The sequence below is a fragment of the Felis catus genome, chromosome B4, assembly GCF_018350175.1.
Source record: "Felis catus isolate Fca126 chromosome B4, F.catus_Fca126_mat1.0, whole genome shotgun sequence".
Classification (NCBI taxonomy): Eukaryota; Metazoa; Chordata; class Mammalia; order Carnivora; family Felidae; genus Felis; species Felis catus.
Genome location: NC_058374.1, coordinates 78,086,277 through 78,348,711, shown reverse-complemented (window position 1 = coordinate 78,348,711; position 262,435 = coordinate 78,086,277). Strand labels below are relative to the sequence as shown.

The 262,435-nt window shown below is 45.9% G+C and overlaps 3 protein-coding genes, 1 long non-coding RNA gene, 2 other non-coding genes and 1 pseudogene across 15 annotated transcripts; 4 read left to right on the top strand and 3 right to left on the bottom strand.

Moving 5' to 3' along the window:
- Positions 1-17,046: 17,046 nt before the first annotated feature.
- Positions 17,047-17,119, top strand: TRNAR-CCU. Its single transcript has one exon. It is a non-coding gene; the product is annotated as a tRNA-Arg (tRNA).
- Positions 17,120-20,332: 3,213 nt separating this feature from the next.
- FIGNL2 (fidgetin like 2) lies at positions 20,333-52,345 on the top strand. Its single transcript, XM_023257088.2, has 2 exons — positions 20,333-20,568; positions 47,765-52,345. The coding sequence occupies exon 2, from the start codon at positions 47,776-47,778 to the stop codon at positions 49,753-49,755; it is 1,980 nt and encodes a 659-aa protein (XP_023112856.1). The 5' UTR covers positions 20,333-20,568; positions 47,765-47,775; the 3' UTR covers positions 49,756-52,345.
- On the bottom strand, positions 41,519-45,716 carry LOC123386598. The gene is made up of 2 exons (XR_006600715.1): positions 43,807-45,716; positions 41,519-42,332 (listed from the first exon to the last, which is right to left on the bottom strand). It is a non-coding gene; the product is annotated as an uncharacterized LOC123386598 (long non-coding RNA).
- Positions 52,346-54,775: 2,430 nt separating the features above from the next.
- On the top strand, positions 54,776-55,845 carry TMDD1 (transmembrane and death domain 1). Its single transcript, XM_045061828.1, has one exon. The coding sequence runs from the start codon at positions 54,819-54,821 to the stop codon at positions 55,824-55,826; it is 1,008 nt and encodes a 335-aa protein (XP_044917763.1). The 5' UTR covers positions 54,776-54,818; the 3' UTR covers positions 55,827-55,845.
- Positions 55,846-56,618: 773 nt separating this feature from the next.
- On the bottom strand, positions 56,619-235,792 carry SCN8A (sodium voltage-gated channel alpha subunit 8). Of its 10 annotated transcripts, none has more exons than XM_023257081.2 (27): positions 235,676-235,792; positions 178,389-178,718; positions 152,561-152,679; positions 150,570-150,659; positions 149,764-149,892; positions 147,824-147,915; positions 137,061-137,282; positions 135,660-135,723; positions 133,373-133,514; positions 131,211-131,417; positions 130,034-130,327; positions 118,267-118,662; positions 104,601-104,733; positions 98,890-99,128; positions 95,309-95,482; positions 92,780-93,136; positions 89,002-89,472; positions 88,352-88,469; positions 87,676-87,830; positions 85,248-85,421; positions 79,291-79,413; positions 73,218-73,502; positions 71,287-71,340; positions 70,643-70,780; positions 69,561-69,665; positions 66,877-67,147; positions 56,619-63,219 (listed from the first exon to the last, which is right to left on the bottom strand). In XM_023257081.2, the coding sequence occupies exons 2-27, from the start codon at positions 178,662-178,664 to the stop codon at positions 62,072-62,074; spliced, it is 5,976 nt and encodes a 1,991-aa protein (XP_023112849.1). In that variant the 5' UTR covers positions 178,665-178,718; positions 235,676-235,792; the 3' UTR covers positions 56,619-62,071. The 10 variants fall into 10 exon arrangements, with proteins under 10 accessions (XP_023112849.1, XP_023112850.1, XP_023112852.1 ...); XM_023257082.2 differs by lacking the exons at positions 147,824-147,915; positions 235,676-235,792 and adding exons at positions 148,073-148,164; positions 235,350-235,493; XM_023257084.2 differs by lacking the exons at positions 147,824-147,915; positions 235,676-235,792 and adding exons at positions 148,073-148,164; positions 235,350-235,493 and having other exon boundaries at positions 118,300-118,662.
- TRNAQ-CUG lies at positions 164,871-164,955 on the top strand. Its single transcript has one exon. It is a non-coding gene; the product is annotated as a tRNA-Gln (tRNA).
- Positions 214,771-233,145, bottom strand: LOC123386866 (annotated as a pseudogene).
- Positions 235,793-262,435: the final 26,643 nt, after the last annotated feature.

Sequence of the window (262,435 nt, the reverse complement as noted above, 5' to 3'; positions counted from 1 at the left end):
CAGCACCTGCCAAGACCCAAGGCTTGGACTTCACACCCCTTTTAACCTCTCCACCCGGCCCTCGTTTAGATCACAACCCGCACAACCTTACAGCTCCCCTCTCCCCAGCCTGGACCACTGGCCCAACCTGAAAATCCTAGGAGCTTTGAGACCTGCGGACGCTGGGCTTGTCGGGACACGGGCCTGCAAGCATTCTGGGGCCGGGAGCGGGAAGGTGGGGCTTGGCTTTCCATAAGGGAATCTCCCAGCCGGTTCCCCGGGGGAAGGAAGTCCCCTCCCGGGCCGGCGCCCCGGCCCCACCCCGCCCCGCCCCCCGCCGGCTAGCTGGCCGCGGAGGCGGCCGCCCCTCCCGCCCTGGAAAGCGCTCGCAGCCGGTCTTCCGGCCTCGGGCTACGGGCGGGGGAGGGTCCGAGCCGTAATTGCTGCCATCTGCTCCCTCCCCTCCCCCACCCCCGCCTGGGGGAGGGGCCGGGGCGCGCACCGCACGCCCCTCTGACGCCCGGCCCCCGAGGGGCGGGGGCTTCGGGTGCCTCGCGAACCCTCCTAGGGGCGAGCGCTGCGGGTGGGGGGCAGGGGCCGAGGGGTCCCGAGCTGAAGGCACAGCGCTTTACCAGACACCGAAAACCAGCGCTCGGGTTCTGCCCCTCGCGGGGTCGGGACTCCAAAGGGTCCTGGGGGGCCCGCCCGCCTCTACTCACACGCGCGACGTCCGCACCGGTCTGTGGTTAAGGCCGGCGTTGGGACATTGACGCATCGATCTCTGTCTGAACAGGACGGATGTGACTGTGGGCGGGGAGGGGGAACCCAAGGCCGGGGCCTGGAGCCCGCGGGGCGGGCGAGCCAGGGCGGCTGGAGACAGAACTTGGCCCTCAGACACCAGGGGCCGGGCTGAAAATCCTCCCAGTTACTACCCACTCCCCACTCGGAGGAGCTTGAGTCCGTTACTTCGAGCCTCAGAGCCCTCAGAGTCCATTTCCTTGTCCGTAAAAACGGGATCCCCAGGTCCTACCTCTCAGGTGATTCCAAGGAGGGCCAGTTGCTAGTTCTGGGGAGATGGGGGTGGGTGGGTATCGGGCCTTGTGTCTGGCCTGGCGGAGTCCCCGGGGCAGTGGGAGTGGGCCCTGTGGAAGGTGCTTGGCAGCTGAGAGCCTTGAGGAGGCAGGCAGAGGGAGGGTGGGCTAGGGACAGGAAGCCAGGGAACAGATCTTGGGAGCAGCCTCGCTGGTTTCAAGCCCATCTCTGGTGACTTCTCTGCAACGTCAGCCTCAGGAGGTGAGGATATTGTCTGGCCTCTTTATCCAGCACTGATGATAGCTCTGGGGGCATTGGGGGTGCTCACAGGGCAGAGGAGAGTACCCTACTGCCCGGGTGCCGGGACCCACTTGCCTGAACACATCTTCACACACACCCAGGGGTCTACATAATCCCCCAAATGCAGAAGCCCACGTGATCCCCAGCGAGGCCTCCCTCCTTCTTGCCAGGGCCACAAGACCTCACCTTACATCACACAATGTCTGCTGCCTTCCCCTCCTACAACCTTGCCAACTCTAACAAACCTGTGTTTGTCCCAAGAGCCGCTTCCAGAGGGGCTGAGCCACAGCCCCTTCCCCCCAACCATTCCCACCACCAACCTGAGGGCCCATTCCTCCACACAGGTGAGCCCCAGGGATGCCAGGCCATCTACTCCCAGCCGCTGGAGAGGCTCTCACTTACAGGGAGGGGAGGCAGCTTGAGACATTTGGGAATCACAACAACCATCAGACAACCCAGGGGACTGCCCCCGGGGAGGGGTCCAGAAGACACTAGAAGTCAGTGGCTTCTGCGGTGGGGCTTCAAGGAGAAACAGAAGTTCACCAGGGGTAGAAGAGGAGATGTGGTGTTCCAGGCAGAAGGAACAGCATGTGCAAAGGCTTGGGAGTGTGAAAATCTGACGGGTCTGGGGACGAGTGAGAAGTTTGATGTGCCTGGACCAAGAGTATTGGAGGGGAGCTGACAGGGATGGGAGGGACAGGGTGTGAAGGGTGGATGAAGTGACATATCACTAGGCCAAGGGATTTAGACTTGGGTTTGTTGTAGCAAGCTACAGTGTCTGCGCAGAAAGAGACAGACAAGAACATAAATGGCTAGAAGGAGTGAAGCTGACAGGAAGTGAGATAAAAAGGTCAGTGCCAGCCCAGTGATAAAAAGGCTATTCACCCATCTCCTGGGGACTGGGGCACACTCAAGCCCCAGGGATCCCTTCTGAAGGGCACAATTGTTACTCGGCCCCAGCCAGTTATTGTCATACTGGCTTGTGAGCTTAGTGTGGTCAGATATTTTCAAGAAAAGAAATGCAGATGTTTATGTGTTGCCTGCAGGTTTTTCAATGTTGACAACCTTAAAACGGTGTGTGTGTGTGTGTGTGTGTGTGTGTGTGTGTCCAAAACACACCTAACACAGATGTACGTGCAACCGCTGCAGAGTTGCTGGGAAGCTGTTGGAAGGTTTGTAAGGAGGGAAAGGATCTGAATAGCAGGCCTGGGTTTTAGGATGCCCACTCGGGGGCAGTATGGAGGAGTGGCCTGGTAGGGGGGACAGTTGCAAGTGTCTGGACCAAAGGGGCTGAGGCCTGAACAAAGGCAGCTGACCTGGAGAGGAGGGAGGGCTCCCAGACACAGTGTAGGGGTCTTCGGGGATTAGCCCTTCCTGGGGGCGTTAAGGGTTTAAGTCTCCTATCCCTTTGTCCCCTTTAAGAGATTGCAAAAACATCATCTAGTGGGTGGGGAGGCCTATTTGGAGTGGGATGCCCCTAAAAATCCTGCAAGTTGCACCGTGGCAGGCCACCCCGAAGGAGGGAAAGACGGGGTAAGACATTCCAAGCAGCCCGAAGAGGGAGGGGCCGTGTTGGGGGAGGGGCTCAGGAATCCGCCTGGCCTTCAGGAAGACCCCAGCCAGCCCTAATGGGAACCACACGTGGGGTGAGCTGGAATCCCGGATTGCCTGTGACGTTTGGCTTTGGAATTGGACACTTGGCTCAGGTCACTCCTGACCCGCTCAAGTCTGAGGCCTCCCAGCCCAGCTCCCCTCCTAATTGCTGCCAGACACATTCGGCCCTGTACCCAGCTCTGGGGCCGGCCTGGGTCCATCTCTCACTAGAAGAGCACCTACATTCTGAGGCAGTAGAGGGTTTTCAGACAAGAATTCTAAAACGCTTGATGCTCTCAGAATAGCAGGACAAGAAGTCCTTTCCAGTATCTCCCCCAACAAGATCCCCTAAACTTCACACAGCTCCCAGAGCCCTGAGCTGCTTCTGGCTTTGCAGAAACTGGCGCCCTGGACCTCCAATCCTCCACTGCGGCATCTGTAGGGTGCTCTATGGCTCTGGCAGTCTTAGCTTCCTCCATACCCCGCAGGGTTAATTTCCTGCAGGCCCTCAGGCAGTAGGGGCAGGGAGCAGTCCAAAGGGCAAGGGAAGAGCCCTGGGAGCAGGTGGTTTGCTCCTGAAGATTTGCTGTAAAAAAACGGAAGGGGAACAGGTCTCTCCTAACATGTTTCCTGGTGTTTCTCTTCCCCTCATTCATACACCCCCTGGCCCAGGGGACAAAGCTGAAGTTGCGTTACAAGATGTCTCAATACAGCATGGAAGGCCTAGGAAAACTCCCAGTCTTTATTTGAGGGGCTCACTCCAGCCTCTGGGCCATGGCTGTCTTTACACCTGCTAAACCCTCTTCATAACCCTGCAACTATAATGTGTATGAATGGGGGGGGGGTGCTTCCTGCTTAAGTCCCAGACACTGCCAGTGGCTGCCTCCAGGCCATCAGGCCCAGCTCCCTCCCCTGGGGTTCCCTCCTTGAGAACTTCCAGGCAGCCTGCTCAACATCAAGCTAGAGGCCCAGGAGCTTGGACAGACTGCATTCCTGGGTGAAGGGTAGAGGAGAGGAGGGCTGCACAGAGCCCCCCTCCTCCCTTCCAGCACAGACTCCATGTTGCCCAGCCTGAAACTCTCTCTAGCCTACTGAAGATGGCCAATGTAATGCCAACAAAACCCTTGGCAAAGTTAGCAGAGCCAGGGACCTAGGGGCCTCTCTTGAAGATGATGCCATCTCTGCCTTGGAGCTATTCCACTGCTAGTGGGACCTAAGGACTCAGCATTGACGAGGGGCCCACGGTGGGCACTAAGAGGTCTGTGGAGTGAGGCCACCAGGCACAGAGGGGATGCGGGCAGAGGACTGGGGAAGCCCTTGTCGTAACTCAGCACCACACTTCTGCAGGCAGCTCAATCTCCCAAGAGTCTCTAGAGAGGGCTTAGGGACTTCCAAAGAGAAATCTGCCTCAGCAGAATGGAAATCAGGCGGCAGTAGCAGAAGACGAGAGTGTTGGGGAGGAGCCGCGAGGGGGGCCTCCGCTGAAGCTGGGGATTCAGGTAGTCCCTCCAACCCAATCCACCCCCATCCCCCAGCCTGGTTTCGGGAAGCTCTCAGAATGAATATTTAATAGCTCAGCGCTGGGCCTGATTGAATTTTAATGCGGGCGACCCGAGCCCGGAGCCCGAGTCCAGGCAATTAGTCAGGAGCCATTAACGCTGACGGAGCTGATTTATGGGCGGGACCAGGCCCTGTGCGGGGGAGCCCAGGCTGCCCGAGGCCCCGGATTGGGCGGACAAAGTCTCCCGCGTCAGCCAATCCCTGCGGCTGTCTCGACTTGCTTTGCATCTCTTTTGCATAACACTCCCAAAGGGCCGACCTGGGCGGTGGCCCAGGAGAAAACCCGGGGGTGGGTGGATAATAGGGGGGGGTCCGGCTGAGACCGGGATCCAAGCTTTGCCTTCCTCTTGGCCTGACCACAGGACATTTATGACTGGGAAAATCTCTATGTTTTGCACGTGGGATTCCATCGGACATTCCAGCTATTCAACAATCTCCTCCCCTAACTCCCCCCCCCCCCCCCCCCCCCCCCCCCCCCCCGCAAATCAGTACAGCCCAGTTCTGGGGAAATTCCAAAGGAGGAGGAGAGGAGCAGACACTAGGGCCGACCTGGGAACTCAGGGCAAAGTTGCTGGGTCTCAGGACCTAGCAAAGGGCTCTGCGGTTAATGGAGACAGGAGCCGTATTGAGCCCTCGCTATGTGCCCGGCACTGTGATTCCATGCCCTCCACCGCTCTCCCGGCTCCCCCACTTGTCCCCTCTCCCACTCCCCACTCGCCTTTCAGAGGAGTTGGGGTGGGGGGGGGCGGTGTTCTTCACTGATGGGGATGGGAGTTGCAGGCATTCGGGATGCTGGATTATGCCTCAGAGGGCTGGGAATGAATCAAGGGACTCTTGGAGGAGACGGCCCCCCTCCCCTCCCTGCCCCTCATCCCTCATGACCTGTGCGAATGAGCTGGGACTCAGCCTGGAGTGCTCTATTGAACTATGCCCGACCCCTTAAATCGTAGGTCAAGGATTTAGCTGGCCTGTCTGCTGCCACTCTGGCAGGTGGCCTCCTCCTCACCAGCCCCCACCACTTTCAGAGCCTTCATCCACTAGAGACGTGGAGAGCGGGCATCCTTCCCTTACTGGACAAGCATCCCCATGGGTCCAGGCCTTATCTGAAATGGAGTGGTCTTTATTGCGGGTTGGGCCATGAAAGGGAGTGGATAGAGCTCTGGGCTGGGAGGCCAGCCCCTACAGGGAGGCTAGTGGAGAGGTTGGCAGGGAAAGGGGAGGCACTAGTCAAGGAAGGCTTCCTGGAAGAGGGAGGTCAGAGTAGACACTGGAAGGAAGGGTGGGACAGGGTCAAAGAAAAGGGGAGGAAATCCTCTGCAGGGAACACCCTGTTTGAGGCAGTAGAAGATGAAGTGTATGCTCAAAACTCTCCATACAGGACTGTAGCAGCAACTCAGCACGTTGCCTGCCTAGGCAGTGGAGACAAGACTTGAAAGGATGATGAAAATTATTATGACTATTTAAAAAAATTTTTTTAACATTTATTCATTTTTGAGAGACAGAGCGTGAGTGGGGGAGGGGCAGAGAGAGAGGGAGACAGAATCCAGCAGCTCCAGGCTCCGAGCTGTCAGCACAGAGCCCAACGCGGGGCTCGAACTCGCGGGCCACGAGATCATGACCTGGGGTGATGTCTGACGCTTAACAGACTGAGCCATCCAGGAGCCCTATGGTGGACAATTTAATAAGCACCTACTATGTACCAGCACAATGCTAAGCACTCGAAATATATTGTTTCAAACCACAAGAGACTCTTCACAATAGAGAACAAACTGAGGGTTGATGGAGGGAGGTGGGTAGGGGATGGGCTAGATGGGCACTAAGGAAGGCACTTGGGTGTGGAGCACTGGGTGTTGTATGTAAGTGATGAATCGCTGAATTCTACTCCTTTTTTAAAAAAAATGTTTATTTTTGAGAGAGAGAGGGAGCAGGCAAGCAGGGGAGGGGGAGGGGCAGAGAGAGAGGGAGAAAGGGGATCCAAAGTAGGCTCCACAATGTCAGCCCAAAGCCTGATGCGGGGCTCGAGCTCATGAACCGAACAGCGAGATCATGACCTGAGCCAAAGTCCAATATTTAGCTGACTGAGCCACCCAAGTGCCTGCCCCAAATGAATGCTACTCCTGAAACCAATATTGCACTGTATGTTAACTAACTGAAATATAAATAAAGTTATATATATATTATAATATATATAGTTATATATATAATAATATATATTATATTATATATAGTTATATATAATAATATATATGATATATTATTATATATAAAATATATATTAAAAGTTATATATTATATATAATACATATATTATATATATATAATATATATATATATATATATATTCCTTGACTGATTTCATCTAATCTTTATAGCAACCTAATGGAGAAAGTATTCTCAGAATTCCCATTTCACAGGTGAGGACACTGAGGGGCTTGGAGAGAGGCAGTAACTTGCCCCAAATCACATACTAGTTGGTGGCAGACCCCTTGTTCTGGTCCACTATTCCATGCTGCTCAACTGACACTCTTGGTTTCACTCTCCAAATGTACCCCTCCTCCCATGTTTCTTATGTCCCTTTACCAGCATCTTCCTGGTGCTCAGAACAGATTCTGCTCATAATCTCTGCCAAAAGCTTGAGAAACAATCCTGTCTATATTGTCACCCAAGCCTGAGTCCCTGGTGTCATCAATAAATTATAGTCTTGAGATCTGTTTCCTAAAGGTTTCTGAATTCCGTTCCCCCCTCTCTGCTGACCTCTGCTTGGTTCAGGCCAGGTGAGGCAGGACAGGAGCCTTATGGAGCCCTTACCAGATGCCTGGCACTGTGCTGAGAGCTTTCCTGAGTGTTCTCTTAATTAATCTTCACCAGAAGCTTGAGAGTCGGTCCTTTGATTGCTAGGGTCCCCATTTTCCAGATGGGGGTGGGGAAGGTCAGGGAAGGGTAGGAAGAAACCCCCAGCTGTACTGGGCTCTCTATGGTGGTGGGGCAAGGAGCAGACCCCATCGGATGAAACAGAGCTTCAAAGTCTCCTGCTCTCTTCAGCTGTTCCTCGGAGCCCACAGTTTCCCGGCGCTGGATCTAGGCCCTGACCTCTGAGTGCCTTTCCCTTCTTTTAACCAGAGGGATTAGGCTTCAAGTTACAGAAGACCCAACTTTAAAATACCCTAAACAGTGAGGACAATTGTTTATTATGTTACCAAACAAGAAGTCCCAAGGTGAGGCTGTTGATTAATTCAGTGACTCAACAATGTTATCAAAGACCTAGGTTCCTTCCTTCCTTCTGATTTGTTTGTTTCTTCTTCCTTTCTTTCTGTCTCTCACCAATTTGATTGAAATATAATTTACATGTGGCAGAATGCACACATTTTAAAAGTACAGTCTGGCGAGTGTTGATGAATGAACAGCTGGTAGCCACCATTCCAATCAAGATCTAAAACACTGAGGGGCCACCTGACTGGCTCAGTCGAAAGAGCATGGGACTCATGATCCTGGGGTCATGAGTTCGAGCCCCACATTGGGTGTAGAGATTACTTAAATATGTAAAGCTTTAGAAAAAAGAAAAGAAAAGAAAAAGAAAAAAGATATAGAACACTGGCATCATTCCAGAAAGTTCTCTAGTGTCTGTATGTGGTCAATCCCCCCCTCATCCCCTGCCACAGGTAACCACTGATTCGATTTCTACTTCAGGAGATCAGTTTTGCACATTCTAGGCCTTCCTGTGAATGGAATCATACTGTATATACTCTTGTGTCCGTCTTTTTTGCTTCAGGCAATGTTTTTGAAATTCACCTGTTTTGTGGTCTGTATCAGTAGTTGATTTCTGTTGCCAGGCAGGATTCCATTCTGTGAGCATTCTGCTACATTGCTTTCTCTTTTCTCTGCCCCTTATCATGTTGTTTATGTCCTTGTACCCTGACTTCTCTTAAAGTCACAAGATGGCTGCTGCAGTTCTGGACAGCACATGCAGACAATAACATTCAGAGGCAAAGAAAAACTGTTTTTCTCCTTCAGCCTCTGAAAAACCTTTCCAGAAGTCTCCTCACAAAAATCCCCTCATGTGTCGTAGACCGAAATCATATTACATGTCCATCCTTAAGCCAAACACGGGCAGAGGGAATGGAATTCACACAGGTGTCTAAGACTAATCAAGATTCACCCCCTGGAGCTGGAGAGGGGCTCAGCCTCCCTTGAAGAACATGGCAGTCTAGTCCCTGAGCAAAATCAAGGTTCTGTTCACAGTCAAGGAGGGCAATGGTTGTTGGTAAATAACTAATAGTGATTGCTTCATCTGCTTCCTCCTTATTAACAGAATTCAGATTTTGTTCAGGGATGCACCTCTCAAGGAACATAACCCCATGCCCACCCCGCAAATAAATACTACATCAATCTACGTCAATCCCAGTAATCCTGTGCCCCTGACCAGGGGTTAGTTTAAGCCTGAAGACAGTGGGAGACTGATTGTGGCCACCTACCATCCATTCTCCTCTCTTCTTCCTTAGTAATAGTCAAATCTTATTTAAGTGACACAGTGCCCTGGGGTGCCTGGGTGGCGCAGTCGGTTAAGCATCCGACTTCAGCCAGGTCACGATCACGCACTCCATGAGTTCGAGCCCCGCGTCAGGCTCTGGGCTGATGGCTCAGAGCCTGGAGCCTGTTTCCGATTCTGTGTCTCCCTCTCTCTCTGCCCCTCCCCCATTCATGCTCTGTCTCTCTCTGTCCCAAAAATAAATAAACGTTGAAGTGACACAGTGCCCAGCTAAAAAACGTTTTTAGCTTTTCATGCAGCTAGATGTAGCCATATGACCAACTTCTGACCAATAAGATGTAAGTAGAAATGTTCTGTGGGATATCTGAGAAGGTTGCCTAAAGGAGCTGACTCTGTTGAGGAACAACCTTTTGTTCTTCTGCTTTTGCCCCTTCTGGTCTACAATATGGATCTGATGGCTGGAACTCCAGCAGCCATTTGGGAACATGAGGCAAATCTGAGAATGAAATCCCAGGAGATGGGTGGCACCTGAATTCCCGGTGACACTGAAACTATGGAGCCAGCACAACAGCACTGCGTATCTTCAGACTTCTTTTATGAGAAAGAATAAACTTCAATATTATTTAAACTACTCTTGAGTTTTGCTAACATATGCAACTAAACCTAATCCTGACTCACATAGGCAGTAACAATTTCAGGTCAATGAGACAAGGGGGAAATCTTCTGAATGTCTCTGAGAAAGGTCTCTTTGCTCTTAAAAGGATACACCCGAGAGGAATCGTTAGGTCCACACGGGATGATTGCTACCGTATCTGCCATTTTGTGATTTGAGGGGAACCATCCAGAGACACAGCCTTTATGCTAAAGGTGTTAGATGTGAAGATGGAAGGAACCTGGGTCCCTGAAGAAGGTGTTGAGTCTGAATTAATCAGCTCTGGAGCTACCGTTTCTCCTTATTATGTAAAATATCACATTTGATCAATTCTAAAATGCACGTTTGGTCACGTTTTTAACATTTCTGAAATAATTAGGCATCTCTCGATCAATAGCATTTTAATCTGCTGTCAGCCAGACAGCAGTTGTGCTCATCTGTCTGTCCTGGGCATGTGCAAATTTTGGTGACTTCCCTGATGTCCTGACAGGACAATGACAATCCTATGATGTTTTATTAGTGTTTTATTATTCTTTTAGTGTTTATTTATTTTTGAGACCGGGGGGAGGGGCATAGAGCGAGAGGGAGACACAGAATCCAAAGCAGGCTCCAGGCTCTGAGCTGTCAGCATAGAACCCGACGTGGGGCTTGAACTCACCAACTGTGAGATCATGACCTGAATCAAAGTCCGATGCTTAACTGACTGAGTCCCCCAGGCGCGCCAATCCTGTGATGTTTTAGTCCACAAGCCATTCAAGGACTTTTGAGTCCTGAACGATACCTAGAAACTTTTATTGGGTATCTGACAAGATCATCTGCCAGCCATAAACACTTCTAGAACGGATGTCAGTGGCTTGGAAGGAAATCCTGGAGGGAGGTACTGGATGTGGTAGTCAATCTGCAAAATGGGCCCCAATGATCCTCACCTCCTGCTACTCAAACTCTTGTGTCGTTTCTTCCCACAGCGTTCTGGGCTGGTCTTTACGACTAGGAGTATAGGGCAGAAATCACGCCATGTCTCTTCTGATATCAGCTTATAAAAAGGCTGTGGCTTCTGTATTGAATGCTTAATTGTGCTCTCTCTTGGATCACTTGTCAGTGAGGCCAGCTGCCATGTCATGAAGACAGTCAGGCAGCCTACTGAGGCCTATGTGGCGAGGAACTGCGGTATCCAGCCAACACTCAGGTAGGAACTGAGATCTGCCATGTCAGTAAGCTTGGAAGTGGATTCTCCAGCCCCACAGGACGGCAGTCCCCTGCCAATAGCTTGAGTGCTAGCTCAGGACAGACCCTGAGCCAGAACCTCCCGGCTAAACCGCTCCCGGATTCTTGACCCACAGAAACTATAAGGTAATAAATGTTTGTGGGCCGCGTGGGTGGCTCAGTCGGTTAAGCATCGGACTCTTGATCGCAGCTCAGGTCTTGATCTCAGGGCATGAGTCCAAGCCCCGTGTGGAGCCTACTTTAAAAAAAAAAAAGGAGGGGATAAATGTATGCTGCTTTTAGCTGCTAAGATTTGGGGTAATTTTTTACACAGCGAGAGATAATTAATCCAGTGGAGCAGTTTTAAAGAAATGCTGTGTCACCAAAACTTGTGATGGCCCAGATGATGAGTCTATATGTGTAAAAACACAGACACCAACAGCTCCAAGATGAAAAGTGATTCCAGGAAACAGGCTCGGGATGTGATAAAGTTTAAAGAAAACCTTAGCCAATCTATTTCACCTGTGTTTTCCTTGTTCTGTAGGTGTGAGAGTAATTTACGTTAAAAAATATATGTTTCTGGGGCGCCTGGGTGGCTCAGTCAGTTAAGCACCTGACTTTGGCTCAGGTCGTGATCTCACAGTTTGAGCCCCGCATTGGGCTCTCGGCTGTCAGCACAGAGCCTGCTTCAGATCCTCTGTCCCCCTCTCTCTGCCCCTCTCTCTGCCTCTACCCTGCTGTAATATATATATTATATATATATATATAAATCTAAAAGAGGTTTCTAAATCTAAAATAAAAGCTCAAAGTGGTAAGAAATCCTTGTGTCAGTTTAATTGGCAGTGTTTTTTCTTTCTAATGGTATTTTTATAAAGTAACAGTGCTTTTTTTTGTTTGTTTATGTATTTTGAGGGGGGTGGGCAGGAGAGAACACAAGCGGGGTAGGGGCAGAGAGAGAGAGGGAGAATCCCAAGCAGGCTCCATGCTGTCAGTGCAGAGCCCAATGCAGGACTCTATCCCACAAACCGTGAGATCATGACCTGAGCTGACATCAAGAGTTGGTTGCTTAAGGGACTGAGCCACCCAGGTGCCCTCGGTAATGGTGCTTCTTAACATCAGTGGCATCTAAACTGGATGAAATGTGATCACACGTTTTCCTATTGCATAAACCACCGTGAGGGGAGTTTTCTGGTACTTGCAGCAGGGATTTGAATTCGCCAGAGTATAGGACTAGGGTTGAGGTGGTAAGAAGGAGGAAACAAGGATATGAGGGACAGCAGGAGGAGGTTGAGTCAGGGTTTGTGGCAAACTGCTCAAAAATATGTACAGGAGAGGCACCTGGGTGGCTCAGTCGGTTAACCATCTGACTCTCGATTCTGACTCAGGGCATGATCTCACAGTTCATGGGTTTGAGCCCTGCACCAGGCCCTGAGCTGACAGCACGGAGCCTGCTTGGATTTTCTGACTCCCTCTCTCTCTCTCTCTCTCTCTCTCTGCCCCTCCCCTGCTCACACTCTGTCTCTCTCTCAAAAATAAATAAATAAACATAAAGAAAAATATGTACGGGAAACCCATGTTGCTCACTGCTGAAGCGTGTCACTCCTAAACCTCCAGTGCGTTATTAAAAGCCTGGAACCAATGTCACCCATGGCGCCTTAGCAATGGCTGGCTGCACTGGAAAGCCTGCATTTCCCAGACAAAAATGAAGAAATATGATCTGACGGGAGTTTTCCTGTATTTTAAATTTCATTTTCCCCCCGAAGCCTTTAGAGTTTTACAGCTTTAGGGCTCCTATACGGGGAAATGGGCCCGTGGAAGAGGAATACTTCCCTGGGACATCAGTTGCCCCTCATCTCCCACAGGTGTGGCCAATTGTTGGGCAAATGTCCAGGGGCCCAAATCTAGACCGGACATGAGATCTAGACTGGGTTGGGGATCCAGTGGGCGTCAGCATTAAGCCTGAATCATGGTTCCACTGGTCTCACCAGCATCGTTTCATCCTTCCTCAAGAGAGCACCAGGAGGGAGTGGGTGTCAATCATCAACCCTCTTTACAGACTGGAAAGCTGTACCCGGTTCAGCTCACGGGGTAAAGGACAGGCCAGAATTTGAACTCAGGCCATCTGGCTCCAAAGCCAGTGCTCCTCTTAGCCAATGCGCGAAGGCATTTTAGATCTGTGGGGAATTTGGCAACCAGGGAAGCCCAAGCCCCTGATTTTACAGTTGAGAAAACAGGGGCTTTCCAGAGAGCAGGACCTGCCCGAGATCCACCGGGAGGGGGTGGCGGGGCAGGCCTGATTAGGCTTGTGGATCTGAGCTGGTAAAAGGAGGGGGCGGGGCTGTAGGCACAGAAGTACTGCCGTCCCCACCCTGCCCCCAATACAAAGTGCCCCTTCGTTCCATTTTGGGAACGGTACAACTTTCTGGGGGCGGGTGGGGAGCGCTCGGAAAACCACCAGCTTTCTTCATTCTCGGGATTCCCGAAGCAGCCATTTTCGGGGGAAGGAATGTTCGTCCAGCAGCCCCCAGGGGCGGGGCCCCTTTCCGGGCACCAGACAAGCCTGCTTTGTGCTCTCCACCCAGGGCCCCTCCCAGGCCGGCTGTCACTAGCCAGGCTTTCTGAGCATCTTACAGGGCTTCCAGGCCAGGTCACTAAGGGATGAAGCGAGTAGGAAAGGCGTGGGCCTTGTGGGAAGCACTGAAAGGCCAGTCTGGGAGGACTGCCGGGAGGAGGTATGAGAGCATCACCCAGAGGTCTGGACTAGTGGCTCCTCAAAATTAAAAATACGCATTCCTGGGGCGCCTGGGTGGCTCAGTCGGTTAAGTGCCCGACTTGGGCTTAGGTCACGATCTCACGGTCATGGGTTCAAGCCCCGCGTCGGGCTCTATGCTGACAGCTGGGAGCCTGGAGCCTGCTTTGGATTCTGTGTGTGTGTGTCTCTCTCTCACTGGTCCTCCCCTGCTCGTGCTCTGTCTCTGTCTCTTTCTCTTTCAAAAATAAATGAACATTAAAAAAAATTTTTTTAGTAAGCATTCCTAGCTTCCCATTACTAGACATTTATCCTAACCAGACATGCACAAAGGTGGATGTTATAAGTCTGTTCATCAAGCTTTTGTTTGTTGAAAATAACAACAACAAAATCCCACAACAAAAGAAACTTGTTAATTCTTGTATGTCCACAGGATGGAATATTAAGCTGTCATTAAAAATTATGTGGTATAGGGGCACCTGCCTGTCACGTGCAACATATGACTCATGATCTTGGGGTTGTAAATTAAAACCCCACACTGGGTGGAGAGATTACTTAAAATAAAATCTTTAAGGGGCACCTGGCTGGCTCACTGGGTTGAACATCTAACTCTTGATTTTGGCTCAGGTCATGGTTGTGGGATGGCCGCACTCTGTGCTGACAGCATTGAGCCTGCTTGGGATTCTCTCTCTCTCAATCTCTCTCTCTCTCTCTCTCTCTCTTTCTCTCTCTCTCAAAATAAATCAATCAACATTAAAAAAATTTAAAAATAAAAGTTAAGGGGTGCCTGGGTGGCGCAGTCGGTTAAGCGTCTGACTTCAGCCAGGTCACGATCTCGCGCTCCGTGAGTTCAAGCCCCGCATCAGGCTCTGGGCTGATGGCTCAGAGCCTGGAGCCTGTTTCCGATTCTGTGTCTCCCTCTCTCTCTGCCCCTCCCCCGTTCATGCTCTGTCTCTCTCTGTCCCAAAAATAAATAAACGTCGAAAAAAAAAAATAAAAGTTAAAAAATTACGTGTAATAAATTTATTTATAGATAGGAACAGATATTCAAAATATTTGTCTATTGAGAAAAGCAGATTACAAAATAGTGTAGAGACCTGTCTATATATACATATATCGGTATCTAGAATAATATCTGAACTGCTCCAGAGTCTAACCAGTGGTTATCTCTGGGTTGTGGGATTAAGGGTATATGCTTTAAAAAAAAAAAAAAAAAAAGTTGATTTATTTATTTATTTTTGAGAGACAGCGCGAGTGGGGGAGGGGCAGAGAGCCAGGACAGGATCCGAAGCGAAGCAGGCTCCAGGATGACCCAACAGAGCTCGGTGCAAGGATTGAACTCACAGACTTTGAGATCATGACCTGAACCAAAGTCAGCCGCTTAGGTTCAACCCACTGAGCCACCCAGGCCCCCCCCCCCATCTGATTTTTTAAAAAAATTTTTGTTTTGTGCTTTTCTCCGTATGTTCTAATTTTTGTGACAAGGTGTTTCAGTTGTGTACCAGAAGCGTGGATGCGTGTGTGTGTGTGTGCGGACCACCGCTGCCTGCTGCTCTGGACTGGGCGTCCCCCACCAGAGAAGTTTCTCCAACATGGCTCCTGCCCTCCGAGGAGGGGGCAGAGACAGCTGTGGAAGCATCAGAACGAGAGCCGGAGCGCCAGACAGGCAACGTTTGAGCCTAATGACAATGGCAACCGCTCACCGAGCACCGCACAAAGTGCCTCCCACACACATTATCTTATTTGAATCCCACCACAACCCTCCCAGGTCGCGTCATCCCGCTTTTACAGGCGAGGAGACAGGCTCCGGAAGGTGAAGTGGCCCCCCCTAGGGGCGGGAAAGTGGGGAGCCGCGTTTGGAACCAAAGTCTCTGGTCTTCCGCCACCTTACCCCACCGCGCCCCCCTCGTGTCCATCCCGGCATCTTGCCTCTATTCGTCCACCGTCCTTCTCCTCCACTGACTGTGACTCTGTCTTGGTAGCACTGGGGTTTTGTTCAAGGTCTCTCTTCCCAGAACTTAGGGTCCTTAGGCATCGGTACCCGCTCTCGAATGAATGAATGAACATCCAACCCGGCTGAAGAAGGCCATCCACGAGCCTGTTCTTTGCTGCCCGTGTCTTTTATTTTATTTTATTTTATTTTATTTTTTAAATTTAAATCCAAGTTAGTTAACAGATAGTGTAATACGTAGTCTGTGTCTTTGGATACTTGTATTGTCTGCCTTTATTTCCCTTTGGTTCTTTAATATTAGCAAAGCCTTTTGGAAAATGGCTGACAGCAAGGGTTGTCGTGGGAACAGCTCTCTGTCTGGATCTGAACCAAAACTTTAAAAAAGGCAGAAACGCTCCCACTCCTTGTGACACACACAGGAGAAACTGGAGGCAGCCACCCTGGAGGCTGACTGACTGTGGCAGAGCAGGGGCCCTTGGTCAGCTTTCCTCCCTGCCTCGGGGAAAGGTTTGTATTGAGGACCAGTGCTTGGAAAGAATGGGGATTCTACACACTGAGCCAACTGAGCACACACCCTCCTGGACCCCGGACCCCAGAACCGTAGAGATGGAGAGTTCAAGGGATGGGCCAATCAAGGAAGGCATCCTGGAGGAGAGAACCAGGAGGTTTAGGAAGGGGAGGAGGCCAGGACAGAGGGGAGAAGAGCAGGGGACATGCCTGGGCAGTTAGTTGGGCGCTGGGTGATTTAAGTACAACCAGATGTGCTGGGAGTCTCCTGTCAGGCCCAGCCCCAGTGAGGGCAGGCAGAGTGGGGGTGGGGAGACCTCTGAGCCACTTGGATTTCCACTTCCCCATTCTGCCCTGGGTTTGTAAGCTTTAGGGAAAGGAGAAACCCAGTGGGAGTCCAGAGGAGATGGCACGTGAAAGATTGAGCCAGGCAGGCCTGGATTAGTCTTCTGCCTTTGAAGAAGGAGGGAAGGGCTCCTCTAGGAAGCAGGCTATTGGCTCAACTCCTGGAACCTAGGAAAAAGGATTGGGAGAGCTTTGGGGTAGGGGCTACCAGCTCTCCTGGGGGTGGGGGGTAGCTAGGGAAGGCTTTACAGAAGAAGGAATATCTGAGTTGGGTTTTGAAGGATGAATAGGATCTCCCCAGGCATAATAGGGGAAAAGATAACTCCAGTGAGAGAGACTCGGGTATTAAATTGGTGTGGATTCTTAGTGAAAGGTTCTGCAAGGCTGTATTATAAAGGTAAATGGGGAGATGATGGTTCAGCTTGGGGTGCTGGCTCAAGGTCTGTGCTGCGGGGGGGGGGGGGTGCTTCTGTTCACAGAACAAATGGTAGAGCCAGATATGTGATGAGGGTTTAGAAGTGGCCACCAGGATCCCCAAGAGTTGGGCCCCTAAGGGAAAGGAGGGGACCGATGGCCAGCCCCAGCTCCTCCTCCTAAGTCTTGTGTGGTCGGGCACAAAGCTGTGTCTGCCCAGAAGGACGGTTTTTCTGGTTCTTATGGAGGCTCTTTAAGAGCCCCTGGCCAGGGGTGCCCGGCTGGCTGAGTCGGTAAAGCGTGTGACTCCTGATCTCAGGGTTGTGAGTTCAAGTCCCACCTTGGGTGTAGAGATTACTGAAAAGAAAAAAAAAAAAAAAAAAAAAAAGCACCCCTGGCTGTGGCTGTGGTGGGGATTGGCCCCGGACTCACTGGGAAGGTAAATCTGGTATGAGCTCACAAACAGAGAGTAAGGGGCTGGAGCAGCATTGAGGAGGCACTGAGAGATGAATCTTAAAAGCCAAGGGGCTAGAAAGAGAAGATCTGGGGCCCCACAAAGGGGGGGAGGGGAGCAGCCCCCGCCCTGGCTAGCAGGCAGCACTAAATGAGCTGGGTGTGGTGTTTCTGGGCGCACCCCAATCCCCCAGCCCCAGGACCAGCCCCAGGACGCACTTCCTTCCTTTCCAGCTTCTTAATGATTCCTGAGTGGCCCATGCAGAGGACCACAAAGAGAGCTCTCTCCGCCCTTTCCTCTTCCTCTCTTCCATTTCTTTCTCCCTTCCTCCCCCCCACCCCCATCCTTCCCCGGGGCCCTTTTCTTTCCTTCCTCCCCACCCCACCTGCTCCTCCCTCCCTCCCTCTTGGCTTTCCACATCTTCCCTCTAACTCTCCTCTCTCTCTTTGAAACTCTCAACGCTGGTTCTCCCGGGTCAGCTGGGTTAGTTTCCTTCATGTTTTCAGAAAGGCCTTGTTACAAGTCTGGACCCTGATGATCACACACTCGCACACGCCCTATGCATATACACATGCTCCGTATACACACACCCAAACATAGCACCTGCCTTCCCTGGGAGTGGGGTTGGGGGGGGGGTGGGATTCTCCACTTTGAATGTGATACGAGCAAAAGGACTAGGAAAGAATGGAGGGCCCTCTGCAGAAGACAAGCATTACTGCCATCATCACCACTATTATTATCCAATCCACTGCTGCGCACTTGACCTACCCCTGAGCTGATCACAAGACCAGCCTGACTCCTGTCCGCAGCAGGGGGCTCTCAAGGGCACAGATCCCTTGACTAGGGACAGTCAGGAGAGGGGTGAGCAGGGAGTCCTCAGAGATTAGACCCCCAGCACCCTGCCCAGGAGAGCAGAGGCAGAGACATGATGAAGGGCCATTTGCTAGGATTGAGTATTTGTCAGCCCAGGAGGCTGGATGATGTATTAACAGGACTTTAATGAGCTTGGGAGGGGGAGCCACACTTCATTGCCTGAGCACTGGTGCAGGATGGGGGGCAGAGGGGTGAAGAGGCCAGCCGCACCCCCAACTGCTAACTAACCCCTTTAATGTGACCCATGCTAGTTTGCTCATCGGAAATAACTCAGCGCCTCCAAGATGAGGAACACTCCCTCCTGGAGGCCAGTGAAGGCCTTCTCAGCATGCTGGTCAGTCCTACTATCTTACTGGGAAGGACTTCCCTAGGTCTAATCTTGTCCTTCCTACTAGCACTGGAGGGTTCTGGGGGAAGAGGGAGAACTGAACACTTGCTCCGGGGGAGCGCATTATCAGTTCTTTCCTCTGGCCTTACTCCTGTCATCCGCCCCCACCCTGAAGCCTGGTGGAGAATGGCCCCCAGTGACACCCAGCCACAGTGCCCTGGCAATGCCAGGCTTGGCCTCCCGGCACTAGTCCTGCTGGTTGAGATCGCTCAGCTCCTGTGGACACTGGCTTCTCTCTTAACTCTTGCCTCTGACCCTTGGGGAACAGGACAGGTGGGGTGGAAATTCTACAGTGGATTCTGGATCCAGTTTTGCCGTGTGACCCCAAGAATGTCACTTCTCCAGGCTTCAGATGCTCCATCAGTAAAGAAACACCCAACGAGTTTCTTCCACCTCTGTTACCCTGGGATTGTCCGTTCAGCAGGGAGTTGAGCCCCCCCTAGGGTGGTGGCTGTGGCTCCCTTTATCCTGCTGGTCTGATTCTGAAGCCAGGGCTGCCCCAGCATAGTGAGCCTTGACACATCTGTCCTTCGTGCCAGGCTGTGGTCCTGGGGGTGTGAAGTGGAGAGCAGGAGAGGATTCTGGGGGTGGAGAAGTTCCTCATCTTGGTGAGTTCCAGAACCTGCTTGGGTGCTAGTCTTGCCTCCACATGCGGGACACTGGGTACTCAGTATCTCCCCCAGGAAACATAACCTGACTCTCCAATCTAAGCCCAGCTCCATCTCAGACAGCCTCCTTGGGCGCTTTCGCTGCAGCCTCCCTTTTCCACCTGGACCAGCGCTAAAGCCCTGAGCCTGGGCCGGTAGAATCCTGGCTACCCTTGGACCAGGAGCTCCACGGGGACAGGGATGTGCCTTGGAGACTCTTCTCAGGTGTCTCCAGCGTCTAGCTCAAAGCTTGGCGCAGAGTCGGCGCACCCAGCCCTGAACGCCTTAGGCTACCTCTCAGCGGACCACAGGTTGGAATCCATCCTCCCTCTTCGCCTTCCACCATTCAGCCTGCTTGGCCCAGCGTGAATGCCGCCTCCTTGGGGAAGCCCTCCAGTGAGCCCAGCCTTTTAGAACTCACACCCTCCCCTCCGCTGTCTAGGTCTCGGGCTTAACCACGGCCGCCACTCGGAGAGGCGGACTTGCGCGGCTGTGTGTGTCCCACCCTCTGCATCCTGGGCTGGGGCGGTCTCCTAAGCAGTAGGAGCTCAGTTCACCTGGGGGCGGGAGGATGAGAGCATGAGTCAACAAGGCTTTGGCCAAGGGGCTTAAGGCTGTACTGGGCGAGGGGGTCTAGGGAGGCAAGCTGACGGGGCGGGCCGGGCTGGCTGCCTTCCCCTTTAGCTGCCTTCCCCTTTGCCCTTCGACCCAGGAAGCCTCTCACACCCGGCGGACACGCTCGGTGGCCCCCACTCAATCCCGGCCTCCCCCCTCGGGGGACCGCTCCGCCACCCTCACCGGCCCGCCCGGCCTCCACCCCCACCCCAACTTCCCGCTCGACGGCCCGGGAGAGGCCGGGGCGCGCCGGAGAGTGGCGCAAGGACACTATCCACACCAAGGGTCATTTGCTCTTTTCTCCCCCTCTGTGGCTAATTTATTTTAGAGCTAGGGGAGGGAGGGGGCGGGGCCAAGCCGGGAGGGTTGAGAGGAGGGGCCGGGCGAGCCCAGGGGAGGTGGGGGCGGGGCGGGGGCGAGGTGGGGGAGGGCGGGGAAGGAGCCCGGGGTGGAGAGGGCCAGAGAAGGGGCGGGAGTTGGGGGGAAGGGAGGGGCATTAGGGGAGGGAGGAGCAGGGAAAGGGGAGGGGAGCAAAGGCCTGCGAGGGAGGGCTCTGGGGGCGGGCGAGGGGAGGCGGGGGGTGGGGGTGGGGGTCCTGCCTGCGGGGGGAGCCGGGGCGGCCCCTTGTCCGGCCACCCCCACTGCCCAGTCCCGCTCCCGGCCGCGGCGGCCGCAGCAGCCGCAGCAGTAGCGGCTCCAGGATGGTGAGCGCCGCTGCCCCCCAGCCCCGGCCTGTCGCCCCCGGCCCGCGCCCCGGCCCCGGGGCCGGACGCCCCCCCAGGCCGCGCACACTCACCTAGGACCCGGCCGGGATGCCGAGGTACGGGACCGCGGGCCCGGGCGGGGGCAGACACGGGAGCGCGCGGGCGGGCCGGGGTCAGGGGGTGGTGACCGTTCGGTCGGGGTGTCCGGAGCTTTGTCCGCGGGCGCGGGGCAGTGTGAGGGCCAGAGAGGGCGGGGGCTGCGGGGCGCGGGGTTCAACTAGGCGAGGGTCGAAGGGCAAGGCCAGGCAGAGACCCGGGCGGGTGCGTGGGAGCCGAGGGTCACTTCCCGGGGGGAGGGGGAGGGCCGACAAGGGGGCTCTCGTCTCCGCCGCCGACGGGCACCCTCTTCGCCGCCCCCTTTGGTGCGCAGGCTGCAGCAATAGCGAGCGTCCGGCTCTGGGGGGAGCCTGCGGGATTGGGGGGTGGGGAGCCAGGATCTGCGGGTTCGGGTCCCCGAAGGATCCTGTGTCCGGAGCCCGAGGGCCGGCCCGCAGGCCCCTCCCACTCCGTCAGGTCTTTGTCCAGCGGCCCCTGTGTGTGTGGGAGGGGGTGGGGGCTGGGTTCCTGGCCCGGAGATTCCCCAGCATCGTGACGGGGCAGTGACAGGAGACCGAGGCCACTTAGGGCCCTGCGCCCCTAACGCCCACCCCCTTCCTTTCTTTTCTTCTGGCCGGGGAGAGCATAGCCCCATCTCAGAGTCAGGGCGTTGCAAAAAGCTGCACTTACCTTCACCCGTGGGCTACTGGCTACAAGGGGGACCCTCTGAGCTCTCGGCTCTCTAGAGAGCGCCCCTTAAACTTGCCCACTCCAGGAGCCCTCTCGGTCTGCACAGAGCTTCCCTTGCTGGGAACCCACTCTGTCGAGGGACCTCCGCAGAAAGATGGGCACACAGTAGGTGCTTAGCAAATGTGGGCCCACCCTTCCCCAGCGCCCGCGGTCCCGGAGCGGCTCCAAGGGCGGAGGAGGCCTGGGAAGGGTCTGCGCGGGGAGCGAGCGAGCGGCCTGGAGCCTGCGCCCAGCGGCGGCCTGGAGCGCAGGGGTGGGTGGACGGGTGGGTGGGCTGTTAAAGGGACGGTCACTAAATCAGGATTAGGCCGTGGGGCTGTCAGGCTGCCTGGCCCTGTCTCCATGGATACCTAATTTGGAGGAGAATAGAGGACGGAAGAATGTTTGTGTTGTGGTCCGCACGGGCTGCCGCGGCTGAGCGGGCTCTTGCCCTGGGCCAGGCAGCGGGGAGCCGGGCTCTGGTTCCCAGCCCACTCTGGACTTCTGTAGGGGGGCGCTTCTCGGTTCTCGGGGCCCAGAGCCTTCCCTGTGGAGTCTTTAGAGTGGGAGGGATGGTGTCGGGGTCCAAAGCCCCCTGACCTGCACAGGGAGCCCCAGAACCTCCGGAATCCAGCCTGAATGCCCTGTGCACCCTCCGGGATACCGCCGCGCTGAGGTTCCCCTCCCCAGACCTCCTGGCCGGGAGCAACCGTCATTCTCCGCTGAGCTTTGGCCCCGGAGGACCCACGCGCTGGGCGGCTGGGTGCTGCGGCGCTGCCGGGACCCGGCCGCGGAGCGCGGACCCCGCGGCCGCTGGGCAGCGGGCAGGGGGCGGGGCGCGACTTCCTGGGGTGGGCGAGAAAGGGGCGGGGCTTGCCGGCTGGCTGCGCTGGACGCGGTGACAGGCCTCGTAAATCCCCCTTTCCCATATTTAACACCATTTCATTTATTTCCACTTCAATCTATTGGTGTCCGCAGCAGCAACCCCAGTGAGGAGCGCTCCTCACTCTGGCTGTAATACCTTCTGGGGGAAAGTCCTCTTGGGCCAAAGGGAATTTAGCTCTGTAGGGCAGTGGAGTTGCCCCTGGTGAGTCCCAGATAACCTAATTCCTCCGAGGGGGGCGGGGGGGACCTCCATCTTCCCAGGAGAAGTGGGGGCTGAGAAGCACAGGATGGAGTTTGGCCTCTGAGGCCCTTTGGGATTTTCTGGCTGTGGTCTAAGAGTAGGTTGGGCTGAGGATCCCATGGGTGGATAATTCCAGCACACAGCGTGGAGCAGGGTAGGGGAGAGGGACCGGACCAGTGTGTGTTGTTCCAAGGGCCCTTTCCTGCCTTCCTCCTGGTCATCCATGGCCACAGCTTTTTATGGAGCAAGGGTCCCTTCCCCTCCCCTGCCTGGGCTGCAGCTTTATTGCTGAGATCTCAGACTCTCCACGCAATTTCACGCTTCTCTGCCTTTGCTCTTGCTGTTCCCTCAGCCAAATGCCTTCCCCATTGTCCCTGTCTCTCCACAACCTCCTCATTCTTCAAGGCCCGGCTCAGATGCCATGCTTCCTCCCTGTAGCCTCCCCAGAGCCCCTAGCTCTTGTCACTTGCTCCTCCTGCCATGGTCTCCAAGCCCTGCACCTGTGCCTCCCTTCAGCTTTTGTGGCTGAGTCCACACTAGGCGCTGCCTCCTGGAGGATAGGGATGGAGCCCCCACTTCCCTGCGCCCTGCCCACGCCGGGCCTGGCACAGAGCCTGGCACCTTGTGGTTGCTCTGTGAGTATCTGTCGGCTGAATACAACGGATTTTGTGAGGGCAGCCTGCAAAGCATGGAATCTGGCCACTCTGGCAAATAGCTTTGCACTCCTGGGTGGGTGGAGACCCCTGGGTGGGTCTCCTCCTCCTCCTCCTCCTCCTCATTGCTGACCCTCCCCCACCCCCCAAGTTGGGGAGGACTTTGCCCCTTCCTTTCCCCACAGACCAGCATTCTTTCCCTGCCATTATCATCCTGTTAAACAGAGAGGCCAGTCAGGATCCATATGGATCACATTAACAATTGCTTATTATCTGGGCCACGACTGCCCCCACTCTCCACCCCCAGCTCCTGCTGCTGCAGTTGTTGGGCCCTTAGGAGCCCAGCCTCCCTGCCTCCCCCTCCCCCCACCATCGGTCAGCCAGGGAGGGCAGGGGACAGGCTGGTCTCCCTCACCCTCCCCATGCCTTCTAGCAGAACTTGGCTTCTTCTTGACTTGGCTGGCAGTTAATGACTCCTTTCCCTGATTTAATGAAAACCAGGCTCCCCGTAGAAAGTGTGGCTCAGTAAATTTCCAGGACTGCAGCAGGGAGAGGTGGACCTAAGTTCCGGGTGCACCTGTGGTCCGCAGCACTGACAGCCCCCGCCTTCCAGTGGACAGAAGCTGTGGGTTGGGGCCAGCCACACTGGGCCGGCCATGGGGCCCTTGGCTGGCCCTGCTCCCTTCTGGGAGCTGGTAGGCTAGTGAGGGGGATCAAAACAGGAGAGACCTTGCATAGCCTTGGGTCGAAAGCCTTCTGCCGCAAAGAAGCAGGAAACCTGAGAGTTTCCCAGAGCTGCAGCGGAGACAGCCTTGAAGGATGGGGAGTGGGTTTCTGCTGAAATGCATATAGCCCAAGAGCACTAGGGATGGAAGGGGGTCTTCAAGATCGCCCAACAATTCTTCTGATTTATGGGCCCCTCAGAGGGATTGATGAAAGCTGTTCCCCCAAAATGCACTTTCAGTTGACCCTAGCCTTTGCATTCTGCCTCCAAGGGTTCTTGGGCCCTCTGAAGCCCACGGGGACCCTGCATGAAGACCTCCCTCTAGTCCGGTCCCCCTCTGATATGCAGAGGGCCAAGGTAGGCTGGTAGCCCAGGACTCCTGACCTCTACACTCAGCGCTGTCTTCATGGCCTTATTCCTGGGCCAAGGGACCAGGGTGGCGATTGAGGTTCTGGGCCAGCCTTCAACTGGGAAGGGTTCACGCTGCCTGTGTTGGGGTAAGGGCTGGTCGTGTCGTCTCTGAGTGTGTTGCCTGGAGAGAGGACGTTCAGGGGTTTTTTGTTTTGTTTTGTTCTGTTTTGGAGTCTACTCGTCCCCAGGAACATGGTCGATTGGCAAGAAAGTCTAACTCTTTTCTGAGCATTTTCGTAAGTGTCTCGAGTCGTAATGAACACTTAAGTAGCAAGTATTGAACACTCCATATCTCACCTGCGAAATGGTGCTCTCCTGAGTGTAATCATGAGGATTAAATGAGGCAACAGGCGGGAGCCGGGAGCCCCGAGTTCCAGTCTTGAATGACTGTGTGCTGTGAGGGCTGCTCAGGAATGCAGGTGACAGGGGTCAGGGCTGTCATTGCTGTCGATTACCCAGCCAAAGAGAGGGGACTGCATGGGAGCCACCAGGGTGCCTTGCTTTCTTTTCCTTTTGAGCTGAGGTGTTGGCAGGGTCGGCCTTTGCAATTCATCTTGGGGACTGGAGGTGGGGTGGGGTGTTCTCAGGGAATGGGAGAACTCGCCTCTGGTCACAGGCCAGTCTCCACAGGGCTGTGACACTGACCCCATTTTATTTTATTCATTTTTAATAAAAAAAATTTTTTTTAAAGTAAGCTCTATGCCCATCGTGGGGCTGGAAGTCACGAACTCAAGCTCAACAGTCGCATGCTCTACTGACTGAGCCAGCCAGGCACCCCAACCTGGCCCCGTTTAAAATGACTAATCATGGGGGCACCTGGGTGGCTCAGTCGGTTAAGTGTCTGACTTCGGCTCAGGTCATGATCTCGTGGTTCACGAGTTCAAGCCCCACATCGGGCTCTGTGCTGACGGCTCAGAGCCTGGAGTCTGTTTCAGATTCTGTGCCTCCCTCTCTCTCTGCCCCTCCCGTACTTCTACTCTGCCTCCTTATCTGTCTCTCAAAAATAAATAAACATTAACAACAACAACAAAAAAAGACCAGTCATGGCCCCCACCCTAGGGGCCAAGCCCTGGGCTGCAATGACCCCGACACTAATCACGGATAATTGCCCTAGATGAGTCACTCTGTTTGGGTCTCAAATTCTCATCTGTAAAATGGGGATAAGGACACTAGTGAGTTCATAGGTGACAGAGGCCCTGATTTTAAATAGTGTGCCCTTTTGTCTCTGAAGTACATGCCTGCCTCTGGTGAGCTGCTCAGTAACTCAGAACCCAGGGACTCTGGAGAACCACCTCCCGTGTAGGTGCAAGGAGAAAGAGAGGGCGTGTGTGTGAAAGTTCTGGGCCATCTTTGAAAGCTCCCTCCAAAGTCGAGTCAGAGCAGGGGGGGGGTGGTCAGGAGGTGGGGGAGAGGAGAGGCAGCTTGGCTACCTCAGGAATCTGGGAGGTGAAAGCACACCTTCCTTTATCTGCCCTCATGGCCCAGGCAGGCTCAGGCCACCTGGTCCCTAGCCCTGTGCTGGGATTAATCGGGGATGGGTCGGGAGATGTGAGGACAAGGAGGCATTTTACCCATAGTAATGCGGTGTTGAGCACCTGCCGTGTCCTGTGGTTCTGGGGATACCCCAGCCAGGCTCCAGAGGGGGCCCAGCCAGGGTTGGGATTCCTGGGCCCCTGAGACTTGCCACACACTCACTGGGCACCTAAGCACCAGGCCCTGAGCAGGGCAGATCTCCCATAATCGCCTTCAGCTTCCCACGTGGCCAGGGAGGACCAGAGGACATTCCCCAGCCCTGGCATTGTTTGCTCTGCCCCAAGCACCTAGCAGGAAGCGTGGCCAGGCTCATGGCCCCCTTGGCAAGGCCGTGTGCCAGGCCCCGGAGATGTTTGTCCGGGTAGCTCTTCACCAACATCCATGATTGTCTGATGCGGTCCCACTTTCTAACGTTTATTTATTTTTGAGACAGAGAGAGACAGAGCATGAATGGGGCAGGGTCAGAGAAAGAGGGAGACACAGAATCTGAAACAGGCTCCAGGCTCTGAGCGGTCAGCACAGAGCCCGACGCGGGGCTTGAACTCACGGACCGCGAGATCGTGACCTGAGCCAAAGTCGGACGCTTAACCAACTGAGCCACCCAGGCGCCCCCAGTCCCACTTTCAAGGAGCTTACCGGACAGTTGGGCACCAGAGAAGAGTCAAAGAGACAGGCTGGGCTTTCAGGGACTGCGTTCCTGGTGCTTCCCTGTGCGGATGGGGGTCAGTGACTGCAGAGTGGTGCTGCTTAGGGCTGTGGAGGGAGCACCAGAGGGGCTGGAGAGGAGGGACTCGGGGAAGGGACCAGCCACCTGACCGCAAGGCTCTGCATCACCGGTGGCATCCGAAGGAGACTGAGTTTCCCCGGGGGAGGCTGTTCATAGGTGACAGAAGGCCCAACTCAGTGAGAATTAGGAGGAAGCTGGGAATGTCCCCCCTGCAGCTGACTGGCCTATTTGGCCCGTGGACGCTCAAGAGCCTGGGGCTATCTGTCCTTTCTAGGCTAGTGAGGAAAGAAAGCTGGTGGGATTCAGGTTATACTGAAGAAAGACTCCCCGCCCCGCCCCTTGCATCGTGCGTTCCACAGCTACCCGGTCTGCCAGTCGGTTTCTTTGGGGGCAGAGGGGCTCCCTGGAAACCCTGGCCATGGGAGCACTCACCCCTTCCACCCAGCTCTGTAAACGGCATCCATCGATGGCCTGACCCGTACTCTTTTTTTCCAGACTGACTGTGTCCTGTGTGGGGTGGCCATTCTTAGGTCATATCTTCCATCCTGGAGGATGAAGGATATTCGGGGCCAGAGAACATAGGATCACCCAGTCTTTAAAGCTTAAGCTTTTTGGAGGGCACATGCCGCCCAAACGGACTCATCTTAAACCTGGCTGAGGGGAAGGGTGGTGGGGCCGGAGAGAGGGGTTCTATCCAGTCTTTTGGGCTGAGACTTGTGGTCTACGACCCCTGAGGAGTTCACGGGTAAAACCGTATTCTAATGTTATTAGTTCCTTTTGTAGCCTCGTGTATTTTTAATTTTTGTTAAAGTTTTGATTGCTTATCTTTATTTTAAAAATTTTATTTTTTCAGGCTGGAGTTTTAGGGACGTGAGCCCCTTGTTGAAACCGATGGACGCGCCTCGATGGGGTGGGGACGGCAGCTGGAGGGTGGGGGTGGGGTGGCCGGGAGTTCAGTCCCGCGGCTTGTTGGCTTTGGCCTATTAGATATGCAAGTGGGGAGGCCCCAGAAAACCTGCACAGAGGAAGGAGGAGCCCTTCAGGCTGCCCGGAGTGCCCCTCTCAGGACAGAGAGCCTCTCATGCTTAATGCCTCTATGGATGGGGAGCTCGTTCAGACAGCTAACACGAAGCCAGACCTCTTTCTTGGAGGGTTCGCCTCGTTCGAGGAGGGTGGGGAGTGGAGTGGCCGTGCACAGGCACACGGCCAGCCGCCCGACAGTCACAGTCGGTCAGGGATTCGGAGCCAGGGGTCCTCGGAATCTTTCTTTCCCGAGTAAACACTCCCCACCTCCCACCGTGGCTGTCCTGCTCCTCTCTGATCACTCCCCTGAGGGCTGGGGGCTCAGACCTGCAAGGGTGCAGGGTCCCACGGGAACCGCTTTGGAATGTGCTGAGCTCTGGGGTCTGTGGCTGCGGATGGGGGCACCAAGGGAAGAGGGCTACAGGGGGGCAGGGGAGGTCGGTGAGGATGGTGGGAATCAACTGATACCTCCATTTTCTTAGCTGTGAAATGGGAACATTAACAACTGCTTCTGGCGGGAGAGGCAGAGAAGCCTCTGGGCTGAAAAGCCCCCGTGGGTGTCACCACGCCCTAGCTTGGTGACTGAGCCGAAGGGACTGTGCCTCAGTTTCCTCCTCTATAACATGGGACTAACAGCTGTACCTGCTTCCCAGCGTCGTTCTGTGGATTCAGTGAACTGCTCTGCAGAGGTCCCTTAGAACTGTGCTTGGAGAGTGTGCTAGGATCCCGTACAGGAGCAGACAGACAGAAGGAGCTGTCGTGGTGGGTCAGTCTTTGCCTAGCACCCTCTCCCCGGTTTCTCTTTCCACCTCTGTTCCTGTGGCCTTGCGGGTATGGGGGGGCCACCCCCCTGAGGATGTAGCCCTGCCCACTCACGCCCAGGTAGACCGGCCAGGCCGCATAGCTGGAGTTACTCAGCTCAGCACCCCCAGGGCTGGGAAGGGCCTACGAGGGGGGCAGGGGTGGCTACTGGGGAAGCCTGGGTGGGTGGCCTGGGCCTGCTTCCTTCCCTCTGCTCAGCCTGGTTCTGTGTCTCCCACCCACCCCCGTGCATGGCGGGTGTTGGGGGGGGGGGCAGCATATTTGGGGCCCTAAAAGCCCTTAAAGCTTAAGGATCACACCCCCTTTTTGGAGGTCACATGCCACCCAAATTGACTCAAGTCAACTTGGGATCTTAAACCTGGCCGAGGGGAGGGGTGGTGGGTGGAGAGGGGGTTCTATCCGGTCTTTTGGGCTGAGACTTGTGTGGTTTTCGACCCCTGAGGAGTTCATGGGTGAAACTGTATCCTAATGTTATTAATTCCTTTTGTAGCCTCATGTCTTTTTTATTTTTATTGTGATTGTTACATTTTTTTATTTTTTATTTTTGTTTCTTAGTGTTTATTTATTTTGTGTGTGTGTGAGAGACAGAGTGCATGCAAACACAGATGTGGGGGAAGGGCAGAGAAAGAGGGAGAGAGACTCCAAGTGGGCTCCTGGGCTATAGGGGGGCAGGGAAGGGGGGCAGCTAAGATCTGCACTTGGTGTCAGTGCAGACCCCAGAGCCCAATGCAGCCCATGAACGGTGAGATCATGACCTGAGCCAAAATCAAGTCAGACACTCAACTGACTGAGCCACCCAGGTGCCCCTAAATTTTTTATTTTATTTTTTAAATGTTTCTTTTTTAATTTAATTTTATTATTATTATTTTTTTAATTTTAAATGTTTATTTTTTTGAGAGAGACAGAGTGCGAGCAGGGGAGGGGCAGAGAGAGTGAGACACAGAATCTGAATCAGGATCCAGGCTGTGAGCTGTGAGGCACAGAGCCCAACGTGAGGCTTGAACTCACGCACCGTGAGATCATGACCTGAGCTGAAGTCAGACGCTTAACCAACTGAGCCATCCAGGAGCCCCTACAATGTTTATTTTTGGGAAAGAGAAAGACAGAGTGCGAGTGGGGGAGGGGCAGAGAGAGAGGGAGACACAGAATGGGAAGCAGGCTCCAGGCTCTGAGCTGTCAGCAAAGAGCCCGATGTGGGGCTCGAACTCACCAACTGGGAGGTCATGACCTGAGCCGAAGTTGGATGCTTAACTAACTGAGCCACCCACGCGTGCTGAAAAAGTGGTTTTGAACAGACCACAGGTTTACCAGACGGCAAAAGGGGTGGATGACTGGGGTGCCTTGCTGGCACCATTGGTAGAGCGTGCCGCTCTTTTTTTTTTTTTTTTTTTAATGTTTATTTATTTATTTTGAGAGAGAGAGAGAGAGACAGAGGCCGTGAGCAGAGGAGGAACAGAGAGAGAGACACAGAATCTGAAGGCGACTCCAGGCTCTGAGCTGTCAGCACAGAGCCCGATGCAGGGTTCGAACTTGCAAATTGCAAGATCGTGACTTGAGCCAAAGTTGGACACTTAACCCCGATTGAGCCAGCCAGGCACCCCGGAGCATGTGACTCCTGATCTTGGGGTCGTGAGTTCAAGCCCTACACTGGGCATAAAGCTTACTTAAAAACATTTTTTTTAGGGGCGCCTGGGTGGTTCAGTCAGTTGGGCGACCGACTTCACTCAGGTCGTGATCTCACAGCTCCTGAGTTCGAGCCCCGCGTCGGGCTCTGTGCTGACAGCTCAGAGCCTGGAGCCTGCTTCGGATTCTGTGCCTCCCTCTCTCTCTGCCCCTCCCTCACTCACGTTCTATCTCTCTCCTTCAAGAGTAAACGTTAAAAAAAATTAAAAACAAATTTTTTTAAAGGGGCCTATGACTGAACACTGATCAGGAGCCCTGACTTCACCCTCCAACCCACACCCACCCAGGGCCCAGTCCCCAGGGAGGAGGGCCCCCAGATACAGACCCATGAGGAGACAGACTCTGGGAGGGTCTCACCCAACCCTGATGGCCTTGGGGCCACGGCCTCCTCCGAGCACAAGCTTGATGCATCCAAGTGTCTGCACGTTGAAGCCCTCACAAGCTTTGTGCGTACAAGGCCGGTACTGTCTCCATACTGTGGTGAGAAGCTGAGTGGCTCAGAGAGGGGCTGACTCTAGCGGCAGTGGGGTGGGTGGGGAAGCACACCCCTGCAAACCACTGTGCTTAAGTGAATAATCTTTATTTTATTTTTTTAATGTTTATTTTTGAGAGAGAGAGAGAGAGAACGAGCAGGGGAGGGGCAGAGAAAGAGAGACACACACAGAATCTGAAACAGGCTCCAGGCTCCGAGCTGTCAGCACAGAGCCCGACCCGGGTCTCGAACCCACGCATCGTGAGATCATGAGCTGAGCCGAAGTTGGACACTTAACTCACTGAGCCACCCAGGCATCCCAGTAAATAATCTTTAAAAAGAGGAATTATTGGGGTGCCTGGGTGGCTCAGTCGGTTAAGCGTCTGACTCTTGATTTCAGCTGTGGTCATGATCTCACAGTTCATGAGTTTGAGTTCCACGTCCGGCTCCTCACGGAGTGTGGGGCCGGCTTCGGATTCTCTCCCTCCCTCTCTCTCTGTCCCCCTTCCCCCCCACCCCCCACCTCCAAGCAGAAATAAGTAAACTTTAAAAAAAATAATAAAAGAAATTTTAAAAAAAGAAAAGAGGAATTATCTAGAACAAGTACTTACTGTAGGAAGAACGCCACAGGCCCTGCTCTTCCCACGGCCATTGTATCAGGGAAGGTTTTCTGGGGAAAGGACTTTGGGAGGGAGAGGACAGGGCAGGCAGGGAACGGTTGGGCTGCTGGACTAGAAAAGTGCTGTGCAAAGGCCCAGGGGCAGGGGTATCTGAGCAGGGAGGAAATGGGGAGCCCATTTTAACCAGTGCCAACTGCAAATAAGGCCTTTGAGTGGCAGGACAGAAGTGCAGGACACTTGCTCGGGGCACCCAAGAAGGAGCCAGCAACAGTATCGAAGTGACATAATAGGGGTGCCCGGCTCTCTCAGTTGGTAGAGCATGCGATTTTCAGGTCGTGAGTTCAAGGCCCACATTAGGCATGGAGCCTAGTTAAAAAAACAAAAACAAAAACAAAACCAAAGTGACATAACAGTGTGGGAGCACCCCCACTGCAGAACTGGGAAGAAGGCATTTTGGAACATGGAGCAAAGGCCTAGAAGTATGAGTGTGTATTGCCCGGAGAATGGACCCATGTGGCCGGAGGGGTCTGGAATGGCAGAGCCTGAGGCTGGAGGAAGGACACACTGAGCCACCTCTGGCGCTGGGCTAAGGGGTTTGAGGCCCCCTCTGAGGTCAGGGGAGGGTTGAGTCTGTAGAAACCCCTGGCGGCCGTCCAGAAGAAGGGTTAGGGGGGAGAGACAGGGAGTCCAGACGTGGGGCCAGCCATGGTGGGAGGCGGGGGAGCTGCAGGTCATTTCAGACAGTGTGAAGGGGACTCAATGACCAGCTAGATGCAAGGAGGCTGCAAGAGGTAGAGAGACACGAGGACTCCAGGGTGTCCAGGCTGGGTGAATGGATTCTGGGGAGAGAAGACAGATGTTTTCTCTGGGCACATGGAGTCTGAGGTCTTGGTGGGCATCCATGAGGCCCGAAAGCATCTCATCTATCTTCTAGATTCTCAGGCACGATGAAAAGTGTGGCTCAGGTTGAAGTTGGGTCTGGTGTGGGGGGCCCTCAGGATGGACGTGAAGAGGCATGTGACCTTGGCTGGGCAGTTTCGGAGTGGTGGGGTGGGGGTGGGGGTGGGAGGTGTGGCAGGGCCCTGGGGCTCCTGCCTCTATCAGCAGGAGAGGAGCTGGTGAGAGCTGGCCCAGAACACAGGTCAGAGGGGCCAGGAGCCAGGCTAGGATGTCTTAGGAAGCTGTGGCTTCAGTGACGTTGAGCTCAGGTCCCCCACAGCTTCTTCAGACCCACCCGAAGGCCAGTCAGGGGCAGGACAGGGACTTCACCCTGCCGGTCGGTGCTCTCCACTCAGGGCACAACTTCTCTCCTTGGGGTCCCTCACGTCTGTTGGGTTGTTTTGGCCTCAGAGAGCATCTGCCCCCTCCCCTACTCTACCCAGCCTGAAGCACCTGGCCAAGTCAGAGCCTGCCCTAGGTCCTGCCCCAAGCCCTGGTCCTATTCTAGAGAGTCTTAAAAGTACCACTCTTCCTTCCTTGTCCTCAAGGCAGCCTGTGAAGGAGATGCTGGGTGCCCCCCCCACCCCTATTTCACACCAGAGGAAACAGAGATTGACACTTGACTCCTGCACCATCTGAACCACGGGAGGGAGGTGGGACCTGGACCCCCAGATGGACACCCCAGGCCTGACAGGGTGGGCGCAGAGACCCCGCCTTGGGTCAGCCTTTCAGACACCTGCCTTTCTCCAGCTGCTAATGGGTCCAGGCTGCATTTGAGGGTCCATGGAGGCAGCCCATGAAGGTGAGGAAAGCAGGGCGGGGAGGGGTTAAGGGAAGGGAAGGAGTGAGTCCTGCTGTAGAACTGACTTGCACCACACTCCTTGTCTAGCAGCCTGTTGCCAGGGCTGACGGACATCGTGGAGATCTAGCCCCAGCCCAGCATGCAGGGACCCCTGGGAGACAGCCTGACCTCCTGAGCCCTCTGGAAAGCACTCCATAGGGTGACCCCTCCCTCCCTTCCTGTCCCATCCCCTGGGCTCAGAAAGTTGAAGTCCAGTCCACACCCAATGTAGGCAGGCGGTGAGAAGGGGGCGTGGCAGAGTGGGCTGCTGCCTTTAAAGCAATTCCCTGCCCTAAAGACTTACTGTCAAATGTGCTGAAAATGTGTACTTGCTCAGTGCAGCTTATCTCAAGCAGGCGGTAGGCAGAGCCAATCAGCCTTGCTAACCTCCCAGGGGTGTGCGTGGTTTAAAAGAGGATGTTTGTGGGGCGCCTGGGTGGCTCAATCGTTAAACGCCCGACTCTTGATTTCGGCTCAGGTCATGACCTCCCGGTTCATGAGATCGTGAGATCGAGCCCCACATCCGGCTCCGCGGTGACAGTGTGGAGCGTGCTTGGGATTCTCTCTCTTTCCCTCTCTCTCTGCTTCTCCCCTGCTCACTCTCTCTCTAAAAAATAAATGAATAAACTTAAAAAAAATAAATAAATCAAAGAGGATGTTTGTGAATGAGAATGGTCTTCTGTTGCTGAAATCCCAGGCAGCCTTAGCTAAGTGAAGCAAACAAAATTTAGGCGGGTGAAGACAAATTGTGTTTATTTGGGGGGAAGGGGCAAGGGTAACAACTAGGCTAGTTCTCCCTACCTGGTGTGTCCAGGGAGGTGGGTTAGGGATAGAGAACCGGTACCCACCCCGCCGCCAGCGGTGTTCCTAGCCAGGGGGAGGGGAGAGGTGTGGCGGTGGAAGGAAGGAATCAGAGCATGCCCCAGCAGCGACGGCACCAGAAGTAGGGCCAAGAGGAAACATGGAGGGGCTGTTGGAAAGAAAGGGGCGGGGAGGAGAGTTTCAGAGCTGGAAAAGTGATTAGCAGCTCTGATGAAACCGATGTCAGCCCTGGCAGCCCCGGGGCAGCCCCCGGAGAGAAATAGCCGTTATTCGCGGAGGGCAGACAAAGATGGCCGCCAGCCGAGCCTCCTCCCCGAGAGGCCGCCGGATCACAGCGGGTCCAGGCTGGTCCAGGCCCTAGGACGGATGCCCCTCTAGGAGCTTGGGGGTGGGACCGAGTCTGCAGATAAAACGCTGGGAACCTGTGTCCCGGGTCCAGGCTCCCCAGGACCTTCTGCAAGAGTGGGGGAAGCCCAGCAGCCACCCCCAACCTCCTGGGGTAGTAGATGGGCCGTTTGATCAGTGAGTGTGTAAATTGGGATTTTATGGATCGCTTATTCACTGCTGGAGCTGGGGCCCCCAAATTCCTCTGTGCCCCAGAATGCTTAATCTACTCCAGAGCTTTCCCCTGGGAGAGGAGGGAGGAAAGCTCCCCACAGGCCCCCACCCCTCCTGCTGTGTCTCCTCCCAAGGCCCCAGGCTTTGTCATTGCAGGTTGAGCGGTTCAAATGTGCTAATACACTCCCTGGGGGCTGCTGGGCAATGGGACTTACCCTTCAGTGCTGTGATTGGCCAGAGAGACCATGGGAGGGGGGGTTCATGGCAGCAGCTGGGAGTGTGTGTGTGTGTGTGTGTGTGTGTGTGTGCATGCGCGTGCATGTGCGCCTGTTTGAAGGGAGGGGGCTGGGGGGTGTCCATCCTGCTCAGACCACTGGGCAGAGACAAAGGATCTTCATCTAGCCTGAACAGAGGATTAAGTCCAGAACAAGCTACCTGGTCAAGCTGGTTGGGGAGCCCACCTGTCCATCTTTCCATCCTCTTATTACATCTTGACGTGGTGGGGACTTACTCAGGGTGTGTTGAATGGCTGGATGGATGAGTGACCACATGAGTGACTGCATTTTTAACTGGGGCTGTGTCTGCTGGAATAATCCAGCACCTACAGACTCCTAAACCTCCCCCTAAGATTCCTGAGTACCCTCCCCCTTCCCTGAAATTCGCTTTAGCCCAGTCCCAGCCCACAGAGGCTGGACATGAGGGACAGGCCAGGCCTCGGGGGACACAACTGTGACCCCCAGACTCTGTTGCCATTTGAGAGTGCTTTCACTGTGGTCACGTTTCCTGCAGCCGGCCCCCATCTGTCCTTGGGATTTGATGAGGATGAGGATGGTAGGCAAAGGGGAGGGGTGTTGAGCAGCTGAGGGGGTGTGGAGGGAAGGAAGCGCAGCCCGAAGGGCCAGATGACAAACTGTCCTGTCCTACCGTCTTCTCTTCTTCAGCCTGCCCCTCCTCTCCTGCCCTGAGCTTGAGGACAGGGTGGGCTGGTGGGGAGGGGCCGGTCCAGCTAGTCAGCCCTCCCTTCCTGGCCCCTGGAGCCCTGCCTAGCCAGCAAACTTCCCAGAAATCCTAAGGAAAGGAGTCTGAGTCCCAGCAAAGTCTACCTGGAGACCCTAGGAAGGGAGGCTCCATTCAAGTTCAAGAGAAAGCTTTGGAGGCTCCGGTTGTAGTGGGAAGCACCCTGGCTGCAGAATGGAGCCCTGGCTGGGATTAGAGCATCGCTGTCCAATAGAACTTTCTGCAGTGGCGGGAATGTGCTGTGTCTGCACTGTCCGAAATGGCAGCCACTACCACACGTGACTGTGGAGCGCTTGGGGTGTGGCAAGAGCCGTTGAGAAACCGAAGTTTAAATTTAACTTCACTTTCATAATACATTTTTTATTTTGGTAATTAATAAATGATAATAAATGACTTACGTTTAAAGGTAATTCATACATTGTAACACATTTGAATTTGAATAGCCACCTGTGGCTAGTGGCTGTGATTTGGACAGCACAGGACTCAGGGCTCTGATCAGGGGTGAAGCCAAGCTCTTGGGTGCAAATCCCTTCCTGGCTGTGCGACCTTGGGTAGGGCTCCTCCCAGCATGAGATGCTCTCTCCCCAGACCCAGGGTGGACCCCAAGAGGTTAGGGAATCATCTGTTCCTGTGTATGGCTGCACTGCCCTTAAGAGGTCCTCGGACATGAGGGGGTCAAACCAACAGATCAGCAGACAGATCAATAGCCCAGGGTGGGAAAGGAGTGGCTGTACAGAGCTCTATACTTAGAGGCATCTTCAGAACTTCCTTGGTGGTGTCGGTCCTAAAGGTTTTCTGGAAGAGGGGGCTACGGGGCAAGCTGGAGCTGGAGCTGAACAGTGAGCCACGGACGGATGGAAGGGCTATGCCTGAGTGTTTGGTGCCCAGGCACCTTGGTCAAGGCTGGGGTAGGGAGGGGCTGGCAGAATGGGCTGAGAGTCCCAGCTTCCTCTCTTACTAGCTATTATGACCTTGAGAGAATCACTCCTTTTCGCTGAGCCTGCATTTCACCTTCTGTAAAATGGGGAGACTACGCTTAGCTGGCAGGCAAGATGTGAGGGTGAAAGCAAATGGTAACTGTGAAAGTTCTTTGCAAACACTAGAAGGCCGGGGGAAAGCGATGGTTTATCCTCAAGGACGCTAGGCCCCTGGACTGGCCTCTCAAGAAGACAACAGATGGTCGCAGCTTGTCTGTGGCCCTGACCGCGGACACAGGCAGGGATTTCTACACTCTCCCCTCCCCCCAGCGCGTGTGTGCGCACACACACAGCCCAGATGGGGGCTGCTTGGCCAGCCCTGCTCAGGCTGACCTCCTGCTGTTTGGCATTTGACATATGAGGAGTCCAGGGCCACAGCACACCCCCCTACACACCTCCCACCCCAGAGAGGAGCCAGACTGGCGGGGAGGCCTCACTACCTCGAGGAAGCAGGATCCCAAGGGTCCTGATCTCTTTACCATGTGTCCAGTGGCCTTTGATGGGAATTCCAGTCCCCCTTTTGTCCTCTCCCAGAGGCCTAACTTCGGGAAGAGAGAAGGAGGAAGATTTTTCTTAAAAAGGCTAGGTGGGGTCCTGGGGGGCTCAGCTGGGTGCCCTTCAACTCCAGCCAGATCGCTCTGGACACCCTTTCCCTATCCACTCCTGAAGGAGTCTCCCCTGGCTTTGCCTCCTGCCACCCTCACCATTTCATGCGGCTCAGATGGAGTTACCCTTTCACTCTTTCTTTGGACACAGAGGTGATTTCCGGCCTCTTTGCTCATCTATTGGCTCAAACATCCATCCATACATTGTATAGTCTATTAAAAACTTATTGTGTAGGGTGCCTGGGTGGCTGAGTCGGTTGAGTGTCTGAATTCGTCTCAGGTCGTACATGATCTTGTGGTTCGTGGGTTCTGTGCTGACAGCTCAGAGTCTGGAGCCTGCTTCAGATTCTGTGTCTCCCTCTCTCTCTCTGGCCCTTCCTGGCTCGTGCTCTGTCTCTCACTTTCTCTCTCCAAAATAAACATTAAAAAAAAAAAAAAAAAAAAAAAAAACCTTAATGTGTGCCCAGCGCTGTTCTAGGTGCTTGGGGGCAGAGGATGGAAGAGAAGGAAACAAATAGCAACACAGGAACTTTTAAACCATTGTTTCCCTGATCTCAAGGAACTTTCTAGTGGGTTCAGCAGAGTAACCAGTAGGGCGGATTATGGTGAGTGCTACAAGGAACAACAGGTTGAGGCGGCCAGTGTGTGATGAAGTGACAACCGTACAGAGACCTGAGGGTATGAGCGAGTACAGGTGGGAGCAGGCCTGTGTGGGGAGGCCAGTGTGGCCGGAGTGGAGGAGCCGGGGGAGAATGGCAGGAGAGGGAGAGCTAAGGGGACGTGGTGGGGCCCTGTGAAGACGCTGGCTTATTTTGGGGGGGGGGTAAATTCTACCCCCAATGTGGGGGCTCAAACTCACAACCCTGAGATCAACCCCGAGATCAAGAGTCGCATGCTCTACAGACTGCGCCAGCCAGGGCCCAGGGACATGGGCTTTTATTCTGAGAATGCAGAGAACGGAGAGACAAGGCTAGAAATGGGAGGTGGGATAGGAGGCTGCTGCAGGCATCCGGGTGAGAGATGGTTGCATTCTGGATAGATTTTGAAGCAAGGGCCAATCTGATTGGCTAGTCTGAGGCGTGAGGGAGAGAAGTTACAGATGGTCCCAGGTTTTCTGGCCTGAGCAACTGGTAAGAACGAAGCTGCCATTTCCTGAGACAGGGAAGACAGGGAAGGGTAGACCGACCAGGGCGGGGCTGGGGAGCTAGGGAGCGGTGAGGAAGTGAGAGGTCTGATTTCTAGACATGTTATTATGCCAGTTAAGTGTCAGGAAGAAGGTTGAATGTGCCAGTGGGGAGCGCAGGGGAGAAATCTAGGCGGAACCATCATGTTTAGGAATCCTCAATGTACCGACACTGGTCAAGGCCACGGGACTGAATGGGGTCTCCAAGGAGTTAATGTGTAAAGAAGGCTTGGAGGACAGAAAGGAGGGCAATGAAATAGGCTGAAGAGGAGAGGGGGTGGGCAGCCCAGTAAAGAATTTTCCGGAAGGAGGGATGATCTGCTGAGGCTCCTGTTGCTGAGGTGAGGACTGATCACCAATTTACTTATTTTTAAATTCTTTTCTTAAAGTTTATTTTTGAGACAGAGAGAGAGAGAGAGAGAGAGAGAGAGAGAGAGAATGAGTGGGGGAGGGGCAGAGAGAGAGGGGGACACAGAATCCGAAGCAAGTTTCAGGCTCTGAGCTGTCAGCACAGAACCTGACACAGGGCTCGAACTCACCAACTGTGAGATCATGACCTGAGCCGAAGTCGGACGTTAACCGGCTGAGCCACCCAGGCACCACTGGACTGATCACCAATTTAACAACGTGGCCTGCACGCAGGTGGCTGCAGTGCTGGGTGTGAAAGCCTGGAGGGAGGGCATTCAAGAAAGAACCCAAGGGGAGGAACCAGAAATAGTTGTGCGGACAACTCTTAAACTGTTTTGGTAAAAAAGGAAGCAGAGAGCAATGGGATGTAGCTGGGGGAGGGGGGGGGGATCAAGAGATTATTTTGAGCTTTCTTCCCTCCCCGCCTTAAAATGGGAGAAATAACAGTATGTTTGTAGGCTGATGAGAGGATCCTCTAGTGGGGAAAGGATTAAGGGGACAGTGGCCTAGAGCATTGACAGGGGATGGAATCAGTGCACAGGAGCAGGACCGTCCTCTGTTCTTGCTGCCCAGAGGGGCTTCAAGCAGGGCTTCAAGAGGGGCTTTGTCCAGCTTACCCAAGAAGGCAAAGCGTCCCTAGGACTGGAGTGGCCAGGAAAAGATGTATGGAAGTGGAGGCCCCGCCATGGCCCTGAGGATGGGAGAGGGTTGGTTGGCAGAGGGAGGGCATTTCTGACAGGTACAACTGTGTGGGCAACAGTCTGGAGGCCTGAATGAGCAGTGCTGATTTTTTCTAGATTTCTTTAGGTCCTGTGCGTGGAGAGAAAATCTGGCTTCAGAGAGGCCTGTGATGTTCACCAACAGTAAACAGGGAGGACAGGAACTTGCCCTGAGCCACAAAGGGAATCATCCCGACAGTAACATACCTGTCCAGACCATTCCCACTCCTCGAGCTCATGGCAAGTGCTCCAGTCCTCATCTTTCCGTGGACCTCCCCTTGCCCTGACCAGCTACAAGTTCTTCACCATTCTCCAGCCCAAGATTGAGCTTGGGGACAGGGAGGGAGAGTTCAGATCTCAAGAGCCGATCCTTGATCTCCAATTTACATCCTTGCCTGACCACAGTCTGTAGAGGTGGGAAAACACCAACCAGAGGGAGGAGGCCCCTTCGGACCTTGGCAGGCTACATCTCCTCCCCGGGACTCAGTGTCGTCTATACATACTATCTACTTAGGTGGGGCCTTGTGGGCAGTGATGGCTGAACCCATGTTGTCAGCGTTTCCTCTTCTCACTGGCCTCAAGTCCATGCACAGACCCCAAGCCTTCCATCCTCACACACGCATTTTAAGTGCTGCCCTGAGGGGTGCCTGGGTGGCTCAGTTGGCTGAGCATCCAACTTGGGCTCAGGTCACGACCTCACGGTTCGTGGGTTTGAGCCCTGCATTGGGCTCGTTGCAGAGCCCAGTGCAGAGCTGGCTTTGGATCCTCTGTCCCCCTCTCTGCCCCTCCACTGCTCGTGCTCTATCAAAAACAAATAAAACATTTAAGTGCTGCCGTGATCCCCCGGCCCACCAAAGATAGCCTGAACTGTCTATGAACCACCAGAATTCATTCTTTTCTTTTCTCTCTTCCTCCCTTCTTCCCTCCCTCCCTTTCTTTCTTTTGGCCATGGCCGCTTTTACCTTCTCTCTCCTGTTAGAGGATAGAGTCCCTGAGGGTGGGTCACAGTTCGACCCAATTTTGCATCTCTAACAGCCAGTTTGGCCCTCTGGTGGCATGAGAGTGTCTGCTGGCTCCGTGAGACCGCAGATCTGTGGACAACAGGCTGCAGCCCTAGCGACATGAAGTCTGGCAGCCACCTCTCTGGCCTCCTTTGGCTCATCCCCTAAACACATATTGAGCCCTGCCCATGCTAGGCCCTGTGCCGGGACCCAGGGGGGCTCCCCAGGCAGGGTTCTGGCGGTCCGGCTGCTAGGGGCTGCTCTCTGGCCTGGACTTGGGGCAGAGGTTCCTGTGTGGCGGGTGCAAGGCTGTGGCAGGTGACCAGTCCTCGGTTCCCCTCGTCGCCTCTCCCTCTCCTCTCTTGTTGCAGTAACTGGGGTTGGCACGAACGGGCAGGGGCAGGGCCCAGTAGTTGGGGGGAGGGAGGGGACAGCCCAGTTCAGAGTTCTGCCAGGCGGACAGAGATCCCCGGGGCACCAGTTGTGAGCAGGAGACAAAAAGCCTGGGACAAAAGGCCTGTGGGAGCCGTGGTGAATAGATTAATGAGATTTCCATAGGCGGCCCAACAATGGGATTCTCCACTCCAGCCTCTTTGTCCCAGGCTGAGATAATGGAGCCCGAGGAGCTTGCCCAGGAGGACGGCCTTGTGCCTGCTCCACTCAGGTCTGGAGCAGCCACACAGCTGCCCCTCCTCCCCTGTCCTGCCCCCAGCCCTGTCCATGGGTAATGGCATTTGGAATCAGAGAATTTCTGTAAGAGGCAGAGGGGTGTCAGGAGCCTCCTCAGGGAGTCGGAGGGGGCTGCTGGCACTGCGTGGTTGGGGTCCCCTCCCATGGCATCTTGTATAAAATTGGCTTGGAAGGGTTCCTAGTGGGAGAAAAGTTTGCTGTCCGCTGCCTCAATCAACTGTCCTTTGACGCCTGAAGAAAAGGAGGCTTAAAGAGGTTAGGTGTCTTGGCCTCGGTCACAGCAACCGTGGAGGTGTCCGCGGGCCTGGGATGCCAGGGTAGGGGTGGAAGAGGAGGGTCTACAGGCCTGTGTGAGGGAAAACACGCCCTCCCTGCATATCTCTCCTTTATTCGCACCCTACGTTGCCACATGCTCCACTTCCGACACCCACGTAGGGGTTTCCACATGGCAACCAGTTCCGTCACACCAGCTGGACGTCCTACAAACTGCACTCAACATCTACCTGGAGATAGCATCAGATCCTATCGGGTCAGGGCTCAGTCCCACGAGACTGCCCCACTTCAGATGCCAGTCGACAGTCCAGACTGTCACCTGTGCTTCTGACCTGTGGCTCTAAATCCCATGGCCCCCTCCCTCCTTGGGTCCGATTAATTTGCTAGAGGGGCTGAAAGAACACAAGAAACCAGTTTACTCACTAGGCCACCGGTTTATTATCACAGGGTGTGACTCAGGAACGGCCGGATGGAAGAGAGGCAAGCGGCAAGGTGTGGGAAGGGGTGTGGGGCTTCCAGGCCCTTCCAGCACGTCCATGTGTTCACCGCCCTGAAGGGATCCAAACCCCATCCTTTTGGGGTCTTGTGGAGGCTTCCTCACATAGCCACGATTGAATAAATCATTGGCTGTTGGGGACTGAGCTCCACCTCTAGCCCCTCACCCTTGGGTGGGGAGATGTGGGGCGTGATCCAAAGTTATAAGGCTTGTTCTTTGGGCAACCGGCCTCCATCCTTAGGTTACCTTGGGGCTTTGAAAACCCCACCCACTTTGCCTTCATGGCTCTGAAGCAATTCCAGCGACTGAGGACAAGACCATTCCATAAGGAAAGGTGCTACCATCGCTCTTACACTTAGGACATCGCAAGGGGTTTTGGAACTGTGAGCCAGAACAGTGGACACAGACCAAATGTATGTTCCTTATTATAAATCACACTCACTATCGCAGCCTGTGTCAGGCCTAATGCACCAGTGTCCTGGGCAACGGCCCATAGGGACTGAGACTGGTGCGTCGGTTTGGCCGTTTGTGAAGGCCCAGTCTCTCATCCATCCTGGAAGACTTCCTAAAACCAAGGGGGAGGAGTTTAAGGGATTCTTGACTTACCCTTCCATCCAGTAATTCTTGCCATTGCTATCAGTCACCTGTGAGTTTGAAGGCCGCACTCTCTGGGTGGAGTCCAATGGTGTTCCACCCCCCTGCGTGGAAGAGGGCCCCGGCGTCTTCAGGGGTCTGCAGAGATAGAGCTTCGTGACCTTACTTCCCAAACAGTGCAGCCACAGGGAGTTCTTTTTCACTAGGGTCCTAGCCAGTCCCGGGGGAGGTCACAGACCCAAAGAAAGACCTGTCCGCCCAGCCTAGGGGTGTGACCCCTAGGACCACACCTCCCGGGCTGTTTTGCGGTGAGGACATGAATCCTCTCCTGCTTGGGGAGCACAGGAGACTTGGGACCCCCCAGCAGGCAGGTGCTTCCAGCTGGATTTGAAGGATAAACGCAAAGCACATGAGGCACAGCCACATTCCCAGGCAAACACAGAAACGTGCTTCCACAGGAACAAGATGAGCATGACAAAGGCCATCACAGGGTCAGGTTCTTCTCTGGCTGGGAGAACCAAGGGCTAGACCAGGGAGGCAGTGCAGCCAAGAGTAAGGGCCTGGGCTCTGTGGTCAGACTGCTGGGGTCTGAATCCCGCTCTGCTATGTAACAGCTGTGTGACCTTGGGATGTATTAATCTCCCTGCACCTCAGTCTCCTCATCTGTAAAGTGGGGACAATGACAATAGTAGTAGTCTCATAGGGCCATTGTGGGGGCTACATAAGACAATGCACGGAAGCCACAGAAAAGGGGCTGGCTCTCTGAGCCTAGTGCTGGAGTGCTCTGGTGCTGATGATGGCACGAGGACTAATCTGTCATATCAAAGCTGGAAGGAATTTCCCTCACAGAACATTTTCCAAGTTCCTCCAACCCCCAGGGGAGTTATTCAGAGTCACTCAGCAAGGTTAGGCCACTGCTTGGGTTCTTAACTGTACCATTTATCACACAATTTTGTATCCTACATGGGACATATACATTTTATATACTTTACTTATTTATTATTCATTTTTAAAATTTTTACTTTTTTATTTTTGAGACAGAGAGAGACAGAGCATGAGCAGGGGAGGGGCAGAGAGGGGGGGAGACACAGAATCTGAAGCGGGCTCCAGGCTCTAAGCTGTCAGCACAGAGCCCGAAACGGGGCTCGAACTCACGGATCGTGAGATCATGACCTGAGCCGAAGTCGGATGCTCAACCAACTGAGCCACCCAGGCGCCCCGATACATTACTTTTTAAAAAAATGTTCATTTATTTTGAGAGAGCAAGAGAGAGTGAGCGAGCACATGAGCTGGGAAGGGGCAGAGAGAGAGAGACAGAGACAGAATCCCAAGCAGGCTCTGCACTGTGAGCGTGAAGCCCGATTCAGGCCTTGACCCGTGAACCATAAGATCCTGACCTGAGCCAAAACCAAGAGCTGGACACCAAACTGACTGAGCCACCCAGGTGCCCCTATACATTACCTTTTTAAATCTTGTGGCCACCCTTCAAAGGATATGTTATGCATTTTAACAGATGGAGAGGTTCAGTGAGGTCAGGTAATCTGCTCAGGGTCACATAGTGTCTGAGCGTGGATTCAAACCCAGGTCTTGCGGAGTCAGAGCGCACACTTACCCTAAGTCCCCAGGGCCTTTCCTTACTTCCAGCTCAGCTGATGCACGGCATTGGAGTGTGGCCTATGAACCTGGAAGGAGACCACTCCAGGTGCAGGAGGCTGAATGGCAGGAGCTTGTGGGCTGGGCCACAGGCAGGCCCAGGGTCACTGTGAGAAGAGGAGGGCTGTAACTGGCCTGGGGGGGGGGGGCGGGCAAGGAGACAGCATGGTCTCCCCCCTATCCTCCCCCACCCCACCCTTCTGAGTCAGGAAGGGGCAGAAGTCAAGGCTGTTGTGGGCGTGGGTGTGTCAGGAGGCACCCAACTGATACTGCCCCTAAAGCTTGAGACTGTGTCTATACACGTGGGCCTGTGGCTGTGTGTATGTGTGGGTGTTCCCAGCGGTACGTGTGTGCATGCGGGTATGTCCTCAGGCTCACATAGACCAGCACTCTCAGCCTATGTGCAGCTCAGGCAATGTCACCTCCTTCCCTTCCCTGCAAATTTCTGTCCTCTCATTTTCCTTGGGTTGGTTGATTGAGCTTACTCCTTGGGCAGTTTGTGGCCAGACCTTTGTTCTTTCCCTTGGAAGAGGTGAGAGGAAGTCTCCAGATGCAGTCTATGTGACTAAGTTCAGCAGAACCTGCTGACTCGGTCCTCTGCTCCCCAATGAGTGGTCTAAAGGACCTCTAGTAGAGGCCGTATGGTGAAAGAGAAGGGGCAGAGGGATGGGCTGGTAGCTAGTGGGGGACTTGGGGCCCAAGAGGTCTTTTTGAAGGTGGGAAAGAATTAAGCTTGCTGTGGGGAGGGAGCCAAGGGGTGGAGTAGTTCATTGATGGTGGCAAGGTCCCTACCGGACCGCAAAGTGGATGTAGATGTAGATAAAGGTGGAAACGGAAGGCCAGAGGTGAGGGAGCTGTGCCCTTGGCTAAAATGAGAAGAGAATTACCTGGAATGGAAGGGCCAGTATCTGAGGGGATGGAGGGGAGAGACCAGGTAGGTGGCATGAGCTGCCAGGGACAGGTTCCCTCTAGAGAGGGACTAGGAGCTGCCTAAAAGGGGCGAAGCCCAGAATAGGATAGTAGGTGTGAGGCTGGGAGGACAGGTTTGGAGAGCTGGAGGTGGGTTCCCTGAGTCCACAATTGCTGAGATGGAGAGGTTCGGTGATGACCAGGGCCTGAGTATGCTGGTCTTGAGGGTAAGGCCTTGAGTGGAGATTGCTGCAGGCCAGGGCAGGAGCTGAGTGAGAGGGGCAGGGAGGACACCATTGTGACAGGAGAGGAGGGGAGCAGAGGGTTTGGGAAGGGGCAAAGGAAGTTTTTCGTAAGTCCAGATCCAGAGCTTTCCTTGCTGTGTCTCTGTCCTCCTGAGAGGGGCCCTGCTTTTTCCCCAGCATGCTGTGGCGGGGGGGGAGGGGGGGGTAAGTGTGATCAAGGTCAAATCTCCTTTTCGATATTAAGAAGACAAAGCACAGATAACAGAGAATAGAAAAACAAACAGGTTTGGGGTCCATGTCACAACATAGTATTTGCATTGGTAGAACCTTGAGCTTCCATCATCATATAACCCTGCAAACCAGAACCACTTGTGATTTCTGATGTCGCAGGACATTACCCCCTCTGACACTAGGTAATGCCTCTGTTCTCCAGAGACCCCTCTCAGCAGGGGCTGGAGAGATGCGTATCTGCCCTCCAGGGACCTCATACTCAGTTCTGCCGTCTCTGCTCTGAACCTCTTGCCACTGGTGGCCCGGCTCTCCTCTCCACCTCAAAGAGGTCTACTGCCCTTAGGGCGGTGGGAATAAGAATACAGTTTTGGTTTTTTTTATAAGGTTTTCTTTTTTTTTTTTTTTAACGTTTTTATTTTATTTTTGAGACAGACAGAGCATGAACAGGGGAGGGGCAGAGAGAGAGGGAGACACAGAATCTGAAACAGGCTCCAGGCTCTGAGCTGTCAGCACAGAGCCCGACGCGGGGCTCGAACTCATGGACCGTGAGATCATGACCTGAGCCGAAGTCGGACGCTTAACCGACCAAGCCACCCAGGCGCCCCGAGAATACAGTTTCACTTTCAAACAGTGTCCTGCTGACAGCAGGTCCTAGCCGTCGGAGGTGGTGACATCAACAGAGGTTGTGCTGCCAACAAGCAGCTGCAAGAAAGGGCAACTGAAGAGAACCCCAGAGCCACCTGACGATCTGCAGCCTTTTCTACCACTCCCCCCCCACACACCCACTTACAAGGCTCTGGTGACCCAACTTTCCTTGGTACCCCCTCCAGGCTTGCAGTTTATAGAGTTATGCAGGCTGCACATTGAACACAAGCCTTTCTCAAGGGGCATGATTCACCCCATGGACACAGATTTGTAGATTATGACAACTTTCCGGAAGGTGGCAGTAGAGTGTCTTGAGGAAGGGAACAGGGCGAGTAAGCTAACAGAGCCCTGTCTTTCTGAACGCATTGTGCTGGAACCTTCTGGCCTGCCTGGCCAACTTGGTCCCTCACCCTTCAAGGTCCAGTAAAGACACCACCTCCCTGCTGAGGTCTTGTTAGCCAGGCGCGGCACATCTCCCTGAGCCCCAGAGCCCCTGGCATACACCTCTGTTTTCCCACCTCATAAAGGATGTGGTCTACTTGTCTAAACCTTTCATTCTGCCCCTTTGCCTGGCACAACACTTAGTATTCGTTCAATAAAAATTTGAAGACAGAATATTGAACCTGTAAGTTTAACATGTCTTATCAAAAGCTTAGGTTTGAGAAATAATCATTATCAAAATGGTCTCTGGCATGGCATGGGCCCATTTCACCTTTGAAATTTAACCCTCAGATCAGGCCAGCCCATTGGAGACATGTGCCTGGGAAGAGTTGTTCCCCTGGCCCTGAATCCTTTACCAACCAGTGTTCGGCTCATGCCTTGACCGGTGCTCAGGACTAGGGTAAGAAACTTGTGGGGGACATTTCTGCCATGTTTATGGCATGGCTAAGAGGACACTATTACATCTCGCAGGTCTGCTTCCTGAGGTCCATGAAAAAATGTTCCAAGATTTCTATGCCAGCAACGTTTTTGCTTCTTTTGAGTATGGTTGGTGCTCTTTGTTTTGCAACGTGTTTTCGGTTGCTGGGAAGCTCAGAAACAAATCTGTGGCGCACTTTCCATGACGTGTACTAACTGTCCCCCCTCTTCTCTGGAATGTGATTTGTCTATTCTAAATAACGCTTCTGCATTGTGGTGAAACACATTTGGGGAATGAGGCAGGTGGCAGTGCCTGCCTGGGCACACAGCGAGCGTGTGCAGGGATGGGTCTGGAACCCAGGTGCTCTGACTTCATGAAGCAGAGACTGAAACTAAGCGGAAAGGAAGTGAACGCTTCTGGGTCAGCCACTGGGGTTTCCTAAGGACCATGAGACACTGACTACAGACGCTGGAATCTCTGACTTCCGGCCCAAAGAGGGCCCTGGAACCTCGGGGAGGGCTGAGGTGCACAGAGTACCCAACTGCTGGGCCACTCTTCTTTATACAAACCCAGTGTTTCTGTAATGCCTAGCGCCTGTAACATGTATTGCTTGAGCCCCACCTGGATTTGACTATTCCCAGGGGTGGGGTGTCTCACCCATCGACTGACCATTGACTCCTTTAGGGCTGGAAGTAAGGACCAGGTGTTCTAGAGGGCAGCGCTCCCGTGGCTGGGACAAAATCATCATCATATTGCCTTTAAGGTGAAGTTAGGGTCAAACATATCGTTTCCAGATCTCTCTGAGGAAAGTATTTTCAGAGAACTTTAATCCTGGAACGTGCCGGGCAAGGCAAGTACTGTGTAGCTGGTGCCTGGAGAAGGGTGGCCCGGGAGGGTGCAACGGTGGGTGGTGGAGAGCAGCCCGTTCCAAGCTGCCATCCAAGCCGCCTGGCCTGTGGCTGGCGGGTGGTGGGTCCTCAGAGGCTCTGCAGAACCTCTCTAGGCGCTTCTCTCTCTCTCGCCCGCAGCTCTGTCGAAGATGCACTGGACACCGGAACACGCCCAGCCCCTCAACCAGTGGCCAGAGCAGCACCTGGACGTCTCCTCCACTACCCCGTCGCCGGCCCACAAGTTGGAGCTGCCCCCTGGGGGTCGCCAGCGCTGCCACTATGCTTGGGCACACGACGACATCTCTGCCCTCACGGCCTCCAACCTCCTCAAGCGCTACGCGGAGAAGTACTCAGGGGTCCTGGACTCGCCCTACGAGCGCCCCGCGCTGGGCGGCTATGGCGACGCCGCCTTCCTCAATGGCGCCAAGGGGGACCCCGAGCCCTGGCCAGGGCCCGAGCCCCCCTACCCCTTGGCCTCACTCCACGAGGGCCTCCCGGGAACGAAGTCGGCCAGTGGGGGCGGCTCCGGGGGCCTCGGGGGCTCGCCGGTTTTAGCCGGGAACCTGGCTGAACCCCTCTACGCCGGCAATGCGTGCGGGGGCCCGTCGGCGGCGCCCGAGTACGCGGCGGGCTACGGCGGGGGGTACCTGGCCCCCGGCTACTGCGCGCAGACGGGCGCCGCGCTGCCCCCGCCGCCCCCCGCCGCGCTACTGCAGCCCCCGCCTCCGCCGGGTTACGGCCCGTCGGGGCCTCTGTACAACTACCCCGCGGGGGGCTACGCCGCTCAGCCCGGATACGGGGCTCTCCCGCCGCCCCCGGCCCCGCCCCCGGCCCCCTACCTGACCTCCGGCCTGGCGGCGCCCACGCCCCTGCCCGCGCCCGCTCCGCCCCGGCCGGCGCCCACCTCCTACAGCTTCCAGGCGGCCGCTCCCGGCGCCGAGGCCGGCGTGTCGCTGAAGCGCAAGGCGGCCGATGAGGGCGCGGAGGGCCGCTACCGCAAGTACGTCTACGAGCCGGCCAAGGCCCCGGCGGCCGACGGCGCCTCCTATCCCGCAACGGACAACGGCGACTGTCGGGGCAACGGGTTCCGGCCGAAGCCGCCGGGCGCCGCGGAGGAGGCGTCTGTCAAGTACGGTGGCGGCGTCCCCCTCAAGGTCTTGGGCTCTCCCGTCTACGGCCCGCAACTCGAGCCCTTTGAAAAGTTCCCGGAGCGCGCTCCGGCGCCGGCTCCCCGCGGGGTCTTCGGAGTGCCGTCGGGAGAGCCCCCCAAAGGCGTGGACCCGGGGGCCCTGGAGCTGGTGACGAGCAAGATGGTGGACTGCGGGCCCCCGGTGCAGTGGGCAGATGTGGCAGGCCAAGGCGCGCTCAAGGCGGCGCTGGAGGAGGAGCTGGTGTGGCCGCTGCTCAGGCCGCCCGCCTACCCTGGCAGCCCGCGCCCGCCGCGTACCGTGCTGCTCTTCGGACCGCGGGGCGCGGGCAAAGCGCTGTTGAGCCGCTGCCTGGCCACGCAGCTGGGCGCCACGCTGCTGCGCCTGCGCGGAGCGACGCTGGCCGCGCCCGGCGCCGCCGAGGGCGCGCACCTCCTCCAGGCCGCCTTCGCGGCTGCGCGCTGCCGCCCGCCCGCCGTGCTCCTCATCAGCGAGCTGGACGCGCTGCTCTCGGCTCGGGACGACGGCGCCGCCACCGCGGGCGCGCTGCAGGCGCCGCTCCTGGCTTGCCTGGACGGCGGCTGCGGCGCGGGGGCGGACGGCGTGCTGGTCGTGGGCACCACCTCGCGGCCCGCGGCCCTGGACGAGGCCACCCGCAGGCGCTTCGCTCTCCGATTCTACGTGGCGCTGCCCGACGGTCCTGCCCGCGGGCAGATCCTGCAGCGGGCGCTGGCCCAGCAGGGCTGCGCGCTGAACGAGCGGGAGCTCGCGGCCCTGGTGCAGGGCACCCAGGGCTTCTCCGGGGGCGAGCTGGGGCAGCTGTGCCAGCAGGCGGCGGCCGGGGCGGGCCTCCCGGGGCTGCAGCGGCCCCTCTCCTACAAGGACTTGGAGGCAGCGCTCGCCAAGGTGGGCCCTAGGGCCTCCCCCAAGGACCTGGACTCGTACGTGGAATGGGACAAAATGTACGGCTCGGGACACTGACGGCGCGCCGGGAGGTCGCGGGAGCAGCCGCCCCTTCCTCCCAGCCCTTCCGTCCGGGAGGGGGATGTCTTTAACCAAACCGGGCTGGGAGGGTGCCGGAGTGATGAATGTGGGCTGGGGGAGGGGCGGGGCTGCCGGTGGATTTTTTTTCGTAGGAAGGAAAATGCTTCTGCTAGGCAGATAGATGCCATATGCGCTGTGTACTCAGGTTTTTCCTATTTATTGTGGACGGGAAGCTCGCCATCTCTGCCCAGCCGACGGGCCGACCCGGGATGGGCTGGCACCCGGGGCCTAAGGAACTCCTGCGCCCTCTCCACAATCCTTTTGTCTCCTCGCGCTCTGAATGCGCCCCCCCCCCCTCCTCCCCTTTCTCTGCATTCGCGTAGTTTTTTCTCTCCGTGGCTTTGTCACTGCTGACCTGTCCCTCATATGCCGGCCCCGTTTCTCTTTTGCTCCTCCCTCCCCTATCTCTCCATCTATCACCCTCTGTGCTTCTGTCTCCATCCCTTGCTCTCCAGCCTGTTTTCCCTTGGTCCTTCTCATTCAAAGAATGCAGTCAGTGTCCCTTTGCAGGAGATCTGGAAGTCCGGGGCTGAGGAGGAGGGTGTGGGGAGTTCCCTCCCACCCCATTATCCCTCACCCAGTTGTATCCTTGGGCCTTGGGGGGTGGGGGAAGGCAAGCAAAACAAACAAAACAAAACAAAACAAAAACAAAACACCCAAAGAAGGGTTTTTGTTTGTTTGTTTGTTTTTGAGGGGGATGTCCCAGAAATGTAGCTTGTTTAATATTTTAGGCCTCTTATTTTTGTAAGATGTGTAGAATTTGCTGTTTTTCGTTTTATTTTGACAACTCAGGAAGAAACTGACCTCAGAAAGAATGTTAGACTTTGGCTGCTCTCCTGTGTGTTCCCTGCCCCCCCACCCCTCCCGAGGAACAGATTCTCCCAGAAGACTCAGAAAGTGAAACTTGTGGGTAACGGGAGAGGAAGGCCCAGAGCCCCACGGACACCCCTGCTCTTCCTGGGACAGAAGCGGAATGTATTTCTAGGGCTTCCTCCCCAGGTCCAAGGTTGTAGGCAGGGGTGTGGGGGAGTGGGTTGTGGGATTTGAGAGGAGGTAGGTCCTGTTGCTCTCCCCCTGAGCCCCACTCTCCAGCTTAGTGTTTGTTTCTTTAGGGTTATCCAGAGGGAGGCCCTTGCCCCCCCTGTCCCAGATCCAGAAAGAGAGGACCCAAATGGGAAGGCGTCCGAGGCAGAAAGTCCCCAGAGTGGTCATCTCACCTGGCCCTTCCCTAGGCAGAGATCTTCTATAACTTAGGATTCCCTCGGGAGAGAAGACCGTGTGGCCACGAGTCTGGCTGGGCACAAAACTGACTACAGACTCAGCTTCCCTGTATGTTGGGAGGCTCCAAGGAGGAAGTAGCACCAATTACAGAAGGTTCTGTGGGGAAGCGGGCCTGTCCGGTTCTCCTAGGGTCCTCGGTTGGGAGCCCCAGGGGCTTCCAGAGGGTGAAGGGGATGGGCAAACTGGTTTTCCCTGATGCTAGGAGTTTCCCTGATGCTAGGGTGGGAGTCCCACCCAAACTTTCCACCAGAAGCCAGCCTCAGGGAGGGGGCCGGTGCGGGGGCTTCCTTGTGAGAAGAATATTCCTGTCCTTCCCAGCAACTTTCCCTTGATAGGGCTTCTCTCCCTCAGGGAGCCCATTTCACCACTCTGACCTTTGGTCCAAAGCAGGAGGCAAGCCCTCACCCTACCTCTTCTCTCTCCCACCCCAGCCTCCCTCCCTGTTCCCTGCTCACCCTTCCAGCTCCTCCAGTCTCTGTACCATCTCCCACTCTCTGCTGGAAGGGTGTCCACAGGGGACATTTCAGGTGCCAAGGTGCCGAGGGCCTGTGCTGGCCTAGGGCTGCTAACAGGAAAGCTGCTCTGTTTCTCCCCCACCCCCCGCCTTTCATCCTTGGTCTTTCTGGCCCTCCTCTCCTCGGAGCTGGCTGACCGCAGGGCTTTGGTGCCTCAGCAGCAGTGGGTTGCACTGCTGTAAAGGGCCCTTTGGAGGGTGCAGGGCGTGAGAAGTTTCTCTCAGGTGTGTGTATGTATATGGGGGTGGGGGTGGAGGGCCCCGGGGGGTGGGGTTGGGATCTCAGCCTTCCCTTCAAGAGGCAGGCAGCTGGGGGTGGGGGGAGGAACTCACTGAGACCCAGGGCCCCCACTGCCTCCTCCACTGGCCTTGGGGAGCTTTGCACAAGGAGACAGCCCCCAGTCTACTAGCACCTACCTCATGGGCACTGGGGCAGGTGGGGGGAAGGGCAGGTCCAGCTCTGGCAATGTTGGGGGGGGGGCATACCAAAGAATCCAGGGGCACGGATGTGGGGAGGACAGACTCGGCAAGCTGGTCCTCCTCTTCCTCTACCCAGACTGGGGTTGGGTTCCTCTCCTCCAGCTGTAACCATTTCTACCTCATTTTGCTGCGTGTTGTACATGGACGTATTTATCTCCTGTCTGATGATGCTCTGCAGTTGTGGTCTGTCTACCTCAGAAGAGACTGTATTTTAAAAGAAAGTATTACACAGTATTAAAGCGATGACATGTGGCTTCCAGAGAATTTCTTGGGGGCAGCAGGATGTGGGGAGCCCTTGGGGAATGCTTGGGCATCCGGGGCTGCCGGGCATGTGGTCCTGTGGGCGTTTCTAGTCCTTCAGCAAACCATTACTGTGGGTCTCCCGTTCCTCATTTGGGCACAGCAAGTGCCTACCAAGTATTGGGCGCTAAGGCCACCAGGTGAAAAGCCCCTGGATAGGGAAGGCCCTCCTGTAGTTATGAGCTCCCAGAGGCTCAGAATTGGGGCTGACTCCTATCTGCAGAGCCCCAAGGTATGAGGGGAAAGAGGGGCTCACACGTTTGGTGAACGAGTGAATGGATGAATAAAGGAATGCTTGGAGAAAAGGGGGCGGCTTGAAGAGGAAGGTGCGCCCAGAATGTGGACAGCGGCCCTCATTGGCTTGAGCTAAGATCAGACTTGGTTCTTGGAGGGAGGGAAAGGGGGCAGAGGGCAGGCTATGGAAAGGGCCTAGTTCCAGTCTTCAGGGTCACGTGGGACCCTTTGTCCACCACCATCTGTCAATTCCCAAACTCTGTCTTTGCCAGCTTATCATAAACGGAGCCTGAGAAAACTAGGAAGGAAGGAAGACCTTGCTGAAAAAGTTGTACGTAGATACCTGTCAGAGGTGCGGACCTACAGTTTCCTGAGGTCCTTGAATGCTCTAAGCAAAATTATTGAAAATGCACCCAAGTGCAAGGATTACATGTGCACAGGGGCTCAGGGCTCAGGGCCACCCTGGGCTTTCAGGAGGCAAAGCAAGCCCGAGGGGAGAGCCTGCAAAGCAGTTTCCCCCGTAAGAGAAACAATTGTGTGCCTGGATAAGGGGGGCTCTAGGGCATTGCCCCAGGACTCAGAGACCAACCCGTCTTGGCCCCTGGAGGCCTAGGCACTGTGCAGACACTGTGTAGCCCTGAGGATACAGAAATGGTTAAGCACAGCTGCTGTTCTGGAGAGCCCACAATACAGGGTGAGAAAAGCTCAAAAATGGATTATTTGATTATTATTATTTTTTAAGTAGGCTCCACACCCAATGTGGGGCTCGGACTCAGGACTCTGAGATCAAGAGTCACACGCTCTACTGACTGAGCCAGCCAGGCGCCCCCACAATGGATCATTTGAAAATACAACTGGAAAAAGCTGCTGGGGAGGGATCATATGAAAATCGTATATTCTCACGTTTGGTACAGTATTTGGTACGCGGAAGACACTAAACAAATGCTGGATAAGTCCTTCAATTAATGATTTTCCAGATAAGTGTCCCAATGGAGGATGCACAGGCTATCTCAATGCCCAGAAGAGATTCTAACCTGCGGTGGTGGTGGTGGTGTGTCAGAAAAAGTTCCTGGAGGGGGTACAGCCCAACGAAACTGGAGGCTGGAACCCACCACGGGTGTGATTTGTTACAAGAGCATCAAGTGAGGGCAGGAGTGGGGGGAGTGGGGGTTCAGGGGAGAAATGAGGCTGGACGGATCCTTGGGACTGTACCACCTTAGCAGGAGGAACTTTCATGCCCTGTGAAGAGCCCAGGATCTGAGATGAAGGTCATGGGTGCGTGCTTGGACAGGGACTGATTTGCAAGTCATGAATTCACACACACACTGATTGAAAACATCTTTCCTGAACACCTACTCTGCACTAGTTGCTATAGGGACAACAAAAGGACCTTACAGCCGAATGGAGGAGACAGTAAAAAGGCAGAACTGCGTGCGGTGTGTTGCAGGAGAGAATAAGAGGGATTCCTAATGGAGAGGGGCAAAGGGTGTGTGCTGGGGTCAGAGAGGGCTTCCCAGAAAGGACCCACTCTGGCTGAGGAGTGACTAGGGCAGAAGCGTGTGGGCCAAGAGCCAAAGGGGAGCCAGACCCGAGGTTGCTCAGGAAACAAGGCCAGTGACTGGGGCCCCAGCGTGTGTGCAGTGGGAGTGGGCACTTGAATAGCTCACCTTATCTAGACAAGAGGAGATGAGGGTCTGGAGGTACCTGTGGGAGGGTGGGAATTGGTAGAGTCTATAAATATTTGGTAGTCTGAGAATTCGGGATTGGATATTGGATAATGGGGAGCAAGGGGTCTAGGGCTTGTGCTGGAGGCTGAGGGGTTACAAATGGGTTATTAGAGAGATGTGGGAGACTTGCTAAGTTTGAGGCATTAGTGGGATGGCTGGGAGTCAGGCATTGGGCAGGCATTTTAATAGAAGGGCCCAGGATTCTATCCTATCCTAGGGGACTGGGTCTCCCTCCCTCCCCCCGCTACCCTTGGGTGTTGAACTCCCTCCAATTCCTTTTGATTCCTAGTTTCTGGGTGCTGGCAGATTCCCACGAAGCCCCAAGTGTCAGCTGCCCCCTGGCCCCCAGTCCCGGCCGGCGGAAGCCCCGCCCCCCCCCCCCCCCCCCGCCGCCAGTGTCAGGCTCCCCTCCCCCACCATGGGCGTTCTGAGCTCCTCCCCGCCCAGTCGGGTCACAGACGGCGATGGCAACGGGGACGGCGACGGCCGCGCGGGCCCGGGTCCTGGCGTTGGCGCTCTGGGGCTGGGCGCTGGCCCCGGCGGGGGCCTTGGACGCTATGGGCCCCCACGCGGCCGTCCGTCTGGCCGAGCTGCTGACCCCGGAGGAGTGCGACCATTTCCAGTCACTCCTGAAGGTGCCCGAGCCGGACGTCGAGGCCGAGCTGGCCCGGCTCTCTGAGGACAGGCTGGCCCGCGCGGAGACGCCGGGGCCCACGTCCAAGCCGCCGGGCAGGCTGTGGCGGCTGTGGCGGCGGCGGCGGAAGCGGGCGGCGGCCGAGTCCGCGGAGGTGTCGGACGGCTGCCGGGAGACGCTGGCGGACTGGCTGGCGGCCGAGGCCCCGACCCTCTCTTGGGACCGCGTGGCTCGGGCGCTGCGGCGCTGCGGCCGGCCGGACGTGGCCCGGGAGCTGGGCAAGAACCTCCACCAGCAGGCGACGCTGCAGCTGCGCAAGTTCGGCCAGGCCTACCTGCGCCCGCCGGCCGGCCCCGGCCCCGCCCCCGGCCCCGCCCCCGGCCCCGGCCCCGCTCCCGCCGCGCCCCCGCCCCCGGCCTCGGCCCCGCCCCCGCGCCCCCGCCGCGCCGCCCTCCCGGAGCCCGACTGGGACCAGCTGCAGCTGATCGTGGAGCGTCTGCCCCAGGCACCGTACGAGCGCAACCCCGCCGGCTGGGTCGGGCCGCTGGCGCTCGGCCTCCTCACCGGCTTCGTGGGGGCGTTGGTCGCCGGGGCGCTGTTCATCACGCTCACGCTGTGGCTCACGGGCGGCGACGGCCCCGGCCCCAGCCCCGGCCCTTCCCGGCGCAGTCCCGCCCAGGCGCGCGGCGGGCGGCCACCCAGGCCGCCCCTGTCTGCAGAGCAGCTCGAGCCGTCGAGGGCCCGGGCTGCACGCGGGCCGGTCCCCCCTCGCCTCAGTGCCCCCGGCCGTAAAACGGGAGCGCAGCCCCGGCAGAGTGCCGTCTTCCCCGTATTATAAACGTTACCAAATACGCAAAGGAGGGAGCATTCGTTGGTTTGTTGGAAATGGCCGCACACCCGGCGGGACTGCCGGTGGGAGAGGAGGGGCTGGGGTGCTAGGGTACCGGGGTGGGAGGCAGGCCCTCCCTCTTGTCAGCCTTAGAGCCTTCTTATCTCGCAGTAGCTCTTGCACCGAGAGCTACCATTTATGGAGTGCCAACTGTATGCCAGGCCCTGTGCTAAGCGGGTTGCGTACGTTATTTGATAAAATCTTCAGAACCCAAGAAAAGCAGGTATGATCTCTATTACACATAAAGAAACTGGCCACAACTACTCGGTGGCATAGTCAGGGTTTTGAACCCAGAGCTGCCTGAGCTGAGAGTTTGAATCCCAGAGGGAGTGATCTGTGACTCCCCAGAGGGAGCTTGACAAACCCGGTGCGACCTGAACCAGAGGCGGGGTTTCTGTTTACTCTGAGGCCCTGCAGGAGTGTGCAGGGGGGGTGGCACAGCTAGAGGTGGTGTCCCCACTTTCAGGAGCTGCTGCCTCCAAGCTGCTCTTCTACTCAGACCCCTGAAGGTCTACCTGGAGCCCCAAAGCTTTCCCACCCACCTAAGTGGCCAGGGCCCTGCCAGCCCATCTAAGGAGCTGAGCCTGGGTGAGCCCTTAGACTCTGTCCCCTGTCACGGGGGAGGGCAAAGAGGACAGCCGTGGGGTCTTGCTGGGTGGGAGGGTCTGTCCCCTCCCCCCCCCGGGGGGCCGAGGGGCTTTGCTGTGAGAGCAGTGACAGAATGACAGGCCAGTCCAAGAGGAGAGTTGAAAACAAGATTGACGTAACCCTTTATTGCAAATTCTAAAGTAAAAAGATGTACAGTACAAAGTAAAATTGAAATTTCAGACTATAAACTTCCAATCCACTTATGCATTCTCATTTCTCAAGCATTTCTGCCATTTCCGCGTAAACGGAACAGGGAACAAGTCGAGGTGGTGAGGGAAGGAGATACAGCGAGGGAAAAAAATTAAGTGTCTAGAATAATCACAAACCCCAGAAGCAAGTGAAAGGAAAGACATTTTCTCGACCTGCTGTCCTGGTGGTGAGAAGCGGGGGTGATTGGAGCAGTGCAGTTTAAAATGGCTCTCAGAATAGCAGCATTTATGGTACCATTTCATCTTCCTTAAGTCCAAATAATTCTTTGCCCTTCCCTAGTGCCTTTGCCTCTGTATCTCAAAACACTTTACAAAACATTTAGTTAAAGCCTCACAACACCCCTGTGAGGTAGGTCAGTATTATTATCCCCATTTTACAGATGAGGAAACTGAGGCACAGAGAGGTTAAGTGACTTGCCCAAGGCCACACAGCGAGCCAGTGGTTGAGCTGGGGATGGAACACAGGAGTTCTGCCCCTTTTCTGGAACCACTGGACCACGCTCCCCTTTACCTATATACATTCTTCACACACACACATCACACGTGCACACCCGCCCACCCCACCCCACTTAGCCTCTATGTACAGCAAACAGCAGTGGGGGGCAGGGGCAGGGGGTGCCTCAGGAGCATTTTAATGGAGGAAATCTTGGAAAAGGAATCCAGGAAGGCACAGAGCTGAGCCACAAAGCAGACTCTGTGCAAACCTTGGGCCCCTCCCGACCCAGACTTCCTCCTCTCTCCTGATGTCCCCCTGGCTGGCTAGTTGCAGCCGATTCTTTAGGGGGTGGGGGTACCTGAAAATGAACGAAGCTTTTTGCAAGACTTTGGGCAACATCTGAGAAAAGAAATAGGCATCATTGCAGAAGACGCCCAGGACTCAAGTCACAAAGTCGTAACCCATGGCGATCTCACCTCCACAGCAGGCCTGGAGGCTGGGGCCGAGGGGAGGAGGATGGGGACTGACCTACCAGCCAGACTAGAGTGGGCACTTCAGAATCCTCCTGAGAGTGTTCCTGGACCAGGAGACATGGCCTAGAGAGGGATGTCCCCAAAGCAGGGCAGGGTGAGGGAGGGGAGCGGTGCCCCTCTCCCCTGCACGGATGTGAACGAGACCAGCCGTAGTCTGCTGGTGTGTGTGTTGGGGTGATGGAGGGCAGGGCCCAGCGTTAGCTAGCAGAGTGGAGGCTGTTGGGCATCGTGCTCGCCCGAGCTTTGGGGCATCGGCATAGCTCTTTCCTTAACGTACTGGTGAGAAAGGCAGAAGTGAGGCCAGCCCGGCTGGGTTGGCTGACATCATCTTGGGGGGCTCTGCCAGGTGGACTGGTGAAGAAGGGGTTTTGTGGACGGTTAAGCACTGGCCCGGGAGTGGGGAGAACATCACATGCAATGGGTGAGTGGGGGTCTGGGGGGCCGGTGGGCAGGACCTTGCTTTTCTCTCCAATCTCTACTTCTCAGCCAGAGCTTAGCGAGAGACCCTGATCTCTCTCCCTTCCGTTCCCCTCCTTTCCCCACACGTGCTAAGGTCCCAATTCCCAGACCCCTCCCAGGACTCAAGAATCGGGAGAGTCAAGCAACAGACGGACACCAAGACAGGCTTCCCTTGTACAGTAAAAAGGGTCATTTTTATTTTGTTTCCTCTTGGCTTATAGTAGTGATGTACTTTGTATCACGTCTCATTTAGAGCAGTGTTGGCCTCCATGCATTCACTAATACACTCATCTTCACTAGTGGTCTTTTACAAATTTACACGGGTTGCGGCGGAAAAGAAAAGAACTCTGGGCACTGTCGTTCCAGGGGCTCTGACCGGGAGCTGCTGCTTACTTCTCCCCAGTCAACTTCCGACACCGAAAGTGGCTCATTTAGAGAAGTGGGAGTAGGTCACGTTGACTCGGGAAGGTTTCGCTGCTCTCGCCCTCTGAATTACGGAGTCTCCTCAGCCTGAGCAGCAAGGAGGTTAAGGGAAGAAGAGGGGAAGGCGTTTTGCACACACAAACCAGCAACCGTGTCAGCTGCTGCTCAGTGGCTTTGGCTCTGCGTTTTAAGTTAACAGCATCACACGTCTTTTTGCTTTTTGTCCTTTTTTAAAGGTGAATTGTGGAGTATAAATACTGCACCAAGGACCTGGCTACAAAAAATAAATATTTATATTATATTTATATATCTATATATATATATGTGCAGTGATACTGTGGCTGCTGCTGCTTTTTGATTGGCTTCGTTAATATTTGGCAAAGCGTTGCCACTTACCCACCCGGCGAGGGCGTACAAAAACGTCCTCACTGGTTCTTTCAGTTCAATGCCTGTTAACTGCGGGTGTAGACTGCTGGTGATGGTGTCACTTACTACCGAAGAAGTGTGGAGCAGGGCGGGTGAGTGAGAGAGTGAGTGAGCGAGTGGGCGGAGGGGCGGCGGGTGAGGGACAAGAAGGTAGGAAAAGTTAAAAAAAAAAAAAAACAAAAGTTGAAACATCAAGTTAAGAGTGGAGGTGGCTTCTTCCCTGTGAAGCTGGCTGATGGGTGTCAGATACCAAGGCCCATGTGTGTGTTACTGAGGAGATAGCTGCTGGGGACCTGGGGGAGGGAAAAGGGCAGATCTTAGAAAAAAATCTCATTAATATGCTCTAGTAGCTTAATGACATCACTAGCACGAGCACTTGGGGTACCGAGCGGGGTCTTCTAGCTCTGTTGCCCATCTCAAGACCTAAGAACAATGATGAAGTGTAGCCAAATCTTGCATAGAAGTGGTTAGAATTTATTGCACATTGGAACAAAAATATATATATTTTTTGTTGTTTTGGAAAAGACCATTAGCAATAAAAAATTTTTTGTCTGTCTGTCTGGTTTGGGGATGTACATTGGCTGACAGCATCTAAGTTCTAAGAAGAAAGAAAAGTATAAAAAATAAAAATAAACATGACAATGGCATAAGCCAGAAGCCATTTCCTATTTAATAAGTTGTTAATTTGTATTTACAAAAAGGCATGCCGATAAAATAAAATGATATATTACAGTATTTATAATTCTCTTAAAAAGAATAGCCACACACGTCAGCTTCTGTTTTGTGCTGTTGACGACGTCGCCTGTACATGTTACTATACATTCGTCCTAGCGGTTAGCAGGGTCACTGAGAGAAATGCTTTTCCAACCTGGGTCGCGTGTAGTACGAAAGTTCTACGGAGGAGGCCGCAGAAGCAGGCTTAGGAGAGCCGGGCAGAGTTTCTAATGGTCCAAGAAGACAGAAAGCTCGGCTTACTGCCTCGCTGTGTTGGTCGTACGCAAAACTAGTCGGGTGGGTGGTGCGGTCCCACCGAGTGCTTCTGCTACAAGGCAGACTGTTGTGTCTGATCGCGGGGGGTCTTTAGCCCCCCCCTCTACTTTATGGTGCAGGAGGAATTTTAGTTTGGTTTAGTTCGCATGCTAAAGTCTCTCCTCATTCTTTGTATCGACTTCCTGAGACACTCAACTGCAGCATCCTGGCTTTGAGATCTAGTCCTCGGATGAGAAGCCCCTGGACTAAAAACCGTCTTCCCTAAAGCGGGAGAGGGGACAGAAGACAGGACGCTCCCCCCAGAGCCACCCTCCGATGACAGCGGGCAGGTCGCTAAGCAGGCGGCACGACGGGCTAGAAAGGGGACGTGCCGGGCGGGGGAAGCTGCGACAGCTTAGGAATTAGTACTGAATCGCTTTCTCATGAGAATCGGTGCGATAAAGAAACCACGTGGGCTTGGTTCATCTCTACCTCGGGTCCCACCAGTGACTATGTGTTCGCTAGAACGTGAAAGGAACCACAGCCGTTAGCCCCAGCGCGGCCGCCCTCACCCGCCTCTGCAAGTAAGGGAAGCCCTGCTTGGTGGAAAGACGAGATGGAGACAAGAGGCATCATGCAGTGTGTGAGCTTGTGACAACCCCTCTGCCGAGGGAGAGGCCCGTTCAGGATATCCGAACCCCTCTCCGGCTGGACCCAAGCCCGGAGAGAGCCACAGTGCAGCAGGACGTGATACTACCTGAAGCGAGCACCCCAGACCCCCCCGTGAAAGCTTAAGTTCCCCAAATTACCCCCTAGAGATGCCATGCCACTTTGAACAGCGCTTGTACCTCGGCCCCAAACAAGTGTCAGTTCTCCAGCATGAAGGCTAAACAATCATCATAAATATTGCAATACAAATGAACTGGGTTTTGTTGTTGTTGTTGTTGTTGTTTTGATTTTTGTTTTTAGCCCTAGGATTTGGTTTTACAGTGACATTATTAATACAAAGCCATTCGAGATCGAAGTCTCCCCGTGGACGGGACACCGAGCAGCATTAAATAGTTCGTCTTTCAAAATGGGCAACAATGGCTGTATGTTAGAGATGTCTGTTAAACATATACACACAACGGATCCATCTGCTTGTTGGACTGGGTCTGTTTTCTGTTGGTAGTGGTGGTGGGGTCAATCGGTTGGTTGTGTTTCCCTACCCAGAAGATGTATGAAAGACTTCTACGAATTCGTAAGGAATTGCAGTGGAATGGAACGCTTACCATTTTGTTCTCCGAATACAGTGAACGGTGCAGGGCTGGGTCCTGTCCAAAGGCTGACCCAGGGCAGGGGACAGGGTTAGTAGTGTCCTGTGGTGTATGGTTCTCATGCATGACTTCTGATCACGGCATGCCATCATGCAAATCATTTCTACGCAGTGAACGAGCACAATGTTTGGAATCGGCCTGAGCAAGTCCTCCTCAGCCTGAAGAAACCTGATTGTTTTCCCCCACCCATCTCCAAACCACGTGACGCCATGTGGAGAAGATGCGGTTTATGTCAAAGAAACGGACAATTAAATGACACGGGCTAGATGGGAGTGTGTGTGTGTGTGTGTGTGTGTGTGTGTGTGTGTGTGTGTGTTTCCTGTGTGCTGCTTAGCTTAACTAATGTAAGAATGCAAATACAGTTTGCACGAACAAACAAACTTTTAAAGTGATGCTTTCTGCTTCTGAGAATCACCAAAATGAAAAAATAAAATCCATTTGGCTGCAACGGAAATATGCTGGTCCCGGCAGCCTCTCCTCTGGTTTTCGTATCCTGTTGGTTTTGTCCTAAGTTGCATTGACTGATGTGGAACATGCAGTAACCACCTGCCCAAGCATTAGAAAATCTGTGAGTCCAGGGAGCAGGGTCCTTTGCCCTCGGCAGGTCACTGCTCAAGATGCAACCGTGTTACATGGTAAGCCGACTACGTTTGGTATAGATCTTCGGGTTAAAGTGTCTCCACAGCGGTCCTGCATTGATAATACTCAGGAAGTTTGTAAACAATCTTTCGCTTGCAAGTTTTACATCTGTACAATGTTTAATTTTTGCTTTCCTCTAACACTTGGATTCTCTGACCTCTTTTTGTCTTTTGGCTCTTTCCCTTCTTCCTTCCTCTGCCCGTTGTTGCTTCTCCTTCTCGGGTTTCGTTACACTGTCATAGGACGGGAGGGAGGCTGTGGACGGGGTGCTCTCTTTTTTCTCCCGGTGGGTGCCTCCGTTCTCCAGCTTATTGGAAGTGGTCTTTTTGCAAACGAAACCCCGTCTTGCTAAATGTCCCCGGTAGGCGCGCTGCAGGACCACCGCCGACACCTCCTCCTGCTTGCGCCGCAGTGTGGTCGTGATGGGCTCGTAAGACACTTTGGAAGGATTGGATGCCACGAACCGCTCCTCCATCTGCTGCCGGAGGATGTCCAACTCCCCGCTGTCCCCCAGGACCCGCTTGGTGAAGGCAAAAAGGATGTCCAAGCAGTGGATGCGATCCCCGCTGACCATCGGCAGATCCATGGCAATGAGCTCGATGGTGTTCGGCTTGGGCACTCGGAGAGGGTGCTCCAAGGCGTCTGCAAAGTCTGCCAGCTTACAGTACTCGATGAACTGGGTGGCGTCGGGGTCAAACTTCTCCCAGATCTCGTAGAAGGTCTCAAAGTCGTCCTCGCTCAGAGGGTCCGCGCTCTCCTCTGTGGCCACACTGAAGTTCTCCAAGATGATGGCGATGTACATGTTCACGACAATCAGGAAGGAGATGATGATGTAGCTTACGAAGAAGAAGATGCCCACCGAGGGGTTCCCGCAGTCTCCCTTGAAGCCGCTCCCCGGGTGCTCCTTATCCAGGCTGCAGTCAGGGGGGCGGTTCAGGATGGGCAGCAGGAGGCCATCCCAACCGGCCGACGTCGTGATCTGAAACAGGCAGATCATGCTGTTGCCAAATGTCTCAAAGTTGAACATGTCGTCGATGCCGGCCTCGTGCTTCACGTATGCGAAATTGGACATCCCAAAGATGGAGAAGATGAACATGACCAGGAAGAGCAGAAGGCCAATGTTGAACAGAGCAGGCAAGGACATCATTAAGGCAAAGAGCAGGGTACGGATCCCTTTGGCGCCTTTGATCAGACGCAAGATGCGCCCAATACGGGCCAACCGGATGACTCGGAATAGGGTTGGGGACACAAAGTATTTCTCAATGATATCAGCCAGGAACATTCCTAAGAGGGCAGAAGAAGAAATGTTACTGAGATTGGAGACCCCTTTCTCGTTACTTATGTCACCTGGCACTGGAGCCCTTAAGCTCAAAGGACTTCACAGAGTCAGTGCCTAACGATTCAATCTGAACTCTCAGGATGACAAAAGAAAGTCACATGCTTCAAACGTACGGAAAAGCAGAGGAAACACTAAAACGCCTGGATGCGCCAGGCATCCAGACTTAACAGACGCTAGTATTTTACCAAATCTGCTTTCTCCCTTCATCCCCGAAAGCAACCGCGATCCTGGAGATGGTGCGTATGTACCATTCCAGTTTCTTCATTTCGCTGTGTGTGAATCTGTAACTACTATACATATGGACAGACAGCATCCCGGCAGCCTACCGTGCTGAAAGAATTCTACCGTATCCATCTTTTTAGAACAAGTTTTTTAGATCCCTGACTTGGTCTTCAGACTTCGCGCTATGTTTGTGAGACTGATCTCTGGCGTTAAGAGAATTTTGGATTGTTCATTTTCACTGGTGAACCGTACTCCATTTCATGCATAGGTCCTCATTTGTCTGTTTTCTTATTCAAGGACAACGAGTTTTCCTTGGGTTTTGTGCGTGTGTGGCTTTCCAAGGTGTTACTGATTCCTCTCCAAAATGCTAGCAAATTTCCATATCCACAGACAATGGATGAGAGGTCCCGGCGCCACCCATGACTTCATGACCCTTTGGCTGCGATGTCTTAGTTACTTCGCTGTGATGCCAATTGTCCAAGTATCTTCTGCCTGGCTCTGGAAAGACATTTTTGGTTTCTTATTGTCCCATGTCCCTATCCTTTCTACGCCAAAGTAGCCTAGAAAACCAAAGGGACCTCTCAGAAGTGGCTTTTAACTCAGAGCTTCTAGACTTGTGCTTACAGCCACAGATCAGAAACAGCATTGGCAGACAAAAAGGTCAAGGCGTAAGTGGGATGTGAAAGTCAAGGGTGACCACGTAAAATGAGAGGGCCTTTCTCTGTTTATGTTTAGTCAGGAGTCCACTCAGCTGGACCACTTGCCTTTAACACTGCACAGCAATAATGGGAGACCAGAGAGGGACCACAGAAGGAAGGGGACGCGCAAAGGTTGCGACACGGCAGCTGAAGGGATGGCAATGACATGCTGTCTTTCTTCAGTGCCTTCTCTTGCTGTCAAGGCCCTGATGAGACAACACGAGTTTCTACTGACAGGAAGGATTTACTCTGAATAAGGAAACATCTTTCAACCCTAAGGATTCATAAATACTGGTGAAGTGAACTGCAGAAGCCTATGTAATCCCCTTCTTTGAACCCTTTTCTTTTCTTTTCTTTTTTTAAAGTAGGCTCCCGTACCCAGTGCGGGGCTTGAACTCACAACCCCGACAACAGAGTTATATGCTCTACCAACCAAGCCAGCCAAGCACGCCACCTGCCCCCCACCCCCAACTCTTATCTGAGTTTTTAAAGTTGGGAATCTTAACTTTCAGAAAGGGAGGAGATGCAGGAAGTTTGGACAGCCTCTTGGGGCCTCTTCTGGAGTTTGTATTCCATGAGGTATTCGAGCTTTCAAGAAAATCTCTACCTCAGCCAGGACCCAAGATGAAATCTCAGCTCTCTTCTTTTTGATGTCTCAATTAAGTCATAACTGGTGACTGTAAGAAGTCAGGTGACATCTGTAAAACTTGCATTCCATGTCCGGTGGGCAAGTGAGGCTTCAGAAAGAAGATGCCAGCCTTTGATTTTATATGCTGAATGTATACTTGTCCCCAGAGAAGAAGGGAGAAGGATGGGTGGGTAGCACTCCAGGCAGCAGGAACATCACTTAAGGCGGCTTCTGGGAGGTTCCAGGGCTAGTTTTATCCCAATTCCTCTTACTTTAAAACGATAATTTCTATTCTTTTGTTTCTGAACAAATGAATACTATTTAATAAAAAATCCCAATAATCAAAACCAAAACTATTCTTCCTCATTATTTTTGAGTATCATCTGAGGATAGGATGCATGGTTTGGTCTGTGGGTTTCCCATCGCACTCAATGATGGGTGGGCAGAAAACATTCTGGGCGACAGGGCGACACTGTCCAAAGTAGGTTGCGGGGGAGGTTAGGAGTGGGGGTTTGAGGCCGGGGGCTGGACCTGAACCCCTGCTCACTGGCTTACTAGCTTCACGTCTTGGTCACTGCTCTGTGCCTCAGCTCCTCATGACGCTCAAATGGTTGCCATGAGGACTATAGGTGTGAAAACAAGTAAAGCACTTAGAAAGATGACCGGCACAGGGGCGCCTGGGTGGCTCGGTCGGTTGAGCGTCCGACTTCAGCTCAGGTCATGATCTCACCGTTCGTGAGTTCGAGCCCCACATCGGGCTCTGTGTTGACAGCTCGAAGCCCGGAGCCTGCTTCGGAGTCTGTGCCCGCCCCCCACTCCCGCCGACTCCCCCAAATAAATAAACATTAAAAAAATTTTAAAAAAAGGTGACTGGCACATAGTAGTTCCATTAAAACATGAGATACCGTTCACATTACTTGAAAAGAGGGTGTTGTGGTTAAATACAGGTAGGATGGTGTGTTCAACAATTCTTTACTACAGGGCTTCGAAAACCTTCTATAGGCTAACGTGCTCTGTGACGTTCCGAAGGGAAATTCAGCGTACAGTGTGGCCCAAAGTAATTTCATCATGGGGTTCTTTTCTTGCGGGGGAGAAGAATGGGGCTAATGCTTCATGCAACAGCACGCTTTTGGACGTGCTTCTGCAGACGACAGAACTAGAAACTGACACAGGCCAAGGGGAAGGCCGGCTGCCTTCGGGAGCCCACAGTGGCCACCTTGCTAAGCCAGACTGGCCACCAGCTCTGGGGCTGGTTCCCGCAGGCCTCGGGCACTCTCTCTCTGCCAGCCTATGCCAGTTAAACCTACCTGGAAGCGAGCCAGGGTTTCACCATTTGAGATGCCTCTTAGGAAGGCAAGGAAACGTTCTGGGAGGCCGATGAATAGGATACCGTTTCCTCTGCCTGCCAGGGTATCACCCCTTCCATGCCTTCAGGTTGAAGCGAAATGTCACACAGTTGCTGTTAAGATCCAGCCTCTTAAGTTCTGAGTTACATCTTTAGAGAAGATTAAAAAATAGGCTGCTTCTTGGGCCGTCATAAGGATCAAATGAGATAATCATGCCAGTGAAGGAACTCTCAAACTATACCCGCACACAGGAAAACCTCAGTAGAATGAGCACCGCCTTCACCACCAGAATGCCCTCAGGCCATTTTCATTACTATTCAGCCTCACAATCTCTTGCCATTCCTTTTTCCAGTGCTATTGCAGTCACGGTTCTTTTGTTTCTTTCTTTCTTTTTTTTTTTTTACGTTTCTTTTACCTCCCCTGTTGACTTTACACTCCTTGAAAGCAAACCGCCAAATCGAAATCAATCGTCTCCCCCCCTTCAACCAGGGAATTTATAATCCAAGACTACTACAAACACACAGAAGAGACTCACTGACCACGTGACCCACTGGGCAGGCCCACGGGATGACTTAGGGGTGCACACGGGCTCCAGCCGTGAGAGTAGGGGGCCCGCACTTCACACCCGTGGAGGCGGCTGCTCTCCCAGGAACCTCATGCTCAAGGCCAGTCAGGTCCCCTTCCCCTTCCCTCTCCCGTCCCACTTACCCACAATGGAGAGAATGACTACCACAAAGTCAAAGATGTTCCAGCCAATGGTGAAGTAGTAGTGCCTCAAGGCAAACATTTTGAGCACACACTCACAGGTGAAAAAGATGACGAAGACCAGGTTAATCCAGTAGAGAATGTTTTCCATCTGTTTGCTCTGTGTATCTGTCTCCACCATCATTGTCACCATGTTAAGGCAGATGAGCATCATGATAACAATATCGAAGGCTTGCTGGGTGACAAAATCGAAGATGATACCTTGGATTTTGTTCTGGGGGCAGGGGGAGGAAAGACACAAGAGCATTCGTGAGAACCTTTCTGAGCGGACCGTGGAAGCCGCCATCCTGTTGGTCAGAGGAGTCGCCTTTCTGGCCAGCTCTATCCCGCTGCTCTGTCAGGAAATCAGGAGCACGGACGGACCCCGACATCAGTCTTCACCTCCCCAAGAGTTTTCTAAAACTGTCACTCTCTGTTCTGTGTCGTGTCTACGCCATCACACACTTCTAGGTGTCTTCCTGCCTCGCCGACTGCTCCTGTTCAGCCCGTTTTGCCGGCCGTGTCTTCCCTGACTTCGACTCTTCTTTCTCTACTCTCCCCAGGAGAGCTCATCTATTCCTACTGCGTACATAGCACCTTTGTACGTCGTTTTCTTAAATCCTTTCCTCTGAATTCCTGTGTTGCTTTCTCGACATCTCAAACCTAACAAGTCCTTCCCTTGCCCCTCACCCAACCCACTCCTCTCTTCTCCCATCTCAATCATGTACCCAGTCTCCAAGCCAGAAACCCGAGGGTCACCCTTGTCGCTTTCCTCTCCCTCTCCCCTTGCCTGATGCGCTGCAGGTCCTACTGATTCTCCTGAGTCCACCCACGTCACCCCGCTTCTGTCGGCCCTTCTCCGGCCGAAGCACCGGTACCTTCTGTCTGGACTTCTAGAAGTTTCCTGACTAGTCTCCCTGCTTCCTCTCTTGCCTTCATCCAACATGGTCTTCACACAGTAGCAAGTGTGATTATTTAAAAACATAAATGCACCACATCCCTCTTGACTCAAAACCTTTCAACGGTTTCCCATTGGGCTTGCAACGAAATTCCTATTGTTAGCCTGGCTGAGAGATGCCTCTCACAGCCTCATCCAGCTAATCTCATGCCCCCTCCTCTCGGCCATTACCACTTGGCCATACTGATGCTTTCTGCTTTTAGAACCTTATTTGCTTTTCCAGGTTCTCCTCCCCTAACATTCTGGCTCCTTCTCATCTATCCAAGTAGTCCTTCCCTACTTCCCTTTCTCTGACTACTCTGTTCAAGTAGATCCCCCACCCCAAGTCTCCACATTCTCTTTCACGGCCCTCCACGGAATGTTGTTTTTCTCCCAACATTCCACACTGTATTGTAGCTGTTCGCTTACTTACTACCTCTAGCCCCTCTGTATCATAAGCTCCATTGACAACAGGGTCTGAATTTTGTTCATCGCTTTGGGCCTAGTGCCTGGAACGCAGGAGGGGATCTAGAACTATTTGCTGAATGAGGGCCGATCACTCTTTATTAATGTCTCCTACCATATTTTAGAGTGGACGAAAATATACTCAAGTTCCCGTGTGCAAGGGACTGAACGGAACTTCAGAAATGTTAACCCTCTCCCTTCCCCTTAGTCTCATTTCCGTCATAGGATGGAAACTCTGACATCAGGGAAAAATATAAAAAACATTCGCTTTTTTAAGATCGCCCTGATTTTGTCAACTAACTTGAATTTCAATAAATAAATTTTCAAAAAATCTCCCTGATTTTTTTTTTTTTTTTTCGCAAGAACCTAAGCACTTAAACTGATGCTTACTTTCAGGATCACTTTAACGTGTCGGTTTTCAAACCAAGGGTTTCCTTTCCCTTGGAAGTCGGTGAGGCAAGTAAGCCAGGCACAGGGTGTGGGGCTACGCAGGGAAAATGCTCTGGGACTCCCACTCTTGATTCAAAGGAGCTCTACTTTTATTGCCAGATAAGCTTTTATTTTAGGGTTGTGCCGTTTTTAAATAAAAAGTTACTTTATATGAAAGTTACAGAAGATGGAACTTTGAGCCTGGGGCTTATGTCCCACCCCGCTGGGTATATGGCTTCAGGAACAGTTATCTGCTCTGAAGCAAGGGAACGGCCACCACCAGAAGGGCAAAGCGGAATCCCAGTGCCCGAGTCTGTTTTACAAAAGGCTTGGTGCGAGACAGAAAATCAGGACATCAGACCCCTAGTTTCACCCTCTTCTGCTCCCACAAATAGCCAGAGTATTACTTTCTCTTGGGAAGACTTCCTCGTTGGGTGGAGAACTGAGAAGACAGTGACCACGCCCTATCTTGTACTGGTAGGAAAGAGGTCAGCTTTCATTTTCACTGTCCTTTGTTAATTTTTAGTTGTCTCTTAAAACATCTCTCTACCAGTGCCAGAGCCAATGTGGCTATATAACATGCTGATTCTCTGCTGCCGCCCAAGGAAGTCTCAGAGGAAAGGTCGAGCACAATTATCAAAGGCATCCCGTACCTTTATCTCTGTTCTGCTGTTTTCCCCAGGTCCTCTGGGCGGAGCAGCTGGGAGAGGATCAGAGGGCACAGGCGGCTCCTCACTTACCCCTTTGTTTCCTTTGCAATAACCCTACCAGTGTCTTTTCCGTATGGGGTCTCACTCGGCCCTCGGCCTGCACTCACCAGGGGGCGGGGAATGGGTTTCTGTGGTTTCTTTGAGCCCAGCTTTTTCATGGCATTGTAGTACTTCTTCTGTTCTTCAGTCATGAAGATGTCCTGACCTCCAAAGTAAAGGAAGAAAGAAGAGAACGAACTGTTACAATAGGCTCTCACATGCTGTGGTTTGGACCTAAGGTTCAACCCTAAGCACTGAGGGGGGGGCCTTACCCCCTTACCTCTCCAGAGGTCAGTTTGGCTAGTAGCCCCCTAATGAGGTAGACCTGGGACAACTGTTCTAATTCAAAGGAACGCCAGCCTCTGTCCTCGGCTTGGGATTCCTGAGACCTGCCAGTGGCCGGGCACCAGGGAGATGGGACTATCCAGCTGTGGGCCCTCAGGCAGGGGACACCCGAGGGCAGAGATGCTTGCACCTCACTGGTTCGTACATATCTTTTGGACCTGCTTTCCTGATAAAATTGTAAAAAAAAAAAAAAAAAAAAGCATTTTAAAATGAAAGGATTTTCCAGTCCCGGTTACTAGCCCGGGACTAGTTTATTTCCGACGATATTAAACCTTCAGAAATCCGGGTGCAAAAAAGCAACGTGGGGAGTTCCTTGACGCAGTCTTGTTTCGCAAAATGGACGACAGGAGTCAGTGCTTCAGTTCGTTTTGGAAAATCGTTAACCATCTGGAGCAGTAAGTGAGCTTTCCGAGGATGGGCTCTCAAGTCCCAGTTTGCTAGGGGTGCCCAGGGATTACCACAGGTGATTACGAGTCCAGACACTCTCCGTTTCTTGCTATTCACCTGCCGCTTTCCTTTTCACCCGTCACTAGACCCTCCCTGACCTTGCTTCCCTCTGGTTGGATGCCAAACCCAGTAAAGGCTTCAACAATCACGAGTAAATGCGGTAAACCACATACTGTGAAATCAAGCCCCCGAGAGAAAAAGTTGGGGGCGGGGGCTAACGTCTAGGGGGCCGGGGCCACAGTGAGGTGATGATGTGCATTTTAGAGAAAGAGAGGCATTTTCTTTCTAGAGATAGGGACAGCAGTGCCTCTCATCTGAGTTGACCTCTGGCCACTGGTAATGAGGGGAGGAGACCTATCTTTTTCTTTTGTTGATTGAAGTTATCAATGATGACACCAATGAACAGGTTCAGGGTGAAGAAGGAGCCGAAGATGATGAAGATGACAAAGTAGATGTACATGTAGATGTTGTCCTCATACTTAGGCTGCTGGTCAGGCTGGCAAAGGACAGGAGGGAAAAAGCAGAGCATCAGTTCCTGGAGTGGGATCAGGTGGGGGATTCCGACATGCCAACGCCATCGGCCGTAACTGACCACCTGAGCTACTGTACGAGCTGCGGAGAGGGCGCTCTACATTCTCTCTGCCTGTTCCCTCTGCCACACTGGCAGGCCCTGCCCTGGGGGGCACTGGTGGGGTGAATATGCAAATCGTGAGGCGAGGGGGCGGGGGAGGGCAGTCCCCCAGGAGCCACATTTCTGTCAGCGGGAGATGGCGCCACCTCAGCGGGAGATGGCGCCACCGGAGCCGGGTAAAAGGCAACAAACAGCCTGATCATCCAGAGCCAGTGTAAGGGAGTGATGCCTGACTGAGAGGAGGAGAGCAATCCGCAATCGGTCAAACAAGCAAATACGTGTCCCGACCCGCTCTCTCTTGGTAAGCGCCACCATGCTGCCTGCTTTCTAACCGCCTAAGAAGGCTGTGGTTTCGCCAGGTGTATCCTTACCTTTCGGGAGTCTACAGCTGCATACATGATGTCCATCCAGCCTTTGAAGGTTGCCTGGCAAACAGAGTCAGTCGTTAGACTGTGCCTGTTAGGGGGTAGGTGGGAGTCTAGGCAGGGGTCCCAGAGGCCAGGCTCGGGTTCAGCAGAACACAAGACGGAGTTTGGGCACAGCCTCACAGGGACATAGAATTTCCTATTTGTTAACACGGGTCCCCAGGGGGCTTTGTCTAAGTCCCTGAAAATAACATCAAAGTCTGGCAGAGAAACACGTTGATAATGGTAATTGGATGAATACTTTCACAAAAGGTCTTTAAAATGGGTCTGAGAAGGTTGTCTAGAGCTGGGGCAAACTCACATTTATGAATGAGTGGCGGGACTCCACTTGAGGGTCCTGAGAACTTAGCCTAACACTGAGGAGTCATTTTTTTACGATGGTGTTCAATAAGCAAGGGGGGGTCTGAAAACCTCAAAGTTGCATTAACATAAAAATAAAATAAACACAAAAACAAGGCCAGAACTTTCCCCCTACTACTATACACATTTAGCCTATGGCAATGGCAATCCTGGCTTCCTCCCGAGCAGCCCTTCCTAACCCACTCTCCTTCAATCTACTCTACCTAGCCTCATTCTGGAAACAAACACGGCTAAGCAATCCAGTATGCTCTATGTTTTCTTATTGTTCAATTTGCTTTATATATTCAACCAGATTCAAAGCTTTTTGCAGGGCACGGGCGGTTCTTTATTGATCAGACGGCCTGAGTCGTGCCATGCACAGCACCTTGCACCTGGTGGGACTCTAAATACAATGTCTGACTGGCTGACCGATGTGTACTGCTCTCCTGGAGCTGCTCTGATTCAGATTCAATTTGTGGGTCCAATTTCTCCAACTGGGATAAAACAACAAAAGCCTCTGGATAAAGCACTGCTTATTCTATTAACTTTGCCTCCTAATACTAGCTAACAGTAAGTGTTCACTATCTGTAAGGTCAAGTTGAAGGCTTCGCCTGCATTATCCCATTTAATACTCCCAACGGCTATATGATGTAGGCACCGTTGTGACAGTAACAAAAATACCCAATAGCAAATGCCATTAATTAAGCACTGCTATGTGCCAGGCATTCTGCTGAGAAATTCTAATAAATTATCATGAATCCTCTTAACAGCGGTGCAAGGTATTATTCCCGACATTTAAAAGAAAAAGAAACAGCCCCAGGGAAGTCGAGTATTTTGTCCAAGGTTACATATCCAGTAAACATCAGAGTGGGGCTCAAACCTACATCTGTCTGACTCCAAAGCCTAGGGGCTTTCCCTGCATCATACAGTCTTGTCAAACATTCCAAAAAAGACTGGTAAGGGTGGAAGAGAAAACTAGACATGATGGCACGCTACATAATTAAAATAAATCCTTTCTTACCGCGATGCATTAATTTGAGACTTTTCCCTTGAGCTGACATGGGCGGCAGCATCCTAGCACTGCCCCCATCCTTTTCTTTAGTTAGTTTAGTGTAGCTGTTATACAGGAATATCCTGCTAAATCAAAATTGGGGTTTTTTTTGTTTCTGTTTTTGTTTTTGTTTTTTTTTTTTGGTGGTGGGCTGTGTCTATGTACTTACCTTCTTTTTTTGTTTTTCCTTTCTCCTTAAATACATACTCCGTCCTGGAGAGAGAAGGTGATCTCTCTGCAGGAGTCTGTTTGCTGTTGAGCAGGAGTCTGCTCTCGAGCACAGTGAAAGATCCCCTTTGAGTGAGGCCTTGGGGAAGTCAGAATTCTCAGGAAAGGTGTCTCCCTGGAACTGGTGTGGGAAATGGCATTGTTGTCTGTGACCTACTAAGAGTAATCTTGATTCTGAATGTCGGACTGAGAAGGAGCCAAATGCGATTTCTGCTAGCTGTCTGAATTTCACAGGACTGAAGAAAAGAGCAACACTTACCACTTGAAGAAGTGCCAGATATCCCGCCCCAACGTTGTCGAAGTTGATCTTCACGTTCTTCCACCTGATTTCGGTGTTGTTCCCCTCCATGAGCTTTTCACAATCGGTTTTATTGTTGACCTCTTCAATTTCAAATCGGATTTCAGAAGTCTCATTAAAGCAGTAGTGATACTTTCCCGCAAACAGGTTAACTCCCATGATGCTGAAAATCAGCCAGAAGATGAGACACACCAGTAGCACATTCATGATGGAGGGGATGGCGCCCACCAAGGCATTCACCACCACCTGCATTGGAAGGGGGAGGTCGCTGAGTGTTGGAAGTAAGAGCAAGCACATTCTTTTGATTTCCAGGAGGGGAATGATACTGTGTGGCTTGTTCTGACTACAAAAACATCGTGTTCCCTTTGGAGTCAGGGTAACAGGACAGATCCACAAGTAGGACCAAAATTTTCTAAATCTGTAAGATGTAGTTTGGCGAATTCCAGTAAATTACGCATTTATTTCACCTAACGCGAATTCCCCTGCCCGAGTTGACCTAGGTCTTCTCTCCCAGGCTCCGGCCTGGGACCGAAAAAATTATTTCTTAGTCTAGTCTCCCTTCTTGCCAACTTGTAAAATATGCCCCCGTGGGGAATCTGATTTCAAGCTCATCAGTTGCCTTTCAACAGACATTCCCCCTCTGCAAAACAAGGTAGAATTGTTCAAAATCACAGAGAACTACTCTTTGGGGTTAGCAGGGAATCAGTCAATGGTACATAAAGTCTCTTTTATGCAAGGCCAGTTATCTTAGTTCAGGCAATAGCTGAGCATGCATATTTTGCAGGCTCAAGAAAAAAAAAAAAAAGCTATATTCCCTCTACCAAACAGAATAAAATAAAATCTGAACAGATCTATTTTTCACTCAAGGTTCACTATTCTTCTTCAGTTTTTTTTCCTGAATTGGTAGGCTTCGAAATCTAAGAGTCACCCCTGTTTGGCTAATGCTGATTGATCTCTCTCTGCTCAATCCAGGGCTGGACTCAACTCTTCACAATGTATTCGAAATAGGAATGACTTATGTTTTCTGGACAGTTTTGGGTTAGATCGCTGCTCTTGAAACCCCAAAACCAGCATATTGCTAAAAATCACTGACTGCAGTTAAGCTCAGGAATGAAAAAAAGCAAAGGGAAAAAACTCTTCAGGAATCAAAGTTTCTGGGTTGTTTTTAACTTTGATTTTGATTCACACTATGGGTGAGACTAACTAGACAACACTCCTACTGTGCGGCAGATTTCACTAGGGGAGTTCAGAGGGGCGTCCAAAAATAGCACTTCAGCAGGCTGGGACAGAAAACAAGGCTGGTGTTCATTCTGCCCTGATTCTTACTTGCTGTTGTCTTAAGCGGGACTGCTAAGGCCCAGAAAGGCGACCCTGAAATGGGAAGAATGTGTCTTTCTTTTTCTAATATCCTAGGAAAATTAAAATGGAGTTAAAATAAAAGCAGTGGATATAAACGCAGCTTTCTAATGTTTGTTAGAAGGAGGTGAGAAGTGTCACCATGTTGCGGCATCAGCAGGGAAGAGGCAAGGGCACTCTGCCAATAAGCACAGCATCAAAAGGGCCAAAAGGGCTGTGCTGCAGAAGGAACGGCAGGGGGCAGCTCTGGGCTCTATTTGACTTGGGTTCGGGTTTTCCTTCTCTTCTGTTCTTGCCTTACATTGCAATGTCACTCACAGGAATGTGTGGCTGAGAAGAGCTGTTCTGTCCTATACAAAAAAGGCAAAGATATTCTACTGAGGAGTCACTCTCCTTTGGATTAAAATGTTAGTTTTGTGTTTCTCCAATTCACAGATGAAGGCCTTTAGATTGAGAGGTAGTTATTTCTTAATTCTTAGACCAAGAAATCTCTTTTAGATTTAATAGCTCTGTCATTAGTATAAAATGGTGATCCTTCCGCTGTTCGTTACTTTGAGGGAGGCAAGCCAGAATATCTGAAATCTGGAAAATCCCCAATGTTATTTTGGAGAATGATATTCATATTTATTTATCTATGTTACCAAAGTTGGCGGGTGGTCAGATCTGAATTTTACCTCATTCTATAGTTGCTCTCACCCTTTGGTGGAGCACCAGAAAGCAATGAAATGTGCGAATGAATAGGCAAGAGGAGGATGATCCATAAACGGAATAATCATTTCTTGAACGGTAAGCGAGTAGATTATCAAGAGTTCAGAAGCTCAAGTCTATGCGATAGCATTTTGCAAGAGAGCTTAGGTGAGAGATCATGACCTATTAGACCATCATGAGTGTACAGCAGGGAAGTAGCCCCAAAAGATTTGCAACCTAGAAATGCTGCATTTTATCTCAATTCAGAATCCACCTCCTCTACGAAGTCTTCTATCTTAACCCAGTCTAACCTGTCCTACAGTGTTAAAGTTACAAAGCGTTACAGTTAAATATGCAGTAATAGTTATAGCAGGGAAGAATAATCAGCTAATTAACAAAGTGACCTCTTCCCGCTTTTATACTCATAGGTCGGATTAAAAGAATCAATAGATGGAAGTATTTATGGAGCCTTGTTCTCGAATACATAGGACATAAAAATCCTATAAAATCCAATAAAACCCATTTACACGATGTAAATGTACTTTCAATTGTTCATTATAAACAAAGAAAAACTTCTTAGATTAGTTGTAGGAATTGAATAGTAAACAGTTGATGAAATTTACTAATAATTCTTCCTGGCTGTAGACATTAGCTAGTAGTGGGAACTGTTGAACTGTGCTCCACATAAAATTGTCCTTGTGCTGATATTCTCAGCAACCAAAGGGCAAGAAACCACGCTTTCTTGAACTCTCACACTATAGGTAAATGTAAATGACAACTCAAGTTTCCACGGGCAGTCACTTCACAAATGGGTCCTTAATAACTCCCACGTTATTCTACATTGCTTTTAATTATGACGGACTTCATTGTTAAAAACTAGGAACAGAAACATTACTCAAAGCTTGGTTCTAGCAATCTGCAGAGTTATTTTTTCCAATGGAAATTTATACTTAATGACTGATTCAAATCTCACTCGACGGACGAAAAAAATTCCTACGGATACTAATTCTTACAGCATTGGTGTCTTCTCATAATGCCTAGAACATTATTGTTCGTTAAATACTATAAAAATCTGTCAAACGGCTTTTAATATCTGGCAGAGGGAACATGGCTTTAATGGACAACTATGTACTGACAATCAACAAAAATGCATGCATGTTTCATAGCATTATGTACCCTCAAAAATTTAGTAGCACAGCACAGTCTTTTAATGGAGATTACTATGGAGGAGAGAAAAGCAAAGAACTACATTAAGTATTCCTTTGCCAATAGCACGAGTGCTTCAATTTTCTGGTGTTTGGTTTGAGGAAGGAGAGAGGAAAGACTGTCCCAGGACAGGCTAGGGCTGTATGTTTCCTCCCAAAGGAAGGTCTGAGCCGATCATTGGAGCAGCACAGTGACAGTGGAGCCCACCTGCATTGATGGTATTTGGTTTGAGAAGATTTCTTATTTAAGATTTCTTACTTTCTAAGGATAATCTCTCAGTGTTGGTACGGAAGAACCCACACCGAAGAATGGAAAACATACGGCCCCATAGAAAAGTAACTTTCATATAAAACGTATACACCTAACTCTGTTTATCGCTGGGACACTTACTATAAGCTCAGGCAGATTCAATCTTTGCTTCTTGCAGTTACTCTTCTGCAGAAGGGCCGGGAAACTGCAGGGCAGGATGGGATCCCGAGCCCTCTCCGCCACCCAACCAGAGGTGGACAGTGCTGGAGGCTGACCGGGATCAACCAAACCAAATGACGATCCTGTATCAGAGCTGCCCTTATACTGAACACTCATTGTTGGAAACCCTGGCTTTGGGTTCAAACTGGTCTTTGCTCAAATTATCTTACTCGAAAAAACCTTGAGGTAGAGGTTGCACTCTCAAATGCTTTTTCAAAGAAAACTTTCTGCTCTTCTGATCACCGCTTCTGGACCTCTGGGTTGCTAAACGACTTGAAGGTTGGCAACCAAAAGTTTGGAAGGAATAAAAACTGTGAGTCCAGGGAAGGGGGAGGGGCTAGAGGGAAGAGGTGTGGCCAGCAAAAGGGCTCCGGCGACCAGATTATTGGAATAAATTCCTCCTGAGCACACTGGCACCAGCTGGTCAATGCGGACTACTTCTGCCATGGGCTAGGACTGGCAGTGATGAGCATCCGGATGGAGAAAGTAGCAAGGGTCAGTTGGGGACTTTTTTTCTTGGGCTTCCTTCAGGTATTACCGGTCTGGTTTTTGGAGGCCCAGGATCACTGCTGGGGGCCGTGGAGGGGCACAGGCTACTGGGCTCGGCTGCCATGGGGCAAGTACTGTCTGCAACAGCCTTCTTCAGGTCCTCAGCATCCCGGTCACCGAAACAGATTATCAACACCCTAACAAAACTGATGGGACTTATTTAAAAACTGTAACCAGCCCTTTCTGAAAAAAGTGGGAAGGCAGGGGAGGAGGGGAGAGCACTGCAATCCTACGTCTGAAGACTTGGGACACTTTGAACTATACTCTCTCTCCCTAAACCTGGCCTGAACATAACAAAGACCTTACTGCACACATTCTGAAATCTCTCTTATCGGTGGGAGAAAGACACTCCCAAACTCTGGTTTGTTTTTTTAAGTTAAAGTAAGTCTGTGTGGCTGTGGAACCGACCTCCCTGCGGATGCTTTCAGGCGGGCTGCGGAAAGTTTATACCCAGTAAAACACACTGTGACTGTGCTACCGAAGAAACGCAATTTGTTGTGAGAAGCATTTGACTGAACAAACAGAATAAAACCCCCAAATCGCAGCAAAATTTCCACCTTCCTGGACGACCGTGGGTGGCTCTGTGGAACGGTGGCCAGGGATCACAGATGAGGAACGCACAGATGAAGAGCACTGTCCTGGTACCTAGTTTCTCCAATTAGCCTTGCTCCCTGGGGACCACGGGAACCATTTAATTTTTATTCCTACATTTTGAGATTCCGTCATTTAAAAACACATCCTCTGGTTTGCTCTCCTGCATGTATTCAACATCTGAATCGAAACGAGTTTTCTTGGTCTCGTTAAGTATAACAGACCTCTCTGATTACCACAGGACAACTATCACCACCAAAAGCCAGTTGCCCACTTGATTTTAGGAAGTTGACTTTTTAAGGTGTGCGTGCGTGTGCATGTGCACACGCACGCGCAGTGTTTCTGAACCAAGAGAGACAGCAAGAGGGAGCCTCGTTCCTAAGTTGGCAGGGTGACAGCACCTTGCCCCGTTGGGATTCGGGTGGAGTATCACCAGAGCAGGAATAGCAGAAATTTCAGGAGAACTAGCCGATGGTCATCTGGTGTCGTACCTGATTGCCCTTTTGACTGTGTCAGGATAGGGGACCACAGAGCGTGGACAGAGGGGTGGGGGGGTGAGGAGGAAAGCTTTGCTATCAGACAGAGGCTGCCAGTCCTTATGGGACTGGGCTGAGAACAACAAGGTGCAACAAGAGGAATCAGAATAGAAAGAAAAGCATTTCTTTTCCCAGGGCTATGCCAAATTCCGCTCCATTCCCAATTCCAGGCCTGCGGTCACGCCTTCCAGCCCCTTCTCAGATGCTTTCTCAGCGACTGCAAGGCCACAGTCCCCACCTGGCTGATGCCCCTATATGGCACTCACCCTGCCTGCGGCCTCTGCTTTTCAGTGGGTCTGTGGGTTACAATTCCCCTTCTTTGCACCTGGTGATTCTCCCTATTAAAACCAACAGCCCAGAAAGCCGCCCCGAGTGCTACAGGTAAGCCAGGCCGAATGAGAACAGCCAGCGTTAACATGTTCTGCGATGGCACATTGTTGGGGTGGGGCCCATATTAATGTGATGAGGCAGCTTGATGCGACCCCCTCGCACAGGGCAGGTGCGGGGAGAGAGTGGAGGATCAAATCAGCAGCTGCATCACAGTTCGTGTCTGAATGATCTTCCCACCATGTGATCAGTTCTAGCATGCGTAAACAGTTTCCATCAGCATGCAGAAGGATCAGCTGCTCTTAGTTTCTTACCCTCATCCCTTCAAATCGTGATAAGGCTCTTAAGGGTCTCAAAGCTCTTAGGGTCCTAAGGGACTTTATGGCACCTAGTTCCGAGTAGCCCAGGGCATTAGCTATAAGGCTGACTAAAGAGACCTACACGGAAACAGAAGAGAAAAACAAAAAACAAAAAAGGAAACAAAACAAAACAAAGGAAAAAAAAAAAAAAAGAAAAAAGAAAAGAGGTTCCAGAGTGTTAGAATAAAGCCCCTAGCACTGATTACACAGATTGGGCCCCCCCCGCCCCAGGTAGAGAGAGTGGGTAACACCAGCTGCCTACTTCAACTTGGACTCAAACGACCTGAAAGGAAAGGAGGTTGAGAGGCAGAAGAAAAAACACAAGGGGAAGAGAAACTCGAGAGGAGGCAGTAGAACATACATACAGGTTGGCAAAGGGAGGAGGCTGAAGGGAGAGGGGGAATGAGGACGTTCCATTGGAAGGAGAGGAGCCTGAACAGATGACAAAAACCTTACCCTCGCCCTTTACAGCCTCTGCAGCTCCCAGAAGTTGCCATTAAATTAAGCCAGACAAACTTAATGGTACCTATGGAAAAGAATACAGATAAATACACACACTCCACACAAGCTGCCCCCGCCTCAGCTCATTCACCGCGGATTTCCAACAGGGACAAGCTCTCTTGCTGCTGGTTGGCGAGAAACCATTTGCTGGAGAACGTGACGAGTTACCACATCAGCAAAGGAAACACGTCCAGTAAGCGCCACGGCTGGCTTGGCAGTTCCCGGGACGAAAAGAACCAAAGGAAGCGATTTCTAGACAGAGTTTTGGCCCCACGAGAACTCACTTAAGCAATTTTTTTCTCTCTCACTTTCAACTATAATAATCCCTCCATCTTTGAACTACAACCATGACTCCTTCGCGGCCATGAGGACTTGGGCAGGGGGGGTGGGGAGGCAGGCGGTCTGAAAACTGAACCCATGCTTTTCCTTGTGATCCCCATTCTTTCTCTCCAGAACAGCTCCAAAGGAACTGGCCTCGGGTCTGTCCTTTCCAGGACAATCTTCTGCTCTCATCATTAGAAAAATGGCTGGTAGGATTCTTGGAAGAATTTAAAACATTTACGGGTGAGGAAATTGAGACCCATACACCAGTGTCACATGGGCAGTTCTGGAGCCAGGAACAGGGAGGGACCCACTCTCCTGCTTCCCAGGCCAGAGCCCCTTCCTCCACAGAGAGTTCACCCCTCCCCCTGGCAGGTAAAATGAAGTTATCTCAAGAGAGGACTGTTGGAATCTGAATGATATGGAGTTGACTAAATTGCCGGGCTGGGGAGAAGTCTGCAGGTCTCCAGGCCTGCAGTCGTGATGGTCAAATGCCCTCCTGCTCTTCCAGAGACAAACTCACCGTGTTCTACCAGGGAGCTCAGAGCTGTTACCACGTGGTCCCAGAACACTGGATGCCAAGCATACTAGGGCTGCCTAGGCCTGAACTGGGAGGCCTGACCCAACCTCCCACCAAAGGAAACTACCTTTAGCTGATCAAATGCTAAAATGTCTGGCCTCTGCATTTCTTGGAACAGTCTTTCCCTTGTCCTGCACCACCCAATTCTGGGATAGGTTCAGATGTTCCCATCCATCATTCTTAAGTTCCCTCTCGTGGGAAATGGTGGTTACAGCCCTGCTCAGCCTAAATTGGTACGTGAAAGCAGAGTTAGAGGAGAAAAATGGAAACAAATGATAACTGGGTTTCGGTTGTTGATTTTTCTCTCTAGCCAAGGGCTTTCATTCTGGATCTCGGAACTGTACAGAACCCTTTTAAAAATAATTTCTTCCTTCCTTCCTTCCTTCCTTCCTTCCTTCCTTCCTTCCTTCCTTCCTTCCTTCTTCCTTCCTTCTTCCTTCCTTTCTGTTTTTATAATTAAGCGGCAGGACTGGCAGGAGGCAGAAGTAGGATGTCAGTGACCTAGGGAGGGAAAGGGTGAGCAGGCTCAAAGATTTGTTTTTAAAAAGGGGTGTGGCCCTTTATCTATGCACAGACTCATAATCCATCAGTGTAGGGATCTTCCCTGGAGCCCTGGGCAGTACCCAAAGCAAATCTGGGTACTATTAAAGCCTACTTCCTCACGTTCTTCGAAGGGTACATGGTTCGCAGTTCAATTTCTGTCTAAAACAAGGGCCTCAAAAGCTTTATCTAGAACACAGTAGCACCAAACAATCATTTTGCCTCCATTTATCATTATCACTAAGAATCTACACGGAGGTACCTTTTGCCAATTATTGCCAGGTGCAGCCGACTCTTAACCCCAAACAATCTAAAATCACCAGATTCTTAGGCCTTAACAGGTACATCTGAAGGTGAGCTATCCCATCCCGGCCAAGTGTCTTGAGTTCAAAATACCCCTGAGTCGACCTCATCCTGAGAAACTATGCCACGTAAAGAGTGCAAAACACTGAGGTTTGAGGGGCGTTGGGCCCCACACACGGCAGGAAGACCCCGGCTCTTCAAGGGGGTGCTTACTCTGATAACAAAGAGGCCTGAGGTGGGGAGAAGGATGGAAGTACAGATGCCAGTCTGGAGGCTGGCTCCAAACAGTGCTGAGATGATGTGCTGCTCAACTGATTAATCTAGCTAAGATCTCCCAAGGCAGGGTCAGCAAGGGTCCTATCTGGACTATTCCTTAGCTGCTGAGGGTGCTCTGACAATCCTTCGAGTCCCCATGTTCAACTCTCACTGGAGGTAATCAGATCATTGCTGAAAGTATACTTTGAGGAAAGAATCAAACCTGCAAAAAAGAAAGGAGTTGAGGGGAAGTCGAAATTCAGGGTGGCTGCAGGAATGGAAAAAAAAGGGGACACTGGGTGACTTTTTCCAAATGATGTGGACATTTTCAAACGGAGAAGGTTTGTAATAGTCTGAATTCAGGACGAGTGGTCTCTGAAAGTTCCCATCCCTGGAACTGATATGCTGGCTAGCCTCCGGATATGATGTGGCAAATTTCCCTGGGGGAAAGATGACAAAATTCTTCTACCGGACAAGATCTCCAGTGCAGCCAAGGACCTGAGCAAAATAAAATACTATCTCTGTTTGGGAACTCACATGGCTTATAACCAAAGAGAATTAACCTTGAAAGTTGTCCGGATTATCCCTGTGATTCTAAAAAGTACTCTTAGCAGGTTTAAGGAGCGACACAGAGGAATGAGACTCCATTAGGGACACAGACATAGTGTTGATTAACAGATTCGGACATCTAGTCCTTGGGGGATGACATGGGAGGAAGAGAGTCTCTCATAGACGGTGCTAGAGTAGGACCTAAAATTTATGTCTGCTGGATGTTCTAGAATGCCACAGGCATTAGACAGCAAAAACCCTGATCGTTCCAGCTGTGCAGGTGTCCTCTGGGCCTCATTGTGCATTTCCAAGTCGAACTCAGGAGTGGCAAACAGGGCAGCCACAGTATGGACTGGGGCTGCTCCCACTCAGCACATGTGGCTTCGTGCGTGGTTATTTGTGTTTTCAGGCCCTTAGAGAGAAGTAGTCATATCTTCTGCTCTCTGTATCCTTCACAGCACCTGGCGGGAGGCTTTGCACGTTGTGTGTGCTCAATAAACGTTTGGTACTAAATGCGCCGTCCTGCCCAAGAGAAGTCAGTAGGTGGGAGGGTCCTGAGAGAGCCTTGTTCTCAGAATGCTGGATTTCCATAAGCCTGGAATGGGGCCAGAGTGGTCCTGCGAGCTGGTGTGAGTGCCTGAGAGGCGGGGGCCATGCCTGCCTGCCCCTCGTGACCCACTCCAGCTTCTGGGACAACTCTACACAGGGAATGGTATTTGGCTTACATTTGTACAGAGATGTTCTCAGGAACCGCTGTCAGGTCTCAGGGCAATGTAAGAATCCGGCAACTCCCCAAAGCTGGGTAGTTTATGGACTGCTGTCAATTGGCTACATGTCTGTCCATTTCTCTGCCACCCAGTATAAAAAGTGATAAAAGTGTGCTCTCTCACTCTCTATAAAATCAATAAATATTAAAAAAAAAATTTTTTTTTTTTAAGTGGAGGGGCGCCTGGGTGGCTCAGTTGGTTGAGCGTCCGACTTTGACTCAGGTCATGATCTTTCAGTTCGTGAGTTAGAGACCTGCGTCCAGCTCTGTGCTGACAGCTCGGCGCCTGGAGCCTGCTTCCCATTCTGTGTCTCCCTCTCTCTCTGCCCCTTCCCTATTCACGCTCTGTCTCTCACTCTCTCTAAAATAAATAAACATTAAAAAAAAGAGTGCTTACTAAATAAATGGTGATGTGTAGGACCATCAATGCTTTTACCAGCTTATTTGGGTTCCAGAGGAAAGCGGGACACCTGATCAATAGCCTTGGCTTCTGGGGTTGTGCACCCCAGAGAGAAGAGAATCAGTAGCTCAGGTTGGGGCAGGGGCAAGGGGTAAAGGTCATGGTGGGGAAGATCCGTTCTAAATCACAGCTTTCTGACGGCTATTGGAAGTGTGGTAGTGGATTATCTATCTGAATTCTTGGAAGGCCCAGAAGATGAGGGGCTTTCTAGGACTCCCACAGGTGTCCCACCCGACTCCAAGTGGTCCTATTCTGTGGAAAGAGAGCTGGCCCAGTGTCACTTTAGTTCTCTGGGCCATATCTCAAGCCCCTTCCTTAATTCTTAGAACCTAAGCTTTTCGTCTGTGGGGGGAAGAACCCTTCCATCAGAAGGGGTCTCATGTTGGCACCCTCCGGGGCAGTACCCGCCTGGCTGCCTTCAAGGGCAGAGGGTGACTTCCTCACCTCATTTGGGCATCTTCCCAAAGGTTTGATGTCTGAAAAGGGAATGCAAAGGGGAGCAGAGTGACAGCTCCTGGAAGGAGTCCTTAACCACGGAAGCTGCAGACACCGTGTGGGAACAGGAATGCGTTTCTACAGCAGGGATCTCTGGTGCCGAGTGCTGGGCTCCTGCTTTCTGAGAGAGAGACTTCCATGCTGCTCTATTGTGGATCCCAGAGCCACTCTACAGGTAGTTTACTAGACAGCTGAGAAAACCTATATTCTAAATGTGCCAAGCCAGCCTCCAAACACTCCACTTTCTTGGCACTCAGCAGGAAGTGAATTCTCCATAGGCCCTGGTCCTGAATTCCCATTCACCCTCTTTCAAATGCCGATTGGCTAGAAGAAAAGAGCTTCAGTGATCACACAGAATAAGAAGCATTCATCATGGTTAGAAGCGCCAACAAGGAACAAGGGCTGGGGAGGAGGGGGTGAGAAATAGTTACAGATGATGCAGCTCCCACCCTGAAAAACAACACAGGAGGTAATGGGCACCAAGCCTTGCAGATGATCAGAGGCCACCAAGCCTTGGGGAGACGGTCTTGGAACCTGGAGGAAAAAAGGATTCTTTTAAGTTTGAGCACCACTGTGGAAATGGCAACGTGTGGGAAGAGGGCGGGGTATTCTGGTGGGAACCCTGTCTCTTCTGGATAGACTGACTGGTTCAGAGGAGTCTGGTACAAGCCTTGAGTTGACGGGAGCGTCCATAGGAATGGTGAGTGGGAGAGCCTGCCGAGATCCTCCCCCCGACCCCGCCGACCTGTACCCCAGCAGCACCCACCTCATCCTCGCCCCTCTCCTGGCACCAGAAAGAGGACGTCCTGCTGGTGTGGGGCAAGAACCTTCCCGTTCCCGGCCTAACAGCAAGGGGCGCGGACCCCAGTGATCCCTCCCCCCATTCCTAATCTCTGACCCTCTGAAGCCAAACCACCAGAGCAAAGAGCTGGGTGGTTAGTCCCTGGAGCAAACGTAGGGGCTTCAGCGCTCCCTCTCCCAAAGTTAAGATCTGAGTGCGCTGAAAGGAACTGTACCCAAACCTACGTCTACCTCCTGTCCGACATCTACGTCCCCAGGCAACCGTGGCCATTGGAGGGAGGAGCATCCCTGTTTTTGTTTTCCTGCTGGGAGGGGTGGGAAGTAGAAAGCAGGACACGTACAGCCACGATGAGGAAGTCCAGCCAGCACCAGGCGTTGGTGAAGAACTTGACGAAGCCGTAGGCCGTCCACTTGAGCAACATCTCCAGGATGAAGATGTAGGTGAAGACTTTGTCGGCATACTCCAGGATGGTACGGATGGTCTTTCTCTGCTCAATGTAGATGTCCTCGAAGGCCTGAAAGAGAAGCAGCAGCTGCCTGACGTGCCTGAAGGCTGCACGTGACACCGGAAGTCCCCCCACTGCCCCGGCAGCTCCTCCGCCTGAGGCCGGCCTGTCGTCCTCGTCATCGCCTTCCTGTCTCTCTCGCCCCACTGCCCGGCCCCACGGGGCTTCTTAAAAGAAACCCCACACCCTCCCGCCGCCACCTTCTAGCCTCCCCGTCTCCCGCTAGTCCAAGCAGCCACTAGGCTACCTTCTCTCTTCAGATCTGCCCATTCCAGACACTTCACATGGACGGAGTCATACGATATGTGGCCCTCGGTGACAGGCTTCTTACGCCACGCGCAGCGGCCTCCAAGGTCCTCCGCGCTGCAGCAGGCGTCACGACTGCAATTCTTGTCGTGGATGGAGAATACCCCATGGTGTGGCTCTATTGTGCTTTGTCTACCCTCATCACTGACGGACGCCGCGTGTCTGCTTTCTGGCTATTGTGCGTTGTGCTGCTGTGAACGTGCATGCGTTAAGTTTTTATGTGGACCTGTCTTCGTTTCTCTAGGGTACAGGGCCCAGGTGTGGAACTTCCGGCTGACGGGGGACCGGAGGTGTCAGGTTTTGAGGGACTGCCAACCAGCTTTCCAGAGTGGCCGCGCCGTTCTAGGTTTCCGCGGGCAGCGTGTGCGGCTTCTGGCTTCTCTGTGTCCTTGCCAATGCTCTCTCTGTCTGTATGACAAAATCTTTTCTCCTTTCAGCCCTGGATGCCACCGATACAGGGGGAAGGTCACAGGGCTGGGAGACGCCCAAGCGAAGAAAATCTCTCTCCCTGGAGTCCCGGAACGAGGGAATTCCCTGACATGAAGGTATGAGCATTCCCACGAGTGGGGTGGTGGGCTGCGGAGAGGGGGAAGAGGGAGTCCCGAAGCACAAGAGAAAGCTACAAGTGGCACAAAAGTCCCGTGTCGTGCAACGGGAGGTCCCACTCCAGACAGTTCTGGAAGGAAGGACAGAATCGGGCTGCCTGCAGACACGTTTCTAACATGGAGGCACAAGGACATCAGATATTCCAGTTTCTTTACGGGGCAGTGGGGGCAGTGGTCAGGGGCCCAAAGTCCTTTTCAGGGTCTGGGTACAAATAGACCCCGTCTGCTCTATGAAAACCTCAAAGGCTTCCATGTCAACGTCCCCCTCGCCTCCCTGTGCAGAGATCCGTTCTGTCACCCAGTACACGAGAGATGTACAAGACTGAGCTTCCTGTCACTGGAGGCTCTAGGCCCTCCCTCTGAAGTCCCACTTTAACCCCATTCTTGTCTTTTCTCAGACATTTTAGCTGTGGCTTCACTTTGCTATGTTTTTTTTTTTTTCTTCCAGTTTATTTTGAGAGAGAGAAAGAGAGGTAGGGGGAGGGGCAGAGAGAGAGGGAGAGAGAATCTCAAGCAGGCTCTGCACTGGCAGCACAGGGCTGGACGCGGGGCTTGAACTCATGAACCGTGAGATCATGACCTGAGCCAAAGTTGGACGCTTAACTGACTGAGCCACCCAGGTGCCCTGTGCCTGCCTTCTTTCAAAGCACTTCAAAGTTCTATATTTTTCAGCTTTCCCTTAACTCAAAGAAGGAAAATGTGTAGCGTCTCTAAGTCCTTACTGTCCTCAAATCTACCCAACTGGGAAACGGCTCTCTCACACCTGACCCTGTCCAGGTCTCCACAGTTATAATCCAGCTAAAATGAAAGCAAAGGCCAAGATAATTAGTTCCAGCAGGGGAGGAACCTGTGTGTGTCCCGGGTTAATGATGAGCACTTACAGCGACGGGAATATAAATATCCTTTATACCAGAGACCTGGCTCCTTCAGGTATTTGCTAATGCTAGGGTTCTCCAGATCCAGCTGGGTGTGAGGGAAGACGGGCGACTGGAAAGTCAAGAACAAGATAGTTGGGGTGTAAGGTGAAAAGGGGAAGTTCATTTTAGGAAGCCGCTCAGAATGGGGCAAACGAAGCAGTGAAGGTACTTGGCAGTTTGTGCTCTCATCCTGATAGAGAGGGGGTCTTAGATGTGAGAGGGATCGTGCGGAGTGTAAAGAAGATGAAGACGTGGACAAGTGAATTCTAATCCCAATGGCTCAAAACACCAGCCCAAAGCACTCTGGCAGACCCTTATCCTTGGGGCCACAGCCGTCGGTGCTCCCAGGGGGCCTGGGCCCCCTCTGGTCTGGTCTGCTAGTCCCTACGAAGCCTTCCCCAGCCCGTCCCTCCCTGCCTTCTCCCCTGGACTCACCAGGGCGCCACTGCTGAGCAGAATCATGAAGATGATGAAGGTCTCAAACCAGTTGTGCTCCACAATGAGAAAGCAGGTTTTCCGCAGGATCCACCAAGACTTGCCCAGCCCCTCTTCGATGTTGACCTGGCAGCATTTGAATCGTTGGACGCAACCTGGCACCAGCGGGAGAGGTGGGTCAGACCGTGGGAGCCAGCCCCGCCCAGACCTGCCCCCCTGCTCGGTCTCCCAGGCCCCTACCACACAGCTGGGAGTACTGGGGCTGAACCAGAATGTCTGATTCAGACATGGAGGGTGGCAGGGCTGGGGCTATGCCGCAAGGCTAGCAGGGCAGGGCCCTCTGGAGTTGGGAAGATGTCCTATAAAGAAGCAGTGAGAAGGAGGAGAAAAGGGGAATCAGGAGGCACGCACAGCCGTGACGGAACATACCTTTCTAATGGAAGTTTTTGGGCTGGTGCCGAGAGAAAATGGACAATTCAGTGCTTGAGAACAGAAACTTGAGAATAGGTAAGAATCAAGGGAAACAATCTCAACCTCCCTCAAGATGATGAAGCGGGGAACAAAGTTCTTGAAAATGGCCACAGAGTCCCCACCCTTACCCAACCACCGACCCTGGCAGAAATCTGGGGCCAGCACGAAGTGCCACATGCCCACCGCTGCCCTTGCCCCCTTTCACCTTCTGTGAAGCAGGCGTCTGGATCCAAGTATTCCTCGGGCTGTTCCACTGGGACTTCTTCTACTTCAGGTTTGATATCGATGGTGCTTCCTTCAGAGGAGCTAGTATCATCCAGTTTCTAGATTTGCAAAGGAAAGAGAGCTGGAGAACGTTGCAGCGATGCTTCCACTCCACACTGACTGCTCCAGACTGAACCAGCTGGAATTCTTCCCAATTCTTACTACAGACTCTGCATCATCCCGCTCACGGGGGGCACACAATTACCAGATGGCCCTCAAAACTTCTGTCAGGATTGGGTAGAACATTAAAGCCGCTCACAAATTACAGTGATCTGCCCTCAACAAAATGTGACTGTTGGTTGGTCTCAGTGCTACAGCTCAGATTAATGGCAGGGACGTCCTCCAGGGTTTGCTCCAGCCACTGACCGAGATGATCCAGCAGCAATGGAGACAGATCTAGGAGCATCTCAGGGACCTAGGTCACTTAGGGAAGGATTAGAATGACAAATGGGCATTAGGGTTGGTTCTCAAACCCACTTGGCCATTCCACAATCTCTCTCCCAAGCCCACATCCGAACCAGTCCTGGGAGCTGACAGAACCCTGCTGGTCCTCACACGGAGTCAAGGTTGGGTTTCAGGCTGGGACCTTACATCTTTGCTGCCTTCAGGATCCGACTCGCTGCTCACATCCTCTGTGTTGAGGTTCTCAAAATCAGACTCGCCCACAGCAATGGGCACCCGCACGGTCAAGTTGGGATTGTTGATGAAGGACATGTGGTCCTCGTCAATGATATACTTCTCCACGCTGCTGCCAATGCCACTGGTTGTGCCATTGCCATTCTTCTGGAAGTCACCATTCCGGTGGATGTCCGCACCGGTGTGGTTGGCGATGCAGTTGGCCTTCTTTTCGTACAGCTCGTCCAGGGGCTTCACTTCATCGGCCTCACGCTGCTTAAAGTGGGCCTGCATGAAGGCGTGCACTTTGAGTTTGGCCCAAGCCACCCCCTTCTTGATCCGGATGACTGAGATCTGTAGGTTGTTCATTTCCCCGTCGTCGTCTGTGGCTGCCAGATTGTCTGCGCTGAAGGAGCTCAGGAGCAAGGCCAGAAACAGGTTCAGCACCTGTACCAGTGGCATTAGGGAAAAGGAGAGTGAATGCAGATGGTATTAGGTAAAGTTATCTACTAGACTAGGATTACAGACCGGAAGCCCACAGACTCATGTGACAGGCACAAAGAGTTTCTGTTGTGTTCGGTTTGACCCACTTACTGTTTTAAACGCTCATGTCAACTAAGTGGGCATTTAAAAAAGTTTTTTTTTACTGAAGTGTAATTAACATAGTATTATATTAGTTGCAGGTGTACTATTCAACAATTCTACACGTTACTCAGTGCTCATCACAATAAGCGTACCCTCAATCCTCTTTATTTCACCCATTCCCCCCACCTCCCCACCGGCAACAGTTGTCTCTGTTTAAGAGCCTGTTGTGTTTTTTCGTCTGTTCATTTGTTTTGTCTCTTAAATTCCACCTATGAGTGAAATTAAATGGTATTTATCCTTCTCTGACTTGTTTCGTTTAGCATAATCCTCTCTGGCTCCATCCATGTTGTTGCAAATGGCAAGATTTCGTTCTCTTTTTACGGCTGAGTAATATTCCATTGTATACAAATACGACATCTTTATCCATTCATCTATGGATGGATACTTGGGTTATTTCTGTATCTTGACTATTGTAAATAATGCTGCAATAAACATAGGGGTGAAGGTATCTTTTCTAATTATTGTTTTTGTTTTCTTTGGGTAAATACCCAACAGTAGAATTACCGGATCATATGGTAGATCTATTTTTAATTTTTTGAGGACCCTCCATACTCTTTTCCACCAAGTGGGCAGTTTGTTTCGTTTGGATTGTAATGCAAGTTTAGCACCTCTTCTCTTGGTTCTTTTATAGTTTTACATACACAGCTATGTACCCTCAAATATAAGACTTTTGTTATAATCAGAAAAAGCAAAAGCTGTATCCATTTTGGAAGAAAGTTCCCCCAAACAGAAGAAAAAAAATGGACATGGCTTATTGGGAGGATCAAGGAGGGCACAGATGCTATGTATTCACCTGCAGTGGGTGTCTTGTAGAACCCACATTAGAAAAACAGCTAGGTTTGGAGAGCCTAGCTTAGTTTCCTAACATTTATCAAAATAAAATACTTTAATAAGACAGTGATGGTGACTTTTGCATTCTGTTGGATATCTAAGTGTCCAGCCCTCAGATGCAAGCTTTTATTTATGTTTGAATACCCTATTTTACCACACTGGATATTAAGATTAATTAATTTATTTTTATTAAGACTTACTTTAAATATTGGGAGAGGTGTTCACTTCTTGATTTAGAGTTGGCCCTTACTCTGTCATACTTCTGAAGAAGAGTAAGGCATACATTTTAGGTGGAGATGACAATACGTGTAGAGTGGGAGGGATGGAAACAATAAATGAATCATATGTATGCAAATTATTTGGGCCATTTGTAGAATTACAAAGGAATATGGTCGGTAAAATGGGGGTGATTTGGAGGGGGCTTTGAAGGCCAGCCTGAGGGATCTGAATTTTATTTAACTGGATCCCCTACTGGTCTTTGAGTAAAGGAATAAAAATGACAGAAATCTGAGCAAACCATTCCTACCAGCAACATACGGGAGTGGGGGTGGGGACGGACCAGGCATTAGAGTGTCACTTGTATGAGTTAATAAGGGTCTGGATTAGGCTATCGTAATCTCAAACCTTAGCACTCATGAAAATCTCCTGGGGTGGGATGCATGAAAAAATACATATTTCCTTAGCCTCGCCTGAAAGATTCTGATTCAGGAGATCTGGTGTAGGGCCTGGGACTCAAGTCTTTTTTAATGAGTGAAACCTGGGTGGCTGTGATCTTCAGACTTTTAGAAATATTGAACGGGTTACAGGAATGGAATGGAAAGGATGGGTCAGATCTTGGAAATACCAGGAAGAGAGATGTATGAAAGGCATCAGATAATTACTGGGAAGGGAGAGAAGAGAGTCAGAAGAGACTTACAGTTATAGATTCCTAGAGACTAGGTGGGCAGAAGGCCTGAGCAAAGGGGAACCTGGGAAGGTGTCATCAGAAGCAGAAATAATACTGGATTTGGTCATGTGCTCAGGTATCTGTAGAGAGTCATGGGGAGATGGTGTTGAGACAACTGAGAATAGGAGGAGGGAGAAAGGGCAGCGAGGTCAGCACTGACAAATGTGGATTCCACTATGGATCAGGAGGCAACAGCTGAGTTCACTGAAGGAGTGGGAAGGCCAGAGGGAGCAGGACTGAGGGAAAGGTGGTCGGGAGTGAGGAAAGGGAGGGATTACAGACACACCATGGTGTCCGCCTGTCATATGTCATAGGAGGGAATAGGGTGGCACGGCTGGTTCAGAGGCTGCTGAGCGGGAAGCCTCTACTGGCACGCTTCTCTGTGGCATAAGAAGGGAGAGCTGCTCTGGATGAGCCGACGGGGCATCATCCGGGTCTGCCTTCTTTGGGTCCCTCTCGCTCTGTACTCGCGAGTGGGATTGGGCCTGATCTGCAAGATCAGGACTTCTTAAACTTTAGTGAGCAGGTGAATCACCTGGGGAAATCACTTGTTAGAAATGTAGATTCTGATTCAGTAGTTCTGGGGTGGGGCCTAAGCGTCTGCATTTCTAACATACTCTAAAGTGACCTCACTGCGGCTAGTCCTCAGATCATTCTTGGAGAAAGATGGTGTCAAAATCTCTGTTGGTGAATATTCTATATAGAGAGGCAAAAGACAGCAGACGGATCAGAATAAGGCAAAAACGTGACTTGCCATTTATACAAGTGAGATAAAACCCTCAGTTGTTTTAGATCAGTGGTTCACAGGGGAGGGTAATTTTGCCTCCAAGGGGACAGCTGGCAATGTCTGAAGACATTTTTGGTTGTCACCGCTTAGGCTGTGGGGCGCTACGGGCCGGTGGAAGGTAGAGGTCAGGGATGCTGCTAAACATCGACAATCTATGGGACAATCCCACAACAAAGAATGATCTAACCCAAAGTGTCAACAGTGTCAAGCTGAGAAATTCTAATTTAAGTGAGGGAAACTTTTGTAGTAGAAAGAGCAAAGACTTTGTAATCTAGGATCTAATACAAGCCCTGACATTTACCAGTTGTGTGACTTTGGAAAAGTCACTTAACTTTGCTGAGTTTGGTTTCCACAACTATGAAAAAGGGTTGACAGGTTGTGGGGCTTATGACTCAGGAGCAGTCTCCTTTCCTTCATTTGCACCTTAGGGTTCTTGGGCCAAGAAAGAATAAAAACTAGCACAGATATGGAATGTAGTAGGACCAAGCCCACTGGCGTAAGATGCTAGGGGCAAAAAACGAAAAATTCTACAAGTTAGTACTAACCACCAAGTTGCCAATAACCATGACCATCATGAAGACAATCAGGCACATGGCCTGGCCTGCCACTTCCATGCAGTCCCACATGGTCTCGATCCACTCCCCGCACAACACTCGAAAGACAATGAGGAAGGAATGGAAAAAGTCATTCATGTGCCAGCGAGGGAGCTGACAGTCCTGGTTGATCTTGCAGACACACTCTTTGTAGCTCTTTCCAAACAGTTGCATCCCCACCACGGCGAAGATGAAGACAATGATGGCCAGCACCAGGGTCAGGTTGCCCAGGGCACCCACTGAATTTCCAATGATCTTGATCAGCATGTTCAGGGTGGGCCAGGATTTGGCCAGTTTGAACACTCGGAGCTAAGGGGGAAAGAACCCAAACAAAAATCAGATGATACTGAATCCATTTTCTTACCACATGGCTAAAATAAGAACATATAACGTCAGTAAGATCAGCTTCAATTCATTGAGCACCCTTGGGAAGTTCCCAGGACTTTCTGTTTTAGACTACAGTGGGAGAACATGAGGCATAGATGGGGAAAACGGATGAACTTCAGAGTAAGTGAAAGATTTAGAGCTAGGAACCAAGAATACTGCCTCTAGCCCCCTGTATTGGTCCCTGGGTCAGTCCACTTTTTAAAAACCCATACATGAACATATCCTTTTCCTACTGATTTTGCCTTGACTTCTCAAGGAACATATCAAGGAAAATGTGATTTTTAGTGAAGCAAAAGATCAAAATAGTAGGCACAGTGGAAATAAGTCATCTGTCTCTTTTTAAAAAAACACGTATTTAAAAATTCTAAAATCTCTCTTTTTGTCTGCCAAAAAATAACAAATAACCAATGGCTGATATGAAACTCTGTGATATACTTGGAATAATTTGGAGGAAAGGCACAACACCCGAGTGGGGGCAGTTCCACATATATCAAACATCTTATGAGAACGGACTCTCATGATATTAATTCAGAGGACAGAACTTCTGTTATCTGCAATCATGAAGTTTCTGTGTTTTATAAGGAATGATTTACAAGTCTTAGCTAACAGTCTGAGAAGTATAATGAAGAAAGGCCATGAATGAAATGATAATAATGAGATCATTTCCAGACATCATGAGTTAATGACTAACACAGGAGATAAGGGGAATTCTGGTAGAAGGCAACTGTGCTGATTGGAACATTTTTTTCCCTTTCAAAGCCTGAGTCTTATCTGAGAGCTCAAGAGCTACCAGGTGTTTCTCTGTGTGACTATCTGGGTCATTCACATTTTTTCCCTTTCTGACTGGCTTTTTAATTATTAGGAATATTAGTGCTAAGGTGGCTTCTAACTCTTATTCCTTCATCTCATATTCCAGGTTATAAGAACTATTTTCAAAAAGTCTACTGTGGGCTGGATCCTAACCACAGACTAGTAAGCAGAGGTTCCAGAAACCGGGCAGATGCTATGTGTGACCTGGACTGAGTGAGACCTCTGTTTTATAAATAGTTCCATTTTAGGGGCGCCTGGGTGGCGCAGTCGGTTAAGCGTCCGACTTCAGCCAGGTCACGATCTCGCGGTCCGTGAGTTCGAGCCCCGCGTAGGGCTCTGGACTGATGGCTGAGAGCCTGGAGCCTGTTTCCAATTCTGTGTCTCCCTCTCTCTCTGCCCCTCCCCCGTTCATGCTCTGTCTCTCTCTGTCCCCCAAAAAATAAATAAACGTTGAAAAAAAATTAAAAAAAAATAAATAGTTCCATTTTATTCCAATCTTCCTTCTTAAATATGCTGGGTATCCTGATGAAAAAAACCTGAAATTCTTTCAGTTACAGGTGCTTAGGTAATTTTTTCCAACGGGAAGAGAAAAACCTAAGCCCCCCAGTTCTGATGCTTTATTTGAGTGGGATACCCTCAAAGTAACTCAGCTTCTTAAGGGACTTAATCAGGACATCACTTATGCCTATGCTTATGGGAAGCTCTTTCGAGGACATCATTAACTATTCTGTCAGAGTCATTTTAGTAATTTTAACATTAACTTCTTCAAATATATTACAGAATCTTTCTCAGCTAGTGTTAAGGAAAAAACCTGAATGTTCAACCATTAATTTCAACATAGTTTTAAAAGTTATTATTTCATTCTCATTTTCTGGAAGGGGTCACCATGAGAGAAGAAATGAGACACATCTCTGAACAAGGAGAAATCCTTGCCATTTTGGGGAGAGTTCAGACGAAGAAACAGATTTATTACCAAATCCAATTTAGACCTCAGAATAGTCCTTGAGAGTCTTTCTTTTTCATCTGTCAGATTAACCATTATTTTCTGAGGAACTTCCTAAAATGGATTTCTGTTTGTTAATTGAAATTAAAAACTAACTTCTATATTAGGCGTTTAGCAGAAAAATTTTCAAGATTTTAGTATCTAAGCCAATAAATCGCCAACTGGAATTGTGAGCGGAATATAGCTAAGGATTCTTTTAATCATCAGACTAACTTGTGCAAAATTTTTTTAGCAGGTACAAGACAGGAAATGTAAAAAGAAGTTGGAGAAACATGGAATACCAATCGGAAAGATCGCAGCACCGAGAGCCCCTCCACGTCTGCTAGACTCAGTTCCATTAAACTGAGGGACACAATAAATCCGTCAAAAATGTTCCAACCTTCTTGGAAATAATAGTAGGGATCCATGGCTATGAGCTTCAGGAACATTTCCGCTGTGAAAATTCCAGTGAAAACCTAAAGAGGGGGAAGGCAGGGGGTAAGAAAAAGAAATAATAGAAAGAGAATGCCTTTATCATTATCTTTGAATACATGTCCAAGAAGCCTCAAGACCCAGCCTTGCTAAATTGTGCATCTGAGGACACCAACCCTTTAATGTCCCAGGGCTATACCACACGATAAAGGATAGTCTTGTCTCCCTCGTGAATCAAGCACTCAGTCCCAATGTTTACATCGTCATTGCCAGAACCACCCAAATTACACTGTACAAGAATGCATTTAAAAAACGATTTTAAGCAGGGGTGCCTGGGTGGCTCAGTCAGTTAAGGGTCCAACTTCAGCACAGGTCACGATCTCGCAGTTGGTGAGTTCAAGCCCCACATCGGGCTCTGTGCTGACAGCTTGGAGCCTGGAGCCTGCTTCAGATTCTGTGTCTCCCTCTCTTTCTGTCCCTCTCCCGCTCGCACTCTGTCTATCTCTCTCAAAAATAAATAAACATCAAAAAAACAAAATGATTTTAAGTAATAGGAATACCACATAGGGGACTCCTTCTAAAGGGTCAGCAGTCATTTTGAATGTTTGTGCTTGGGACATTTGCCTTAAAAAAAAATCATTAATTGAGTTATAATTATATTAAAAAATACAGTATCCCTGATTTGATATTATGTGTCTTATCAAACTTAGACACACGCTGCAGGGTTTCTTATTTTAAATTGTAAAAGCAACAGAACATTGTCACAAGTGTGCAAAATACAGGAAAAAAACAGAGTCTCCATCTTGCACACAACTATCAGTTTTATGTATTCCCTTTCTGTTTTGTTTTTTTTTCCCCAATGTGTGTATATTTTGACAGAATTGCAAAATCGTAGAGTACATAATACCTTGGGTCTTGTTTTTCACTTACCACAACTCAGTCCATGTTGCTACGAAGTTGCATAAAATTCTATTGGGTGAATGTATCCTCAAGGAATATATCCTTGCCGGACAGTTTCGTGCTTCCTTTTGATTTTTTAAATGTGATAATCAATGACGTAACAACTGGATTGAGAGCTTACTGGGTACGAGAACGACTTGTTCCCTGAGTTACCTGACTCCCACTTTTCTACCCTTCAGAGCACCCTGTGTTTCCCAGTGCCTTCGGCCTCCCACAGGACTTAATAACATCACACGTGGTAAGAAAGTAAAATCCCATGAATGCCAGTCTCGACAAGAGCTGTGCCCTCATTCTAAGCTAACCATGTAACACCCCACTCTTACTGAATATTACGATTTTAGAGGAGGACTTTAACGTAATGGGTTTTAAACTCGTAATAAATTAGTCCTTGCAACTACCTGGTTACCAATTTTACAAACGAAGGAGTTTAAGGAAAACTTTGAAGATGTGGTCTGAAGACAGAATTGAAAATAGTGAAAAAATACTTAGATTACAGATGCTGTTGGGAAAGAGACTCAATGAATGTATAGCAATAACAAAACAGAATGGCGTGACAGAAACCAAAATGGATGCATGGCCCGCAAGGTTTTACGTCCCTGTACTTTTCCATGGTTCCCCACTTTTCTAAATTGAAGATGCGGTATTCTAAAACTGAAAGAGAATCTTCCCTGAAGAGATCCAGCGAAGCAAAAATCAAAGTTCACAGTGCGCGCTAAGTATCTACAGAGGGAACATCACTCTAAGTGAGGGCAGCTAATCGATCCCTGACATACATTTTACCCTCGGCATAAACCCATGGAAGGTTTCTCTACATAGGAATGGTAGCCTGCTTCACACGCTAAATAGAGACTGAATTCACCACTGGTTCTGGTGAACACACGGGCAATGCTCAACAGTAAGCACTGGCTAACTGACCATGGAATATTTATACTGTGGGAACTCTGGTTCCTAAGAGAAAATCAACAATGACACATTGCTGCCTTTCAATGGGATGAATGGCATCCAGAGGCCTGGGGGAAATGCCCGTGACAGAGGTCGGCAAGCATGTTATTTCAACCTAGTGTACTGCCAATATTTGGGGTTTGGGTAAAAATAAATTGTAACTATTTGAGGTATGAAGAATTACTTTTTTTATTTTTTAAATTTTATTTGCTTTTATTATTTATTTTGAGAGAGAGAGAGAGAGGAGAGAGAGAGGGAGGGAGCACGAGCGGAGAAGGGACAGAGAGAGAGAGGGAGAGAGAGAGAATCCTAAGCAGGCTCTACGCCCAGTGCAGAGCCTGATGCAAGGATCCCTAACTCAGACATGCAGAGTGGAAAGACCACAGAATTATCTTGGATGTGTACCAGGGAACATGATGGGCTGCAAGGACTAACCAGATAAAGGGTCTCCTTTGTCACATGTGTTTTCATCATCAGAACTCAAAATGATTTTATAACACTTTAATAGCTTATTTGGACTTAATGTAAAAACTGTGTGTGTGTGTGTGTGTGTGTGTGTGTGTGTGTGTGTGTGTGAGAGAGAGAGAGAGAGAGAGAGAGAGAGAGAGAGAGAGACAGAGAGACAGAGAGAGAGAGAGACAGAGAGAGACACAGACAGACATCAGGCAGAGATCGTACTCAAGTTAAATGGCAACAATTAGATTTGACTTGCTTGTGGTGAAACTCCTAAGGAATAATGAAGCCCAGGAGATCTAGAGGATCCTTTCCAACTAATTCTTTCCCATCTATCAAAATTCAATCAACTCCTGATTTTTGGACTAAAGAAATAAAACAGACAATCCCCAAATCACAACTATTTGACTTTAGAATACACTGTGTCACCTATTACAAAAAACAAAAAACAACCAACTCATTCTTATCTTCTAAATAATGTAATAAGTTAAATATATGACTTAAGCTAACATGAAAGTAAATCTGGCACAGATCAACTAACGGTAGAAACTGGACTAGAGCCCAGAAGTTGGGCAGGAGGGGAAAACCAGCCTGGAATTAAAAGTTTCCCCGAGATGGGCCCCATATGGATAATTAAGGTATGACAGTGCAGGCAAATTTATAGTTGCGTTTAATGCACCAAAACAGCTCCCCTATACTTTGTGGCACCTGCTACTGAAGGTGAAAGGGGAAATGGTGTGCTGGAACACGGCAGGCAGCAATGCGAGAAAGGGAATGAGAAAAAAACTCCCCAAGTCCTTGGCTCAGGTTGCCAAAACCAACCCACTGCACCATGCCTCCCATTCTGTCACCATGCCTGGGATTCTGCCAACAGCTCCTAAATGACGTCTTGAAAGTTCTGCAGAAAGAGGAAACAGCCACGGGATCACAACAGTGAGCAGAAGTGGCTGGGGCTGCGCCATATGTGGAAGCATTTGTCTTCCAATTAACTATTACTTTCTTTTCAACTAAGCTCCAGCTTCCAGTATCAGAAAAAGATGTCCTACAGGCAAAACATGTTCAGATCATAAAATCAGGAGAGAATGTTCCATCTTACCAGGTTTCCTACAGCCAAGACGTGTTCAAATTGCGGTGTCATAGGATGATGCTCCATTGCCATAAACAGGGTATTCAGGACGATGCAGATGGTGATGGCCAAGTCCACAAAAGGGTCCATAACGATCAAGTTCACAATCTCTTTCAGTTTTATCCAGTAGGGGTGGCACTCCCAGATGAGGAAAGTATTGGCGAATTTATACCAGCACGGGGGGCACTTTCTCTGAGACTCTTCCAGTTCTGCAGTGAGTAAAGAACAAAGGTGGCCCTCGATCACGGTGAGGAAACAAAGAGGGTTTCAAAGAGCCACTCCTCCTCCTCACTGAGTCATTAAGGTAATCGCTGCTATGAACCACGAGAAGAAAGATGGTTTGAGTGCTGACTGTCCTAACTGTGCGGTCCTCCCGCTTCCATTTCATTTCTCTTGAAGGCAAAGAGGAGGCATGGGAAATACCGGGTCATTTCGGTGTTAACAACATCTAGCTGTAAATTAGAGTGTGATCCATCCATTTGGGGAGCACAGCGTTTCTGGTTAGGGGCTTGGCCTTTGGAGTCTGACTCCCTGGTCCAACTGGCTTCAACACTCACAACGTGTGATGTCAGGCAAGTTACCGATTCCTCTGTTCTTCTGTTGCCTCATCTGAAATGACACTTACTATACAGGCTAAAGGACGACACGAGTCCTGTAATCCTCATCCGCTGACTGCGTGAGTTGATGGACATAAAGCAGGCAGCACAGTGCCTGGCACAAGGCAAGTCCTCAATAAATGGCAGGTATTACACTATACGTTGTATCACTAAATTATTACCAGAGAAGCAATCAAAAGCATAGACTCTGAAACCAGACATACCTGGGTGCAAATACCAGCTCAGACACTGCTAACTGTGGGAACCTGAGTACATTACTTCAATCTGCTGAATTAAATGAGCTAAGATATATATAAAGTGCCTTGGAACACCCTGGCATACAGTGAGAAGCATTTGCTATTATTATTATCTTTGCAGCACAAAAGAAGCAGCACTGGCCGCCGGGCTACTACGTGCAGTGTGTCTCTTACGTTCCCGCAGAAGCGCAAGTCAATGAGTTCACAACTCACGACCGAGTTGGGCATGGGAGTCCCACTCCTTTCCCCACTTCCCTCCCTTCCTCTCTCTCGTCCCCCCTCTCTTCTTTTCTCCTCCTCTCTTGCCCTTTTGTACTTTCTCACCCTCATCATTCCCTTCTCTGTTTTCGTCCTTCCTTCCTCCATCTCTTTCCTCTTTCCTTTTTCTTGTCTTCTTTCTCTTTTAGAAACAGAACTGGTTGGTCTCAAACAAGATCTTATGTGGCCCCCAATATATGACACAGATAAACCAGGAACTCCTCTAGTTGAAGCTCAGCCCGATGGACTTCTTCCTTCCCTGAGGCACTTCCCCAGGATCCTGGGACTCTGATAGACACGGACGGAATATCACCGGACCAAGATGACCTCTAGGGTCATCACAAAATGAAGATGAAAAAGGACCATTAGACATAAAGGCAGAGAGCCATTCGGCTGGAAGCCACAACATTCTAGGCAGGAGGCCCTGGGTAACAAAGCCCTCCTCAAGTTAAGTAGGAATTAGAACAGCTTGGATTACAATCGCCCAAGGACCTTGATCTAGGAGGATGTTCTTTAAGAGATGTAGTTTTGAAAACCCATCAGCATGATAATGCTTAGAGGCCAGGTCTTGGTTCCACGGGTTGGATATAACCGCATCCACCCCACACCCCAACGCAATTCTGCTGACCAAATCGAATCACTCAGGGAATGAATAAAAGTTTCCCAACATTTCACCAAGAACAAGATGGCTGCCTGAAATTAGTCTACTTTCCCTTTTGCCAACCAGCTGGATGGTACCCATGGTGATGGCTTTATTTCAGATGGGGTGCTTGGGTTGGGTTTTTGATTGGCTCCCTGGTTGCTAAGAAAATGGTTGCCTTGGTTTTTCAGATTTAAGGGCCACAGTAAGCGCCACGTGGGAGTCTGCGTGGGAAAGGAAGTCTGTGAAGAAAATTTGCTTTGGCTTCTTCCTCATAGAACTCCCTCCCTTCCCAAGGTAAATTTAGTTTTCTAACCAAAAAAAGAAAATGAAAAGGTTCTCTTATTTCCATAAATTCTTATAGGACATATTTGGAAATTTGGTTCCGTTCCTTTTTTTAATCTCCTCCCTTCTCCAAATGTCTGCTGTTCACTGGCACGTGGAGGTTGAGGCAGCGACTGTTCACGTTTCTGACAGGAGATACAATTGTACTGTTGTAGAGTGCACTAGGCTCCCAGTCTTTGCCAGATACTGAAGAGGGGTTTCCCTACCCTATGGGGCACGAAGGAGATTCCTACAGGGATACTAGGGATCATATCCACATTGTCTCAGGTAAGATCTCAGGATGATCTTTTCCGTTCCACAAACAGTAAGACAACGTGGAACTTTACGAGCTAGGAAAGATCAATTAGGTGAACGTAAAGGTTTAGAGAGTGACGCGCAACCTTGCAAACTGTTACTGGCCCCACGTGCCCGACACGGCTAAGAATCTGGTCTGGGGGAAGACGAGATAGCCAAAGGTTTGTGGGGTTCCCCGTACTTTGCTGCTGTACATTTTCAGAGGGGTTACCGTAGTCTCAACCTCAGGCGCACTGGGAGGTGTTTTCAGAGAGGGCCTCGCAATTCCACCAAGATGGTGGGGTTAGCAGACTGTGGGGCTTCTGAAGGCAGGGCTTCTCTCAGTCCAATTCAACAATGTTTCAGCACCTACAGCGTACGAGGCACTGGGAATTCGCTGGTGAACAAGAGCCCCCGTCCTCACAGAGCTTATCTGCCTTATCCAGGAAAGGCGGATAGCAAATAAGCAATCGTATGGTTGCTGCCTGTCAGTTGAACAAAAGAGTGAATCAACGAATCATGGCAGCAACAGCTATGGCCAGTTGCCTCTATAAGGAGTCTCTGAACCTGTTTTACCTGAGAACCAAGAATGCCAACTATCATCACGTCTTCATTCTTACTTCGCCAACGGTCTCCCCGCCTCCCACAGCCTCGCTGCTTTGAGAAGTGAGACCGTACTGCTCTCTGCCCACACCCTACCCCCAGTCCTCTGAAATATCCCCAAGCTGATGGCTCTGCTGACTGTGAATTCTGCTGACTTTACTGGATCCGCGGGAGCATGTCTGCCAACGGGCTAGGTGTGACACACAGCAGGCAGGATTTTCTCATTATTTACATGATTCTGGAATGCTCCACTGTGGTTTCTAAGCCATCGGTAGGTAGAAGCCTGCTTCTTTGGTTTGGTAATCCAAAAATTAGAATAATGTCAGAGTTTCCGAACTGAAGGCCTGAGAAGCAGGAGCAATTATTCATTCAACGCTGGCTTTTAATGCTGTGGCAATCATTAAACACAGAGGGGCCAGCGGTGAAATAGGAATGGAGTTTCTTAATGCCCTTCAACTCCCTCTCAAATTCTTCATTTCCAGCCATTCATTGTTCTTTGCTTATAGCAGTTCTGTCTCCTCGGCTTTAACAAAGCGAGTTGAATACTAGGGGAGGGGACAGTGGAATGTCTGAGCCGTGAAAGGCCATGTGAGCATTAGGACTTAGAAAAGGGAGAAAAGGCTGGGACGGCTTCCTACTCAGGAACACAACTATGGCTGTCTCTCTCCCCTGAGCTACCCCTGCGTCTATTTTTTATCATGTGTGTGCTGGTGGGTGGAGGGTGGAGAATGAGTATAGCAGAACAGGAAGGGAAGGAAGAGCACAGGGAGAAGAGGAAGAAAAAGGAGAAGAAAAAGGCAGAGCTACCACTCCAGTGCTTCTATCCAACTCAGTAGAGGAATGGAAGCACCAAGGCCTCTGACAGGAAGCCCGCAGCACCGACCAAGCACAGCAAGGTTCAGCCCCACAAACATTTCTTGAGCATTGACCTTGACTAGACCCTGCGCTAGGCCACTGTAGTAATCAACTACAAAACTGTTGCTCTACACCAACAGTTCTGCTGTTCTGACGTCTTTGCCAGTAATAAAATATGCCTGTTGGAGGGGGTTCATTTGTCTTTCTCAACTTCCACAGATTCCCAGAGAAATCCCATTCTTGTCTCCAAGTGAAGAATAAAATTAGCCAAGGTTCTTAAGCTAGTGTTTCTTAGATTGGATTTTTTTTTAAGTTTATTTACTTATTTTGAGAGAGAGAGAGAGAGAGAGAGAGAGAGAGAGGGAGGGGGAGGGAGGGAGAGAGAGAATCCCAAGCAGGCTCCATGCTGTCAGTGCAGAGCCTGACATGGGGCTTGATCTCGTGAAGTGTGAAATCATGACTTGAGCTGAAATCAAGAGTCAGACGCTTAGCAGACTGAGCCACCCAGGAGGAGCCCCTTAGCTTGCAATTCTTATGCTCTGCAGTTATTTACCTATAATCTCAAAGTATAAACCACAAAGTTTAAAGATGCTCTCTCAGACAACGACCTCAATGAGAATTAAAGAAAACAGACATAAACGAAGTGTGGAGGCAGCTGGTAATAGTTAATTCAATACTCTTTTTGGCTTGATACAGTCTCAAGATTAGTCCAGGTATAGTCTAACTCCTTGCTCACATGTGAGAAGGGAAACACTCGAAGGGTTTTTCTTTCTGGGGCTTCTCCCTTTACCACAGACGCCCCTGCTGAACTCTTTTTCTCTGAGTAGAAGTGGTATTGGGCTTAAATGACTCAAAAAATAACTTGTTCCAAGGACACCAGGACAATTCTGACTCTCCTTACAAAAGGAGGGGCTCTGGGTATTGTGGGGTTAGCCTGGGGGGTCGAACTCTGAAGAACAGCAGTCTGAGGCTTCAAGAATATTCCGGATCTACAGTGGGACAGCTCAGCTAAAGCAACATGAATCAAGAGAAGAGGATTCATGCAGGATCAGTCGGAATCTTGTGAGAGAAAACCCAGTTATGGAGTCTACGTCTGACGAAAGAAAGGGGAGCCTAGAATACAGACCACACCCGGACAGATGGGACACCCGCTGGGGGGCTGTGGTGTAATGGAAAATCCTGCCATTCCTCAGCGGGCCAGGCTGTGTCACGGAGGAGCCGCCTAATACGAAGTTCAGGCACTGACAGCAACACTCCTGCAGATAGGCTGTGATTCAACAGCGGCTTCTCTCTTCCTGTGGCACCGAGCGCCGGAATAAGAGGGGTTTCAGCTTACCTATTCACACATCAAATATATTTATGGGTACGTGGGGGTGTTTGATGAGAGGCAGAATTAGGTGCAATCAAAATGCACAGTACATTAGTCCTTCCGGGAAAAGCAAAAGGGTTGTAGGGTGCTAAAAAGGAAAAGAGGAAGGTATGTTTTGGGGTAGAGGGCAGGAGGGGGGTTCCGTTATTTCGTATCTTCACACTTCAGTCTATATCCTTCGTGCCTCCTATCACCCTGCTGGCCCCTCATGACAATTACAGTCTTCTTGAGATCTGCTAGCTCACTCTTAAATGCCATTCCTTCATACTTCTTATCTATCTGTATACAATGCTGGCAGCAGCTTTGAAGTCCTTATTTGATTCTCTGCATGCAGACATGGGATGCTGGTTTCTATAACAAGTAGACTATTCCTAAAGTTCAGAGTCAATATTTGCAAGAGTCAGGCCAAGGGACAGGAATTATATTTATCGTGCACACGACGTATTTTTATCTTGGTGGTCTGGGCTGACATCAAGGGCACATACCTTCTACTAGTGTATTTGTAACAACACTCAATATACTGTTGATTCTGTCCTTCCGTCCATAGGAGGCCAGTTGGTCCATGGAAACTAAGAGAGATCCAGGGCCTTTCTTCTTAATTTCCACCTCAGTTGTAGCCTGAAAACAAGAGTAAATCAGGTGAGTAAAGTCTTATAAAGGTTAAAGCTGGGTCATGCTGGACAAATTGTCCAGAGTGTGAGCACAAACAAATGCTCTTTGTAACATCTTTTTACTTTGATCCTACAATCCTATTAACCTCAAGAAGTAGAGTGAAACATGACCACGGATCATCCTTAGTGCTACAGATGAGATGACCAGGGTAAGTTGGTACAAACCTACAGTTAACCAAAGAATCTGGCTGGGACCCAAACGCCTCGTCTGGTCAACTCCACGCACCCGGTGCAAAGACCACATCTTCCGGGGCAATGACACCAGAAGGAGAACCTGAGTTTTCCCATCTCAGTCTCATATCCACAGCATTTGGCTAGAATTTGACCACATGATAAAATAAGTCGAATTCACCTCTATTCGACATTTCATTAAAGGGCCAAGTCCCTGATCACACTGAATGCTATAGATGTTGCTTCCTTCATGGGCAGGGGCACCATCGCTCTCTCAAACTGTCACTTCTAAATGTCAAACCTGGGCCTAACTGAATGGGGTTGAAGTTCTACCCCAAATCTCCCCCAAGCCCCGGTAAAGAAATATGGTAAGGGTTTTGCTATTTTATTAAAAATTTTTTTTTAATGTTTATTTATTTCTGAGAGAGAGAGAGAGACAGAGAGAGAGAGGGAGAGAGAGAGAGAAACACAAGTGAGGGAGGGGCAGAGAAAGGGAGACACAGAATCCGAAGCAGGCTTCAGGCTCTGGGCTGTCAGGAGAGCCTGACACAGGGCTCTAACCCACGAACTGTAAGATTATGACCTGAGCTAAAGTTAGACACTTAATCAACTGAGCCACCCAGGCATCCCTCACTATTTTAACTAAATATAGAGCGCTACATATGTTTATCTTGCCCTTGTTACAGTCTACTTTGTAAGTTAACCCGCAGTGTTCAAATTCCCAAATAAAAAGGGCAGAAAACACCATCAGCGTGTCATACAAACTGTTTTTTACAAGTTCCATTGTGGGGAATGCTGGTAGGGGAGATTATAGCACAGCGTTTCTTAATGTCCCTTGCCCGTGCTCTCTGTGCCAACCTGCATATGCTACATTAGGTCAGGCTCAATGCAGTGGATTAAAAGCTAGCTTTCAAGTAACCATGCCGTCCGCTACAACACATCATCCAGGTAATGTTGGCTGTCCCTTCCACTGTGAAGGCAAGAAGACAGACACTCACCATTTCTCAGAGGACAGGGAGGATACATGTTTATATGAAGCTAGAAAAGTCAGTCTGATCAGTACCAGAATGACACTAGCTGTTTCGAAAAGAAAATAATTGTCTCTGGAGAGCTACATCCGAAAGGCTTTCTGTCCTTCGGTATGTTTCGATTTTAAGAACTGTACAGAAGAAAGTATCTGGCACATCATAATTTATCTTATTACAGTGTTTCATCAAGCTGTTTCACGGATTCAGACATTTGGTTTACCACTGGGTTTTGTTCTGTTCGTCTGACAGAGCTACAGAAGAAATGGAAAAGAAAAAGAACTGATTTCCTTGGGAATCCCTGGCTGTATTACTATACAAACAACTGCGAATGTAACAACGACTTGTTGACCATTACTGTCAGGTCATAATAAGATACATTTCTCTGGTGAGCCCCTTTCTGCTCCAATTCCCAGCCTGATACTCATGACACCTAATAAATCCGATTAGACTCCTACATTTTAAAAATGACAATCGTCTAAAAATGAACACAGAAAGGCCCCATACGGTGGGTATTCTTGTTTCTGGCATTTATTCATTCTAAATTTTTACTGAGCTGCTCTCTGTGGATCTACAGTACATGGTAGGTAATTTTCAGAATGCTGACTCTTAAGGTACTGTAAGATCTACTGGACTGGCTGATTCATCAAGGAAGGATGACACTGCATTTCAAAATTGCTTTGGTTCTCCTCTTGCACTGTTGGTGGGAATGCACACTGGTGCAGCCGCTCTGGAAAACAGTGTGGAGGTTCCTCAAAACATTAAAAATAGATCTACCCTATGACCCAGCAATAGCACTGCTAGGAATCTACCCAAGGGATACAGGAGTGCTGATGCATAGGGGCACTTGTACCCCAATGTGTATAGCAGCACTTTCAACAGTAGCCAAATTATAGAAAGAGCCTAAATGTCCATCAACTGATGGATGGATAAAGAAATTGTGGTTTACATACACAACGGAATACTATGTGGCAATGAGAAAGAATGAAATATGGCCCTTTGTAGCAACGTGGGCGGAACTGGAGAGTGTGATGCTAAGTGAAATAAGCCATACAGAGAAAGACAGATACCATATGTTTCACTCTTATGTGGATCCTGAGAAACTTAACAGGAACCCATGGGGGAGGGGAAGGAAAAAAAAAAAAAAGATAGGTTAGAGAGGGAGAGAGCCAAAGCATAAGAGACTCTTAAAAACTGAGAACAAACCGAGGGCTGATGGGGGGTGGGAGGGAGGGGAGGGTGGGTGATGGGTATTGAGGAGGGCATCTTTTGGGATGAGCACTGGGTGTTGCATGGAAACCAATTTGACAATAAATTTCATATATTTAAAAAAATTTGCTTTGGTTCTAAGTATATCTTACTGTTTTCTGGACTTGCTGGATATAACAAGAGATAAATTCTTGAGACTTTAGTAACATTAACCTTAAACAAAGTTAATAAAAATGCTGTCTAAAGGAACTAGTCAAATCATTAGATTATTAGTTAGTGGTATCTATTTGAAAGCTAAAATAATTTTTAGCTTGGATTAAAAACTCCACATAAAGAGAAGTTTATCCCCAAACTTAGTATTAAGATGGAACAATGATTATCTATATCTTTCTACATAAAATGAAAATAAACTGTAACAGGGATATGTGGTGACAACCTCTATAACAACGTTAAAATTCGTTCCATACTAAGGCATGTTATGGAACATATCTTAAGTTTCAAAAAAGAAATAAAGAAGACACCAAGAAAAGGAAGTTTCAAAGATCATACTTAGGGAACCTTACAGGGTAAAAAGAGAATTCATCATGTCACCTTTTTACACAGGCCACAGCATCTACCACAGATCCAAGGAACTGGTTCCACTGAAAAGTCTTGTGGTAACAGTAAGACATCCAGAAAAATCCCCTTAGGTTTATAAAACAACAGACTTCTAAAAGTCCACAGATCAAAGCTAAAATCACAAAGGAAATTAGAAAATACTTTGATGATAATGAAAATAATCCATTAAGATTTATGGGATGCAGTTAACACCATGGTTTGAGAAAATTTTACAGCACTAACTGCTATAAAAGATGTAAAATCAATGCTCTAAATTTCCACCTTAAGAAATCAGAAAAAGATCAAATTAAACTGTGGGTAAGTAGAGGAGAGAATATAATAAAAGTAAGAGTGGAGATTAATGAATTAGTAAATGGGCAAACAATAGACGATTACAAAGGGCAAATGTTTTTTAAAAATAGATTAATAGAATTGATAATTCTCTAGCAAGACTGATGAAGAAAAAAAGATAGAAAACACAAATTATCATTTTCAGGAATAGTAATGGGGACATTACTACAACTCCTACAGGCATTATTGGGATAATAAGAATATATCGTAATTTTAAGTTGAACCATCGTAAGAAAGGAGGCTTCTGTACAATATTTATAGTAGTCAGAGTATATAATAAGATAGAATATCATAATAAATAAACCCAAAAATTTAAGTGGGCTAACCTAACAAAAAAAAAAGAAAGAAAAGGAAGAATAATTGCCAACAACTTCAAGTCATATCACCTTGGATAAAACGAACAAACTTATCAAAATACAACTTATCAAAACTGATAGAAGCAACAGAAAATCTAAATAGCCCACATTAGAAATTGTTAATAAAAAAAAACCTTACAATAAAGAGAATTCTAGTCCAGATATCTCTACAAGTGAATTCTATCAAACATTTACAGAAGAAATAATACCAATACTAATACCAATTCTTTCAGACGGGAATACTTCTCAACCTGTTTTATAAAGTTAACATAACCCTGATATTAAACCTAACAAAAAACATTACAACAAAAGAAAATCAGAGACCAATATTCCTCATGAACGGTGATGTGAAATCCTTAACACAACTTGAGAAAATAGAACCCGTCAATATATACGAAGATAATACATCATGACCAGCAGGATTTATCCCAGGAAAGCTAGTTTCACGTTAGAAAAAAAAGTCAATGTCATTCATCACTTTAGCAGAATAAAAGAGAAAAAAATATCTGATTATCTCAAATGCAGTAAAAGAACATTTGATAAAATTCAACACCTCTGCATAATAAAATTTCTTAGCAAGCCACAAATAGAACATGGCAGTTCCAATCTGATAAAGAACATCTATGAAAACCTATAGCCAACATTATAATTCTTGCTGAAACATTAAATCTTTTCCCAAGCATAATGGAAACAAGGAAGAATATCTGCTTTCATCATCTCTATGCATTTTGTATCTGAAGTCCTAGCTAGTGCAATAAAGCAAGAAAAATAAATAAAAAGCATAAAGGTTCCAGTTGCTGTTAGTCACAGAAAATATTATTGTGCATGTAAAATCCCTATGAAATTTGCAACAAAAAGACCTCATAGAACTGAGATGTTAATTTATAAGGTCATAGCATTCAAAAACTAACTGTACTTCTATGCTCTGATAACAAATACCCGAAAATAAAAAGGTTTTAAATTATACCTTTTACAACAGTATCAAATACTACAAATACCAAGGAATAAATCTAATGGAAGATGGGTAAGACCTCCACTACAAATTATACAACTTTGCTGAGAGAAACTTGAGAAGACTTTAATAAAGGAGAATAAAACCACATTCACAGATTGAAAGATTCAATATAATTAAGATGCCCATTATTCCCAAATTGACCTATAGATTCAGTGCAATCACTATAAAAATTCTAGGCTCTTCTGAAGAAACTGACCAAAAAAAAAAAAAAAAGATTCTAAAATATATAAAGACACGTGAAGAATCTAGCAAAATAGCAAAATAATAGCAAAAAATAGCAAAATAATCTTTTTAAAAAGATCTGAAAAGCAAATTAATCTCTTAAGAGATTGTTTCATGATCTTTAAAATATTTTTTGTTTGGAAGGCTTATGCTATCTCATTTCAAGACTATAAAGTTACAGTAATTAGACAAGCATAGTATTGTTATAAGCATAAACAAATAGATCAAGGGAACGGAATAGAATCCAGAAACAGACCCAAACATGTACATCAGTTGATTTTTGACCAAGATGCCAAGTCAGTTCAGTGAAGGAAGGAAAGTCTTTTTTTTTTTTTTTTTTTGTATTAACACATTTTCTTAATGTTTTATTTTTTGAGAGAGAGAGAAGAAAGGGAGAGAGAGTGTGCACACACACAGAGGAAGAGCAGAGAGAGGGTGTCAAAGGATCCGAAGTGGGCTGTGTGCTGACGGCAGAGAGCCCGATGAGGGGCTCGAACTCACGAACCATGAGATCATGACCTGAGCTGAAGTTGGACGCTTAATCAACCGAGCCACCCAGGCGCCCCAAAAAGTCTTTTTAACAAACAGTACTGAAAAATTAGATATTCATCCAAGTCAACTCCTTCTAATTTCATACACAAAAATTAATTTGAGCTGAATCAGAGGCCTGAATGTAAAACCCAGAACTGTGAAATTTAGAGAAGAAAATACCTTCACAATTTGGGGTAATGGCAAATTTTCCTAGAAGAAAAAAAAAAACCTGATACATTGGATGTCATCAAAATTAAAAGGTTATGTATCTGATAAAGGACTTGTATCCATAACATATAAAAAAATCAAAATGGGCAAAAGATTTAAATAAGCAACTTAATGAAAGATCTATGAGAAGCCAATAAATACATGAAAAGATGCACATCATCATTAATCAGCAGGGAAATGCAAATTAAAAGCATAGTAAGGCAACAGTTTATGCCTACTCAAATGCTAAAAACAAAGACTAATATCACCAAATGTTGGCTAGGATGGGGGGCAATTGGAACTCTAATACGCTGTTGGTAGGAGTATTAAAAACAAATAGTGTAACTGTTTTGGAGAGCTGTTTGGCAGTTTCTCGCAAAGCTGGACATACATTTACCATACGACCCAGGAATTTCATTCTGAGGTAGTTATCCAATGTAAATGAAAACATTTATCTGCCAAAAGAGTTGCACAAGAATGCTCTCAGCAAGCTTCTTCATACTACTGAAAACTGGAAACAACGTGAACGTCCATCAACAGGAACATGGACTAACAATTTGGAGTGTACTTGTACAATGAAGGACCCAATCAATCAATACTCATCAATAACAAGAAATGAACTACTGATACCCAACATGGATGTATCTCAAAAAAACATCTTGTTGAGTGAAAGAAGCCAAATAAAAAAAGACATACTGCACGAGTCCTCAAAAATGAAAGCAAACTAATCTATGTTGATACATGTCAGGAGAGGCTGCTCAGAGAGGTGAGGGGATCGAGTAGGAAAATGTACTTTTCTGGGAGAGTCTTGTGGTACAAAGGGGTTTAGGGGACAATTCTCAGCTGGCCAGACAGCTCCTGCTCCACCACCTTTGTTCCCACACCTTTGGTAACTCTTGGGTGGGGGTTACCCAGTGTACTATTGCGATATTGATCGTGCAGTAGAATTCCTTTGAGAAAGAATACGAAAGAGTGTGTAAATGCGTAGAAAATGTTATTTGTATTATGGAAATAAAGGAAGATCAACCGAGTGAGAAAAGCAAAGGCTATTTATTCTGAGCTTAAGATGGGGAGTCAGCCACCATCACATGCGTTTCGCCAGAGGCGCAAAGGCAGGCAGGGGAGTGGGAGAGCTTTCGCGTGGAAAAAAGGGAAGGCTTTAGTTGTGCCTGGACTTCAAGGCTGTTGGCATGAGGGCGTTGCAGCTGGGCTAACTAGAAGCAAGGCATCCTAGGTGACTGATTAGGGGTGCATATTTGGCTTTCTCGGGTGGGTCCAAAGGTGAACACAGAAACAAAAATTAGGGAACTCATCAGTTATTAATCAAGCCCTGACCACCTGGGTATCATACCTTCCTGGATTGTCACAAGAGATAGCAGACTGGCTTCCTTACTAGTGTGACTTACGGCAGGCTGGCTGCCTGGGTTGTTTACCAGAGATAAGGGGGCTGGTTTCTCGGGCATGTCGTGGGTGAAAGTCCTATTTTATATATGGCCTGGTCATCGTCAAAACATGCAGTCTCTCTGTATTCATCAGATGTGACTGATTAATGGAGAGAGAGGGAGCAAACGTGTGTTCATCACTGTTAGCTGCCTGAGATGATACAAACTAAAACTACTTATGAAGAACATTACTTCAAAGTGCTAAGCACTAACTGGGGGCTAAGACAGTATCCAGAGAAAAATAAATCTGTAGTAAGTAAACCAGGGTACACAGGAATCCAAGATGGATGGGTAGTTCCTGAAATCCCTCCTCCCTGGGTGAGGTTTTGAAAGCTGGGACTGAAAGTCTGGGCTGTTGTTTCTCTTTTCAACTTTTACAACATTGAGATAAAATGCACATTACAATAAAATTCGCCATTTTAATGGTTTCAAAGTGTGCAATTCAGTGGCTTTTAGTATATTTACAGTATATTCCAGAACATTTCCATCATACCAAAGAAAAACACAGTACCTGTTTGCAGCCAATCCCCCTATTTCCTGTCTCTATAGATCTATCTCTTCTAGACATTTCATATAAATGGAACCATGTGGGGGCACCTGGGTGGCTCAGCTGGTTAAGCGTCTGACTTTGGCTCAGGTCATGATCTTGCAGTTTGTGGGTTCAAGCCCCGCATGGGGCTCTGCGCTGACAGCTCAGAGCCTGGAGCCTGCTTCCCATTCTGTGTCCCTCTCTCTGCCCCTCCCCTGCTCATGCTCTCTCAGTCTCTCTCAAAAATAAATAAAAACATTACAAAAAAAAAAAAAACTGAAATGGAACCATATACAGTAATATGTGGCCTTTTGTGCCTGGCTTCTTTCACTGAGCATAACGTTTTCAAGGTTCATTCGTGCTGTGGCATGTATCTATACCTCATTCCCTTTTATGGCTGAATATTCCATAATAGGGACATGCCACATTTTATTTATCCATCCCTCAGTTGATGGGCACTTGGGTTGCTTCCACTTTTTGGCTATTATGAATAATGGTTTTATGAATATTCGTGTACAAGTTTTTGTGTGAACACCTGTTTTCAGTTTTACCTAGGATCATATGGTAACTCTATGTTTAATTCTTTTGAGAATCCGCCACTGTTTTCCAAAGCAGTCACACCATTTTACATTCCCATCAGCGCTGTTGGCTATTGTTTCTTGTGCCAGATTCTAGCCAACTGAAGGCTCTCCCATGTACAGCAGCTTCAGAGTAACCCTTCCTCCAGAATCTCCTTGGGATAGTGGGGGGTGGAGGGTGGGGAGGGTATAGCTCAGTGGCAGAGCATTTGACTGCAGAATCTCCTCGGGATTCTGTCAGGGATGTCTCTGCTCTTGGCTTAGCTACTCAATTCTTATCACTTGGGAGGTAGGGAGAGGGCTTCCTCCTTCAACCACGCTGAGACCCGAGGACCAGAGGAGAGATCATGTACTCTTTCCTTCCCCTTCCCTATCTCCTCAGGTCATTTTTTATTCCTGTAAGTGGAGGTGTTTATTTCTTTTGTTTGTTTGGTCTCACTTTGTTGGGGAGGAAAAGAGGAGAATTCACAACGTTTTAAAGTCAGGAGCTTCTGCCTTTTTAGAACTCAGCCTCTAAGGAGGTTTCATGTAAAACTATCAGTAACAGAGGAAGCAACAGAGAGCCTCAATTACATTCTTTGAAAGTGAAACTCAGTGCAAATTTGTTCCATTTCTCTCACGACCCAAATGCAACGTTTATTACGACAGTTAGCCACTGACTTCCAGCCTCCTCAACTGTAGCTGCACTTCTCAAAGAGATATCCTATAACACCTGCAGATGGCAGATTTTGCCCACGTTTCTACGGATCTGCCCAAGGAAGCACAACTAAATCGCCTTCCCATGGAAATACATGAATGGAAATTTATCAGGTGGTTACCTTTTTCTTGGAACTAAAATTTAGAGCGCTTTATTTTTATTTTATTTTTTTTTAATTTTTTTTTTCAACGTTTATTTATTTTTGGGACAGAGAGAGACAGAGCATGAACGGGGGAGGGGCAGAGAGAGAGGGGGAGACACAGAATCGGAAGCAGGCTCCAGGCTCTGAGCCATCAGCCCAGAGCCCGACGCGGGGCTCGAACTCCCGGACCGCGAGATCGTGACCTGGCTGAAGCCGGACGCTTAACCGACTGCGCCACCCAGGCGCCCCAAGAGCGCTTTATTTTTTTAATGTTTGTTTACTTTGAGAGAAAGAGCAAGTGCGCAAGCAGGGGAAGGACAGAGAGAGGGAGAGAGAGAGAATCCCAAGCAGGCCCCACGCCATCAAGCTTAACCGACCGAGCCATCCAGGCACCCCTGTAGTAATCTGCTTTAAAATAGTTGTACAATAATTTCTTCTTCTCAGAAAAGGATCTTTAAGGTATTCCTTAGAAGGAATACAACCCTCTCCAAGTCAAGCAATTCAGTAGAAATCCTAACATCCACATCTCAGGACTAAAAAGGCCAAAAGAGCATGGGGAAAGAAATGGAAACTGGCTTCTGAACACCAAGAATGGACCAAATAATATGCTTCACATTTTATAAATGTTATTGCATGTAATCTTTACGATTGCCCTTTAGCAAAGGTCCTTTTATCTCTTTTTCACAGATAAGGAAATGGGCTTAGAGAGGTTATGTTAATTTCCCAGGATCACATCAGTAAATAAACTGAAGGACTCAGGCTTTAGAGCTGGTGCAGCGCACTGGTTACTGGCCAGTGCTCCGGAGCCAGACTGCCTGCACTCAAGCCCTCATTCTGTCTGCCGCTTACTGTGTGATCTTGGACAAGCCACTTTATTTCTCTAAGCCTTGGTTACCTCCTCAGTGAAATGTAGACAACAGTAGTGTCTATCAGCTGTGGGCGTTAAATGAGATAATACTTATATATTTGTAAGCTAATACAACAGGGTTTCTGAGTTACGTCTGATTTTTGGATTGTCAGCAGCACCTGCTTTCTCTCTGAGTGGTGAGATTCTCACCTACTTTTCCAGCTTAGAGATGAAGGCATGGGAAAAGTCCCCTCATCCTCTGCTTCAGCAGAAAGCAAAAGTGAAAACTCCCAAACCATTGAAATTTTGGGCCTCAGCGGCTCCTGCAATGCTCCACAAAGCATGAGCACACATTGGGAAGCACTCTCGTGGTTCAGGCGCAGGCAAATCAATCCACGGCTTGAGTCACATCCCAAACGTGATTCTCTCCCCCCCCCCCCCGCCCCCGCCACCACATAAAACATCTTAGTTTATTAATCCTCTCATGAAAAATCCGCACAATCACCAGACAGTCACTGCAGAATCTTTACTCCTTGACAGTAAGAATTGCTACATCTTAGCCTAAGGATTTATTTGTTGCTCATGTGGTCTGGGCTGCATACAACATTAGTAACATATTGCATTCCTCTAAGATAAATGATAAATGTTTTTTTTTTTTCCCCACTTCCCAAAGGAGCTAATATTTAAGTGGCCAAGAAGGTCTCACTGGCATCAGGAAGACCTTGGTTCAAGCTCCACTGCCACGAGTCACTAAGGCTTTGAACCTCATCTGTTGAATAGGATAAAGCCACCTACCAAATAGGATGGTTATAAGAATTAAATGAGATAGTGCATATATTTAAGTGCTTAGCATACTATAGCAAGAACCCATATGGTAGCTATAATTATTATGTCATTGTAGAAAGCCGTAAAGAACACAAAAGAGTAAGGAAAAAAAAAAGCCACCGATAATTTCCCCTCCTAAAGGCAACTATGGTTAACTTCTGATTAGTCATCCTCTTTCTGTGTGTAGTTTGTCTTTCTATAGATCTGATATCATACCACACGCGGTCTATGCAGTCTGGGTTTGTTTTATTGTGTCTTTTTGGCCTATTATTATAACTTACACATATCCCCACGCCATCAACAGCTGAGAAGCACTTCTTTATGGCTTCTAACAATACAGCTTTTCCTGGTTATGAAGCCTTTGGGAATGAAATGGTCGTGCCTATCTTATCTTCCTGCCTCTTTGGGATCTGCCCTCCTGGCCTTGGGAATCCTCAAATCTGTCACCATCATCGCTTGGGACCACAGCAAAGAATCTCCTAAGGGCCTACAGGGGGTGGAGTGTGCAGGCCCCCCAAAACTCCAAAGGCAGCACTCTGTGGAGGCCACAACGTAAGGCAGTGCACAGAGCCTTGCTTCCACAGACATCTGCTCAACTGCCTCTCAAGTTTTTTTCCCACACAGTCTAACAGAAGCTGCCAGAAAACCAAAAACAAAACCCCCAAATCTGCTCATGTGCCTTCAGCTTGAAGTTCAATCTCCTCCTTCCTGGATACCTTTTCTATACCTTCTTTTCAACAAAAAAGCAAGATGTATGATTTGGCTTATTAAAAAAAAAAAAAAAAGCCAGGATATCAGAAATAAATTTGGTTTTTAACATTTGAGTTGCCAGAACTGTACTGTCCATGCTGACACAACCCTTGTTATCTGTTGACACATTACCTTGTTTTTTTCAGATAATGTAACTGTCTAATAACAGACCGTAAATATTTACTTCTAGATATAGAATTAGGGACAATCAAACATTACATTTAAAGTAAAGGTAATCATGTCTATAATATTTATTTTGGCCAACTACCTGGTTTTGGGGGAATTTTGGAACCACTGTTTGTTATTATTATTGTTCCTACCATAATTGATATTAAATAAAGAGTTTTCTTGAAGAAAAATGGCCATGTGGCTATACAGAGAAGACACTAAAATGAACTGAGAAATGGAAGATTGAGTTTTCCCTAAGACTCTGGCTCTATCAATAATGAGCTATGTGACCTTAAGGAGCCCAAATTCTCTGAAACTACCCCCCGTCTAAAACCAGGGACAATGAGCTCCACTTTGCCAGCCTTATAGAATTTTTATTCAGAGCAAATTAAATAATGAATGTAAAAGTAACTTGTCACTTCTAAAGAGCTATACAAACGTGTGTGTGTGTGTGTGTGTGTGTGTGTGTGTGTGTGTAGCACGGGCAGTTATTTTACTATGAAATGAAAAGGCAAGAGAGAAAAGACAGTGTCAAACACATCCTAACTGCTTTTTGAATTTTTATCTGTACGGTCAACAGGCATCCAGAAACGTTAAAAACAGATCACTGTGGATAATTCCACTTTGTCCACTTTTCCTCCACACATGCATCATGCTAATTAAAGGACCGGCTGTCTCCGTGCTGTGTTAGAGGAAACTGAAGTGTTAGGACAAGACGGACTGGCATGCCATCTCAAGGAGTCTATGCCAGCTAAGGAAGGACTGAGGGAGGTTAAGGAGTTAGAGGTACAGAGGATTGGGATCGCTGAGGCTATAAGAATTTAAAACTAGAAAGAAGGTATAAACAGCTTAGAATTTAAAGGAATGTTAGGAGATGGCTTTTCCCAAAGAGGGGAGCCATTATCCAAACCCCTCGACAAGTGATTTTCTGAAGCTATTATATGCAGCTCCTCCAGAGCCTGACATTTGATTACATTTAAAATTCATCTTTTGCTTCCCTTTTTCTTCCTCCCCCATGCACCATGTGTTCTTGCCCCAACCTCCCACTTTCCCCCTCCTTTGATTTCTTTCCATTTCAAATGCTTTTGAATGTCTAGCTCCAGTTCTGCACTGGCTTCCCTAACCTCTCCTTGCCTGGTTCTCCCCGGTGCGAACCTCCTGCCGACAGCATCATGTATGCACATTCCTCTTTGGAAAAATCACACCTCATTCTTACAGAGGAGACTTGGAAAATTATTCTGAACTATATTGCTGTTTTGTTTTGTTTTGTTTTGTTTTGTTAATAGAAAGATAAAAGCTTTAAATTCCAGGCTGTTTCCCTATAAGGAGAGGACATGGGAGGGAGAGAAGCGATGGTAGTTCCAAACCGGCTCAGACTTGGTCATTGGTGGTGGCAGGATGCCATTCTCATTCCATCCGGGCAGGATCCGCTGGCCAGAGGCATTCAGTCAAAGCAGGTGGGGGGGGGGGGCAAGGGAAGGAATACAGGTAGGCTGACAGAGACTTGCAAAGATGGAGAGAAAGAGAAAGAGGTAAAGTAAAGCCAAGAGGGGATGGGGAAGGGCAGTAGTCCGAAACAAGGAGGGAGGGGATGGGTGGGGGGAAACAGCAGGGAATAAAGTAAAAGGGAGAAGGAGGGGCTGAAGAGAACAACAGAAACAAAGCAGGTGGCAGAAGACAGAAACGGTGGGGGGCAGTGGGGGCAGGAGTCGAGAGAGTGGGGACAGCGCCTGGGAGCGAGCGGCCGGACCGGAGAGAAGAGAGGAGGGCGCGGGAAAGACTGCCATGCCTAGCCTCGGTCTGTGTTTACTTCCTTACACTGTCATCGGTAGCTGCCTTATCTATTTTCACCTCTGGCAGGAGCCGCCCGCCGATGTGGGAGCCGGGGCCGCCGATGAGGGACACCACGCCGTTGCAGTCGACCGTGCTGTTGCGCTTGACGCTGCGCCGCAGGCTGGGGAAGATGCGCGACGAGCGGCTGCCCTGGCTGTAGCCGCTGTAGCCGCTGTAGCTGCTGCGGCGCTCGCGGGCCCGGATCGGGATGAAGAGCGAGTCCCGGCGGCCCTCGCTCTCCTCCACCGTGCTGTGCTCGTCGTCCGCGAACTCGTTCTCCGAGCCCGGGTCGCGGAACCGCCCGGGCCCTCGGAAGCTGAAGATGCTGCTTTTGCTGTTGTGGCGGGAGAGGAACGGCGAGCCCGGGATGCTGAGCAGTGACTGCAGGGGCGGGGAGAGAGAGACACACACAAGAGACGGCGTGAGACGGGAGGCTGACCCTGTACAGGCCCAGCAAGGGCGGTTTGCCTCCCCCTCCCGGCCCTACCCTTGCATTCCTGGTATGAGAACACACGTGTTTCCAGAGAGCACTTCTGGAGGTTGCGTTTATACCACTGTCCACATCCATAATCACTCACTTCTTGCCCCATACCCTTGAGATGCATCTGGCTTTGAGCAGGTAGCCATACACAAATTCTACTCCTGTTTGCCCATGCATTACAACGATGCTTTTACCCCGTGCTCTATGTAGCTAACCACGGGGAAAGACATCGGTGTGTCTATTTCGCAGTACTATGAGCTCACCTGAAGTGTGCCTTTACTCAAGTTAGACTCCAAGCCACACGTGGCAAAAAGGAGAGAATTTAAAAGTGCTCTATCATTATTAAAAGTGCTATTCTCTCAATGAGTACATGCCCCGGAGATAAGTAGTATGCCAACAATAGTCTTGAAGTAGCTTTTGTTCAGTTGAATATTATGTATGTTTCCTTCTACTCCATTTTAAACTTAAAAGTTTATTTACTTTTTTTTTTTTTTAATTTTTTTTCAACGTTTATTTCTTTTTGGGACAGAGAGAGACAGAGCATGAACGGGGGAGGGGCAGAGAGAGAGGGATACACAGAATCGGAAACAGGCTCCAGGCTCTGAGCCATCAGCCCAGAGCCCGACGCGGGGCTCGAACTCCCGGACTGCGAGATCGTGACCTGGCTGAAGTCGGACGCTTAACCGACTGCGCCACCCAGGTGCCCCAAAAGTTTATTTACTTTGAGAGAGAGAAAGAGAGAGAGAGAGAATGTGAGCAGGGGAGGGGCAGAGAGAGAATCCCAAGCAGGCTCTGTGCTGGGGTGGGGTGGGGGGGGACTGGGGGGGGGTGGAGCTGGGGGGGGGGCAGGTGGGGATTGATTCCATCATCTTTAAAATCATGACCTGAGCCAAAATCAAGAGTCAGATGCTTAACTGACTGACCCACCTAGGGGCTCTCCTCTATTCCATTTTAAAGTCAACATTTTTTTTTATCACAAGTTTAAATATTTGTAAATTATATAATTCCCAGCGCTGACATTTTGAAATGAAACTTTTATTTACCATTTACAAATTTTTCCTCATTTCTTTTTCTCCTTCATCTCATACTTCCCTTCCATATTCCCTAGAGAATTGTGTGCTAATGCATATTGTTATGCTTTAACGCATTTTACTGATCACCTTTGAATACTTTTCTGCAACCAAAAATTATAAATAACTGTACTTAAAATTTCAAAATTTTCCTGTGATCCTGAGTCTCTAAGAATTTTTAAAAATTCTCCTGGATTGGGGCACCTGGGTGGCTCAGTACGTTAAACATCTGACTCTTGATTTCAGCTCAGGTCATGATCTCACAGTTGGTGAGTTCGAGCCCAGAGTCCAGCTCTGCTCTGGCAGCATGGAGCCTGCTTGGGATTCTTTCTCTCTTTCCCCCCTCTCTCTCTCTCTCTTCCCCTCCCCTGCTAGCATATACTCTCTCTCTTGAAATAAACATAAAAAAAATTCTCCTGGATTTTTTATTATAATTCTTATTAATAAAATTGATTGAGATATATAAATATAGGGTGCCTGGGTGGTTCAGCGGTTGAACATCCAACTTCAGCTCAGGTCATGATCTCGCGGTCCATGGGTTTGAGTCCCATGTCGGGCTCTGTGCTGACAGCTCATAAATATACATTTTATAAGTAATTATTAAGCTTAAAATGGGTATTTTATTAAAATGTATCTCCTAATGAGTTTTTAAAATTGGTGTTTTGGGGGTTGAAATATTTGTATTATTTATTACTAGAATCAAACATGGCTCAACATCAACCTTCCCTTCCCTTTCTAGTATTAGATTTTAAGAGCTCAAAAACCTTATTCACACAAATAGTACCTGGGAACAGAAGAATTTTATTGTAGCAATGTCACTCAATTCTTTGAACTCCTTACAAATTATATGCCAAAATCACATAGTAAGCTATTAGCAAAATTTATCTTAATCAGCTGACAGTCAAATTAGGCAGTCTTTCAACTTTATTGGAAGCAAAGAACTATAAACCAACCAACTTGCCAAATTTGTTACCTAGTTGTTAGAAATATTCCATGTCTTGTTTTCTGAGGATACCAAAAAAAGCTTAAGTTTTATTAATAATTATATGGGTTACTCTTACAGGGGTTATTCTTCTTCTTAAAGGAACCTTATCTAACCCAAAAGAAAAAGGTGGAATAATCAAAATATCATTACTTTCAATATATCACTGCCAACATTAATTTTTCCAATATTAGTTTTTTAATAAAATAAGTTTATCTTATCACATGCCTTCAAGATATTTTCATCAAAACCTTAAAGCCACAGATTTAGCCTGTTTCATTTATAAAAATATCCACTGTATGATACAAGCCAGTCCTTACTGTCAAACCACTTGACCAACTCACACTTTTTTTTAATTTGAAAATTATGACCTTATTTTTCCATTTTAAAATTAAAAAAATTTTTTTAAATGTTTATCCATTTATTTTTGAGAGAGCGAGCAGGGGAGGGGCAGAGAAAGAGGGAGACAGAATCCCAAGCAGGCTCCATGCCGTCAGCACAGAGCCCAATGCCGGGCTTGAACCCACAGATGTGAGATCATGATCTGAGCCGAAACCAAGAGCCGGACACTTAACCGACTAAGTTTCCTAGGCACCCCAGACCTTATTTTTCCTTTTAAATAAATGTAGTAATATATATCCCAGTGACATCCATCCAATTCCTGATTTTAAATTTTTTTTTTTCAACGTTTATTTATTTTTGGGACAGAGAGAGACAGAGCATGAACAGGGGAGGGGCAGAGAGAGAGGGAGACACAGAATCGGAAACAGGCTCCAGGCTCTGAGCCATCAGCCCAGAGCCCGACGCGGGGCTCGAACTCCCAGACTGCGAGATCGTGACCTGGCTGAAGTCGGACACTTAACCAACTGTGCCACCCAGGCGCCCCCAATTCCTGATTTTAAAACACCTCAATAGCCCTGAGTATAAGACAGATAAATTCAGAAAGCCTTACAATGGATTTAAATTTCCTTGGTTAAAGAAAACTTAAAGACCCAAATATTTTCAATTGTCTCTTTGTTTGGCATCCCCCTCGGCCCCCCAATTTTTATACCTCAGGGCAATGTTCTACGCCAAAGGCAGTGCCTTCCTATTGTACATATGATTTTGTTCTAATGAAAAACGGTAAGGTGACAGACACAGAGACAACTGCCTTTGGAAGAGTCTATTAGTCACAGCTCCCACGAGAAGGGGGCATGCCACGCCATGCCATGCCATGCAGGGCCTCCTGGGGAGGTAGCAGGGTCAGTTAGGAGGCAGAAGAGCAAGGGAAAAGCATGGTTCAGAGCCTGGATGGTGGTCTCCCTAGCAGGAACAGGTGAGGCAGAGCAGGCACATCTGAGAAGTCCAGGATTGGTCAGTTTGAATAATTTCAATAGGCTCTGGGCTACAGGACTGGTCCTAGCTGCCCAACGCCTGGCCCTTGGAGTGATTTAGGGCAGGGGAGACACTGGTGTGGTATATCTTGGCATGTGAGCTTTAGATAAAGTTGGGGATGAGGGTTTGGATCGATCCATTTGCATATGAAAGGCACACTCCCAGGCAAGTTGTTCAGTGTCCAGGAATTAAGTCTGCACTGGGAGGGGCAGTCTCTCCCCAGCTAGCAAGGCTCCTAAAATGTCAAAGCATCATAAAATACAGAAAATAAAAACCATAAGTACTACAGTAGGATCCCAAGATTGGATTGAGGGAGGGATGGGAAATATCTTTGAGCTTCTACCCACACGTTCAGTTCAGTGGAACACAGAACTCTGAGGTTCTGTGTTAGATGTTGACAGTGTCTTCGGAGTATGTATCTCCTTGTAAGGCTCACTAGAGAGAAATAAGGCCAGAACTCTTGGGCTCCTTTGTTAAATCCCATGATCACACTTAATTTCATCAATCCTCCCAGCTTTGACTCTAATTTACTTTTTCCATTTTATCTTTTACCTTTTCCCTTCACAGACCTTACCATTGAGCCACGCTGCGTTCAGGTCTTTATTTTCTATACCTCCAGCTGTGGAGGTTCTCTCTACTGTCCGTGGTCCAGCCCTTCACCTTCTTCCTCAACAAACTTCCTTCACCCTTCAACAGCATGGAGCCTCTCTTTCACAGTACTTGCGCTCTACTTTTTGCTACAGTTCTTTGTATATATGCTTTTAGCTCTCTCTCTCTCTCTCTCTGTCTCTCTGTCTCTTTTTTTAATTTTTAGAGGGAGTGCGCATGCAGATAGGGGAAGGGCAGAGGGAGAGAGGGAGAGAATCTTAAGCAGGCTCCATGCTCAGCACGGAGCCCAATGCGGGGCTCAATCCCGCGACCCTGGGTTCACAACCTGAGCCGACATCAAGAGTCAGACACTCCACCGACTGGGCCACCCAGGCGCCTCTAGCTCTCCTTTTTGACGAACTATAAGCTCTTCAGAGGGTCACACTGCCTGATTCATCTTTGTATCTCTTGGTGTGCTTTGTACATTGTAGGTGCAGTGCTTAATTTAATGAACAGGTACTTGGGTTGTATACTATAAATTAGCCACCCACACCTTAGCATTATCCCACACCTGCACTGGGTCACTGCTTCGCTTCTCATAGCAAGCTTCCCTGGACTAAATCTGTGATTTTGCTCACACTACATGGTACATTAGGTCTCCACATTAGGAAAGAGGTTTCATTTCTTTGACGAATGATCATTAAATACCTATTGTGTACTAAGTGATATGGATACAGTTGTAAAGAAGACATATAGCATGGTCCCTGTCCTCTCAAACCTTGCAGCCTAGTAGGAAATATATACTACAGGAGATCTATTCTTAACCGGTAGGAAAGTGATAAGATAATGATCAATTTAGTGACCTACAAACACATAGAAATCAGGATCCCGAGACAGTACACACTAAAAGAAAATAATTTATGTCTTACTGTTTAGTTCCCTGTTCCATTCTTGGCAAAAGAGCTGATGGTAATAAATGTGGAAGGGGAAAAGAGAACCCAATATTCAATCCTGCTCTAGCCCATTCTCTAAGGAGATACATCCTGAGGGTAGCCAGCCCAGCCCGTCACTGGTCTCAGTTTCCCTGGGCTAGAGGGTTGCAATGATGACCCAGGACTCTTGGCTCTATTAATTCCTGGGATCCAGGCTACTTTATGAAATGGGTGGGCCTTACCTTCCTTCTGTTTTCAAAATCTTTCTTGTCCACCGACCAAGAGCTTCACACATCACAGTTCACTAGAAATACTACCTTAGGTCTAGGTGTTTGCTCGGCAGAATGGCTATGGGGTGTTCTCGATTTGAGGAGGTGGCCCTCATATTCCATGGAAAAACTGAGGATTTTAGGGTATCCATGCCAGCTGTCTGTTGGGACCAGGCTTAACAATGACTGGGATCCTTAGGATGTGATAAGTTACTGATTTAAATGTTCTATGTCCATGCCATATTTCACTTTTTCCAGAACTGGACCCACAAAAGTATGGCCAACTCATCTTTGACAAAGTAGGAAAGACTATCCAATGGAAAAAAGACAGTCTCTCTAACAAACGGTGCTGGGAGAACTGGGCAGCAACATGCAGAAGGATGAAACTAGACCACTTTCTTACACCATTCACCAAAATAAACTCAAAATGGATAAAGGACCTGAATGTGAGACAGGAAACCATCAAAACCCTAGAGAAGACAGCAGTGAAAAACAGCTCGTTCTTAAAGTGTGGTCTAGGGACTCCTGGGGGTCCTGTGACCCTCTTAAGGGGGATCAAGAGGTCAAAACTATTTCATAACAATACTAAGATCATATCTTCCTTTATCACTTTCATTTTCTCACAAGTGTAGAGTGGACTCTGGAAGCATGACAGTTTCACAGTATTTAGACTTTTCTTATGAGCTGTTAGTGATAATAATGTATGTGATTTTTAAAACTTGTGTGTGGCAGTACTTGGAAGATGTGTGTAAGTCAATGAACAGATATTCCCTAAATGATCAATGCATGATGCTACTAATCACTCATGAGTTAATGATCTATGGTGATAAATACAGCAAAGAATTTTAATGTAACAGACTTACAGTTTCAAATTCTATACTGCAACTAATCACTGAAAAAACAATAATTGCGCTGAGTTTTGGAATAGCATCAAAGATGAATATTCATAATTATCTGAAAAGGCTTTTAAATTTTCCACCCTTTTTTTGTCATTTTTAAAAAATGTTTATCTTTGAGAGAGTGAGTGAGAAGGGGAAGGACAGAGAGAGAGGGGGACAGAGGGCCCGAAGCAGACTCCAGGCTCCGCGCTGACAACAGAGAGACCAACATGGGGCTCGAACCTATGAACTGTGAGATCATCACCTGAGCTGAAGTCGGACGCTTAACTGACTGAACTACGCTGGCACCCCTATTCCTCCCTTTTCCTTTTCTTTTCTTTTTTTTTTAAAAAATTTTTTTAACATTTATTTATTATTGAGAGACAGAGAGAGAGCATGAGCATGGGAGGGGCAGAGAGAGGGGAGACACAGAATCTGAAGGAGGTTCCAGGCTCTGAGCTATCAGCACAGAGCCTGACGCGGGGCTAGAACTCACAGACAGCGAGATCATGACCTGAGCCAAAGTCAGACACTCAACCAACTGAGCCACCCAGGCGCCCCATCCTTTTTCTAATTACATCCGTACGAAACTAGATTTCCTTCAAATATGTCAACCCCCCAAATTTTTTTAACATATCCTTTTTTTTAATGTTTATCTATTTCTGAGAGAGAGAGAGAGAGAGAGAGAGAGAGAGAGAAAGAGAGAGAGGCGAGTGTGTGTGTGTGTGGGGGGGGGGGGGTAGGGGCAAAGAGAGGGAGACACACAATCAGAAGCAGGCTCCAGGCTCCAAACTGTCAGCACAGAGCCTGACGGGGAGCTCAAACCCATGAACTGTGAGATCATGACCTGAGCTGAAGTTGGATGTGCAACCCATTGAGCTACCCAGGCGCCCCTATTTTTTTTTTAAGTAATCTCTACACCCAGTGTAGGACTGGAACTCAAAACCCCAAGATCAAGAGTCACATGCTCTATCAATTGAGCCAGCCAGGCGCCCCTATCATTATTATTTTTAGGTAAATCAGTAAATAAACATGTTTAATATTTTTAAAGTTCTTAATTTAATAGTAATTATTAAATTACATATTGTAGATATTTAATTATTAAATTTCTTAATTTCTAATATAAATTAAAAGCACAGTTAAAAAAAGCACTTTGAGGTCTTCAATTTTTAAGAATATTAAGGGGGCCTAGGGGCAGCTGGGTAGCTCAGTCAGTTAAGCATCCAACTCTTGATTTCAGCTCAGGTCAATCACTTCTCAACCTTTTGGCTAAGATCAAGTGTAGCTCAGGTCAAGATCCTGGGGTCTAAGATTGAGCCAGGTATGGGGTTCCACACTGCGCATAGAGCCTGCTTAGGATTTTATTCTCTCCCTCTCCCTCTATCCCTCACTTTCTCTCTCTCTAAAAAAAAAAAAAAAGAATATCAAGGGGTCTTAAGACCAAAAAGCTTGAGGAATACTGTAATAGAAAAATTAAAACACTGTGCAAAATTGAACTCAACTTAATATTTATAAACTGTCCTAAGCCCTAAAACCAGAGCAGTAATTTTATAGAGAAATGAGTAGGAGATTGGGTGGGCAGATGTCTTAAGGGCTCTCTACAGATGGCAACACAGGAAACTGAACTGAAGCCATGTTCACTGGTGAGCCAACAGAAGAGATGACCATGGATGTGTGGAGGTGAGTGGGGAGGGAGTGGCTGCACACGGTCATGTACAGGAATACAAGCTCTGTGGTCCAAAGGACCTGGTTCAAATCTTGACTGAAACACCTACTAGCCATATAACCTTAGATAAGTTAACGACTCTAGGCCTCAGTTTTAGTCTTTCTTCCAGATAAAATCAGAGGAACTGCAGAAGAGTCCTGGGACAAAGAATATTACTTCCATGTAGGGTTTCTAAGCAAGTCTTGGCAGATAGCCACGGCCTCTAGGAATCTACAATTTTTTTTCAGATGGGGAAATTAGAGGAAGTGAACATTTTCATGCAAAGCAGGACATTTCAGAAGCCCAGTTTTATTTTTTGAGCTAGGGAGCAATCAGTGCAACTCTGTGCTAAAGCCAATAGATTAATCAGAGACCATTCAATAACAGCACTAAGGTATTCATTAACCAGCTCAGTGATGGCTCTCAAGACAAGGGTTGGATTACAATGAAGCTGCAATCATACTTTTCCCCAAAAGAGGCAGAACTAGGAGAAAGGTGAGGCGAAGGTGAGACCGAGATGGCTCTAGGCCACAAAGAAGTCCCAGAAGGGGTGAAATCAGATTTATAAAAGTCCCCCATTCATCTGTCCAACAAATATCTGAACACTAGCCATATGCATGCCTTGCCTTTAGCACTTTATCTAAGAGAGGAAAGAATAGTAGGAGTAAAAAGCAACACATAAAGAGATACGTAGGAAACATAATGGAAAGATAAAATGGTAATTCCCACTGAGGTGTGGAGTCGGGGAGGGCTGGGAAGGTTTTTTGAGAGAAGGATGTGAAGAGGAAGTACGATGTGGACCCTGAGAGCAAGAAAAATAGGGCATCTTAGAGAGGGGGTTCCTGGAGCAAATCTGAGGGTAGGAAACAAACCTCGTAGATGAGAAGCATCTAGTAGTTCATTCTGGCCTAAGTGCAGGGCGGCTGACAGGGCACAGTGACTGGGATTGAAAAGGCCAGGAGCGGGGAGCACTATAATTTCCAACTAGGGGCTGGCACTTGGTTGGTAAATAGACTGAATCTGTTTAGGGTAATTTCCTCTCCTATTCTTTGTAATAACTATTCTACACTGTCAATATTTTCTTTAAACACCCCTCTCATTTCTTTAAACTCAACCTCTTGGGGCGCCTGGGTGGCTCAACTGGTTAAGCATCTGACTCTTGATCTCAGCTCAGGTCATGATCTCATGGTTCATAGGTTCGTGCCCCAAGTCGGGTTCCGTGCTGAGAGTGCCCCTCTCTCTGCCCCTCCCCTGTTTGTGCGCATACTCTCTCTTGAAAATAAACTTTAAACTCAACCTCTCATTCCCTTCAATAGGACTTTGAATTTCCTACATTACTGCAAACTACAGACATTCCAGTGTCATCTTCTTCAACTTCCTACTCCCTATCTACAAACTTATCCACACCCGCATGTCCTGACATTTTCGGGTAAAAGGTAGCCCCTTCCTGTTAGAGACTCTATCTAGTTTCACGTCTTCCAAGACTGTGCTCCAGTTTCTTTTCTATTCGACTCCGTTTTCGACCTCTACTTCCCCTTCTTCTGGGCTCCCCCACTGCAGATTATAAAAAATACTTACCTTCCACCCATAGCTTTCAAGAAGCTTTTATGAGATGTCTACCCTCATCGTCTCCAGTTCTCACTTAATATGGCATCCATCCTTACCCTGGACTGAAGTGTGTCTTTAAAGTGCTCAGTGACTTATATTGCCAAATCCAGTGCTTATTTCCAATTCTGATCTCATGAAGCATTTCTGTTAACTTTCAATCCACTGACCACTCGCCTGCTTTCTCCAATCTTTGTGCTCTCCTGGTTTCACTGAACTGGTCCTCTCAGCACCTCTCATGACTGTTCATTTGTTTTTCTTCATGAGCTCCATCTGCGATGCCCATGAACATCAGAGGTGGAGGCCCTAGCCCACTGTTCCTTCACCTGACACAACCGCTTTGAGCACCTCATCAAGTCTCACGGTTCCAGTCACCAGGTGTCGGCTCAGGACCTCTTCCCAAAGACGTCATTTGATTATCTGTGTGTCTAAAAGACCTCTCTACTTGGTTATAGGGTGTCCAAACGGGAACATACTTTTCTTCCCCATCTGGAATATCCTTTCTTCTGCCCTATTACTCCCTCATCAACACACACACACACACACACACACACACACACACACACACACACTACCTAACTCCTGTTTATCCTTTATTTACCTTCCCGAGAAAGTCTTTGCCAAACCTCCAGGTTGCGGTACATCCCGTGACCTCTAAAACATTCCAGCCTATTTCAATTATGGAAAAACATGGAACCATCCATGGTATTATAGAAATAAGTTTTGGTGGCCGCTCCACTACACTGTTAAGTTCCTTAGGAGAGGGACAGTGTTTTAATCACCGTGAATCTCTGGGAGTCAGCATAATCCCTGATGCATGGTAGGCACTCCACAACTGCTTGGTGGTGAATAATGAGAGCTCTGTTTTAGGAAGTGCTCTGTTGACAGTATATACAACATAAAGGAGAGGGAGAATGATCAGAGGAAACAAACCCGCAGTGGATATAACTGAGGTAGAACGGACTAATACACGTGAACTAAGATACAGTTAATAGGATGGGAAGTGGGGGAGGGACACGAGAGATTCTGCTGTGATCAAGTGAACAGGACTGGCAGAGGCTGAACTGGGAGGGGAGAGGTGTTAGGGAGAAGCACAATGGTCACCTCTCGGAAACAAGCAAAGACACAGGGTACGCTGCCAGAAGACCAGTAACTGTCATCTATTTCATACCGGACTAACTTTCTAGCATTTCCTTAAAATTGGGAATTTAATGGCCTCAGGATTGGATTTTGGTGGTGTTCTTTGAAATCCAAAAATAGGTGTTATGTGGTGATATTTATAGTAATAGAATGCTCAGTAATTACCCGTAAGTCCTCTCCTCTCTCTTTCTCTTAGTTTCCCCATTTATCAAAGTTGGGTACAACTGGAGGCTTTTAACCTACCATAGGCTAATTTATCAGCATGACATTATATATCTAGAATAATTAATTACTAGAATTTGCCACACTCAAATAAGGTGACGTAGAGTTTCAGGACTCTTTTTTTCTTTAACCTACAATTACATGCAATTCTTAAACAGAGATGTTTGAAAGCTAAATTCTGATGTTCCAACGTTTAAGGAGAGGGGTAGAATGGAAGGCCTACTGGTGTGAAAGGGACTTTACGGCTGCAGTAAGGCTGCCAGAGGTGATCACACGGTCCTAGGGCTGGCCCAGAGCAGAGAGGGGAGGGCAGGACTGGAGCAGAGGACAGCCCTAACACGCCCACAATGCTCCCTCTAGAGGATAGTACGGACCATGGAGAGACAGGCCTGAGGACGCAGGGAAGGGGCTGGAAAATGTAGAGCAAACGGGGGGAATGTGAGAATCAAGTGAGATTAGGAAAAGGAGATTTCTTAGGCTTATTTGACCCAGTGCAAATAGTTTACCTGATTCATGATGGAAAACTTCCTTCCTATTCTGTTGTCTGGCAGCCGAAAGCCCTTCCTCCTCATCCCGTCTTCCGACTCTGACTTAAAGACCTTTTCAGGATCCCCTTTTTCCTCTCCTTCGGAGAGCTCCTTCTGCTTCCTCTTCTTTCTCCTATTACGTCTTTCTTTGGCACTCTTGGAGCTGAGTTTGGATACTTCAGAGGAGCTCCGAGGAGAGCCTACCCCTTCTTCACCTTCCTCCTCTATGGCATCTTCTGAGACCGTGCCGGCGGAGGTGGCCATCGCTGCCGCCTGGAGGGGGGAGCCACAGTGACAGGCCAGTCAGAAGCAGTTAACTGGAGCTGCAAGGAGCCAAGCAATCAGGGCAGTTCATTTCCTTTCCCACGGATAGGGGAAGCAGGGAAAAAGGAGGAGGGCGAACCAGCCCGGAGAGGAGACTGCGGCCAGGACTTGGCTATCTCCATTTTCTGGTTGATCTGTATTGTGGCACACAGCCACACACACTGTGGCACACACTGTGTAATCAGAGCAGAACCCAGGGGGAAGAACTCAGGGATTTATTCTCTGAAGTATCTCTGACAAGAACGTGGCCGCCTCCTTGGTACCAAAAGATTTCTTCTGGACAACTCTGAAAATGAATGCTAAGAAACCAAATTATACACATTATGGGCCCAACGGTGTAAAAACGCATGTATGTTTGGACAAGAATCAGAAAGCAAAGCGTTAGGGTGGTGGGACCACTAGACTGGTTTTCAAATTTTATTTTACTCTTTTACCTGTATCTTCTTTTCAATGACAACCAATATTTTCATGATCGCAGAGAATGTATGAAGGAGATCCTACTGATGGCCTCAACAAAAAGGCTATGCTTATAGGAAGCACTATATATACTGCTCTGGCCGCTTGCTTCCCCCGCCCAGCCACCCTAGCAGTTGAACGCTAAACAGCTGAGAAATTCAAGTAGAGATCATGTTAACAAACTATTCGGCCGTTAAGACAAATGGAATAATTGGGCCAGCCATCTGCGGTTGTCACTTGGGTTATTTTAATCAGATCAATGGCTTCTATTTGACAACGTGCCTCGAGAAGATCAACTGCAATGGCAATGAGATAGGGCCTTAGTCACGGTGATCTGGCAGGAAGGACTGTATATCGCAAAGCACCGATCACCAACCTGTGCCTCTTCCTGTTGCTTTTTCAGTTGCTCCAACATTGCTTTGAATTCAGCCTCTTTTTGCTCTGCTTCCTCCAGGGTTGCCTGATTCTGTTCTTCATAAGCCATGGCCACCACAGCCAAGATCAAGTTCACCAGATAGAAAGAACCCACAAAGATGACCAAGACGAAGAAGATCATGTACGTTTTCCCAGCAGCTCGCAGGGTCTGTGAAGACGAAGACCGTTTTCTGAGTCCTATGCATCAAATGAACCAGGCTGAAACTACCTCGTGGGATAATGTTCGTCTGCAGGGGCACCACTGCAGTTTTGACAGAACAGTCCTTTGTTGTGCGGTGTGCCTTCAATACTGCAGAGTACTTAGCATCCCCAGTGGCCAAATGGCTTCCTCCAGCCTCAATTCAGAGTAAATGTCACTAGTACCTCCAATGCCTTGTGACAGAAAAAATCCGCTTCCCTTTCCGAGTACTCCTGATATACTCCTTTCATGGAAAAATACTTGATTGTTTTTAAAGGGAAAAATGCTCCGAGCTAAGGATTATATTTGCCTTCGTTAGCTGATTCTAAAACAAGTATAAAGAAATGAATACAAGACTTCAGCTCATTTATCTACTGGTCCTCAAAGAGCGTTAACAGATAAATTCCATCTTAGGGATCGGGTCCAAGTCATAGGAAGTCCCCATCTTGAGTGACATCCTTCCTTTCCTTCTGCAATAGGGTGGGTTTTTAAAGAGAGATGTGGCATAAATAACAGTGGAGAAAACAGTAGGAAGGAGGATCCTAGGACTAGTCCTTTCACTAGCTGTGAGCAAATGGACATCAAAGAACACTTGGGTTTTAGTTTATGTATATGCGACTTACTCTTACTTAGTTTTCATCATTATTTAAAAAAAAATTTTTTTTTAATGTTTATTTATTTTTGAGAGGCGGGGGGAGGGGCAGAGAGAGGGAGACACAGAATTCGAAGTAGGCTCCAGTCTCTGAGGTGTCAGCATAGAGCCCGACGTGGGGCTCGAACTCTCACCGGTGAGACATGACCTGAGCTGAAGTCTGATGCTTAACTGACTGAGCCACCCAGACGCCCCCATTGTTATTCTTTTCAACTACAAATAGTAAATGAAACTTAGCATCAACCACAAATATTTCACAAGAAAGATTTGAACCTGAGAGAACTCTAGGCTGTCCTATAGGATCTGAATTGGAAGATTCCCTTCAAGGGGGGCCTGGCTGGCTCAGTCAGTTAAGTGTCCGACTTCGGCTCAGGTCGTGATCTCATGGTTCGCGGGTTTGAGTCCCGCGTGGGGCTCTGTGTTGATGGCTCACAGCCTGAAGCTGCTTCAGATTCTGTGTCTCCCTCTCTCTCTGTCCCTCCCCTGCTTGCACTCTGGCTCTCTCTCAAAAATAAATAAACATTAAAAAAATTAAAAAAAAAAAGAAGCTTCCCTTCGAGACATTCCTTCATGCCTGAAGGAGACATATTTCTTATTCTTGAACTGGCATCACCAAACACCAGAGTCAAATAGAAAACAATGAATTATCACGGAATTTCCAAGCTGGAAGACCCTTAGCAATCACCTAGACTTACTCCTCCATCACCACCAGCAAAGTTAAATGACTTGCCTAGTCACCAGTATAGCCCAACAGAATGGCAGACCTTTTTTTTTTAATCTGTCACAACCTGTCTGTATAACATATGTCCACATATGTTACAAATCTCAAAAATGTTATGTTTAGAATCCAAGGTCTTCGTGGATAGAAATCTCATCTTTCTAATGTCTAGCATGGTGCTTTGTAGAGTATGTTTAATTGATATGCCTTAAAAAGACACCCTAAGCCAAAAATCTGAGCAGAGAAACACTGCAGATGGTCTGGTGAAACAACAGGAAGTAAACCGAGATAGCAGATTCCCAGGCCAGGCAAAAGGCTGTCAAGGCTGTGAGCCTCTACAAGCTTTACATGACTGGGCACTAAAGAAACAGGGGCAAGAGCTGGGAGAGTTCACTTAATTGTGTAAGTCAGCTGACTCTGAGAAATAATATCCCAAGATCCTGTACAATGCCTTCCCTGAAGGTCTCTTACACAGAATGTCCCCAACCCCATACCCTCATACAAATTCTGTCACCAAAGAGAAAAAGCACTCAAAAGAGAGGTAGTACTACTTACCAGCTGATACAAATTTTCCCAGTAGTCCTGGGTCATAAGGCGAAATAATGCCAAGAAGGCCCAGCTGAACGTGTCAAAGCTTGTGTAACCGTAGTTGGGGTTCCTTCCTGCTTTCATACACTGGTACCCCTCTGGGCATTGTCTGAGAAAAGAAAAGGAATTTCAGGGCTTTTCAACATCATTGTACCCAGTCATCAACTGTAAGTCATCTCTAGGACTATGGAGATAACAAATAACCATCTAGAAAGTCAGGCCAAAATACAGGTGTTAAAAAAAGAAAAGGTCAACGTTTCAAAAAACGATGTCTTGGGGACAGCCTAGGATCAGAATCGCCAGGCTTGCCTCTTGAAAATGCTGATTCCTATGTCCTACCCAGACCTAGGTATACAAGCTCTAGATATGGGAGCCACGAATCTGCATTAAAAAAAAAAATGTTTATTTATTTTTGAGACAGTGCAAGTCAAGAAGGGGCAGAGAGAGGGGGACAGAGGATCCGAGGATCTGAAGCGGGCTTTGCACTGGGCCGCACAGAGCCCGATGCGGGGCTCAAACTCACAAACCATGAGATCATGACCTAAGCCAAAGTCGACGCTCAACTGACTGAGCCACCCAGGCACCCTCCCGGATCTGCATTTTATTTATTTATTTTTTTTTAATTTTTTTTTCAATGTTTGTTTATTTTTGCGACAGAGAGAGACAGAGCATGAACGGGGGAGGGGCAGAGAGAGAGGGAGACACAGAATCGGAAACAGGCTCCAGGCTCTGAGCCATCAGCCCAGAGCCCGACGCGGGGCTCGAACTCACGGACGGCGAGATCATGACCTGGCTGAAGTCGGACGCTTAACCGACTGCGCCACCCAGGCGCCCCCCGGATCTGCATTTTAAAGAGGCACGCCAGGTGATTCATATGCACACCAAAATTTGAGAACCACTGTCCCAGATTCATATCAATGTGCAATTCAAGCAAATTCCTCTTGGCTATGATCCCAAATGACAAATGGCTAGCTAGAAGTTCCTCTTCATCACCTTTGTTCTCTTAATACTCACCAAGACAACCTATGTCACACTGGGAATCTCAGTGACCTCATTTTTACCAGTTCTCCTGCTTTGAGACTCACCTGATATGTATTTCAATGGAACTTCTGGTATTGACTTAGATACAGAAATTAAATGGACATCTAGTTGTTATGGTCATCTTAAAACACCAATTCCTAGAGGGCCAATACATGCTGGATAATGATGTGACACCCTCACATTTATGTGACTTTCTGTTTCCAAAGCACTTTCGTGTATGTCATCTAATTGCATCATTGCAATAGCCCTTGAAGGAAGCGAGCACAGGAGTTATTGATTCCGTGTTATGGATGAAGAAATTGAGGCTCACCTAAGTGAAATGGCTTGCCAAAAGTCTTAGAGCTGAAAGTAGCAGAATCAAGATTTGCATTATGTTGGTGGCAACTTGTGTTCACAGTAGCATTACTCACAGTAACTAAAATATGGGAGCAACCTGAGTGTCCGCCGACAGACGAATGGATAAACGAAATGTGGTTTTTAAAGACAATGGAATATCACTCAACATGAAAAAGGAAAGAAATTCTGACACATGCAATAACATGGGTAAACCTTGAGGACATCCTGCCAAGCGAAAAAAGCCAGTCACAAAAAGACAACTGCCGCATGATTCCTCTGACATGAGAGGCTCAGAGTGGTCGAAATAATAGAGGCAGAAAGCGGAATGGGAGGGGAAGGGGAAATGGGGAGTTAGTAGTTAACGGGTGCTTAATGCCACTGAACTGAACACGTAAAAATGGTTATGAGGGTAAATTTTATGTTCTGTGTACTTTCCCACAATTTTTTAAAAATGGCAAAAAAAATACTATGTTGCTACTCTTTTCCCTCCCCACGCTGTCAGGCGTAGTATGTTTTAGGTCATCCTTGGTACTAATCTGTCACCAAGACAGTGTCCCTTCTATAGATGTTCTTAATTGTGGCCTAAGACAATGAGGGGAAATCTACAAGAGACAGGCAAGATATCTGGTGTTGCAGACTCTATCCTTCTCAGCCTTTTACATTTCTTATTTTGGCTTGAGACTATAGGCACATTCACCTCCTAGTGAAATGCCAATTTTGGATGGACAAATACGAAACAGAAAGAAATCTGAGTCAACCAATACGTCAGACCTAGTTAGGATCTACTATATGAGCACAAAGAAAAGTGAAAATATTGCCCATTTTCATCTGACACATTATTTCAAGGGACAAGAACAAAATGAGGTGAGCTACTTACCCAGCATCAGAACTGTTCCCACAGAGTAAAGGTTCCAGCATGCCAGGAACCGTGTAAAAATTTGCTAGAAAAGTTTGAAGAGGCAGGAAATGAATAAGGCAGATACAAGTGAATGAGAGAATAAAGTCTCACTGTTCCTAATTAGCCCCAGCAGAAGCAGTTATTGATTTTAGCTCATATAAATCTTTTCTGACAGAGGAAAACCTGATAAAAATTCTTTCCCATTAATCATTTTCATATATATACTTAAAAATGAAAAATGCTACTAGGAGTCCTAATACAATGTTCTTTTTACAGACACTTGACTTCCCCTCATATCTCCAATCTTCATGCTAGTTTCTGGGAATTGAAATTAAGGGGTCTAGAAGTGAGTCTTCTGAGTTCTTTATTCCTTTGTACAACTTTGGCCTTCCATCCTTCTTCTGTACCCAAGACAAATGAAAATCCTCACTGATCACATTACCATGTCCTATATTAAATTAGCAGGCATGTTCCCCTTTCCTGTATGTGTTCCTGAAATTCCCTTTGCAACATTTTCTTACAGCTACTTAACTGCCTTTATTTCTCAGGAGTGACTAATAGTGGTATTGTTAACTTTCCCCCATTTTATTTTACTAAACATTTTTTTCATGTTTATTTATTTTTGAGAGAGAGAGAGAGAGAGAGAGAGAGAGAGAGAGAGAGAGAAAGGGAGAGAATGAGTGAGCAGGGGAGGGGCAGAGAGAGAGGGAGACAAAGGATCTGAAGGAGGCTCTGTACTGACAGTAGAGAGCCCGATGTGGGGCTCAAACTCATGAACCACAAGATCACGACCTGAGCCGAAGTGAGACACTCAACCGACTGAGCCACCCAGGTGCCCCACTCCCCATTTTATAGAAATACCATCACACCAAATGTTCCTTAGTGTAAGACCCAAGTGCTTTGGTTCCTGAAATGAAATTATTAAAACTCCTTAACTATAATAGGCTCAAATGGTTACTTACAGATTACCTGACTCCCCACACCAGACCAGCTATGACAGTCTTAGTAATATTAAGAGAGCTTACTATGCATATTCTGAACTAAATGTTTAAATATCTGAGGTTTTACTGAACTAGAGCAAATGGTATTTTTATCAAACTCATGAGCCTGATTTTCAAAGCAAAAGTTTAGGGGTGCCTGCAAAAAGCTATAGTTTCATTTTCAGTTTTAAAAGGAGAGAAAAAAAACAAAAAACAAAAAACCAGAGTGTGTTTCTGAACACAGTCCTACCCCGAGGAAAGGGAATAACTTCCTCAGGTTGCTTCAGTAGCACTGGATTCCTTTCCAGCCCAACTACTTTTAAAGCCCAGTGATGGCTTTGAACCACATAAACTACAGAAAGACTGGTCTTTCACTTCTTGCAGGAAAAGGGCCACCTACTTTTATTATTGATATACTCTTCCCAATCAAAGCCTCTGGTGCCATTTTCCAGATAGCTCTCATTGAAGTTTATGGGCCACACAACACACTTGTTTCGCAGGTTTCCCATGAAAAGCTGCAGTCCAATCAAGGCAAAAACGCTCAGGCAGAACACTGTCAGAATCATCACGTCTGACAGCTTCTTCACTGACTGGATTAGGGCACCCACAATGGTCTTCAGGCCTGTGGAGACAGAAGCCTCAGAATCAGAGTCACCCCATACCCCTCCCCACCTCCCCCAGCCTCCCTCTTGGCTACTGGCTTCTACTCCTCCCCACAGCACCACCCTTGAACCATGGCCACTTTATCTCTTATGCCATGGGAATAACAATGGGTCAACAATCAGTCATTCCAGAAGTATCAATTCTTGAGTCAATTAATTTTTAAAAAGAAAAAGAAAGTTCCTTCTCCAACATGCGACTCTTTTCTTCCTGTACTTTCCTGAGTCTGACTGCTGCTTACCTCCTCGAATGAATCCGGCTCTTACTTGCCTCATAGTCTTCCTACAGGCTGTTCCCTATGCCTGGAATGCTTCCTTCCATTCCCCTGTCCTACCTGCCTAACTCCTATTCATCCTTTCCATTCCCCTGTCCTACCTGCCTAACTCCTTCCTATTCATCCTTTGGGCTCAGCTTAAATATCAATTCCCCCAGAAAGCCTTCCCGGACTTTACAATTCTTCTCCCTCCTCCATTATTATTAATAATTTAATAATACCTCATACTTTGCTCTGTAGCATTTATCACGGTTATAATTAATTATTTATGTCTGTCTCATTCACAGCTGTATCTAGACTGCCTAGCTCATGGCAGGTACTGAGTAAATATTTGCTGAATAAACAAATGGGAAAGACAGGGATTGAGGAGGGTTCCTGGTTGGACAGAGAACTACTGGAAAGTTTAAAAGCCAAGTAGTAAGAAAGTACGATAAATATTTTCCCAAGAGCTCTGGTAAGGCCAATATATTGAAAAGGTTATTATCAACCCGGTATTTATGGTTCGTCTTTCCATTTACGAATATACCTTCTCTGTATCACACATATGCCCTGTTCTCTACAACTGACCTTTTTTTCTGTCCTAGATTGACAACAAAATAAAAAACATATAACCCACTTGAATTTGAGGTTTAACTGCAAGCCACTGGTTCAAATTTAAATCTGCAGGTAGCTTTCTTAACTGCACATGGAGTTATTAATGATAGGAGACACAGGAGAACATGGTTGTGGGTTCATGATGTTTGGGTCAAAACGGATTCTGTGTGAGGCTCTCCCGGGCACGTCTAGGCATCGGGCCATCCATAGGACATAGCCAAAAATATACTGAGCACTCCAGGGATGCCAGTGTACCAGGACAGATGGGAAGCAAACCCAGTGCCTTGACACATAGGCCTCGAGAGGGATCATACTCCTGATCCACTTCCAAAGGCAGGAAACCAGACTGAAATTCAAGAGAAATCCTAATCTTGGCTGTGGAGTGGGAAGCGAGGTATATAATTACTGCTCTTGACTAAGTTATACCACTACTTGTGTGACCTGAGTAATATACCTAACCTTTTGGAATCTTAGGTTTTTCATCTTTAAAATGGGAATAATTATAGTTGAACCTCTAGGGCTGTTGTGAGGATTGAGCATAATTCATTTAAGTACTTAACATAGCACCTGGCACACGGCAAAGACACAAATGTTAACTATTTTTGTCTGAACCTCAGTTTACTCATCTATAAAAAGGTATTACCAAAACGCTTCACTGGGTTGTTGTGAGGTTTAAATAGGAAAATGAATGTAAAATACATTTAAATAGGAAAATGAATGTAAAAGTACAGTGCCTGGCACTTGACACTGGCAAGCTATCGCTGTTACACATGCGGTGTCCTCCTCAAAGAGATATGATTGGGATAATGACACTACGCGGCTAACCTCGTACAGTGATCGAATGGGGGGGGGGGGGATGAACATGATTGGGTTTTTCTGCTGTATTTTGCAAGTAACCACCTGGAATTTTTAAAGTTGGATTTGATAGAATTTTCTATACAAGTCCAGTAATAGTTATGCATGCTGTGCGAAGCACAGGACCTGGCATGAAGCATACACTTTATATATATATAAAATATATAATATATACACATATTTTTAAGTTCACTTATTTTTGAGAGAGAGAGAGAGAGAGAGAGAGAGAGAGAGAGAGAGAGAGAGCGCGCAAGTGGAGGAGGGGCAGAGAGAGAGGGAGACCGAGGATCCAAAGTGCGCTCTGCACTGACAGCAGAGAGCCTGACGCAAGGCTCGAACTCACGAACCATGAGACCATAACCTGAGCCGAAGTTGGACACTTAACTGACTGAGCCATCCAGGCACCCCCTCAGTTAATATATTTTCATTGAAAGAGCAAATGAATAAGTTTTCTTTCCTCTCACACAGATAACCTGAAAGGATTCTAAGAGATATTAAAGAAAAAAGAGCTACAAATTAAGATTGCAGAGATACAAAAGTGTGCAGAGGCCTGTGCTTTCTTACGGAACAGACCTTCCATGAAGACTGTGGCCACCGAAAGGATTAGGAAAAGCTTGTCTGCATTCAAGGCACAGGACACAGGACATTTCTAACCTGATTGTTTTCTCCTCATAAGGCTGTGCAAAAAGAGCACCAGATAGGGAATCAGAGAGCAGGAATTCTGGTCCTGGCTCAGCCACTAGTTATAACCCACTGTACATCAGAGCAAGTTCAAGGTTCCACCTCAGTCTCATTTTTCCATACACAGTATGTGGCAGTGGGCAGTGGAGGAAAAACTGAAGAATCTTCTTGAAAAGCCTTTCAGAATAGGGGAGAGATATTTATTCTTTCAGACTAAGTAGCTGAAATTTCAACCTTTTATTTGAAGGCCCTAAGAAACTGTATCATAGTCACACAGGCAAGTAAGAAGATACTGGTGGTATAAAATAGAAGACAACCATCAAGATGTAAAAGTTGCTGCAGTATTATGGGTCTTATTTTCATAAGTTGCTGAGGAATAGAAAAATCCTTCACTGTATTTGGCTCGGTTGAGGTGGGTCTATACTAGGTCAATAATTCAATTCTAGGTTCCTAAAATTATAAAGCTCTGTTTTCAAAGTCAAAGCATGATTAAAAAAAAAAAAAACAATTGAATAAGTCACTGAAGAATGGTTGTAGTTTCTCTTCCTGGACTTCTTTAAGAAGAGCTTAATATCATTCAGAATATCTCCCCTGAATGGTTCAGACAAACACTTATGTGAACATGGGATGATTGTTCAAAGTCATTTCTATTTCCATTTTAAATGAATTGAGAAAAGAGCTGTAAGCTGTCATTCATATTAGTGACATGAGTAAATACTACAAAAATAGTCAAACCAATGCATTTGTGATGTAAATACATACATAAAATTAAATAAAATTTAAAAACCCATAAAATTTTAGCATGAGTCTAATTTGATTTTCCCGGGCTGGGAACTCTCGATGAATGAATGAATGAATGAATGAATGAATGAGTGAATGAATGAATAAAATGAAATAAAATAAAAATTTAAAAACCATACAATTTAGCATGAGTCTAATCTGATCTTCCTGGGCTGGGACTCTCTGGACAGTTCCAGGCCTGTTTAATAGGAAATTCCAGGCCACGAGGCTCAAACAATCCCGTTTCTAAACCTGGGCTCTCAGCAACCTTGTATGTAGGAAGTGACCTTCTGTTAGTAGTTTATAGACGTCAGGGTGGACATCTGATCTAAATCCCAATCGTTTCCTCCAGGATTGATTGATTGATTTCTCTATTTATTCATTCATTTATTTTTAATTTCAATCAGTTTTAAGTTTATTTTTGAGGGGGTGGGGAAGGGCAGAGAGAGAGAGAGACAGACAGAGTATCCCAAGCAGGCTCAGAGCTGACAGCAGAGAGCCTGATCCGGGGCTCAAACTCACGAACTGTGAGATTATGACCTGAGCCGAAGTTGGATGCTTAACTGACTGAGCCACCCAGGCACCGCTCCTCCTGGAATTTAGAATGGGACAAGAGACAGTCCAGTAGCCTTTTCAAGTACAAGGAATGATAACATAAATTTGGGAACTAAGTGGTAGCCTTATTCTGTCATTATGTTAGGATATGTCCGAGAAGTAAAGGCAGTTAGTAAGCTAAGAGATAGAAAAAGGAAATGGACACACGGAGAGAAAAAGACATTCAGACAAAGTACTTCCTGGTATCTGGAGCTTTCTGACTGCATTCTGGTTTCACGGGCTTCCAGAAGCCCAAAAGCATTCCAACCCTTAGATTCCCTGAAGTCCTCATATATCCTTTCACTTGCAACCAAAGATGTTCAACTAATACACCAACCATACGTGGAACTCATCACTTTCCTGGGAATAGACCTACATGCTCTCACTCAGCTGGTTTCAAATCTTTTCTCCATAAACCAGATGTCATTGCTGAAGAAGTCTGTAAACATGAGTCAAGAAAGCAAAAAAAAAAAAAAAAAAAAAAATTCAAGTGTTTTGTTTTGAAGTCTGAGGTTTAGATCAACTCCTTGGTAAGAGTTCTTTCAGCTTTCAAGAAGTTTCAAGTAGAAACTCAAGTTGGAAATGGCATTCAGGTATACAGGGGATCAGAGAAACAAATCTTAATTAAGCAACAATAATCACTAAATAACACTACCGATGGCCATCTAAAAAGTTTACTCTCCAAGATTCTCATCCAGGTCCCACAGGAAGAAAGGTGATTTAGTGTGATGTTAGCATCCCGAGGCAGACACACAATTACACAGCAATATTAAATGTAAATGGTCACTGGACCATCTGGCCTCAGCCAAGACTCTTCTTCCTTCCATTAGGGTTGATGACTGTGAATGACCATATTTGCAGAAATCAGTGCCAAGTTAGGGAGAGGATGCTGTCAATGCATTTCTTTCTCTTTTTCCAATTTTATTGAGAAATAATGGACATATATCACTGTAGAAATTTAAGGCGTACATCATGATGTGAAATGATTACCCTAGTAGGTTCAGCTCACATCCATCTTCTCATATAGGTACAATAAAAAGAGGGGGGGGGGGGAGAAAAAAAGGAAAAACACTTTTCCTTGTGGTGAGAACTCTTAGCAGTTACTCTGTTAACAACGTTCCTATATATCACACAGCAGTGTTAGCTATACTCATCATGTTACACATTCCATCCCTAATACTTACCTTTCTCTTATAACTGGAAGTCTGTACCTTTTGGCCACCTTCCTCCAATTCCTCCTCCTCCCACACTCTGCCTCTGGTACCCACAAATCTGATCTCTTTTTCTATGAGTTTGTTTTTAGATTCCACACATAAGTGAGATCATACATTTCTCTGTCCAACTTATCTTACTGAGCATAATACTTCAAGGTCCATCCATGTTGTCACAAATGGTACGGTTTCCTCATTTTTTATACCTGAATAATATTCTATTGTGTGTGTGTGTATGTATATATGTATGTGTGTGTGTGTGTGTGTGTGTGTGTGTGTGTGTGTATCTCACAACATTATCTATTGATCCATCCATGGACACTTTGGCTGTTTCCATGTCTTGGCTATTGTAAATAATGCTGCTATGAGCATGGGGTGCAGATATCTTTTTTGAGTTAGTGTTTTCGTTTCCTTTGGATGTAGTCCCAGAAATGGAAATGCTGGATCATATGGTAGTTCTATTTTTAAGTTTTGAGGATACTTCATACCGTTTCCCATAGTGGCTGCACCACTTTACTAATCCCACCAATGTGCAAGGGTTCCCTTTTTTCCATATCCATGCCCAGTGTTTGCTAACTCTTGTCTCTTTGACGATGGCCATTCTAATCTGTGTGAGGTGATATGTCATTATGGTTCTAACTTGCATTTCCTTAATGATTAGTGATACTGAGCGTCTTTTCATGTACCTGATAGTCTTTCACAGAATGCATTTCTTGAACTCAAGCTCTACAGTCTTGCCAGCAGCGACTGATATGCTCTAGTAAATGCAGTCAGGCAAAAGTGCGTCCTGCTATCACCAATGCAGGTCACTGAAGTAAGAAGCCGCTGGTGGAATTTCTAACCTGATGCACGTCAGAATGGAAAATGCCACTGTGCTGGCTGTGAGGAGAAGTTGCTTTGCTTCTTCTACTGGCTCACAACACCACATACCAGAACAAGCAAGATACTGACTGAAAACTGATTATCCAAAACAGAGCAGAATGCTCCTTCAAACAACTCCCACACAACAGAGTGCACAACAGAAGCCACGTGGGGGCAAATTGGACAGTGAGAACTCTTGGAAAAGGCTAACATTAACTAGCACTGGGATGTGTTTGAGCAGAAGCAGTTAATACATTTACTGTAAATCAGGAAAAGACAGCTGGACCCAATGTACAGAAATGTCAGCTATCAGAGAGGAATTTGGGCCATTTAAAGAATTTTGAGGAGAAGATGAAGCCTCTATGTCCAAAAGCACCGCTGAACCTCCTGTCACCTTTCATGACGTCCAGCCATCTCCTGAACAAGTGAACAAAGCCTGCTTACGTGCCAAGTCCAGAGAAATCAGCCATGCATGCTGGGATCAAAATCTTCCACCATGGTGATGCCAGATTGTAAATAAAGTAAATTTCTATTTCCTGGTTTGTGGCTCAGGTTGAAAAATCTATCTGGTTTGAAGCAACGCGAGCTAATTCTACAAAATTCACACCGGCACGGGTCTCTAGAGCGGTAACGAGGAGTTCTCACTCCACGGGAAATAAGTTTCCCTAATTCCTGAAGTCTGGCTTGGTCCAGACAAGTCCTAGGGTAAATTTGTGCCAGGTCAGTTTTCTTGCCGCAGGTTCAAGCCTTACAATGATATTATTGAAGGTTCTGTAGATCAGGAATAAATTGGGAGAGATTTAGAGGCAGTAGATTTATTTACTCAACACCAGATTTATATCACAAGGTCTCAACAAAACTTAAACTAGCTCCCAAAGGTGGATCGGTGGGATCCTATGAGACTTTAGTGCTTCCCCACTTAGGGCCACTATGTTAAACTTCGGCTATGTTTTCTGAGAAGCAATGTGGGAAAAGGAGAAACATAAAAGCAACTGGATTAATAACTAGAATACGGTAAAGGAAACAATGAGGCTAAATATAGTCTGAAAACACTTTCCCCCTTCACTGTGCAGCAGAAATTGCCATATTCATAATGCATACACTTAAAGAAAATGGTTTCTTTGTGAATACTGGGGTGGGAGGAAAAAGGGCCCATCATTTTTCCTACTTCTTCTCTGATACCACAGGTAAGGAGAGAAAGTAACAGAAACGAAAGCACAGGAATGAAAAATCAAAGAGAAAAGTAATCAAGAAATTACAACTCTAAAGAAAGCAAAATGATATTAAACCAGTGTGGGCAAATAGGGACGTAGTGCTTTTCAGGAGTCACTGAAATGATGCTAGAAATGAGAAGCAACTGGTAAATAAGGCCATCCCAACCCATTTTATTTACACCATTAAATGCTACTCTGTAGGCAAAACCTCAGACGCCTGCTTTGAGATGGCCACCCTGTCTTTGGGCAGGTCAGTCCTGTGGCACACGGTCAAAGAATGGAGAAGATGAAACTTCTGACAAAGTCACTCAGAAGCTCATTTTTCCGCCTGGGCCCCAAATGAATATAGAGCAAAAACAAAGTTTTAAGACATAAATTTCTACATAGTATACTTCAATGTCAAGTTGAATGTGGCAAATTCCAGACCAAAGGAAATGTAGAAAGGAAGGGTCTCTTCCTGTAACTGACCGTTCCAGCGTGCAGTTTGCAAGCAATGTTCTTGAAGCCAAGCTCTCTGAAGCAAAAGGCAAACCATGTGTGATGCATGTCTAGATCTTGAGTCAGCAAATAAAAAGGGTGAGAATGTGGGTTTGGTGTTTTCTAAGCCACGAAAAGGCTCTAAATCAAAGCACCTCTTATCCAAAAGGCTGGAGCTAACTGAGGCAGTGCACTGCCCCATCTCCTGGGAGTCCTGACTGCTCTGACGCAGTCAGAATATCTACCAAAGGTGCTAAGAGGGAAGGGAGTGGCAGCCCAGGTGAGTGGGTGAGTTCTCCAGGAAAACTCTCATGAAGGGAGCCAGGGGCTTTGGGGGATCTTGCAGACCCCACGTCAGTTCTGTGGTTGCTCTTGCTGCTGTTTCTGGCAGCTTCAGCAAAAGCCTACAGTCAAACTGGGAACAGGAACAGGCAAAAATATCAGCAGTCCCACTGAAGTGATCCCGGAGAAGACTTGGTGTGCAGGACGATGGCTTTCACAAAGAGGGAACTGAGGCCTGGCTCTACAGTAGAGTAAAAAATGACTGAGATTTCCAGTCAAGAAATGGTGTCAGGTCTACTAATTCATACAATGGTATTCCCACCTTGAAAGGAGACCTGGGTAACAGGCAGGTAGGAACAGGACAATAGCCCTCGATAAGTAGTATAGGGAACGAAAGGATTTGGGATAAAAAGTCACACTTTAATTCAAGTATCAGTTATATCACTCACTGACAGAGACCTATTACTGGCTTTATTATCCCTTAAAGTTCTTCTCCATCCCAGTTAACTTCACAAAGCCAGCTTGAGTGGCGGTGCTTCTAGAAACAGGAATTGGGAATCTATTTCAAATCATCAAGCTGAGGTCTAAACGCTGACACAAGCCCTTTCTTTGAGTTTAGGTTTCTTCTTTAAATAATAATTGTTACACAAAATCATTTATGGAGCCCTACCAGTCCTTATAAACACTATAGAAATGTGCTTATAAATATATTTTATAGATAGACTGATTAATAGTGAGGATAAATAATGTGAGGCCAGTCAAGAGTTATCTTGCAGAAATGCTGTGGTCAGAAGCTACCCATACAGCAGAGACAGAAGCTAAGAGCTAGACCAGAGATAGCATCTGCTGCCCTAGTTAGTGAACAGAATGCAGCTTTCCAATTTAATTCTGGAAGAGAAGTTTTGAGATCACAAGAACATAAAGAGACAGATGCCTTGCAGAGTACGTTGGGGGAAGTGAGCAGAAAACATGGGATCATATTTAAAAGAGGCCAGAGACGAAAGAGAGCAAAGGAAAAATGAAAGTAAAGATTTGGTGCTCCAGATGCCTTAAAAAATAAGACAAGGCCTGCCTAAGGGTTAAACCACCATCAATGAGCTTCATGAGGCTGCCCACAGAATGAACTGCGTTTTCTGTCGCAGGCTAGGAACCGAACCTTGACTAAGTCGGGGTTGTGGTTTCTTGCCACGAAGAATACACTCTCATGGACACCCAGCCTCTAGTTGATAAGGAGAAAGCTCCCATTGCTAAATACAAAGGTATTCATTTTTAGTAGGGCCCGAATTTACTGGCCCACTTCATGGCCCAAGTTTGTAAATGGGGAAACTGAGGTTTACCTTCCTTGAGGTTCTCAGAAAGCCACATTCCAAGTCAGCCTTCTCCAGGATTCTACCTTTGTGCTTCCCTCTCTCTGTGTCTGATATTTAGATAAAGTTGAAAAGGGGAAAAGAGGAATATTTCTGAGTCAGCCACAAGAAGAGCCACGGGACACCAGGAATGGGACGCCTCTGCTCTTCACGTCCCTGTTCCTACAAAGCTGCACTAAAAAGCTTGGTCTCTTGGGAATCTTCCCCGAAAACCCCTGGACACAACCAAAGTCCAATCAGCAGCCATACAGTCTTGATTTCTGCCGTGTTACTGCCAGTATATCTCAGGCTTGCAAGACTAACTAAAATATCTTTCCTTCCAGTCAAAACCAGTCTTTAGAAAAAACAGTTAAGTGCTACTCGGTAGTAAGGATTTAGATTAAATGAAGGACCTTAGCTTGGGGTCCACAGATGGGTTTCAGAGGGGCCTGCAAACTTTCCCCTGATTCTCAAAAGGATCCAAACCCTTCCAAAGGTTAAGAACCACTGGGCCAGCGCAAACAGCACCAAAAAGAAAAAGGCAAAAATTATAAAAAGACTGTCGATTAACTACCTCTCAACCACCCACTGATTCCTTTTTTTTCTTCTCAAGTTTCTGTCCTTTTTGTTTGCCCAGACATTCAGATATATGTATCTTATCTTACCTTGGATTGTTTTTAACAGCATCTGCACAAGCATTCATGGGGATCTGTGTTTGAAAATGGTCTCTGAATATATATATATTCACTGGTTCTTACTCCAGTGAAACAGACAGCGACAGAATGTGATAGACAGTGATTATTAAAGTTCAGTTCCCTAACTCCAAGGCTCTTTAATTTGCCTATAATACTGGACTAGTCAACGGGTAAGTCTCTTCTGGGGTTAAATAATTCCATTAACACAGTAACAGTAAAAGTATAGTTCATTGAAGAACATCCCATCAGCAAACCATGCGACAGGAAGCCTAGAAATCACAAGCAATGGGATGACAGTGAATGTTAAATTACTGTAATTCCATGAGGCCAGGAAGCACATGATTTATGTTCAAAGAGACAGCTAGCTCTGTGACAATTTTTTCACATATTGTAAGATCCAAATGATGTCGAAGCACGTGCTTTTTCAAAGCATGGAATGGGGGCTGCATGCCTGGCAAAGCGTCATCACTGAAACTGCCTTACGACCAAAGGGCCATCCCAGAGAACGTCTCCCAGGAGAAACATGCGGAGTGCAAGGCCATACCAATTGTGCTGACGCCAGCTTTAGAATGTGGTGGACAAATGAATGGAGGGGAAAGAGGAGATGAGGCAGTCAGTCTTGTGTGTAAATTTTCTCACCTGGAATTACAGAGATAGTTTTCAAAGCTCGCAGAACCCTGAATGTTCTCAGCGCTGAGACATTGCCCAGGTCCACAAACTCTGTCACATATCTGTAGTAAGGGAGGTCACACACAGACACAAATGACAAACACAGACACGAACACAAAACACCGAAGGAAAAAAACAAAACCACAACAAAACAAAAAGTACAATACGTCACGTCAGGGCCCTAACCCCACACCTAACACCAACCCCGGGCCATCTTACCTGGGATTACCGAAATAGTTTTCAAAGCCCTCAGTACCCTGAAAGTGCGTAGAGCTGAAACATTGCCTAGGTTTACAAACTCTGTTATATACCTGCAGAATCAAACCAAAGTTAACTTGTAATGGTACCACTGGGCGAGGGTTTGACAATGGGGGGGAAGAAAGGGTCTTACACACAAGCTATGATTTCATTTTTTGTTGTTGTTGAAAAAGAAAATTTCAAAATATAAACACTTAAAGAACACATTTTTTTTTTCCAACTGGCAAGGAGAAGTCAAAAAAATATTTGAAAGAACCGATACAAACGGGAGGTTTCGGGGGGCTTACTCTCTTAATCAGCATCGGGCTGTGTAGATCCCAATCAGAATGACTACTCTCAGTCCACTCATTATGTTTAGCAAAAAGGAAGGCCAGGAGGTATCAAAGGCTTATGTCCCCAAGCTTTGCGAACAATTTCTTAGAAAAAGGAGACAAATTTCTGCAGCAGAATCCCCATAAAAACAAATTTACATTCAAATAACTCCCTCGATGACAACGGCAAAAGTGCCTGTCTATATATATGACTTATCCAAGAGTTGTACGCATTATCTTTGCAGTCATGCCTACAGATGAAGTTATAGCCTGTGACATACAAAAGCAGGGCTCAGGATCATGGGATCAAAGCAAAGAGTGTGTTAAGCACCCGTTTTGTCACCAGCTCTGTGCCTAGCAAAAGACACTTAAATTTTAAATGAACACCAAGGTGTACTCATAATGTTGGAAAGCTAGAAGTTGCCTTAAAATAACAGAAAGTCAAAGTTCCAGTTTCAAATATTCAATGCATACCATTCATTCATTCATTCATTCATTCATTCATTCATTCATTCACATTTTCCAGGTGAAATACATCTTTCTGATGCTCAGGCCCGTATATATACAAACACACTCAACCTTTCACACATTTGCATACACACACACAGCCTATCCAACACCCTTATTATACCCTACTCTACCAGAGAGTGCTTTCCCAACCTGAAGATAAAAATAATAAAGTCTGTTATCACTCTTCTATCATCAGCTAAGTTTCCCAAAGAGATACGTGTTCACTGTTAAAACAACAATGAACAAGTTACCGAGAGCAGCTAGCATACTAATGGGGAATTATACTATTATCTTGCAATAGTTTGAAGTTCTGGTCAGTACTTCCTTAGGAAGTGACCAGTTTGGATACCTTGGCTCATGTTTTAACTCTAAAATGTGTTCTGAAGTCTCCAACGTCTGGGTCAGCCTCACCAAATTACATGCGATATAACATACCCAGGAAATGGATTTTCAGCTTAATTAAGGTTTACACCTAAAACATTTCAAGTCTTCACTAAGGCCCCATAGTGACCAGCGTGCAAACCTTGGTCAGTGTTATAAGGGGGAAGAAAATACGAGAGCATGTCAATGGAAAAATCACTTCCTACTTCCTTTCCTAGCTGTAAAGCCTGGGCTTACCTTCTTCCATATAGACATGCTGTCACTGCCTAGACTGCCCAGCCCTCACAAGCAAGAATCCCAGGCATAAGCCTGTGTGGCCTTGCATGGCTACCCATTAACTCTGCTTGTAGCTGGCCACAAACGTGCCCTTAACCAACACAACCACGCACACAACCACATAGACGTAATCACACCCTGAATGTCAGTCAATAAAGTAAGCAGACAACTTACGCCATCATGATGACGCTGAAGTCTAACCAGTTCCACGGATCCCGTAAAAAGGTAAAGCCATCTATGCAGAAACCTCTTGCGATGATTTTCACTAGTGATTCAAATGTATAAATCCCTGTGAATGTGTACCTGTCAAAGAAACGGATAGCTCGAGGTAAGTTCTGAACAGACAGAAACTTTGAATGCATCTTTTAAGGTAACGGTGCCTGAAGTGCAGCTTCGACCGACAGAGACGAAACAGAACGGGCACGGCCGGTGCAGCAGAAAGAATGGCAGGAAGGGGGAGGGGTGCTTTGAAGGAAACTTACCGAAACACAAAACCAAGAACTTTGGAATGTTGTGGGTACCATCTAGTAGGTGATAATTTTGAACCAGGTGAGGAGGCCCCAGAGCTATTTTTAACTTTAGACAAGTCAAAAAAAAAAAAAAAAAAAAAAAAAAAGGAGACCTCATGTTGGAGAAGAAGGCAGTGCCACGAGGGACTAACTGAGGGCACAAGATGGCACTGGGGCAGCAGGTCACAGGCTCTGGCCAGCACAGCAGGGGGTGGAGGTGAAGGGCAGTAACTTCCAGAGCACACTTTCTCTTCTTTCTCTTTCTAGAGTTTGCCTCTAAGGGTAGTTCCTAAATTCCACATGAAGCCTCCCCCCTCTCTGTGAAGTAAAGAGTGGGGGGGGGGGGGGGGAGAAAAAAAAAACAGCAACAACAATTTTTTTCCCTTGACGTTTAAACTGTGCAAAGCAAGATTCGGTGAGTAGAAATCCTTGAAACAAGCAGGCAGACAAGTTAATAAATGAGCTACTTACTCCACATTCTTCGACCATTCAGGAGGGTTACTAAAAGTCATGAATACACAGTTGGTCAAAATAGTGCACATAATGATCATGCTAAATACTGTAGAAAAGAGTCAAGGGAGAATGTACAAAATCTGGCCTGTTTTCTTCCTCAGAAAGCAAACACGTTTCACACTGGGTATCATGAGAATTAAATCGGTAACCTGAAAGGAGAATGCCACCATATGTATCTACACCTGACCAGAGAACTGTGGGTGGACACAGCAGGAAGGCCACTTTCAAAAGGCCTGTCACTGCTCTACCCCTTTTGGATAAAACATTCCCCCCTCTTGCCACTTTAGCCTCAGCTATGGAATAAGCCTCCAAATACCTTTATACACAGTAACCTGAAATCTACCCGTCTACTGGATGCCAAAGTCATCAGGTGACAAAGTAAATTGAATCGAACTTGTATTATTCAGTACTCATTTATTAATTTACCTTATGCAACTACTTACTTGAAAATCTACATGCAATTAATGGTTTACTTTTAATTTTAATTGAAGTATAGTCGATATATACAATGTTACGTTAGCTCGGGTTTAGAACGTAACAGTTCACTTTTCTCCCTCGTTCTCCAAAGGGCTGAGTTGTCCTTGGAGGGCAATGCTACAGCCACTATGTGTGGCATTTGCACCATTTGGGAAACCAGTTATGGCCTGTTGGGCAAGGATTTCAAGGACATCTGTACCGCTGTACCCCTAAAAATTAGATAACGGGGTAAATTCATCTGATCATTTTGAAAGCGCCCAGGAATGCTTATGGATAACAAACCACTTTGATGTCTTTTCAGTCCACCCAAGATTTTTCTCAGCCCTTTCTGTTCTTGTCTACTGAGAAAAAAATAAACTCCTTTAGGTCAGCATGGGAGTTATTCAAACTCAAACTGTCACTTTACCCAGCAGAGAAGCCATATCTCATTTGTTGCTAACTCACTCTCTCTTGCTAATGGCATTCACCATCTTCATTCTACTAATGGAGTTTCAAAAACAAAAAATACTTCTCACGGCTGGGTTTTTCTTCCGGGAATCATAACAGAAGACATTGTCTTCTGAACCAGCAAAAAGGGAAGAAGTCCATTGTGAATTATTTATTCCTTATAAACCTTTAGATTTCAGAACTACGTTACTTGTAAACCACTGATTTCAGAATCAAGCTACTAAATTCTTAGAGTTAATAAAATGTGGCAAAAGCTTATTAGCAAACCAATTTGCCCAAGTTGCAACTGCTGCTTCCTCATCTTACCCGGAGGATACACTATCCTTGGGAGCACAGGACTAAGCACTGACAGATTCAACACCAACCATAAAATTTTAAAGTTATGCAAAGTAGCTAAACCCATCACATAATTTTTTATCTGTCATATGCTCTCCTATATTAATAAGATTTAAAAAAAAAGGCAGGCCACATGAGTAAATTGGCATTTTCTATTTAAGGGCAGTAAAAATACCAGAAAGATGCATATCAGTCTTACAATCTAGATCTAAACCTCTGTACCGAGGAGGCCATTTAATCTGAGACTATCTCAGACACTTTCCATACCCACTGCTCAAGAGATCAGAAACATACAAGGCCGATCTCTAAAGCATTCATTCAACTATTTGCGCTCAACGAAGCAGTCTTCCCCAAAATTCTAATATCGGACTTACGCTAAAGAACTGAATCATATGCTCAGGATAAAATTACTGAAGCCTGAGCGCTTTAAAAAGTTATAGGTTATCATCTTAATCTGTCTCTCTTCACGATACCAACGAAATTCCAGACTCCCATGATATCATCCTAGGAAAAAAGAATTTGCTGAAGCTCAGCTCAGGATCCGGAAGAAGTTCACTCACACTTCTGACTGGTGGGATAGTCAAGTACACTATTGATAAACTACTTAATATACAATTCGATTGTCAAAGTTCAGAAACGTGTAGCAGTGAGCATGCAACTTCTGCACTCCACATTTGTGAAAAGGATATGAATGTATCAAAATTTTAATAGCTATTCTTCTTATCAGGTTAAAAGGACTTAAAATGTACAAGGCAGGCGTGGCACTGAATCTGAAGAGAGTTTTCCCTCTGTTTAATACTACAAAGGTCTGTGGAGAAAGAAAAAGAGAAATTATTAAAGCATGGGAATTAATCACCACTTCACAACATTTTTTTCTAGGCAAGAAATAAATAAACTCAAATATACTTATACTTTTGACTTCCCAATTTGGTTTCTAAGGCAAGAAACCCTAAAGCTCCACGTCTCTCTTACCCTCACCTCCCTCCCCTGCCCTGCCCCAGATTATGTACATAATACACAGTGGGCACTGTCTTAGCAGTTTCATACATTTCTGTAAACTTCTTTCCTTCTTTCAGAAATAAGCCATTTGAACTGTACCGGGGCCGTATCTCGGCCAGCTCTGGACAAGGTGCTGAAGTTCATTAATATAGGATTTATTTACTCCACGAATGTTTCCTAAGTCCCTACTACGTTCCAGGCAATGATCTAGGGGCTTGGGAAACAGCAGGGAACAAGGCTACCATGGTGTGGGGAGCTTATATTCCAATGGGGAAGACAGACTACAAATAAACACAATGAACAAGTAAATTATATACAAGTGCAAGTGCTATGGAAGAAGGAGGAAGATGAAGAAAGGGGAGTGCTGGGGTCAGGGGACGAGGGAACACAGAGGTGACAGTTTGAAAGGACGTGGTCAGGGTACGCCTACTGAGAAAAAAGATGTAAGCAAAGACTTGAAGTTAAGTGAGAAGAGTTCTTCATTCCACCAATATATACCTACCAAGTCTGCTCTATCTGCCTTTTTTATTTTTTAACGTTTATTCATTTTTTGGGAGACAGAGACAGCATGAGCAGGGGAGGGGCAGAGAGAAAGGGAGACACAGAATCTGAAACAGGCTCCAGGCTCTGAGCTGTCAGCACAGAGCCCGATGCGGGGCTCGGACTCACGAACTGTGAGATTACCACTTGAGCCGAAGTAGGACGTTCACTGACTGAGCCACCCGGGTGCCCCAATTCCATCTGCCTTTGAAGAGCCTCTATTATCACCCTTATCAAATTCATTCAACCATATTTTCCACCACAAATCTTCCTGTCTGGCCAAATGAGTACACGTTACAATAACTCGAAATGTTGGCCTCTGCTCACGTTGCTTGTCCGACCCAGAATGCTTTTCTCGTCTCACAAATTCAATTCAATCAAAATACTTTTGAGCATCTATTTTGTGTGAAACTGTATAAAGTTGTACTTTTAGAGAAGACATACATGTGAGCTAGTAATTATGATGCAGGGTAAACACAAAGTTCAATAACAAAAATACGTGTAATGTATGAGAGGCAGCAGGAGGGAGGGTTTTCTCTCCCTTCGGGTAGGGAATGAAAGGGAGGAGAGTGAGCTGGCAGGTGTTCACAAAAGAAGGTAACTAGTATTTGGAAAGTTCTTTTTTTTTTTTTTAAAGTTCATTTACTTAATTTGAGACAGACAGTGCAAGCGGGGGAGGGGCAGAGAAAAAGGGAGAGGGAGAATCCCAAGCAGGCTCCATGCTCAGCACTGAGCCCGATGTGGGGCTCGATCTCCGGAACTGGAATGACCTGAACTGACAGCAAGAGTCAGATGCTTAACTGACTGAGCCACCCAGGAGCTCCTGGAAGGGGTTTTAAAGGATAACGGGGGAAGGGCTGGCAGATAAAGGGCGAAAGGTTGGCAGGGAAAGGGAACAGCATAGTATGTATGGAGGCATAGTAGCACACAACCACGGGCTGTTTTGGGGAGACTGACAAGTAATTCGGGGTTGCAGGAGGATAAACAGAGAAGGGGTGCCGCAGATTGTGAAGCTGGAGGTACAGGGGCCCCACCAGACTGAGTTCCTAAGGAGACAAGGCCGGGGGCAAGTACACAGCACCAACACCTTACTAGCGGATGAAAGGGCAGATGGTCAAATGTTGGCCATGTTAAGTAGGCTTTTTAAAAAACGTAGAGCAGTCCATGCTTGTAATTACATACAAGGCACAGGACTTAAGTTCTATCTCATTACCCAAAGATAAGCTTTGCTGCTTATATATCTTTTTTTGTATGTCTTTTCAGAACTTTTCTGTGTAAATACAAGCACACAGATACAGCCTTAAAAAGACTCTCTCTCTCTTGGATGGGATTGTACTATAAATACTCTTCTGCACCTTGCATTAAAAAAATGATCCCCCACAAAGAAAAGCCCAGGACCAGATGGCTTCACTGATGAATTCCACCAAATGTTTAAAGAATTAATACCAATCCTTTGCAAACTCTTCCAAAAAAACAGAAGATGACACACTTCCCAACTCATTCTGTAAGGCCGGTATTGCCTTGATACAAAATTAGACAAAGATACCATAAGAAAAAAAAAAATAAAACTAAAGACTAATATCCCTTGTGAATATAGATACAAAAGCCTCAACAAAATACCAGCAAACTGAATCCTGCCGCATATAAACAGGATTACAGGGGGTGCCTGGATGGCTCAGAGGGTTCAGTATCTGACTCAATCTCAGCTCAGGTCATGATCTCATGGTTTGTGAGACTGAGCCCCGTGTCGGACTCTGAGCTGACAGTGCAGAGCCTGCTTGGGATTCTCTCACTGCCCCTCCCTGACTTGTGCTCATACATTCTCTCTCAAAATAAATAAATAAACATTAAAAAAAGTATTATACACCATGATCAAGTGGGATTTATCCCAGAAATACAAAGACGGTTTAACGTGTGAAAAATCAATGTAATGCAACACGTTAATAAAATAAAGGACAATAACTGCATGATCATCTCAACAGATGCAGAAAAAGCATTCGACAAAATCCAACACTCTTTCATTTTTTTTAATGTTTACTTTATTTTTGAGAGAGAGAAAGAGAGACAGAGTGCAAGAAGGGGAGGAGCTAAGAGAGAGGGAGACACACAATCCGAAGCAGGCTCCAGGCTCTGAGCTGTCAGCACAGAGCTTGACGCAGGGCTTGGACCCACGAACCATGAGACCATGACTGGAGTTGAAGTCAGATGTTTAACTGACTGAGTCACCCAGGTGCCCCCCCAATGCTCTTTCATAATAAAAACACCCAATAAACTAGAAATAGAAGGGAACTTCCTTAACCTGATAAAGAGCATCTATGAAAAAAAACCACAGCTAACATCACATTTAATGACAAGACTGAAAGCTTCCTCCCAAAGAGCAGGAACAAGACAAGGATGTCCCTCTCACCACTTCTATTCCATATTGTACTGGATGTTCTAGGCAAGGCAAGTAAGCAAGTAAAAGAATTTCTGTTTTCAGATGAAATGGTCTTGTATACAGTTAACTCTAAGGAATACACAGACACAAAACTAAAAACAAGAACAAAACACAAAACTATTAGAGCTCATAAACAAGTTCAGCACAGATTCAAGATACAAGATAAATACATAAAAGTAAGTTGTATTTCTATACACTAGCAATAGACAATCCAGAAATTAAGAAAACAACTCCATTTACAAGAGCATCCAAAAGAACAAAATACCTAGGAATAAGTTTAATAAAAGAAGTATAAGATTTGTACACTGAAAACTACAAAACATCATTCAAAGACATTTTTTAAAAAGACCTAAACCAGGGGCGCCTGGGTGGCGCAGTCGGTTAAGCGTCCGACTTCAGCCAGGTCACGATCTCGCGGTCCGTGAGTTCGAGCCCCGCGTCGGGCTCTGGGCTGATGGCTCGGAGCCTGGAGCCTGTTTCCGATTCTGTGTCTCCCTCTCTCTCTGCCCCACCCCCGTTCATGCTCTGTCTCTCTCTGTCCCCAAAAAAATAAACGTTGAAAAAAAAAAATTAAAAAGACCTAAACCAGTGGAAAGACACCTTGTGTTCAGGGATTAGAAGACATAATGTTGTTAAGATGGCAATCCTCCCCAAACTAATCTACAAATTCAATGCAACGCCAATCAAAATTTCAACTGCTTTTTTTGGGCAGAAATTAACAAGTTGAAAATTCATATTCAATTCATATAGAAATGCAAGGGAACCAAAATAGCCAAAACAATTTCGAAAAATAAGAACAAAGTTGAGGACTCACACTTCCCTGTTACAAAGCTCACTACAAAGCTATAGTAATCAAGACCGTGGTACTACTAGCAGGGTGCCTGGGTGGCTCAGTCAGTTAAGCGTCTGACTTCGGCTCAGGTCATGATCTCACGGTCCGTGAGTTCAAGCCCTGTGTTGAGCTCTGTGCTGACAGCTCAGAGCCTGAAGCTTGCTTCAGAGATTGTGTCTCTCTCTCTCACTGTCTCTGCCCCTCCCTGCTTGCATTCTATCTCTCTCTTTCTCTCTCTCAAAAATAATAAACATTAAAAAAAAAAAAGACTGTGGTGCTAGCATAAGGATAGACATATCTATCAATAGAACAGAACTGAGAATTCAGAAATGAGCCCATACATCTATGTTAATTGATTTTTTTTAAGGGTGCCGAGGTAATTCAAAGGGAAAGAGTAGCCTTCAATAATTAGCGCTTAGACAATTGGGTAACCACATGCAAAAGAATTGAATCCGGACCTGTACTTCACATCTTATACAAACATTAACTCAAAATGGAATGAAAACCTGAATGTAAGAGCTAAAATGATAAAACTCTTAGAAGAAAACAAAAGTGTAAATCTTCACATCTTTGGATCAGGCAATGGTGTCATATTTGTGACACCTAAGGCACAAGCGACCAAACTGAAAAGAGATAAATTGGACTTCATTAAAATTCAAAATTTTGTGCAAAATGACACTACCAAGAAAGTTTAAAAAAACCCCACATAATGGGAGAAAATATTTGCAAATTGTGAATCTAATAAGGATCTAGCAGCCAAAATAGAAAAGGACTCTTAGAGCTCAGCAGCAGTAAAAAGACAATCTAGTTTTAAAAAAGATTAGAAAAAGCAAACAAATGGCCAATAGGCACACGAAAAGATGTTCAACATCAAAAGTTTTTAAGGAAATGAAAATAAAACCACATGAGACAGCACTTCACACCTACCAGGATGAATATAATGAACAACAACAACAACATAGAAAAGAAAAAGCGCTGGCAAGGATATAGAGAAATTAGAACCCTCACACATTATTGGCGGGACTGTAAAATAGTACAGCCATCTTGGAAAACAGTTTGCCAGTTCTTTATTTTATTTTTTTTTTAATTTTTTTTTTAACATTTATTTATTTTTAATTTTTTTTTTTCAACGTTTATTTATTTTTGGGACAGAGAGAGACAGAGCATGAACGGGGGAGGGGCAGAGAGAGAGGGAGACACAGAATCGGAAACAGGCTCCAGGCTCTGAGCCATCAGCCCAGAGCCCGACGCGGGGCTCGAACTCACGGACCGCGAGATCGTGACCTGAGCTGAAGCCGGACACTTAACTGACTGCGCCACCCAGGCGCCCCTTGCCAGTTCTTTAAAAGTTAAACACAAAGTTACCGTAGGACCCAGCAATTCCTCTCCTAGGTGTATGACCAGAAGAACTAGAAACAGGTATTCACACAAAAACTCATACACGAATGTTCATTAATACATTATTCAAAATACTACTAAGCACAAAGGACCCTAATGTTCATCAATGATGAATGAATAAACAAGATGTGGTCTATCATTATATAATGGGATGTCAGTCAGTCTTAAAAGGAATAAGATTCATACACATGTTACAACACAGATAAACCCTGAAGACATCATGCTAAGTGAAATAAGACAGACACAAAAGGACAGATATAGGATTCCACTTCTATGAGGAACCTGGAATAGGCAAATTCACAGAGAAAGAAAGTAGAATGGAGTTTACCAGGGACTGGAGGAGGGGAAATGGAGAGTGACTATTTAATGGATACAAGTTTCTCTCTGGGATGTTGAAAAAGTTCTGGAGATGGATGGTGGTGATGATTGTACAACATGGTGGATATATTTAATATCACTGAACTGGGTACTTAAAAATGGTTAAGGGGCGCCTGGGTGGCTCAATTGGTTAAGCATCTGACTTGTGGTTTCGGCTTAGGTAATAATCTGACTCTTGGTTTCATGAATTCAAGCCCCGCGTCAGGCTCTGTGTTGGCAGCACGGAGCCTGCTTGGGATTCTCTCCCATTTCCTCTCTCTCTCTGCCTTTCCCCAACTCGCGCTATCTCTCTCTCAAAATAAATAAACTTTATTATTACTTTTTTAACGTTTATTTTTGAGAGAGACACACACACACAGAGTGTGAGTGGGGAGGGGCACAGAGAGAGAGACGGAGACACAAAATCTGAAGTGGGCTCCCGGCTTTTAGCGGTCAGCACAGAGCCCGATGTGGGGCTCGAACTCACAAATGGTGAGATCATGACCTGAGCTGAAGTCGGACGCTTAACTAACTGAGCCAGCCAGGTGCCCCAATAAAGAAACTTTAAAAAATTTTAATAAAAAATAGTTAAAATGATAAATTTCATGTTACATCTATTTTACCACAATAAAAATACATACATTATTACCTGAAGAGTGTCTAGTAAGGTGTTATTGATAAACTTTTAAAAATTAGCTTTATTCCAAGCCAAATAGTAGAATTAAGAATAGTAATAGCTAAAAGTGGTTCCTAACCCATTCTGAACTTCAGAGTGATTTGAGGAGCTTTTTGGAAACTAAACACATCTGGGCCCAGAAAAAAGGAAAGAAAGAAAGAAATTAAGGATTATACATGCCACAACATGGGTTAACCTTGAAAATCCTGAAAAGAATTCAGACACAAAAGGTCACATATTGTAGGATTCTACTTATATGAAAGGCCCAGTATAGGCAGATCTATGACAAAAAGTTGGTCAGTGGCTGCCTAGGGCTGGATGGAGAGGGGAATGGGGGAGTCACTGCTAATGGATCTCACTGGGGTGACAAGAATGTTCTGGAATTAGATAGTGGTGACAACTGCATGACCTGTGAACAAGAAACCAATGAAAAGCACACTTGAAAATGGCGAACTGTCTAGCTTGTGAATGATATCTCAGTAAAAAACACACCACAGCAACAAAACAAAACAGTGAACCATTTTAAGAAGTGTAAGACATATAAAAAGGTCTAAAGAATGATACCACTAACATCTATCTATGTACCCATCAGGAGCTGAAGAGCTAAGGCCTTACCGATACTGCTCCTTCCGGCACACGCTCCAAATATACCCCCTCTTCCCAGAAAGGAGGCGTGATTTTGAATTTCACCCTGAGGTCCCACTTTTTAATGAAATATCCCCAATGACTCTGAGCTCTCCCTTTTCTGAACTTTTTTTTTTTTAAGAGTATTTATTTTGAGAGAGAGCGAAAGAGCACGCAAGTGGGGGAAGGGCAGAGAGAGAGGAGGAGAGAATTCCAAGCAGGCTCTGCACTGTCAGCGTGGAGCCTGATGTGGGGCTCGAACTCATGAACCATGAGATCATTACCTGAGCTAAATTCGAACTGACTTAACTGACTGGACCGCCTTTTTTTTTTTTTTTTTTAAACCCTTCTTTCCTGGCGCCTCCCCCCAACAGTTACCCCTGAAACTAGAGGGCAGAAATCAATCTCATACTTCCTCCCACGGTTCCAGGAGAAGGCTCAACCCATGCCACGCACTCCCAATAAACAGCTGCTGACACATTATTATTTTTTAAAAGATCCTTTCCTCGGGGCGCTTGGGTGGCTCAGTCGGTTAAGTGTCCGACTTCGGCTCAGGTCATGATCTTGTGGTTCACAAGTTCGAGCCCCGCGTCGGGCTCTGTGCTGACAGCTCGGAGCCTGGAGCCTGCTTCCAAATTCTGTGTCTCCCTCTCTCTGACCCTCCCCCCATTCATGCTCTGTCTCTCTCTGTCTCAAAAATAAATAAATGTTAAAAAAAAAGTTAAAAATCAATCAATCAATAAATAAAAGATCCTTTCCTCTCTTCTTCTGTTCTTTCCTTTGGTAATCTGGCAGTCACGCCTTTCTCTCCCAAGTAGGAAAGCAGTGCTGGTATTGAGCCACATCCACTCTGGAAATGCTCAATTCACTATCCCTAGAGACTGCAGTGCGAAATCGTTCTTCCTGTTACTAGAGGGTATTGGCTCCGGCAGGGCATGCTGCAGGGAAGCCGAATCCTAAAAGCAAGAGGGCGCGGTAGACCCAGGGTTAGGCTGAAAACAGGTCAGAGGCCGGGTCTTCCATATTTTGGCTACCCAAAGAAACAAAGACCCCGGGGCCTTTCCCGAAACCCCCTCTCTGAAGTACTTGTAGGCCTCTGTTTCTATAGCAACTCCCTCTATGAAAATGCCAAGCCTTTCAAATAACCTCCCCATTCAACCTCATAATATTCCTGTGAAGTATGGCTGAGGAGGGATTGTTGTCCTCTATGCATTTTACAAAAGCTCAGGAGAGGGACACCACCTATTGAAGGTCGCGCAGCCCAGAGCAGCATGTTATGCCAAGTTGAGAGCCTCTTTACCGCTTCTACTGTGCCAGATTGAGAGGCAGTTTAGCGGCAATCTGGCAGAGAATGAAACTGGTGTGGGGGATGGATTCTCTGGTGAATGAGAAATGTGAGCCCCTGGGGTACGCTACAGAAAAGCCTAAGCAACAATGAAAGAAGTGCTGGCCCATGTCCCAGGATCTCAAAACCACCAGGCCGGGCCTTGACAACATCACCCACCTGCCTTAGAAGAAGACAGGGAAGAGGACTTTTAAAAGTAACGTCCCCTGCACCTTCCGTTCCTCTTATCTTTTAGTTCGATCGTGGTGGAAAGACAGGTCTCGAGGTGCCACCGAGGGGACTTCCTATCGCAGAGTCAGCATCTGCGCATTAATAAGTCTCTGCTGCCTGATTAATGAACAAACGCTTGTATGTGCGAGGTGAGGGACAAGAAGGAAAGGCAAAAGAAAAGGAAGACAGTAAGACACTGAAACTGTTAGCTTTGGTTGAAGAAAAACCAGGAGGCAGCTAAGATCCTGAATTAGTAAGAGCTGGCGAGGAAAGTAGGGATCTTCAGTGAATTTTAAAACTACAGCTTTATAGGTATATGGGCTTTATTAAGAATGTTTTAAATGTGAAGTAGAAATTTCATAATGAATCGTACTGAACACTGCACACAGAATAAATAGTTTATCAGCACTCCTTTCTAAATATTTACATCCTAGATCTTCATCAAGTAGAAAAACAAGGTATTTTTTTCTATTCAAAGAGAAACAAACACATAAGCCACACTAAATTTCCTGAAATGAAGAGGAATCCTCCATACTTCAAGTAGCGAGTTGTATTACAATAAAACACACTTTTTGTTAAAATAATTATTTACAGGGGCGCCTGGGTGGCTCAGTCAGTTAAGCGTCCGACTTCAGCTCAGGTCACGATCTCGCGGTCCGTGAGAGTCGGGCTCTGGGCTGCTGGCTCAGAGCCTGGAGCCTGCTTCCGATTCTGTGTCTCCCTCTCTCTCTGCCCCTCCCCCGTTCATGCTCTGTCTCTCTCTGTCTCAAAAAATAAATAAACGTTTAAAAAAAATTAAAAAAAATAATTATTTACATATACTTAATTTATATGCAGTTTTTCATAACTGCATATTTAGCATAAAACAATATAGTGTCTGAACTAACACAAGTTATCGAAGCTTAGGAATCTCCCTTTTGACACTGGTCTGTGTGGTGCTTATATGAGAAATAGAATAGTATATATCAGGAGTCAGCAAATTTGACTTGTAAAGAGCCACACAGTAAATACCGTAGGCTCTGTGGGCCATACAGTCAACTCAACCCTGCCCCTGTGGTGCAAAAGTAACCTCAGACAATATGTAAACAAGTAAGAGTGGCTGTGTTTCAATAAAACTTTATTTATGGACAAGGAAATTTAAACTTCATGTAATTTTCACACATCACAATGTATTGTGACTTTTGACTTTTCCGTAACCATTTACAAACGTACAAACCCTTGTGAACTCACGGGCCACACAACAACAAATGGCAGAGATGACCTGACCCATGGGACACAGGCGATTGATCCCTGTTATACACTAACACCAGTTCCAGACCTAGGCCAGACTGGCTGCATAGGGATTACGTGAGTAGCTTTTTTAAAAAATGCAAATTCACAAGCCCCACCCCAGAGGTTCTGATGCAGTAAGCTGCAGAGGAATCTGTGCTCACCAGGATTTTGGGAACCACCAGGTCACCTCCCGGGTCCCTAAAACAGTGGGGTTTCGAAACACTTGTCTTAAAACACTTAGGTTCTCCGGCTTCAACTGCTCCTACCTCGCTGTACGGCCTGGACTGCATCTCTCTGGATCCGATTTTCCTTGTCTACAATATGAGAGAGAGGGCTGCCTGATGGGCGTGCCCAGGTCCTTTCCTGCTCTGACATCTGACTCTGATTTAGAAAATATGCAGAAGCATCCAAGACTAAGTACAACAAAGCAGCAAACCATACTTCGGAGGAGGAAGCCCATTATTATTTATTCTTTCACGTTACATCTTGGTGGAACTCTCCTGAATTGGTTATTTTGCTCCTTCATGGGATACTCTGTCAAGTTCAGGGTCAACAGCATTTGATACTATCTTGAGAACTACACTTATGTGGGCAGGGGGCAGCAGGGAGCAGCCCCACGGCACAGCTGCCCACAGGCCCCATTCCCCTGCCCTATCTGCCAGGCTTTTAGGCCCTCTTCTCAGCAGGACAGAGAATACAAGAGAGAAGATGAAGCGGCCTGACTGGTGATGGGCTAACTAAAACAATATATATATTTAAAGCATGCCCCATGCGTGGCTAATAAAATCTCAGTAATCATCATTAAACTGCTGATGAGAATCCAGAAAAGGAGATTCGTCCCTTGTTCAAACACTGGATTCTTCAAAGCCCGGGATGAGTGGAAAGGAAAAGCAGGCGTTGGATTCTTACGAGAATACTTCTTAAGCAAGAATAACTTGGTGTCCATGCAGTCCAATAATATTTTACCTAATCTGTCTTAAATTAGATCTTTGTGAAGTAAACGAGTTAAAAGGAAAACTGAAATTGAATTGTGGTTTACTGCCCAAGGGGAAATATCAGTTTATAAAAACAGCCACTGAATGCGTTTGAACACAAGGCCCATTAAGAGCAGTGGAACAGCTCTTAACGAGTTATGGCATGGAGAATTAATAAATATGTCATTCGGGCATAAAATGAACCTTCTGAAAAGCACAGGCTTTTCATTTCCAATTAGCAACGTGGGGCTTGGAGCACAGGATGGAGGAGCTTCACCACTGCTAATTCAGGGTAAGATGTATCCTCTTCCGGGTCTACGATAAGGGAAAGGGACACTGTGTAAGACCAGGTATGAGCCCATTCCTACACACGCCACACAAATCCTACCATACTGCAAATGCAATACAATAAATCTACACAGTTACCAAAGCACTGCAGTGCAGCCAACTTATTAGCATTTCCTCACCTTCACCCCAGGATCAGATTAACTTTTTTAATCACACAAAAAGTATAGATTGAAAGGACATTACAGAGAAGAGTGCTCAACACAGGGTGGACTATATCACAGAACAGAAAGCTTCTTAGAGAGACAAGTTTATTACCCAGCCCCTGGTTTGCTGTGGGACACACGGCTCAGGAGAGTAGCTCTCCACTCAACCAAGTTCTCCCTCTCCTGTGAGGTCATCATCTCAATTAAGGCAAAGGTAACCTGCAGGTACCTGATGACCTTCTGGCTGTAATGAACACTGAGGGGCCCAACAAGAAGGCAGCTGAAAACCAATGTCCTCTGGGTCTATCTAGCTATAGCTGTTACTGAGACTGACTTATGACTGTCTCCCAGAGTTTGGGCCATAGATCTTAACTGTTTTGATCTCTGGCACTGCCCAACCCTCTTGTTTTTAGCTGCCGTCTCTAGCCTTCAATTCTTGCCTGCCTAAACCTAACATATATACCTTATTCTCCCAGACCTATGTACCTCTTCTGTACCAGGCAAGTGGCCAGTTTGACTTACAGTAGTTGTTAGCTCTTCCTGCCTAACTCAAACTGTTAATTCCGGTAACTTCTACCAGGGGCAAATCCTCTCTGCCTATTGCTTTCAGAGTGTGCATGCACAGAGTGGTCTTCTATCCAATAATGATACAAATACAGCTGATCTGCAGGGCAGCTACAGCAGTAGTAAGGGCAGGAGTCAGGTATCCGCTGGTCAATGGTGGTTCGGCATTTGACTTCTAGCTATAGAGCCAATATGGCAGGCAACAAGCAAATGTCCTCTCAAAGTTTCCCTGCTTTAATAAAGGAAAATATAATGCTGAATCTAAATAGGTTCTAGGGGTGCCTGGGTGGCTCAGTCGGTTAAGCATCTGACTCTGGCTCAGGTCATGATCTCACAGTTCGTGGGTTCGAGCCCCACGTCGGGCTCTGTGCTGACAGCTTGGAGCCTGGAGCCTGCTTTGGATGCTGTGTCTCCCTCTCTCTCTGCCCCTCCCCTGCTCGTTTCCTGTTTCTCTCTCTCTCTCTCTCTCTCTCTCTCTCAAAAATAAACAAATAATCTTTAAAAAAATAAAAAAATAAACAGATTCTACTTCAGACCAGGAAGGTGTTCAGAAGTAAATGGCCTGTACTGTCAAAACAACTACCTCATGTTGAAAAGAGTCCAGATGCCTTTCTTTTTTTTTTTTTTTAATTTTTTTTTTAACGTTTATTTTGAGACAGAGAGAGACAGAGCATGAACGGGGGAGGGGCAGAGAGAGAGGGAGACACAGAACCGGAAGCAGGCTCCAGGCTCTGAGCCATCAGCCCAGAGCCCGACGTGGGGCTCGAACTCACGGAACGTGAGATCGTGACCTGAGCTGAAGTCAGACGCTTAACCGACTGAGCCACCCAGGCGCCCCCAGATGCCTTTCTTAATCCCAATCTGCTTAGTGGGCCCCTCAGGTGAAATCACAACTTTAGTCCCAGTATGCCTCAGGAAAGGCTCCAGCAAAGGCACAGCTGGCCTGAATTTCTTCAGTACCTGTGTCCTGGTACTAAGCTGCCTTTAGAAATACTGAACTCAAGCAGGACATGAGACACGGACAAATTCTGATTAGGCTTGTACTTCTGTTTGAACTATGAATATTTAGAGCCCTCATCTTCCAAGTCTCTATTCCACTACCCTGAGGATTGAGCAAGAGAGACCTCTAAATCCCAAATTTATGTTTTTATTGCTTTGGGTCATTGATAACTATACCATGAACTTACCTGAAGAGTAACAGTGAATGCACATTAAGCATTTACTATGTGGCAGGCACCCTACTAAGATGCCTATACAATATCTGTCACCCAGCCATGGGTAGGTACTATTTTACAGATGATGAAATTGAGGTGGAAAGGTCAAGTAACTTTCCCAAGACCGCACGATTATTCATTAAGTGGCAAAACTTAAAATCGAACTGTGGCGATCTGACTCCAGAGTCTCTGATCTTAATTCTCATACCGTACGGCAATTTTAAAAAGCTTCAAAAAAATCTAACTCTTCACTTTACAGACAAGAAAGCAAGCAGAGAGAGAGCTCTGTGCACACTGACACCACAGAGCTGAGGTTTACCAGGTCCCAGGTCTCCCGGCGTCTGGTCCTGAACGCTTTTCACCACCCCAAGTCATCTAGTCCAATCCTTGGGTCAACGAAGGAATCTCTCTTGCTTAATACCTTTAACTACGGCAAAAAGCAAAGCCCCCGCATGTGCCTCAGAGATCACAGCAGCTGGTTATGGTCTTTCCCCCAAATTAAGCCGGATGAAGGCAATGCTGGTGTCACATCTATCTGTGGCTTTGCTGTTTTCCAGGTGCTTCTGTATACACTTTCTCATTCGGTTTGACCTTGTAACCTCGTGCCCTCCAACCCACACTGGGAGCAGCTGACACCCTTCCTGCCCATATCCTGGTCGCAGGAAGCCATACCTGGCACCACAGCAGTGCTGTGTACCTGCTCCAGCGCTGAGCCTGCTGCTCCCCAAGGCCGGGCAGCTCCGAACCTCCTACATGGCCTCTCTTCCTCACTGCCCTTCAAGAGGAGGTGGACTTTGATCTTCTTCCCCCTTACCCTCTTAGGGGACACAGACTGCAGCTGCTCTGGGGTAAAGCAAAATGCATGCTTATTATGTAAAGTGTATTAACCCCTCTAGTCACTGTATTCGTATTCCAGAATATTCTATATTCTCGCTCTCTTCTTTCTTAGAAAGCAGCAGAGAGGTTTCTATAGAGGCTTTGATACAACAAAGACCTGGATTCAAGACCTAGCTCTGTTGCTTATTAGCTGTCAGGGCCTTTGTCAACTTACTTAGGTTGCTAAGACTCAGGTTTCTCACTGATAAAACAGGCATAGTGACCGACACTAGCTACTTTATCAGGTTGTGAGAATGAAATACAGAGTCACAAAAAGTACTTACTACAGTACCCGGCACAGAATAAACACACAATAAACGTGACTGTGATGCTGCCACTGCCACTCCTGCTCCTTGGCTACAAACACGGGCTGGCCGTCAGGAAGACTTGAAGGGCATGGGGCGCCTGGGGGGCTCCGTCAGCTAAGCATCTGACTCTTGATTGTGGCTCAGGTCGTGATCTCACAGTTCACAAGTTCGAGCCCCACTCTGAGCTCCGCACCGTCAGCGCAGAGCCTCCTTGAGATTTTCTCTCTACCTCTCCCTCTGCTCCTTCCCCATGCTAGTGTGTGCATGCACATGCACACGCACGTTCTCCCTCAAGTAAATACATAAACTTTAAAAAAAAAGGAGAGGGGTGCCTGGGTGGCTCAGTCGGTTAAGCGTCTGGCCTCAGCTCAGGTCACGATCTCATGTTTCGTGGGCTCGAGCCCCATGCCAGGCTCTGGGCTGTCAGCACAGAGCCTGCTTCGGATTCTGTGTCTCCCTCTCTCTCTGCCCTATCCTGCTCCCACTCTGTCTTGCTCTCTCTCGCTCTCTCTCAAAAATAAAAAAAACATTAAAGAAAAAAAAAGGAGAGTCTAAGGACTAACTTTCACATTAGTTGGTATTCACACACTTGGCAGAAGCCAGTAGGACAAGGTAGAGCAATTCTCCAGAGTCACTAGGAGACACCTGTATGGTTGCACTGGTTCAAAACAGGCCCCAGAGCTTATGTCAAACCTAGGAACTCTGGAAGGAGGAGAAAATAAAAGCTGCCTAGTATGCACACACTGGGATCCAACCTGCCTTTCCACCTTTGGCTCCTGTCATAGCCAAAGTAGTGCTCTAGTCACAAGTAAACTCACGGTGTGAAATAATTCAGCCATTCCTATGCCTCTCTGCCTTTTCAGGCACCGGTCTTTATACCCAAACTTACTCTTTCTTCTCTTCTCCAACAGCTGGATTTTTTAAAACCATATTTTATATGGTATACGTTAAGGTCCAGCTTAACTATCACCTCCTCTCTGAAGATGGCCCCATTCCACTGTCTCAAACAGAATTATCCTTCCTTCCTGTGTGTCTCCACTCCGCACCTACTCCTGTTAGAGCAGTTAATGTGGTACTGTCGCTTTTGTTTACACATCTCTGTCTCTCGCTGGACCCTGAGATCCTTAAAGGCAGGGCTATAGCTTCCAACCACCGTTTCTCAGCTCAGCAAGCAGAGTGCAGAATACGATGCCCATCTGGCATAAGGTAGAGAGCTCACATGTGTTTACTGAGCATATGAATGAATCTCGTAGACTTGAGGAAAGGATACCATACTAACTATACAACAAACCTATAACTTCACACAACTTTCTGCTAGGTGCCTGATTGACCTTTTCCACCCTTTAGCTCATCCTCCCGTAAGAATGGTTTCAGTTTGAAAAGTCTTCTCATCTTTTCTATGTCTTTCGATACCATGCTAAAGATATAGCATGAAGTAAACAAATACACTTAAAAAAACGCCCAAAACACCACATACTAGCTTCATATTGTGGCAATGTAAAATGACAGAAAATTATCTCAAAATGATAGTAGAAAACAAAAACTCAGTCTGTAATATACTCCATAGAGACAGCATGGTATGGGAGAAAGACCGTGAATATTAAATCCTACATCCCTGGAACTTAAATCTGGCTCTGCCACACACCAGCTGAGGAAATGTGAACAATTACGATTTCTGAGCCACGATGTTTTCTTACTTACAAAAATATGCGACATTCTACTGACAGCTCCCTAACACTGGTCACCCTTAAGGACTGCAGAAAATTGGGGAATCAATAATGATATCCAGAATTTAGCTGGGAATCAATAATGATATCCAGAATTTAGCTGGTGTCATCCACTAAAATAGCAGATGAAAGCAGCGGGTTTAAGGGGAGAAAGGAGTTCAATTTTGAACACACTGAGTTACCTGCAGGAAATCCAGAGAGAGATGCCTGGCAAGGTGTTGAATATTAAGGCGCGTTCTAGGCTGGAAACACAGTTTCAGGAGTACTGAGAGTATAGGTGACATCACCCAGGGAGAGTGTGCCAGGAACATGGGCCAGGTACGGAACCCGGGAGAACACCAACGTTTAAGGGAGAGGAGGGGGAAATGGGAGAGAAGGAGTAGTCTGAGATGTAAGGAGAATGCAGCCAAGGAAGTAAAGAAAAGAGCTGCAAGAATTGGGGAGCAATCAACAGTATCAAACACGGCACAGAGCTCCGGTGGGATAAGAAGTGAAACAACATCTGATAAATTTGGCAATTTGACATCACAGAGGATCTTATCTTGAGAATGCCAGCAGAGAGGGAGGATGCGGGTGAAGAAGCAGGTGGGAGGTTTGTAGGTGGTGATGCTGAGTAAAGGCTACTCTTTGAAAGTTTCAATGGCAGGAGAAGAGTGGCTAGACTAGCTGGGGATGTGGGGTCAAGTAAGGGCTCATTACAGTGCGAGAGGCTTTGACAGTGTTTAAAGCTGAGGGGAAGGAGCATGTGTGAAAAGGGAAAGACTGACAGAACAGTGTCACTGCACAGAACAGTGAGAGGAAACTGAGAGAGGGAAGTTCTAGAGAAAGTTCTAGAGAAAGTCCCCTGGATGGGGACTGATCCTGAAGAGCAGACAGGAGATTTCACCCTCTGAAATTGGGGGAATCTTTTATTTAAACTTGAATCCACAGGCCAAAGTCTGTAGCCCCAACAAAGTCTCTGGAACAGGAGTGCCTCTCCAGAGCTTATATGGAACATTCTACTGCTAGATTCAGAGGTGGCAGAAATTGTCCTATAAGGGGGCAATCCTAATCTTGAATGGTGTCAAACAGGGTTATATGTAACAAACAATATGTAAAGAATTTGCAACTCATATGAATTTGGAAGCAATGAGTAAGAGAAGTGTTCCTCTGTATAAGGACTTTACGGGCTTACTCTCTGACGAAGAAAGGATTTAAAATATGGTTAATTATCATCAGAAGATGATCGATATCACCTTGATTTTGAGACATCCTCCAACATTTCAACGGTCATTACTAAATAAGTCATTCGACTGGTCAATTTTTATTAAAATAAAAATGTTTCACACCCTGGAAAAAACTATCAGAGACTAATCCCTCTGATAGTGGTATCAATCAATCACGTGGAATTTTATGACTAAGGTGATTAGCTAATAACACACATTCCAGAATTCAGGTAAAAGGTGTCTTTCTCACTAATGTGGCTACTGGTACAAGGACTTGAGAAGACCTGAGGCTCTTTTCTGGAGAAAATGCTAGGTTCTATCTGCAGATGGCCCGGTGACTCACACTGATGCTGAAATGTACTGGACCCCTGCCTATGTAAAAATCGAAGACTGGCAAAATGTCTCAACAGAGTGACAATCCTGGCTTTTAAGTAACTCAGAAGATCGGCATTACGGGTCCTTTTAAAGATTATAATTTAGTGCTTGCTATAGGCCTATTTAAGACACCGAGTATTTAGACAGCATGTAGCCTTTGATTCTTCTGGATTCTCCAAGTTTAGTCTCCATACCAAGTTAGAGCACCACAACCTCTCAAGTACCTGGACCGTATTATCTTTAATGCGCTCACCATTATATGTAATGATGGATTTCTTTACCTGTTTATTATCTGTCTCCCCAATAAAAACTAAGTTTCCAGAGTAGCATAAAGAGATCGTCTGTTTTGTTCCCAAGGGCATGGAGCAGAGCCTGGGCATATAGAAAACGCTCAATAACAATTTATCAGATTATCAAATGAATGACTGAATGCTAGACTCTTCCTTAGCCCTCCACAATCAATCACAAAATCCTATCAACTTATCTCTGTAACACCTCTTGACTTCATCCACTCCCTTTACTTTTCACTTCCACCATCACACTTTGGACCCTCACTACCCCACGGCTGGTCTCTGTCCCAGTTCTCTTTCCATCTGGTCCACCGTATGTACCACGGCCACATTCACCTCCCCCAAGCACAGCTTCAATCACATCTCCTCAGTCCCCGACACCGTCAGTAGTTCTCCACTATTTGTCAAGTAAAGACCAAAGTTCCTGGTCTCACACTAAGTCCACCGTGATTTGGCTCCAGCTCTCCCCTCCCAGCCTCATCTCCCAAGGCTCCTCACTGATTTCCCCACATTCCAGCCCAATCAGACCCCTCAGCTTTCTCCTCCACTGTCCTACACACTGGTCTCTGAGCCTTTGCTCATATTGTTCTTTCTGCCTACAATGTTTCAGTCTACCCTTCTTTTCTAAACTCCGAAGCCTGATTCAAATACTACAATTACAATGAGGTAAGTAAGGCCCTTTCTGGGCTCCCTTATCAAAAATAGTATATTATACACTACCATGTTATAAGCTACTTCAGGGTAAAGAGTGGACTTCATGAATCTTTGTTTCCCCAACAGAATCGAACAGACTGCTCCACCCCTGCAATGCCTCCCATATAGGAATGCTCAAGAAGTATTTGTTGAGTAAGCGGGTTGTTCTTTTATGAGGCAACCCAAACTAGTATATATTCCAATGTCAGCTTCTCTCATTTCCTTTATAGTCAGTGAATACACGGAGGGTGACACAAGTCACCCAGCCAAGAAAGAAGCAAGAACACTTAGTAAAGGCAGACGTGACAGGACAACTTAGAATATTCAGGAAGTGGCATCCTTTGTATAATACACACTTGATACCAACAAACCAAGAAGAGATTCAAGCACTAGGAGGAGGCTATCAACCCATGACCTTTGATAAAGTTCCTTCCAATTCTAAGTTTCTACAAGAGGAGAGATAAGACTGGTGGCGCTGAACAATAGTCATCCAGCCCTTTGAAAATCTCTAAAATGTCAGGATCTACTTCCTCAGCCCCTAAAGGAAACTAATTCTTTGGGAAAGGAAAAGATACACTGGTAATCAGCCTCTTCTCCCTATAGAGTTCAATTCATTTTGGTAGATGGGAAAATTTTCATTAGAGAAAACATCATAATGTCACCTTTCATGTTCAAAGCACTCAGAAAAGTACATAGTGTTTTCGTAGGCATATTTCCTAAGATTAATTTATTCAACAGATAGGGATTGAGCACTTACGACAGTGCAGGCACTGCTCCAGCCGATGAGCAGACAAGAGGATGAACAACAAACAAATAAACATATGGCTGGTGTTGCTGAGTGCTACAGAGAAAACTGATGCGGGGTAGGAGCAACAGGCTGTTTCATTTTGTAAAGGGTAGTCAAGATCATCACAACAACCTGGCGAAATAGGTGCAATACTATAATCTTAATTTCCAGGATAAGGGAAACTGATTCCCTGAGTGGTTAAGTTACATACATGTTAACCTGGAATTAGACGGGCAGGGGGTCAGAAATAAGATTTCCCAACACTGGGTCTATTGCTAAGGGTTTTTTAAAAAAAAATAATAAAATAAACCTTATTTATTTATTTTGGGGGGGGGGGACAGAGAGAGCGAGAGCTAGAGAGAATCCCAAATAGGTTCTGTGCTGTTAGCGTGGAGCCTGACACGGGGCTCGAACTCACGAATGGTGAGATCATGACCCGAGCCGAAATCAAGAGTTGGATGTTTAAAGGACTGAGCCACCCAGGCGCCCCTACTGCTAAGGTTTTAAAGAGGACCTAGAGTTGGGAATGTTCAACTAAATTCCTTCCCCTCTAGAGAATGTTGCTTGGAGAGTGGAAAAGAGCCCCATACATGCACATCATTAACCCATCACCCTGAGAATGGCCTGCCTCCCACTGGTGCATAAGTATTTGCCTCCCTTTGGTCCGGTGAATAACAGAAACACCATTTTGGTTTTTTTTTAATATTGTTGCAAAATGGTTTTTTTGAGCAAAATAAAGTTTGAAAACACGCAGTTTTTATTTAGAATGGAAAGGTGCATCTAGCCTTATTGTGCAAGAGCAGGCAATGCAACACTTCATTAGCAAAATTTCAAACCACACCTAATGGACGTAAACTCTCCTTTAGCGGCCTGTCTCTGCTCTGCACACCTGTTGAAAAGTGTGTGAAAATAGATTCAGCAAGGATTTTCTGCCAAGAGCACATGGGACTGCGCGTGTGTGTGTGTGTGTGTATATGCGCGCACATGTGCGTGTGCCTGTGTGTGCGTAAGGAGAAAATTGTAAACATTGCTTGGAACAGGATGCCCTCCTATATCTAACCTGAATTAAATCTAAAAGCCACTTCTTAGTAAAGGTAGGGCTAAAGATCTTAATGTAGCACAGGAATTCAGAAGGTAGAATCAGTTCTGGTAGAGAGAATCAAGTCAGGCTGTAAGGAAGAAGAGGGCCTTGGACGAATGGGTCGAGGGTCAAAAGTTTCATGAAGTTAAAGGACATTCTGAGAGGAGGGAATGGAGACCACATTCTGAGTCCCACATTCTGAGAGGAGGGAATGGAGACCAGGAGGCAGGGGGCACTAGGGAAACAGAAAGCTGTCTGCTCCAGCTAAAACATAACGGTGACAGACACATGTGTGAAACACAATGAGAAGGATATAGATATAGGCCCAACTCTTATCTTGTATTTATTATAGGTAAGGAAACTGAAGCCCCAGAGATTTTAAGTGGTTTACCCAAAGGCAAACAAGGGGCAAAGAAAGAACTAAAATGGAAGTTTTTATGTTTCCAGCTAGGTGCTCTTTTCATTGTCCCATTCTGTCGTTGGGGACGGGTGGGAGATCTTCTTCCCTTTAAAAGTAAACATATACAGAGAGGTTAAACGAGTTGCCTTTAGATTACATGTCCAGCTGAATAGTGGCAGCAGTTGATACTGAGCCCGAGTCTCTGCAACAGCTTGTGGAGGGCCGCTGCACGACTTAGCAACTTCACTGGAGAAGGTAAAATCCTGGAGCTAACACAAAGGCCATCCTTCCCCTCAGAAGCACTGTACCTGTCAGGACCCATCCTGAAAAAGGTTATAAAACCACAGGGACGATCAGGCATGTGGGTGAAAAAGCAGGTTCTTCTTCCTGTCTCTAAATTTGCCTGCCTAGCTCCAGAAGGACTCAGCCAATGGAGTGGAGTATCGATGAACAAAACATGAGAAAAGCGGAGAACTCGAAACGTGTTGTAATAAACTGAGAGTTAGGAGGCATGGATTTTAGTTTTGACTCTACCACCAACACGGGTGCTGGCTTTTGACAAGAACTTTACCCCATTAAATTTATAAGAGGAGGAGGATGAACCAGCCTATATCTAAGGCTACAATATTCTAATTTTCTATGACTCTGGGTAGACTCCAATTTGCAGGAAGAGACAGGAAGAGTTGAAGGTACACTGAAATCTGAGAAACAACATGTAATTTAATGCAATAGGAACGAGCCCTATTTAAAGGCACATCAGTCCATCCTATAATTTCGATTTTTGTTTACATTTATATTTCTGAACAGAAAAGGACACACAGAGCAATTACCAATTTTAAGAAATGGGAAAAGGAGTAGGAGTCAACTCTGAAGGCCTTTTTCAACTTAATCCATAGACTTTCTTGCTGCCCCACTTAAGATGGTTATTGGAATAGATGTGGCCATTTGAAATTCACTAAGTTACTATTAAGAACTGGAGAGAGGCGTCAGGGTGGCTCAGTCGGTTAAGCGTCCGACTCTTGATTTCGGCTCAGGCTCATGATGTGGAGCCCCATGTCGGGCTCTGTGCTGGCCGTGGAGCCTGCTTAAGATGCTCTCTCTCCCTCTGCCCCTCCCCTGCTCACTTGTGTGCTTCCCTCTCTCTCTCTCTCTCTAAAAAAAAAACAAAAAACAAAAAACAAAAAAAAAAAAAACAAAGACAGACTTCAACAGGCTTAAGAAAATAGAAAGAAAACCAAGAACAAAGACATGTTGGCGAGTTCAAGCTTCTTAGAGTACCTATTTGGTTTTGAATATACATATATAAAGAAACTCGGGAAGATCCTACTAAAACAGTGGTCACCTGTTCAGGGAGACAGAAGTGAGCAGATGAGGGAGAGATGTAAAGGGGAGACTTTTTACCAAATAACTTTAATTGACTTTTTAACCATGTAGGTAAATAACTAATTTTTATTTAAAAATCAAATAAATAAATAAATAAATAAATATAAACATCCCCGAAATTCTATTTTTTGCAAGCAACTGTTGAAAAACAAGAAAGCCAAACAAAGGACACATTAGAACAAAGTCCCAAGAGGCAAAGAAAATGTTGTAACACTGGGAGGTCTGAGGAAACCCAAAGAGAGAATCATCTAGACTGTTTTCAAGGACCAGCTGGGAAAGTCAGTGAAATGCAACATGCACAACACTGTTGAGGGCCCGAAGTAGCTTATGATAGCTCAAACCAGCACCAGCTGGTACAAGAGTGTCTTAAAAAATACGACACACAGGTTTATGTCCCCTTGTCTCTGGAAGAGTGTGAAATCCACAAGGGGGTAAAAATGAGAACTCTACGAATGGGGAAGTAGTTTTCCTTCACCCTCTAAAACAGAGGGAAGGAAATGAGACACCGGTGTCAATGAGAGCCATAAAAGTGATTAATTAGGTAGAAAAGGAGACCTATGAGGAAACGGGAAAGAAATCCACTTTTATCATTTAGCAAAGAAATTCTATTTGGGAAGAATGATTTAAGGCAGCCCATGAAACACAAACATAAGGGAATGTCCTCTTAAAGTCATTTCTACTCTCAGGATTTTTTGATTTGTGGGTTAGTTCCCAGTGTGCTTCCTTGTAGAGGAGACCTTGCTAATTTGGCCTAGTGAAAGGCCTAGTTAGTAAGAAGTATTAGTAATGCCAGGGAAGACCTGCAAATAAACTTGAGCCAGCACATTATTAATCAACTAAAAAATCCCTCGCTTTGGGGCGCCTGGCTGGCGCAGTCGGTAGAGCACGGGACTCTTGATCTTGGGGTTGTAAGTTTGAGCCCCTTGTTGGGTATGGAGAATACTTAAAGATAAAATCTTAAACAAAAACATCCCTTGCTTATAAGGACAATTAATACTTCCGAAGTGCTACTAATGTTCTTTCTTGTCACAAGTGTTAGTTTGTTTGCTTCATAACAATCATTAAGCTATGCATTTATGTTTTATGAACTTTTCTGCATGGCGGTATATTTCACAATAAAAAAAATGATCACCAAAAAAAAAAAAATACAATTAAAGTTTTCCTTTCCACAAACTATATACCCTTGTGGTGAGGCCAAAGGCTGAAGTCATCCTGTCTATCATGAAGAACCAGTCTCCTGATGGAGCTCCACCAACACTCCTACCCAAGGAATGACACCCAATCAGGGCCAGAGATCTGCCCTCTCTGAGGCCTCACTCCCAATCCAGGGTCACTGAAATCTGAGGCATTAGGAGAAAAGAGGCTACCTATAGGGCAGACACCAGGGGAAAAGGCATGCAAAGGAAAACTGGGCCCTGTTGATGTGTATTCTTCATATATTAAGTTGGGTTTAAGAAAAGGAGATTGAATCTGCATTTGAGTTGGAGAGATAAACAGTTCAAATAAAAGCAAAACAGTTCTGGCTGCCTGAAAGGCCAGGGTCCAAAGGGCTTGACATATCTACTTATTGCAGTAAGAGTACTTTCTGAAAAAGTCACACCATTGGCCAACTCACCTAAATAGGCACAACCTAAACCCTGTGATTTGTCATTGCTTTGTACCTCTACTAAGATCATGGATGCAAGGATAGGAAAGTGTAAGAAGACATTTCTAAAAATATTTCAAAATTTTACAATGGGATGAAATGTTCTTCTAAAAATAGCCCAGGATTCTACGTTCCCTTGTTCACTAACCCAGAAAGTTAAAGCCTGCCTCCTCCCTCACCCATCTACCCCACTCGGCAAAGGCCCACATTACAAAGCCAGACTTTAAAGAAGGGAAGAGTAACTGAGCAAATCAATTAAAGTTTATGAAAACTACTCAGCTCCAGAACTTGAGATGTGAAGAAGTCCTTAGAAAGTCTGTCTAACTTCTCAGTGCTAGATGAGAAAATTTAGGCCCAAAGAGGTGACACATCTTGCTAAAAGGACATGAACTAGTTTTGGGAAGTTGTTTTATTTATAACTTGCTTTTCCCATAAACTATTTGAGGCATCTTGAACAATATACATATGAGAAAAGAGAAATAGATCAGAAACATGGTGCATTATGGTAGGTCAGGATTTCTTACTTCCGGTTGACTATTATTCACATCACTTCCTGCTTCGTTTCTTAAACTTTCTATATTTCCCAGTGGAGGATACAGGCCACTGTTGGCACTTATATCCTGAGTTGCAAGAGAAGTGAGTGAAGGACCATCTTGTGTAGACAACGTCGTAACTGCCTTTGCCATCCTGAGCCAAAAACGCCTTCACAACTACAGCTGGGTCAAGAGATCAACTGGTCTCATCTTACTTCTGTCTCGTTATTAAGCCAAGAAACTAAAATTTCTTCCAAATTATGAGCCTGAAGGACAATTTAGTTAAGGGAAGCTTATGGGGCAGTTTTGTTAATATAGATAGTTGAGTTAAGCTTTATATTTGTGAATATGTTATCACACACAGCCTTTTCTCCCCTCATCTGGAAACACCTCTCAATCTAATTCTTTAAATGACCTTTGTCAAATGGGGGATCCCTAGAATGATGTTTGGCGTCAGTCCTCAGTATGCAATGGCTAAGTAGTTGGCTGGCGGATTAGCCAGGGGGCTTTGCTTCTCCACCTGTTGCCTTGCTGCAAAAGAGAATCATGAGAAAGAAGCCCACGGTTGGGTCAAATGTTTGTTAGAGGAGTTTGAAACTCTTGGCCAAATGAAGACAAGTATTTATTTCACTTGTGCTTCTTACGGGCAAGAGTAACAGAACTGACTCTAATGTAAGAATGAGTGTTGGCTCAAGCCGGACAACTGAGTAACAAGGCCAAAGACCTGGTCTCCTCACGGGCCCAGTTTGGTTTACCCTCTACTATTCCTGTCCCCAGCAGCTAAGATCTAATGTCACCAAGGGACAGAGGAAGTTCCGATAAAGTACAAATCCATCATCTCCTTCAAAACAGTAGGCTTTGCTGATGTTGTAACAGTTACATCATCTTTATATGTAAAGATGGAATTCTGAGTGGGTGTGGGAGACAGATTCTACCTGGCTGCATCATCTTTCGGTACGCCATCTTTCTTGGACTCTATTAAATAGTCCCGTTTCATTTATGTTCTCTTTTGTTTTTGTTTTCGAATCTGTTTTCATCTTTTTCTGATCTGGCCTGGAGCCAAAAACTGAAGCCTTATTAACAGACTCGAGGAGCGTCAAGGCCCACAAATGAGCCCGAGCAGCTATGACACTGAAAAACAAACCCCATTAACCAGAACCGAAACAAAGGATTAACTACTTATCCAAACTCTGGCAAAGGGACAGTTCTTCCTCCCCCGTCTCCCCTAAGCCTGTTAGGAAAGGGGTGTCTGAAGCCGCACTGCCGTCTCCTCCAACTCACTTTCTGCGTCAAATAGTATGGGTCAAAGTCCTCCAGGGGAACTGCAACCAGGCCTTGCGGGATGTCCCCATAGATGAAAGGCAAACTCTTCCCCGCTTCCAGGTCACTGTTCGGCTTGGGCTTGCTGTCCTCATCGTCTTCCCGATGACTGCCTTCGGCCTTTGGCGGTTTCTTGAGCTTGCTCTCGGCAATGCGCCTCTCGATGTTTGCCAGTGACTCAGGGGTGAAAGGCTTGAAACTATCAGGGCCTGGTGGTGCGAGCAGCCGCGCTGCCATCTTCTCATCCTGCAGCAGCTTCGTTAGTTATGCTGCGTCCGGGACAGGTCAGCTCTGGAAGAAACGGCAACACAGACAGCAGTAATCAATCGCTGCTCTAAAAAGAGGCCAGACCAAACCATCTCACTCTCGACCTTTATTCACAACCTCCGCAACACATAGTTTCTTCTGTGACACGGGTGTTTTGCTCTTCAGAAAATCTGTGGCGGGAATGGGCGAGATGATGCTCATAAGCCCCTCTCCGGGGAATGGTCAGCCAGGGAGATCCAAAGATGGGAGGCTCCTAAATTGCTCGTGTTTGTTACTTACATGCAACTCGCTGTTTGTAAACCACACACAACCACATACATACATCCCATACCCTCAACGGACTTCTATTCTAAACTAGTAAGGCATATTTGACATTACCCAGGGGGACGTGTCAGCTTTGGAATCCTCCTATGATGCTCAAGTCACCCTCCTGTCCTGGAAGTCTACTCCCTACAGAGATACTCTTTCTTCCAAAGACAACGCAAGGGCAAACTGTCACTCTTTCCAGATTCCGGGTTCCGAAAACACTAAACCCTTCAAAACTTTGGAGGCACAACAAAATACAGACAAAATAGCTCCCATCTGCTTTGGCTCTTCCATTTCGAGTTATTTTTCAATCCATCAAGTTGTGTAAAATCCATCTGGTACAGAAGTCCAGAAGTGCGTGCTTTGCTGACCAAGATCCTGCCAGGGACAACCGGGGGCCGGGGGTGGGGGTGAGGGGAGCAATTGGTGGAGGAATCTCAGAGAACTTCCTCTGAAACAACAGCACCACACTGCCACAGGGTGAATGATGGCCGAAAGGCCTGCACGCAGCCCAGAGGGGCTCAAGCCAGGAAGGACAGAGGTAAGAACAGAACAAACCAAGTTTTTCTTCTAAAAGGAAAAATGAAGTAATGCCACACGAGAGCCAGTGATTTCTAAGCACAGGATCTGAAAAGCCCGTTTCCATGTTTACACAGAGTCCTGGGTCATTTAAAACACGCCCTGAAACAGGGGAATCCCTAACATCAAAAGCACGCATGCTTGGTGCCTGTCACAAAAGGACCTGAGCAGGTGAGTCTTACCACGAAGGCTTTAGGGTTGTACCGGCATCTCATCTGGTGTTCCTGGTGCTGCTTTCTCCCTTTAGTTTTGTGAGCTCCACAGAGACAATTGGGGAACTTCTTTTAGAAAGGCTAAAGATTGTTCTCTCCCTCCTACTTAGCCCTCAGGGTCCACTTCAAGGCAAGTACCCATAAAACTCAAGGCTCCTCAAGAGGATGGTAGTAGAGTTAACTCTAAATAATTTGAGAGTGAAATACCCCAGGGCTCCTTTCATAAATACACCCGCAGAGATCCCAGATTTCTCTAGTGGTGGTGATTGCTAAGTGTTGCAAAGGCAGTGTGTAGCGTCTATATACGGGCTGGTCAGCTCACTCCCTTACAGCATGGGACTAATGAGGCCAGAACCACAAGTCCGCCCTCACACACACCAGAGAGCCTCACACTGTGCTGAAAAAAACCCCACTATTCCATAGACCATGGGGTCAAAGAAATCATTCTCACGTGTGAAGCACAGGATTCCTGAGATGCAAAGGATTTTAGAGATACAGTCCATTTCATTTTATAGATTAGGAACCCTGGGGTCCTAAGAGATGAGACAACTTGCTCAAAGTCACAGGGCCAGGATAGAAATCACAGCCAAAGAGCTCTGACTCTCCGGCTCCCACTTTTATTATGACCAGTGTCAGTCACCCACCCTCCTGTCCTACTCCAATCCCAGCGGGAACAGTCTGGATCATGGAGTAAATCACGCGCAAATGCCAATGCTTTTGCTGCTCCAAGACTTTATTTGCAATGTTTCCCTCAAACTAGAATTCCTTTTCTCTCATTCCTTCCTTCCTCTCTATTCCTGAATTGTCTCCACACGAATTTTCCTCCCTGACTGCTATAGCTTTACCATGATCTTAGCTAACCTTTATCCACTACTTACTATGTTGCAGGCACTGTTCCAAGCACCTTATATTAACTCATTTAATCTCCAGAACAACATACGAGGTAGATATCATCATTCTCCCCTTTTAATAGATGAGAAAAGAGACACAGAGACCTGCCCATAGTTACATAGCTAGAAACGGGTAAATCAGGATTCAAAACATCCTATTCATACTTGTTTGGGCTCTTAGTCATTGTTGAACTGCACCATATAAATTCCCAGAGGGCATGGAGGGTGCCTTAAACTACTTTTGTATCCCTTTCACAAAAAATGGGACTATGCTTGAAACCCATAATTAGGTTAAATACCTGGGACCTCTTGGCTCCCACAGTCACACTCATTCTGAACTCTGGTTCCTACCTGGAGGACAAATATCGCAATAGTTGCTCCCAAATGGAAAGTGTCCATCAAAAGATGAATGGATACAGAAGTTGATATATATACATATATATACATATGTATATATATGTATATATAAACATATTCTGATATATATAATATATGTATTATATATATAATGTAATGTTAGCCCTAAGAAAGAATGATACCTTGCCATTTGCAATAACATGGGTGGACCCAAAGGGCTTAATGCTAAGTGAGATTAAGTCAGACAGAAAAAGGAAAATACCATATGATTCACTCATATATAGAATCTAAAGAAACAGCAGAAACAGACCCATAGAGAACAAACTGATGGTTGCCAGAGGGGAGGAGAATGGGGGGATGGGCAAGGTGGATGAAAAGGAGGGGGAGATACAGGCTTCCAGGTACGGAATGAATACATCATGGGGATGAAAGGCACAGCATAGGGAATATAGTCAGTGACATTGTGATAGCATCGCATGATGAGATAGTAGCTACACTTATGGTGAGCATATAGATTTGTCCAATCACTATGTTGTACACCTGAAACTAATGTTAACATTGCAAATCAACTATTCTTCAGTTGAAAACAAATACGCAAGAAGTGACTGAAGATGCTGACAATTTCTGTGACTGCATTGCACAACCTGGGTTCTTCACCGCTCACCCTATCCAAGGCTAAGTTCTCCACCTTTCTTCCTGGCTTCTCCAACACCATGGTCCCTCAATGATCCCAGCTCCCCCTCACATTCTCAATCTTCCCTTTTCCTCTCCTACTTCTGTATCTTCTCCCTTTATATCTCCTGCCCTGCTCTCTCTCCATTTGGTTTAAGTGATCTTCATTGTACGTTATCTTGGTTCTACCCACAACTACAGTCTCTTCTCTCGGGGCTAGCCTTCTGCAATCTCTCTGCAACACTCTTTCAGGGATCTCATCTACTCCAAATAATCTGTACCTGGGTGATTTTCAGATTTCTAGCACCAGTCCCAATTGCTCTGTTGATCCCCACAGCTGCCTGTCACCACTTCAAAATTAAAGTGTATAAAACCACTCATCTCTTGACTTCCCAAACTGATTCTTTCTCCTGGCTTTCTTAATTCTGTTATGAGAACCATCGTTTTAAAGAGCAAAACAAGAGGGGCCATGTGGCTCAGTCAGGTAAGCATCTGAGTCTTGATCTCAGCTCAGGTCACAATCTCACTGAGGGTTTGTGAAATCAAGCCCTGCGTTGGGCTCTGCGCTGACAGTGCAGACCCTGCCTGGGGTTCTCTCTCACGCATATGTCTCTGCCCCTCTTCCACTTGGTGTGCGCTTTCTTCTCTCTCAAAATAAAAAAAAATAAATTAAAAAGATGTTTATAAAAACAAATCAGAAACAAACAAACAAAAAAGAACCATCGTTTTTCCAGCCACCTAGCACGGAATCTGTCATCTCTGCTCTGTCACCCTTTGCTGTCCTTGCCCAACCAGTCACCAGCCTTACTAATCCTTCTTTCTTCTGAGTTTCCATTTTCAACAGCATCACCCTCACCGGGGTCCTAATGCAACAGCCTCACTTGTAGACCTGATGTCCAACAGGTACATCTCTGCTTCCATTATGTCATTTCCCTCCCTCAGGCCTCAGGTTGTCAGAGGAGACAACCCACACATGCCACTCCACCGCCATTCAAGGTCTTCTACAACCTTACGCTTCTCAAACATTCTCTTCTACTGCTTCCCCGCAAGAACATCTACACTGGTGACTGGTTTTTGTTTTGATTTTCTAGGGTTTTTTTAAAGGTGGAACATAATAAAGTATATAGATCTCTAGTGCACGGATTGGTTACTTTGTACAGATATATACATCTGTGTAACCACCATGCAGCTTAATAGAAGATTTATTCCAGCATCCCAGACAGCTCTCTCGAACTCCCTTGTCAATAACCGCCATCACCACCCACGCCCAGTAAAGGCTGTTCTGACATCTATCTCCATAGATTAGTTTGGTCTGTTCCTGAACTTCATATAAGTAGAATATAAAATACTCTTCAGGGTCTGCCTTCTTTCACTCAACATTATTTCTGTGAAATTTATCTTCATTGTGTATGTACCAGTGGTTCATTGTTTTTATTGCTGGGTAGTATTCCACATATGAACATAGCATGGTTTATTTATCCATTTTACCTTGATAGACAGTTAGGTTGTTTATGGTTTTAGGCTATTATGGACAAAAGCTGCTAAGGATGTTTTTGTGCATGTCTTCTGGTGGCCATATGTGTTCATTTCTTTTTAGCATATAAACAGGAGTAGAATGCTGGGGTCAGAAGAAGCCATGTGTTTGTCTAGCTTTGGTGAACTCCCATTAGAAATGTAAGAGGGTGAGGCGCCTGGGTGGCTCAGTCGGTTAAGCATCCAACTTCAGCTCAGGTCATGATCTCATGGTTCGTGAGTTCAAGCCCCATGTCAGGCTCTCTGCTGTCAGCACACAGCCGGCTTGGATCCTCTGTGCCCATCTCTGCCCCTCCCATGTTTGCACGCTCTCTCTCGCTCTCTCTCTCTCTCGCTCTCTCTCAAAAATAAACATTAAAAAAAAATCACAGTCTTCTTTATTTCCACCCATTCTAATGTGTATATATAGAGGTACTGCAGTTTCGTAAAAAATAATTTACTGAGGTGAAATTTATATAACATAAAATTAACCATTTCTGAGTGAACAACTCAGTGGCAATTAATACACTCACAGGGTAGTGCAATTACCAAGTCTATTTAGTTCCAAAACATTTCCATCAATCCAGAGTAAAATGCTTTACCCTATTAATTAGTTTCTCTTCATTTCTCTCCCTGTCCACCCCTTCATTTCTCTCCCTGTCCACCCCCCCCCCTCCACCCCTGTCCTGAGCTCCTGGCAACAGGAGCTGTCTGTCTCTGTTCTGTCTCTGTTGATCTTTTCTGGATATTCATACAAATGGGAATTATATAATAAGTAACCTTTTGGGTCTGGCTTCTTTCACTTAGCATCACATTTTTGAAGTGCATCCACACTGTAGCATGTGTCAGGACTTCAACTCCTTTCTATGGGTGAGTAATGTTTCGTTAGATGTATCATAATTTGTTTATTCATTTATCCATTGATGGACATTTGCGGTCTTTCCATTTTTTGACTATTGTGAATAGTGTGTACATACGTACTTCTTTTAGTTCCTGTTTTCAACTCTTATGGGTATACACCTAGGAGTAGAATTACAGGGTCATATGGTGACGGTATGTTTAATTTTTTGAGGAAATGCCAAACTTTTCCTACAGTGGCTGAGCCATTCTGCATTCTCATCAGCAATGTAAGGATCCAATTTCTCCATATCCTAGCCAGCACTTGTTATTTTCCTTTTTAAATTCTTTTCTAAATTTTTTTTATTACAGCCATCTTAGTGGGTGTGAGTGGTGTCTGATTACGGGTTTTGACTTGCATTTCCCTAATGACTAGAGGTTGAGCATTTTTTTCATGTTTATTGGCTCAGTGGAGTTTTAATTTGCTTTTCTCTGATGGTATTGAGCACCTTTTCATATGTTTATTGACCATTCAGATATCCTCCTTTGTGAAATGAAGTCTTTGGCCACTTTTTTCTATTAGATCATCTGTATTTTCTCATTGATTTGTGGGAGTTCTTTGGATATTTTCCATACAAGTCATTTGTCAGATATATTTCAAATGCTTTTCTCCTTTTTACTTTCTTAATGGTGTCTTTTGATCAACAGTAGTTCTTAATTTTGCTAAAATCCAACCTATCAATCTTCTCTTTCATGTTTTCTTTGTTCTGAGAAATCTTTGCCTATCCCAAGGTCATGCAGTTATTAGCCTATGTTTTCTTCTGGAAGCTTCACTGTTTCACCTTTCTTATTTAGATTTCAAATAATTTGGAATTGATTTTTTTATATATATAAGCTAGAGGTCAAGGTTCTTTTTTTTTTTTTTTTTTTTTTTTTTTTCCTACATGGATATCTCATTGACCCAGTATCACTCAATAAAAGGCTAGTCACTGGGGAGCCTGGGTGGCTTAGTTTAGCGTCCAAATCTTGGTTTCAGCTCAGGTCATGATCTCTTGAGTCCCAGGACAGGCTCTGTGCTGGCAGTGCAGAGGAGCCTGCTTGGGATTTTCTCTCTCCCTCTCTCTCTGCCCTTCCCCTGCTCACACACCCTCAAAATAAATAAACATTAAAAAAAAAAAAAAAGAAAGAAAGGACTGGTCACTTATTTTCATTGACTCCTAAATATACTTTTCATTTTCTTGTTTTAAATCTCCTGAAGTCATTCTTTCCTCCTCTTCAAGGTTCTAGCTGTCCCTTAAAACCAGCTTAAATTCCTTCTCCTGAGGAAACTGTCTTGCAAAAAGTAAAAATAAACTTTTTGGATTTAGAAGGAACCTTAGAGACCAGCGAGTCCAACTTTCCTTACTTTACAGATAAGAGAACTTTGCAAGAAGCAAGAAAGGCTGAGTTATCTAACTGCTAATTAGTGACAGATGTAGGGCTAGGACTCAGGTCTCTTGGCCTCCAACAGAACACTCTTCTCACCATAGCACACAGTCTCCTGGGTAGCACGCCTTGCCCATCAGACCACTCCAGCCTCAGCTTTCTTCGTCTGGCAGTGATGCAATGAGACAGCCAGCCCAGATGACAAAGGAACAAGAAAAGCCACTTTTAACCTTAAGAGTTCTGAAAGAGACTGAACTGGACTCAAAGTTGGGAGAAAGAGATGGTTAGGATTCCCTTCTCTTGGTCATCCAGTAGGATTAAGATCTTAAGACATTAGCTGTGGTCTGTAACTACAAATAGAAATGAATCTAAATTAAGGGGAGAGGGATATAGGAGAGGGAGAGAAAACTGGCTTTGGAGTGGTTGTGACAGGGATGAAGGAAGAGAAGTCATGCAGGAGGAGTTGCTAATGAAAACATCACAGGCAAGGGTACACAAGAAAAAATGTTAGGAGGAGGGCCAAATAGCAAATAGTATTAAACACTTGTCTGACTTGAAAGAAAAGAACGAAGTTGGGAGGCTTATAATTTCTGATAGCAAAAATTACTACAAAGATACAGTTACCAAAGCAGCGTGGTACTGATGAGGGATAAAAGCAGAAAAATGTTCATCTTCAGCCCTGAAGGCTGACTTATAGCCTGCACAGTTCTGATAAGGATCACATATATGCTGGTTGCTACATTCTTAAAGGGTCTCATGACAGCCTGTAAATCTCACTGATAGCTGATACTGAACTGAACGATAAGCACCAGAGAAATCTTGTGAAAGTAGTTTTATGAGTAGAAATTCGAAGAAGACATTTATGATCTAATACTCCCTGCGTGTCCCCATCCGCCTGAGCATGAAGCGTCACAGAGCCTCGTGAGCAAAGCCTCACTGAGCAAAAGTGCAGCTCTTTCTGTCCAAGGGACTCTTGTCCCCGTGCTACTTAAACAAACTAAGTTGCACCATACAACATCGCGAGAATTCTTTCTTGGCCGTTGCAGGGGGTGATCCCGCAACAGTAGTGGCATAAGACAGACATATAGGCCAATGAAATAGCCCAGAAACAAACACTTATATATGTCGTTAAATGATTTTCAACAAGGGTGACAAGACCCTTCGATGGGGAAAAGGAGAGGTTTTTCAAAAAATGGTGCTGGGAAAACTAGATACCCGCATGAAGAAGAATGAAGTTGGACCCTTATCTTACATCACATACAAAAATTAACTCAAAATGGATCAAATATCTAAATGTAAGAGCTAACCCTATAAAACTCTTGGCAGAAAATGTACAGGGAAAGCTTCATGACATTGGGTTTGGCAAGGATTTCTTGCATAGGACACCACGAGCACGGCAACAACAACAAAACAGATACAATGGACTGCATCAAATAAAAACCTTTGTGCATCAAAGGGCACTCAAGAGAGTGAAAAGGCAACCCACAGAATGGAAGAAAGTATTTGCCAACCATGTATCTCGTAAGAGATTAATACTCAGACTTTATTAAAAAAAAAAACCCTACAACTCAAACAACAAAGCAACCAACCTGGTTGAAAAAATGGACAGAGCACTGGAATAGAAATTTCTGCAAAGCAGACATACAAACAGTCAATAACCACATGCAAAGATGCACCACATCACTAATCATTACAGAAATGCAAATCAAAACCACAATGAGAATGAGATACCACCTCACATTCACTAGAATGGCTGTTCTAAAACAAAACAAAACAAAACAAAACAAAACAGAAACTAACAAGAATTGGCAAGAACACAGAAAAACTGGAAACCTTGTGGAAAACAGTATGGCAGTGCCTCAAACAATTAGATATAGAATCACCACAAGATTCAGCAATTCCACTTGTAGGATTATACCCAGGGAATTAAAAGCAGGGACTCAAATAGTTTTCTTCTTTCTGTGACCCATGGTCACAGTGGCATTACTCACAATAGCCAAAAGGTGGAAGCAACCCAAATGTCCATGGATAGATGAATGGACAGAAAAGATGTGCCATTTTCCTACAATAGAGTATTATTCAGCCTTAAAAAGGGAGGGAGTTCTGGCACATGCTACAACATGAATGAACCTTGAAGACATCATGCTAAGTGAAATAAACCAGACTCAAAAAGACAAATATTGTATGATTCCACTTATATGAGGTACCTACAGTCAGATACATAGAGACAAAGTAGAATAGTGGTTACCAGGGGCAACGGGAAATTATGTAAATGGGTTCAGAGTTTCAGTTTGGGATGATGAAAAAGTTCTGCAGATGGATAGTGGTGATGGTCGTACAATGTAAATGTACTTAACACCGCTGAATTGTACACTTGAGGTGGTAAATTTCATATTATATGTATTTACCACAACTTTTTATTTTTATTTATTTTTTTTAAGTTTATTTATTCATTTTGAGAGAGAGAGAGAAAGAGAGTGCAAGCAGGGGAGGGACAGAGAGAAAGGGAGAGAGAGAGAATCCCAAGCAGGCTCCGCACTGCCAGCATAGAGCCCGGCTCAGGGCTCGAACTCACAAACTGTGAGATCCTGACCTGGGCCGCAATCAAGAGTTGGACACTTAACCAACTGAGCCACCCAGACACCCCATTATCACAACTTTTTAAAAAAGAAAAAAAAAAGCAAATGATAATTCACTGTGCTCCCTACCATATGCCAGAAACTGTACTGATGATCAATGTAGCTCCCTGCCTTAAGGGACCTTTAAAGTCTTCTGGGGGTGGTAGACAAGTAAACAGGCAAAGTGCCATATGATAAATCCAATAAAGTAAAGCAGGTTTTTATAGACACACACAAGCGAGACCCCTAATCTAGTTCGGAGAGATGAGGGAAGGCTGTCTGGAGAAAGTGATATCCCAGCTAAAGCCTGAAGGATGGCTGGTGGAGTAGGGGGTGACCGGAAAATGGAGAAGCTTTGCAGGAAGAAGAAACAGCATGTACCAGAGACCTCAGACAAGGGAGAGCAAGTCACTTGGGTACTGCAAACAGTTCAATGTAAGCTGACTTCAGAAAATTAACAGATAAGCAGGTGCCACATCAGGAAGGCAAAGACGTTATCATGGGAAGGAGTTCTGATTTTATCCTGAAGGCAAGACGGAGATGCTGAAGGTTTTTAAATGGGGAATGCCTTGATCAAAGTTGCATTTCAGAAAGATTATTCCAGCTACAGTGTATAGAATGAGGTGGGCAGTGGGGAGATGGGTGGGGGAGGAGCATGATCCAAGGGAAGAAGACCACGTAGACTGCTGTAGTGATTCCGGTGAGAGACAATGGCACCCTGAATCAGGCAGCAGCAGTAGGGAGGATACTCCATGCTCCTGTCGACTACTTGAAGTGGGAAGTGAAGGAGAAGGAAAATCAAGAAAGAGGCCCAGAGTTTTGTCATGGGCAAATGGAGGGAAGGTAGTAAAATTCAGGGAGACGGGGAATAAGATGTGACACACACCTTGGGGGTTGAGATGACGATTTGACTCTTAAAAGAGCTGAGTCTGAGTTGCTTTGGTACATCCAAATGGAGCCACACTGATAGCAGTAGATATGCAGTTCTGAAGTTCAAGGGAAAGACTTAACCCCACGAACTAAAAGAAGAGAAGTGTGGTGGAGAACACGAGCTAGCCCCCGAGGACTGCCAGCCAGCTCTCTGCATGTTGATGTATGGTGCAGGTGGATCAGCCAGAGGAGCACTGCAGCGCTGCACTGGGAGGAAGGTGGGCGGCTCTAACCACCCAAGAGAAAAATGCAGCCAGATGGATGGAGTTTACACTGTCCCCACTCCCTAGGCCCCTCCTTCCTCAAGTGACAACTAGATGCTAGGCTGCCAATTTTCTTTGTCACTTACAGATTTCATTTTGGGAACTCATATAACAGTTCTAGAAATTGAAATAAAAACAATTTGGTCAAACCTTCATTTTACTCATTTGAAACATAAAAAATTGCAGTCCTAACCCTCTCTTGATGGCATCAAAATCTGGCTCTCCCTCCTACAAGATCTCAACAGCCCAGGCTCACCCTGGTGACTGTCAGCACCCATGCTAACGGAGAGCGGCCCTGAGCATTCTGTCACACTGGCTTTCCACCTCATGAGGCCACTCTGAGGTTTGTTCTTCCTAAGCCTCACACTCGTCAAACTCTCCCAAAGCTGACCTATTTCTGCCTCTGATTCTCAATAATTGGTGTCTTCCTAATCCCTTTAAGACAGTCACCCTTCTGTGATTTGCATCTATGTCTTCCAGAAGATACCCTTTGAATGGTCTGTTTATAGAATATTTTGAAAGAGGCCTAATATGGATATAAACATAAAATTGACCATGATAAATACATCCAGGATTCATAAATAACTCTACCAGGAAAGGCTTGTGAAGCACTTACACTTTGAGTACTTGAATATCTTGATGTAAAAAGGCATTTAAATAAGGTCAAAACCAATTATTACCATGATTGTAAGTGGATCCAAATGTTTCTCGGAGCAGGTCCCATCAGCCCAAAATGAAGACAGGATTCCGCCATGTCTATAGATCCATACAACCACAAAGCCTACTCTTCTCTCTGCTTCTCAAGCTATGGCCCAATCAAGAGGTCATTAGACTTCACCTCTCTGGCCCTGCAGACACTACAAGTCAAAATTTTCCTCAATTTCATCACTTATCCCCTATCGCCAATTTTCTTTTCTTTCCTTTTTTTTTTTCAAATTTAACTGGCTTTTCATGTTTCCTTTATTTCTTCCACAAGGCACAGGAGCCTTTTCCCTTTATACCCCACACACTAAACCCTTTGTAGATTGTGGTTGTTGCCCCCACATCTATCACCATTCCCTTCACTAGTCTCCTGATTCAAGTGACAGTGCAAACAATTTTTTTCTTGTTCATGGCATTACAATTGAAATTTGCGATTGGTGGCTCTCTACTTCTTTTGGTCTCAATTCCAACATGCACGTTAGATTTTAACCTCAATTTCCTATGCCTTCCTTTCATAGTCATATTGAGACTCCCCTCTCCACTCACTTGATCCTTCCTCCCATCCCCAGTGGTCTAAAGAAAGAGCAGATGTTGTCTTATTTTCCACCGGATTGCTTCCATGTTTTTCAGAGAACTAAACTATCGATACTTGTTAAGCATCTAGAAAAGAAATGTCACGGGGTGCCTGGGTGGCGCAGTCGGTTAAGCGTCCGACTTCAGCCAGGTCACGATCTCGTGGTCCGTGAGTTCAAGCCCCGCGTCAGGCTCTGGGCTGATGGCTCGGAGCCTGGAGCCTGTTTCCGATTCTGTGTCTCCCTCTCTCTCTGCCCCTCCCCCGTTCATGCTCTGTCTCTCTCTGTCCCAAAAATAAATAAAGACATTGAAAAAAAAATTAGAAAAGAAATGTCACTTAAAAGGTGCTCATACTTCTAAGGAAGACCAAAACATTTGGGAAGCTGTATTTCATTCCAAGTAGCTTAGGTTTCCAGTACAACTCTAGAGCCCAGATAAGAAACTCACTTTACACACTCTCCCATCAGCATTTATTGGGCCAGGTGGGAACAGGAAAAATCCTTCCATATGAAGAAATACGGTTGGGGGTGGAGGGAGAAAGTAGCTGTACACACAAAAAGATTATTATTTTTAAAAATTATGTTATTATATAACTGAGGATAAGAAATCAACACATCTCATGGTTCATGTTGTTCTTTTCCTTTACAACTGGACAGAGTTCATCAGCTCAAGTCCACTGAATATACGATTTGGGTTAGAGATTCGCGGCCTCTGACCCAAAATCCAATGGTTTTAAGCTCTATCTCTACTATATAATGACTATCAGCCCTACTAAAATGACAAAGAAAGTACAGGGATAAACACAGTGTCTAACAAGTAAAAGGTGCACAGTAAATATTAGTTAATACCACCTGTATCATCAGTTTAATTTTTTTCTCACTTTGTTCAATCTTCATAAAATAAATAAAAAGCCAAAACAATGTCTGAAAAATCATTGCCTAAATCTTGCTGAACAAAGATGGCATCACTGTGGAAATAAATTTTTGGTGGGCAGTCAGTGACACAAAATACTATTCATAAATGTTCATTTTTCAGTTGATACCAAAAAAAGGCCAAAGTGGATAATAAAAAGGTGGCTAAGGAGGATCAATATGTAGGCATATCTTTACTCGGTTATAGATTATATACAGCCAGAGGCATGCCTGCCAAGGTCAGCTGAGGGACGAAGAGGACTTCACTCTCAACAGAGAAAGGAGATGGTAGAAATGCTTGAGGGACTTGGCAACAACTTTGACAAGTGAGGATGAAGGTATGGACTAGGGTAACATCGGCCTCGTAGGGGTGTGGTGCTTTTGTCTGCATATACTTTTTTGTTATACAGATTTTAGAAGTCACAGTATTTCACAGCTGGCCTTATCTTTGCCATCTTCAAAACTAGGGCATCTGAATATAATAAGGGTTATGAGGTTTCTGCTCTCCATGATTGGTAAGACCCTCGCCCACATGCTTCTATAGCGCTTGACAATTTCCAGTCATACTACTTCTGGACAGCTAACGTTACCTTTGCTATAGAGATTTTTTTTTTTTAATTATGACATCAGATCAAGACCTCTACTACACCCCCAAAAGAGAAACAATCTTAGGCCAAGAGCGAGAAACTGAGATTACAGTTTGGATATTGTCACTGACCAGCTGTATGACCCTTAATAATTCAATTCACCTATCCAAGCCTTGGTCTTATTTACAAAAGGAGGGAGGTAAGTAAGAGGGTTCATAGAGCCAGCGCTGTAGTTTGTCAACTAATTGACCTTGGGCAAATTACATAATCTTAGGGAGCCTCCAGTTCCTCATTTAAGGGTTAAATGAGATAATGCATGTGAAATAGGCCACAATAAATAAATAATGATCATAATACTACTGATAATTATAGTTAACACGGAGCATTTACTACATCCTCTAGGCACAGTTCTAAGAGCTTTTATACCCTTTTCATCCTTCCAACAACTCTGTGAAGTACTTATTGTTATCATTCCACATTATCTTTTTAAGTTTATTTTTTATGTTTATTTTGAGAGCTGGTGAGCGAGTGGGGAAGGGGCAGAGAGAGGGAGAGAGAGAGAATCCCAAGCAGGCTCTGCACCATCAGTACAGATGCTGATGCGGGGCTCAAACCCATGTACTGTGAGATCATGACCTCATGACCTGAGCCAAAATCAAGAGTTGGGACGTTTAACCGACTGAGCCACCCAGGCACCCCCAATCCCACATTACTGACAAGGAAACTGAAATGGAGAGGTTCAGAAACTTGCCCAAGATCACAGAGTGGGACTCAAACCCAAGCTGCTTGGCTTTAGAGTCTGTGATCTTAACCATTTCACCATGCTACTTTTTTTTTTTTTTTTAAATATAAACTTTTTTTTTTAATTTTTTTTTCAACGTTTTTTATTTATTTTTGGGACAGAGAGAGACAGAGCATGAACGGGGGAGGGGCAGAGAGAGAGGGAGACACAGAATCGGAAACAGGCTCCAGGCTCCGAGCCATCAGCCCAGAGCCTGATGCGGGGCTCGAACTCACGGACCGCGAGATCGTGACCTGGCTGAAGTCGGACGCTTAACCGACTGCGCCACCCAGGCGCCCCTCACCCTGCTACTTCTTATCAGCACTCTTCTCCCTTCACTGAACCTGTTCAAAGATCCCTTTCAGTTCTATGATTCCATAAACATAAATTAATTAGCTGCTGTAGACTCTGACAGGCTAAGCAAAGCTGGCTTCTCTGAGAGAATTACTGAGGTTCTGAACATATAGGCTTCAATCAGAAAGAACTGTGTCCTGACTCACCTAGCATCAAATAACTGTATGTCGAATAAAGGAATGAACACGGAGGCTAAGAAGAGGTCTAGTGCTATTCGGTTGATCCTTGCCACAACAATGACCCAGAATTCACTCCTTCAATTAAGCACTTCTTGAGTGTCTACTATGTGGCACTGGAAAGCTTAGAACATAGAAAACTGGTATCACAACACATTCTCCCAAGTCACTATCTGTCATTCCTGTTGTAAAGGAGATTCCTGCACCGGATGGTAGAAAGTTGGATTAAAATGTTAAAGCTTTTCGCTTCCAATCATCGGAAGTCTTCTTCAAATAAAATCTCAGATGAAACATCAATAATACAGACAAAAGTATCTCTGCTCTAACTGATGCAGGGAGTGGGCACAAGGTCCACCTCACTCGTCTCGGATCACCCCTGCAGAGTGTCAGGATGGCCCCAAAACCATTACTCAAAATAATGACTGGGTGTCTTTCAAATCCAGAGCTCACTGGACAACAAGCACAATGAATCTGGGACTATTCACTAATAAAGCTCACTTGATACGGACATACAAAAATGTATGAAAGTGGTTATGTGCAAAGCTGCAAAGCTGGTGTAGTAGCTATAAAGATTAGGATAATATATATTGCCAGGCACTTTATGAACACTACCTTTAATCGTCACAACAATCTAGTAATGCAAATATCGTCAGCTTCATTTTACCACTGAGGAAAGAGAAACTCAAAGGAGAAAGAAAAAGTAATTCCCAAGGTCACACAGGAAGTAGCCTCCCTCCAAAGCCCACATGCTTTCCCCAGGACCATGGTGCCTCTGACAACGACTAAGGTCAAGCACTCGCCTACTCCAAAGAGCTCTACAAACAAGAGGAAGACTTTTAACGAAACCATGAGAATTGACAGCTTCCACGCAGCTTTGCTACTCAGGCAACACACAGGTTGCTTCGCTGGCCAAAAAGGGTGACACCCAAACTGGGTCACACCGTATGGCATTCAAAAGGCACAGAGCGCCAAGGCCTTGGCTGTGGCTAAGAGGTCGGAGTACAGGCACCACAAACATCTTGTCGAGCTCCTATGGTTTTTGCTCTTCACTTGCTGCATCAGTCACTAGTGGAGAGCAGGGTAGATCCACTACATGGTTATCAGAAGACAGGGTGCTGACCAAACTCAGAAGCATCGCTCACTCTTCTTCGAGGCTGTCAGGGGAAGGGAAGATGGGCCACGCAAGCAGCCACTTTGGCACTCACACATGGTGACTACAAGCAGGGAGACACAGACAACGGGATGGCCATGGGGATAATAAAATCATCCTCCTCACACAGGGTTACCACAAGGAGCAGAAGAGAGAATATCAGGAGCTCGCGGTGTCGTACAAATGACAATACAGTAATACGCTGCAGCCTGGCTGTGAGCTGTGAGGAAATCATCGCAACACACAAGCCAACGTGGTCAGCCATGATTAAAAACAGGATAGATCTTTCCTGAACGAGGTTTCAGACTTGTTAGGAGTCTCAGGAGACCGGGCTGACAGCGATAAACTGTGCAAACAGTTGCTGAGGCTACAAACGAACGCCACCTCTTATCTGCATAGCGCTCTAACATCTATAGAGCACTTTCTCATCTTTACCTCATCTCATCCTCGCTTGTGAGGTTCAAGGAGAAACGAATGCTAGACCCCACTTCCCAGAAAAAGGTATCCCGGGTTAGAGAGGTTAACTGACTTGCTTTGTATCCAACAGCCAGTGGCCAGGGACAAAATAGCAAATGGTCCCCTGTCCATCTTCCAAGGAGGGAGAATTTCTCTCCTGTTGAGACTAGCTATCTTCCTCGCTGCTGAACAGAACAAGGAGTAAGAAGGGAAAGGGGGAAACTACATAATAATTATAATGGTGGTGATGATAAAGAGGTCAGGCAGGAAAGCTCTGGGAATACAGCTGATGCGGGAGATGGGTTTCAGCTGGGGCTGGGAAGTTTGCAGACAGAACAAAAAGGAGAAAGCAGGAGACAGGACAGCGATTATATGGAGTGGCTAACGAATATCTTTTAGGAAGTCTAGTGAATTAATGTCCGATACATCCTGCTAATCTTTAAAAAAAAAAATTTTTTTTTTTCTTTTGAGAGAGAGCATACCCGTGCAGGGCGGGGCAGAGGGGGAAAGAGAGAATCTTAGGCTCCATGCTCAGGGAGGAGCTGGACACAGAACTGGATCCAGCAATCCTGGGATCATGACCCGAGCCGAAAACAAGAGTTGGACGCTCAGCCAACTGAGCCACCCAGGCACCTCTTTCTTCCTGCTCATCTCTTTAAGAATCATCTGGTAAACATGTGCATTACTCATGAAGTCTTTTGGAATTGAGTGTTTTGTTTCTGTTGTTTTGCGGTCGTATGGTTTAGTTTTTTGGGTGCCTTAAGACGAACGCAGGGTAGCTTACAAAAGCAGGCAGTTACATCCGAGGGACACGGGCAAGCAGCAGGGCGTGGCCTGGCTCTGGGCGCTTCTTTCTGCTTTTCCCCTGCGATAACACACTGCCGCTAGGCACTGTGGACACCACGTGGGCGGGGACTTCACAGAAGCATCCACGAACACGGCCCACATGAAACATCACCTCCAAATAGAAAGCACAGCAGCTCGCCGAGTTAGGAATACTATTAGTAATGCTTTCACAACCACTTTCCAACTGGACTTTCACAACCGCCCTATGGCAGCCCCACAGAGGTGAAGTGACTTGCTCGGGGTCACAAAGACGGCACGTAGCACAGTCAGGACTTAAACTCATGGCGTGGCCCTTCATCCAGTTGCATTCTTCTGTAGTGCGACGTTTCGGGAAAAGAACGTTATAATGGGACAAGCACAGTGGTAGCAAGATGAGAAATCTATTTCTAATCTCATTTCTAATAACATTAACAAAATTTAATCCTACGCTTTTCCCTGAGATGTCCCAAGTTCTCTCTATCTACTCAGAGGAGGTGGGACTAGCCAACATCCTGTAGGAGACATTAAAACAGAAAATTGTTCATAACTGTTATGATACCCTGACTATTGTTAACCACTTCACCAACGACAAATGAACTGACTAATCCTCACAGCTGTTGGCACAACCCAGGCAGCCTCAGGGACAGTACAGTCGTTCTAAACTGGAGACGCAATCGGAAACTGAAATGAAATTGAGCTTTGATGGCCGTGGCTCCCTTCTGCTCAAAAATCTTCAGACTCTCCACTGCTTTTTGATTAAAATTTAAATCTTTAAATGAGCAGTCAGGGCCCTTTTCAGCCTATTAATAGCTATTCTCTGCTTGTAGCTTCTGCTTCACGAAACCACCCCTCGCTCCTACTGTACTTTTCCATTGCCACACCTTTGCTTGCGCTGTCCCCTCTGCCTAGAATGCTATCAAGCCTAACCTTGCTGGGGACAGCGGTTCATATTCCCCCTACTCAAGACAACTTCTCCTGCCCCTCAGTATTTTATATCCTCTCCTCAAACAGTATTTTATGTGTCTGTGTTTCATTTTCCTTAATTATACGTGCCTCAAGGGCAAAGGTCATGCTTATTAACCACGGCATCCTCTCAATGCCTTGCCTGGCACTGGGCTTTGTCCACAAAGAACAGAGTAGGACATGGGATAAGCGTTTGCGGCATAAATGGAAGAATGGTATTCAGCTTTTGTCTTAAGTAAGACAACAGCTATATTAGAAGGCAAATTGACCTTGATACCCCTTAAATAATGCATCTAACAGTTTTGAGATCTTCAGTAATCAAGGGAACCACAGCTCAAATCAACTATTGAACTAAATTTCTGCTAATCACACCATAGTCAATGATCTCTGTGCTAAAGGTTAAGTGATAATTTGGGAATATGACTTGTGGTCAATAAAACGAAGCATCCACTCGGGCTAAAGTTACCATGCCTTCATTCAGACCACCAGGTGGAAGATGGCAACAATTTGAACTGAGTCCTCATATTAACAGGACTATGATAGGTTGAGGCATTCTACAAAAACTGTGTGAAAAAATGAATACTCGGGATAGTAGTTCCCTTGGAGAAAGGTAGTAAGTGATCAGGAGAGGCAGGAGGAGACTACTGGGTTGCTGGGTACACAGGTGTACTCACCAAAACTTGATCAGCATACACCCATGATTTCTGCATTCTTCTGTATGCATCTTGTATTTCAATGAGAAGTATTTATAAAATGAATACTGATAAAACAACTGACCTATATTAAGAAATCAGACCATTTAAAGCAAGAGTTAAAAACTGCACTTAAAATCCGATAAGAGGAAGGAACAACCAATTTAACAATTTTTTAATTGTTAATTATCCCAATCCTGGGTGCACTTTCATCATTTCCCTACTTCCTCCTTTGTTATTTTCTAGTAAGGTGCTGGCATTTAAAACTCTGGCTTTTCATTTCTCTACTTAGAGATTCCAAGGAGAATGCTGAAATTCTTATTACTCAATTATTTCTCTTGTACCTATGAGCAAAAAAACCTACTTTAAAGTTTTCCATCAAATGGGTCAGTTTCCAGAAGGTCCCCCTCAGCTGTGACCTTTTCATCCATTTGTTCATTCAAGAATTATCTACGTGCTTTCTTCTATGTGCCAGACGCTGTGCTGGATCCCAAGGAATGATTCGATAATGAACAAAATCTCTGCATCCTATCCTGTGGAACTCACACTGCAGTAGAGACAGATGGATTACCAGCCAATTACAATGCAGGGACACAACAGCATTAAAATACCAGGTACCTTAGGTACCGAAGATTCACATAACCCAGAATGAGGGGCGGAGGGGGATGGGGATGGGGTGGATTGTTCCACGAACATGTGAAATGGGTGACAGGGACAAGGAAAACGGAAAAGTTTAACATTAAGTTTATTTCTCTGGTTTGATTCAGCCTATCTCTAACCCCATGAGACTTTCTTCCCACTAGGAAGTGGTTAGCTTGTTAACCATGCTGTCTGTCTTGGAGAATCATTATTTGTCTTAACATGATTGTATACAATGCTAAATAGCATCCTTTGGCTTTAAAAATCCTAGCAGTTTTTTCCTCTAAACCTAATTCCTTAAAAACGAAAACTTTTTATTTTTATTTATTTATTTTTTTTTTAATTTTTTTTTTCAACGTTTATTTATTTTTTGGGGGGACAGAGAGAGACAGAGCATGAACGGGGGAGGGGCAGAGAGAGAGGGAGACACAGAATCGGAAACAGGCTCCAGGCTCTGAGCCATCAGCCCAGAGCCTGACGCGGGGCTCGAACTCATGGACCACGAGATCGTGACCTGGCTGAAGTCGGACGCTTAACCGACTGCGCCACCCAGGCGCCCCAAAAACGAAAACTTTTTAAAGCAAAGAGAGCAGGAAACCACTCATCACATGAAAGTGTGTGAAAATTATGCAGCCAGTTAAAGTCACTGTAAAATGCTTTCAGGTCCAGACTGGAGCAAAAGCTCTGAGCAGCTGTCAGTTCTACTTTACTGTCTTATGCTGATATCCTGTGACCTCTTTTTTAAAAAATAACATTTATTGTTATTTTCCTGGTTATACAAATAATACAGATTTCACTGCAGAAAACTAGGAAAATATAAAAAACAAAACCCATCTATGAGCCTCATACCCAGAGAACTACCGTTAAATCTTTCCTTTGCTTATAATTTTACAAAGCTGGGGCCATACTCTTTATACATTGCTATAGATTGAATATGTCCCCCCACCCCGCCCCAATTCATTATAAAAGACAGAGGCTCCTGTAAAAGAGAGCCCAGAGGGCTCCCTGGCCCCTTCCACCGTGTGAGGTCACAGCGAAAAGATGGCCTTTTACCAAAGGAAGGAGACCCTCACCACACACTCGTCTATGGATTTCCTAGCCTCCAAAACCGAGAAATACATGTGTGTTGTCTTTAAGCCACCCAGTCTGGGGTGTTTTTATTATAGGAACCTAAATGAGATAAGACGTACATTTTGAATTCTTTTTATTACAGTTGACTCGTTTTAGGAAATATTTCAGGCATTAAAAAAACATACAGATAGTAATAGAACTTTACAGATAACTTTAATCTTACCCCTTTGTATTCTTTCTTTTTAACTTTATTTTTTTATTTTTTAAAATTTACATCCAAATTAGTTAGCATATAGTGAAGCAAGGATTTCAGTAGATTCCTTAAAATTCCCCTTACCCATTTAGCCCATCCCCCCCTCCCACAACCCCTCCAGCAACCCTCAGTTTGTTCTCTGTATTTAAGAGTCTCTTATGTTTTGTCCCCCTCCCTGTTTTTATATTATTTTTGCTTCCCTTTATGTTCATCTGTTTTGTATCTTAAATTCCACATGAGTGAAGTCATGAGATTTGTCCTTCTCTGACTAATTTTGTTTAGCATAATACTCTCTAGTTCCATCCATGTGGTTGCAAATGGCAAGATTTCATTCTTTTTGATTGCTGAGTAATACTCTATTGTGTATATATATGCCACATCTTCTTTATCCATTCATCTGTCAATGGACATTTGGGCTCTTTCCATACTTTGGCTATTGTCGATAGTGCTGCTATAAACATGGGGGTGCATGTGTCCCTTCGAAACAGCACACCTGTATCCCATGGATAAATGCCTAGTAGTGCAATTGCTGGGTTACCCCTTTGTATTCTTATCCATACAATTCCTCTCTACCCTCCTCGAAGGCAACCACGATCCTGAATTAGGTGTTTCTCACTCTTGCACTTCTTACATTATTTTATATTATTGCCCTCTAAACAATGTATCCCTTATAATATATTGTTTTGCATGTTCTGATATTTTGTATAAATGCAAAATACTGATATTCTAAAACTTGCATGTTTCCACCTCACATTATGACACATTCCTTTTGACATATTTCCCTAATTCATGCATTTTCATGGCTTCACAGTTGTAGTTCACTGTTTGAGGATATTACAACTTATCCTCCTTACTGTTGCTGAACCTTTGTTTTCAACAATTGCATGGTATTGTCAACAATGTTACCATAAACATTCTTGTCCAGGTGACCATGTGCTCAAATGAGGAAGTTCCTTTCATGTATACACCTAGGAGTTCAATTACTGGGTTCCAGAGCACAAGCATGTTTAATTTCCACACTTGAATCTTAACATTCACAAATTTTTTTTTAATGTTTATTATTGACAGACAAAGAGAGACAGAGCATGAGCATGGGAGGGACAGAGAGAGGAGGAGACACAGAATCCGAAGCAGGCTCCAGGCTCTGAGCTGTCAGCACAGAGCCCGATGCGGGGCTCAAACTCACAAGCCACGAGATCATGACCTGGGCTGAAGTAGAATACTTCACCTACTGAGCCACCCAGGGGCCCCTTAAACATTTTAAATAATAAAACTGAAATTATTACTACAGTTATACAGGAATATCTTCACCCATGTACCCCTTCTCTACCTTGGGCCAGAGTACCATAATTAAATAAAATCAAATGATTAAGTAAATATGGAAGGCTGAGAGACAATGACCAGCAAGAAGGATCTATTAAGAAACCTACACACAGTGGCACAGAAATGATCAGACAGTAATTACACCTGACTGTCTTCTGGTTAATGTGCTATAAAGGAACTGTTGAGGCATCCTTAACTCTTGCACAGCAGGAGAGCCCTCTTCAGACTCCATTCAGTAGAAGAGACAGAGCACAAGGGAGAGAAAGACATATTCCAGGGTAATAAAGAACTGTTGGCAGGAATTTTGCAAAGCATGCTGGTGAAAGCAAACCTCTATAGCCAAACAGCTGATGACGATTCTTATTGAAAATCTGAACTTTCAGCAGAGGCAGACTAAGACACTGATTTTTTTAAATGGCCATTCCAGTGCAAAACAACGTGGGAGATAGGTCAGAAAATAACAGAGAAGCTTGTAAATGATAGAAGAAAGGAGTCCAGATAGAGAGGATTTCCCCTGGCCTGCACCTTCAAAGTATTCCCAATGATATGTACATGCGCATATGTGCGTGTATACACATACAAGTGAAAGGCAGACGTGTCGTAGTTTGGAAAAGCCCCTGGGGATCCTGATCCATCCCTTCCCTTGGCCATCTCCCTCCCCCAGCACCCTTTCCCACAGCCTTGGAAAACACTGCTGTAGGTACTCCATATGGACGACTGACGCCACATGTAAAACATGGTGCTTTACAAACCACTTCTACATACGTTACCACACTCGACTCTCAAAATAACTTGGAAAAGGCAGGCGCTGCTATTATTCTCACTTTATAGATGAGAAATATAATAGAAAGCTCACAGAGGTACAGCGATTTACCCAAGGTCACAGTGAGCGGGGGAGGGAAGCTGTGAAAGCACTTGAGGAGACAGAATACTGAATATAGGTCGCAGAAGCCAGGCCTCCTCCAGGGACGCCAAGCACTCTGCACTGTGCCTTAGACAAAAAAGCTGGGACTGGGGGTGAACATGGTGCTTCTGGGGCTTCAAATGAATCCATGGTGATTTCTTACATTGCAAAAAAGAGCGAAAGCAAATATTCTATTATTCTCTATATTTTTCTGTATGCTGAAACTATTTCATATTAAAAATAAAAATTCTTTTGGCAGAGTTTAGAGATGCCATCATATTGAGGTTAGGATCCCAAGGAGTGGATAATACCCGAGGCCTGAGTAGAAAAGAGTTTACTTTTCCAGGGATCAGAAGAGGTGAGAGACAGAATTATGCCTGGACTGCCAGACACAAGAGCACACCCGCATGGGGGAAGAGTGCCGTGGAAACGCCAGACCTACGGGAGAAGTAGGGAGCCCCCAGAGAAACCGACGTACCTTACACCGGGTGGATCTGATCTTGGTAACCTGAGACCACACACCTGAGGCCTGATTCGTTCTATACATTGTCTGAAGTAATTCCCCCACTTAACAGAAAAATCGTTTTTGCTTTTTTTTTTTTTTAATTTTTTTTTTCAACGTTTTTTATTTATTTTTGGGACAGAGAGAGACAGAGCATGAACGGGGGAGGGGCAGAGAGAGAGGGAGACACAGAATCGGAAACAGGCTCCAGGCTCCGAGCCATCAGCCCAGAGCCTGATGCGGGGCTCGAACTCACGGACCGCTAGATCATGACCCGGCTGAAGTCGGACGCTTAACCGACTGCGCCACCCAGGCGCCCCTCGTTTTTGCTTTTTAAAACAGATGAATGTACCCAAGCACAATGCAGTGAGTACTATGGGAAACAGGCATTATGGGTTTGAAAAAGAACAAAGACTAGGAATGCTGGGGCTTATCTTTGGAGGTGAAATTCCTCTTTATCTTACAAGCAGAGGCTGTGTGTGGCAAGTTACTTGAGCAAACAGTGGTGACACAACTCGGCCAACCAGGGAGTCATGGGTTTGTGGGCCATACCTCCTTACAATCTCTCTGGGAAAACCATTAGAAACAACTCTGTTCTTATCTGCCTTGTTGGTTTTATTTCCCTGATCCCCACACTGGGGTAGGGAGAGGGATGTATCTTGCTGAAGGTGCATAGCTGGGCCAAGAATAGAACTCCAGCATCCTGTCTCTCGGCTCACTTCTGGACCATGCTACCTCAGGAAGGAACATTTGAAAATAGTAATTCTCTCCCACCTTGCAACCAAGCTGTGCACAAGCACATGATCGATGAATGAAGTTGGCTAAGTGACTCAGCACTGGGCTGGCTCCCCTGTGAGTCAGGCCCAGAATCTTGAGTGGTTGGAAGCACAATCTCTTTAAATAAGACTTTAAAACCAAGGTCTTTACCACCCAAGATCCCTGAAAGATTTCAGGGGTATTTTATTTTGTTCGGACAAGGATCAGGATGTCACCTCTAGCCCCTTAGACATGAATCAGCTTGAGTAATTATACCACCCATAATTTTCATGGATGTTTCTTTCATTGTACACTGTAGGCTGCGCAGGTAGTAGTCTTAGAGTCCAGAACCAGTTGAGGTAGATAGAGGCAAGAGCATAGACCAGACGGACAAGCGGCTGGACCACAGGAATTAACTAACAATTTAGGATCACATCTGCATCTCTTCTTCTTTAATGCGGAAAAAGACCACAAAGTAAGACCTTCTCGTATTCCTCTGAAGGATAACGGCTATACACACAGCTTTGGGGGCATATTGGTAAGATGCCCCAACCTGACCCTGTCAATAGCCGTGGGTTTTGACCACCTGCTCCCGGCAGGGAAGAAGCTAGCCTCTGAGCAATGACCCCTGTGACAGATGGCACAGCACAGACAGAAAAGGGCCAGCCAAAAATATTCCTTCCCACAGAGGGAGGGAGCCTGGGTGTTTAAAAGCAGGAGTCAAAAGAACAAAGCAATGAAATTCACCAAGTGTATCTAAAACTCGCCCTCGGGATATCAATAGTCTTTTGAATGACAAATGAATCAAAACCCTTGATGAAGGGACCTCAGGACCCTGGGCACAGCAAGCTGTCATTAGCAAGGTTTTGGAACAAATTATCTTAGGGAAAAAGTGTGACAATGAGTTTAGTGAAGGACTCTCAGAGCCATTAAAAAAACCCTGAACTCTTAAGGCAACCTTAGAATCAAATTTCTGGAGATTCACTAGTCTTGAAATAACACAAACGGTTCAGAGAATATTGATTGCAAAATGTCAGTACGAGAAAGGACTTTAACTGGCAGGGAAAAAAATCCATTAGCCCCTGTTTCGGTTTGGTTACCAGTACTGGGTGGGGGGACATGAAAGCGGCAGAAGCGAAAAAGCTGCATAAAAAAGGGTGAGGAAGGCAAGTTCCACTTATCACGTGCTAACGTCCGGCACTCCGCAGGGAACCTTTACAGATAGCTGCCACGATTCTACGAAGGACGCGCTTTTTGCCGTTTTTAAATGAAAAGAACAACAACGACAACAAAAAGACAAAAACAACCCCCACAGCAGCATTATTCACAGTAGCCAAAAAGGAGAAACAACGCAAGGGTCCACTGACAGATGAACGGATAAACACACTGTGGCACATACAGACAGTGGAATATTGTTCAGCCTTAGAAAGGAAATTCTGACGCAAGCTACTGGGGCTGCAGCTTGAAAAGATTATGCTCAAATATGCCAGGCACGAGAGGGTAAATACGGTCTGCTACTTCTTGTAAGAGGCGCCTAGAGGAGTCAGAGAGTAGAATGGTGGTCACCAGCGGCCGGAGGCGAGGAGGAGAGACAGTTTTCGAGATGGGGGTGCTGATGGCAGCTCCACAACGTGAATATGCTTAATACCACTGAAGCGTATACTTACAATGGTCAATTATACGTTATATATTTTACCACGATTTTTAAAAATGAAAAAAAGTAAGGCACCGTGAGATTTTAAAACTTGGCCAGGTCAAAGCTAGTAAAGGGAGGAGACAAGAATCAAGCCAAGCTGGGTGGCTCAGTTGGTTCAGTGTCTGGCTCAGGTCACGATCCCGCGCTTTGTGGGTTCGAATCCCACGTCGGGCTCTGTGCTGACAGCTCAGAGCCTGGAGCCTGCTTCGGATTCTGTGTCTCCCTCTCTCCGCCCTTCCTCTGCCTGTGTGCTCTCGCTCTCTCTCTCTCTCTCTCTCTCTCTCTCTCAAAAATAAATAAATATTAAAAAAAAAAAGAAAGAAAGAGTGGGACATTTAACCAACTTAACCCAGGAGCCCCTGTCTGAAGACATTTTTGACTGTCGCACTTGGGGGAGGGGGTACCGCTGGCCTCTAGCGGTAGGCCAGCGATGCTGCTAAACACCCTATAATGCGAACAGCCCACCATGCCAAAGAGTATTCCGTTCAAAATGTCAAGAGTGCTGGGGTGCCTGGGTGGCTCACTGAGTCGAGCACCGGACTCTTGGTTTCGGCCAGGTCATGACCTCATGGTTCACAGGTTCGAGCCCCATGTTGGGCTCCACACTGGCAGTGTGCAGAGCCTATACTGCTTGCGATTCTCTCTTTCTCTCTGCTTCTCCCCTGCTCGCACTCTCTCTCTCTCTCTCTCAAAATAAATACCTAAACTTAAAAATAAAAGTCAACGGTGCCAAAGCTGAGACACCCTGGCAGCCCAGCCACTCACATGACACTTGCGCTTCCTTTACAAATTACCAAGAGAAGACAGCCTCTGCTATGATACCTACGATGGACAGAGGACTGTGATCTGAGGCAGTTAACATCTGTTAACAAGTAAGCGGATGCCTCAAATTTGATCACCATTTGCCTCTGCGAGCTTTCGCCCATCAGTCCTCACGCTAATTCTGAGGTCCAACAACAGTCAAATATCCCTGTTGTACGAGACAGCTCTTCAAAATCAGAAGACAGCAACAACATCTTATGCTATAAACACAGGAGATGGGCATTTATAGAAATGTCTTGACATGATTTTATATTTAGGTTTAAGAGCCCTGCACTGAAATTCTCAAGAGCAGGCAACATTGCCTACATTGCGTTGCCCAGACTGCCAGCAAAAATATCATCCAGACTAGTACTTAATAGTATATAACTAGTACTTACTAACATAGAACTAGGTTGATGGTGAGCATGAAGGAGATGGGCACCTGCCAACCTGCTGTAGTGCCCGGATAACAATACAACATTTTCTTTAGGGGAGAAGTGCCATCACTATTCCACACAAACACAAGTCTGCTGATACCAATACTCAGCTCTTCTTTCCACTTAATTATTTTTTTAATGTTTTATTTATTTTTGAAAGAGAGAGAGAGTGTGTACTAGTGGGAGAGGGGCAGAGACAGGGAGAGACATAGAATCAGAAGCAGGCTCCAGGCTCTGAGCTGTCAGCACGGAGCCTGACGCAGGGCTTGAACTCACGAGCTGTGAGATCATGACCTTAGCTGAAGTCAGATGCTTAACCAACTGAGCCACCCAGGTGCCCCTTCTTTCCACTTTAAATGGTCTCTACCTGCCACCTATAGATGGGGTCCAGCGTGCCGTGTCTCTCTCTCTCTCTGTCTCTCTCTCTCTGTCTCTCTCTCTCTCTCTCTCTCTCACACACACACACACACACACACACACACACACACACACACACACACACACCAGCTGGTGAGAATCCCTACACAGTAAGAATCCTCTTTATCCTCTAGAAGGAAAGTAACCCAAACTTTGGCACAGCTCCATAAAAGGATGCTAATTCCTGGCCTAGGTGCTTAGCTGGGCTACGAAGCTGCTAAAAACTTCTGACGTTCTGCATACAGTATTAATGACATCAGCAGCCTAAGAGACTGGCTCTACAGAAGAAAGATGCTTTGTAAGCATTAAGTCTCAACCTTGCAGAGTTAGTCTACACAGTGACAAGGACTCACTTCAGAAGAAAGCTGGAAGGTTGCTTGACTCTGATAAATATATAGCCCCAGGGAATAAATACAATTTAAAAATTATTCTAACAACTCACCAGTTTGGCCTTCACTCCTGTTCTACCAGTTCATTCACTTTCTCGTGTGCCATTCTCATTCCTCCGTGTAATCCTATCCAGGCATATCTTTCTTCTTTCCTTTCCCAAGCAAAACCTACTGTGACTTTAAGCTGAACATCAGGACCTCTTTCAAACCTTCTATCAAGTATTTTTTATTAACTCCATTCCATGATGATCTCTCCCAGTCTGTATACCAACTCCTCAGTCCCCTTATATATATTCTGCTTTAGAATGAATCCCCAAAGGTTTTATTTAGATATGCAAAACATTCAACAAGTGTCAATCAATCAACAAATATGCACTGAGTTCTTACAATGTACTCTTGGTTCTGCAGGAGATAGAAAATACGGATACTCTTTTGTTATGCTCCGTGAAGTGCCAAGACTAACCCATTCAAAACCATCACTAAACTTAAAGCATGCATTTACTAAGTTACGGCTATAGATGTTAAATACTACACAAGTTCAGAAAATAAGTTCAAGATCTCTCCCCGTTCTCATTTCTTAGAGTGAAATGTCAGAAACAAACAAAAAGGGATGTTTTCATTCATTCTCTCCATATTTTGAGGCTTTTTATGTATGAGACATTACAACATACACTACATTTGTTTTTTTGTTTGTTTTGTTTTTAATGTTTATTTATTTTTGAGACAGAGACAGAGCACGAACGGGGGAGGGTCAGAGAGAGAGGGAGACACAGAATCCAAAGCAGGCTCCAGGCTCCCAGCTGTCAGTACAGAGCCCGACGCGGGGCTCGAACCTACGAACTGCGAGATCATGACCTGAGCTGAAGTTGGATGCTTAACCCACCGAGCCACCCAGGCGCCCCACAGCCCACAGCTTCTAACTCTCTTCCCACAGCCCCTCCTCCAGCCTCCTTTAGCCACACATATGACTGTGCAACCTTGCCCATTACTGCTTTTGAGACACAGCAGTATAAAGTCAAGACAACTACCTAAACAAAGCTTTGCATTTTTATTCTTTTTTTTTAATGGTAGGCTCCACACCGAACATGGAACTTGAACTCACAGCCCTGAAATCAAGGGTCACATCCTCTATTGACTGAGCCAGCTGAGCGCCCCCCAAAGTTTTGCATTTTTAAAATATCTGCTCCAGGAAAAAAAAATCTGCTCTAGGTCCTTAAAAGAACCTATCATATGCCTTTTCTTATACTTTTCATGAATGTAAAAACTCAAATCCCTAATCTAAGTTCCTCTAAATCTAAATGTATGGTCTAGAAAACAACTGAAAAGTGGGGGGGGGGGGGTAAGAGGGAAATAGAAACAACAAAATGAGAATATGTATTTTGGTATTAAATATTAACATTTATAAGGGAGAGAAACCTACTCTATTTGGTTATACACTCTCCATCTATTATATTAAACCCTGTATCTTCAGAGACTATCAAGTGCCTGGCACATGGTAGATGCCCAATAATGCGTAGTGAATGAATGAATCTGTTTTCTCTGATATCATGAGTTCCTTGAGGGCAAAGACCTCATCTCACACATTTACATACCACTTTCAAAGTAGGCAGTCAGTACTGCACTGAATTAAAGTATTCAGCTGGAAAGCACAGAGAGCTCCATGTAGGAAGGTTGTGTTGGTATTCTGTGTTTTCTTAGATTCTGTATTTGTCTACTTGTCATCCATTAATCACAGGGCCAAACTAACAACCAGAGTTGTTTCTACCTCCCTGCCATCCAGAGCCCATACTCTGAGCTACATCCTTTATCAACTCACACACCAAGCCAGTATTCTCCTTGCCCTAAATCAACTCAGGTCCAGGTAGCAGACAACGAGGAATGGCCTTTCTATCCTCAAGCCCATCAGAATTATTCAAACTAGCTAATCCAATGTCGCTTCCCCTGCTCTGCCTTGACTTTCCCATAGAAAACACAATAAAGGCTCTGGGCCATGCTTTCTCATCACTCTCTCCTCCTGACCAAACCCGGTGCTTCCCCCGCAGCCCTGTGTGGTGTGGCATCCCTCCACTTAGGAAGTGTTAATAAATTCTTCTTTTAATGGCATTTACATCTCCGTGTTGTCAGTCACCTTTATAGATTAAGACCCAGACACAAATCAGTTGGATACCGTCATTATCATCACCACCAGACACAAAGAACTAGAACCCAGGCTAATCCTAAATGCTGCCTTACACCACTGCTTACAAAAACCTACCCTCCCTAGAAGATGGCAAACTCCTTTGAAGGCTTAAACAAGATCTTCTCTTGTATCACCTATTCACCAAATTTAATGCTATGTACAGAGCAGTCACTTGATAAGCTGAGTGTTACAGATATCTGCGTGAACCTATGCTTAACTGCTTCACACACACACACACACACACACACACACACAAATACACACGCACAGATGAATCAATTCAGGAATAATTATAAATACTATACATACATGGGTTGGTTATACACATGTGTATTTCCTAGCTCTATCCTCTGAGAGGACCTACTAGTGATACACACACCCTATCAGATCTTGCTTTCTCCAGTGAAAAGAACCAGCCCTCCTTTCTAAGATGCCGATTCTAGAGTAAGGACAGGGAAACTATAAGATGGGCCCGGAATCTCTTCTAGTTCCAGAAAGTAAGGAAGTGCTCAAGTAACAGAAGAATGAGGGCGTGTCAAAGGGACAGAAGCCAATCTGGAACAGACCCCAGTGGCCAAAACTGGACCAATTTGAGCAACCAAATACACAGCACGATTATAACCCAAAACATATACTAAATACGTGAGTCCGTGCTGATATAAATTAATGACAATAAAAAACAGGGGAAAAGGAATAAATCTTCCTTTACAGAAGAATTCCAAATAATGTATGTAGATACTACCTTCTCCAGGAAGTGGAGCTTAATTCTCATCCCTCCTCCCCCAAGTGCGGGCTGGACTTAGTGACTAATTTCCAAGGAATACAGTATGGAAAAACAGTCGCTTTATAGTGGAAAAACCTGGCAAACATTACCTTAACCAAATGACTATGGTTAACATCACCAGTGGTGAGTCACGTTAATACCATATACTGCCGATAGGATGTGATAAAGAGCACACTTCACCTTTACAGTATTCTTCAAAACCCATAACCTTAAGTCTAATCCTAAAACTCCAGACAAACCCAAACTGAGGGATAAAATAGCTCACCAGTTACTCCTCAAAACTGCCAATGTCATACTAAACAAGGGAACTCTGAGAAACTGAGGGAACCAGAGACTAAGAAGACATAATGACTGAATACAATGTGATATGTTGGACTAGATCTTGCAAGAGAAAAAGGACGTTAATATAAAAACTGGTGAAATCCGGGGGCACTTGGGTGGCTCAGTTGGTTAAGCACCTGACTCTTGATTTTGGTTCAGGTTATGATCTCACAGTTCATGGAACTGAGCCCTGCATTGGGCTCTGCGCTGACAGAGCACAGCCTGCTTGGGAGTCTCTCTGCCTCTCCCCCACTTACCGGTGCTTTTTCTCTCTCTCTCAAAATAAGTAAATAATCACTTTTTTAAAAAAATTAAAAAATAAAAACTGTTAAAATCCAAAGAAAGTCCAGAATTTCACAATGATGCACCAGTCTTGGTTTCTTAGTTTTTTGATAATTATACCATGGTAATGTAAGGTGTTAATATTAGGGGAAACTGAGTAAGGCATATACAGAACTTTCTGTATTTGCAACTTTTTTGTGAATCTAAAATTATTCCAAGATAAAAAGTTGATTTTTTAATGCTGGCTTAAGGTCAAACTACTGTGAAAACTAATTAATACTTTATCTGCAAAATTTCTGTGTGACAAAAGTATAGGATCACAGTATTAGGCACATCTGTTACAGAGAGGGAATACAGTGCACTTGACCTACTATCTATTGTAAACTAAATTTGTTGTAATAATACTTCTGTTGATGAAGATAATGCATTCCCCTGGCACATTCCTGGTCAGATGCTTCTTTACCAGAGGTAGAATCCATAAAATACAGAACTACATGCTCTTTCTTTGATGAGGACTTCTTCCTTCCTTTCCATGCCTTCAGATGAGATTAACTGGGCTTCTCAGGCCTACATAGCAGAACTCTGGCCTCTCTTGGGACTCTCACCTTGTCTGGTCTGGACACTGGCCAGCCTTTAAAATGCCAAGGGCCATGGCTAAGACTCTGTCCCTTCCTTCTTACTTGCGATTGGCTCTGACATAGAACGAAAGAGATCTGAACCACCCCAGTATCTCCACTTCCAGATTAAATTATTCCAGAAGCAACACTGTGTATATGAACTGATAACAGCAATGTCCCAGTCTATAGCCAAATAACTGCACAGGCTCTTCATAAGATATCAGCCCTGGTGAGTAACACCTGACACTCGTACTATTACTATCAGTGTTTTGAGAATTCACCATCTAAAAGAGGTCATCAATACAATGCACTTTGTATTCCTGGATGAAAATCAGCACTACATGTTTAAGGTAATGATGTAAAATTCTAAGAATTCAGGGCACCTGGGTGGCTCAGTCAGTTAAGCAATCAGCTCTTGGTTTCAGCTCAGGTCATGATCTCACGGTTTGTGCGTTCGAGCCCCTGAGTCAGGCTCCATGCTAAAAGCACAGAGCTTTCCTGGAGTTCTCTCTCTCTCTCTCTCTCTCTCTCTCTCTCTCTCTCTCTCTCTCTCTCTCTGCCCCTCCCGTGTGCATGCAAGAGTTCTCTCTCTGTCTCAAAATAAATAAATAAACTTTAAAAAAAAGAAAGAAAAAAGATACATTAGTAAATAAAATAAAATTCTAAGAATTAATTGGCTGACCTCTGGGAAAGATGTATACTGGCTCTGATCTCTAATCCAAATTCAGAAAATAGCATTCAAAAGGGAATTTCTAGACCCAAAGACATATGATAAGTTTATAGTTGGCAAGGGCCACACTTGCTTAACTTGCTTTATATGCTAAACAGAGGTCACAGAACTTTATGAAGATAAAAAGTAAAAGATACAGCATTTAAGCAATAAAAAGTTTCTTGACAGTCTTTCCTCTGTCACATTACTCTAGGAAACCACAATGTGAGATAAGACCAAGGATATCGTGTGTGAGTCCTTTCTTAGTATCTTCTAGTAAGCCTGCTAGTCATTATAAGAACCATCGACTTTTCCTTCCCAGTCTGCCCCATAGTGGTGTCTGATCATAGAGAGCGGGTTTTTGGTTTTTTGTCTTTTTTTTTTTATTTGACTGATATGGAACAGATTCAGAGGGCAAATCAAACACAAAATTCCAACAATATTTTATGTAATAATTGCTTTACTGTATTAAAGCACGGTCTCCCAAGATAACTGTTTTTGTTTTGTATTTTCTACTGCATTGTATTTCTTCAAATAATGAATACATGCTCATCCTTATTTCTCAGATAATATGAGGTTAAATACCTAAAAAATTAAAATAAGGTGACTATTTGAAGTGCCACCCAAACCAGTTTTATTGCTTAATAATTTACCCAAGTAGGGTCCCCACTTGGAAAGAACACACCATTCATTCCCTTTAAAAAGTCTTTTTTTTCATATTAATGTTCTAGCTAATTTTATTATTTACTAAAATTAATTGAAGCAGATACTAACACAATTAAAGCTCAGTAAACATGAAAAATTTTAAGTATCTCATTGATCTGATTTTTAGTCTTACATACAAAGTCACAAAGACTGTTATTAGAAAAATGCTACACCTGAAACCCTTGTTTTCAAACCAACACCATAAACCATTAAAAAAGCAAACCCTGGGGTGCCTGGGTGGCTCAGTCGGTTGAACGTCCAATTCTTGGTTTCAGTTCAAGTTGTGATCCCAGGGTTGTGGGATCAAGCCTCACACTGGGCTCAGAACTGATCATGGAGCCTGCTTAAGATTCTCTTCTCTCCCTCTGCCCCTCTCCCCTGTTCGCATGCACACACTCCCTCTAAACAAACAAACAAACAAACCCTAACTGAAGACACTTTGGTCCCCATGATATTAACTGTGTCTCCAAGACCGCTTCTTCCATAAAACTTTCACATCACATAGGCTGATCTAGAGGTCAGAAAAAAATGATCATTGTATTTGTATGGTTTCCGTTCCCCCATAAATATAGTAAATGACAGCAGCCTGCTCCATGGACATAGATAGGCATGGTTGTGCAGGTGGAAATACATGGTGGACAAAATGTTCCTCAAAAGAAAGGCCTGAATTCAAACCAACATGCGAGGATTAGGAACTGACTAATCATGGGCCATCCAAGTCCTCTTGACTGTCATATTTATTTTTCCTTTTGGCTGTTTACTAAATAGCCATCTTACACTATTTTCTCCACAGCTTGTTGGCACATCTCTTAATAGAAATAGAAGGAGGAAATAAGGTAAATGCCAACTAATCTGCTTTCTTTTGCTCCCCACACGATTTTGGTAAATTACCTGGCAGAACCAGAGTTAGATGTTAACCAGAATTAGAAAACTTAAAGTTAAGATTATATGAAGGCTTCTATTACCTATTCTAATATGCCTCTACTCACCAAAGCTTAAAATGTTGATGGGTTATTTGCAGTAGCATGAAATAAGACACCAACATGCTATTAAAAATTTGGCAATTTTAAGTGAACATACATACTCTTTACTCCTAGGTACTGTTTCACATATATAAAATGTGTGTACAAGGATATACAATGCAACTTTCCTATAATAACAAAAGGACTGAAATCAATAGAGTATTTATTTACTAAATAAATTGTACATTTGGGGCGCCTGGGTGGCTCAGTCGGTTGGGCGTCTGACTTCGGCTCAGGTCATGATCTCACAGTCCGTGAGTTCGAGCCCTGCATCGGGCTCTGTGCTGACAGCTCAGAGCCTGGAGCCTGTTTCAGATTCTGTGTCTCCCTCTCTCTCTGACCTTCCCCCATTCATGCTCTGTCTCTCTCTGTCTCAAAAAAATGAATAAACATTAAAAAAAAAATTAAGGGGCGCCTGGGTGGCGCAGTCGGTTAAGCGTCCGACTTCAGCCAGGTCACGATCTTGCGGTCTGGGAGTTTGAGCCCCGCGTCAGGCTCTGGGCTGATGGCTCAGAGCCTGGAGACTGTTTCTGATTCTGTGTCTCCCTCTCTCTGCTCCTCCCCCGTTCATGCTCTGTCTCTCTCTGTCCCAAAAATAAATAAACGTTGAAAAAAAAAATTTTTTTTTAATTAAAAATAAATTAAAAAAAATAAAAAAAAATAAATGTACATTTATGGATGCAATAACACCCACTAATAAGTGACTTAGTGATAAATCATATTATATTCACTCAACAGTATTCTTCACTACTGCTAAAAATAATGAGGCCTTCTACAGACACTGCTATGGAAAGGTCTCCAGGACATATCAAGTGAGAAAGCCAGGCATGGAGCAGTGTGTACAGAACATTTGTTAATATATGCACACTTATTCCCACTTTATGTTTGGTAATGTGTGGAATATCTCTGCAAGGATACAAAAGAAACTGGTCACTGGGTGTCTCCAGGGGAAGGAACTGGTGGCTAGAGTAAGTGAAGGAAACTTACCTCTCTCTCTTTGTTCCCCTGCAAATACATTATCTACTCAAATTTTTTTTTTAATTTGAAAATTAAAAAGATGGGGGAGAGAGCATACCACGCCCAAAATGCTGCAGTCTTACCCTGAGGCACCTCCTCCACCAGGGACCGTGAGGCCTGTTCACCCAGTCATTTGATCTTTTGGGACTGATAACCCTCCTTGAAGCCACCACCTTTCTCACCTCATCTCAGCATGTATTTAATAAATAAGCCAAATTTCTGGTTCCAGTTAAGATGGAATAAAAGTCCATTCCACCCTCTCTCTCCCACTGAACTCAACTAAAATCCCTAGATACAGCTACTCCACGCTTTGTCTGAGGATTTAAAAGTCACTGATCGCCAGAGGACTGGGAAAAGAAACCAAAACTCAAAGTATCATGAAATCAACAGAGAGTTTTCCTTTTTTCTTCTTCTGGGACTTCCTGGACTGAACTCAAAGGAGCCCAAACCCAGAACTGTATACCAGGTGCAGACAGAAAGAGCTCCAAGACCTCTGTTTTTGGTGCAAAAAAACAAACAAAACAACAACAACAACAACAACAGGAAAGGGAGCCCCTAAAGGTCAAAAGAAATAGAGGAAATCCCGATTTTGTTCCTCTCTTTTGTTTGCTCCTGCTTTACCCCAAAACAAATAGGCAGTGATGGCAATGACAACAGCAGCCCAATAGGAAAAGCTTTTCTCTGACCAGAGAAACTGCAATCCCAAGAGCAAAGAGGGCATCTCCATTCTCTTGTTTTCTTTCTCTACCCCCTTGCCATTTGGTTCTCAAGGAAATGTAGTTCCAGGAAGTTCAAAGCAGAGCAGAAAGCTAAAGTTTCAGCTTTTTAGAGAGAGGAGCAAAAAGGAGAATGCTTTGGGTCTGGAAAGTTTGAGAGAACAGGAAGAGGAGGGAGCTCAATAAGGCTGGATGTGAACTCCAGGGCTCATCCCTAAGCTGCACATGGCATGTATCTGACCCTAAACATATACCAAAGGCTTTGACAACTCATCTATTAATAAATGGTATACGACTGCCCAGGTCTGAGAATGGCCACTGACTGGTACCCACGTGGAACAGACACAAATAGCACTGCAAATACTTTGAAGATTGGACAGATACTGAACACCAGCCCATAGAAGACAGGTAAGTACTTATAGCCTGAACCTAACAAGACTGGTGGACTGCTCAAACAAGCAAACAGAAACATTCTCTATAAAATTTCCACAAGACTCAAAGTCTCACAACATAATATTCAAAATATCCAAGATACAAATCCAAACTGATATAAAAAAATCTGAACATCTCACACAAGGGAAAAGACAATGAACAGACATCAACCCCAACATGTAAAATTATCAAAGACTTTAAAGCAGCTATTATAATCATACACCAGGAAATAAAGGCAAACACTCTTGAAGTAAATGGAAACATAATCTCAACGAAGGAATAGAACATACACACACACACACATACACACACACACACACACAGGAACCAAATTGGGGGGAAAAATTTTTTTGTTTGTTTTACAGTTTTGTTTTCACTGAGGTTTTATTAAATTGCTATAATTTTCCAGTGAACAAGTTCATCTACATCAATTGAATTTCCAATCACACATAAGAATCTAAGGAAGTTGTTTGTGATGTTATTATCTTTAACTACGTATGGAACTAAGAATTCCGGGAATAATTCCACCAGCAACTCACTGGATGGTCCTTCTGCATATTACTCCATATTTTCTGTCTCATTTCAGAAGCTGCTTTAGAATTTGTCTTCCTCAGTTTCATTATCACTTTATCTACGTGGCTTTTTGTGGCTTGCAACACATTTTCTGTGGTGGGCCAAAGGTCATTAGGTTTTGAAAGATCCAAAACAAGAACAATAGAAAACGTCCATAAAGTGTCACTTGTGATGAGTATGCTGATTAAGTCCTATAAGGAGGTTCCTCCACCTAGTTTCCAAAAGTGAGCAATATCTTTTGGCATATTATTCCCTTTTACTTTTCTTCCATATGTATATTCCAAAGCTAAGGTTGGTTTTAGTGGCTCATTCCTGTCAAGCCACCTCAGAATAATAGTAGCCTTTCCCTGGGTATCATGGCTTGACTACCCTAGTGTTGTGTGCTCAGCATTGGGACCAGCCTAAAATCAGGAGACCCATGAGCTCCAAGGTGGGCCGGATTTTCAGGAAAAAATTATTTATTTTGAGAGACAGAGAGAGAGAGCAAGTGCACATGAGCAGGGTAGGGGCAGAGAGAGAGAAAGAGAGATCTCACAAACTGTGAGATCATGACCTGAGCTGAAATCAAGAGTTGAACACTAAACCAACTGAGCCACCCAGGTACCCCCAAATAGAACATTTTAAATTAGAAAATACAATAACAGAAATTTTAAAATCTGCTGGGTGGGATCAAAAGTGGAATTAAGATGACCGAAGAGTCAGTGAACTTGAAGACGGAACCCACAAAAATTATCCAAGCTGAACAATACAGAAGACCTAACACTTAATCATCAAAGGCCCATAGGGAAAGGAGAAAGAGTGTGGTCCAGGAAAAATATTTGAAGAAATAATAGCCAAAAACTTCCCAGAGTTGGTAAAAGACATAAACTACATTCAAGAAACTCAGTGCATGGCAAATAGGATAAACTTAAAGACATTCTTGCCCGGTGAAAACTAAAACAAAGAAAAAACATCTTGAAAATAATCATAAAAATTATGCATTACTTATACAGAAACAATAATGCGAATGATTCTGGATGTGTCATGGAGAACAGAAGGCAATGGAACAAGATTTCTAAGTGCTGGGAAAAAACAACTGTCAACCTAAAATTTTATATCCAGGGAAAATAGCCTTCAAAAATGATGAAGGAATGAATTCTCACATGAAGAAAACCAACAGAAGACATTACCAGCACATCTGCCAAAAGAAAAGCTAAGGGGAATTCTTCAGGAAGGGAAATGATACTTAAGGAGAACTTAGAATTTCCGGAATGCATTAAAACAGAAATGATAAATATCTGAGTAAATGTCATAGACATTTTTACTCCTCTTTAGTTCTTTAAAATATAAATGATGGTAAAAAGCAAAAATTAAACAATGTCTGATGGTGCTTTCAATGAATGTAGATGTAATACATATGACAATTACAACGTAAAAGGAAGAGGGTAAAGAGGTAAATCTAATGGTGCTATAGTTTCTACATTCCACTGTAAATAGTTAATACCTATTTTAAGTAGAATGAATAAGTATGTATATTGTAATCCTCAGTCAAAACTAAAATAACTATACAAGATAGTAAAAAAACTTAATAAGTAAACTAAAATAGAGTACTAAAAAAAATATTCAAATAATCCAAAAGAACAGAAGGGAAGTAAATACAAAACAGAAGGAGCAAACAAAATAAATAATAAAATGGCAGACTTGAATCGAAAGCAATAATTATGTTAAATGCAAATGGTCTAAACACATCAATTAGAAGAGAGATTGTCAGGGGCACCTGGGTGGCTCAGTTGGTTAAGCGTCCAACTCTTGGTTTCGGCTCAGGTCATGATCTCACAGTTCATTAGTTTGAGTACCATGTCGTGCTCTGCCCTAGCAGTGCAGAGCCTGCTTGGGATTCTCTCTCTCCCTCTCTCTCTCTGCCCCTCCCTCATGCTCTCTTTCTCTCTCAAAAAAAGAAAAAGGATGCTAAATGCCACATGAATTGGATTATGGGAACAGAAAAGGGACATTACTAGAAAATCTGACGAAATCCAAATAAAATCCTGAGGTTACTTAATAGAGTACTAATACTAATGCTAATTTCTCAGTTTTGATAAATGTACTAAGGCTATATAAGAGGTTAATATTAGGGAAAGCTAAGTGAAGGGCACATAGGAACTCTGTACTACTTTTGAAACTTTTAATAATTTGAAATTATTTCAAAATTAAAAAATGTTTAAGAGAGGAAAATATATACATGAAAATATGATCAACAGGAATCTGGAGTGGCTATATTAATATCAGACAAAGTGGACTTCAAAGCAAGGAAAATCACCAGGAATGAAAGAACATGAAATAATGATAAAAGGGTCAATTCACTAAATGTATATACACCCAACAAAAGAGACTCAAAATATATGAAACAAAACTGATAGAACTAAGGGAAGAAATGGACAGATCTACAATTACAGTTGGAGATTTGAATCTTCCTTTCTCAGTAATCAACCGGACAACTAAATAAAAACCAATCAAGGATATCAAATCATAAAGTTGTATACCTTAAATATACACAATTCCTATTAGTCAATTATACTTCAAAAAACTAAAAAAAATAAAAAGGTAGAATATAATGTTTCAATTAAATAATCAAATCACCATTTTAGAAAAAGAGAGGAGAAAAAAATTAAGGATACAGAAGAAATGAACAGCACCATCAGTCAATTGATATAATTGACATTTATAGAACATTCCACCAAACAACAGCAGAATATACATTCTTTTCAAGTGCACATGGAACATTCACCAAGATAGACCATATCTTGGCTGGTAAAACAAATCTCAACAATTGTAGAAGTACTGAAATCATACAAAGTATGTTCTCTGACAATAATGGAATTACACTAGAAATCAATGAATGAAAGACGCTGGACTACCTCACATCAACACACTTCCAAATAATTAACTGCTCAAAAAGGAAGTCTCAAGGGAAATAAAATTTCAACATACCAAAATTTGTAAAATATGGTCACAGCAGTGTTTACAGGGAAATTAGGGAAATTTATAGTATTAAAAACTTCTATTAGAAAAGAAAGTCTCAAACAATCTAAACTTCCATCTTAAAAAAAAAAAAAAAAAAAAAAACAGAAGAGGGGTGGCCAGGTGGCTCAGTCGGTTAAGTGTCCGACTTTTGATTTTGGCTCAGGTCTTGATCTCATGTGAGATCAAGCCCCGAGTCGGGCTCTGCATTGGGCATGGAGCCTGCTTGGGATTCTCTCTCTCCCTCTCTCTGCCACACCTCCCCTTGCACTCTCTCTTTCTCAAAACAAAAACAAAACAAAACAAAACAAAACAAAACAAAACAAAAAAACTTATAAACAAACACAGAAGAGTAAATTAAAGCATACAGAAGGAAGAAAAGAAATATAAGAAAAACAATATAAACAGAAAACAATTTAAAGAAAAACAGTAGAGAAAAAATCAATAAAATTAAAAGCTGGTTTTCTGGAGGCGCCTGGGTGGTTCAGTTGGTTAAGTGTCCGACTTCGGCTCAGGTCATGATCTCACAGATCATGAGTTCAAGCCCCTCATCAGGCTCTGTGCTGACAGCTCAGAGCCTGGAGCCTACTTCAGATTCTGTGTCTCCCTCTGTCTCTGCCCCTCCTCAACTTGCACATGCTCATGAACACTCTCTCTCTCTCTCTCAAAAATAAACATTTTTTTAAAAAGCTGGTCCTTTGAATAGGTGGATAAAATTAATAAGCCTCTACTGAAAGAAAAAAAGAAAAGAATGAATACACAAAATTATCAGTATCAGGAAGGAAAGAAGGAATATCACTATAGACCCCCACACATTAAAAGGATAATAAGGGGGGGTGCCTGGGTGGCTCAGTCAGTTGTGCATCTGACTTTGGCACAGGTCATGATCTCGCGATTTGTGAGTTCGAGCCCTGCTTCGGGCTTTGTGCTGATAGCTGGGAGCCTGGAGCCTAATCCGGATTCTGTGTCTCCCTCTCTCTCTGCCCCTCCCCCACTTGTGCTCTGTCTCTGTCTCTCAAAAATGAATAAATGTAAAAAAAAATTTTTTTTAAAGGGTAACAAGGGAACAGTACATGGAATGTACGTTAATTTCACCAACTTATATGAAATGAAACAATTCTTTCAAAGTCACAAAATATCAAAATCACCCCAAAAGAAATATACAACCTGAGTTGTCTTATATCTAATAAAGAAATCTAGGGGCGCCTGGGTGGCTCAGTCGATTAAGCATCCGACTTCGGCTCAGGTCATGATCTCATGGTTCATGAGTTCAAGCCCCGCATTGGGCTCTGGGCTGACAGTTCAGGGTCTGGGGCCTGCTTCAGATTCTGTGTCTCCCTCTCTCTGCCCCTCCCTGCACGCTGTCTCTCTCTCAAGTAAATAAACATTAAAAAAATTAAAAAAAAAAAAAAAAAGAAATCTAATTTGCAGTTAAAACCTTCACACACAAAAAATCCTAGGCACAAATGCCTTCACTAGAGAATCCTACCAAATACTTAAGAGAAGGAATTCTACACATTCTATTCCAAAAAATATCAACAGAAATACTTTCTAACTTATTTTGCAAGACCAGCATTATCCTGATACCAAAAACTAGACAAAGACAGCACAAGAAAAAAACAAAACTACGGACTGATAATATCCTCATGAACACAGATGTAAAACTCAACAAATTAGCAAATCAACGTTATAGAAGAGTACCTCATCACAACCAAGTGATGTTTACCCTAAGAATGCAAGGCTGGTTCAATATTAAAAATCAATCAGTGTAATCTATTACATTAACAGATTAAAGAAGAAAAAAAATCCTATGATCATATCAATTGATACAGAAAAAGCATTTGACAAAACTCAACATCCATTCCTGAAAAAACTCTCAGCAACTAGGAATAGAGGGGAACCAAGCCTTATAAAGAACACCTACAAAAACCAACAGCTACCATCATACTTAATGGTGAAAGACTAAATGCTTTTTCCCTAAGAACAGGAAGAAAGCATGAATATCTACTCTCACTACTCTCATTCAATATCCTACTGGAAGCCTGTAAAGTCTATAATAAGGGTGGAAGAGAGAAAGAAATAAAAAGCATATACATTAGAAAGGAAAAAATTAAGCTGTCACTATTCATAGATGACATAATTGTCTATATAAAAGTCCCCATAATCTATAAAAAGGCTTCTAGAGCTATTAAGTGAGTTTCACAAGGTTGTAGAATACAGATTCAACATAAAAAATTCATCATATTTCTATACCCTAAGAATGAATTAGAAATTGAAGTCTAAAACAAAAACTTTAAAAATAGCTCAAAAAAAAATACTTAAGAATAAATCTAACAAAATAATGTGCAAATCTGTATGCTCAAAACAATAAAATGCTGATTAATCAAATGCAACCTAAATAGATGAAGACATACATCATGTTCATTGATTGGAATATACAATATAGTTAAGGTATCAACTCTCAACTTATCTACAGATTTAATGCAGTTCTAATCAAAATGCAAGCAGGAGTTTTTGCAACACATAGACCAACTGATTCTAAAATTGATATGGAAAGACCAAAGGATTAGAATAGCCAAAGCAATTTTGAATATCAGGTTTTTTTTTTTTTTAATGTTTATTTATTTTTGAGACAGAGAGAGACACAGCATGAACGGGGGAGGGGCAGAGAGAGAGGGAGACACAGAATCGGAAGCAGGCTCCAGGCTCTGAACCATCAGCACAGAGATCGACGCGGGACTCGAACTCACAGACCGCGAGATCGTGACCTGAGCTGAAGTCAGACGCTTAACCGACTGAGCCACCCAGGCGCCTCTGGCAAAGCAATTTTGAAAAAAAGAAGAAGAAAGCGAGAAAGCTCACACCACACAATTGTCAGTCTTGCTATAAAGCTACAGTAGTCAGTTGGTATCAGCGAAAGGGACAGACACATAAATCAATGGAACAGAATAGAGAGTCCAGAAAAAGACCCACACAAATATAGCCAATTGACTTTTGACAAGGGTGCAAAACAAATTCAATGGAAAAAGAATAGTCTTTCCAATAGCAATGGTGCGGGAATAACCGCACATCTATCTGCAAAAAGTAAATAAAAATGAACCTGGGTCTAAATTTCATACCTTATACAAAAATTAACTCATATGGATCATAGACCTAAATGAAAAACGGGAAACTATAAAACTTTTAGAAGAAAGCAAAGAACATCTTTGTGTCATATATAAGAATTCTTATGTATGATCTCAAAAACACGATCCATAAAAGAAATAGACAAATTAGACTTAAAACTGAAAACTGTAGCTCTATAAAAGACACTGTTAAGAAAAGAAAAAGAAAAGCTACAAACTAGGAGAAAATATATCCAGGTAATTTATCCGATAAAAGATTTTCTATCCAGGATAGAAGTAATTTTTTTAAACTCTCAAAACACAGCAAGAAAATAAATAATCCAATTTGTTTAAATGTGCAAAAGATCTGAACAGATGCTTCACGAAAGACACCAAGTGCAAATGAGGACCTGGAGTAAATGAACTTTCATACATTGCTGGTGGGAATACAAAATGGTATAACCACTCTATAAAATATAGTTTCATAGTTTCTTATAAAGGTAAACACACACTCACTATATTACCTAGCAATCTCACTCTTAGAGATATCTTTGAGAAATATGAATTTGGGTTCAAAAACCTATACACGAATGTTTACAGCAGCACTATTCACAATTGCTTGGAATTGGACACATCTCAAATCAAACACCGGTCATCAAATGAGTGGATAAACAAACTGTCACATAACCTACAGTAGGCTACTACTTAGCAATGAAAAAAATGAACTATTGATACACACAATATGGACAAATCTCCAAGGCACCATGTTAAGTGGAAGAAGACAGTCTCAAAAGGCTATGTACTGTAGTAGGTAGGATTCCATTTACATGACATTCCAGAAAAGGCAAAACCCTAGGAATGGGGAACCAATCAGTGGCTGGTAAGGATTATGGGTTAAGGAGAGTGTGACTACAAAGGGACAGCAGTGGGGAGACTTTCTGAGGTGATGGAACTGTTCAGTAGGCTGAATGTGGAGGTGGTTACATATATGAATCCAGACATGTGTTAAAACTCACAGAACTATATACCAAATTTGTTTCAACTGTACTTCTTGTAAACTTTAAAAATAACAATAGAAGAAAAAAATAACTAAAGCTGTTAAAAATGTTAAAAGGAAAAAATTATATTTGCTATACATGAGCGAGAACCTCAAAAACTTTTCAAATACTAGTTTAAGTTTATTTATTTATTTTGAGAGAGAGCGAGCGAGCAAGGGAAAGGCAGAGAAAGAGAGAGAAAAGGAGAGAGAATCCCAAGCAGGCTCTGCACTGTCAGTGAGGGGCCCGGTGGAGGGCTTGAACCCACAGACCACGAGATCATGACGTGAGCCAAAATCAAGAGTAGGATGCTTAACTGACTAAGCCACCCAGGTGCCCCAATATTAGTTCTATGGGACTTATTCTTGTGAAGGAAAAGGACCCTATTTGGTGACAGTACCCTAAGAGAAACACGTTTCCAAATAGGAAAAAAAGAACCCTGTTCATCCCAGGAGCACAGTGTATTAGTCCAAAGCCACAACTAGATCACAAGGGTTCTGGTACCTAAATTTTATACATGAAAACATCAGAGATACCCTCTTGCCCAAAATGTAGACTAGTGCCCATACTCTGACCGCTACAGATCCACAGATTTTTATAATAACCACCAAAAGTTGGCAGTTAGTTCCCACAAATAAGAGTTCTTACTAGGTTCTGTGAGTAAACCATGGAAGGAAAAACAAACAAACAAACAAACAAACCTGGAAAGGCCGTGACAAGTCAACACCTATAAACAGAAGCAGTACCTAAAAGGAGCCGATGGGTCTGCAATCCTGGTTAGAAAAGTGGCTCTGCTTTCTGGGGAGGATTTTTTTTTTCTTGAGATTTTGCAACGGATTGCACTGAGTGATAAATATATTGCTCTTAAAAAACAAACAAAAACCCTTTCTCTGAGCACCATCCTGAGCAAAGCTAGGGCTCCAGAGCAGAGTTCAAGCAGGCACAGAAGTCACACTCCCCCAGAGGACCGCTAGGTCTCACCACTGGAAAGCCGGAAGGCAGCCAGATAAGGAGTGGGAGGTGAAGTTGTGGCAGCTCCCACAACCCACAGGGGACAGTACAAACCGAAGACTTACTAATGGTCAGGAAGGAGCATGTGGCTAGGAACAAAACCTAGCAGCCCCCAAAGGTCAGGCTGGATGTAGTCTAATTAAAATGAAAGATGGAAAACACTCGGATCTAATTAATAACATGTCTTCGATATCCATACATAACACAAAATGTACTTATTTTCTTTGACCTATAAAACTTTCCAGCAATTTCTAATGCCAAGAGTCTATACTAAGATCTCAAAATGAAAGAAGTCTTACCCGTCTGCACTCATGGCTGAACTTTTCTTATGAGTGAGGGGGAAAAAAAGCTTATAAGGTAAGTGAAATAGTCACATGGTTGTTTACTTTGCTTCCCACTACACTTAATCACTCGTTTTGTGCCTTTCTTGGATCTAACATACCCCTCCACTTCCTTTTCTAGAGATGTGGAAGAACTATTACAAAAGAAAGTGAAATAAAATAAAAATCTGTAAATCTACCAACACATTACTTGCTCTACAACAGCTAGATTAATAAAACAGGTTGCCAGCATTCAGTGAAGAGGTCTTTATGGACTTTCCTCATCCCGGACTGGCTTTTGTTTAACTTAATCACTTGCTTTGAGCAGTCAAACCAGGAAACAGGTACTAACTTACACTGTGATTGCACAGGGAACCTCCTGATGGGATTACTTACTGTAAGGATGCTTTGCATCCCTAAAAAGAGGGCTAAATGTACTAACATCGTGTACACGAACTCTGTCTGCTCTACTGGTTCCACACAAACCATGGGGACTTCTGCCAACTGTCTGAGTGCAAACTGTGGCAAATGTTAATGGAATTTGCAAGAACTCAGTGACTGTAGTGGCGAGAAGGAAAATAATATTAACAAATTAAATGAAAAATTTTATTGCATTAAATTGCTTTCCTCTTACGTGTATGCCATTATTTTCCATGCACATATTCTAATGTTCCAATCACCCTTTGTTTTTTTCTTATTCAAAGATCTTTGCTGAATACGAAAGGCTAGAACAGAACCTAAGCTTCCTGAGCACATCCTTTGCTCTGAAGTTGCATGGTAGGGCCCACTGGCCACTGTCTGGTACCCTAGATACACCAAGGACGTTTCTGCAAGTCAAGTCTGACATTTTGTATCCACAGCCCAAGATTCAATACCTGAAATAAAAAGAAACACCACTGGCTGATAAAGTCTCTTTCCCTCTGCTTTTACCTATTAGAATCCTTTCAGTTGCAACCTTTAATTAAGCCTGCAGTTTCAAATGGTTTTCATGAAGCACACAGAACATAAGCAAATGATCAAAGAAAGAAAGCCACTGAGTTTCAGTAAGGATAAAACAGCCATCCCCCAGGTCTATGAAAAGGTGCATAATTCTTATTTCTTTATATGCGAAACTAAAGGTTAGTTGAGAATATCAAGGAAAAAGACCACATGTTAAATTCTGCTTATAAATGGACAGAATTTAACACTCCAAAATTAGAAAAGGACAGAGATCTACAAAGGTTAAGTAATCTTTATCAGTGAGCGAGCACGGAGAATAAAGAAGTGGGGACACTTAAGTTTCTCTTAAGGAAAACTTTAAAAGCTCAAGGCGGGGAGGAGGTGGGTGGGGTGAGGAGCGGGCAAAACTCTCTACAGAGAAAGGATTAAAAATTAGAAATAGGGGCACCTGGCTGGCTCAGGCAGAAGAGAATCTGACTCCCAGGGTCCTGAGTTCGAGCCCCACACTGGGTGTAGAGTTTACTTAAATAAATAGATAAATAAATAAATAAATAAATAAATAAATAAATAAATAAATAAATAAGAAATAAGGATAGCTTGCTAACCAACATGCTCTGGACTAGACTGCCAACATGTATTATAGAACATACTTCCCTAAATGTTCTAATTAGAAGACTCTATGTCTTTAAACTTTAAAACGGCAGAATAATCTTGAACTCCTCCTTTTCCCTTTTCCCCATGTAGTCTTTCATCAAGTCCTACTGAGTCTTCCTATAAACTATTTCTTACGTTAGGAAAATGCTAGTTAAACACACATGACACACATATATAAAATTCTATTTCTTTTCCTTCCTATCTTTCTCACTACAATCCTAGTCCAAGCCCTCGTCACCATGCATCTAAGGCTAAACCAAATAGCCAATTAACTGGATGTCCATTTCTTGTTCTGTTCTGTCCTATTACACATTGCTGCCCAATCCTCCTAACACATTATAGCACAGCTTTGATGATGGGTCATTCTGTGCTCCCTCTAAAATCTTTTTGTTCTTCACTGTCTCTAAGGATAAATGCAACTTCAAAAAGTCCTTAATGTTTGGCTACCTCTACCCCATCTTTTGCAGACTTTCCTGCCACTTGGGGGGCAGGGGTTCCTACCCCAGCCCAACTGATTTGTTTACTGCACTCCCAAAATACTTTGTGCATTCTCACCTTCTTACTTTGACTCACACTGTCTTACCGAACCATTCCATAAAGCCCAACTCAAATCATACTTCTTCTATCACCCTGTCTCTCATTATACCAGCTTAAAGCTCTCTCTTTCCAAAACAAAACAACACAAAAAAAAACCCCACCCAACTTACTTACATTCTATATCATTTATGTGCCAATTAAACCCTTTAAAGTTGTCATCATGAACCATTACGAAAACCTCTTATTTAACATTTTGTGTTTATAATGTATTTCACCAAATAAATACATTCCTGCAACATAAGGTCTATCTTTTCTCTATCTTTCAACCCTGTCACAATGCCTCACCCACAGTTGCTACTCAAGAAAAATCTGTTGATTGGTGTAGTCAGGGTAGGTGATCTACAGTTCCCCACAGAAAGCAACAGACCAATAGTTCTCAAGGCCATGTCTTCCTCTATACTTTTTTCATAAGTAATTCTCAAATGGAAACCCTAAAAAGCAATGTCGTTGGTAGGAAAAGGCTGTTTTGGTCCAAACTAACTTTTTTACTTTAAATAAACCAAGAAATGTCACTAAGAAAAATAAAACATGAGGGATTAGCTACATCATAAGGAAAAGAAGGAAAAATTGATCTCAGATGATTTAAAATGAGAGTTCAAGGGGCGCCTGGGTGGCGCAGTCGGTTAAGCGTCCGACTTCAGCCAGGTCACAATCTCGCGGTCCGTGAGTTCGAGCCCCGCGTCGGGCTCTGGGCTGATGGCTCAGAGCCTGGAGCCTGTTTCCGACTCTGTGTCTCCCTCTCTCTCTGCCCCTCGCCCGTTCATGCTCTGTCTCTCTCTGTCCCAAAAATAAATAAACGTTGAAAAAAAAAATTTAAAAAAATAAATAAATAAATAAATAAATAAATAAATAAATAAATAAAAATAAAATGAGAGTTCAAATCCGTAAACAAATACAAGAGAAACTGGTAATGCCTGCTGCCTTCATGGAGTGCATACTAACTGATTGGGAGACAGTTACAAGAAGACTTAAAAAACTTTGAATCTTCCGATTTTTGAACACCGTGCCTCCGTTAGCTACTCAAATGTAAAATATGTATTTTACAACACAGAATGGAAGCGATAACTTCAACAGTGCCTTTTGAGAAAAAGTTTTGCTATTAAATGACTTAGAATCCTTTTTTAAAAAGGGGAAATAAAATAACATTTAAGAATGTCACTATATCTTTTGCTCCAAAGCGAGAAAACATTCTCCAGCTTTTCCAATCCAAGGATCAGACACAGAAAGCTATTTGCAAGCAGGTTCTGGCAGAGCTAGGGATAAAACAACACTTAAAAACCAAACACCTTCCTAAGGCTCCAAGCCCCATCCAGAAAAGATCAGGAGCACTCTACTTCAGTGGTACACAGAGATGTTTCCAAAAGAGGCTCCTTCTCCTAAGAAATGAGCCATTCCCCAAGTTCACATCCAAACTCCCTTGTCCGTTTCACAGCAGTCGTACCCACCCTTTCCCGACCTCTGCTCTGATGAGTCCTCACACTCCCAATACTTTCCTCCCTATCACAATGTAAATCTTAAAAAAAAAAAAAAAAAAAAAAAAAAAAGCCTATTTTCTCCAAGGCCTCTTTCCTAGAAACAACACACTTTGCCTCTTTAGTCTTCGCCAAAATCTTAGGAAATCCAATTGAAGATTCTGCAGCAAATGGGGTTTCTGAGTATTCTGACTCCCGAGAAAGCTCTACTGGTCTCATTTGCAACCTGCTCAATTTTTCTCTGCAATTTAATAATAATACATCAATTTGTTTTCATTTGAAAGCATTTTATTCAGCTTCTTGCTAAGACAAAAAGACAATAGTGAATGTGAAGGAAAAGCCTGTTACATTATCCTTAATTGAAGAAGGTTTCCTCCTGAAACAAGAAACTAACCATGTAATAAATTAAGTCCTATTTATTTACAGGACTGTTGCTCAGTAAAATGAAGGAAAAATGGTATTTCACATTTGCTTCCAGGGAAGCTGGAAGCTTTTAGAGGTTCAGCCTTCAAAAAGTGGAACTATTAAAATAACAACAGAATTGGGGTGCCTGGGTGGCGCAGTCGGTTAAGCGTCTGACTTCAGCCAGGTCACGATCTCGCGGTCCGGGAGTTCGAGCCCCGCGTCAGGCTCTGGGCTGATGGCTCAGAGCCTGGAGCCTGTTTCCGACTCTGTGTCTCCCTCTCTCTCTGCCCCTCCCCCGTTCATGCTCTGTCTCTCTCTGTCCCAAAAAAAAAAAAAAAACAAAAAAAAAAAAAAAACAAAAAACGTTGAAGAAAAATAACAACAGAATAAGAACAGATGAAAAACGAACTGCCTTTTCATTGATAAAGTAGCTGTGATCTCTTCCTTTATCAATCACTACCTAAAAATTTAACGTAACATTTTAATTTTGACTTCTTTCCCTTCCCAAGCTCATTCTAGTGGAAATGCTAATGATCGGTAAAATACCCAAAATGTAGGAAAAGGGAGGGAAATAAATGACATGTATAATTCACAGTCTAGATAATCCATCCCTGGGTAAATAAGCATTCATTTATATTTCTCTAATGTTCTTACTCTCCAGGAACTCAGAAGATTTTGCAGCATAAAAACAGCGCTAATCATCCAAACATGAAAGGAGCCCATCAATGTGTCTTTTGGGGGATTTCAGTGCTTTCCACTTCCAGATCCCAGAACAAGCCCACTGAACATGGGAGGCCTCTCCCTACCACCAACAGTGAAATGCAAGTGCTTCAGACCCCTCCAGCTAACATTTCAGTTACCCTAACCCAACTGACTCCTTTCAGGATCAAGAGACCTTGAGTCCCAAACCTAGAGTACCTCTTAGGCAACCAGCTTTTAGTTTGTTCCACTCTCCTCAATATGACACATCTCCAAGACCTAAGGGAAATCTTAACTATTACCCACTTTTACCTTTGCTGTTCTAGCCCAAGAGCCTCCCAGAACTTTTTCTGCTCCACCTCAAATACCCCTCCCAGCACCAATTCCCAGTATACAGTCCTACACCAATTTCAGCCTTACACATAAGCAAAGAAGTCAGGTGGTAGAAGCCATAATTCCTCTACGGTCCTGGTTATAACTTATGTTGGCGATACGAGAGCATTCATGAGTAGCCAAATGTGTGCATTTACGTGCAAGAGAAATGAAGAAAGATAAGCAGACACCAAGACCTTTTAAAAAGTACCTCGGAGAGCTGCAGAAACAAAACAGGTATGTTACTTCAATACCTCTTATTTTCACCCATATTCTATTTATTGGTAAATCTGCTGTTCATTTCCCTCATCCTTCCTGCTTCCAAAATGCTCTCTACCAAAGGTACTCTTGCCCTCCCTCTGCCTATCCCAGAATCTTTCATTATGCCCACTCACTATGTTTAGCTACCTGGGATAATGATAATTTCTTAAAGCCAAAATTGTTCACTTTACTTGGTTATATGAACATCAGAATATAACACCACTTAATGGAAAAAACATCTTTAAGCAAGAGTCAGTCAACCAACCTGGGTACCCATCTCCACTCCATGACTTCATGGTCCTGTAGCCCTGGACAATACACGTAAGCTGTGGGATACTCAGTTTCCTCAGCTATAAAACAGGTAGAACAATATCTGCCTTATCTAACTCAATCAACTGATAGAAGGATTTTAAAAGTCCTGATAAACAGAAAAACAAAGAATAATAATTACCAAAGGTCAATGGTCAGCTGTCAGACCTAACTACATGAGACCCATTCAAATAAATCCGTGCAAATACTATGGGAAAACCCAGAATGGTTCTGAAGACGAAAGAAACTCCAAACTTGATAATCACTCATCGTAATTAAAATATCCAGCTAAAGGAAGAATAAAGGGGAGCCTCGGTCTTTGGGCCTATTCCACCTTCAGATCCCAGGCTGTAGCTAAAAACAGTCCGGTTGCCTGCCAGCTAGCTGGTCAGTGCCAGGGCATTTCTCTTGGGTAAAGAGTCCTATTCTAGAATAGTTCAGGAATGAATGAGAAAAGAGTTACTTTGGTAAATGCATTCTCACTGTCGTGGTGGAGATCAGTACTGCAATTGTACAGTAAAACTTTTCTCCTTTTACACTAACAGTGTCCATCCAAATCAGGGTATCTGCAGATTCTATCCTCTATGCCAGACTGAAGATAAAGCAACCGTCTGCTTTTGAGACTACTGAAATTTAATACAGTACATAGATACTATATCAAATACACATATAAATACGCACTAAGCTGCTAAATCCCTAGAGGGAAAGGAGCAAATATATATTGAGCTCTATGTGTCAGAAACCACAAGGTAACAGAGATTTCATTTAATCCCCACAAACACCCTGCAAGGTAGGTATTATTATTCCTATTTTTATCGATGAGAACACTGAAGCTCAAATATATTAAATAATTCGCCCAAAGCCACAAAGCTAATAAGTAGCAGAGTCAGAACTTGAACTTAGTTTTGCCTAACTCCAGAGCCCATACCGCTTTTTTTCTCAATGGTGTTAACTGCGGCAACCTTCTTGTGTCTTCATTTCACCTTAATTCCTGAGATGGTACTGAACTCTGTGTCCTGCCTGTGTCTCTACGACCTCACAAAGAGAGAAAATTTTTCCAGAAGGCTTCTTCTTTACCTTTTCTTTTCCTGCATTTACTTCCTATTCCTGTACAAACTGTTCTTTTTTAGGTTGGATTACCAGGCTAGACCTAACAGTCTGCCATGCCACATTTCAGCAATTAATGTACACCAAAAGCATGAAAGTTCTGTTTCATTCAACACTTTAACAACCATAGTTTTTGAGCGTGATATCATTTTCTAAGCTGTTCCTGCCACTTAAAGAGTGTTAGTGTCTAGTACGATGCCTCACACACAGTAGGTACAGAGAGAATATTTGTTGATTCACTGACTAAGAAAAGATTTCTTTGGGGCTCCTGGGTGGCTCAGACAGTAAAGCATCTGACTCTTGATCTCAGGGTCGTGAGTTCAAGCCTCACATCCTCACACTGGGCATGAAGCCTACTTAAAAAAAATTTTTTTTAAAGACTTCCTTACTCCTCTAGTTATCTTGCTATATTTAAATCAAGAGATTTTACAGAAGTCCAATTCCGGGAATGAGTCCTTCCTCATTAAAGATAATTTTTTTGGAAAATATAAACATGATTCAGAAAAAAAAGGTAAGTTAAATATAACAACCTTGTGTTTAAATCCCTAAATGACTAACTAGTGGACTATGAACTTAAGGTTTTAAAAGGCTTGGTTTAAAAATACTTTCATTCTGGATAACTTTTGCAAGAGCTTCTTGCCCTCTTTATGGAAAACAAAAGACTGAAAATATACAATGAAACACAGACAACTGTTTTGCTTAGGACAGTTAAGACTAAGGATGACTTTTTTCCTGTTTTTTTCTTACATATATTACATTTTTTCTGCCAGAAGTATGTGTTATTTTCATAATTATGGAAACTAATCTCACTCTGGAAAAACTTTGCCTTTTTAACACTTTCCATACAGTGTGGGGTTATTTTCTTTCTCAGATATAATCAATAGGAATTAAGTATTCATTAATTCATGCCTGTGCCTCCAGAACTTGTTACATAACATCAGCAAGTTAATTATTTTTCTCTCCATTCATAGAATGTTTTTCTTGCTTTAGGTGGGTATGTCTCTACCTTTGAATGCTTTTTAAGCAGATGCAGATTTCTTGTATAATCTTTTCTTGGTAACGAACACAAGAATGACGTTTGGCCTTGATATAGCCCCAATCTATAGGTCTTTTAACTTTATACATGTTATCTTTTCAGTGACATTAAAGTACTCCAATCATAGTGGGACCTAAATGGAATGAGCTATTTTATGCAGTAGGAAGTTTCCTTCCACGGAAGTATTCAAAGCAAAGATCTCCCATAAGGGGATTCCTGCGCTGGGAGGTTATACGAGCTGAATGTTATGACCACCTTCCCTTTCTAGGATTTTAAAATAAATTTTTTTACAAGTCTACTTTAGCAATACAATGGATTGCACACTGGCGGCGTCTGCCATGTCAAGTCCTTTTCTTAGCTCACTGTTCAGATCAACCCAGAGAATATTCCCTTCTGAACCTGCTTAACTTAGCAAGCTATCTGATTACTTCTTGTGGAGACCAAATCTCCGTAATTATTAACAGATCCTTGCTATGTGAAATTACTGAAATGTGCTGAAATAATGCAGTCAGCAAAATGTCACTGTATGTCTTACATATGGATCTGTTGCAGCCTGTAAAACACTGTCTCCATGAGGGACAGCCAAAATGAAGAGTTATGTGGGAGTAATAAAATATGATAACTAGGCCTGCAACCTCAAGAATAAACCCAGCTGCGCATGCACACACACATCTACAAGAAAGCCTGCTGATAACAAAAGCAAAGAAAAACCCAAATCATGTCCAGCGTGTGCGCACTTCCCCGCAGGGCTGGTCAGGGAACTGTCCTTTCAGCACCACAGCAAGAAACCCTGGTGCAAGTCTAAACACGGGCATCCCAAGCTGGATCGAGTGAGAAAAATTCGTTAAATCTCCTACAAAGAAAGCAACAAGCACTGTACCGGTGTTTGTTTTTAAGTATGCTATATTCTACCTCATAATCCTTTATTAATTTAATATAAAATCCTTTAATTACTTTGATAAAGGTTGACAGAGCCCCAAATGAAAACCAAAGGTATATTAAGTCTGCCTCTCAAACTGAACCCAAGAAACCAATAATTGGCCTGCACTATCAAGAACTGCTTTGCAACATCCACTGCCAGCCCTACTAAGAAACACAACACATTCACACATACCCTAAATCAGACGTTGAGAACATAGAACATGCTCAGAGTTCTCCCTAGGGACAGACTCAATTTCTAGGACAGATGATGCTTGCTGAATAGCAAACCATCACTACCACCCCCCCTCCCAAGCAATCAAATTCTCTTTCAGGGAGAACTGAAGGCCTTATGGGTCATGAGTTCCAAAGAAAAAATGCTGCAGTATTTCAAGAACCAGGTTACAGGCAACGTGCTACAAAGCTTTCAGCAGTTTAAGTCTGATTCCCCCGAGATTCCTACCAGAATGGTACCGGATGTTAACATTATCCAGCCATTTGCATTACACATCAAAAAAAATTTTTTTTTTTGAGGAAAGAAAAAAAAGTCCCTCCACCCCCATTATCTTCTAATGCACGTGGAGAAAAGAGAAGTACAGAGAGATTGTGAAACAGTGAAAGCGTACCACACCCGAAATCTCCCTTGCAAAGCTAAAACATCCCCCAGCCCTAACACACCACTACCTCTCTAAAGGCTCTCCAGGTTCAAACTTGAGAAAATAGTTATAAAAAGCACTACCCCATTTGCTCCTGAAGCCCTCAACCACATTTCCTGCTTCCATTCCTGCTGCTCTGGTGCCCACTGTGCATTAAAAAGAATTTTCCTTGTATGGTAGAGCTTGCTCCATGCTAATTATTTCTCCCTCTCCCTGAGTTAGCCAGATGCAATGCCAAGTTTCTCCCCCCTCCCCAAACAGGTGACACCCTTTTATTACGAACACTGATGCCCCGAATCTTGGAATCTCCCCATATAAAACGTATTCCCCCGTGTTTCAAAAACTGCAGTGTAAGTGAGGAAGAGGGCACAGGGTGGAGTAGCTGGAAGGAATGCATGGCTTGAAGAATCATATTTGTCAGACTGGAAAATGATTCCCACTGCACCCCACCTCTAAGCTGGGGCCTCTGAAGGGGTCTGCAAGCCCTGTCTAACCCCGGAAAGTTAACTGCCAAGTCTCCACCGGTGGTTGCTGCAGGCACGGAGGGGATGGAGCTGAGCTCTGAGGAAAAATGCAGAGGCTTTGCGGTCCCCCAAATACCAGGAGAGAACTAGAGGAGGGGTCTGTGGAGCTGGGCAGTCCTGTAAGCCAAACGCTAAGAAGCCCAGGGTGCTGCCGCTTGTGGTAAGGTGGGGGAGGGAAGGGAGAAAAGAGGAGAGGAACAGGCTCTGCATCGGGTGGCGTAGGGATGGGGGTGGGGGAAGGGGGATATTCTGAAAGTGATGTACTCCCTAATGCAGGAATCCTAGCCTGCCGAGGAAGGTCCCGGGGGCCCCCCAACACAGCCCCAGAGCACCCTGTCAGGAGGGGGACGGACGCATCCGAGTAAAGGACAGAGGGAGTCCTGGCTGCCCTAAGAACCCAGGAGCTCCTGGCTTCTGCAGTTGGTAACGACCTGGAGCCGGCTGGGGGAGAAGGATGCAGTAAGACATGGGGGAGGGGGTAGAGCTGAGGGGCTGCTGGAGGAAGATCCCGACAGCGCTGCCCTTCCCAGTGCAACCCGGCGAGGGGCCCCGACTCTGTCCCGGCCCTCGGAGGTGGGGGGAGGGGGGCTGCACCACGGAAGGGGCGCCGAGGGCAGGCCAGTGTCCCCCAACGCAGCCAAGAGACGAGAAGAGCGAGGGTGTATGGGGGTGGTGGCCGGTGGTCCTCAACTCTCCTCAGGGACCCCCGGTAAACACGGGAGAAGGAAGCGAGACTTCCAAACACCTGTCCAAAACAGGGAGGGCAGAAACCCAGCTCCACGGCCCCTCGAGCCCCGCCGCGCACTCTGCGGCAAAGCCCCCGACTGGAGATGGGCGAGCCCCGCTCCGGGGTCCCGAGGCGAGAAGGGGAAGTCGGCAGGCAAGGAGCGGCGCCGGGGCGGGGGCTCCGGGGCGACTTACGGCAGCGGCGGCGAGGGAGGCAGCGGCGGCCCTAGCGCGGGGCCCGGGAGGCGCGGCCGGACTGCAGAGGCGCCGAGGTTGCGGCGGGCGGGACTGCGGTGGGCGCCATCTTGGAGCGCTCCCCGCGCCCGCCCCCCGCGCCGCCCGAGTCCTTGCATAATTGATGACTCGCGCCCGCCGCGCGCTGCCGCGCGCGCCCCCGCCGCCGGGCCCCCCGCCCGCTCCGCCCCCGCGCCGACCCCCGCCGCGCGCCCCCCGCCCGTCCGGGCCCGCCCGCGCGCGCCGCCCGCGCCCTCCCGCTCGCCCGCGCCCGGCGGCCCACCTACCCCTGCAGGACGCGCCCGCTCGCCCGCAGCGCGCCGCGCCGCCCGCCCTCGCGCTCGCTGGCTCTCAGGCCGGAGTCCCCGCGCCGCCCGGACCGGATCCGGGGCGAGGGAGCAGGGCGCCGGCAGGGGGCGCCGCGCCGGAGCGCCTCGCGAGCGTCCCCGGGCCCGCCTCCCCGACGCCCCCGCGGAGCCGCGCGGGAGGGGCACCCGGCTGAGCGCCGGGACGCGGCAGCGGGACGGTGCCGGGCAGCCTGCCAGCACCTGAGCGCTGAAACCCGAGGTGTTACGTGGACTCCAGTGCCCCGTGACCCTGGTGAATGCCAAGTCTCACCTGTCTCCTGAACGGCAGCTGCGAAGGAAATGCCCAGCAATATCGCGGTGCCCCGTTGTCGGCAGTGCTGATACCTATAAGCACAAAGAACCCCATCTGCGTGATCTTTGGCCGACTGGAAGAAAAACCAAAACGCAGAAGTCTATAAACAGCAGTTGGAGCCTTGTGATTCAGTGGACAGGGCCCTGGTGTGAGGAGTAGGGACACATCGCTCTCCTGACCGCCCCCAGGTCTGAAGCTTTGTATAAAGGTCACCTTAATCTTTTTGAACCTCCGTTTGCATGTAAAGTAGGCGCGAACATTTGAACTGCTTACTCCACACTCTCCGACGAGGATGTACATAATGTGAGAACTCTTCGCACTTTCCACATATGCCTCTCTACCAGAAGTTCATAGTTAGGAGTGAGAGAGTATGGTCAGGCTGCCACTTACTAACTGGGTAGCCTTGGAGCCTGAACAACCTCTCTAAACTTCGGTCAAAGGCTTACAGAGCCTCCCCTGTAACAGGGAGCAATCCTAGTACCAACCTGGTCGGTTTGTTGTGAGGATTGAAGAGAAGGCATTTCACCCATTTTACAACACAACTTGGCACACGGTTTGCCCGTCACTTAGTGTGCCCACTTCATACGTTTTTAAGTAGCTTTACTGAGGTATGTTTGACCTGCGATAAGCTATCCACGTTGAGAGTGCACAATTTGGACATGTATACACGCATGCAGGTACCACCTGCAGTTATCATCAACATAACCCATGACCTCCAAAAGTTTCCCTCTGCCTCTTTGTAATGTGTCCATGTATCACTCTCCCACACTGGTCCCTCTCCAGGCAACCACCAATCTTCTTTCTATTACTGTACATTAGTTTGCATTTTTCAGAATTTTAAATACATGGAATCATACAGTATGTACTTTTTTTTTTTTTTTTGGTGTGGCTTCTTCCACTCCCATAACTGTTTTGCAATTATCCTGTTGTTGACTATTCAGTTGTCTATAAATAGCTTATTCCTTTTTATTGCTGAGTAGTGTTCATTATAGGAGTATATCACAATGTGTCTATCCAGTCACTTGTTGATGACATTTAGGTTATTTCCAGATTTGCCTATTAAAAATAAAACTGATAGGGGTGTTTGTGTGCAAGCCTTTGTATGAATATGCTTTGCATGTGTATGCTTTTATTTCTCTTGGGTATAAATATCTAGGAATAGAATGACTAAGTCCAATTGTAGGTGTATACTTAACATATTAAGAAAGGGCCAACCTGCTTTCCAAAGTGATTGTGCAATTTTATATTCCTACTAACAGCATATGAGAGTTTCAGTTACTCCACATCCTTGGCAACGTTACCTATGACCAGTCTTTTTTATTTTAGCCATTCTGACAGGTAAGTAGTGGTATCTCGCTGTGGTTTTGATTGGCATTTTCCTGATGACTAAGGTATTGAGCATCTTTTCGTGGGCTTATTTGTTACCAGGAAATCCTCTTGGGTGAAGTGTATGTTCAAGTCCTTTGCCTATTTTTAAAGTTGGGCTGTTTGTTTTCTTATTATTGAGTTTTGAGAGGGATTTATATATTCTGAATAGAAGTCTCTTATCAGATACGTCATTTGTAAATATCGTCTCCCAGTCTGGGCATATCTTTATCCTCTTAATGGTGTCTTTCAAAGAGTAGAAATTCTTACTTTTTATGAAGTCTGATTTAGTATCTTCTCTTCTATGGATGATGTTCTTATAGTCATATTGGAGGTTTTTTGGTTTTTTTTTTTACATGTATATCTAGTTGTTCTTACACTATCTGATTACACTTGCACCCTTGTTAAAAAACAAATCGTTCAGGTATGTTGAGGGTCTATTTCTGTACTCTCTATTCTGTTTTGTTGATCTATGTGTCTATCTTAACACTAATACCACACTGTCTTGATTACTTTGACTTTATAATAAATCTTGAAGTCAGGTAGTGTAAGCCCTCTGATTTTGCTCTTCTTTTTTTCATATTGATTTTGCTATTTCAGATCCTTTGCATTTCCATATGAATTTAAGAATTAGCTTATCAAATTCTGCAAAAAAGCCCCCTGGGATTTTGATCAAGATTGCATTGAATCTATAGATCAATTTGGGGAGAACTGACATCATAACAATAACACACAGTATATCACTCAAGTTATTTCAGCTCTCTTTAATTACTCTCAACCTTGTTGTGTAGTTTTTAAAATACGAGTCTTGCCCACTTTTCTGAGATTTACTCCTAAATATTCATATTTTTATGCTATTGAATAGTATTTTAATTTTCAATTTCTGATTGTTCCTTAGTAGTATATAGAAGTACAATTAATTTTTGTATATTAATCGTATGTGCTGCAACTTTGCTAAATTCACTTATTAGCTCTAGTAGATTTTTTTGTGTGGATTCTACAACATTTTCTACAAAGACAATCATGTCATCTGCAAATAAACACAGTTTTGTTTCTTCCTTTCCAATATTAACGCCTTTTGTTCCTTTTTCTTGCCTTGTAGCACTGGCGAGGACCTCTAGTACAGTGTTGAATAGAAGTGGTAAGAGCAAACATCTTTGTTTTTCCTCATCTTAGGGGGGAAAACATTCGATCTTTCATCATTAGATATGATGCTAGCTGTAGGTTTTTCCTAGATGCCCTTTATCATGTTGAGGAAGGTCTTGTCTATTCTTACTCTCCTGAGAGTTTTTATCAGAATGGATATTGAACTTTGCAATCCTTTCTCTGCATGTGGCTTTTCTTTTTAGTCTGTTAATATGGTATATTACATCCATTGATTTTCACATGTTAAACCAACCTAGAATAATGTATTGATCGTGGAGAATTACACTTTTTATATATTGCTGGATTTGACTTACTAACACTGCCCCGGGGCTCGAACTCACAGACCGCGAGATCGTGACCTGAGCCGAAGTGGGCACTCAACCGACTGAGCCACCCAGGCGCCCCAGAAAAAAAATTTTTTTTTTTAAGTCAGCTCCATGCCCAATGTGGGACTGGAACTCACAACACCAAGATCAAGTCACATGCTCTACTGACTGAGACAGCCAGGTACCCCCAGGGAAAGTTTTTAAACTACAAATTTAATTTCTTTAATAGATGTAGAGCTATTCTGATTTTTTTCCCCTTGGATGAACTTTGATAGTTTATGTTTCAAGGAATTTCTATTTCATATAAACTGTTGAATATATGGGCATAAGGTTGTTCATAATATTTCCATATTATTATTTTACTATCTACAGAATCTTTAATGCTAACTCTCTGATTCCTGAGATTGGGAATTTGTGTCTTCTCTCTCTCTCTCTCTCTCTCTCTCTCTCTCTCTCTCTCTCTCTCTCTCTCCCTCTTTTCCTGATTAGTCTGGCTGGAAGTTTATTGGTCTTCTCAAAGAAGCACTTTTTGGTTACATTGGTTTTTCCCTACTAATTTTTTAAAGTTTATTTATTTATTTTGAGAGAGAGAAAGAGAGAGAGATGAGGGACAGAAAGAGAGGGGGGCGGGGAGGGAATCCCAAGCAGGCTCTGTGCTGTCAACGAGGAGCCCAAGGCGGGGCTTGAACTCATGAACTGTGAGATTATGACCTGAGCCGAAATCAAGAGTCAGACGTTTAACTGACTGAGCAGCCCAGGCGCCCCTCTACTGATTTTTGTGTATGTGTGTTCTATTCCACTGCTTTCCACTCTGATCTTTATTATTTCCTCTACTCTTCTTACTTTGAGTTTCATTTGCTCTTTTTTCCCTAGTTTCTCAAGTGGAAGCTGAGGTCATTCATTTGAGTCCTGCTTCTTTTCTAAAATAGGCATTTATTGCAATAAAGTTGTCTCTAAGCACTGCTTTAGCTGTATCCCACAAATTCTGATCTGTTGGATTTTCACTATAATTCAGATAAGAAATTTTCTAATTTCCCCATTTGATTTCTTCTTTGCCTCATGGGTTATTTTTAGTGTACTCTTTAGTTTTCAAATATTTGTGAATTTCCCATATATCTTTTTTTGTAATTGTTATTTTAGAGAGAGAGTGTGTAAATGGGGGAGAGGGGGAGTGGGAGAGAGAGAGAATCTTAAGCAGGCTCCACAGTGAGCTTGGAGCCCAACATAGGGCTTGATCCCACAACCCTGGGATTATGACCTGAGCCCAAATCAAGAGTCGGATGCTCAAGTGATTGAGCCACCAATGCATTCCACATCTCTGGTTTTCAATTGAGGTGGTTAGACCATTTACAGTTCATGTGTGTATTAATATGGTTGAGGTTAAATCTCACATTGTGCTGTTTCCCATTAGTTCCTTCTGTTCTTTGTTTCTTCTCTTTTCTGCCTTGTTTTGATTAATTAGAATATATTTTGTCATTCCATTTTATCTATATTGCTGACTTCTTAGCGGTAATTCTTTGTTGTGCTATTTTGTCAATATGTGAATTTAAGTGTTTACCGTCACTTGGGTACTAAATTAAACTGTAAGTTCTCAGGCTACTTGTAACTTTGCATCCTTTGTACACAGGAGGTTTTCAATACATACTCACTTAAAGAATGACCTTTTGTTTCTTCTCCTCTTACATCAGTAGACATTTGGTGATTGCCTGCTTAGGGGGCTCCAGGTAATTGAACCAGAGGTTGTTTTTCTTTGTTTGTTTGTTTTAAGTTTGTTTAAGTGATCTCTACACCCAACATGGGACTCAAACTCACAACCCCGAAACCAAGAGTCACACTCTCTTCCGAGTGAACCAGCGAGGCACCCCTAGAAGTCGGTTTTAATTGCAGCAGGCCTCATACTACATGCAGAGATGGAACGCCAGTTTCCAATATGGTAGCTAAATCAGGCTGAGAAAAGAAAGAGAAATTCACAAAAAAAATGATTAAAATTGGAATTACTAAAGCTTTCTGTAGCATAATGTCTAAGAAAGCCAATGTGTAAATACATTTGAAAAAGAAGTTTGAGGTCACCGATTTTTCAAAAATCCCATCTCATAACATAAAGAAACCCTTTTCTCATAATAGATGCTTTTGTAAATGGTTTATATTTTGCATTTTCCAAACCTCTGGTTGTTACAGAGTTCTCTATCCTTTCTCCAATGTGTTAACAAACGTGGGAATTCAGCCTTTGGGATCACATGGGGATCAAGTAATAGAATCTGTAACTTTTAAGCTTCAGGTAGGTAATCTTACAAACTTTTCAAAATATGAGAATATTTGCTGACTCCATGAGAATCTTGGAAGTCATCAAAAATGTCAAGGATTTCCTTTAACAACTAAGCTCATATCAGGAAAGAGCTCAATATGCTGAGAAATGAGTTTCCATTTAGAAAGATGAAAAAGGGATTAGACTTACCCAGTGTTGCTCCAGAGGGCAAAACCAAGGGAATTCCTAGGAGACAGATGCCAGCTCACAACGAGGAAGAATGTTCTCACAGAGCTGATCAGCAACAACACAGACCGCCCCCGAGGAAAGGAGCCGAGGTGTTAGTTCAAGGAGATGCTGTAAGATCAGTTGTTCCGGATGTGTTTAGGGTCAAGGACTCCTTGCAAATCTGATGAGAGCTGTAGGTCGTTCCTCGCAGATAAATCCGCAGACCCACGCACACTTATGGACATATACTCACGCACAATTTTACATTCGATTGTGAAGCCCATCCTTGAACCCCAGGCTAAGAATGTCTGGTGTACACAGATGTTTAAATTGTGAAGTGCGACGATGCCCCTTCCCCTCTCAGAGCCTATCACCCTCCGCTTCTATCCCCATCGGCGGCGCCACCACCTTTGGAGGTCGTCCAGAGTTCCCTGATTTGGAAATCCAGCAGAAGTACTTTGGGATGTTCTGTCCCACTTCTTCTTTCTACCCTTTGACCCAATAATAATTTACTTCATCTTCTATCTCTCCTTCCAGACATTACTGCTTCCTCTAAATTTACTGCTCCCTTCAGTGGAAACAGGATTTAATTCCTTAGCTTGCTGCGATGCCAGCAGACTCCAGTCTGAAGATTTTATCTCTGAGATTACTCCTAATCTCCTCCCACAGTGGCAAGCCCTGCAGAAATATTGGCAATATGGAAGATATCACTCATTCTTCCTTTTCACTGCAGCCGGTGCGACATCCCCGGCCACAATGTGCCGCATGTGTTAGCCTGTGGACTTTCGGACTATCCTACTTTGGGTTTATCTTACTTTTGGCTTATCCTGCTTTTTACTATGGCTTTGCAAATAATTTACCAATGAGTTTGGTCAGACACTATCTACAGGAGCATACCTCATGCTTCAAGGTCAGCATCTGGACCCCACTGATGGTACTGCTATGCATGCTGTGCAGTAAGTCCACTCTTTGAAGGGCATGGTTGAGAGTCAGTAGTCATAGTGGTCAGCCATGTGGACTGTGGGGCCAGATGCCAGGGATTCAAATCTAAACATCAAGCTATGTAACTACCATGTGTTGGTTTCTTTATCTGTTAAATGGGGACAATGATAGCTCCTGTCCCACAGGGTTGTTATGACAAGATTCTATTAGTGCACATAAACACTTAGAATGGCACCCAGCTCCTTCTAACCACTCTGTAACTCATAGTTTATTATACACATGCTCAAGATAGAAAACCTCTTTATTTGCCTCATTTCTAGTGGACCCTAAGTCCTGGGAGCTCTTGCTCCTTAATGCCTTTGACTTTATATCCTCCTTCCCACTGACATTGTCCGAATCATTTCTTGCCGTTACTACAGTGACGGGGTATTGTTAGCAGAGTGTTATTAATTTTGCTTCCCTCAATGTAAACTGGTGCAACCACTGTGGACAGCAATATGGAGGTTCTTCAAAAATTTAAAAATAGAACTACCTACGATCCAGTAATCACACTACTGGGAGATTACCAAAAAAATACAAAAACACATATTCAGAGGGGACACAAGCATCCCTATGTTTATTGCAGCATTATGTACAATAGCCACATTATGGAGCAGCCCGTGTCCATTGATAGATGAATGGACAAAGAAGATGTGGTATGTATACACATACACAATGGAATATTATTTAGCCATAAAAAGAATGAAATTTTGCCATTTACAACAACATGGATGGAGCTACAGAGTATAATGCTAAGTGCAGTTAAGTCAGAGAAAGACAAATGCCATATGATGTCACTCATATGCAGACTTTAAGAAACAAAAATGAGCAAAGGAAAAAAAGAGAAACCAAAAAACAGTATTTTTTGATGTTCTTAATTTATTTTTGAGGGAGAGACCGTGAGCGGGGAGGGGCAGAGAGAGAGGTTCCACCCTGACAGCCACGAGTCCAATGCAGGGCTCAAAATCATGAGCCGTGAGATCATGACCTGAGCTGAAGTTGGATGCCCAACCAACTGAGCCACCCTGGCATTCTGAGAAACAGAGTCTTAAACATAGAGAACAAACTGATGGTTACCAGAGGGGCGGGGGGAATGGGTGAAATAGGGGAACAGGGGTTAAAAGTACATTTACCATGATGAGCACTGAGTAATGTATAGAATTGTTCAATCACTATATTGTACACCTGAAACTAATATAACACTGTATGTTAACTATTCTAGAATTAAAATTAAAACTTAAGTAAAAAAGGTTTTTTTGCTTCCCTCTCCCAGCCATATGACCTTGCAATGTCCTGGAGTAAACAGAGTTTATTTCCCCGCCTCAGTAACTTTGGATTGAGCTGTGTGAGTTGCTTAGTTCAATAGAAAGTTAGCACAACACAAGCCGAGCAGAGGCTTTATGTGTGCCTGTACTCCATTTTGTTTGGTCTCTTTCACCAAGATCTACCCTGAGAAGAGAATGTCCCCAAGCAGTCTCCAGTCCAGGGCTAATGTAGAAACACATGGAGCAGAACTGGACCCCCTGCAGCCTCAAGCCTGGAATCCAGCCCACCCTGACTGAGATGTGGTCAACCTACAGACCTGTGAGTGAGGAACACTTACTTTCGGAGTGGTTTGTTATGCAGCATGAATGCAGCAGTAGCTGACTAATACAACCATACACGTTCTGTGCTTTATGACACTTTCTCTAACTTCCTGCCAAGTCACAACCAATCATTTAGTATTATTTTTGTTAGACAAATAATCACAGTGTATTGCAGATATAATTTATATGAGCAGTCTATCTGCTCAGCTATAATGTGCATTTCCAGAGAATCCGAGGATACATTCCCGGCACTCCATTGGGCCTGGATAAAGTGTAATGTGACAGACAATCCCTTGCATAAGTTACTTGCTGCCTAGTAGCTTAGCTTCATTTCCTCTTACTACCCCCCCCCCCCCTGCACAAACATGTCATCTCCTAGCAGTGCTGAGATGCTTTTAGTTCCCCCAAATGTCCACTGCCTGCAGCTTCTGAACTGTGTACCAAGGCACCCCAGGACACTTAACTCACCGGGGCGTTGGGAGATATTTTAACTTTTTTGAGGAAAATGCACCAATAATTAACATCCATCAGACCCCGCACCAACTAGTAACTGAGGTAATTGACAATTTCAACGTTAGATGACAAGCTTCCCTTGCGAGATTATCTCTTTGCAAAGCTGGGTTTTCAAGAGGTGCTATGACAAAAAGCAAACACCATGTGAAAATCAGCGTGGAGGAGGAAATTATGGTGCCGGTGTCCAGTCGGATTCCAACATCCGAGAAACTGTGTGTGCGCAACAGATGCACACATCCCAATGTCCCACAGTGACGTCATTAGTAGGTCATCGTGATAACTTAAGAGTAGAATAAAAAGATTATTTTCTTTCAACTTATATGTATTACTTTTTCCTGCAGCTACTTAGTTGTTAGGACATAAATATTTATTAAGTTACTTGGACCTAGTTAGTCAATACTGGAACTGTTAGGCATTACTTTTGCCCAATGCCATGAAAAAGTCACCAGAACATTGAGGATGCATGAACTGAGAAAGTTTAGAAATGTCGGCCCTGTGCCATTTCACTCTTCTAGACCTTTACTCATTCCATGTTTGTATTTGCAATGCCCGGGGTTCATCTGGCCAATTCTCATGTGTCCTTCAAAATAGTAGCTTGGGTTCAGCCTCCTCCAAGAAATCTGCTTTGGTTGTCATTGACAGAGGTGGTGGCGGATGAGTCTGGCCCAGTGCCTACGTCACATTGAAGTTCTCTCCTCTCTTTGTCAGCATTCTATGTATAGTAATGCTCACCAAATAATAAAAAGTTTATTCCTTTTAAATGTCCCCAAGAAGAAACTCCAGAGTCACCCTTGACGACTGTCTTTCTCTCAACCCCCACATCTGACCTATCGGCAAATCCAGAGTCTACCTTCTCTCACCACATCTACCTCAGGTCCAAATCGCCATTCTCTTTGTCTTGACTTGTTTCAAAAGATTCCTAGCTGACCTCCCTGTTTCTACCTTGGCCCCCTTCAGTCTTTCCTCAACTCAGCATCTAGAAGGATCCTTTTATTTTATTTTATTTTATTTTATTAATGTTTATTTTTGAGAGAGAGACAGAGAGACAGAGAGAGAGAGAGACAGAGCATGAGTGGGGGAGGGGCAGAGGGAGAGGAAGACACAGAATCCGAAGCAGGCTCCAGGTTCCGAGCTGTCAGCACAGAGCTCCACACGGGGCTCGAACTCACAGACCGCGAGATCATGACCTGAGCTGAAGTCAGACACTCCACCGACGGAGCCACCCAGGCGCCCGTAGAAGGATCCTTTTAAATAGAAGTTAGATCCAGTTATCCCACTCAAAAGCCTCTAGTAGCAGTGAAAGACACAATCTGTGAATTACAAGGCCCCCCACGATTGGCCCCTGCTAGCTCTCTGACTCCATCGGCCTGTGGCTTCACTCATGCTGCACGCACTGGTCTCGCCCATCGCTCAAACACACCGGGCGCACCACATAAGTTGCACTCGTTGATCCTTCTGCCTGGAACTCTCTTCCTCCAGAGAGCCACAGGGTGCTCCCTTATTCCTTTTAGACATGAACTTAACCGTGTCCTTCCCAAGGACCCCTTCCCTGGCCATCCTATCCAAACTTTCAGCCCCACCCCCAACACTTCCAATTGCCCTTGCCTGTTTTATTTTTCTCGTTAACACGTACCGTTATCTAACATACTGTGTAATTCACTGATTTATCTGTTTATCATCTGACTCTCCCACCAGAACATGAACTCTGGCGGGGGGGGGGGGGGGGGTGAAGGGCAGGAATTTTTGTCTACTCTGTTCACTGCTTCATCCTCAGTATCTAGAACAGTATCTGTCAGATACTCAAAATAAAAGTGTTGAATGAATGACAAAAGGAAAACTGAAATGTGAAAAAACAAATGGTACTGGCACAGAGTCGGACAAATAGGTGGAACAGAATAGAAACCCCAGAAACAGGGGTGCCTAGGTGGCTCAGTCTGTGGAGCGTGAGACTCTTGATCTCAGGGTTCTAAGTCTATCCCCCATGCTGGGTGTAGAGATTACTTAAAAATAATAAAATCTTGGGGCACCTGGGTGGCTCAGTCAGTTAAGCATCTGCATCTGACTTTTGATTTCAGCTCAGGTCATGATCTCACGTTCATGAGTTCTAGCCCTGTGTCCAGCTCTGCACTGACAGCATGGAGCCTGCTTGGGATTCTCTCTCTCTCTTTCTCTCTGCCCCTCCCCTGATCTCTCTCTCTCTTTGTCTCCCCCTCTCAAAAACTAAATAAATAAACATATAAAAAAGATATCCCAGAAACAGACCTCCCATACATGAAACCTAGATGTATGATCACAGGAGACATTGCAGTTGAATGGGGAAATGACAGACTTTTCAATAAATGGTGGGGGAACAATTGAGTAACCACATGGAAAATAATAAAGTTAAGACCTCTACTTCTAGTTGAAATAAAGTTCTAAATGTGAAAGCCAGAACTATAAAAGCTTTGAATATAAAACTGGGGGGGGGGGGGCGGTAGTGGAAGAAAACCTCATGACGTCAAAGTTTAAAAGAAGAATTTCTTAAGCAAGACACAAAAATCGCTACCTACAAAGGAAAAGGTAAATCCAGACCTGATCAAATTAAGAGTGTCTGTTCCAAAAGATTTCATAAAGAAACTGAAAAGATAAAGTGTTGGGTATGAAAAATATTTGAAACACAGACAACTGACAAGAGTCTAGGATTAAGAACTCCTGAAGTCAGGATTCAAACCATCAAGGCACCATCAGGATAACCAAGCAGCATGGCGTTATCCAGTCAGATTGAAGATGGGCTATTCCGTGTCCCAGCAAGTTTACTTTCAGGTGTCTCCCTTAGAGAAACACATGCTCATCTGCCACGGGACACGTCGATAAGAATGTTCACAAAAGCAATGCTTACAATAGTCAAATGTCATTCCTCTAGAGGTGACAGGCAGGACTGCTCTACGGCAATGAACATGAACTGACCAGCTCCGTAGGAAACATCATGTTGGACACAGAAGCAAGACGCAAAGTGCATGGAGACGATTACTCCCTTTAGACAAAGTTCAAAAACAGATCAACTGCATTGCAGCGTTTAGGGATCAGACACAGTGGTAAAACTCTAAGGAAACGCAATAGATGCATTATCACCAAGGTGAGGATAATGGCTTCGTCTGTGGGGGAAGGAAGGAAATCGTTTTTGGAAAAGGACGACTGGACGGCAGTGTTCTGTTTCTCGACTTGAGTGGCACTTTCCAGGTCTTCATTTCCTAATTTTTCTTAAAAACTCTGTTTTATGCCCTCTGCTGTATGTATGATGCATCTCACAATAAAATAAAATTAGAAAAAGTAGAAAAAGATGAGGAAAGACGGCAGCTGTTAACACACCAGAGACAGAGGCCGAAAGGTCTAAGAAAATATAGTTCTGGCAATAAAATGGAAATATTGGATTACTTGAAAAGTGAGCTGTCACACGTGCCGTTGGTGTAGCTCTGTGATTTGGGTGATCCTGCCATCAGTATCGGGTAAAAAGGCTCATCAGATAAGATAAATGAGTGAGAATCTGAAAGAGTCATTCAAAACGTTCAGTTGCTTTGTGAGCGGAAACCTCTATACTGGAATGGTGTATCGATGAAAGTGCTAGAAATTGCAATAATGGATCAACACTATCATCTCACTGGCTACACACAATAGACTTTCATTTCTCACGTGCAGCCCAGCGGCCGACGGCCAGGAAGGGGAATAAAGCAGGTCTGTCCCACATAGTCATTCAAGAACTTCCTGGATGTCACTATTCAGCCTGCAGATCCCACACGAAGTTTTCACGGCCAGGCCTAGGAGTGGTCACGTCACCTGGGCCTATGTTCCACGGGCCAGAATTTAATCGTAGGGTTCCACATGCAAGGAAGGTTGGAACATATAATCCTTTGCCAGAAGCCACTTTAGAACAACAGCTCCACATTGTGGGAGGAGATCGTGAGACTTTTTTTTTTTATTATTATTATTTTTAACCTTTATTTATTTTTTTGACACAGACAACGGACGGGAGAGGGTCAGAGAGAGCGGCAGACGCAGAATCCGAAACAGGCTCCCAGCTATGGGCATGGAGCCCGACGTGGGGCTCGAACTCACGGACCGCGAGATCTCGACCTGAGCCGGAGTCAGACGCGCCACCGACTGAGCCACCCAGGCGCCCCTTGTGAGACTTTAATAAACAGCTAGCCATCGCTGCCATGATGGTCGTCATGATTTTAGGGATTTGTGAAGACTTCAAAATATATATTTTTTGAAGATCAAGATTCGATTGTTCACCAGTTACAGCGTTATAATAGTACATTGTATACACTGTGAACTTCATAATGACAAAGGCTGAATCTTTGGGGTGCCTGGCTGATTCAGTCGGTGGAACATGAGAATCCTGATCTTGGGGTTGTGGGCTCGAGCCCCACATTGGGTATAGAAATCCCTAAAAATAAAATCTTAAAAGAAAATCGCAAAGGCTACGTCTTTTATTTTAGCAGGTAAAAACACGCAGGAAAGTTATTAACCCCTCATCATATTTTACACAAAAGGTGGCATAGTGAACAGTGTTCTGTATGTCGCTTTTATTCACTTAGTAATATATCTTGGAAATCTTCCCACGTCCCTACATAAAGAGCCTCTCATTCTTTGTTATAACCGCATAGTATTCTACTATATGGATGTTTTTTCATTTCTTTAACCAAGGACTGGTCCTATGTCCCCAACACCTGATATATGGGGAGAGCACTTGGTAAATATTTGGTAAATGAATACCTTTGCCTTGAAGAAGATGGTACTATGATAAAGCGTAGAAACCTAGACACGGAAAAGGCAAAGAACATGATATGTAACATTATACATGATGCATAACATGAAACAAACAGAGGTAATTTATCTTAAAAGGCAATTATTTAGGGGGTGCCTGTATGGCTCAGTCGGTTAAGCGTCCAACTTCTGCTCAGGTCATGATTTCACAGTTTGTGAGTTCGAGTCCCACTTCGGGCTCTCCGCTGTCAGCACAGAGCCCACTTCAGATCTTCTGTCCCCCTCTCTCTGCACCTCCCCCCCCAAAAAAAAGCAATTATTCAGGCAGTTATGTGGTACATGATATCTAAGAGCCCAAGTTCTGGAGTCAGACCCCCTGAGTTGCAATCCCAGCTCTACCATATACTAGTTGTATGACTTTGGGCAAATTATTCACTCTCACTGTGCCTCTGTTCCTTCATTTTTTTTTTCAACATTTATTTTATTTTTGGGAGAGAGACAGAGCATGAACGGGCGAGGGGCAGAGAGAGAGAGGGAGACACAGAATCGGAAACAGGCTCCAGGCTCTGAGCCATCAGCCCAGAGCCCGACGCGGGGCTCGAACTCACGGACCGCGAGATCGTGACCTGAGCTGAAGTCGGACGCTTAACCGACTGCGCCACCCAGGCGCCCCTGTTTCTTCATCTTTAAATCGAACTAATGACCATAAAGCACTCTGCACGATTCCTGGCGTATGCCCTGCACTCAGTACAGGTTAGACGTTATTAGCAGCTGGGGCTAACAAAGGAAGTCTCATGGGGGTGCGCTTTGACGGGGAAGGAGGGCGGTGGTGCAGTGGTACATAGATCTCAGCAGGAAGAAATGCGGGGAACAGACGTGTGGAGATGGGATCCACAAGGACTATGGGGGAGATGTCAACAGATTTGCGGTTGGGGCACAGACAAGCTCCTGGGGGGTAATGAAAAACTGAGATTGGTGAGATGTGGGCTTTGATAGCAAATTGCAGTTTATGCTTAATGTCAGGGTCAGTCTGAAGGAGGCCATAGCAACCTCTCTGTTTCGGGAAGATCATTTTAATCAGCAGATGCATCAGACCAGAGAAAAAGCAAAGGAAGAGAAAAGAGTGAATACTGTGCTCCTACTCGGTGTTGACTTTGGCACTTCACAAACTTGATCTTGTGCCATCCTCAACAACTCGACTCTGTGATGTGGGTATCGTTAGTCCTATAGAGAAATAACTGGGCTTGGAGGGGCCAAGCACATCGTCCGTGGCTGGAGAACAAGGAACTGATAAAGTCAAATAAAAACCCGAAGTCGTCTGACTCGAAAGCAGAGGTGTGCCGGAGCTGACTCACAGAGGCTTGCAAGAGCTGATAGTTAAAATTTCAGGAAATTTGGGAGCTTGTTAAACACGGTCATTATTAAAAATTAAATGGGGGCGGGGCGCCTGGGTGGCGCAGTCGGTTAAGCGTCTGACTTCAGCCAGGTCACGATCTCGCGGTCCGTGAGTTCGAGCCCTGCCTCAGGCTCTGGGCTGATGGCTCAGAGCCTGGAGTCTGTTTCTGATTCTGTGTCTCCCTCTCTCTCTGCCCCTCCCCCGTTCATGCTCTGTCTCTCTCTGTCCCAAAAATAAATAACGTTGAAAAAAAAATTAAAAAAAAAAATTAAATGGGGGCACCTGGGTGGCTAAGCATCTGACTCCTGATTTCGGCTCAGGTCGGGATTTCACGGTTTGTGGGACAGAACTGACAGTGCAGAGCCTGCTTGGGATTTGCTCTCTCCTTCTCTCTCTGCCCTCCCTCGCTCACGTGCTCTCTCTCTCTCTCTCTCTCTCAGTCTCGCTCTCAAAATAAATCAAATAAACTTGAACAAAATTAAATGATGCACACTTATAACTAAATATATTTAGATCAAGGTAATAAATACTCAAAATCCATCCCTTCCCAATTACAATCGCTACCTTTTACTAGTGGCTGTGTCTTTAAGGTTATTTACAACTCTCACATCTGTAGGGTGGAAATGCAGTTGCCCACCTCTTCCCATCTCCACGTTGGTAAGATCACACTGACAGCCTGAAACTGGCCACGACGGGAGCGTTTGCAACTCAGCATTTGGCACGAAGTACAAATCAGGGCTTAATATCATTGTGTCAATTGTCTAGACTTAAGCAGGTGGTGGGACGTGTTAATCACGTGGACTACACTCAGAGTCGTGCCATGTCTAGATCTGTCGCATTTTCCACAACACAAACACGTCGAGGAAGGATTCTTTCAGCATCAGAAGACCGTTACCTGGTTCACCAAAGAAGTCACTTCTGTCGCTGACGGGTGAGCGAGGTTCCAACAAACGTCTTTGCGGCTTCACTTTGCCCTTATTCATTCACGTAAGCCAAAATACCAACCAATATTCTTGTCAGAGCTGTGCTCCTTTGTCACTTGAAACCGCAGGTTGGCTCTGGATACAGAAAGAGGGAGAAATCCAGAAAAGTGTCCTGTGGGAGTCAGTTGGCTAATTGGCGATATGGTACTTTATAACAGAGTCCTATAGATTTAATATAATTTGTGAACTGTGTGCTATACATCCTTTATATCAGCAAAATTTATAATAAACACATACATGTGCCCATTTTTTCCAGAGAGACAGTTGGTAAACATTTACTAACACCCCTTTGCTTTAATTTATCACACCACCTTGTCTCCCAAGGGGAGAGGGAGACCAGCCACGCTTCTCCATGTCAAGTTAATGAAGACCAGCCTCTATCAAGCATAGTATATTTATTTTAGGCAAACTCTGTTATTTTCTTTTGACCTCTTCCCTGATTTTCTTCTAGATCCTTGAAATACATCACTGCTTATTTTCAGCCCAAATTATGCAAGTATGTAAGACTTCCTCTCACTCTGTAAATAGTAATTTTCTGACTTTGCCTTTCCCTTCAACACACTGATTCATCAATTCTAAGATGCACATTTTTTCACATTTTAACATCTCTGAAATCGAGAAGCCTCTTATAGTCACTGTCGGCCAGGCAGCAGCTGTGTCACTGTCTTCACATGTGTGAACTTGGCCATAGCTATTCCGTTGGCATCACTGCGGATGAGTCTAATTGATGTTTAAAATATCTTTTAAAAGATTGCCCATTGAAACAAAAGATTATTATAGTAACAGGAAGGCAGAGAAACAAAGCAGTGGGGGCAGATTGGTGGTAATAAAGTAAAAATTCCACCCTGGAGGAATGGCCCAAATCTAAATTCTATTGTAAGGACTGGGGCGCCTGGGTGACTCAGTGGGCTAAGCATCCGACTTCCACTCAGGTCATGATCTCGCAGTTCATGAGTTGAAGTCCTGTGTCCGGCTCTGTGCTGACAGCTCAGAGCCTGGAGCCTGCTTAAGATTCTGTGTCTCCCTCTCTCTGCACCTGCCCCCCGCCCTCTCTCTCTCTCAAAAATAAATAAACTTAAAAAAAAAACTCTTAAAAAAAATTATCTTGTAAGGACCAACCAAGAGTTTTACCGGACTTAAGAAAAGAAGAGACAGACCCACAACTAGATGAGGTTGTGCTCAATTTTGTATCTGAAATATGTGCATAAGCAATGTCTATCATAACACCATAAGCCAAACAAGGCAACCGAAGGTAAGAAAACTGTCAAATCCCATGGAATAAACCAAAGAAATCTCAAAGCAATGAGAAGCTGATAGGACCATTTCATGTGTCACCCAGGACCATTGTTAAGGCATGGTTTCACATTTAATTAGCAACACTTCCCCCTTATAAGTGGCTTATTAAAATGATGGTACATTTATAGTCAGTGGTATTGGAGATTTGCTGAAATCTGACTACTAGCTTCATTTTCCTCTCCCATCCATCATTTTTAAAAAATGTGTTTAATTTTTATTTGGTTTTTAAAGTTTATTTATTTATTTTGAGAGAGAGTGTGGGCAGAGGTGGGGGGCAGAGAGAGAGAGGACAGAGAGAATCCCAAGAAGGCTCTGCACTACCAGCACGGAGCCCCACATGAGCCATGAGATCATGACCTGAGCCGAATTCGGATGCCTTACCAATGGAGCCACCTAGGCACCCCAGAAGATTTTATTTTTAGGTAATGTCTACACCCAACGTGGGACTTGAACTCACCACCCCAAGGTCAAGAGTCGCGGGCCCCACCAACTCAGCCAGCCAGGCACCCTGCTTCTAGCTATCATTTTATAGCAAACATTGCTTCGCACGTATATCAAACATCTTGTGTGTTTCCGTGCTTCATTGCAGAAATGCCAACAGCTACTCTGCAACCAGAGCAGGCCACGTGGTTTGTCCTAGCTCCAGCCAGCCCTCTTCAGCCTTACTTCCGGTAACATGCTGGCCAACTCCTTGCATAAAGTAACTTTAGATTGAGGTATAATACAGATTTAAAAATTGCAAATATTAGAAACGTGCAGCTCAATGCGTTATCAGTGAACGCTGCCCAGATTAAGAAGTAGGACATTAGGGGCTCCCGGATGACTCTGTTGTTAAGCATCTGACGTGGGCTCAGTTCATGATCTCACAGTTGGTGAGTCGAGTCCCACATTGGGTGAGCAGGAGCCCGACTTGGGGTAAAACACCCTGGGTGAGCCCTGGGTAAGCGCCACTTCTCTCTCTCTCTCTCTCTCTGCCCTTCGATCACTTGTGCCTTCTCTCTCTCTCAAAAAAAAATATATTTTCTCCCTGTTTCTCCCTCTGCTCCTCTTCCCCACTTGCACTCTCTCTCTCTCAAAATAAATAAATAAACTTAAAAAAAAAAGAAATAGGACATTAATAGCACCTCAGAAACCCTTCTCAGTACCCACCCCTGTTACTAACTCTATCTACTTCCCTCCCCAGAGGGAACCTGAGAGCACAGATAAGTTTTGCCTATTTTTAAACTTTATATAAACAGAATTGAGATAGTTTCTATTATTTTACTTTCGGCTTCTTTCCCTCAACATCTCTGTGAGATTTATCAGTTATTGTATATAGTTTAGCTCACTTGTTTTCATGGCTGAGTGCTATTTTATTGCATGAATATACCATGATTCCCTCATCCTACTGCTGATAGACATGTAGGCTGTTTTCATTTTAGGGCTGTTCTGGTTTGGGGGTTTTTTTTTTTTAACCTTTAAAGAAATGGAAACATATTGGACATGTACCATTGTGCAAATTTAAGGTGTACAACGTGTTAATTTAATCCCATGTTTAATTCCAATATTGTAATACGATTGCCATTGTAGCGATAATTAGCATCTCTGTCACTTATATAATGATCCTTTCAACGTTTATTTATTTTTGGGACAGAGAGAGACAGAGCATGAACGGGGGAGGGGCAGAGAGAGAGGGAGACACAGAATTGGAAACAGGCTCCAGGCTCTGAGCCATCAGCCCAGAGCCTGACGTGGGGCTCGAACTCCCGGACCTCGAGATCGTGACCCGGCTGAAGTCGGACGCTTAACCGACTGCGCCACCCAGGCGCCCCTATAATGATCCTTTCTATTTAGAGGTTGGAATCGGGAAATTCTAGTCTCTCAGCAAGTTTGATGATTTTAATGCAATAGGGTGGTCTACTGGGCTATTTAGAATAGTGCTGTTGTAAACATTCTCAAATCTGTCCTTTCATACATACAGACGAATGCATGTCCATTCGTTGTATATCTAGAGAAGATTTACTGGATCAGAGGGTATTTGCAGGTTCTGTTTCAGTAAGAATTACCAGATACCTTTGATTTGTGACACAGTTATCCCGGTAGAGCAAAAGGAGAAAGATGGTTTCTAAAACAATTGAAACTTTGTCCTTACTTCCTACCCTACACAAACCCCAAAGCCAAGTGAATTTCAAGTCTGAATGTGAATACTAAATGCTCCTACATTGTGAATGCTAAAGCTTCTACAAAATAATTTGGGAAGCTATGCAGAAAACATTAGAGAATTTAAAGGCCTTCCAGTCATTAATGTAACAAGCACATTTTGCTTGACTCTCACATTGAGTAAACTGCAGGGAAAGAGGGAGAGTCTATGCTTTTCAAAAATGCCAGCTAACCCCACCTTTTACAGACTTTGGGAGATGATTTTGGTGGCTCTCTTCTCTTCTTCCTCAATGTGTCAACTACTGAAAACATTCCCCTGGCCTTGCACTTTTTCCAGTCCCTACACTCTTTGAATTGGATTCTCTTCCCCACTATTTCCCAGTGCCAGCGGATACCACGTGTTCCAAGGGAGACCCCAGAAGGCGCTTCCATCCACAGCTGCTCCATCAGGGGAAGAGGTTTATTCCTGTTCTTGTCCTAGTTGGACAGCAGTCCAGGGCTGGTATCGTGGCTCATAGGAATATATCCAGGATCCAGCCGGTTCCTTCTGGCTTGTCGCTCAGCCATCCGTATGGTGCCTCCTGGACCTCTTGTTCCAAGATGGTGCACCACATCACCTACTTTGTGAGCTGCAGGATGGAGGAAGGGGACGGAAAAGGTCTGCCCCCTTTTTTAAGGGTACAACCTGGGAATTGTTCAGATTACTTCTAATAACAGCCCATAGACCGGAGCTTTGTCTTATGGCCACATGGAACTGCGAGGAAAAATAAAATTATCTTATTTCTGAAAGACGTGAGCCCTGGCAAAGAAGAATGGCAGAATTGATGTTGGGTTCTTCCTGGTGCTTCTTACCCCGCCCCCTCCATCCTTCAAGGCTCAGCTGAAATTCCACCACCTTTACAAGGTCCCCCTGAAGCCCAGCCTCCAGAAGGACGGAAGCCCAACTTGCTCTGCCTTTTAGGGACCATGACCTTCTGGGTATGCTCAGAGCCTTTTGTGCTCCTTGGCTTCTCTTATCATTCTGTCCACATGTCTTATGCCCCTACTAGAAGGGAAGCTCCATGAAGGCAGGATCCATGACAGGTTCAGTTTGCATTTCTCATACTAAGAACCGATTCTTGGGTTGAAAACTGGGTTCAAGCATTTATCCTGCCTTTCCTATGGAAATCGTAAGTACAGATAATCAAATAGCTAATGAGAAGCCTCTCTTGGTAGAAACATCCCAGCTAATAAAGAAGGAATGGTAGAATTAAAATATCACCATCCCGCATTCCCTAAAGAACTAATAATGGGTTGAACATGGCTGCTGACATCTCAAAAGGAGAAACCACCAGACATTTTGTGCCTGTCTGAAAGAGTCTTGGAAACATAAAGAAAGAAAAATCTGAGTTTAAAAGAAATACAAGAGATAGAGGTATATTTTAAATACTACCATAGGCATGCAATCAGCAAAATCTTGAATGTGGGAAACTCCACAGCATAAATGACCTTGTTTCCTCAACATGTAAGTTGAAAGGAAGAGAGGAGTCAGTGGTCGGGGGTGAGAAAGGGGAGAAGTTTTGGATGAAAAGAAACTTCAGAGACCTATCAGTCAATTACAGTGGATGGAAATTATTTGGATCTTGATTTGAACGAACTTGTAAAAACAAACATGCAAGCCTGAACTAAGTGAATATTTGCTAGTAAGCAATTATCATTAATTTTTAAGGTGTGATAAGGGTAATGTAGTTATGTTTTTATCTTTTGAAAATTTGCGCTGAACTATTTGCACATGGAATGATGTAAAGCTATGGGGAGAGGAGCACGTGGTATACAGGTGAGAACACAACTGGAAATGGGTTGATAGTTGGGTGATGGGTCCATGGAGTTTCATTATATGTTTTCTCTATTTTTGTTTACATTTGCAATGTTCCATAATATATTTAATTTTTTTTGATGTTTATTTTTGAGAGAGACAGAGCATGAGCAGGGGAGGCACAGAGAGAGAGAGAGAGACAAAATCTGAAGCAGGCTCTAGGCTCTGAGCTGTTAGCACAGAGCCCGACGCGGGACTCGAACTCACGAACCATGAGATCATGACCTGAGCCAAAGTCGGACGCTTAACTGATGAGCCTCCCAGGCGCCCCCCATAATGTATTTTTAATGAAAAAAAAAATGGTGTTTTCTGTGGTGCCTAGATCAGTACTTTACACATGGTAGTACTCAAAAAAAATATCAATTGAATGAAGGAATTGTCAGTAGCAGTCTTATCGGAAACGGGCATCGGGGCTCCAGCACAGATTTTCAGTACTGATCGTCACTCAGCATCTTTCATGCTTGTAGTGACTGCTCAATCCACACTCCCTTCTGAGAATTCCCTCAACCATCAAGCCCCTGTCATAGGACAGAGGAAGAGACCTAGGAAGAGACAGCTGATGAGAACTGGGTGCAAATTCACAGAGAGGTGGGCCGATTGTATTCCCTCTCAGTGGCTTGAAACAAAAGCCCCAGGCTTGGTCAGACAAGAAAGGTTTTGTAGGACGGGGACAAGAGTGTGCACCCTACCCTTTGGCATGAAAAGAAGTTCAACTTTGCTCATTATAATAGAAATGCAAATTGAAGATACACTGAGACACCGTTCCTCATCCTTCGAATTTAGCAAAAATTCAGAAGCTTAGCGACATACGTGATTGGTAAGGTATGCGGGGATATGGACACTCTCATATGCTGCTGGTTAAAATATGAAGTATAACGCTATGGAGAGGAAAGTTTGGCAATGTCTAACATGTGCCTTTTGACCCAGCAATCCCACTTCTAGAAATTTAATTTCAAAAGACACCTCCAACAACGCAGAACTTTGCAGGCATGGGTTATTTATCAGAGCCTTACGTGCAGCTGCAAAATACTGGAAACCACCTGTATGTCCCACAGTAGGAGACTGGCTGAGTAAAGTATAGTCCAGTCACCCAGTGACGTTGTATGCAGCTGAAAAAAGAAGGAAAACAAGCTCTATGAACGGAATTGGAGTGATTTCCTGGACATATTGTTAAGTGAGAAAAAGCAAATTGCAAAAAACAGCCTATATAGTATGCTACATTTTATGTAAGAAAGAAAGGAAATAAGAAAACAAACACGTCGGGCACCTGGGTGGCTCAGTCGGTTAAGCGTCCGACTTCGGATCAGGTCATGATCTCGCGGTTCGTGGGTTGGAGCCCCGCATCGGGCTCTGCGCTGACAGCTCAGAGCTGCCCCTCTCTCGCTCGTGCTCTGTCTCCCTCTCTCTCAAAAATAAATAATAAACATTAAAAAAATTTAAAAAAGAAAACAAACATGTGTCTGTTGATTTTCATAGAAAGACACTGGTAGACAAAACCAGAAACCAACGCCATGCGTTATCTATGAGGTTGGAGAGTCAGTAAGATAGAGACAGTGGTGAGCTGGTAAATCAGTTCTCTGCAAATAAATAAATGCATAAATAACTAAAAACAAAAGCCCTGGTTTATACATTTGCCAGTTTCATCGGTGTAAATCCTCTTGTTGTGGTCAATTTCAAACTTCCTACAGAGATTCACCGAATCATCGCTCCCAAGCAAGAACAAGTCAGCTCCAGCCCAAGACTCAGTGAAAGAGGGAAAGAAGTGACACTTCTCTGAACATACTTTTTATATAGTTTTTTTTCCCATCAACTTTACTGAAATATAATTTATGTACAGTACAATAAATCCATTTTTAGTATACAGTTTGAGGAGTTTTGATAAATGCATGCACCCTCGTAAACACCCCAGCCCCCAAATCAAAATATAGAACTTTTCTATTATCCCCATTTCCTTATGATTCTCCTTCCCAGCTAAGCCCCACAACATGCCACCAGCTTCAAGCAGCCACTTACCTGCTTTTTATCTCCAAAGATTCGAGTTATCTCCTTTAGAGTTTCATACAAATGAAATCGTATAGTATATACTCTTGTTCTTCTTTGGCTCAGCATGATGTTTTTGAGGTCATTTGTGGTTGCCTGTATTGGTAGTTTATTTCTATTTGCTGCAAGGTAACAGTCCCTTGTATGGCTACCCCACAATGCATTAATCCAGTCACCTGTTAATGGACATTTGCCTTGTTTCTAATTTCTTACTTTTATGAACAAAGTGGCTCTGAACATTCATGCCAGGTCTTTACGTGGACATACGTTTTCATTCTTCTTAGGTTAACACGTGGAGATAAAATTTCTAGGTCACATGGGAAATATAAAACTTTATAAATGTAACTTTATTTGAAAATTGTCAATTTGTTTCCCAGAGTGATTCTAGCAGCAGATGAACGGGCATTTTGGTCATCCACATCTTTGTCAACGCTTTTTATTGTCATTCTTTTATATTTAGCCATTCTAATGAGTGTGCAGTGGTTTATCATTGTGGTTTTAATACCAATTTCTTTTTTTTTAATCCTTCAACCACATGTTAATACAAATTTCTTGATGATTAATGTTGTTGAACATCCTTTTATGTGCTTCTTGGTTAATAGTATATCTTCTTTAGTGAATCAGGGGTCCTTGGAGAAATTGCTAAGTCCAGATCTAGAGCAGGAAAAGTACAAGATGAGCCTGGAATGCCTTGTTATGCCAGAAAGTAAGGAAGTGCTTTAAAAATATTATGGATGAAGGGGTGCCTGGGTGGCTCAGTCAGTTGGGCGTCCAACTTTGGCTCACGTCATGATCTTGTGGTTTGTGAGTTCGGGCCCCACGTCGGGCTCTGGTGACAGCTCAGAGCCTGGAGCCTGCTTCAGATTCTGTGTCTCCTTCTCTCTCTGCCCCTCCCCCACTCACGCTTTCTGTCTCTCTTTCTCTCAAAAATAAATAAACTTAAAAAAATATTATGGAGATGTGTGAAAAAGACACAGGAATCAGCTTTTTGCGGCTTCCACTGGCAAACTCTGGGACGTCAAAATTTTAAGCATCAAAATACTCAAGGAGAGTTGTGTATTATATTCCATTGAATAAAATAAGAATCCATGAGTCCATAATGATTTTAAAAACTCAGATAAGCAGATAAATAAATCCTGACTAATAAATATGGAGACTCTTAACTATAGAGAACACACTGAAGGTTACCAGCGGGGAGGTTGTTGGGGGCTGGGTGAACTAGGTGAAGGAAATTAAGGAGTGCACTGGTCGTAATGAACACAGGGTGATGCATTGTATTGTACACCTGAAACTAATACTCCATGTTAACTAACTGGAATTGACATAAAACGTTAAAAAAATACTAATCAATACGGAAGGAATGAAGTTTTAAAAGTAACCATCTTGTAACCACGATAGTAACAATGGATTCAGGCAAGCTTCGCCAATGCCTATGAAGTCAAGTGCAGACGGGTTGGAGGAACAACTGAATATTTAAATAGTCTCAAAATAGCTACCTCCATGTTACTTATTAATCACAAGAGAAAAAAATCATCAAAACACACTGGAGACACTGGACAACACATGGAGTAAGGGGTCACAATTCATATCATCAATAAGGGGCAGATGAATTTTACAAACTTTCAGACATGATTTTCCTAACAAGACTATCTAAGTTATGTACGATTCTAGCCAAATATGCATAACCTACATCTAGTCATGAGGAAATATTGCAGAAACCCAAAGTGAAGGACATTCTATGGAATATCTGGTCTGTATCTTTTGTCTTCAAAAGTATGAATGACTTGGGGCGCCTGGGTGGCTTAGTCGGTTAAGCGTCCGACTTCAGCCAGGTCACGATCTCACGGTCCGTGAGTTCGAGCCCCGCGTCAGGCTCTGGGCTGATGGCTCGGAGCCTGGAGCCTGTTTCCGATTCTGTGTCTCCCTCTCTCTCTGCCCCTCCCCCGTTCATGCTCTGTCTCTCTCTGTCCCAAAAATAAATTAAAAAAAAAAAAAAACAACACGTTGAAAAAAAAAAAGTATGAATGACTAGAAAGACAAAGACAGACTGAGGGACTGTTCCAGAATCAAGGTGACCAAGAAGGCAGGACAACGGAGTGTATTATTGATTCCTGGACTGGATCCTGCACAGGGGAAAAAATTGCTAAGAACAACATTATTGAATTCGTTGTAGAAATTGGAACGTGTACCACGGATGAATCAAAGTAATATGTCGACATTAAATTTCTTCAATTTGATCACTGTAATGTGCAAACAGAAGAGCACATCCATATTTAGGAAATATACTGTGAAGTACTCAGGAGGAAAGGAGCATGATGTATGCAACCCCCTTTCAAAAATTGTTTAGAAAATACTACGTGTGTATACAATACGTGTACACATGCATACATAGATGCCTATAATATAAAAATATCTATGGATAAAGAGAATGAGAAAACAAATACACACACTGGTAAAAGTTGGTGAACATGAATACAGCGTATTCTGGGTTTCCTGTATCCTTACAACTTTAATGTGAGTTTGAAATTGTTTCAGATAGGGGCGCCTGGGTGGCGCAGTCGGTTGAGCGTCTGACTTCAGCCAGGTCACGATCTCGCGGTCCGTGAGTTCGAGCCCCGCATCGGGCTCTGGGCTGATGGCTCGGAGCCTGGAGCCTGTTTCCGATTCTGTGTCTCCCTCTCTCTCTGCCCCTCCCCCGTTCATGCTCTGTCTCTCTCTGTCCCAAAAATAAATAAAAACGTTGGAAAAAAAAATTAAAAAAAAAAAAAAAGAAATTGTTTCAGATAAATGTTTTTTCAGGCCTCAAAAAATAAGGTACCATGGCAAGCCAAGGCCACCGCAAACCCAAGTGACACGGGGGGCAGAAATTGGGGGCCAGCCAGGGGCTCGTCACAAAGATTGGTGTGGGCTCCTTGAGGGCATGAGGAGGCAAGCGGCTCTGAGAGCATGGCTTGAGTGCCTGACAGTCCCTCCTCAAGCCACCCCAGGAGGGCTGGGGACTGCTGGGGCTTGGGCTCCCCCCAGTGAGGCTGACCCTTTCTGCTTGTGTGGTGAAGGGTGAAGCACCTGGACCTCGACAACATGGAAACAACTGCCTTGCTTTCTCTTTAGTTGCTGGGCTGGACACCGGGGAGTCTCAATCCAGGGCCTTGGTATTTGAATGGGAAAAAAATCTTTACTTTCACTGATTACTACCTGAAAATTAGAAGTCTTTTTTTTAAGTTTTTAAGGTTTATTTACTTTTGAGAGAGAGAGAGACAGAGACAGAGCACAAGCGGGGGATGGGGAGGCAGAGAGAGGGAGACACAGAATCGGAAGCAGGCTCCAGGCTCCGAGCTGTCAGCACAGAGCCCGACGCGGGGCTCGAACTCATGGACCGCGAGATTGTGGCCTGAGTCAAAGTTGGAGACCTAACTGACTGAATCGCTCAGGCGCCCCAGCAGCATCTTTAAATATAAATGTAGGCAACAAATTCCAGTAGAATTAGCGGTACCTGATGGAAGCCACAGGTCATATCGCAGCTGCTGCAGATATCTTGCTAT

What these genes read in the sequence shown, in the direction of transcription:
- TMDD1 (XM_045061828.1), top strand. Translation starts at nt 54,819, where the DNA reads ATGGCAACGGGGACGGCGACGGCCGCGCGGGCCCGGGTCCTGGCGTTG.
- SCN8A (XM_023257081.2), bottom strand. Translation starts at nt 178,664, where the DNA reads ATGGCAGCGCGGCTGCTCGCACCACCAGGCCCTGATAGTTTCAAGCCT. An exon ending in GGGAACAGTTCTGATGCTGG is followed by an intron (nt 133,515 to 135,659) that starts GTAAGTAGCTCA and finishes TTCTTTTCTCAG; the next exon opens with ACAATGCCCAGAGGGGTACC. An exon ending in TCTTGGCTGTAGGAAACCTG is followed by an intron (nt 95,483 to 98,889) that starts GTAAGATGGAAC and finishes CCCCCTCTTTAG; the next exon opens with GTTTTCACTGGAATTTTCAC.
- FIGNL2 (XM_023257088.2), top strand. Translation starts at nt 47,776, where the DNA reads ATGCACTGGACACCGGAACACGCCCAGCCCCTCAACCAGTGGCCAGAG.